General features: G+C 35.0%; 1 protein-coding gene across 1 annotated transcript; it reads left to right on the forward strand.

Annotated features, from left to right (window-relative positions):
• Positions 1 to 108,545: 108,545 nt before the first annotated feature.
• a (arc) lies at positions 108,546 to 232,235 on the forward strand. Its single transcript, XM_090400530.1, has 7 exons — positions 108,546 to 108,929; positions 145,621 to 147,370; positions 164,902 to 165,034; positions 172,173 to 172,367; positions 183,504 to 183,714; positions 202,047 to 202,176; positions 227,336 to 232,235. Exons 1-7 carry the CDS (start codon positions 108,689 to 108,691, stop codon positions 227,379 to 227,381), a joined length of 2,706 nt encoding a protein of 901 aa, XP_090256656.1. The 5' UTR covers positions 108,546 to 108,688; the 3' UTR covers positions 227,382 to 232,235.
• Positions 232,236 to 255,699: the final 23,464 nt, after the last annotated feature.

Below are 255,699 nucleotides of genomic sequence, written 5' to 3' on the forward strand. Positions count from 1 at the left end.
TAATAAATGAAAATACAATTATATATTACAGTCTGTAATAATAATAATAATAATAATAAAATTATATACGTATAAATCTCCTTATAAAAAAAGCAGATGAAAGAAGAATTGAATCATCCGAAATAAAATTTCTACGCAGAACTGAAGGAGTCACAGTAAAGGATAAAATGAAAAGCTGTGAAATCAGAAATAAACTTGGAGTTACAACCTCCCTAAATGAAACAGTTATTTGCTACAAAAAAAAAAAGGAAAGAACTCTTACCGAGAATGAATAGAAGCAGAATACCTAAAAAAATTTTAAATAACCACTAAAAAGGTGGTAATTTAAATGTGGTAAACACGATGCAGAGGAAGCCCTTAAAAAGATGGAATTTTCACATTTCAAATCTGGGGAACACGGTGTTCTGTTTTTAAAATTACAGTACTAGTGTACATGGCGCCATCTAGGGAGTAACCAGTTACGTAATTTAAAGGTGAATTTGCATAAATATAAAAGGTTAAGTAATCGTGTTATATCTGTCGTAAATATCGTCAGTCGAATAGCTGTTAACAAAACGTGAATGTATTTCACTTGCTAATATTGATTTAGAACATTAACAATAAAAAATGATTAACTGTGTTCGATGTTCTCATTTTTAATAAAGTAACAAATATTTTGAAAATGATTCCAATTAAATTAGTTAGTGCGTAACTAATAGTAAAGACAGTTATAAGTTAATGATAAATTCATTAAAAATACAACACATTTTTTTTAATAAAATAATAATCATGAAGCATATAAATTTCTTGTTTCCAGCCATTAATTAGAGGTCTTTATCTCTAACGAAGGTGAACTCAGATTGCACAGTTCACCTTCGTTAGAGATACTGCAAATTTCTAATGATGTAAATACCTTTTAGATCGTATGTTGATTCAGAAATATTCAGATATTAAACAGATTAATTCATAACGATGAAAACGTGGATTCATTTTCTTAATTTCTGACACTAGATGGCGCCACTGCAATCATTAACAAATTACACAAAATATATCTACTGACAGTTATGCACTCATCTGTTAATAATAATTATCTGCAATATTTACCTGATCAAATTCTCTACTTAACTACAGAAACTTGCAGGTATTGAAACTTTTCGAAGCAGTTTACAACATTAAACGATAATAGTAACAATAAAAGTAGTATTATTATTATTTAAACATTCCTTAGCCTGTTATCTTATTTATTTAAAAATTGATGTGGTGTTAAAAGCATTCACGCCTGTATTTAAAGAATGCCATCAGCATTAAATTTGATTTAATATGTATTCAAAAATATCTATTTATTCGTAGCAACATTTGTTACCTAAACTATATTAAACTAGTTTTAGTTTATCTTTCAGTTTTATGAAAATTTTTTGATCAACCTGTTATATTATTTGTGCCGTTAGTATTGTTTAGTCTCTATTAATTAATATTTAAATAAAAAAAAAAAACGTTCCCATAGTGGAGATACTGTGAATACCGAGAGGTATAAGACAAGGTGATGGAGCATGTTTAGAAGAAATATTCAAATTTCTTGATTGGTTTTGAGATAAATTAGAGATATTTAAGCTATTTACTCCTCGCAGTTGGCAAAATTATCTTTATTTTGAGTCCATATGAACTAAAGACTCGTGTCTGTAAACTTTTAATTTCCAGCAAAACACCTGTCTTAAAGATAAAGATAAAGAAGACCGAAGTTATGTTCAATAACTGTGCAACTAAAACCTAATAAAAATTAATGACTATGAAATTGAACAAGTCAATCGTAACCTAGGACAACGAATATTAATGGATTAAAATACCATAGAAGAAGTAAAGAGGCGAACATTGCTTAGATGAAAAGGCATTTGGAAAATTATAGTCAATATTCAAAATCGAAATTCCCTTTTGCCTAAAAGAGGAAAGATTTTAATCAGAGCATTCTCCCTTTATTAACATTTGATTGCGAAACATAGACATTGAACACAGGAAATCAAAAACTATCAAAAACTAAGAACAATTTAATATGGAAAGATATATATATGTATACATATACATGCAAGCTGGAATGCTGGAATGCAAGCATATATATATATATATATATATATATATATATATATATATATATATATATATATATATATATATATATATATATATATATATATATATATATATATATATATATATATATATATGCTTGCATTACAAAGCGAATACTTGGATAAGAAATCAAATTCAAGTCTCTGACCTTATAGAAAAAGTGAAACATCTGAATTGGCAGCGACCTGGACATATTGTCTTGAAGACAAGACCCACAATGAACAAAAGAAATACTGATTGGATTTCACGAGAAGAAAAACGACCACAACGCAGACCAAAATCACGAGGAATTGATCAAATCATCGGATTTAAATGAGTGAGGTGGAGAAGAAAAGTAATTGACAGACAGTCTTGGGGTCATCTTGAAAAGGCCTTCTTCCACTAGTGGACTGATAATTGCTGCTGCTGCTGCCGATGATGATGATGATGATGATGATGATGATGATATAAGGCTTCTAAAACTGTTCTAAGAGTAAATTATTGTTTTAATTGCACTATCGTTATATCTTTTCTCATCTATATTAAATGAAAAGGCATACTTTGCGTATGTATTCTTACTTAATAGTGTATTCACAATGGGATGTAACATGAGCAGACTAGCAATGATAATGGCAATTATTCTTTGCGGTTTTTGAATGTGTAGAAGGAGTCTGATTTGCTTTTTAAGTTGTTACAGGTGAATAAAGTTTTAGTACTTCAGAAATGGCAAAGATAGGCATCCCCTGACTCCAGATGAGAACAGTTCTAGGAAAGACTGGAACTGCCGGTGTTAAGGGAATTAAGTCATCTTAACTAAGGTCTGCAGATGATGGGTCATCATTTTCCAAAGCAAAAATGACTTACAAACAAGACTGTTGTTTAGGTATATACCATACACAGGCAAGCACTATTTCGTCGTCTAAATTCAAGAAAATATGTAAAATTAAAAACAAAAGCAAGCGGTGTTTTATGGTTGAGATATAGTTTTGCTGGTTTTTGGTGCCCTTCAAACTTGCCTTTGTAAGGCATTGCCTTAGTTGCTTAGTGGGTTGCTTAGTGGCTTACAGGTAATGATAGATAGATAGTTAAACAATACAAAATAACATAGCATGATGATAAATGCTATTAAGGTAAAATGTAACAAAAAAAAAAAGATTCAAGAGCAGCACTTAAAACCTCCTCACAAAATGCTTGGAAGACAATAGGAATAGCCATAAATAAAGCAACTTTCGTGGCAAAAAAATTACTTTTTCAATAAAATGAATTGCTACTGTTATGTTTATAAATTGCATGTGTTCTCTTGGTTTTGGTTGGCGCTATGAAAAACCCACCTACTTCCAAATGAGAATGGCTAACCTGCCTTCAGTTGTACCTTAAGAAAGAGGATCTTAAAACCCCTATATCTGGACTGTAGTACTTTATGGAAAGTTAAATGTCGACTAAATATGATCGAGAGAAATTAAAAAAGAAGTTGCACTGATGGAGATTCTGAAAGGTGGGCTGAATACCGAAGAGAAAAGGTAGAGATGTTTAAAAAAAAAAAACAGGAGTAAAGAGAAAATTCTCAGTAGTATTTAGATGAGAAGATCGAAATTGATATGATCATAATCTAAGATATGACTGCCTATGACCACAGTCGAAGCAACACTAACGGTAAGAAGACTACGAGAATGCTCAAGAATCCAAAGAGAAGAAACAAGAAGGACAATGTACTCAGAGATGACGCATTTGTAAAGAAGAAGAACTGCTTGGAGTGAGGTGATGAAAGATACCGGTCCAAACAGTGAGGGACTTAGAAGATGAGAAGAATCCTGGACTGCATAGGATTAGGTTGTGTAGTATCTAAACAAGGATAATCAATAAGATCATTAAAACTGGAGAATTTTTATGAGCACGTACTGTATGTTTACTATCGCAGCTGCACAATACAATTACAGTTCATTCCCAACTTCGCTTCTGAATGTTTGAGTTGAGAATCAAAGGGTTTTTGAAAGTCGAAAGAAACTTTTAAAAATCTTTAAATTATATTATCTAGTTTCCCACAAAGCCAGTATAGAGGTATGAATGGACAGTCCCTCACCTTTGCTACCAACCAACTTGAATTTGGAATCCCGCTGTGGCTGACTTGTTTGTGAATGTCTTTATAGGTAGCAGATGATTTTTATCGCCCAAACAACACCTTGCCTATTTGGAGACCTCTGGGCACACACACACACACACACACACACACACACACACACACACACACACACACACACACACACACACACACACACACACACAATAGGCAAAATTATCAAAAAAGGCAACGCAAGCATCTCCGACGAAGCGCGAGGTGCGCGCATGAAAAAATACGAACATTGAAAAAATAAGAGCATTGATTTTTGATAGCACAAGGACAACTATCGATGAAGTGATAACCAACCATTGATTTCGTCATGGGTGTGTAAAGGCATCATTTGGCAGAAATCAGGTAAAGAAGGATGTGCTTTCTCACCACTGGACCAAATAAATTCGGAGGACTGCGTTGGAGACTTACGTTCTTTTTTTGGTTTTAATTTTAATAAACGCATTACGAATATTTTCAAACTTCTTTCTGTAGCAAAGATCACAACTCAGTTTTACAAGTGGTCTGCTCTTATGTTTAAAGATTATCTCGTACACTTTAGCTCAAATTCATTTACCGGAAATTGCTCGATATCATGGAACTCTGCAGTGCTGTATCCAGATTTCTGTGCCCTAATGTAGGAAAACAAATAAAATCGCTAGAGTAGATGGAAGGCTTGCTACATGTAGACGAAGCATCATGGTACTAATATTTAAGAATTCGCTATGTCTATATAGTTCTTGTGGCCTATTAATAGCCAACGTTCGTTACCATTTCGACAACAATAATTTCTCTTGGAAAGCTGGTAATTGATGTTTGTGGAGATATAATATGTCTTTATGTCTGTGGAGATATAATAACTCGCACAATGGTCCATCGATATCAAATTCTTCGGGTATTAAACTTTCTTTCCTCCATACCGAATCTCCGATTTCATTTTAAGCGTACTTGCGTGTTTGTAGACTTTGCCACAATTTACGCAATGCACTTCACTGTGATAAATGAGATCGCCATATTCTGCCGACAATTCTCATAGATAAGAAACTGAAATCATAAAATTCTCTGTGTGTATGTGTGTGTGTGTGTGTGTGTGTGCGTGTGTAAAGTAACAAATTTTTTATTACTTCTAGAAAGGTGTTTACAAACTTTCGCATCATTTTTCCAAACAATATTTTTTCAAAAAACAGGGAGATTAATACTTGATGCGACATCCACTCAAATTTAAAACTTCAATTGTTTTAATGGTGGCATTAGCTTAATGCAGTGATTTTCAACCTTTTCCATAATACGGCACACCTAGACTAATTATTAAAATTCTGCGGCACACTAAACATATATTCTTTTAATTTTTTTGATGATCTGGCAAAAAGTATGCATAATTTTGATTGATTTACACATACAAGAAGAGGGAAGACCAGGCACTAATAAATAAATGCGCAAATTATAACATTATTTCTTTCAATTAATTTTTTTCATAAATCTCGCAGTACACCTGAAGACCTCTCGGGCACATCTCGTGGCTTTAATGAAGCATTTTTGTAATGCAAAAGCACACTTTTTAAAGAAAGCAATACTCTGCATTTATTATAAATAGAGAGAGAGAGAGAGAGAGAGATTAGCTTCTCTTTCTAACCTTTTCAACTCATTCGTACACTTTTTCTGATTTTGAGCCTGACTTTTCGCTACACCGTGTTAACATCCCCCCCCCCCCCAGTTTCAGAGGTTTGTTCCTTCTAACCACAAGAATGTGATGATTGTATGTTGTTTTATAAGGGTGAAATCGGAGTTGGCATATTTAGTCTGTGACTTTACAAAACACAGCGATTACCGGTAACTGGAAAAGATCCTTCCAAAATTGTTTATCTACGGAATGGCGCCCTTGAGGGTGTTTTTCTGTTATTTCTACGTATAAATCTCTTTTGCTTTTTTTTATATTTCCTCTCATAATAAAGGCATGAATAGTCGAACCCTTTAACAACACTCCCACTCAAGAAAGGATGTAAACACAGCACCTTATTACCGCGAGTGAGTTATGTGGCTTAGAATGATCGGGAAATGTTCCTCTAAACACCAAATGGACTTTTTTTTTCCTTTTTGGTAACCAGAATGAAACAAGTAAGCTTAATATTTAAAAATTAAACTTTTTTTTTTCTTTTTTTTTTTAGTATTTCAGGTTTTTTGTTATAGGTAGCCAAGTAAGCTTCACGAAGTATTGTTCATTAATGAAATTTAAAAAAAAAATTAAAAAATTAATTTTTAATTTTTAATTTTTTAAATTAATTTCATTTTTAAAAATTAAATATTAAAAAAATTAAAAGCGCTTATAATTGTTTTGTTTCCCATTTTATCTTCGAATGTCTCTCTATAAAGAAACTAAACGCACTCGCCCATCATACCACCAACCATTTTCTTTAGTGTTCATGTGTTGGTAAAACCCGTTTATCCTGTTTATTTCTCTGCACCGAAATTTTCAGGAAATTCAAATTGCGATGATTTGTTATAAGTCGATCAACTTCCTTCCTGATTTACGCTCATGCATAGATAGTAGGCGTTCGAAATCAAATTCGAAGGAATGGGAAGGTTAATCCTTATTCCCGTAGTGTCCTATGCATGTATATTGCGTGTGTTCTTCTAGCCAGCTTGCCTGTTTTGCGGGACGAAAAACGTTCCAACACCTTATCAGACCGGCTAAATCATCATTTTAGCGAAAAGACCTGATAAGGTTCTTCACTTAATGGACAGAATTTGAATCCCGTCTTTAACCCAAAAGGCTCATCTATACCAACTAAGCTGAAGAAGATCGTTGTTCAACTAGCTGTTTATAGTTAGCTATAAGTTGAGAGCTGGTCTGAACGTTTTAGAGCAAACAATAAAGCTGAGAATTATAAAGAACTAGTTATAGTTATCATTTTCGGATTTATTGTTACTGAAACCATCCAAAATATTTGATTATTTCATATTTGCTTCTATTTTATTATTATTATTATTATTATTGTTGTTGTTGTTGTTGTGTGTGTGTGCGCGCGCGAACTTCTCAATCATAGATTTCGTAGCTTCCCAACACAGCAAAAAATAAATAAATAAATAAATAAATAATAACCAACTGGAGTCATCCTCGGATAAGCTTACATAAAAGCTTCGAGGATGAAAGCAGAGAAATTAGTTCTCATCCAAGATGTATCATATGTAACCAAGTGCATGTAATGTACATATCACATGTAAACCAATGTATGTACTGTATGTATTATATGTAAACAAATGTGTGTAATGTAAGTATCATATGCAAACAAATGAAAGTAATGTATCATATGTAATCAAATGTATGTAATAACTGTAACAAAATTATGCAATACAGAGTGATTATATCCATTGATATTGTATATATAGAGTGTAAAATTGCAAAGAAACATCTGTAATAATCATCATTATGAATATTATAATAATATATGTTGTAAACCGTTATTGTTATTATTATTATTTAAAAAAAAAATTATGTACGAGAAAACATTTGTTATGCATAATTGTCTTCATATAATGTATGTAATTTATCTGAGAAATAATAAAATGTTAAACAAAAAAATATTATTAAAAGAGACCTCCAGGGAGTCAGAGACTCATTGAGGGAGGCCACATACTACACACACACACACACACACACACACACAAACCAGCTATCATACTTATTCTTGAATTCATTCACACTGCTTGCACTCACAGCATCCAAAGATAATCAATTCCAATCACGCACCACCCTCTGAGAAAAAAATCTAGCCCTCACACCCTTCTTGGCGGCCTTCATTCTCAGCTTCCAAGGATGCCCTCTTGTCCTTTCCTCACCCTCCATAAATTGAAAAATTCCTTCAACTGAAATCCTGTATGACCCTTTGAGAAGTTTGTAAGTAAGTCTCAATCATATCACTCCTCTTTCTCCTGTTTGTTAGTGTCTGCAGTCTACAAATTTTCAACCTGTCTTCATAATCAGTATTCCACAATCCTGATATCATTTCTAACACTCTCCTTTGCTCTCTCTCTCTCTCCCCCCCCACTGTGTCAGAATCACAACAAAAACCAGGAGACCAGACCTGCACACAATAGTCCAAGTGAGGTCTTATGAAGGCTTTGTAAAGAGGCAAAATGACATCCTTATCTTTACATGTGATCGTTCGTTTCAGCATTGCAATTATCTTTTGAATTGTATTTGCAATCTTTGCTAAATGGCCTTTGAACTTCAACTTGCTATCTACTTGCACTCCAAGATCTCTAGCCTCATCAGTTTCTTCTAGCATAATCCCACCAATATAATACGACATTGGATATCTAATCACGTCGAAGTGAATGACTTTACCTTTACTGACACTGAACTGACGTCCATTTACCCCCGCCCATAATTCCAGCCTATTCAAATCATTCTCCAAATGCTACATATCAGCAGAATTCCTGATTACCCCACCTATCTTTACATCATCAGCAATAGATGTATATCACTTGTCAAATCCTTCCCCATATCATTAATGTATAGATTGAATAACAGTGGACCAAGTACTGATCCTTGTGGTACACCACTGGTTACCTTAAATCTTGCAGACTCACATCCCCTTCATATACCACTTTATGATATCTGTTAGTCTGCCATCCTTTTATCCACGCTAATATTCTATAATCCAAACCCATATTCTCCAATTTATACAGTCTATCTTGCTGTATTCTGTCAAAAGCCTTAGCAAAATACAAAAGTATCATGGTGTATATATATATATGTATGTTAATTTTTCCTTCTATAAATAAGAAATCTTATTCCTGGAGATAATAAAGTCTATTGTGGAAGACAGGTACCAAGAGACTGTTGTTTAGATAATTTCATGTCTTTAGCAGTATCATTTAATTCTTTATGTTAAATAGACGAGGTTGGTTGACATTTTCTTAAATGCTTTTATCTAATGACAATAACTTCCTGTCCACACCGTCGGAAACAGAAGATTCACCATCCAAGAATAGCTTAGAGTGATGATACACCAAGCGTTGGAAGATCTTAAGAGAAAGCACGAGTCTTAATGTAGACTCTCGGTTTGTATGAGATCAGATGTTTCTATTTTTCATAGCAAATCCAGATACATCAGTAAAAGAGGTGTAACTATCTGTTATATGATCTTTATATAGATCTGCGAATTTATAGACCTGCGTTTTCCTCTGAATCTAAAGTCAACGTTACAAAATGTCCTGTAATAATGAGGAACCTGTCATATTTATCTTGGTCCACTCATCTGGACATAAAAATAATAAAAGTATACAGTGTTTAGCATCAGAGTGATGTTTTGTTTCTCCTTAACACTTTCACCCCCCCCCCACCCACACACATACGATAAAGGCAGTCTGCACTTATTTTATAGCCTCTACGTTTTAAAAATGACATAAGAAATTAAAGAAAGAATAAATTCAAAGCCATCTGAGCGTGAGGACTTTCACAGATAGACTGAATTTGTGTTCCATTATTATTTGATGTAAGACAGGTTTCGACATGTTCAAATTATGCTTATCAATTCATTTTCAAATTACTGCTACATGCCTTGAGGGAAAAAACAAAGAGCAACTCAACACGATTTAAAATTTTAGTATTATTACTGACTGATTCGTGATAAAATATTCCCGAAGTTCATAAAAAGCATAACTAAATCTTCCTTGATGAGACTTTCTGGATCGCAAATTTTGACTGAACTCTTCGAAATGCCTTAAAATCTCCTAAATGATTTTCTGTAATAAAAAAAGGGGAAAAAATGAAAAATGATTTTTTTTTGTAACTGAATTTAACAAGTGATCAGTTACACTGGTCAGAAAGTGACAATTTCCTCCCCCCCCCCATGTACTATCTGGAAAGTCAGGCACTACAAGAACATACTTTGACAGATTCTTTCAAATTGTTGCTTTGAGGAAACCATAACATTTCGAGTGATCCGTCTTTATTTCCAGATTTCACATTATGCCACTTTTTTTTTTTTAAGTAAAGTGAAATGCATTGAAAGGATATGAGTTCTCAAGAATTGATAGAAAATAAGAACAGTTCAGCGCCATCTATCGTCAATATGGATTCAGGAATCATATGTAATTTGGTATTCCAGATGCTCGATAGTTTGCTACGAGATAAATAATTATTCAAACATGTCGAAAGCTTTAAAGTGTTAGCAATTATTCATATTAATTTGTTAACAGCATTAACTCACAGAATTTGTTTTGAAGAAGGTGCTGTGACCAAAGGACGTCGTTTTCTCTGAATACTTTCAGCTAGATAATATTATTTGTTTATTTTCGCAGTTCAATAAACAGATCTATAAAACCAAAAGGAGATCCTACTTTATTCGCATTTAAAATGACTATTTTATTAAATTATAACGTTAAATAACGATATTAAAATATTATTCTATTACTAAATACATTTCGTGTATTTATTACGTTAAATATAAATTCTAGTAATAAAGGGAAGTATAATAATGCATTGATATGATTCGAACAACAGATATATGGCGCTCTGGAGGAGAAAGGCTTTTAGCATATTATAAAGATTTACTGATGATCTAGTGATGGATTTTCCTACTGGCAACGATGATATTTTCATGGAACTTATAGAACGCTTTTTTTTACATGAGTATGGATATTCACAGTCAATTAGTTCTGTAAGTTCCATAACAAAATCATGTGGAAACTCTTCATTTTTTTTAAATAAATAAGACGCAAAATTTTGAGAACGAATTCGACAAAATTCTATTTATTAATCGAAAAGGCCGAAAAGTACCAACAAAATGAAGTAGTCATCGTGCGGTTATTGTACATTTCTTATCGTTTTAATTTTTCTTAACCAAAAAATAATATTTAGATGTTGATACGAAGATTATTTTTATTTTTATCAAACGTTGAATACCATCGATTTATATAATTATGATGAGAGCCCTTCTAAATGTTTGTCTTGGAATACGAAATGGCTTTTGATATCTCTGTAAATATTGTAAATGTGAGTACGCGATCAATTTCGAAGACCCTCGACCACTGTACGACGATATCACACAGATGGAAAGGCATGTCAACTTTAAATCCAGTTGATTAGATCATACATGGCGGGATTAAAATTATTTAGAATTAACATTAAGACAGCTAAGGCTATTATTCGCAATATGAAAGAGAAAGCTAAGCTATTTTTGATAATATTCATTTTAAAAGGTGGAAAAATTTAAGTTTCGTTAATTCACTTTATAAGGAGGTAAAAAAAAATCCGAGTTTCCAACAGAAAAAAAGTACTGTATTATTCTGATAACTTACAAACAGCAAAACAATGTTTTATTGTTTGTGAGGATTTGCTGATAACAAATATTATAAATTATGAATGATCGAAAATGAATCCTAAACAGAGATGTTTAAATATTTTTCTAAGCTAGACCGGCTTGCATTTGATTTGTTCGACTGCTGGATTGCTTTTGATTCTTCCTGGCAGAGCAGATGCTAGATATAATAATTTATTTTTAAGAATATATATCTATTATGCACCGAAGCTTTATTCTCCAAACCATTTATCGAAAATGGAGGACTGTCTATAATAAATAAACAACAAATAGTCCCTCGCTTGAGCTTTCCAAAGAAACTGGCTGAAAACCCCTTGTTCTAATACACTGCACACAATAATGATCTCTTCCTCCACTCTATTTTTGGTTTATCATGGTGTTTTTGTCTGATTTTTTTTTATCTCTTAAATTCTTAGGGACGTTTTTTGAGCGGACAGCGTTCATTGTGGTATTTCTTGCTATTTACGGTCGGCAGTTATGTCACACTTTTTGAATTTTTAACCCATAATAAGGTCGCCCAAACTAAAGAAACAACTTTTAATGGTCCCAAATATTTTCATATCAATGCCGTTTTTATATCCCTTTATAGAAACGAAATTCCGGGCATATTTTCTTTTTTTATAAATGCGAATTTATCTCCGTGTTTAGACTTCCTGTGTAGATGCGTGCCACAGTTTATTTAGACCCTATGGGAGAAGCGAAATTCTTTCTCTTTTATCTGTCCCGCGCTCGCTTTGTGCATTCAAACACAAATAAAATGGGCTTTTATCGACTCCATGGAAACAATCCCTTCCGGGTTTGCTTATTCCACTGATTAACAGTTCTCGTTATTGGGATGCGATGCTTGCTCTGTTTAGAGTTCCGACGTCAGAAGAGAATAATGATGAGTGAACAGTGCGTGGCTAAATGTTAAATGCGTAACTCTTATTTGCTTTTAGATGAAAATTTATTTGCTCTTTGATTAAAACTCGCAAGACTTTTTCTTGGGCCAAACTGTTATTTACATTTACTCTAACGATTTTAAAATGGCTGTTAAGAGATACGAAGCGAGCTGCGAAGAAGTGCTATTCAAAATACTAAGGTTCGTCATGTATAATTTTTATTTTTAGATTATTTTCGTTTGGTTTATCAATATTATTTCAATTAGGTTGTTTTAAGTGATTGCTGTTAATTATTTTTATTTTCAATTTTTTAATTTAAATTTAATTTTTAATTTTACTTATTTTAATTTTATTATTTTATTTTACTTTAGCGAATTATATTAAATAAATAAAATTATATTTTATGCTAGATTTTATTATATATTTGATTTAATCCGTGATTTCGATTTCAATTACTGTATTTATTTGAAGATGTAAATAAGTTTCAAAAAACGCTAAGTGACATTACGAAAAAAAATTAGAAGTAGAAATTTTTGGGTTGCTAATGTTTGAAAACCGTTTTTGCAGGGAATGTAAAGTAAGTCTTACGAAACCGAGTGGCTTTATGCTGAGCTGATGTTCATCTGATTCCAGTTACTATCTCTCATACATTTTTATAAGAAGTCGTTAATTTTAATTAATAATGAATTATATTACGCTTCAGCTGATTAGCAGTTCGCTTCTTTTAATTAGCCCGCGTATAATAGAGAACTCTCATGACCTATACAGTCGAGCTTGGAGATGCAAAGCATACTGTAATTACATCCTCAAGATCTGAATGCTATTTTTTTTTTCATTGCAGTACTTCATCTTTCGTGATTTGAGTAAATGAAATCTACAAGATTATATGCATTAAGAATTCATTTAACAGGATAAAGAAATTATACAGAAGGTAAAGAATTTATATAATAAATGCATTAATAAATTATTTGTGGATATAAATGAAAAATATATATATCAAGATAGAATATTGAAAAATATTCGAACAGGTAAGCCAGTAAGCCAGTTTGAAGGGCAATTTTAGAAAAAAAAGCTGTTATCAGAAAAGAGAGTACGAACATTAATTTGCATATCAACGCATTGAAATAATATTTTGCATACAGAATTATGGAGAATATACGTTATGTAATTATTTGCGAAATTTTATATGAAATAAACAATTATGAAATGCTAAATACTATTTGTAGATAACATTTTTCTTTATTAATAATATCCAATAAAAATATAAAAGTTAATCTATCAGAAGCTTCATATAGTTTCTTTTTATTTATCACATTTAAAAAATGTGAATCATACTCAAGAACGGTTGTTAGCCTAGCACACAATAAAGAGCCGTGTTGCTTCATTTCAGCTATGTAAATTATATAGAAATAGGGGATGTTAAAGATCCAACCTGATGTTAATGCCTAACCTATGTAGAAACTTTGAAGGTTTCGAAATTTTGACCAGAGAGGCTTATGAGAATACAATCCTCGGCATTGCACTTGCTTTAGCTTGCACTACTTAAAAGACAAGTTCTGTGTAGGCGTCCGTATATTCGCGTTTTATTGGTGCATTTTGATAAAGGTTTCACTGGCCTGACAGCTGTTTCGAACTGGTTGGATCTCTTCGTAGACCAGATAGAAACCTTAATAGAGCAAGAAATCTCATTCAGTACCAAAGAAATTCGATGTTAGAAGTTGTATTTCTCATAAGTGAACGCTCTTTGGTATTGAATGAGAGTTCTTGCTCTCTTAAGGTTTCTATCTGGCCTATGAAGAGATCCAACCAGTTCGAAACCTGTCAGGCAGTGAAACCTTTATCAAAATGCACCAATAAAACGCGAATATACGGACACCTGCACAGAACTTGTGTCTTTTAAGTTAGTGCAAGCTAAAGCAAGTGCAGTGCCGAGGATTGTATTCTCATAAGTTCTTTGGTCAAAATTTCGAAACTTTCCAAGATTCTACATCCATTCGGCTTTGAAATGATGTTGGATCTTTAATATCCACAATTTCTATAGAATTTAGTACTGCTTAGTAATCCAGAAATCCTGCTCTAAAAGCCATGGAACGTTTGGTTCAATTTGGCCAACATCCACCAGCTAAACATATAAAACGCCCATATCCATAGTGGGATCCTGTTGGTTTGGAGGGTAACTCTAAGAAATATCAAAATTTTGGAGATTTCTTTGAGAGCATAAAACACCCAGTTCAAGCGGTCGTGTTGCTTCTTGGTTGTTTTCCTGACCAGCGTCAGGAAACAACCATGTCATGAACAATGGATAAATTTACTCTGACAACTAATGAATAAATAAGTCTCTCTAGGGCAGTGCTTCCCAAACTTATGGATGCCGAGGCCCCTTTGGAAAAATTAAAAGATTTCACGGCCCCCATCGGAAAAAAAATCGTAATATAGATACATTATTATAATATTTATTGTATTTATATTCAAGATTTTGCGTTTGTAATCTTTTTTTGTGCTTCTTATCAATACCTTTGAAATGAAACATATGAATAAGCAATATTTACTAATATTCATTAAGCGCCGAAATACGCAGGAAGCAAAATTTGTGAATCAACAGCAATGTGTGATTTTTTCCATTAAAATATAAAAAAGAAATAATAAATAACAAAAATTAAATACGTTTCTTTTAAGATTTAAAAAAAAATCGACTTAGTCTTAAAACATTTTACATTTTTTTCATTATTTCACGGCCCCCCTCAACAAAACTTACGGCCCCCAAGGGGCCGCGGCCCACAGTTTGGGAAGCGCTGCTCTAAAAGTCCGTTCGTAAACTGAGCAGATTAAAAAAAACGTAAGGAGATACAGCCTTCTCCCTTCTGACTGCCATATCGGCAACAATAAAATGTATAAGTTTTAGGGTTTGGCCCTTAGCTGAATAGGAATTTTATTGTTAAATAATAGTACGCTTTTTTTTTTTTCTTTGTGACGCTCTGTCAAAAAAGGTTCGAGAGCTTTCTTCATCAGAATTGGTTCCAGATGCGTTACGTCTTCCCTGCCGAAGTAGATGCGATGAGAAGAACTTTTACTAAGGTGTCGTTTTAAAAATAAATTAATTATAAGATTTTTTTTTTATTCTTGTAACGTCAACAATTACAGACAGAACAGCACACAACCATAATTATTTTAAATGATTTTAACATTTTTGAAATATGCTGAAGCGGTGCATTTCTAAATTTAAAAATTCAAAATGCTTCTATAAATGTAATAGGGTATCGCGATGCCCACAAAAATATCCTTTAAAGATGATCTCCCCTTATTTTAATCGGGTATTTGAAGAAAGTGGAGGACTCTTAAAGAGCTAGAAAATATGAAAACATACACAAACCACAGCTACATGATAGAAAAGTATAAAACAGAGGAAAAGGCAAATTTTAGACTATGGAAAAGGAATGCAATCATTCGTCAATATTATTCTACGAAGGATGATACAATATAGACTTCTTTTTCATTTCTTTTGTTTCCCAGTCTCCCAATCCTAAAAAATATCTCTATGGTGTTTTCTTGTTTGTTTGTTTTTTAATTTGTTTTTTACCACATAAATGAAAAATATTTATTTTTTACCACATACATCATTTAGGAATGCTATTTATGAAACAGTTGATAATATCGAAATTATTCCAACGGATAACGTCAATTTAAAAATATAAAAAATCTTTCTTATGCCTCGTTACTTCAGAAGTCAACTCCCATCATTCCAAAGGCGATGGAATAGACGCCTTTGATCTAGTAAAGAGATTATGTGGAAAACTTCTGCGTTTTTACAAAATAAAATAAAGGCAGGAAAAGAGACCAACGACTTAGCATTTATGAGACTTGAAAGTATTATTCAAAACATATGGTAATTCTGAACAAAATTAAAAGAAAACCGCATTGAAACAAAACAACGAAACAGAGATTTGTTTTTTATTATATTAAATAACTTGTTATTTAATATAATAAAAAACAAGTATGGAAGATCATCAAGAAGGGTGCATGTATTGTATATATAAAGCAAAATTGCAGACCATTACTAATGCCTGTAGATTATTGCAGTCCCTGACAGAAGATCTGCATGCGGATACAGTACAGAGAAACACTATGTCCTCCACAACGAGGAAATGATCGGCAGTACAGCGTACTGGTGGCCTAGTACCGCCAGGTCCCAGTTTCGTGTGGCACATCTTTACAGCTTCCTCGCAAACTCCTTCAAGTTCCCGGGCTGCTGGTAGAACAAGGACGCTTAGTGCCCTCCAACAACCTAGGACGCGCTGTGGTTTTGGAGGCGGCATCTGTTACTAGGTAAGGTGCAGTAGGAGTGTATGTGGAGGAAGTGACACGCGGCCAACGTGCCGACTAGAAATTGTAGGTTTATCAGCTTACACTATGCAAAGTGAATTGCTAATTGAGCGAGGCCGATTACGAAAGGAAACATACCTGTTCGGAGAAGTCTGCCTGTGACCTACAACGCCACCAAGCGATAAGTAATAGAAGTCGTCACTGATGTGTCCCGAACAGACTGCAAAGGTGCTTTGTCTGCTGGCTGTGCAGTTACAGTACGTTCTTCTAGAAAGGTGTTTACCTGCATTTAAACGCTCGTATGTGATCAGGAAAACAGTTTGGACTCTACCATGACGACCTTTAGAGACTATGGACAACAGTTGCGACAGGTAGGATTCAGACATTGTGTTTTTATTGCGACATTTTCCAATTTCTAGAAAATTGTTTAAGTTAGGAGTAATGGAAAGCCACCGCTTGCGGTTAAAGGCTTTCTGACGGTCGATTTCACCGACCACTAGGGTCAGCGAATCGACCATCCAACGACCCGTTAACACAGAGTTCAAACACAGATGGCAACTAGAATAAAGACTGAAACGGCAATCACTTCAATTGTCATATGCCAGTCAGTTTTTTTTTTTTTCTGGATTTTTGTGAATATATTAATTGAAATAATATGGTTCAAACTTACACAGTTTTCTATTCTATGAAACCAACATCATTTACTCGCGAAATGAAAGTTATTATGAGCATAATGCATTCACAATATCTCCATTTGTTGCCTCGTTGGCCGAGTGGTTAGCGTATCGGCTGTAAGTTCAAAATCTCCTGCGGGCAGGGATGTTTGTAATCACAAACCATCGTTCGGCGGGAAACCACCACCATGCTGATTGGAGGCCTGAAGTTGCTTGAAAAAGTTGGGTTTTTTAAAGCACAGTTTCTGGATTATGTAAAAATCAAAAAATAATTTTAAAAATATTGACCCGACATACGAGAGATCCCCAAAACCATAACATCACAGTGTCTTGTGTGAGCAAGGGATTAAAGAGAAAGAAATAATCTATTAAAAGGTTATTGAAAAGGGGGATGGTACTCACTAGGAAAAACAGTTTACGCAGCCTGTGATAGAAAAACAATTTAATCATAAGGAAATCAGTAATGAGCGATAAAGAGATTTGAAAATGTATTAAAAATTCTGATCATGCTTTTTTGGCGCATTCAGAAAAAATAATAATAAAAAGAAAATTGACGTATAAGTAGTAGCAATATAAGCTTAATAGAAAAGTTAGTTATTCATCAGAAGTGGAGTAGAAGTATCGTAGAAGATAGATGGAGTCAAGTGTTGTTGGTAGTTTTATAAGTTGAACCAATACATTCGTTTATGACTTCAACTTGTACGATATTTTTATTAAAATGATGACAGTTAACTATTCTCTTCTTTAATCAGGCATTGGTCAGCTGATTAATATAATTGCATTATTCATACTGCAGTTTACTCTGATTTCATTTACTACATCCATTGCTCTGGAATATATGAATATATATAAAGAAGGAAAAAAAATCAGAATCATTTCGATTTTGTAACTGTAATGCCGAACTATTAAATAGAAATATATTAAACATCCATTAAACTTTTAAAGGGTTCGTGGGTTTTAAGTAATACAAAGTCGTGAAACTGCGATGACGAAGGTTGTATTTTCAAAAGCTCTCCGGTCGAATTCCACTTTCAAAAATTCAAAACATTTGGTTTAAAAGAATAATGGATTTTAATATGTTTACGACGTCCAATAGTTTATTTTTAATTCGAAAACAGAGAATGATGATATGGATGGAGGGTTTATTTTGTTAAAAGCAAATGCACACACATTTTGGTCCAAAGTATGGCTGCACAAAAGCAGGAGAGAGAGAGAGAGAGAGAGAGAGAGAGAGAGAGACTTATCGCAATCCATCTCTAGCTGTGGATAAACATTTTTGGATTACTTTCCAGACCAAGGGCTAAAGGCTGACATTAGAAAAGGAAAGTTTTATGTGAAAAAGTCACGTGATCACTCGTATTTGCCTCGTTATTGCACAGTGAAGACAGTCCTTAAACTTCTGCTTTTTTTTCGTAAGAAGGTTGGTTCACATCTTGACAGTTATTTGCCAGTTTTGGAAAACTAGTAAAGAGTCCTATCAATGCACTGTATATTATCAAACATGAAACATTTTTAAGTTCCCAATCAGCAGTTCTCAAACCATATCATGCAATACCTTGCAATGTCGAAATCTTTTCATAGCAACTTAAAAATACGTAATAATATTCTTGAAATGCGAGATTATTTATTTCTTTATTCTTATAGCAAAAGGAATACAGAACAGCTACAGGTCAATGTCCAGTCTGGAAAGGCAATTCAAGGGCCTCATCTGTCACCTTGTGGATGTCCTGTACACCACCATCGTGAAATTGGCGCCTTGAGCAGTCGTTCACAATATGAGTAATCGTCTGAGCCACAGGAGAACAATCACAATAAGGGTGGTCTAACAGCCTCCATTTATGTAGTAGGTAGCCACATCTGCTCTAGTTAGTTCTGATCCTGCTGATTGATGACGAAATCTTCCTAGGAAGAGCAAAACCAGACTGCAGAGCACAGGGATCTTCTACCAGGAAGCCGTTTGTTGGACCAGTGTTCTCTCGACATGTCAGGTGTTGATGGCAGGGCAGCTGAAGAGAGTTCGTCCATGGACCAGAAAGGCTTTCTAGATTTTAGGCGAAGACTAATTGGATTTATGGAAGTCTGGTGCAGGGGCAGGAGTGGGTTGCTCATTGCTTTATTAAATTCTTTAATCGAGGCTTGTCTTCTCCGTATGTTTGGTGGAGCAATGTTAGATAGGACAGGCAGTCAGGAGAGAGGGATGCTTCTCACTGTCCCACTAATTGTGTGCATGGTAGAGTTTAGCTGGGTGTCTATGATGTTAGTGTGTGCACTTCTTTCCCAGACAGGGGCACAATATTCTGCTGCAGAGAATTCGTTCCACAAATGAGACTATAGAAGCGGAATTTTGTAATTCAACAAAACGGTGATTTCTCTGGACAAATGGCCAACTTGGTGACATGAGTCCAGGAGCGTAAACATAGCCAAGTTTGATGTGAACGGATTTTGGAGGACCTCGGTGGAAAGGGCTTGGCAGCCTTAGATTTAAAGTCGCTAAACTTTTTTGCAGAAGATGAATAGCTTATAAACATTGATAACTTGTCTTTTCCTTATAAACAGCAACTAAAAAGTTATTTCGTTTTATGTCGTCAAAAAAAAACATGAAATAAGAAGAACGCAGGTTCACTTTCTGTGACACACACACACACACACACACACACACACACACACACACACACACACACACACACAGTAAAGCACTTCCTACAATCATCTCTTTCTCACCTCATTTGCTGAGATCGTAAAATGGCTTCGCTACATGTCAAATGGTTTCCCACGCTTTGTTGCCAGAGGGCGTGTTGTTGACCCGGACAGCTAAATAAAAGTTCTTTTATTCGCTAACAAGAATTTTATGACGGTGTAGACTACCTGTAGTCTGTCTTATACAAAGGTCCAGTGGCACGGAACGCTACTAAATTATGACAGAGTGTAGTTCGGGAGCTGTGGAGGGTAAATTACTGGCTAATGGCATGGATAGAAGCACGTGACTGAGATATATCGGCTGCATCGATGTATATTTCTTCTTTGCAATGCGGAAGTTTAAGTAACGCTGACCACAAGGAAAGTCTGACTGAACAAAATCTCTTTTATCGTTGTCATCCTATCTGTCCTTTTATATTTTTCTGTTTCTCTCGACTTCTCGGTTTGCTTTTACTGTTTCTTACTTTTTCCTTGTCTCTTCCTCTTCTTTCTTTCCCTTGGTAATTTTTTCTTCTCATTCTTTCAGCAATCCTCTTTATTGTGTGTTGGTCCCTTTTGTTTTTTACTCTTATCGTTCTCTCTCTCTTTTCTCCACGTTTGCTTTCATTTTCTCTAGCTATCCTCCTCTTTACCTTTCTCTCTCTCTCTCTCTCTCTCTCTCTGTTATTTTTTTTTTCTTCTATTAATTTTTTTTCGTTTCCACTTAATTTTTTTGTCCATCTCTCTCTGGACAAATGTTCGGAAGCTGTGTTTTTCTCTTATCTTTTAATATCTTCTATGTGCTTTTATTTCCCCGATTCTACCTCCATTTATTTTTATTTTTATCATTTTTTGGTGATTTTCAACTTAACATCTCTGAATTATGTTTATCGGAGTTATTCTTTAAATATCCTCTGCCTTCATCGTGCTGTGATGTACTTCAGAAAAAGGCGAGAGAGCGGGGTAAAAAAAAAAAAAAAAAGGAAAATGCCGTATTAGCCCGCTCTCACAATACCTCTGTGTTACGAAGTTCGAGAGAAAATTATTACTTGCATAAAAACTAGTTTAAATCTATTAAAAATGTAGTACCTTAATGCTCTTTAGAGCAGAGGGATATCTTCAGTTAAAAAAAGTAGGAGGATACGACGAGGTGTGGTTCTAAGCTAAATCCAGCACTAGATACCAGACGATTTAGATACCGATAAGATAAAAATAAAGGTCGGTTGCTACTTTATATTTATAAACCACCGTAATGTAAGGTCATAACTTATCTAGTTTAAACCCGAATCCGGTCTTAAACGATAAATCAAAAGGAGGTCAATACAGACGATGGAGTTATCTTGCTAATCCTACCATTATCGAATGGTGAGATAACAGGCATGAAAAACATATGCAGAATATGTTTGATAAATAATTAAATTTATATTGGCAGTCACGTACGAGTGTTTAGTTCTGTAGAGTCGAAGCAGCGACTTTAATTGGCTGGCTAATAAATCCATCCGAATAATATAAGGCTCGTAGTGCCTTAGACGGAAATCATAAAAGGGTAAGAAACCCTGGGGTGCGTGGGATGAGGGATTGCTGTGAGGATAACGAACTGATCCGAGTCAAGGAACGGCACACAGCGTCTCATTATCCGTAACCAAATAATTGCCTCCTTTCCTTCTTGTGCGAACCGATCGCATATTCCACCATTGGAATTCCTTTTAATGACGCACGGGAAGTGACGTCACACAGGTGTCTTTTATGCCATCTCGGCTGGAATTCGAAGAGAGAGACAGGAGGAAGAAAGTGATGACCTCTTAATGCCGGACATGAACGCATAACTCTCTGCAACCATGGAAACGGAGAAGAAAGAATGCACTTAGCAAAAAATGTTCGAACCGCAAGGCGTGGTTCACAGCAAGGTGTGAGCCTTACAAATGCAATGACGTCATGAGCACGACGGGATGGTATCATCCGTGATCAAGCCGCGATAACTCCTCCCCCCCTCCCCCCCTCCCGACGTCTTCAGTCTAATTCCATTCGAAACCAGGAAGAAATCTCGCACTTTTGTTTCAGCAGCCTATCTGTGCTTATTTATGTATATAGAAAGTTAATTAACATAATATATTCATGCTCACTTTGGATTCAACTGCATTTTCTGATTTCGGGTGTCTTCGGTGAAACTTGGAATTTCAAAGTACCCAAACAGATAGCGAGATATAACACTAATAATGGTTTTAATGTAAATCCGACCCAACTGAAATTTGTAAACCTAGTGGGCGAGCTGAGTGGCAGATAATGCAATCATAGAAACTCTATATAGAAACCGAATACAGGACTTTTAAGGACATATCAGGCTTGCAATAAACAGCTTGGTGTAGTCTCACGTTGAACGACAAAAGAAAATCGCCTAAAACATTTACAAACATCAATGCCACCTAGTAATTAAACCTAATATGAGTGTACAGCTATAAAATAAATAATGACTCATGAATAATTAAATATACTCAATAATTAAGCAACAAAATTAGAAGCAGTTCTTGCTAATTAGGCAACTTATTATCAAAAATAAAGGGGTGAATCAACTGTGTTAAGTAGAAGGTCATAAAATGAGCCTTGGGTGAACTGGCGAATGCTCGATGAGCACGGATGCTGATTCATTTAAGTGCATTTTGAAAGGGAAAAAAATCTTAGCAGTTCTGTTTGTATACCTATAAAGAGTCATTTTGGAAGAACTTTTAAAAGAAAAATATATAAAATAAAATAAAAACTCACTTATACTGATTAAAGTGCTATATGTTAACTTACATTTGTATTTTGTAATCCGAATCTCCAGTCTTATGTTCCTGTTTTTCAGGAGCAAAGTTTACACTTTAATGAAAATGTGTGTCTGTGTGATATGGCAACCATTCTTAAACCATAATGATCTAGCATTACGGTACACGAAACGTAATGCTAGATTGGTACAATGCATTATAAGCCATTATAAGGTAAAAAGGGGGAACTGTTTCTAGTCCAGATTTGCAGTCAGTTCCCGACTTAGTTGATCTTCCCTCCTCCTGAGATTGGTCAAAAAATCAAGCTTCCAAACCATCTAAAATAACATGCTCGTGTTATTTTAGACAATAACACGAGTGTGAGGTTTAGAATCATGAGATAGTGGCAGCTCTTTGTCGTATTCTTGTCTAGATTCTTCTTAAAATCATGAATAGCCACGTGTTCAGTTGTCGATGATACCTACAGTTGGAGGTTGCCTCCCCCCCCCATCCCAAAGTCTGATTTTCAAAAGTTAGCAAGGGCTAAAAAGATCTCCGAATTACTGTATTGGGGAATGAAAAGGTGTTATAGTATTTTTTTACATCTTACATTTTATATTTTAAATCTCAGATAATCTAAATTGAAAAAATAAAATTCGACTATTAAGACTGTACAAAGACATCTTCAAGGATGTGTGGTTACGAAAAGGTTTAAGTTCCTTCCATCCATCACATACAGATAAATAATATTATCATCCCTTTATTCAAGTGCTAAACCGAAGAGACACGAGACAAATTATACGTAAAAAAGACAAATTACATTAATATTTCGGTGAGTGTAACATTCACCATTCTGAGTAAACAATATATATATATACGCCACAGTAGCCTCTTAGGGAAAAAAGTCCTTATTAAAATTCTTATTTCTGATTTAGAGTTCCCAGGCCTCCAAAGGCAATATCTAGCCTCGTGGCTTTATCTGCCTCGGTCCTAAGCCCACATCACCGTTAACCACCCCCATATCCACAGATGGATATAGAATGGCCCTACCCTACATTGTTTTCATGTTAGTTAGTTAGTTGGTTTGTATGATGATACAACGGCCGTGAGTCCCTTTTACGGGAAGATACGGCACCATCTCAATCTCCCCAAATTATATCCGGCTCGGGATCGGCATAGCTGACGAATCAGGCGTATGGCTAGGTCAGTATTCTTGACTGTAATCCGTGTGTGTTCACTGGCTGATTTGCATGCTTGCTGGATGAAAAACCCAGATAAACTGACGGAAAAAACCTGCTATCCACGCCCAAGACTGGCTAACTTGGCTATGGCTGAAGTAGATCCTTCAGCTCCTCACGTCATCGACGGGAATCGAAACTAGGACACTCCTTCTCAGGCATATGGTTGCGAAGCGCACAGCCACTAGGCTAACCGCGTGGACTTTCCATGTTAACGAATACCTATTTGGACTTACCTTGTCTCATCAATGATTATTTAATTCGCATCAATTGCTAACTACGACTTATATGCTTGTTTTCCTCCATCCATATTCATATTCTGATCAACAGAAGTCGATTACCACAGCACAGAGCAAGTCATTTCTACTAACAAGTCTTCGTGATGCTTTGTGAAAGTGTTCATGATAACCTTTCTCTCGATTAAGAGAAGTAATCTTTACAGGGGAAAACGAACATGTTTTTGACCTCAAATGCAACGTGAATACGAATGCGCGTTATTACAAAGCCGTGGGAATCTCGTAATTAGCGACGGTACCGCATTGACGTGTTCATCCAAAGCGTCAGATGAACGTCCTTGATAGGTCATTCTTTACTATCGCCCACCCCCGTGCAGGTGAGCTACCAAACAGGTTTCGGTGCACCCTCCTGCTTTTCACCAGAGCTGATTCATTGTGAAGGAGTCAGGTGGGATCCCCACCTTGTTCAGAACCACCCGGACTCGCAACACTCCGGGGGTGTCGTGCGATGGTGTGCGGTTCGCAAGCTGTTCCAGCAGGACATCGGCACAGCTGTCATTCGCATGGGGGTCAAAGGAACAACCTTAAAGGTAAGGGGTCATGGTTCTATACCTTCAGTCTGCATTCCGCAAATATGTTTAGAAAAACTTCCTCGTTGTTAATGTACCGACTCTCCTGGAGTGGTGGCTCCTCGGCCATCCTCTTATGTAACGGAGAGTCGTGGGTGGAGAGAGAACTAATGTGCTCGTTACAGCGTCTGCCTTTCGAGGGCGCTCAACAGTTATAGAAAGTGAAGTTTGAACTCACCCATTTGTTTTCTTAAGATCTCTTTCGGGTTTGACCTCATGCGTCTTCTTAAACCAGGGAGAATTGTTTAAGATTTAGTGGGAAGACAAGCGAGGGCGGGCACGAGTTCAATAAACAATTGCTTGATAGGATATCCAGTTGGATTACGAGAATTATAATACAGAACGTTATGCTAATATAATATTATAACAAGTAGGAATATGATCCCAGAGTCTCATAAAAATGAGTTAAGGCCTTAGTACTAAATCACAGTCTAAATGCCATGTCCTTTATTAGTAATAAGTACTGAGTATTGGTAGTGATGACAAAAGGTATTGACAGAATACCTCGTGTCATCAGTGCAGCTATTGTGGTAAGTAAGATGCGAACTACAAAAGTAATATACGCATAACTTTTGACAAGCTCATCTATATATCCCCTTTATTTATATATAAAGAATTTTTCACCGATTAGTCATGAACTTAGGACTGACTTAAAGGAAATTACTGGTTAGGGATACTGAATTATCCTTTTGTGAATAAAATAGTTACAGTTGTAGGTAATAAACATATCTACTATTGTCATTTCCAATTATTTTGCCAATAAAGACGAAACTATAACATAAAATACTTTGTTGTTTTCCAGAGAAATATTATCGTGACCGTGATAAAGCTATGTTATTCAAAGATCTCTGTAGAGCTGTGGTACTTCTTAAAAATCCTACGAGTATATCAAAATTTATAGCAAGTTTATGACAAAAATCAATCCGTTTTTGGTTTATGTACTCCAAACATGATTTGGTTTTGCCTAATTTTTCCACGAAAAATGGTTCGACTGGAACCAAACTTGAATGGATTGGATAAATTTTAACAGAGTGCTAAATATCAAATATCATTAAATTCTACCCATCTAGTTATTGCGATATATAATTTCCACATGATTTGCTCCTTTGTTTGCCTGTAAATGATCCGACTGGAAAAAAAAAATGAGTGATTATCGCATTCACAACCTGGTTGCTGTGTTCTTAACAGTAAACTATAACCATGAATTCCTATCAGAAAACTTCATTTCTCGTAATAATGGGGATTTAAGGATTTTGTAATCAAAACTGCCCAATATAAATAAAAACTAAAGTTTATCATCAGTAATAATTATTATTATTATATCATATAAAATTAAAATATTATCATATAAAATTATATGTTTAGAATCATATATAGAATAGGGACCTCCATAGCTCAGTCGATATAGACGTTATTTACTCGGTATTTATTATGCTAAATGTTTATACTGTCATCATTGGGTGATTGCTAATATAGAATTATATAATAAAACTGGTGTGGTCAACTTACAACGTGTCAGTGTGGTCCGTGTCAATAAAAAGTGCCTAACCCGTCCAATTTCTTTGTTAACAGTATGTCAGTTCCAAATAGGTAAAATTGTAGAATTCGTAGCACAGCACTTTACTATAGCTTGACTATCGCTAGTGTACGACGAATTTGACTTGACCATAGCCACTTTAGTGGCTATGGTCAAGTCAAATTTGAATACGGCTACTATAAATGCTAACGTTCACCAAAGTTTTTCTCGATATGCACAAATGAATAAGGATAAAAGAATTAAGCATGGTCAGCTTCTTCGGAATAATTTTGAATGATTCAGCTGCATTTGCTGAAGAATTTAATAAGTATTTTGAGAGTGTGTATGTATGAACACTGGTCAGCTGTAAGAGAAAATAACTGCATGAGAAGGAAGAATGACTTAATAATGTAATGACAGGAGAAGGTTATTGTTAATATCTTAAATTGGTGGCTGAGGAGGTTGGAGATTGGGATGATCTATCCCTTTTTTGCTGATGAAATTGCAAAGGTATTTCATCTATAACAAGGGGAATATATCCCTGTTATTCGGTCCTAACACGAAACGAGTAACGTGTTAGGATTATTCAATCCATTTTTCATCATCTTCAATGAATTGATTAGTTTTTGAAGGAAAATATGTAAGAGTTCTTTTAATCCATAACGGTGGTTCGAAGCATTAAGTGAAAAATTCTAGAATAATTTGTGCAGTAGTTAACTAACAAGGCAAGACAAAATGAACTGGGATACACTTGTTGAGCAAAGCGCAGCATGATTGCATACATAATGCATAAAAAAAAAACACATCACACTATTCACGAACTTCTAATTGGAATGCCACAAACAGTGATAGGTGCAGGATATCATTAGCACTGTATGTACGATATCATTAGCACTGTATGTACGATATCATTAGCACTGTATGGTTATCATTAGCACTGTAAGCACCGGCTAACTCACTATTTCATTGAAAAGACCTAATAAACGGTCCTCACGTCATAGACGGAATCTGGGTCTTTCCAGCCAAAAAGCTCGTCTCAACCAACTGAACTACAGAAGTTCTATTAGATGATGATAAAGGGACATAGGAATGTATTACAGTCCATTTCTCTACCGAAACAACAATCCTAGCGTGTAAGTAAAGATGATCTCAACTGAGTTTTTACTGTTTCCAAAAGGTCTCTAATCTTGGCACTCCTAGTTCCTTACTGCCGCCACAACTATTGCATAATGATACATTATCGCGTTAATACTTAACTAGACAACATAGCTAAGATAAAATACAGATATATTTTTTAGAATTAATTTTGTCAGCCAAGCCGAAAAGGCGATTTTATTTCAAACCAGGAAAAGCATCGCTATATCATAATACCGTATTACGGCACACTAAAGAGATAAGACAACACATTCTGGTAAAGAACATTCTCCTGGCAGTCCTTGTTGGCAGATGAGATTTCCAGCCAACAGTCTGTGAGTTCGAACTACACTGCGGTCATGGACATTTGTGATGTTCTTAAGTGGGAAATGAATTCCAAAGACTGTGTAAGTGGAGATTACTCTCTTCAAATATGATGAGTCAACATGTTCATCATATTTGAAGAGAGTATATCGTGATTCGCTACTTCATAGAACTTTCTAGCAATTGACCTACTAATCCGGTAAGTTCTGAGTGATGCAACTGGAACCCGAATGATGTTTGGCTCGTATGGAAGAACCTCTCCGTAGAAACTGACACTTGAATTGAGTTCGTTATGTTATCTTCAGGCATAGACCCGTGCAGCTTTGAAAGCCCTGAACTCCTGGTTGAGAGAATACGCCGTTGCACGACAGGAAGAACGTACAATCTTTTCTCTTCAATCTCTTATCCCTTTCCGTCTTTTTTTTTTTTAATGTGATCTAATTGACTGTTTCTCGAGTCTCTGTTGACATTGCATTTCCATTTTTTAATGATATCAGCCAGAGCTGGTCTCGAATACTCTAATCGTAATACAAATCCACCAATTAGAAGATCACTAATACGGCAATCTATGAAGGCGCCTCGCTGGAAAAACACCTGTCTTTTAGCGTGCACTCCATGCCTTGGTTCCCTGATATTAAAATAGGTTCCATTAACGCGGAGTCAAAAAAACTTGATGATAATAATAATAATAATACTTGGGTCAGGGAAAAAAAAAAAGTTATGTGAGAAAGTCAGGTTAGAAAGAGACTGAGTTTGAACGTCATTATGATGTGAGGTGCATTTTGTTAGGATTTTCGGCTGAAGACAAATTACACGGGCTCACTCTGAGCTCTCCAGGATGGAGAAGAAAGAAAAAGAAATCTTCAGTTAACATTGTTTCACTATCTGTCTTGCAATTTAGAAAGAAGAAGAACAAGGACAAAAATGTAGCGTATGATTTTGATTTTCAGAAAGTCCTCTGGCATCTCTGAAAAAGAAAAAAAAAAGATCCCACCCATAGGATTCCAAGTGAGTTAAGAGCATATTTGTGTCATCGGTGACTTCGGGGAACTGGGATGGGCTCTTTCCTTGTTTGACCATATGATGTAAGCGTGTCATATGACTCATTCTATTTGAAATGAAGAAATGATGCTGACCACGAGAATTCATTATGCCCACCTGGATGGAGTAGGACACCTGGAAAGTGGTTCAAGCAGGCTTTCCAGATTAAAATCCACTTTATCTAGCACTTAACTTGTTTACAGTTAACATGCGCTGTACTTTTGAATCTTTCTTGGATGATTATGGTATGAAAAAAAAAAATACATATCTCTTTAGACAACTACATGAAACCGATCGTTCTTAAATCACATAAATAATGCATAGACATTGAACTTATTTAGCGCTAATCTGCCATCCATCTTCCTTGTCAATACGAAATAAAATCAACTCATATACAAAATGTAATCAAAAGACTTAAAAAATAAAAATAAATAAATAAAGATAAAAAAATTCTTTTTTTTTTTTTTTAGAATTTTAAATTAACCGACCAGCAAAAATAATCGAGAGAATAGGGTGGTTGATTAGGATTCTATCTCATGTTAAAAAACGTTTAATTTTCTTGACCAAAAAGCTCTGGAATGACTTTTATTGGGATAATATTGATCAAGTGCATATAATAAACAACTATGTTATACCAACTAGTTTCACCAACTGAGGCTGTTGGCATCTTCAGGGTACATAACTGATGTAAGGCACTAAAAAGTAAAAACCTGTTACAAACTAAAATCAACCGATTCCAATTATATTAAACAAAGAACAGAGCGCGTACAATACATGCATAAAGCGTGCTTGATCTCACGTGTATGATCTCACAACAAGTGAGATCATGCACGCTCTATGCATGTATTGTACGCGCTCTGTTCTTTGTTTAATATAATTGGAATCGGTTGATTATAGGTGGTAACAGTTTTTTACTTTTTAGTGCCTTACATCAGTTATGTACCCTGAAGATGCCAACAGCCTTAGTTGGTGAAACTAGTTGGTATAACATAGTTGTTTATTATATGCACTTGATCAATATAATCCCATTAAAAGTCATTCCATAGGATTCTATTTGTTGAGATTTATATAATGTAATACATTTTGTCAGCTTATAATTATTTGGCTACATCACTGAAATTAAGCGTGTATAATCTTCATTGGGATAAAATTTTTAATCTTGCAAATATATGCATCATCCATCTGATAAATTACTCGTATTTAATCACACTTATTGTTAGTTTTTTTTTTGTTTTGTTTTTGGTTAGCAGAGGGCTTTCAAAATCTCTCCCGAAGTCGAACGTTCAGATGTGCAATACAGCATCCAGTTTTACTTGTTCAACTTTCCCTCCTTTTGACATTTTCAAGACAAGCGAATTCCCTGAACGTCTGCATACTATGCCGAGGTAGCACAATGTGTTTGGAAAACAATCTAGCTCAGTGTTAAGTAAAATTGACTTCAGGACTTTCCCTTAAAAATAGCACCATGAATAATGCAAGTTGTACTCCTACTCAAGAGTAGAACTCGCATCTTGCAGCTGAAGCCAGTTTTGTATAAGGAAGCCTCAATGCTCAGGTTTCCTTATCTCTAATTTTGGAGTCTTTACTCCACGCACATATCGGTTGACCTGAAAAGAGGAAGGGCTCACCTCATTCATATGAGATGAGGATGTTTGAGGAACGTAATAGCAACATTTAGCATGTTGCAATGAGATCGTTGATCCCTGCTGTGTAAAGGTAACTGCGCTTTATGCGACGGAGTTAAGTACCAAGTAGGTTAAAAGAACCCCTTCTAATAGGTGCTTGTTCTATCAGTCGATCGTATTTCTCTCAACCTACTCCACACGACCTTTCTCACCCTTGTATGATCCAGAGAGGTCTTCCCGAAACAAAAGAAGTACCCAGCTGTTGATAAATCACTCTGACATCGTCCCTCATTACCTCTTTCTAGACGTGCCGTACAGGCTCGAGTTTGGAGTTCACAATAAAAGCTTGTCTTTTCTGTTGACCTGGCATTGTAGCAAACTCTTTATTTTGCTATTGTGCGAGTTTGGACCATCGTGACTGGCTTACCACACTGACTTTTCGTACGGCGTTCGTTGTCCACTTCCGGCTACGAGGTAGTCTGTCAAGTCTGAATCCTTTCTATGCCATTAGTTCGGCATAGAAAGGGCCCAGAATGAACTTGATTTCACCCCATTACATCTGATTAACTACTTTGTAAGACGAAATGTAATGGATTCCTTTACGTTATATCGAGTATAGTCTAGTTTGTACGCTGTCAGTCATAAAAACATACTGTGCTACAGAATGTGCCTATGATTTTAGCCCATTCGGTCATCTTTAGTGGACCTTAATTTATCTCGTGGGTTCTCTCATTGCTTTGTGATACGGTCGTTAAACTGCTGTAAATGACACTTCAGTGCAAATGTTTTTAAGATACCGTTTTATGACCAAAATATCTCTCAAGTGATAGAATTTTCTTAATGTCAGTAATATTAGCTCTTTTAATGGCCATTGTCAGTCAGTTGGGTGGAAAGACTTTCAGTGCACTGAAAGAAAGAAAAAAAAAAATCCTCCCTAGAAGCTTTCTAACCTACACATCCGGGAGTTTCTGGGTGTTACAATGCTAATGTTTTCTGCATGGGTGTTTCTCATTCATTCAAACGTACAACCACCCCTCTGCCTTATTCATATTTGTAAGTGTGATTAGATGGCAGTCAAATAATTCAAACCCACCATTAAAACGTTCTTTACACAAAAAACCTTTGAAAGCTAATATTCCCAGAGGTAAACAGACAATAAACGCATTGCCTGTAAAAGGTGCGTTAATTGAGTCATTATGAAGAAAGAAAGTGAAAAATCACTTTCTGGATATATTCAGAACGCAAAAAACAGCTAAAAATGTGAGTGTAAACTATTTAAGTTGCAGCAATTATATTCAATTTTATTTCGGATTAATTTCATTTGCCAGTGCAAGAAAAAAGTTTCATGTTTGGTTTCTAAAGCAGGATTTTAGGCGGAATTTAAAAAAAAAAAAGACAAAGATAACGAAGAACGAAAACCAACAAAAAATAAAATAACTTTTTTTCACATATCCATCCATTTTAAAAAAATAAAAATAACGTGAATGGTTTTCATCATCAGTGAAAACCAAACGAATCTTTCTCCAATAGTATCGCATGTTAATATGCTACTAACATACATCGAGCGCCACCACATACTTTTCTATAGCGAACGGGGAATTCCCTAACAATTTACGCTCTCAACTTGTGGTTAAATAGAGAGATGTTGTCATCCCAAAGGTATGCTGACAATGACTTGAGCCTAAACTTGTTTGAAAGACATAAAAACCTGTTTTATGCAGGTAAAGAGTGACCAGCTATCATGTGGAGAATTGCACATTGTTGGTTTGTATGATGACACACCAAGATTCTTCGGGAAATAGCTTGAATGCTATCTAACTAGTGTCAGACTTTAACTCCGAAAGATGATTATTATTATGGCGACCCACGATATCACCAAACCACTCACGAACGATATTTTATATGCCCCTGAAAGTTATTAGGAGTTCCATAAAATTATTAGTGGTACCGCATCAGTGTTTTTTTTTTCCTTAAAAAAGTAAAAAAGAAATTTTGTTTACAAATTTCTTTTATAATTAAATAAAAATTTTTCTGTTATGTCCAGTATGCAGCTGCTCTCCAGGTGGCAAAATGTACTCGCCTCATACGAGTGGGCTAGTGTATTTGCGATACCCCGTATCAACTCCACATACAACAGATCTCAAAACCCATAAGACTACAGTGTCGTATACGAAAGTGACCAGAGAGGATACTCACATAACGTGTTTCTTGGTGATCTATAAGCTCTATTCGTTAATGAAAACGATACGGGGAAGACTGTACCACAGAACAGATGAAGAGGAAACGGAATGCAACACTGTGAATAGGACCGGACGTTACTGAGAGAAGATTATTGATACGGGATAAACAGCGTAGGTGAAAGCCCAGAGCCGTAAGGTTCTGAGGAATTCATACAAATTGGATGAGAGAGAACTATCTACCGTGACACCTGATCAACGACCAGAGAGGAAACTTGCGAGCAATCCACTAAGAAAAGATAGGAGACCAGATTAGTTAGGAGATCCCGATGTCAGACAAGTTCAAATATCTTCGAATCTTTCCATAACTTGTGTCCGTAGATAGATAAAGTTAGCCAGATAAAGAGGGCTGCTGTAGAATTAGAATGACGGAATTCTTATCGAAGATTACTAATTATTATTATTATTATTACGTGACACCTTCAAGCAGTCCAAAGACTCATCGAGGGAGGGCACCTACTCTACAACTCTGCCTTCGCCACTCAAATCCACCAACTACGCTAACGCCATCTACCGCCCACCACCACTACTAGTATTTTCACAAACAATCACAAACATCCATGCCCGCAGCGGGATTCGAACCCGCAGCTTCTTGGCTGGAGAGCGGATACGCTAAAAACTCGGCCAACCAGGCCGGCAATTAACTTATGTATCTTTAGATAGTGAAAAAAGATAACTGTTGATGACCCTCTCCATCATTTTTGAGTGTATTGGAGTAAGGACAATGGGATGATAGTTTAATGTTGACGTTTATCTCCCTTTTTAGGAAGAGGTTATATTCAAGCTGTTGGATAGGTGAGTGGGACTACTTGTAAAAGCGATACACAATGAGTGTTAGTTCTGGAGCACAAGCTCTTAGTACAACTGGAAGTATATCATCTGGGACAGAGGACTTAATCAGTATGATGGCTATTGAGAATTTTCGTTTCCTTCTGACAAAGATCAGAGGAGGCATACTGAAGCTTGTTTATGGAATGATAGAGGGAAACAACTTACTCGTCTAAACAAGAGGGGGAAAACTTGTTTTTACCCATCTAATCCAGAATGAGAGAGAGAGAGAGAGAGGAGGAAACATAGTAGGCAAAAGTTTTGGTCGACAGCTTTGACAAGGAACCAGTAGGCTCGACTGCCATTTGAGCAGGATGCAAGCCTCTCTCTCTCTCTCTCTCTCTCTCTCAATTGTTACGGCTATAGCATAAGCTGAGTGAGAGGCTGGAGTTTTTAACTTGAGCCATTGAGTGTATGCTACATTTTTAGCTTGAACTACTTTTGCACATTTGTTGGAAAATCAAGTGTTGGATAAGGGTCGAGGATTTTAAATGGAAAGGAAAATAAAGGCAGTCATCCTAGAAAGGAATAATTTTAGTCAGTACATCAAAGAAAGTATTTGGTGGAGGAGAGCGGAAGCAGTTATTAGACCATGGAAAAGAGGAATAGAAATCTGCTGTTCCAATTGGCACCTTTGTAGCGCCATAAGATAGATTACCGAGATTGGCTGGGAGAAGGACGATCTGTGCAAAAAGAAATATGTGCAAGGTTAGCGAACAAAAGAGCTAATGTCAAAGGTGAATTTTGACACACACAGATGGTTAAGAAAAGGTCCAGGATGTTGGGAGAATAATAAGGATTGTCTGGAATTCTTTTAAATAGGTTAATAATTTGCGCTAGATGACTGACAGCAAACAGTTCAGCTTTTCTCACAGTTTGATCAGTGAAGTTAGAGAAGGGAAGCCAGTCGGAATTGTGGAAGAAATGTCCCATAAAGATTATCTCATAGGATGATTAGATTGCATACAATTAAGCGTTCGGATGGAAAATCAGAAACGTCAGTATAGTCATCAGAGCTGTAAAGACGGCAGCAAATGAAAAAAAAACAAAATGAGTTAAGGAAATCTTGTGTCAATGAAGATAATATAAACGAAATTCCAGCCCTGACAATGTTTGCATAGGATATCGGACCAAATAGAAGCGCGTGCCCTCCCCAAAGGTATTATGCATAGTGTAGTGGAGTGAGCTGAAGAGGTGGATGTCAATTGAGATTCAGTGATGAATAACAGATCGGGTTTCATGTCTGGAAGGGATGCACATCATTGATTTTGGTACCAGATGTTGGTAAAGTCTGTTAGCGTTTTTTTTCTTCTTTTTTTCTTTTTTTTTTTTTTTTTTGCATTGAGTTTTCTTGTTTTGTGAGATTTTGGGGTATATTTTTTTATCTTTTTTCTGCAATTTTTTGTGAAATGTTTTGAATTTTATTTACTAGCTCATATTCAAGGTTTATTTTTACAGGACTGTACATATGAGACGGTAACAGTTGTTTGTAGCACTTTCGTGACCAGAGACAGTCTTAAAAGTGTCATTAGTCATAAACTCTATTACCAAGTTCCACCTTTCTCTCTATTCATTCAGGGAATTTAAAAGTTAGAGGATTTACTTTCTTTTTTTTTTTTTACGTTGTTCTCAAAATGAACAAAATGAATATAAGCGTAAATCGATATCCTCCTGAAGAACAGTCAGTAGGAAAAATTTTCGTTAACTTTTCTGCAAACAGCATTTCTTTATATTTCACTTTTATCACTGTCAGGATGAAATATATAATTAAGTGAACTATAATTCTGTATAGAAACATAAAAATAGGGAGTTTTTATTTTGACAACATAAGAAACATTTTTTTTTTACATAAGAGTCCCATTTTTCTAATAATAGGACCATTGTAAAAAAAATACCGAAAAAAAAGTGGAACTTAGAAGTTTGGGTTAGCGATCTCAGCATTGATATTAAAATATGCTCTGAACTGGACAGAAGATATGCAGAAAACCAAAGTCCCAACAAAATAAATAATCCTAAATATCTGTATTATACAGTATTTTAATAATAGTCCTATCCATGGGAAGTCAGAAACTAGAAATACACGCGCATGGGAAAAAGCGTTATATAGAGGGGGGATAAAATTGTTGACGTTTCTTTTTGATGATGTCTACAGATTGTCGTTTCTAGCAAATACTAATGGAGAAAGCTCGTTTCACTGAATAGAGACAGAAGACAGAGGATGAAGTTAGGAAAGCGAATTATCTTCATCTTTTGTGTAATCCCAGATGAACAATCTCAAGGAAAATAATAGAGTGGACTGGAGTAAGTCATTAATTTGCTGCTTCTCTCCATTGAACAGCATCTAGCATTTTCAAAAGTTTTCGGGATACCTTAGCAATTACCTAAGTGAGAAGCAACCTGAAAGAGAAAGTCACTTTTTTTAGAGCTGAGGTAGTATCACCACATTTTTGTCTATTTCGGGAAGATAAAGAAAATACACGAGTTGGGTCACTATGACGGATGTTCGAATACTGAGGTCTTCCGCTTTAACGCCAAAAATGCCTCTCGAATTTTTGCTTTTTCAAAGACTTTTAGAACTACCTTGCAAATATTCTTCATATTAAAGTTCCACTTCAAATTTACTGTAGTATCTTTGCTGATATTAACATTAAAAATCTATCTTATAAAAAAAAAATCGCTCTCTGTTTTCAACATCATGTGATGTGATAAGATCTAAATCTTATTATCATAACATAATTTTCTTTGGCTTGGAAAAAGAATTTCATGGGATTTGGATATCATACTTTTCACTACAAATTTGACTCTCCTTTTTCGATGTATTTAAAAGTCCCTAAAAATTACTGAAATGTAGAGGTGAAAAACTTCAATTCCCTATAAATGTTCCTTTCATTCCTTTCTTTGCTTTGCATAAATGCTCAAGTCCTATCAAGTCCTTAGACGTTCACTAAAATCAATGCTGGAGGTGGAATGGAGTTCTAGCTAAAGAGCAGAGGTGCTCTCTACTCAACTAACCAGGCCAGCTAGTTAGTCAATATTTAGTGCAGGTAAGTAGTTTATGCTCTCCGAAGAAACTTGGGCTTTTAGTCTGGCAACTCAAGAAAATCGACCGTAGAACACACGTATACACTAGATGGGATGACAGTAGTTGTTTGCCGCATGCTAAATTTCATCTAGCGCTTGGGTACACGGTTAAAATACAATCACTGCTGTGACTGTGAAGGCGGCAAACTTGGATAATGAAAAGTTGTTAGGTTTTTTTAATATAATTACAAATAACGTTTACAATACGTTATTAGTAATTCCAACAAAGGAATTCTGATTGATTTTGAAAACGATCCTGCTCATTATGGTTTTTGCTCTAGCAATTCATGAAGTTTGTTTTCACTTTCCCTCCACACCACAGTTGCGAAGAGGTTGAAAAAGCTTGTATTCAAATTTCGGCGAAGAACATGTCAGCTAAAGAGCTGGTTTGATGTAGATATGGAATGATTTTTCATCCTAGAAATTCGAGCTTTTATTCCTGTAACACATAAATCATTCGAAAAACACACCAAATTAACAAACATAATTCGGAATATGATGAGACTTACGATGTTATCAAATTCCAACTAGTTTTAATCCCTTAAATTTCAAACTCAGTATAACGACAAAGTTTCAAGTCTGTATACCTCATACGGAGTGGAAGGAATTTTTCTCCTGCAAAACAGCCTGGAAAACACTGGCAATTAACATTAACAGTCGAAATATGCTGGCGTCATAATCTTGACACCTTCGGCCATAATTCCAAACCAACCAACCAACGTAACGTGATCTTATCTGCTAATATATCAATGCATGCCACACTAAGTCTGAAAATTTTCAATAACAGACAGCGCAAGATATTGCATAAGAACAAAGCAAATCTGTACAGAAGGATAAATAAAACACATCGCCAGCAATTGTTGTCCTTTGATTTCAACGAAAATATATATCAATTGCAAGTAAGCAGTTGAAACTCTCTTAAGTGATTTTCTATTGTATGCCTTGATAATATTTATTTCATTTTCTCGGTAAAGAAATACTAGAATCTTACGAATAAATTCCGTAAGTTTCTCTTTCTAATGTTTACCAATTCAAAGAAATATGTCTGCTGTTTCTTCTGGTACCTGTGAAAATGATTATTCTAAATCTCAAGTATCAGAACTGACATGCAGTTGTCCACAAATTGGCAATCGAGTTGGTAGGATTACGCAAGCTGCTGGTCATGAAGCGAGTGTATTATGGCAGTCAGCTGCTTATCAGCCGGTTTGTCTCTTTTTTTTATTCGGAAAAAGACTTGCACTGTGACACTGGTTAACTCATCTTCCGTTGAAGTTTCAGACCGTGTGCGTACAGGTTTTCAGGAGAGGAGAGAAATCTTCTGTGTGACACAATTCTATTTTATTTCGTGGTAGTGATTTCTCGCATTTATTCAAACGTTATAGGATTAACGAATTTATAAAATTATCATTTTCTGTAATAAGAAAACACTGAATTGTCTCAGATGAATTGGATTGGGCTGTTAATAACAATACGTAAGGCTATGAGGCCGATGTATTAGGGCAGTTAATTTTAGGTATTTTCTGGCCGATTTATCTGCCTGTGGGATAAAAAAAAAGTCCGTTTCCGGGGGGGGGGGAGATCCAGATATAGCCCTGATCGGCTAACCTACCTTTAGTTCAAATGCCTTTATAAAGGTTCTTACTTCGTGTCTACGACCGGATTCGAACCACATCGTACCAACTAAGCTTTGGATGAATTAAAATTGCTATTCTGTCAATATATCTTCCTGGCCTATGATATAACGAAAAGGTTGCCGGAAAGGTGCTCTGATCTCTCGTTATTTGTGGTTCTTCTCCCTTTTTTAATTTCCCGGCAGGTAAAAGGTGATTTTTGGTTCCCATAAAAAAAAAAAAAAAAAAAAAAAAAAAAAGATCCTTTCCGCACAGCTGCTGCCGTTTCCTTTCCTTCTGTATCGCCACCGTAGACGCAGGATTATTGTTAATTTACTTGCTGTTTTTTGCGAACCTGAACCAATACCGCATTGGTATATTATTAAAATTGTGTGGATGATATAACTTCTTCGTTTTTCTGTTCCACTTCTTTTCTCATGGAATTTAACGGATGATTTATTTTAATTACGTCCGCCAGCCATTCATAATGACATTTGTAACAATCCTCGTTAGTATGATGATGCCTGGGGCAAAGTTAACCTAATTATTTTAAAAGTTTTACCAGAAAATGTTATCTTCTTTTCTGGGTTATCTCGTTCTAATTACTGTTCCAAACGTTTTGCTTCGATTCTGTTCTTACTCTGAACGCATGCGCAATAGATCTGTAATTAACTTGTCCAATTACACGTGACTGATGAGATTTTATCTCATTTTACTAAAGTCGTCCACTTCCAACGTAAAAGTAACATTGCATCAGTTCCCCATAACGTGTATAAAGTGAACATGTAGTTAACATCCAGGGAATATGTTGCAAAATAGGAAACATTTAATACCGATGATTCACTTTTATAACAAATATACACGTACAGTTCCATTCTGCTAATACCTTCTTCTCATACTATAGAGCACAATTTAGATTCATACGATTTTTCAAACTAAAAGGAACTTTAAAGCATAGTAATAAATAGTATTCCAAGATTTGGGTTAAACGGACTGTGAAAATATGTTCCCAGAAAATAAATTATACTGCCGATAGATGGCGCCACAATACACAATACATTTAAACAAAGTTCTTTTGTGCATTTTACAGTTAATATGCTGTTTATATCTTTGAGTATAGTAACGCGAAAAATATTAAGAATAATTTTCAGTATGTCTACTGTCAAATTCATAATCATAATGTAAACAATAGACATTATGGCCATTCCAACAGCCCAATGAATAACGTACATAACGTACACTTTATTAATCTTGAATTTTTATATTTTCCTCACTTGAGGTGCTCCTTACCTTTTATGGTCCGTTTGAAGAACCTGCACACCCTTGTCTTTCTTATCCGAAGAAGCCGAGCAGCTATTCGGGGCAACGGTTCCCTTTAGGCTGTGTTATTTGGGACCACCTCTCCCCCCCTTCGACATATCGACGCAGAAGGAAACCTCCCCCCTTGCCGCCAGCCCTGTTTCGAAGAGGGTAAATTAAGTAGGCCTCAAGGCTCCTCTCCTGCCTTACTGCGAATGGAAAGAAAGACGCTAGCCAGGTGCTTTCGGTCAATGAAAAACGCCTGTTCTCTTGGGATTTGACGGTTGCCGAACATACACACCAGGTAAATGATAGCAAGAGTGTAGTTTGAACTTGTGCCGAAGTGGAAGTACTGCCACAAGTAGCTGTGAATGGAATATCCATGGATTTTTCCATATTCTTGCCACAGATGGTTCCACAATGAAATATTTATACAGGTGAGAAGTTTTTCTTAAAATATTATTTTTCACAAGAATTAGCAGCCAGCCACTGGGTGGGTAAAATGCATTTAGATAATAACTTACGTGGATTGTTATTTTTGTATTTTTAATAGCTTCGCTTCCACAAAAATAAAGCGTTTCTAAGAAGAATTAAATTATAACAGTAATGCTTATTTTCCCATAAATTCAAGCAGAAAATTACGAATACTGCAAAAAAAAAAAAAAAAAAAAAATTGTTGCTCCACTCTCAAAAAAAATTCTGGATACCCTTGTGATCTATTAAATAACTGGATAATTAGCTCACCCCCCCCACACACACACACACTTCCTCAAGAACCAAACAAACTGTCTTCTTTTGTAAAATATCTTTCATGAAAATGAAGAATATGCGCAGTTGAAAAAATGATTCGGGTGTCTTCGGTGGGAAGATTGAAATTTGAATCCCGTGTTTGAGAAGGAAATTTTAAAATGGCTTTTAAAATAAACGTAAATTAAGTGGAGATTAAATCCAGCATTATTTCAAAGCCGGATATAGAAACTATAAATAGTTTCTATATTCGGCTTTTAAATAATGCTGGATTTAATCTCCACTTAATTCTTATAAATTTGCATCGCTGAAGTGAAGTCTTTTGGCTCTTTATTTTAGTAAATGTAAATTAGATTTTCTTATACAGAAGTAGAAAGTATTTTTTTCCTTCTGCGAAATAACCAAACTGGTGGCAGAACGAAGTATTAACAGACAATTGACTCACCTCATAGTCTTAACTGCTTCAGCATAATCAAATAACCAAATAAAAACAAAATGCCCTAATCGAAGTTACTATCTAGTTTTAATAATTACTCAGGCTTTTCAATTTGGATTTAATTCGGTTATTCTGTGTATTAATTTCTAATGTTAAGCAATGAATCTGCACTTCAGGTTGGGGAGTGTTTCTCACAGTCACAAAAAAAGAAAAAATCACGGATAGATTTTAAACTTCGTGAAATACTTCACCTTCGTAGCTTTTGTAGTGTTACGTTAGCAACGTTACACTACGAAACACGTGGAAGGTCAGCCATTACGGCCGTTAAGAAAGAGAGCAAATCACGTGACAGGAAATGACGCATGATCACACCAATTAAATCGCCACTGGGCTAAACACGTAGAACAAATAAACGTAAAATTATCTCCCAAATTCTTAACAACTTGCTTCAATTCCCAAAACAGACCAAAACATAATTAGAAAGGTTAAGAATAACCTATCACCAAAAGTCAGAAAGAAGATATAAAATTAGCTTCATTCATATTGATTAGCGATTTACTACGTTCGAACCCTAAACTAACTTCTATTGGTTTTAAAAACTATTTTTTAGTTAAATACGGATTACGTATTTGTGGCTTATGCTGATAAATAATCACTACAATAACACGCAAATCTTCATCACTTCCGGTCAGGCGGGAATTTTCTCTCTGTATCACCGGAATAGCTGCCATTTGTCAATATCTTGCGTTGTAAACTCTAAAGGTGTAAATCTGATGGCCAAACCATTAAAAAAAAAAAAAAAAAGTTTGAGATTACAAATAAGGAAACAAATGAAGTAAAAAAAAAAACTTTTTAAATCTAGGTCATGAAGCTAAAGCCAAAAAAAAGCTTATTTTTAACTATTTTTTTATATGGAAATAATTTTTTAAAGCTGTACTTTCAGTTTTAATCTGGATGCAGATCACTTGGGACCAAACAACATTCATTGAATGAATATCAGTATCAAGGGGTGGGATAAAACATGGAGAATAAACTATATTTAAAAACATTTATAAATTGAAACTTAAATTAATTATTAAGACTGAAGAAGTGATATAAATGATAATGTAAATATAGTAAGTGAAGTTAGTAATAACTACTATAATTATAGCAGTTAGTAATAATTGGTCTTACTATAATTAGAAATATTAATTATCCCAATTAATGCTAGTAATACACCATGATATAATACAAATACTTTACAAGAGATAATATAAAGAATTAAATTAAGAATATAATTAAGAGTAGATGACGCTGATGTAGATGATTGGTAGTAAAGGTTCGGTGTAGTGGTGGAGACGGAGAGTTGTACAATAGGTGTCCTCCCGCGATGAGTCTTCGTACTCCTTGGAGGTGTCACGAATAATAATAATAATAATAATAATAACAAAAGGAAGGAAATAAGGAGTGCAAAAAGGTGATAGATTAGTCAAGGAGCGATACAATATATGTAATCAAAGGCTACAGCCATAGTGGTTACTAGAAAATATAAATGAAGGCAATATAATCACTAGAAAATCGAATGATTGTCTGCTAAGATCATTTTACATGATACGCAGCTCGCTTAATTCAATAGAGCACAATACATAGCGCATAAGCATTAGTAAATGTTAATACCATAAAGTCAATATACCAATCGACATTATTCAATTTCGCTAGTTAGTCAACTGAACCTTTTTCTGAATTCATAATCTGAAGTTACAGATTTTATTTTACTGAGCATTTTATTGTAACGGTTTGTGAAAATATTTCTGAAAGATTTCTTTACTTGCCTTTCGAACTACCAGCAAGGTTCTGTCGCAACCGAGACCATAATCTACGTCATACAAAAAAAAAAAAAAAAAATATATATATATATATATATATACAAATAGCATACAACTGCAGAAAGAGTTTCTATATTGATAAAACATCAACGATAGCACCCAAATTACAAGCGGAATATGCGAATAAATCGGAAATGGCTTTAGCTCTAATCGTGTTAGGTTCTTCTCACTCTAACCATATTGAAATGAAGAATTTACCAACCATGAGTGGCATAAGCATCTTAAAAATCCCAAACTAACAAATTTTTAACATGCTATCTGATTTTTCAAAAATGCGATAGGGTGGTGTTATACTTCAGGTTACTGCCAATCTGAGGTGCTGTCTGTCTGTGATTGTCTTTAAGTGGGAGATGAATTTCATTTATTTCCCTGTGTGTGTGTGTGTGTGTGTGTGTGTGTGTGTGTGTGTGTGTGTGTGTGTGTGTGTGTGTGTGTGTGTGTGTGTGTGTGTGTGTGTGTGTGTGTGTGTGTGTGTGTGTAGTACATACACATCTTGTTGTTGTTGACATGTCATATTTTTTAGGAAAGATATAAACTAGTAATCTGACTTTTTGAGACTACAAGATTACAAACGAAAAGTGAGTGAAGAATAAGAAGAGCTAAAGAAAGCCTATAATAAAATACATAAAGATATAAAAAACATATTTTTGGATTCGTTAAAAGTTTTATTAAAACAAGGCAAAACTTGATTATATAACAGCTAATTATTTGTTAATTATTAGTACTAAAAAGGTAATAACGGACAGATGAGATGTTTAGGATTGCGTAGTTGTAAGATAAAAAAAAATGAATGTGATAGTTTTGATATTCAAATTCTACTTTTGGATTTCTTCAGTTTCGTACGAGGCGAAATTTGCTGGAGCCAAATTATGATGACTGTGCGATAGAAATTAGAAACTAAATCTGAAATAACACCATTTGTATGTGTTTTCACACCAGTGTCAAAATGAAACAATTACATAAAATTCATAACTGAGTATTTCCAATGCACTAGTGCACTTGTCTTTGACAGTTTGACTTTATATATACATTTTTTAATGATTTCTCGATATTATTCTGGATTACCGAATGAAAATCATTAGCAAGGCGGAGGCTAGAAATCTCTGGACTTTTTCAAGCTGTCCAACTAATTTGGAAAAATTTTATTTCTTTTAGGATAATTTATCTTTTTTATGGAATACATAAATACATTTAATGAAGTCACTGTCGAGGTCTAATCCCAGTAAAGTGAACTAATTACAGCTCAAACGTTATACAGCAACGCCATCTAGCGATTGTGCAACTTCTAAGAAGTCAAGCAATAACTGAAGGGTCAAGTTTGAAAGGCTGCGAAAAATAGCCTTGAAATGTCATGGTTTTATCGTACACCAAAAGATACCTCTGTCGGTTATTCTTTGTTCATTATTATTATTAATTACAGTGCCGTAACTGGGGCGGAGCAAACGGAGAAATAGCCCGAGGCACACAACAATTTATACAAATGGCGGTAAAAAAAAAAATCCAATAAATAATTTTTTTTTGGTTTGCATTTTAAGTAATGATTTTCGTTTTAATAAAAAGTAAAAAACTGAGAAAAGCATTATTTATTTAGAATTAGCATAATTAGCATCCCCCCCCGGACGATAAAATACCTATTTGAACACTGATTGATAAGTGTATAAATAAATAATTGCCGAGTTTGAGATATTCTACTGAAGTGGATTAGACAGTGCATACACATTTCGTAAATACCTGGCTAATTTCATTTATTTCCCAACTGGCATCATCAGCTGGTGATTATCGGTTTACTGCAATATTAAACTTGTTTTTATAAACATGCCACGTGAGTCGAATTTAAAATTGAATAAAACGCAGTATCATTCAGGAAAATGGCGTCATTCATTATCATAAGAGTTGTGCCGAGGCCACAAAGCATCCACGTGAATACGAGAAAGAAGACACTGTCATCATTAATACTTCGTCCTTTAAGGTATTAATAATAATATACGCCAAGTGCCATCTCACTGTTATTTATCACCAAGGCCTTAAATACAAAAGCCATGACGAAACCAGAATGGGTAAGACAGACAGAAAGCGGGTGAGGAGGGGGGGGGGGGTACCAAATTAAAAGGATATCCCTGAAAAAAAAAAATAATAATTCAAAATAATCTTCTCCCGGTGTCCAAAAGCATAGCGTTGGCCCTGCAGGGAATGTATTTTTAAAATAATTCTCTTGAATTATTTTAAAATTATTTGCATATTTCTTTTCATTGAAACAACTTTAATCCGATATCTAACAGGTACGTTTCGTTTTCTGTTAGTCTGAATCTTTTTTTCATCAATTGCCGTTAATTTTTTTTTTTTAATCCACAATAAATTAATTGCTTAATCTTAATTTTTGCCATGATCCATTTTGGGATCAGAAATGTAAGGGATATTAATCAAGTCCAATTTGTATCATAGAACATCGAAATATACACAAGGAACCAATATTTAATTTCATATGCATATCATTAAAAGTTTCTAAAAAATATCGTATGTAGTTGTATGGTGTAGTTTGCTTTATCCACAAAGATCTCCTATTCAATTCCCGATGGAACAAATTTTTTTATTTGTACACTTTTAACCCAGGGGTTCTCAACCTTTTTCCAGTGGCGTACCACTATATTTAATTCAAAATATTAAATGTACCAGTAAGGCAGTGGCTCACTTACCACCAGTGGTACGCGTACCATAGATTGAGAATCCCTGGAAAAGTATTTATTTTGTTAAATCATCATCATCAAATTCCTGATATGTACCAAGAGGGTGTACAGAATATGATAGTACTACATGAAGAACTTACACCATGACTAATTTCCATCTACAATTTTCCTCCAAATCAGTCTGTTACCCATCAAGGCTTCAACATTGTCAGATCTTATATTTCTATCTTCTAAGGCACTTTTTACTGTATCAATCCACCTATATATTTTATTTTTATCTATTATTTTGTTAAAATGATGACATATTGATATTTATTAATCACGACATGTTAATGATTTGCTCTCAGAAACCGAAATTTCTTACGGTAATAAACACTACTGCTTCATCACGAGTCAGGTGAAAGACATGATTTTGATTAAACTGCAATTTTTCTTGCATTATCAATTACTTATAAAAAGGGCAAAGTCCCACGCTTAGTCCTTCCCGTATTTTCGTACGCATTAACTGACAGCTGCATCGCAAAATTCAGATATAGCTGTACTTCCTAACGTTCGGCATCTGAAATAATTCGCACGCCTACGTAATACAATAAGAACCAAGGCTTAATACGCAATCACATGCGGTGGTTCTTACAAAGCAGTTAAGCTTAGCCGAAACAGGATATGAAAGATAATATATCACAACAGTGACGCACTAATTTCACGTCAATATGAAGACTAACTGTTGTTATACCGGAATCCATCTGCAACGGATTCCGGTTTCTTAAATGAATACAAAACTCTCTCTTTATAATTTAATTAATTCTTATTTTTTAGATTGAATAAATCCAAAAGCGTGTGTTGATATGATAAGAAGTCTCTGAAAGCGAAGATTTCGGACTTCTATCTGACTTGCAAAGAGAACTCGGAAAAGTCCAATATACAGTAGTTGGATCATTAAAAGTTAAAACTACTCAAAAGGCTAATATAGTTTTTCGTGTCTTTCGATGCAATATCAAGACAACTGGTAGTAAAGGCCTTCCTGTGTGTTATAAGTAATGCTATCACGAAGGGTCTCAACTCTATACAGTTCAGTTTCGACACTTCGTGCAAAATAAAATAAAAAAATAAGTAAATAAAATAAACACTATTTTTGATATAGGCAACAGTTACTTAAAAATTGCATATAGCGTAAAAATTGTTTCAGAATTTGGCAAAAAAAAAAAAAAAAATGAAATGCAGGTAGTACTAATGACCATTAGGATTTCTTAGTCTTTCTGTTGTTTTACTATTTATTCTTGCAAGGTAATTTACTTTATACAATCTCTAGCTGGACAAAACTTTGTTCATCCAGAATCAAACTCAGAAACTCAGTGGAGTGTATTATTAGGGGCAATTCTACGCGCAAATTGAGATTAGTAGTACCGACAGGTTATAGAATGCCATTTCAGCAGGCCACGCTGGATAACTTTCCATTAAAAAAGTTTTTGTTATCCAGTAATGATATTACCGTAGTCCTTTGACTTTAGTACTTTTTTTGCAAATGAACAAAGTAGTTTGAAAATGAGCTCTGTTCTTATCACGACGACGTAATGACACGTAAGGAAGGTACGACATTTAGGTGCAAAATGAGAACACAATTTAGAACAGGAAACTCATCACACACGCAATCAAAAAACTATTAGAACCATTTCCGGTTTTTATCGCTAAAACTCGCTCCCTCCCACACTTTCCCCGGGCAGGAAGTCACATTTATCAACGCAACCTCTTCACTTTTTAAAGAACGCACCTTGTTATTCTTTTTCTTTTTTTTCTTCTTCTTTGTTTTGTACGAGAGTGGAATGCTGAACTACAACGACCTTCCCACAAGGCCATATTCAGCAGGTAATAAAATGATGCCGCAGTAAATTTAGTAACGGGGTGTTTATATTTTGAACCTTCTTTTCTGAAATATCTTTGTACGTCAGTATTTGAATAGTTTATTCTGTTAAAAACTCAATTATCATATTACATATGAACATAAATTGATCACTCCTACCACTATTTTGCTTGTAAACGGATTTGTCATAACAATAGTTGGAATTAAGAATTAGCAGATTAAAACCAACAATTCTAACATTAAAAATAAAGTATTATTTATATATACATGTATATATAAACAGAAACAAATGGAAATAGAAAAAAGAAACAAATATAAACAGGTCAGGTGAAAATAGGCTTTCGACATCGGTTTAATCAATCAATCAATAAAAGATTAGCCACATTTTATGAAGGAAACAAACATTGGAGGCCGTAGACCGCCTTGATGATTTGGACAGCCTATGTTGAAATCTTCGGCGAGTTTAGAACATCAATCAGTTGGCGCATGGGCAGACAATTCATCAAAAGAAGTGTCAAGTTTTTTACATACGAGAGTAACAATTATCCATTTTCATGAGAGCAAAAATCTGATTATTATCACTATATCTTAGTGATAAGAAATACTGCTATGTTTGTGCCTTTGTATTGCTGCTGTTACAACTTGGAACAGCGTCATCTAGCTACGAGTAAAAGCAGAAATAGTAGATTTCATTTGGCTGAAATGACACTCTCGAAATCCCAAGTGGAGATTTTGATACAAATTGGCAACCTGCGATTTTGTGAGTGTTATCAGAACTGATTTTGCAATTACATACATCGTATTTTATGCATATTACATTTGTAATCTACAAATATATGCAGTGATTTTCTTACCACATTTTTAATGTTTTAATATGGGCTTTTTTAATTGAATGTGAGTTAGCTGATTTCAAACGGAGATAGCAGGGTTTATTCTCCCGGAAACTCGGGTTTTTCATCCCACAAACAGGCCGAAAGAACACACGCAAATTTTTGTCTGTGACAAAAATACAATTGGTGGTGGAAATGGGCGGTGGTTGAAGTTGTGCATTGATGATAGTAGTGTTGTTGGGTAGTTGTGGGATTAAGTAGTGGAGAAGGTTGGTTGTGTAGTGGAGACGGTTGGTTGTGTAGTGGAGTATGTCCTCCCGCGACAAACCCTTGAACTCCTTGGAGGTGTCACGTGATAATAATAATACGAATAAAATGCGATAATCCAGTAACAAATATAAATTATTAAAAAATTTTTAATTTTTTAATAATTTATTTTGACATGATATATTTATATCATGTCAAAGAATGTTATGTAAATTTTTATTGTTTATTTTTATTATTATAAAATATAAAATTTATTACTACTAATAATTAAAATTAATTTATTGTTATTATTATAATCGTGCAAAATTAAATTACAGCACTTTTAGGTGTAGAATCTTCGCCCATCAACTCTTACATGTTCTCTGTCCATCCACAGATATATAATTACAATGCCGCTCTTGTTGGACAGATTTTGATGAAAATTATAATTGGATATATTTTAATTTTGAAACTTTCATTTCTTTGGACAAGGAAAATTTTATTTACGGATTATGATAAAATTACCTGTAATGTTAAGTAACTTTAATTAGCGATAATATTTCCCTATTGTATCAACTAGCATCGTCAAATATACAGAAATGACGAGTAAAATTTTTGATGAACAGCAATATAATATGAATCAATAAACATCTAATACTTTTTTTATGGACTAGATGAGCTACGTGATACTCAACAGCAGTAGTTCCCAACCTTTTTGCACTTGTGTACCGCTTTTAAACCCATTTCTATAAATTGTATCCCTTATTTTTAAAATAGTTTTTTTAAATACTGACATTTATTGTTCTCTAACTAACGTTTTGCATTTTGTTTACTTTACTTGTTTTTTCGCCATTACTGATTATTTTTCGTGTACCCCTGAACGGTACAGCACGTACCCCCGGGGTACGCCTACCACCGGTTGGGAACTGATGCTCTACGGCAAGGATCGACAACCTTTTCAGCCTCGCGGGCCACATTCAACTTTTACTTTTAATAATCGGGCCGCAAGCATTTATTTAAGAGAAAATAGTGAGTGAAAAAAAAAATACTTAAGTTATCAATTTTTATTATGTCAATCTTAAAAAACACAGAAATATTAAAAGTACGAGATATGAAACAAGCATGAAAATGAAACTCAATGAAAAATTATTATCACGTAAAAACAAAGTAATGTAGTGTATCCAACACATTATATACATATGTCTCCCTGCTTAATGTGCCTTTTATGATTGTTTTCTCTTAGCCAGATTATCTAGATTCACTTTATAACCTGAGGTGCAAATTCGAATCGAAGCATGCAAATATTCATCAGTCAGTCGAGAAGAAATTTTATTTTTTCTAAAACTCATGGCAGAAAATAGTTATTCGCAAATGTAGGTGCTTCCAAATGCGACTATCATCTTTACGAAACTGATTAATCCTTCATTTTTTTTTTGGTAAGCATCGATCAATGTCGACATTAAAAGCGTTCAAACACAATCGCATTTCGATGCTATTTTTTATGAAAATCCACAAATCTTGTTGAAAATTCCGTTTGTAAATCTTCAATAATACAAGCAAAAGTTTCCTTTTGTTAGTATTTACAAGTTGCACGGAAGATATCACGAAGTATAGGTATAAAATTATTTTTAATTTATTATTCATATTATAAAATGTATTATTTAAATAATTCAACATACGGGCCACATGTCATGTAAGTATGGTCAACCTTTTATGGACTGGCAAATATGCACGTTTGGGCCACATGCGGCCCGCCGGTTGTCAACCCCTGCTCTACGGGAATATGTGAGCACCATTTGATGATTACCGCTCAAATACGAGAGATCAAGTAATTTTTATTTAATTTGAGTTTATTATAAGACGGATTTATGTTATTAAAATAAGTTTCATTGCATGAACTACGGTGTAGAAATACAATTTTTTCCTAAATCAGTAATGAAACATCGATGGCAAATCCAGATTTTTGATTTTCATATGCAATCCATGTACTTTTCTTGGCTTAATATTTTAAGTTACTTAATGTCGTTGTTCATCATGTCTTAATCCGTCTAAAAAAAAAAAAAAATTCTTCATTTCGTATTTGGCTCTGTACTAACGACCAAAATACCTAACCTAGCTACAAATTTGGCTTGAACTGCACCATTTTTAGCACCAGAATTAGGCTAAGTAATTCGAATTACACGAAATTATATTCTCAAGTTTTAATTCATTATTGTAATAGTTCTAGTGCAGTTTGGGGTTAATATTGTACTCGTTGTATTAATATTGTACACTACCGTACTGTGCATGTTTTAGTTTACATTAAAACGTATTTGATTTACGATTTGATTTTTTGGCTTGACATCAGGCTGATCAAGTGCCAAACTGGCTCCGAGCCAAATTGAAATATAAAGAACTTTAAAAGGGCGTATCCTAAATTTCTTGGGCTTTCTGATACGCTTTGTGCATATATCCCATTCATCGAGGCCATACTCGTTTTTTTTAAATAAAATAAATAAAAAACTGATATCTTCAAGACTAATTGAAAACAGTAGTTGCACGAACACACTAACAGTCACCAAAAATAAATAATTCCGAATAACAAAGTACTAGTCATTTTGGTTCGAGTAAACAGGCGTCACGAGATAGAGCGGTAGTAGATAGACGGTGTGCTCCAAAATGACAGGATGAGAATTGACAAAAGTTTGTGGTTAAATTTTAAAATGTGCGTTTTTATGTGTGTGTGTGTGTGTGTGTGTGTGTGTTTAATGTATAAAATATTTGCATGTGTATATGCATAGTTGTTACTGCGTATGTTGACAGGATCGATCCTAAATATTTGTTGACCTTCGACCTTATGATCCTAACGATCCTATTATTGACGAGTTAAAGAAAAGAAGAAATGCTTCGTAATAAATTTTCATAATTAACAACAGGAACGTTGTTAGAGTATATGACGCCTCTAATTTCAAGAAGAAAAGTAAAATTTAAATTAAAAAAAAAAAAACTTTTGCCGTTTTCCGCTCTTAGGCACTGCCTTAGTTTACTTAATGGGTTACGACGTCCCTGTTTAGCCCACATCAAAAGCAAACAAATTACACGGAATGATGCAATGTACTATATATATAAATCGTAAAGGATGTTAGAGGACGTTGCTGGAAAAAAAAAAAGCAGAATTAAAATATCATTATGAGTACTTAAAAACATGTTCATTTTTGTTCCGGCATAATTTTTATTAATTATATTTAATTCACTAATGGAACAAAAATCGACAATATCCTTTTAATAGTTGGAAACAGTGTTTCTGTCCAGCACCCTTCTTGATTGTTGTTGGTAACTGCAACACCAGTCTGATATGCTATTTAACAAAAAATTCGAAGTGAATTCAAATATTTGGTTTCATGGAATACTATTTAGTGAGAAAAATTCAGAGTATTGAATATTGTAAATAAACATATTGTGCCATAAATGGGATAAAAATATCAAACTTTGTCAAAATAAATAGCATAATAAATAATATATTTAAGCCATCCCTAGTACAAAAACACACTAGAATCAGATTATATAATGTCTTGTCAAAACCAACTCTACGGAAGCGAAACACGGACCATAAAAAGGAAAGATGAAAAACGAATTCAAAGAGCTGAAATGAAATTTCTCAGAAAAACAGCTGGATAGACCAAGTGGGACCACAAAACGAATGAAGAAATTTTACAATCCCTGAATATAAAACCAGTTAATTACTACATACGACAGTATAAATAAAAACGGATAGAACATTTAAATCGAATGGACAACAGCAGACTACCGAAAATATTATACAAACATAAAATATGTTTGTATAATATTTTCGGTAGTCTTTCGGTATTTTCGGTAGGTGGAGGAAGAAGAATCGGAAGACCAAGAAAGAGATGGCATGAGACCGGAACAGGCCACCTGGCCTAAAATCCATGTTAGGAAGAAGAAGAACATCTAGTGCCGTTTTTACTAATTAAATGGGACAGGTGGCACTCTTTTAGCCTTTTTTTTTTTTTTTTTTTTTGAATCAGCTGGCTGCTGAACTCCTCCTTCGTGATAACCGGAAATAACTACGCTTTTTTTACCGCCAGTGTGGATAAATCAGGACGCGAGAATACGGAAAACCGCTTCGCCATTTCATATTACTAACTTAATTAATATTATATTATGTTCTGTCGTCGGATTAGGCTGAAAATCCGAATTTATTTCTGGAGGATTAAACAAAAAAAAAAAAAATACTTTCCTGTGCCAGAGAGATGGACAACGAACTCAGGAAAAGAAAAAAGGAGAGAGAGAAAAAAAAAAAAAGGCTGAGAAATAATTACTCTCGTCAATGAAGACTCGAACGATCAAGCTTTATGAAAATTATCGCGAGGCCATTCAAGATTTATGGAATACTCCAATATCTTCTCTCTAGCCTAATGAAAAAGAAAAACTAGTAGACATTATCAGCGAACTTAAAAACACCATAAGAAAAATGTGCGCCACCACCTTCAGTCATGCAAACCAGACTTCTTTATTTCTAATGGAATCGCAATTGAGAATCTCAATCCAGTTGAGGGTCTTTATGGCCACAGTTATTTATTGTTTTTGTGATGATATCTGTCTGACATAAGATGTGTGCACGATGCATCACCGTTTTGATAAATAACATTTAGGTTGGATGAGAATGGAAGGCTTTTATTTTATATTTTATATATATATATATATATATATATATACTGTACGTACACATTTTTGTTTAATTTGAGTATTTTCATGTGTCGTAATTTAAATCACGTGTTGCCTTTAAAAGGTGTTAGGACAGACTTTTAATGGGATTATATTGATCAAGTGCATATAATAAACAACTATGTTATACCAACTAGTTTCACCAACTAAGGCTGTTGGCATCTTCAGGGTACATAACTGATGTAAGGCACTAAAAAGTAAAAAACTGTTACAACCTATAATCAACCGATTCCAATTATATTAAACAAAGAACAGAGCGCGTACAATACATGCATAGAGCGTGCATGATCTCACTTGTTATTTAGGAACGTTCTATAGTTGGCACTGTAATTCGGTTCTGGCGAGTTGAAGGATCTGATAAGGGTCTTCCAGATAACAATTTCCAGATAACCCTGAAACAAAATATTTTAAAGTCATATACGTGCACAACTTGCAAATCTGAGTATCAACTAAGACTTTCTGCACTCCTTTTATGCACATAATTTATGCAATATAAACTGAGGTCGAAAACTGCGACGCTAAATTTCCCTTCAGTGGTCTCCTTGTGGTCAAATTCTCTGAGGTATCATATATTTCTCCTAAATTAACTTACTAACACAATTCTTCCATCCTTGAAACCTCATAATGAACAAAAATATCTCGTTTTGGCATTATGGATTCGCCGGGTGTTTTTTAATAGTCTGTGAAAAATACGAGTTTTGTCACACTCAGTCAACTTTCATGGTTGTATGAAACGCAGGTGTTCTGTTTAACAAGGTTACATACAGCAGCGATATGGTAATTTTAGAACGATATTACTGTTTCGAAAGTAGGCCGCATCGATTAATGGACATAACAAGACATGGAAATAGTGATGAACACTGGACATCAAAAACTGGTGATTGAACAATAACTAGATGTATATAGTAACCTCATTTGCTCCGCAAGTATTTGCTGCTTGCTTTATGACGAAGTTACCTGGATAAGCAGATAGGAAATTGATGATTGTGATAAAGTAGGTTTACCTCGTATCAACAGACTCAGACGGGGAAAGGAATTTTTATTTTTGTATAAACTAGGGGAAAAAAGAAAGAGGACTACAGCTGCTTAAGCGAAAAAAAAAAAAGGCGGGTAGGAGAGGAGAATCCAATACCTTAAGCTCATGGTAGGATTGCGTGGACCATTCTGGTCACTACGAGGTTATCCACCCTCCAAACTGTACTGTATTTATAATGTGACCAAGTAAGGATTAGACACGCGTTGTAAGCAGTCAAAATAGCACATTACTGGTTGAGCAACCAGGCAACGAATTCCAGTGCGTGGACAAAGGGACAAAGTTATTTTACAATTGTTGATCTCTTAGTAAGTTGCCAGATAAGAGGTCAGGAATCAAATCCTTTGAACATATTTCAAATATGATCCACAAGGTCTTGTGGATTTGTTTGCGATCCAAAGAACTCGATTAAGACCACTTTGAAGTTGACAAGTGGCAATGATATATTTAATACCAAATATGCGAACTGAGATCATTTCTTCGATAAGCGACACACGCTAAATCAAATATATCCTGTCAGGTAACCGATACCCCTGGCTGACCTTCAATCTGTGTCCTCAGTGGACAAATTAGCGACACGGAGCCGCCAGAAACCCTATTATTATACGGAACAACTATGATGCACTATTTAACGGGATGTAGCGATGTACATCCCCGAGGACATAACCTTCAAGAAGACCTAGATCACTTTGCGACCTGTTTGTTGTGCAAGTTTTTTCACATAAGTTAGGAAAAGATGACGAAGGGAGGGGAAATATCGCTAGAAGCATGTTTGTGCACGTGCAAGAAATAACTTTCCATTTCGTTGGCATCCTGCGACCAGAAAATTTTGAGACAGTGCCAAAAAACAGTCCAAAATACTAAGACCTAAAAAAAAAAAATCATGCAGTTTTCTTTTACAGGTAAACAGACCGTTAGTTCGTTTTTTTTTTTTTTAACACCCTCTGTAAATTTGTCACTTTGAGAGGCCTTGAAATAGTTCAAAAGTAGCAAATAATTGGAAAGTATTTTCAATCTAAGATTCATCCTAGCTCTTTTTTAGAACTCTTCAAATAGAATAATGCGTATAGAGCCTGTTATTTTACAATTTTCTAAGCAAAATGTAATCTTTTGTAGCTCAAGAGATTAGCCTCAGTCAAGGAAGTTAAAAAAAAAATACTGTTCTAGAACCAGCTGACTCAGGTTCGTTATATATATGTATGTATATATATATATATATTCAGTATGTATCAGATGATGCGCGACTGTCTCACATCAGTACGCTGAGACCCATTGCTGCTTGTTATATACAAATCGTTCATTTGGAAACAATGACAGCTCTCATGTAGTGATGTGGCCTATATATATCTTCCTCTCATTTCAGAGGGATCTTTTTCTTGTGATCCGAAAGAAGTGTTGAAAAACATTACAGGAGATTCTGCATCGCAGTATGTTTTTTTAAAGCTGTTTGTAATTTTTGATTGTTTCTGGGAAGTGTTACGTGGACTATTTTCACAGCAGATCTCTGGCTAAATAACTGAATAACAGCCCATCCAAACAAGTGTGGTGACATCAATAGAGAGCTTGGTAAGAAACACAAAATAACGTTCTGCATGGTTTGTCATCGTAACTAAATCGGGATGTTCGAGTTTCCAATAATCGAACCTCGAACATCCCTGTTCTCCAACTTTTTTTGCAAACCTACTTTAGGGAAAGGCTGTAATATACACACCCTAATGACAACCACTTGACTAGCAGTATGGAAATCACTCGCATGGGCAGCCAACCATCGCCAACGGCTGACAGACTGTGTGGCCCTGACCTCAGACTTATCTTTTAATATTTTTCTTTCCGAATGCAGCAGATACTCTTATGTGGTCAGCCCGCGCCACACACACACACACACACACACACATGCACACGCGAGTGACTTCCTGTGACTGTTTAGATCTCAGACTAGGTTATTAGCGCGTGGTACTCTAGACTATAACACGCGCGTGTGTGTGTGTGTGTGTGTGTGTGTGTGTGTGTGTGTGTGTGTGTGTGTGTGTGTGTGTGTGTGTGTGTGTGTGTGTGTGTGTGTGTGTGTGTGTGTGTTCATGAGACCATGAAGTAAGCCACACTGTTTAATACAGTCTTGTGGCAGAAGTATTGTTTTAAGCGTAGGTGTGGAAACTGAGGTGAAAATCTCCTTATTCATTGTGTCGGTCTCGTTACTGTTTTCTCTGCATGATATATTTGTTGGTGGCGTGCGATAGGATACGAAGAAAAAATGCTTGTGAGATAAGAAAAATGAACCAAGAAATTTAATGATAAGATTAGTGTGGACAGTTAAGCCTAAGACTACGAAAACATTTAGGGATAGTGTGCAAGCTGCTAGCCACTATCAAAGTTTTAAAGATCGTCCTACAGATAGCGCCACTTGTCCCTATGACACCATAATCGTTCTTCGATACCACAGCTGAGTTTAAGTGAGAAGTCATGTTTAAAACGTAAGTGATCAATATTAATGCTTATTTGATAAATTAAAATAATTTATATTATTTTAAAACCGATATCAATTAAGTATTGATTAGACAATAAAACTATCAATAACTAATTTCAACATTAGTTAGTGATGTTTTTAGGGGAAATATATTAACTTAATAATTCTTAACTATTAAACAGTAAAATGACTCAAACTAAGATAATTATGTAGTACATTAGGATATGGGTTCGAATCCCGCCGTGGGTATGTACCATCACCTTGCTTATTGGAGAGCCTGAAGTGGCTTCAAAAAAAGTTCCATTTTAGTCTGTACAAAATGGTTTCCAGACTGCCTAAACTTTGGCCGACATACGGGTTCTAATTCTGGCTTTCGTACTGGTAGTACCGTGGATGAAATTCACATAAAAATTACCGTAAAAAATTTGAAATGAAATGAAGTGTTCGATGTTAAATTCAAATTGTATTGAATCCAATATAACAACAATATTATTTTTGCATACACACTGAGCTATTTTAGCCATTTATTTCCTTAATATATTTAAATTCCATAAATGTATGGAATTAATACAGTCTTGTGGGTAGGTTAGGGGATTTAAATTTAAAAAAAATTTAAACACGTCATTCTACACGTCAGACTTAAAATGATTGAATGAACAATTAAATGTTAATGCTTTTTTTTTCTTATAAATTGAAACATTTCGTGTTCTCTCAATATTCCAAATTGCTGTATCTTTTGATTTATTTCATTTTTTAGCTTTGCAAATGAAGATGTTATGCGTCTAGTGAATGTCTTGCAAGAACTAAAAGAACAAGAAATACCCCTTCTATCTGCATTAGAATCTGTCTTTCTACCACACGAGAAAGTTAATGGGATGAATATACCAAAAATTCTGAAACATCGGCTGAATTTATTTTTCTTTGTATTTGATGAAAGGCCATGATTGCAATCCGAAATTTTAAATCTTTTTCTTCTTCCATTAGCTAAGAAGATTATGAATCATTTGGGAAGTACGTACCACTACAAGACGTTTGATATAACAGCGTTATTTTCTTTTCGTAACTGATTAAAACACTCGTCTTATGGTTGTATTTTTCCTAGCAGATTGCACCCGAACATAACATGTGCACTGTACAAAATATATGAAAACTGCAGCAGTTGTATATTTGATAAGAAATGGTCCCATCAAATGAATTCCCTACAAATTAAGTTCCAGTTTTGTAGTCGGGGGGGGGGGATTTAAAGAAGTGTACAAAGTTTATTCCTCTACTAATATGTAATGAAATTCACGTGTGTCCTGGGGTTATTTGGTGATGACTGCCTTGCTAATCCGTTTTCCCTCTCGTGGAATTGACCCAAACACTGCCCAAAAATACGATAAAGCCTACTGCATGCACGAAAAACGTGGATGACCTCGACCTAGACGATTGTGGATCCTTTAGATTCCATGTTCTTAGGGGGTACATGCAATCGTGAGTATCAGTGAGAGAGACGCCAGAATACCTGCACGAGATAAACACATAGAATGCATAAACTTTCATCGCTATAGCGATCTTATCAGTAGAACATAGCAACCTATTCCACTGGAATCCTAGATTAAAAAAAAAAAAAAAAAAAAAAAAAAATCTTGTCTGTACACGAATGGCCATAAATTGTCACGAGGGATGCTTTGTCGTATTTTTAAGTTATAAACTCTCTATTCAGACTTATTTCCCCTATTATTAGTGACCAATCAATTGTGTCCGAATCCGTTTGTGGTTTCATCTTGCTAAGTGAGTGCCCTGGTTTCACCGTTTTCTATTGAGGAGATACCCAAAGGAAGCTTCGTATTAAAGTCATCACTTAGACCTTAGTAAGTGAGTACAGGAAACACCTGCTAGTATTGCATGCTATTGACACCCTAATAGTGTCATGTCACTAGATGTTGATTTAGTGTTTCGAGAGTCGTCCATTTTCTGCTCCGGTCCCTGTCGGACAAAGCGCGTACGCCTGTCCATAGCAGTTTGTTACAATGGGACAGCGAATGCAGTTTAGGAAAAATGTTTGGGTAAAGGGAAGAGGAAAATGAAGCGAAACGTCTTTCACGCCAACAAAGACTTTTAAAAGAACAAAACACATTACGGAACATCTGATTTTCGTTTTTTTTTTTTTTCTTGGATTTTTATTGTCAGTAATGTTTCTCCCGTGATGTCCAAGTAATTTATCCTCGAGTGTGAATTCTCTAGACTGTGTATCATATGATTATTTCCTTAAGGGTTGCCAAATGTTAAAATTATATTATAAGAAAAATTATGACATTTCGTAATAAACTAGATAGTACACGTAGCCTTTTTTATGCCTTAAGCGGCCTCCATAATGAACGCACGATAATTCTGGATTAGCTGAGTAGTCTTTGTTATCATAGTCGATGAAATTTCCTTGTCCTAAGCACTCATTATCCAGACGAAGCCACCATCTCCTCATAACACCACCTTAATCAGATTTGTAAGTGCTTGCAGGAATGCATTGTTTTGATTGTATTGCTTGTTAGTGCAACAGGAATGTCTGGTTTCCAAGGCAACACTTTGTCGAAACGCCTTGAGAGTTCCTTACGCAAGTTAGTGTTTACTGCATTCATCTGAGGATTGAGCCTCGAGACATATCGTGAGATGCAATCATAATCGCGAAGACACCCTCTTAAAAGGGAAAAAAAAAGAAAATAGTAATAATTCATACTTGCAAATCTATGGAGCATTTTCCTCTCTCTATCCTTGAAATACTTCTTCTTTCAGACAATTTGTTTGAAATGCAATATTTTGTCTTTTTTTTTCTTAAATTGTTCCATCGTGCATCATAACTGATGTTGTTTTAATTACTCTGTTTGCACTGGATTTAACAACACCATTTTTTTTTCTATCTCATTTGTCTCCTGTCATTGTTTTACAGTTTACACCCATCCATCCTCTGGCATTATATCACATGCATTGCATATATAATCCCGAAATCTAAATTTTATCAAAGCCTGATATTACTCTCCCTACTATGAAAGTTAAAGATACACAGTCTTCAAAATTCCAGTCATCAGAATTCAAGGAGAACCGGCCTACCAGTCCGAAACTCGGGGGTTGGGCGCCAGGGGAGTGGAACCCCCCCCCTTTCGAGTTATCAGAATTCAAGGAGAACCGGCCTACCAGTCCGGAACTCGGGGGTTGGGCGCCGTAGACACCAGCTGGTAGTAGCCTCCCCTAGTATAAATATATAAATTAAGTATTTGAATTTTACTTGCTTAGATAACATGATCAAAAAAGTTACTGAACCAAAAATAATAAAATCCCAGCAAACAAATACGTTCCGAATTCAAGACAAAATAAATAAAAAAAAAAAGCCATAAATTAAGCTTATTTAAATGACTGTGGATTTTCAACAAAAATAACCACAATGGAATGCGCTTTTTTGTGTATTTCCATAAAAATAAAATAAATAAATCCTCTCATGCCTTTTTATGCCTCAAAAGGGGAAGGAAGATAGCTCTTTTAGCCCTAAATTTTGGAAATCAGGACGCCGCCACTCACAACCATCACCGAAACAGGCCATGGCAATCGATGTTTCATAGGCTTCAGAACGAGAGTACGGCAGCCAAGTACTGTCATCTCGTGATCCTAAAACCTCACATTCATATTGTTGTCTGAAACAGTGTAAATTTTTTCTGAGATGTAGGATTAAAGCACGAGTTTCCAGGACGGAGTGACGTGAGGAACCTTTATCTGGTCTCTTTCGACTAAAGGTGAGTTAGCCAGTCTCATACAGAAGTAGAGAGTTTTATTCACCCGGAAACTCGGGTTTTTTGTCCCCAGAACAGGCAAACCGGCTCCGTGAACACATATGAATTACAGTCACGAATACATTCCAGTCATGTGCTAGTCCCGGGCCGAATAAAATTGGGGGGGGGGGGGGGGGCAATTGTAAACTACCCTGTACAAATCTCACCAGGAATACTTTGTAGGCAATACCTACAAAGTCACCTACGGTCGGAAACGAATGAAAGGAAAAGCCTGGACCAGGATTCCAGGAGAAAAATCCCTTTGAGCCAACGATCGACTAATTCTAGAATCGGCAAATATATAATCATTGCAGTATATACAATTTCCTGATATGTACCACCAAGGGGTGTGCGGGACACTGAAAGTACCACATGATTAAGTTTATATTATTACTAAGCTCCCATCCACATTTTTTGCTCAAAATTGTCTATCGCGTCCTAACATTATCATAAATTTTGTCTTCTAGGGCAGTGCTTTCCAAACTTCTGGATGTCAGGGGCCCCCTTTGGAAAAATTAAAATATTTCACCGTCCCCATGGAAAAAAAAATCGTAATATAGACATTTATTATTATAATATTTATTGTATTTATATTCAATACAAAACATACACAGCGATTATTGCAAAAATCAAATGCAAATATTACATTTTTAGCATCTTACATACGCATTTAACATGGCACATTATCTCATATTTTTATGTAGATAGATATATTGTTATTGTACATTTGCAGTTCAAGCACATGAAACGTAAAACGAATAGTAATAAAGAAAGAATTTAAAGCATAAAAGAAGTTTAATAACAATTTAATGTGATGGATGTGTTTCAATACTACTACACCAATATCAGGTGAAATATTTGAAACTGCAATTCTTAGATTTCTGCTTTGAAATGAAACTTATATGAACAAGCATATATTTACTAATATTCATTAAGCGCCGAAATACGCAGGAAGCAAGATTTGTGAACCCGCACCAATGTGTGATTTTTTTTCCATTAAAATATAAAAAATAACAAAAAAGAAATAATAAATAATAAAAATTAAATACGTTTCTTTTAAATTTTAAATTCTTAAAACATTTTAAATTTGTTTTCATTATTTCACGCCCCCCCCCCTCAACAAAACCTACTTCCCCCAAGGGGGACCGCGGCCCACTGTTTGGGAAGCGCTGTTCTAGGGCACTTCTGACTGCAGCGGTACACCTAGATCTTGGTCTTTGTCTGGGTCTTTTTCCTGCCGCCTTGGCATCAAACACCTGTTTGCTAATGTTTTTCTTTCCTGTTCTGTTTAACTGACCGCATAACCGTAGGTTAGATCCATTCACACATTCTTGAATTCTAGCATGTAGCTCCTTTTTATATCTTCATTTCTAATGCGATCTTGCCGTTGATGCCATCTGCTCACTCCCTGAATTTTTCTCTGAACTCTCATATCTGTGGTATCCAGTCTTTATTTTTAACCCAACTTTCAGATTCATAAGTTAAAATATGTATAATTTTATCGCATATATCGTATACATATATAAAAATGTACGATTGTGCGATAAATATTTTAAAGTTTTCACAACCTAGAGTTCGATTGTTGCTAAAAAAAATAAAAATAAGAAAAAGGCGTTATCTGATTTTTTTTTTTTTTTTAGGGAAGTTTGATCTCCTACCTTATCGTTATGGTTTTTATTCTTTTCCGCTTTTTCCAAGGCTGTCTTCAAAAACTTTCCTTAAATCTTCTTATCTTCCATTTTGCATGATTACTACCAAGCGAGGGTTTAAGACATTGGTCGAAAGGAAGATCGCACTTCCAAGAAATCATACCAAAACAGAATTTTGAATTAAATACAATTTGCAGAAGTAAAAAAAACATTAATTTTATTACATGATATAGATAAAACACAAAATATTAAGAAACCTAATAAGAACTGCGCTATCGTTTCCCCCCCCCCCACCACCACCACGTAAAAATAAAAAGTTCGAACCGCATGTACTACGCATACTTAACAGTCAATGTCATCCAAAAAGTGATGATAATTTATTACATATTTTTGAAAGAAAAACTAACTAATCCTTCACATAGTGATAGATTTTATTATCTGTGCAGATCTTATGATTCTGTCGAAGGAACTGAATATAAAGATGACATGCAAAAGCTTTCGTTTTTTGAGAAGCAATGAGCTGATTCTCATTGGATGCTTACAAGTCAACGCTTGTAAGCATCCAATGAGCATTTCAAAGCATTTTCTTTTTTTGTATACAAGCTTAATATTTCTCCTTATTAACGAATTTTACCAATATATTTCTTAGTGTGCTGATAATAATAATAATAATGCGAAAAGTTCGTGATTTACCATCATTGGTAAAAAATCCTAGATCGGAAATTTAGTTTTTGAGTTATAGGGAGAGTGGATCGTCTGGAGACGGTCAGACCTTGTCAACTTGCTCTAACTTGGGAGGGGTTCAATAAAAACATCTTTTTAGATTTAAAATAACATTCAAGTCGGGTGAATGAGCCAACAAACATAGGCGGGGTTTATTTATCATGCCCATAAAATGTTTCAGTTGGCCTTCGCTGCGCAGATTTCATCAGGAAACAGTTCTTTAAAAGAAGCTCAGATTTAAAATTCAAAACATCTCTAAAATTGATAATTAAAACTATGGATAATGAATTCTCCTTGGAGAAGGAGATGTAGGCGAATGTAACCTTGTCTTAGGGTGCATACAGTTGGCATTGTGCACCACCTTATGAATCTCATCGTCTCCGAGGAAGAACTTGGATGGAGTCAAAGGTGGCTCCGGGTCTACATATATAATACAGCATTTGTTCTCTGATGAGTTGGGGTATATTCAAGACTCTTGAATGCGAGTCCGATATGCGTCTTGTTAGTGAATAATCAACATAAAAAAATAAACAAATAAATTTTTTTAAAAAATACTCCCCTCTCGACCACACTACAGTGTAGAATGCCATAGAGAATGAGTTGCCTGAGTAAGTCCGACCGGCAAAATGATGTGCACCGCTCGCCAAGAAAATTCTCCTCCTCACAATAAACTTTCTACGACATACAGGGTGTTCGGGATAAATTTGACATATTTATAATTAATTATATTTTTCCGTAAGTTACATGTATTAACACACACTTCTCTTCATTTAAAAGTTTGGACCCTTCTTCATTCATATACAAAGTGTCAGAAAGGATGGATAGCTGGAACCCACCTGAATCATGGAAGAGAATAACTTGTATCATGATGATTCGTGCCCGCCATCAAAATAAGGATATTACGACTGCTGCCCAATGCTCCCTGAATACAGTAAAAACAATCAGGCATGAACTAGAGACTTGCAATGGTGACTACGAGGATGTAGCAAGAAGAAAGATCCCTAGCAGACGATCTGATTGCGTTCGTACAGCAGAATTCCTCGCAAATCTGCAGGAACAGGTGTTGAAGAACCCTGGCATTGGAATTCGGGCTTTGTTCGTGGAGTTGCTAACTGTAGTCAAGCCCTGGATAACAAGGGTAGCCAATGGTAGGCCGTATGTATGGCAGCAGGATTCGGCCCCTTGCCACACCTCTGGGAAAAGTCAAAAATGGTTGTCTGAAAATTTCTACGACTTCACCAGTCCAAATGTTTGGCCTCCAAACTCCCCAGACCTTAACCCCATGGATTATTTTGTATGGGGCGCAGTTGAAAAAGACACCAATCGCACTTCCAGTAATACAAAAGCCCAGTTAATGGATAAAATTAAAACAGTTTTTGCGGCCCTTCCCAGGGAGACTGTAGCATCAGCTTGTTCGAGGTTCCGAAGCAGAATTGAAGCTGTGATCGATGCTAATGGTGGTTATTTTGAGTAAATCTTGTTGATAGTATTGTAATTAACTCTGCCTGTAATGTTTTTTTGTCAATTCATTAAATTTAATAGATACAAAGAAGATTTTCTTTTTCCTTACGAAACTGTCAAATTTATCCCGAACACCCTGTACTTTTTGAAACGCATACTATTGTTAGCTAAATTGCTCCTAAAAAAAAAAAAGAGCACCATCATGTTTTAAAGGAATGTGTACCCCGTTGCACCAGTTAAAAGCCTTCATACTGAAACTATTGTAGCAGATGTTGTTGATTATAACATACCACATACACTGCTTGGAAAGAAGTTAACGGACACCATACTGTGAGGAACAAACAGTCACGGCGCCAACCTTAATAAGTTATAGGAACTCCTTTCGCTCTGCTGACTGCAGCATTCCTACAGGGCGTACTTTCCATATGCGTACGGTAGCAATCAATGGGAATTTTGAACCATTCTTCCTGTATGTATATCATGAGGTCCTGGACTGTTGTGTGGCAGACATCTCTTCACCTCACCCGATGCTCCAGTTCATCCCACTGATGTTCAGTAGGGTTGAGATCAGGAATCTGTGGAGGCCAATCAAATGTGGTACGTTCATATCCACGAACGACGTAGTTACAGCAGCAGCAGGCCTTATGACATGGCGCATTGACTTGCTGAAAGAGACAATGGTCAGTTCCGTAGAAACGCAACAAAGTAGAAAGCATTGCATTGTCCAGAATATTCAGATACCTCTCGGAGTTCAATCTTCGTGGCACCACAAACAGAAGCCCGAGGCCAAACCAAGGAAATCAGGACCATACCATCACACTGCCACCTCCTAATTTCATAGTTGGGGTTACGCACTCTGGTGAAAGATGGTTCACTGGGCATCCACTACAACTGCACCTATCCTGCTCTGCAGAGGGCGTAGCTGTGATTTGTCGCTCCATAACAACTGGGACGCGGAAGATTTCCAAACTTCCACGTCCCAGTGTACCCGCTCTTTGCACCACTGAAGGCGACGCTGCCTGTTGGTTCGGGTAATGTGGGGTTTGCATATTGCTGTCCTACCATGGAAACCCACGTTGTAACCCTCGGTTCTGAATGTTTTTGTGCTGATTCGTGTTCTAGTCGATGCCCGGAACTCCGCATTCAACGTGTCGGCCGACGAATGGAGGTTTTTACATATTGTCTTTCGGTCACTTTCGGTGAGTGTATTGAATCGTCCACTACGGGTAGCACTTGCAGTTGACTCACTGTGCTTCCATCAGTATGGTATCACTGATTGTTGACCTGGGATGGTCCAATTTGTCGAACAGATAGGCCTGTAACATGGACTCCTATCACAACGCCTCTTTCAAACTCCTCCGTCAATTCCTTTCAGCCATTTCACAGCCGACTTGGGAGCATCATATTCCTCCAATTTATGACGGCTACAAGCACGTGACTCGTTACATGACATTATGCACCTTGCCTATGGGGATGACCATTCACTTCTTTCCAAGCAGTGTAGATTCAATTCTTAGCTCGGATTCTTCTATAGTCGTCTGTTCCCTAAAGAAATAAAAAAGACCTCAGAAAATATTTGAACCAAGTTCCACAGATATGGTCTGTTTCTAGAATCCACTATATTGTTTTCAGCGTTATCTAGAAACAAGAACTTCAATTTAAACAGTGTCCGTAATCACTTAATAGTGAGCAGGAAGAATTCTAGAGATCTCATCTCTTTCCTCTGACAGGGCCATCAAAATTGCAGGGATCATACATCGATCTTCCCTTTTTTTTTCTCTTTTCCTTGGCTTTCCGTGAAGTCTGATTTCATGACTTAAGAATATGCTAAGAGCAATATGGTGCTCAGCATCTCTGCCCTAGTTGGCAGGAATTTAACTCCAGTTCTTCAGTCACATCTCTCGATTTCGTTTGCGTTCCGTAAATGAGAGGGTTCGAAGCCAAGTGTATAATGCTGCAACCTTTTGACCTTGACGGTGGAGGCGAGTTTTATCAGGAACAGCAGTTGGTCAACTAAATTATTCACCGAACTGGCCCATATTTCAAAAAGGAGATTGAGTAGAATCACCGTTTCTGAAAGTGTCGGAGTATATCTTCTGCATGGGCAATATGTTTTACTTTCTCTGAAGAGGAGGAGGAGGGTCTTAGGACGCCATGAATGGCAAGTGACGTGAGTAATACTGCAGAAACAACTCTAATGTAAAAGAAAAAAGAAGAGAACCAAATGGCAGCACTGTATGACACCTTTCTGTATCTGTATGGGAACTGATAGAAAGCTATTTATAATTAACTGTGAGTGCAGGCACTTTTGTGCGATTGTTGTGTTGTGAGGCCCTCTCCAACACGTACCCGTCTAAGAAGGGAAAAAAAATTGTTTGACTTTATCGAAAGCTTCATTTATATCCAAAGAAAGACGTGCCATGGGAAGACGTGATTTACTAATTGTAATATATTTCAGAGATTAATTAAGCTAAACTCCGTAACACGACATCTTGGGACTGTGTAATTCTGATTTCAGCTTTCAAGCAGTTACTTAGGAATAAACAGGATCTTGTAATAAATGTAACCAAAGGAAGTCGGTCTCCAGTTTCTGATTATTGTTTGGTGTTTTCTTTCTTTCTTTTTTCATTAGTTTTTTTAAATTTTTTAAGGATAAAGACAGACCATATGAAAAGTCCATAAGGACGTTTCCACTGAAAATAAAATAATTATGAAAGATAACTAAGATGAGGAGAGTAAACTGGCCCTGATGCCTTATTGGTTTTGTAAACTCTGAAGGCTGTCTTGTTGTTGGAGGGGATCTCTCAACCTCTGAATTCAGATATATTCAGTAAAATCTTCGATCATGAGTCAGATAATTTTGAAGACAACAAAAGTTAGTCAATTTGAACTGTTTTTCACTTGTAACTATAAAATCCCAAGCCTTTCTCTTCATGTAGTGCATGAAATACCATATTATTTATCAAAAAATAATAGGGATGTGAACAACAACTACTATTTTTAAATTAAAAACCGAAAATATTCGTTAATTTGATTTCACAGAATGAATTTAAAATATACAAACTTTTATTATTAATTTGGAAATGTTAACTTATTAGCTAATGTTATTAATTTAGAGATCCTGGTTATAAGAATGGATAGCACCTCCATTTTTCAACTAACTCCACTCTCCAACAATCTGTAGGTTCAAATTCCGCTATGACATGGACGTTTGGAAAAGTATTCAAGTGATAGACGATTTTCTTGGCCAATGTAAAACTACCAGACTTGGAAGCCTGGAATGGCTTGAAAAAGTTCTATAGTTGGTCTCTTAGCAGGACTTCCAGATTTTGTAAAAATGCATATGCAAAACCTTAGTCCCTCTATGATGTTAATGAACTGTAGATTTACATTTACAATCTTTCGTGGGTAAAAATCAACATAAAGAAAAATGTAATATTTAACACAAAATAAGATTAAATTAATTTATATATTTAATTTCATGAAATGAAAATTAAATTTGCTATTTCATACTCTTTCTCTCCACAGTTATTACTACACTCTTTTGTACGTAATGGTACATATTCCAGAAGTTTTCTGTTGTTTTAAATTATCCGTTCTGCCGAATGGATAACAGTATTAGTAAATGCATAACAAAAAAAAAAAAAAAAATTACTAATAAAGTATACGATGGATTTTGAAGACCAGACTACAGAATGATCTTTAAGCTGTGATTGATACGAAAGCGAAAGATGACAGAAAATCTTTCATATGTCCACTGATTTTTGTGGTAAAGAAGCAAGTAATGAATAAACATTAATTTCTTTCTTTTTTTTTTCTTTTTTTGTTTGTTTCTTTTTTTTTATATATCGAATAAAATCTAAAGAGAATCTCTTACGTTTCTGTTACATTCAAGTTATGATGTAACCTACATTCAAGTCTTTTTCAAGTTGTTTTCAACATTCTGTTTCGTAATTAGGATAAATTGCACTGTCCTAAAATAAATATTTATTTTTAGATCATGATATCAAGAGAAATGAGCATCTATTAGCTTATTTAAAGGCCTGCGTGTCACGAATAGATGGATCAATTCATAACTTTAAACAGGAAATGTAGAGCAGTTCACAAACGTCAAAGTATCTTACTATTCATCGTGAAAAACTGAGAGTCAAATATGGAATTCGTGCACGTGACGTATTAGGGTTACTAACACCATTGTAGATTGCGATAAAGGATGCGTTACTTGGAAACGTCCTTTCTGGTGGAATAAACTCCTTATCGGACAATGGCAGCTTTACATTTTTTTTTTTTTCTATACTGGGATTAAGTATTTTGTTTACATGCTCCTCCTTCCTAAAATAGTTAAAATAGTTAGGTAGGATGTCAGATAACCGGTTATTCCAACAGTTGGACAAACATAAGGTGGATGAACGAAACTTACTTTAGTATCAGATAAGAATTTGTCAATGAAAGCTAAGTAGAATTCGCTGTGTCCTTGTGAGAACCAATTGTGTGTTGCACGCTGCTGTTGACCTAGCTATGATGAACGGGGCACAACCACCACGCCACCTCCAAGGGAAATATACAGCAATTTCTAACGCAAGCACTCCAAGAATGGCAATTGAAGTGGGAAGGTGCGTTGGCTCGGTTGTTTAATACATCATGCGGATATAGGTTACCTGTTGTTCCTTTTATGTGACCATCGATGTTAATTACATATAAAAATTTTTCTCTTTCAAGATAAACGGATCTATTTTAAGATTTTTTCCACCCTTCGGATATTTTTAGAGTGAGTAGTGGAAAGCATAAGTACTCAAACTTTTTATTTATTTATTTTAATGAAACGCTCTCTTTTATCCGTATTTCGTGGCGCATAATCAGAAATACTATTGCAGAGTGCATTGCTATAGGAATATTCCATTTCTTTTAAGATCAGGTAAGTACTCATTTATATGAAAGCAGGTTAAGGGTTTTGTCCATTTGTTAATGTTAATTTACTTCGAAAAAAGTTACTTAGTCATTGCATATTCATTTAACTCAGTTTCTCAAGAAATAATTTCCAAATCTATTGTCAGTTCATTAACAGTCTGTTCAAGAGCTTCGTTATTCATAGGGAAAAACTGTCAATATTAGCTGGATCATTTTTCACAACGAGTAAAAAATGTGTTACACAATTCTGATTACACCTTCAGGATCTTCATCTTTAAACACTTCGTAGAGAACAGATTTTAAGTCTTCATGGTTTGCGTCGAGAACAGTTGTTGGTCTAACAAATGACAGCTGATTTTCTGGTTATTACGCTACATGAATGGGTGGGGATGGGAGGGGGTTACAGAGCTGCTATTAAATAATTTTCACTGTTCGCGAACCATGGAATCTGCATAAAACAAACGGTTAATATATGTGGTCTTATTATCGTTTCATCCTGCTTTAAATAATCGTAACCTACTCACAGTGACAATCAGAAACAGAACAGACATTGTTTTTTTTTTTTGTTTTTTTTGTTAATGTAATTATTTGGTTCTCAGTGAGTGGTGTGACATTGAGGGCCAGCCAATGAAACACAAATGACAACCTGATGAAGCTCATTAAGATTTCTAAGTAATACGAACTCGGCAATATGCAATATATTTGTTTTCACGTAGTGTCGATTAAGTTAAAGGGTTTAATTTTAATCTACCTACGAACCTCTTAGTTTGTAGATTAGATTATAATTAATGATCAGCAATTTCTAGACTTGCACATTTTGTTCAAAACCAAGTACTAGCTAAGTTTATGTGTACTGCCACAAAATACAAGACACACTTCTTTGCAGTGTTTAGATATCTTACATCATCAAGGAAGTTTTTAAAGCAATGTCAACATTCATGCAAATTTTAAATTAATTCTATTAATGAATGAATGAATGCGGAATGAATCTTTTCTATAGACATGTTATTATCACAATTTTCATCTAATATTGTTCGTTATTAATTGTTCAAAGACTCTCGCAACGACTCTTCTGATTCGATGATGATAACAACATCGAATAGGTTATAACCTGTTAACTGCGGTTTTTTTTTTTTTTTTTAAATACCAATTTCCGTGGATGATGATATTCGAATACTGGCGCCTTCAAAAAAAAAAAAAAAGCTTCTGTAAAAATCCAATTTTGCGATAATTTATGGCGTTGTTTAGTGAAAGACAGTACAATCGTTCTGTGTAGTGCAAATACATATGCATTTTCTATCGCTATTGGTGACAGTTATTTGTTAGTTATGAGAAGGTCAGAACTAAAGCGAATACGTTACCATTTTGTGAGTATTTAACTTCATGTATGGGAACTCCGCAACGCATAAATTCGACCTTTGAACATACACACAGTAATATATACAGTGGCCCACCCAGTGGGAGAGGGACCCAGCCCCCCCACCAAAAAAAAAAAAAAAACACTAGAAAATTTTCCAAAAATCTTTTCCTAATTAAAATTCATTTTTTTATTTACGTTATGTCGTGTCTTCTATTTCTATACTACTTATGAATTAGCGGTCACATAAGGTGGGAATACCCTATAGTTCTTGGGAATCACGGCCGCTGTGAACGCAAGGCGAACGAAGTAGTGCTCGGGCGGACAGAGAGCTACTTCGTTTGCCCGAGCCGGGCCAGAGGAGATCACGGGTGTCATGTATTGGCGATCACTGAAGATAATCAGTCATAGGGTCGTATGCAATGTGTACTGTGTATTCTCGAATCGTCTACTCAACTCGCTCCCAAGATTAAATCCTGAGTGCACCACTGTATATATGTATACATATAATACGAGTTAGGATTAGGAACACAATGTGGTGGCAGCTCTATGCCGTATTCTTGTTGCCTTCATCTTTTACGTTATAGGAAAATACACACACAATTGCAATGGCGTAATCGCAACTCGTAAAGGCTACCAATTTCTAGAAAAATATATGAAACAGTGCCGGCTACTCCCTTTCAAAATCGAAAAGGTGTTTAGAAGGCTTATTTTGGTTTAATGTGGAATTTATTTTTTATAGTTTAATTACAGTATAAATTATTAAATTATGATTAAGTAATATTGCATTCCTTAGAAATTTCAGATGCGGTAACGATCTGAAACAGGAATCCTGTTTCCTGTGAGACAGGAATCCTAAAGGAAGATGTAGTGACCAATGATGTGAATTTAAACAGTAGAATTAGAATTCTAGGCGCTCACTCTGCCAAGACTGGCTGGTAACGCCATTTCCATATTTATCTTTATCTGTTTGAACTGTCTGTAGTAGAGCTCTTGGTGTTCTTAGCTGATTTCCTGAGATTCTGAAAATTAGTTAAGAACGTTGAGACTAAGTATAAATATAGATCTCCTTTAAATATTATTTTCCTCCTATCCAGAGTTGCATAAAATAACTAATTCTTGATTTTTTGGCTGGACGGCCCAAGGACAGAAGCCGGCAAACCAAAGTCTTTTATCTGTCCTTCTATCCTTACTTAATTTATACCAACAAAATCAAAATCGCAAATAAAAGTAAATTAAAACTCTTAACTAAATGAAAGAGTTTTTAGTTATTTATTTAAGATTACTAATCTCTAGTTGATGATATCACACACGTACTCCTAGTAAGAGTTTTAAGTTCCATATATTATTGATTACTTTTAGAAACATATTTTACGAGTTATATAAAGCAGGTATTAATTTGCCGATTGATTCACATATGGATAAATTTTATCTAAATAAAGTTTAGTAATTAATAAAATTTATATTCGATGTAATGTAATGTTCTCAAAACAAGTACGTATTACAATATGATTATTTTTATTTGATTATATCAAATAATATTATATGCATTATTCAATAACTACATCTATAGGCTTGCTAGTATAGTCTTTACATATACATTCAAAAATGAAAAAAAAAAAAAAAGAAGATCTATGAGGCTGACTCTCGAACTCAAAAATAATTGCTAGTGAGTTTCCGCAAACCGTGTTAAAAATAAATAAACATTTTCATGATTATTTTTTATTAAAAAAAAAAACAGTGAAGTGCCTCTGGATTGATTCCTGCCTTGTGGTTTCTTTCTCTCTCTCTCTCCTGAAGCAGCTGATGTATCTAAAAGAAAGGTATAAAGTCTGCTACCTGTCTACTAAACAGATAATGTTTCTTACCAGGAGGATATGTGCTGACGTCGAAGCTTTCCTTGAGTACTATATTAGACTATCGCGTCCTCTGATAACAGCATTAGTAGACCTTGGGCGGATTCCCTTTCTAAGCGAAAATTATAAGCCTAGTTGGCAGTCGTCCTTGAGAGATAGACATTCTCACTGTCGTCGCATCGGGATAAACCAACTAAACAATCGCCCACATTAAGACACCCTGTGTCAAGCAGTGTTATCTTTACGACCATAATGGAAACCATACACCTGAGGATCACATTGACCTCGATACTTTTATTTTGTTTTGGTTGGAGCGTGTAGGTAGCATAGCAGTTTAACCATAAGAAATTTTTGAGGGAAGATTGTGTTTTGTTAATTTCGATGAAGGGTCCTCAGAGTTTTCAATTATCGAGTGCCTCTACTAACACATTTTGTCTACCTTTGACCCCCCCCCCCCAAAAAAAATCGAAAGAATTTGATATGCGCAGGTATTTCAGAAATCCCATAACTTGTCTTGCTGGTCGAACCACCCCTACTAATGGACTTTTTGCACGAGACGAGAGATGTTCTAATGACCTAGTAATTACGAAGATTGCTCCAAGTTCACTGGATCATTAAAGATCCGTACACCTGTGACTTAAACGACAACCATTTTTTTTTTTCTTCCCGCGACATCATTGTCGGTCGGCACGTGAAGCGGAAGACAATCAGAGGTCACGAAATCGTTGGTTCACCTGCAGAGATGACATGACAGCTTGGAATGATAATTGTTTAGAAATGAACTCTAGCTGGGTTAAGTAAGTTTCATATCACTTAGTTGCCGTCAGATGGCGCCTGACGTATAATGAACGAGGTTGGTTTAACAATTAGACCGTTACAAAAAGAGATCATTGGACAAGTTCTAATCCATATATTTTTTTTTATTCCCACTCATAAAAGGTTGTTCAACCTATAGTACAGTAGCACCATGGATAAGAAAAAAATTGAGGAAAGAAGATTTTTTTTTTAATTGGATTATTGTTTTCTAGTATTTACAGAAATATAATCCCAGTTTCTTTAATAGCAACAACGAAATTAAAACATGCATGAAAGTTGCGTTTACTGCAGTCAGTCAATCAGAATTGGTTTCGCCTTTCTAAGGTATCAGCGTTTTAACTCCGAACCGTTTTCCTACTATTCACGACACATTTGGGACTCAGCTGTGGTCGGCGTTTTTGTGAGGCAGTCAGATGGAGTGGAGGTGTATCCTATGCTAGGAATCACTTGTGTTTGATTCCCGTTAGTGATGTGCGAAAAATATTTCAAAATCTTTTCAGCTGAAGCTCGGTTATCAGATATTCGAGTTATTACGTCCCACAAAACAGGCAAATCGGCCGGTGAATGCGCAGCTGACAAACACAATACATTTGCCTTGCAGCTTGCTACTACGGTGTTAAAACATCCAGTTTTAACCAACTGAAATCTCTTTCTAGTCAGGAGGTCTATATAACAAAGTTCAAATTAAAACAAACGGATATGACGTAATGTTTTCATCACAACAATAGTTTTGAATGTTAGTAGTCAAGCACAGCTACTACTTCTAAACATTCTGCGTCTGAATTAAAAACAATCTCGAGTAGCATACCACTGACAAACCACTTTGGAACAACAATATAAGAGTAGGGAAATGCATGCTCAACGATTGTATTTGTATTTATTTGTACTACCGAAAATGGGACTTAATTTAGAGTTACGGAGATGTGTTATCATAGGTTATCATATTAGTCATCATTCAATTCTTGCACCTACAGCGCAATTAAACATTTAAGGGCCATTTGTTGTTGATGTCATTAAAAGATGGAAACGAGACAAAAGAAAGCGCTAGAAACAGTGTGTGTGTGTGTGTGTGTGTGTGTGTGTGTGTGTGTGTGTGTGTGTGTGTGTGTGTGTGTGTGTGTGTGTGTGTGTGTGTGTGTGTGTGTGTGTGTGTGCGTGCGCGCGCCTATCGAACTCAAGAGTCTTCTTGCCGTGGAAGGGCTGAGATACAAACCAAACATCGCCACAAACAAACTGAAGATGAATTAGCTGATTTCATACGGAGGAGGATGGGTTTTCGTTCCCTGAAACAGGCAAACCGGTCAGAAAAATATATGCAGTTAACATGCATAACATATTGTCCATATAGCTTAGTTGCTTGAGCGGTATTTATAACTAAACGAAACCAAATTACTCCATTAAAGCCTAGCGATGGCTTTAATTTCAAAGTGAGGCAGTTTAGTACAAAACATTATACCCACATAATGTACTTTGTTTTTCTGTAATTCACAAGAACAATTCATAGGTAAGATGAAGTCCACGTGCTATACCTACTGCCATCTATTCATTTCCATTGTCAGAATTTCTCATTTTTACAGTAAACAATCCTGTTGTGTGTCGTCAGCATGAAGACGGTGACGTCACAAATGTCCTTGAGATCGACCCCCACAGACATCTTTGTCCTTCGCATACCTGAGCTAAAGAAAAGAAACTGCTTATGTCCTGAAAGATGTCGCTTTCATGTGAGGATATAGCACGCACACACTCACATCGAAGAGCCATACGTCATCAATGTAAACAGCATGAGCACAGACGGGTAGAGAACACAGTGGTTAATCTATCAGACACGTGCTGCGGCCACACGCAGGCCTTTTACAGAGTAAATAAAAGTGCACTCAAGAAAATTTTGACAAACAGAACTTAAAAAGAGTAAAATGAAATATTAGTTTCGACACTGAACTTGGTAATCACAATAATAACAATAAGATAGGTCAATTAAAATCTAAGAAAGAAAATAAAATGTGTATAGTATGGTGATTCAATCATAAAATTTGGGCTTGCTGAGGGAGTCACTAGTTCTACTTTCCCGGGGACGAAAATTAAAGATATGACAAACGTAATCGAAAAATATAAAAGAAAAGTAAAACAGAGGATATTTCTTGTAGGAACTAATGATTTAAGTAACAACAAATATAATATGAAAGGTCTGGTGGAAGAAGCGAGAAAGAAATGGAGAGACTAAAAATTGTAGGTTTGCTATCCAGATATGACAGTACCGAGTTAAAAAGGAGGGCAATGATTCCATGTAGAAGGCTGTGTAGAAGAAATGGATGCGAGTTTTTAGATGTGTGGGGAGTGTTTGATGTCAGAAAAGACTTGTATAAGAGGGACGGCCTGCACTGGAATTCATTTGGCAGTAAGAGCCTGGAAAAAATTACTTATTGGGATGAGACCTAATGGAGAGTCAGGGAAACTAGATCATCATGGGAGGAAATGGGGAAAATGTGCGTGAAAGTTTAGCTATGGTATGCAAACGCGATAAGATATGGATAGCTTCGAACATAGTTAAGCATCTGGCGAAGGGATGGAAATATACGCTTTCAGTTTGGACCATTTGAGTATGTCTAAGGGAAGGAAGAGAGAAAGTGCTACAACAAGGCCAAATAGATTGCATATCTAATTATAAGAATAGGCTAGGTGGTAATTTGTTATGTCTACACAAAAATGCCACGTGCATCAGAAACAAAAGGAGTCGAGTTCGTTACTTTATGGAATATGATGTGAGCTAAGATTATTGGCATTAGTGAAACCTGTCTGTCAGAATCAGATATGGTATATGGAAAGTGGAATCGAGTGTAACGGATATACAATTTTTAGGGATGACAAAAGAGACAGGAGAGGGGGGTAGAAACACAAGAAAACAATGTACCATGTAACGGTGAGTTTGAGACTATCCGGTGTGAAGCGGAGGCTAAAAGAATGAAATATATAGTGGGGTGCTGCTACAGACTTTGCGACTCAGTTGCAGGAGATGAAGAAATGCATTGCCAATTTAGCGTTATGGGTATTAAAAGTGATCATTATGGGAGACTTTAATTATCCAAAAACACTGATTGGTAGAAAAGAAATCCCATTATAAGAAAGAAGAAAAATTTATTGAATTATTGCAAGACAACTTTCTCAAGCAGCATGTGAAAAAAGGAACTAGAGGTCAAAGAGTGTTAGATTTGTTAATAGCGTCAGAAGGGATCTCTGTTAAGAATATGACTATGTTACCACCAGTTGGTGACAGTGATCCTGCCATGCTTTCTTAGGAAGCATCTAATTATATGGAATACCCATTAGGATAATACTTTCTTTGGTTCCATGGTATCCGTTACTGAATGGGAAAAATGTCAGCAATGCATGGGAATCTTTGAAGAAGTGCTCAAATGAGACGGTATCTGAATGTTTCCCTAGTGTTCGAAGAATAAACAGTTTGGGAGTGAGTTTCACAGGCCAGAAAAGTAACGATCATTGTGAGAAAAGTTAAATCGGAGTATGAAAAGAAATTGGCCATGCAAGCTAAAGGATCCAAAAGAATTTTATCGTTATGCCGCAAGCAAAAGAAAGAATGAATGTGGAAGAATAACTTTATTGGATGCAGATTATACTCCAGTGTCAAAAGCTAATGAGATTGTTTAGTTAATGAGTACTGACTTTGCTAAGATTTATTAACCAGGTGTATGTAACATGGTGCACATGGCTACTGCTCCGTTGGATGAAGAGTTAGAGGTGTAGGAAAATGAGATTGAAGAACTGTTGCATAACCTGGATAAGAATTTGTCTATAGGGACACATGGAATATCAGTCCGTTTGCTAAAGGAATTTTCAGCTGAATTGACTAGGCCTTTCACATGTTTGTACAACTTTAGTCTCAGCTCAGGAATGATACCACAGGAATGGTAGGACTGTATGATAGTTCCATTATACATGGGTGGTGCAAAAACTGATGAGTCTAACTACCGACCTATCAGTATTTCTGTGTAGTAATGAAGATTTTAGAGAAGTTGGTAAGAACTCGCATGCAGAAATGGGTAGGCAAACAAGCTGTGCTCTGCAAGAGCAATTTTCTCATTCTGTAACAATGTTACGGCCGAGTTGGATAAAGGGAATGGATACACTATGATAATGTTGGATTTTGTTAAGGCATTTGAGAGGATACCACATGAAAGGGTGTTGCATAAACTGAAGAATATGGGATTGGAATATAAACTCTTGACTTGGATCGGTGGATGTCTGACAGATAGATATCAAAAAGTTGTATGCGGTGGGTATGAATCTGCCAGATTTAAGGTAACCAGTGGTGTACCTCAGAGTTCAGTCCTTGGGTTATTATTGTTCAATCTATATATTAATGACATTAAGAAGGGTCTAACAGGAGATGTGCGATTGTTTGCAGATGATGCGAAAATAGGCAGGGCAATCAAGGATGCTGCTGATATCCAGCACTTACAAAATGATTTGAATACGCAAAAAATTTGGCCAAACGAAAATGGCTTTCAGTTTTAAATGTTAGTGACTGTAAAGTCATGCACTTTGGCATGATGAGATTTCTAGCAGCATATTATATTAGCGGGGTTATGCTATAAGAAACTGATGAGGCTAGGAATCTTGGCATAATGGTGAATAGGAATTTGAAGTTCAAAGGTCACATAGCAAAAGTTGCAAATACAATTCAGAGGATAATTGTGATGTTGAAGCGAACCTTGACATGTAAGGATAAGGAAGTCATTTTTCCTCTTTATAAGGCTTTGATAAGACCATACTTGGATTACTGTGCGCAGCTTTATTCTCCCAGGTTCCAATGGGATAAAGAAGCTGTGGAAAGAATGCAAAGAAGAGTTACAAATATTATATCCGGATTATGGGATTTAGATTATGAGAACAGATTGCGAGTATGTGAATTACAGACTCTGGTTAACAGGAGAAAGAGGGGGTGATATGATAGAGGTCTATAAACTTTTGAATGGGTGTTATAGTGTATCAACTGATGAAATTTTTCGTTATATGGTAGGTGGGGAGAGAACACGGAGGGCATCCATGGAAGTTAAGTTTGTTCAGTCAAGTAAGGGATAAGAGCTAGGTTTTTCTCTCAGAGAGCAGTGAGTGAGTGGAATAATTTGCCCTTAGGGGGAAGTAAGTGAGTCTAGTGTGAATGAATTTAAGGAACGGTATGAAAGCTGGTTTGGGTGATATATGGCCTCCCTCGATGAGTCCTTGATTCCCTGGAGGCCTCAGGTAATAATAATAATAATATAAACGAACATTCAAGACGCCAAGAATTTGCACAACTCAGTGCAATCGCCCAACATTATTAAGGGGATCGCATCCACTTGATAAATAAATAGAAAATTATAACATTTAATTACTAATTATATGAAGAGCCAAAGGCTTCAATTCGGCGACATGAACTTATTTAAGTTAGGGATATTACATCCCATATTGTTTCTTAGCCGAATAAGAAACTCAAAGAGTTTCATGCCGAATATAGAAACTATATAAAGTTCGGCGATTCCAAGCGTAAGCAAATACCTGGATAGTGCAGCACCTGACCCATTTAGTAGTGCAAGCTGAGGCAACTCATAGCAAGGGTGGAACAAGCTCCGATCACTATTCTTGGTATTTACCCATAAGTTCACATTATGGGTAAATACCAAGAATGGATATATATATATATATATATATATATATATCAATTTTAAAAAGACTCAGCTATTTCGCTGCACCAGCAGGTGTGCACTGTCGTGTTTATTTTATTTGATTAAAGAGTAATAAAACTGAATGTGAGAATTATAGGGCCCCAAATGTTCCAAGTACGAAATTACGCAAGCATATTTGAAGAAGAAGCTAATAAAATTTGTGGTAGCTAAACCTAGCGAAGAACAAGCTGGGTTCAGGCGAAATAGAGGTTATCAGGATCTATTTCTACTTTAAGACAAATAGCTGAGAAAGAAATCATTTTTACAAGGATACGTATTTGAGTTTTGTAGGAAAAGGCATATGAAAAGATACCAAGAGAAAAAATGTTCAAAAAACCCTACAGGTGTAAAATTGGACACTGTGATGAGTAATACATAGTCTATATTTGAATTTGCAAGTCAGCAATTAGAATTGAAAGAGGTACACGAAGATGGTTTGATATAAAATCAGGGTTATGATTAGTCATTTCCTTTTCCTCCTCCTCACGTTTAAATTCTTTTTATATGTTTTGAACAGAATCGCATATTATAGCATTATAATTCATTCGGTAACTTTTATCACCTGTGTTAACATCTGCATATATATTCCATTTGAGAGTATGGTCTTCTATTCATACATTCAGCTTTTTACTCACAAGCAAGCGTAAATGGTGCTTAAACCTTTAGAAATGTGTGGTTGTAATAATCGAATTAACAATAATCGGGTTTTGCAATGCCACGTGTAAATCATCCACTTCCTTGTTTTGCTAACGTTCGCTTAGATTTTGAATTTTAATACCACTACGTTTACGACCTAATGCGATTAAAAAAAAAAGTTCTAAACAATATTAGTTAATTTCTTTAAATTTCCACTACTCTCACATAATACTGTTTCAAACGTTTTTGTTTTTTAACAGCATTAGGCCCTAGTCACGGTATTAAAATTCAAAAACTATAAGAGAACGTTAGCAAAACAAGGAAGTGGACGATTTCTCTTTTATGTTTTTGCATTTATGATAACATCTGAATATATTCATTGAATATCGTAGGATCTCAAATGGCATATGTTATGTTTTTACTAGTATTCCAGCATGAGACCTGAATTTGGTAACAAATTGATATACTACAAATAGAAAGTCTAGCGTTCTAGCCAGGACTCAAAACTAGTAAAATGTATATATATATATATATATATATATACGTATGATGATGATGATGATGATGATGATGATATATATATATATATCATCATCATCATCATCATCATCATACGTATCAAGGATTTAGGCCTAGCATGGCCTGTTCCGGCCTTAGAAGTCATCGTTGAATCGTTTAAGAGGACGTCCTGGTTTTCTTTTTCCTAATGGCTTGTACTTTAAGGCTTGTTTTGGTAATCTTTCTGTTTTCATTCTTTGAACGTGTTCCATCCATTTATGTTTATATTTTTTAATTTTTTCTATTACTGGTTCTTGGTTTAATTCTTTCATAATATCTTCGTTTCTTTTGTGATCAAATAGGGTATACTTTGCAGTTTTTCTCATAAACTTCATTTCTGCTGTTGTTAATCTTTGTTTGTCTTTTTGTTTTATTGTCCAGATTTCGCTTCCATACATTAAGACCGGTAGGGCTAATGTATTGTATACTTTTAGCCTGGTTTGTTTTTGAACTAGGTTTGGTTTAAATATAGAGTTAATTACTCCTGTTATTTTTAAATATTTTGCAATTTTTACGTTTATATCTTTTTCATTTTCATATGTGATCATACATCCTAAGGTAGTTAAATGAATTCACCCGTTCTAAGATCTTGTTATCTATTACTATTTTAGTTCTTGCTGGATCTTGTCCTTTAAAGGCCATAGTTTTTAATTTTTCCGTTGATATTATCATACCATAATCTTTGGATATCTCATTTAGACTTAAAATAGCTTTCTGTAAGTTATCTTCAGAATTTGTAATTATTATTTGGTCGTCTGCAAAGAGGAGAGTGTTTAAGTTAACTGTAGGTGAAAGTTTAATTCCTTGATGTAAATTTTTACTCGATTTTATTATTATTTCATTTAAGTAGATATTAAAAAGAGTTGCTGAGAGGGGACATCCCTATATGTGTGTGTGTGTGTGTGTGCGCGCGCGCGCTAAGAGAAAGGGCATTTATGTAGAAAGTATGGGTTTAAAGTGTCTAAAGATTACTGGAAGCATAAAGTTCACCAGAAAGTGGTTGAGGATGAAAAAGCTAAAATACTCTGGGATTTCAAAATCCAGACTGACAAAAGCTTGGAACGCAATACACCCGATATAACAGTGGTTGAAAAAGTGATAACAAGGGTGTTAAGTTTATCGAAATATCAGTACCAGGAGATAGGCGGATTAACGACAAAGAAAATGAAAAATTTACAAAGTATCGTGATTTGCAAGTCGAAGTTGAATGAATTTGGCAAAAGAAAACGAAAGTTGTTCCCATAATAATAGGTGTTTTAGGCGCCATCCTTAAAACATTGAAAAAACATCTAGAAGTACTCGAGTTAGATGGATTAAAAATCGGGCAGCTGCAAAAGGCAGTTTTGTTCGGCACAGCATCCATTTTCAGAAAGTATTTCCACAACTCATAGGCCCTTGAGTAGGGCTGGAATTAGTGGAATATTACCAGCCTTTTCTTAAGACTGAGGAAGCAAATCAAGCTTGGATGAATATTATATATATGTGTGTGTCCGCGCGGTTAGTCTAGTGGCTTTGCGCTTCGCAACCATATGCCTGGGGAAGGAGTGTCCTAGGTTCGATTCCCGTCGGTGACGTGAGGAGCTGAAGGATCTTCCTCAGCCATAGCCAGGTTAGCCAGTCTTGGGCGTGTATAGCAGGGTTTTTTCCCCAGTTTATTCTGGGATTTTTCATCCCGCAAAGCAGGCAAACTGGCCTTGAGAACTTAACACTACAGGCCATAGGATACATCGAGGCATAAGGCTGACCACCTTATCCTGTAAACGGAATGAGGTCCGATGATCGATGGACCCTCGACACCGCAAGGTAAAAGAGGGTATAAGGAAGATGAGATGAGATATATATATCTTTTCCTTAGTATGTTGGCTCAATGGGTCTATCATGACAGAAACCTAATTAATGATATGCTAGACGGTGTCAGTCCTGTCTGCTATATCTGTCAGTGCACAATTCTCTGACAGGTTTGTCTATCGTGTGAGATGAAAAACCCTGGTTTCCGGAAGAAATAAACCTGACGCCATCATGAGCTCAGCCAACTCATCTTCAATTTAAATAAATTTAAAAGTCAGGTTCTGATAGTGGCACTACCATGAGTTGCGTCAGACTTGCACTACGTGTAGGCGCAAACTTGACTTGCTTGTCTGTTTGCTCACTTGGGAAATAGATTAAAAAACCAAGTTTATATAAAATTACTTGGTATCTTGAATACATAATATACCTAAGTTAAAAAACTTTTTACACACGCACACACACACACACACACACACACACACACATATATATATATATATATATATATATATATATATATACAGGGTGTTCGGGATAAATTTGACATATTTATAATTAATTATATTTTTCCGTAAGTTACATGTATTAACACACACTTCTCTTCATTTAAAAGTTTGGACCCTTCTTCATTCATATACAAGATGTCAGAAAGGATGGATAGCTGGAACCCACCTGAATCATGGAAGAGAATAACTTGTATCATGATGATTCGTGCCCGCCATCAAAATAAGGATATTACGACTGCTGCTCAATGCTCCCTGAATACAGTAAAAACAATCAGGCATGAACTAGAGACTTGCAATGGTGACTACGAGGATGTAGCAAGAAGAAAGATCCCTAGCAGACGATCTGATTGCGTTCGTACAGCAGAATTCCTCGCAAATCTGCAGGAACAGGTGTTGAAGAACCCTGGCATTGGAATTCGGGCTTTGTTCGTGGAGTTGCTAACTGTAGTCAAGCCCTGGATAACAAGGGTAGCCAATGGTAGGCCGTATGTATGGCAGCAGGATTCGGCCCCTTGCCACACCTCTGGGAAAAGTCAAAAATGGTTGTCTGAAAATTTCTACGACTTCACCAGTCCAAATGTTTGGCCTCTAAACTCCCCAGACCTTAACCCCATGGATTATTTTGTATGGGGCGCAGTTGAAAAAGTCACCAATCGCACTTCCAGTAATACAAAAGCCCAGTTAATGGATAAAATTAAAACAGTTTTTGCGGCCCTTCCCAGGGAGACTGTAGCATCAGCTTGTTCGAGGTTCCGAAGCAGAATTGAAGCTGTGATCGATGCTAATGGTGGTTATTTTGAGTAAATCTTGTTGATAGTATTGTAATTAACTCTGCCTGTAATGTTTTTTTGTCAATTCATTAAATTTAATAGATACAAAGAAGATTTTCTTTTTCCTTACGAAACTGTCAAATTTATCCCGAACACCCTGTATATATATATATATATATAAATTAGTTCCTGATACGTGTGTATGTGAGAGAGAGGAACTAGAAGCTCATTAATTTTAATACAATAATACAACTGTTCACTCTTTGAATAACTGTCGTAAAATGCCTTTTTTATTTTTAACAAAAGAAACTTTGACCTCTTTCAACAATAGTTTTCCACTCTTCCCCCCCCCCCCCACTAGTGCGAGCCTCCTTAAGGCGCAAATTCATCCACAGAGAAACCTGCGGCTCTGTGAAGTTTTCTATAAATGTGTTTGGTGTTCGTGAGCTGTCAGAGGCATAAACAAGTGGTCAAGGCTACTTGCCGAGAAAGTCACTGCGCATGTCAACAGCAACAATCAGTTTCTCCAGTCCTCAACAAAATCCTCCGAGACTAAACTAAGTGAGATCTTAATCTTTTAACGCAAATGCATTAAAGACGGACAAAGACTTTTGCATCTGTAGAGCCGGCACGTATCCCATGTCGAATCGCATGGTATGAGTTGACCTGATACACTTAAGGAATCTTCGAACAGCTGTCAGGAAGAGAGCAAAAAGACATGCCGAACTGAAATGTGGAAATAATGAACAATAATAACCACAACGATAATAATAACCATAAATCATTTTAAAATAATTTAATGAGCACAGTGTCAAAAATATGTGAGTCCCGACATTCCTGCACGCATGCAAATAAAAGGAGGGACTCGGTGTCTGAGAATCTTTAAAACAAAGTTCATTAATATATTCTTATGATATAAATAGCAGAAATTTCCAAACTAAAGTACTGTAGAAATTTTTCCATTACGTTAGATAGAATAAATCATCTTTTTCTTAACGTGTTAGGTCCAGTGGTTTGTCACGATCAAGAAACTTAGCTTCATATAAGCCTAATTGGTCTGATAGGGTGGTTAATCCTATCGACATAGCTTACAACCTGTCGATTCGGTAGAATCTCTAGCTAGTTTATTTGTTTTAGCGTAATAAAAAAAAAAAAATTCTACAACCTTCCCATAAGACCGACTAACTCAGCTTCAGCTGAAAGCCTTTATAAAGGTTTCTCGCGTATTAGACGGATGTGATTTGGCCTTTCCAACCAAAGATGCATTATTCGAACGAAGCTACGAGGCTTTTAGAATATCATCATCATGCATATATCAAAGATTTAGGCCTAGTGGCCTGTTCCGGCCTTAGAAGTCATCGTTTAAGAGGACTTCCAGGTTTTCTTTTTCCTAATGGCTTGTACTTTAAGGCTTGTTTTGGTAATCTTTCTGTTTTCATTCTTTGAACGTGTTCCATCCATTTATGTTTATATTTTTTTAATTTTTTCTATTACTGGTTCTTGGTTTAATTCTTTCATAATATCTTCGTTTCTTTTGTGATCAAACACGGTATACTTTGCAGTTTTTCTCATAAACTTCATTTCTGCTGTTGTTAATTCTTTGTTTGTCTTTTTGTTTTATTGTCCAGATTTCGCTTCCATACATTAAAACTGGTAGGGCTAATGCATTGTATACTTTTAGCCTGGTTTGTTTTTGAACTAGGTTTGGTTTAAATATAGAGTTAATTACACCTGTTATTTTTAAATATTTCGCAATTTTTAGGTTTATATCTTTTTCATTTTCATATGTGATCATACATCCTAGGTAGTTAAATTAATTCACCTGTTCTAAGATCTTGTTATCTAATACTATCTTAGTTCTTGCTGGATCTTGTCCTTTAAAGGCCATAGTTTTTGATTTTTCTGTTGATATTATCATACCATAATCTTTGGCTATCTCATTTAGATCTAAAACAGCTTTCTGTAAGTTATCTTCAGAATTTGTAATTATTATTTGATCGTCGGCAAAAAGGAGAGTGTTTAAGTTCACAGTAGGAGAAAGTTTAATACCGTGAAGGAAATTTTTATTCCATTTTATTATTATAAATAGAATATTTGACAGAAAATTATATTCTTTTTACCTACGACAACTTGTAGTGAAATCGGCTGCTTTCATTATGCAAGCGGGCATGCCAAGTGAATATACCACGTGCAATTTTTTATTTGGTAGAAAAGACGTGGGTTGTAATCCTGCATAATACAAGAAGAACCTGGTCTCATACAGAGATGATAGGTTTTTCAACTCGCAAGACATACAAACCGACTAGAAGAATCCAAGCGATTATTAGTTGCTTCGTCTATAATTCCAAATATCCACAAGCGCCAGGGCCGTACTTATGCAAAGGCGCACGAGGCTCTGGTTGGAAGCCCCGAAAAATTAGGGCTAATTTAAGAGCCCCAAACAATGAGATGGCCCGAGAGAACTCTAGTACTCTCTGACCCCGCCCTCCTCGGGAAAAGTGTAAGTACGGCCCTTCTTATGGCCTAGAATGAATGTTGATGTGCATGAAATTTTACCGATAATCCTAAGTATTCAATTTCATCAAAGTATGTTCAGCAAGACGGAAACTGTATTATATATTTACAAACATTAAATTGTCTAACTTTAAATCAAAATTTAAATCTATCACAATGCTTAGTAATGATCTCAGTTTTGAATGAATATGAAACAAGCTGGAATGCATATAAACCTATAATATATGATTAATGAGACGACAACTAAGACAGCTGGATTAGTAATGATACAAGTGAATGTATTTCCCTAGCTGGTTTCTATTAGTTTAAGGAAAACTAGAAGTCTCAATGGAGAAAAATCCCTCCATCTCCATCTCAGACCGTCGAGCTTTTCCTCAGTTGGATAGGCATGGAAAATATTGCTCCATCCTTAACGAGACTTGAATCTAGATCATTTCAACCAAGAGGTTTTAGTTTGCTTTTGGTTTGGAATTACGACGAATTAACTAAGATTATGAGGCCATTTGATTATTTCTGTTAATTACACGTGCTTTACGGCAAATTTATCTGTTTTGAGAAATGTTTAAGAGTCTTTTGTATATTAGATTCCCAAATGAAATCAAATCTATAACATCAGCATATGCATTCAGAAAAAGATTGAGAGACTACCTCATGGGACTAAACAATGCTGACAATTACTTTAAACGTATAGTATAAGAGATCATTATAACTCACATTTATATCCAATTAAGGTACCAATATACTAACCAGTTCATTCGCTTAGGAGACTAATATATTAACATCAAATCAAACCGTGTAAGGTGAGCCCTCATAGATACTGTCACTGGACTCGCAGTGACTGTTTCGAACTAATTTATTTCTCTAATAACCAATATGGCTACGGCCCTTGGTTACGCATAAATACATAAACTTACTTTATCACTAAAACCAGTAACTTATTATAAACTACGAAAACTATCCGAAATGTATTTTACTCTACTTGTATATATAAGAAAACATTTATTAACTATAACAAAATAAATAGCCAAAAATAAGTGTAAGTACCAACAGAAAATGATAGTAATACTCGAAATGTATTGTATAATATTGTACATTGAATTGTAAAACTTGAATTGTATAATATAAATATCTTGTATACCTGATGGGAATGATAAGAATAAACTGATATTAGAGGCGTGATCTGCAGAGCCATTAACGTATCTGTTCTCCACCAGCAAATTGCACGTTCGAATCCTGCTATGGACATGGATGATTTGTTTAGGTGATAAATAAATTTCATTGCCTAGTATAGGACTCCCCGCTTATTGGAGACCTGAAGTAGACTAAAAAGTCCCATGTTTGGTCTCTAAAGCAGTTTCCGGACAATCTAACACTCGGCTCATAGTACTAAAGATTAACAGCCATTCGTAAGTGAGCTTACATTACTCAGACATCGAGTAGTGTTGCCTGAGAAGCATAATCGTGTTGATTTTTGAAGCACAAACAGCCTATATGCTTTCCTTTTTTATGACGCTAACCATTGAAGTTTATGAAAAGAATAAGTTTCGTGATAGCCAATTCCTTGAGCCAAAAATCAGCTTAAATTTTCTACGAGGAACAATTTACATTATTCTTCGTGGAAAAGACATAAACTTGTCTTTCATATCAATAGAAAAACATATAATGTGCTATTCCACAGTTTGTCATTTATAATAAGAAAATAGTTTAATGAATTATGCATTGCTTTTTCCTTCGATGCCAGCTGTATTTTCATCAATTCCATTTCAATCTTATCTGAAGTCATTACCCCTGAAACCAATTCTTGACATACTAGCTATACTTTGCGAAGTTTTTTCCATTTACTAACGCGGAACCATGCATTATCTTACAGAAGAAATCGAAGGTTCTTCAAACAAAGTGTAGTGTGAATGCACTTACTTTAGGTAAGGAAGTTTGACGTCGTTTTTGTGTGTACCGGGCCATAACAACGACTTACCTGGCTGGAGTTAAAAGACAGGAATATAATAGCAGCCATCTTGTTACGAAGATGGGGGAAAGTGAAATTCAAAAGTGCAGGGTGTGTCGTATGCATACCGGCTGTAACAGGATCTTCTATTCTAAAAGACATGGTATTAGAAACGCGTCTTAGCAATAATGGTAACCCCCTTAACGCATGCCCTCTTGTTTGGAGTACGTTGATCCCCCAGTCTCCATTGTTTATATTCCAGAGAATTCAACGATGCTCAAATTGCAGATAATTCACTGCATGTTTTCTTTATAGAGTGAGGGTGATCCTCGTTATTAAAACTAACTATGGATCTTTGTGGCGATATTGACCTTTTGTTAGCATTCTAACAGCACACGTATATTCGTCGAGTGTTGTTTCACTACAGCTACAACCGTTAAAGAAATTCTAAATTTAGAATATTTCCCGGAATAGAATCCCGGAAGGATAAATATGAAAATTGTTTTTATAGAAAGAATCTGTCAGTAGCTTTTAAGATTTCATTTAAAATATAGTTAAAAAAAAAGTAATCACTTTAACTATTTCTATTTCTCCCAATTGTTTTAATCGGTTACTTAAGGCGGGAAACTTAAATTCAACATAGCGTAATTGTTTTCCTCGTTTCTTTAGGAGGAAGTGGAAACTGACGTTGTCATAACTTTACCTAAACGGGCAGAGAAAACCGTTGACATAACTCATTTCCTTTTCTTGTTTTTCTTACCCTAAGCTTCAAACGATAACACTGGGTTTGCTTCCTATCACCAGCTGCCTTTAGGAAATGACGCTATGTGTATACGTCAACGACGTCATTTGGGTGTATGAAGCAGATGGTTCCAACGAACTTTTATTTAATTGGGAAGTGTAAACCTATTTTCAGTTCAGCATTTCTATTAGTGACTAAACGATCGAAGGTAGACTTGTATTTCGAGGCGTATGACCTCAAACTCCCTCCCTGGGTAAGTTGATCATCTTTGTAACATGTATTGTAAGTCTTCTGGCACTGATCTTTAGTAAATTGTTCTTACCTGACTTTTCTAATAAATTTTACTATGAAACACAGACGCTTTCTAGCCTTATTGTCATGTTTAACGAAACTAAACAAAATTCAAAACAGAGAGAATTTTCTTTGTGGATTTCATGAGACTGTCTTTCCATGTTTTTACTCTTTTTTTTTAAATTATTTTTTTCGAACGTGATTATTATTTTATTTTTGATGAAAAAAAGGATGAACTGACTGCTGAGAATTTATAGTAGTCTATAAAAAAACCTGTGCGTGTTCTAGGTAAGGATTATTTCTTATATATAAACATATGATGAAAAACCAGATGGGAATATCATTTAAGTCTTATCGGACATTTAGAAAATTCTACGTTATATTTTATCGTTTTCTAAAAATATGTTTGTCACTAACTGGGCTTATATCTCACTACTACTTTTGATATCAGGTTGCTGATTACAATCCATGGAATCGCAATACAATACAATACACACATTTGTCGATTCTCTGAAGAGAGAGAGAGAGAGAGCGTGTGTGTGTATATCAGAAATGTGAAAATGCATCGCGCATATTTGTTTGACTCTGCTCTTTACAGCACGGTAGGTAAAAGCGTCAGTTGGGACTGCAATTTCAATTTATCACAGAAAAACAATATCAAGTAAGAAATATTTATTATTTTTTTCTCGTTCGCTCGAAAAAATAAGAACATAAAAAAGTAAGAAACATACAGTGAAGTGTGTTAACTGTGCGTTTTTTGTGACTTTTATATCTGCTTTACAGTATGAAAACTGCCACTTCCAGTTGTTTGCAATTAACCAAAGCAATGAGGCCAATGTATTCGTCTGTTAATCACGGGCTTACTTTGGTCAGTTTGCCTTTTTATTAGTGACGAAATGTAATATAAAATATGAAATGTAAAAGTGGCATGATGAAAAGCCAGTTTACGGCAAGGGGACCCCCCCCCACCTTCCTCAGAACGTCTTCATTTGAAAAGTCTTATCCATTTCTTCCGTAGGAACTGAAACTGGCGAATGCTTATTTTGTATATGATAGCTCTTAAGATAGTCTAAATTTTTTAAAAGTAAATCTCATCTGCAAACTGTTCTAAACTTATAGCCCCTATTCTAGAGCCAAACATAGTACGTTTTTAAGCCACTTCAGGCCTTCAGCAAGCGGGGTGATGGTCTTGCGTGGCGAAGAAAATCATCTACCACCTAAAACCTTTCACAAGCATCCATTGCACAGGGAGATTCGAATCCACAGCCGACACAGTTAGAACCAGTAGCTACAAGCCGCTACTTGGTTGGCATTATTTTTATTGTAGGTATTGTGATTACTGTTGTTATGGTACTTGACGAATTTCAAAAAAGAATTTGTAGGACTGGCACCATTCGTACCATTCAAAATCGGTTGAATGATTGCAAATGGTCTGCAGAGAAAGTTGCTTTCCTCATTGTAAGAAATAACTATCTTCCAAATGTGATCAAAGTTGTATGACCTGTAGAGATTGCAAAAGACGAGGAAAAGAAAAGCCATGCATTCGACCCTTTTTATTTACTTTTAAAATGCTGTAGTACTTTCATTAATTACATTTCAGGTTTCAAATTTTAGAAGCCTATGTTCTGCTGATACCTCCGTGGAATAAACGTAGCATAGTAGTCTGTAAGTCCAATTTTTTCCCCAATTCTTGCAATAAGGTCTGGGGAAAAAATTGGACCTACAGTTATTGCCATGACTCTTGGTGAAAACATGAAAAATATTTACCAATCACAGCTCCATAACGTCACAATGCATCGCGGAATACTTTGAATAGTTCCACCAAATGGTCAATCGGTATACAAAACCGACTGACAATTTATATATATAATAGTCCAATACATGTAATAAATTAAGCACCATTCATTCGATTATGACCAATTAAGGAACGTCTCATATTTTAGTTGAAGTTAACATTCCTGTGAGGTGCGCCATCATTAACCCAGAGCCTTTTAAAAGATAAAGCGTATTCACTTAAAATGAATAACATGTAGTTGGAGATAATTCATTCAATTACTTGTTCGCTGCTTCATTATGTAAACATTCCGATGAAAACGTGTAGTTTATGATTCTATAACCGTATCCAACGGGTGGTTAAGCGGTTTTTAGTGGTGTGGTCCTAATTACTATAACAACCTGCTTTTATCCTAAGAATGCTAATTAAAGTCTGGAGAAAATAAATTTTGTCTAGGAGGCTGGCAAGCCACTTTGATATTGCAGGCTAAGCAACCTGTACAATCATTGGCTAAGTAATTTCGAATAAATTAATATGTGATCATTCTTAATATACAGGATGGTTCAAAATTCCACGTACAAATTTTCAGGGGAGGTAGAGAACATCAAAATCAACCATATTCACATAGGAAAGCATGACCGGAAACGCCACCGGAAGGTACTAACAGGAACACAAAGATACAGAAAAAATAACACAAGGCAGTAAGTAGTGTAAAAAACTTTATTAGGCGTAATAACTGAACAGTTCAATAGTAGTTGGATACATAATATGGTAAACGAGGTGCATGTCTGCCATCTCATCATTCGTAAAACGACGCATGTTCTTCGTCGAAAGCTTGAATGAGGAAGCCCAAATTGCTCACCTGGAGCGCTGGCGAACAGCGCCACCTATCACTTTCGGGTGGCGTTTCCGGTCATGCTTTCCTATATGAATATGGTTGATTTTGATGTTCTCTATCCCCCCTCAAAGTTTGTACGTGGAATTTTGAACCACCCTGTAGATTATTTTGAATCAATGACGGTAATTATCCGTGTAATCATCCGTGTAATAAACAATATGATATGTTCTAAAATTTCTCATTTTAAATAGCACTTATATACTGAGTAAGATACTTGGATCTCTTTCCTTATTCTTTATGGAAGATTGGAAGATGTCAATGCAGCTTGGTTGGCTGAATGGATAGTGTGCCCCCCTCCACAACCAAAAGGCTGGATTTCAATCCGCTGTGGATGTTTGTGGTTGTCTTTAGGTCAGAAATGATTTTCATTGGTGAATGTGAGATGAAACTACCGCTCGGTTTATTGGAGGCCTGAAGGGACTTGAAAACGTCTTATTAAAGTCTGGAGAATGTTTGATCTCTAGAGCAGTTTCCGGATTATGTAATTTAAAAAATATATATAAAAAATATATAAAAAAGTAATAAAAAAAAACACTTGGCTCACTCTATGAGTTTATGAGTTTACAATCTTGAGTGGGTAGGTGTCACATTAAAAAGAATTTTAATTTGAAGAATTTTCAATGGTGAGAAAATCATTATAACCATACGGACACTAACGAATATATACAAACATGCGCATGCTTTTACTCCTTTTAAGAACTGTTCAAATATATCAAGATCGGAAAGCTGACAAGCAAACTGCTCTATGTACCCTCCGGGCGTTATAAATCTGTCTGTTGTAATACAATATACTTTTGTTTTTGGTTGATTTAAAACGGATGTGATGTAATGCGTTTATTTCTCCACTGCTCCTCACAGTGGAGAAATACTTGGCCGCACATACGTGGATCATGCTTTCATCTGATAGTATGTTACAAGAGTGATGGGAAGAACAGAAATCGGAAACGCACAAGATCCCTATAAAATTTCATTCCTTTAAAAATAAAAAATACACAGAGAGAGAGAGAGAGAGAGAGAAAGAGAAAGAGAGAGAGAGAGAAAGAGAGGGAGGGAGAGAAATAAGTGAAATTTTAATGTATGTACAAGGCGCGCGCGCAAAGAACTTGTTATAATCCAAATCAAAAATATGAAATTATGTTAATAAAAAATGTAATCCTCAGTCTTCCTTCTCCACAAACACTATCTCGATTATGCACATTAAACGCACTCTTCTTCTTCTTCTTCTTTTTCTCTCTCTCTCTCGAATCCTACGAATTCCATTATCACGCGTTGTTCCTAATTCTGAGTCATGACGAAATGCCATAACAAATCGGCAATGGTTCAGTCTACAATCAGTAACTTGTCCGAACATGTTACTGTATGCAAAACGCCTCAAGATCGTTTACTGTAGAAATGTCTGCGGTGCCCTCACACACGGCATTGTTTTGCTATAGGCTTTGCATCCTCTTGTGGGCGTGATATATAAAAAAAAAATCGATGCAGGTTGATTAAGTCTCGTATATTTTGTCTTTACTCTATAAAACATTTTTCACTGTAGATTTCTCATCATCCTGGAAGATAGGTATTATTTATATTAGGAGTATTCGGTGTACCGTTTAAGAGAACTTAACCACGAACTATTAGCCTATTATGGCGAAATAATAAGATGAAAGACTCCCAAAATTATCTCTGCTTCGGACGAGGTTATGAAACGCAGCGATGACCTTTAATTCTAATTTTTCTTAGATAAGTGATTTTGATGCTTTGTGTCTTAATCAGGTCGACGACTGTTAAATTCACGTACATGCGTAAAAAACTGTTCGGTTTAAGTTCGATATATCAACAAATTCACAAGGCAGACAGAACTGCATTTATACACTATGTTGACAAAAGTATTTGGAACACCTTACGTGCCATGCAAATTTTGGATCCTACCGTGTGCAAATATTCAGGGAACGCCTGCGTAAGCCTGGTAATAAAAGCGGGGATGTGTTGCATGTTTTGCACTGTACTCGATGTCAAGATACCACGTTCAGCCGAAATGAGAGAGAGAGAGACTTCCAACGCGGGATGGTAGTTGGGTGTCACATCAGTTGTCATTCTGTCCGTGACATTGCTACCCGTCTCAGTATACCGAAATCCAACGTGGCTTATGTCATTCGTAGAAGGAAAGTTGAGGGTGCTATCACAGCAGGAAAACGCCCTGGGAGGCCACCGACATTCACTGACCGAGATCGACGAGCTCTGTCACGGAATCTTCGAGAATCTCGCACGTCATTAGCGGCGGACCTGCAGTCAACCTGGATATTGCTGCCGGGACATCTTTCAGCACTAGAACTGTTCGCAGAGAATTTCATGCCTTATGTTACCACGGCAGTACTGCTGCGACAAGCCACAATTACCCCAAAAAACATTGGTGTTTTTCACACCGTTTTTGGACTGTAAATGAATGGAGTAGGGTTCTGTGGAGCAATGAATCAAGCTTCCAAATATTTCACTCTGATGATCGTGTTTGAATCTGAAGATTAGTCCAGACCTCCAGGCTTCCGACGTTATGGAAGTATATTTCGGTAGTGACCCTTACATGTTTAATCATGGCAATGCTCCATGCCATACTGCACTGCGTGTCCGAGAACTGGTTTCCACAAAACAACGTTGAAGTGTTGGACTGGCCTGCTCAGAGTCCAGACCTCAATCCCATCGAACATCTTTGGGACGAATTATAATGTTGAATTTGCTCCAGACCACAGCAGTCGTCATTAGTACTGGCAATTGGTGGGGGGGGGAGGGGAAGCTTTGCCTAGGAATGGAAGAATATTCCTGTTGCGACTTATCAGAAATTGATTAAAGGCATGCCCCGAAGGGTAGTTGTTGTCATTCATATCAAAGATAATTACACTCGGTAGTAGAAATGTAAATAAAACGCATTCTTTTTTACCACAACTAGGTGTCCAAATACTTTTGTCAACAGTGTATTTCTTAATCCATCTGTTATATCAAAAATCTTAAATTTACAAAATTGCAATGAATATAAATGCATGACAGCTAGATCTTATCACAATCCCATACCGGTTACAAAATATTGCCATTCTTTACACGCTCTTTAAATGTTCACTCCAGCGATGACGAATAGTAGCGGTTTCACATGATGGGTTACTGTTTAATTACGACTAGCGGACAGCCTGAGGCTAAAAACGAAACAAGATTTTGGTTTTAATATTTTAAAACCAAGATAGATAAGTCAAAATCTTCAGGTTAAGTAATAATTCAGACTTTACTTTTAGGGAATGAGTGAGAAATATTTACTTTGTGTGTGCGTGTGCCTTTAACATATTTTCGATGTTAATAATCAATCAATAAATGTAAGTTCCAGAATGAAGTATAAAGCTTAGGAAGAATTATATGTGCAATCTAAACGCGGAATGCTCAAGTTGCAAAACGTATTCAAGTTAACTTGTACATCATTATTATATTTGTATATAATATAAAAACAGATACAAGAAAAGCGCAGTCCACTCTATAGTAAAAAAAGGACATCGGAGAGAGAGAGAGAGAGAGAGAGAGAGAGAGAGAGAGAAAGGTAGTTGCGCCCATCTTGTGATCCTAAACTTTCACTCGTGTTGTTGCCTGAAAGAGTATGAGTTCTATGGTCGATTTTTCCGGAGTTGCCGAGTTAAAAACCTGAGATTTATGAGAGTAGGAAACCCTGCTTGCCTTCGCCAAAGATCGAATAACTCAGGAACTTGCATAAGAAAATTTCCTTTTGTCTGCAACTAGAATCGAACCTATAACAATCTTTCTTGCTGGCCGGCAGTCTAACATTACATTACGGAATCAGAAATACTGACACAGTTGTAGTTACCAAATCAAATCAACACAGATCTATGCAAAAATAGTACAGTATATTTAACTCATACCTTATTCCATTAACTGCGTCAGTCAAGTGGCTTTTAAATGTAAATAGATTATGATATTAACTTTTTTTTTTCTATTGTCTTGCAACTGCAATATAAATGTGTTCTTATAAAGTTCCAATTAGGTAAGAATAAATCAAAACGTTTTCCATATTGCATTTCAGTTAAAAATTACATACAGTATTTTGTTTTTGTACTATTTAGACTATAAGTGTGAATATTCTAAAGGATTAAAATGAATTAATTTTGAAAATTTAGAATTTTAATTTTTATAATTTTATAATAGTTTCTCTATTAATTTTAAACATTTTACTTATTTTAAAATTATTAAAATTTTTAATTTTCTTTATATTAATTTTAATTTGGCTATATATATACGACTATATGTACATGGATTTGTCTTCTTTGGCGCTGAACAACCGGCTTCTGTCCACTGTTTTGACTGCTGTTTGGATTTTGGTGTATAATAGTGAATCCAAGTCTCATCCATAGTAATAAATCGACGCACAAAATCAGTTTTATTCTTGTTAAAATTCCAAGCACTGTTCAGAGATTTTCATGTGAGTGTGTTTTTGTGCGATGCGGAACCCATTTTGCGCAAAGTTTTTTCATTTGCAATTCTTCGTGCAAAATATATCCTATGCGTTCTTTGGAAATGCCTATGGTCTCAGCAATTTCACGCACTTTGACTCGCCGGTCATCCAATCCCATATTGTGCACTTGATCAATGATTTCTGGTGTTGATACACTTTTTGGACGTCCTTCACGTGGATCATCTCAAGGCTGGTACGGTCACGTTTAAATGCGGGCCCATTTCTTAATTGTCGAAAACGAAGGAGAAGAGTGCCCACAAACTTATATGAACTTTGAATGAATTTCTTTTGGCGTTAAACCTTCTTTTACAAAGAATTTTATAACCGCACGATACTCAATTTTATCTATTTCAAGGGATACAGACAACACCTTTGCTTCAGACAGCTGTATAAAAGAAACTACTTGATAGAATGACTTGCAATTTCACATGGATGCTTATGACAGATGTACCAACTTAGAAAAAAAAAAAAAAAATTGCGACAGTGTTGCGATCTATGGTCGAAGCCGAGAACTTTTCAGACCACCCAACTATATATATATATATATATATATATATATATATATATATATATATATATATAAACACGTATACATATATAACACGTAACTACAGACATAGGACACACCGGGCGACATAGGGCTAACCACCTTATCCTCGATACAGTAGCGGTTAAGTGAAATAGAAAATCCTCGACACCGCAAGGTAAAAGAGGAGGGATGAATAATAATGAAATATATATAGAAAGATTTAGCGCGTTATGTAATAATATGTAATAATTATGTAATAATAATATGTTATGATAAATGTTCCCAATACTTTCCCTCGCCGATTTCTTGTGGAAGAAACGATTCCCCTATCTCCTCCCGAAACCCTTTATATTTAGAATCTTCAATGCCCTCAGTGGGATTCGAATGCACGAAACAAGTCTATGGTGATCTTGTCGTACTGTTCAACCATAGATGAGATAACCCTCGACACTTTTGCGCATGTACGAAGAAGGTAAAGAAACTCATCCCACAAGACAGATTGAAAATCAATCTATCTTGTGGGATGAGTTTGTTTATAATTATACGTCGGAAAATTAGCTTTTATTTTATGAACATTCTAGTTTTTAAAGTGGTAACTATTTTCTTGCATTGCGACAGACAAGAAAGCACGATTATAATATTAACGTATTATGGTATTAATGATTTCGCGTATTGGTGAGGAATTCGTATATTATTCGTTTTACCTCCTCCCCTTCCCCCCCCCCCCAACATGAATTGACTCTTCTTGACACTTTGCCAGCTACGGTTCTCTCAACCGTGGACAAACAGTAATCGCAGAGTTGTATAGTACGATTGTTCATGATAACAACTGAAAAAAAAATAAAATAAAATAATAATAATAATAATAAATAAATATATATATAAATATATATATATATATATATATATATATATATATATATATATATATATATATATATATATATATATATATATATATATATATATATATATATATATATATATATATATATATTCTTGAGATTATATTCTCGGAAAGATTTTTTTTTATTTCTTTTCCGAAATTGACCAATATATATAGTTTTTATTATTATTAACAATATGTTTTATCTAGGAGTGATACTACTTTTCTATTAATTCCGACAGTATGCCAAAAACTAGAGGGCGCTCACGACATGTCGATACTTTTTTTTTAATTTATGTATTCTAGAAATGGAAGTTTGTTTTTCCTAATTATTCCACTACAAAAAGTTTTTTAACACAGATCTTAAATACCAAATTTCTTTAAATTCAGTCCAGCCAGTGAGCAATTATTAATATCGTTTGGAACCATGTTGCAATTAAAATGGTCCAATTTAAATAAAAATTGGAATGGCTCGACAGTTTTTTCAAAGATTCCAGATAACAATTCCAATGAAAATCAGTCTAGTCAAGTCCAGGAATAACTTGTGAATATAAGTAAAAGACAAACGAATAAAGAAATCGAATAGAATCTTACACATTTTGCGAAACTCACCTAAAAAGAGCCCCCAGAAACTATAGACGTTTGGGTAGGCCCTGTTTAAGTTTCCAGATTCCCTACTTCCCACTTCGAAAAAGAAGTTATTTTTCTGCATCAGTGCAATTGTATATAGGATCAAAATTTACTGCCGAGGTCAAAGTGTTTCCATCTACCTCCCTTCCCCCAATGAAATCCATTATTGCACAGTATTTTAGCTAAATATATTTGCAAATAACTAGGGTAATTCAAACACATGTAGAATATGTAGACGGAACTAATAGGGCGTCTAGATGATATGGTAATCCTTTCATGGCACTCGTGTAGTAATTATTGTGAACTAAATAAAGCTTGCATTCTTAACGATAAATTGTCCACGCTTCAGAAGGAGATAATGGTTTACCACCAATAGTTTTTTTTTTTCATTACGATATTTGAATTTCTTAACACCATCAAATGTGGGTTAATTCTATTTGGCTCTTTTGAAAAGTAAATTACAGTATTATAAAATGGCGTATTTAATTTTATCTTAGTGCTATGCCGAATTCTTTGCGAATGACAAATCTCTATTTTTGTTGCTGGTGTTCCGAGAGAAGCGAAAGCTCGTTTGAGTTGCTGTATAGCACGACTTCGCGGTTTTAGCTGTAGGGAGGTCAGAGGCACCACAATCTTCATGAACTTCCAAGGTCACTTAATGACCTTGGAAGATGCTCAAGCATCTACACTTCGATAAATAGGTTAAACAAGACTGCATCCAGATCTCTGGTTCTTTCTGTCCACCCCTTTTTCTTGAGATTATATTCTCGGAAAGATTTTTTTTTTTTTTTATTTCTTTTCCGAAACAGTTGTTTTTGCCTGACCCAAATTAATTTAGCATTTTAGGTCGAAATAATAACAAGTTTTTAATCTTTCTATTTATAGCAGCGTAGTAAATCCGCCAGATTCCTTTCTTTTAATGAACACAATACCAGGAACTATGTTACCATAGCAACGAAGTTTCTTCGTAGATAAATCACGCTTTCACGCTAACTTCACAAACAACAAAAGAGTTTAGCTGTCAGTTAGAGAGTCGGTGTAAATCACAAAGAAGTGACAGCTCCGGAGAAACCGTTGACCTTAAATAAGAATCTTTGGCAGTTATCAGTAAGGGATCCACAGAGCTGTAACTATTTATAGAACTATACCGGTAAGTGAAAATAATAAAAGCACATACACAGTTACCCACTATACTTACGTCTCCTGGTATTTAAAGAGGGAACCAGGTATAGCTAACGATGAGGAATGCGAGCGGCTGAAAAAATTGACAGAATCAGAAGTGACATATTCATACTTTCAGTAAGTGCGATGACTCTTGTAAAGAAAAGCAGCATTCACAGTAAGTCAACGGTATTTCACTCTGTATTGTTTGTAATGTTTAATACGTTGTTCAGTAATAAGGGTAACTCAAGTGAATAGAGTGTGGACGAAAACAGATATTTCGTCCCCATTTGAACATTACGTGAAGCAAAGGTTCTAGACATACTTCCTCTATGGAATCTGTTATGTAAATTTAAAAAAAAAAATAAATAAATTAACGTATGTTACAAATAAAAAATAATCAACACGTTTATATTAACATACCCACAAAAATTTCAAAACGCATACAGAACGCTAGTAAATAAATGAGACAAAGGATTAGATAGAAGATGAGGATAAAATTGTCCATTATTATTAAAGATGAGGAGGAGTGCTCAACTGGGCGTGTTCCGAGTTTACAAAGAGGCTGAGGACAGACTGAATGTAGCTGGTATTTTAAAAGTTTTAAGACACAGTGAAGAATTAAAGATCCCAATTCAGCCAACACTATTCATGCATACTGCATCCTTAGTGTAATGCAATCTATACTTAACTACAATAATTTATGTATTTATTCGTATGGGGTCCCCCCGTTCCTCAACTGCCCCTTAGGATTGGTTGAGCCCTTCTAGTGAGGGATTAAGTACGTATTTTATGACTGTAAATCCGTGTGTGTGTGTGTGTGTGTTCACAAGGCTGGTTTGTCTGTTCTGAGGGTGAAAAACCCTCTACCTCGGTATGAGACCGGCTAACTCACCGGTCTCATACCGAGACCAGTGAGTTAGCCGATCTCGGTATGACATTGGAAGAATTAACCTTTATCTGATCTCATTTCGAAATATCGAAAGAGATCAGATAAAGGTTCCTCACGTCATACAATAATGATAGACTAATATTCAAAGATTTGCATTATATGTATAATGCTTGGATGACAGTGTAATTAGCTTCTCCGATCTCCATAAAGGCCGTAAAATAGAAATTCACTGCACCAATGACGTTTTCTTGAGGCAGTTTATACATGAGTTTCTTCGCCTGGTGGGAGAATCAAGTCCTGCTTATAGGAAACCTGGCGTGACTTGGTCTCTAGAATAGGATTTTTTGGATATTTGGTCTCTAGAATAGGATTCCTGCAATACATGACCATTGATCCTCCCTAATGTTAATTAATGTTAATCCTGACCCGCAAAAGGTTGAAAACCTATCGATAGGTTTTCAACCCTTTGCGGGTCGGGATTAACATAAAAATATATTCCAGAACTGATTAAGAATTTGATAATAATTCTGAAATGATTTTAATGAAATGAAAATAAATACCACAAGACTGTATTTATTTATTTGTTCGGACTTGAAAGGAAAGGTAGCCCGGAAAAATAATTAAAAGAAAAACATTATACGTTATTAAATATTTCATTGTAGAGAACAAAATAACACCAATGGTATAGCCATCATGTTGGGAAAAGAAAAAAAAAGTTATGTGAGAAATCCCGCACTTTAGTTGACCCAGTGAAAGTGTATTTGGTGTACCAAAACTTGAAAGGTATCCCTCGAGATCACTGTTATGACCATTTCCGTCTTATGGGAAGGGTTATATGACGCTCTAAAGCGAGGTTCTAAGCCTCTTCGAGTACTTAAAAGTTTGTAGAGGAGAAAAAAGAGAAATCCAGTTTTTAGGAATACTTAACTCTTTCATAAATATTAGAAAAATTTAGATAATAACTTCTTTTATAATTCTTTGTCCATTAACATTTGAATGCATTTTCTTGAGTGTACTTAAAAAGATCATCCGGTTTGTTTTTTTCATTGTCTTTTTTTGATAAAATATAGGATAGAAAATCATAAGTTTGCTTTATACTTTTTGTTCCTTCAGTATTTTAATTTGCCATCATTTATTTAAATAACTTTAAATACATGATGGAAAATTAATGGGGTTTGTTGGTGTTTTTCGATTTACGATCAAAGCAACTAAAGCTGTGGAGACCAGCGTAAATCATGTCTGCAAACTGCGTGTGTTCTTCTGGGCGGTTTGTGGAATGAAAATCTCGAGTTTCAGAGAGGAAAAACCTTTCCACTTCTGTATGGGACCGGCTAACTCACCTTCAACTGAAAAGTCCTGATAAAGGTTCTTCGCGTCTTAGACGGAATTCTAACGAAGTCTTTCGAGTTAAAGGGCATTGTCGATAATACCAATTGAAATAAGGAGGCAGCTTTAATAGGAGAGAAGATGGTTATTGTATATTGTGATTCTCTAAGAAATTAACCACGCAGTTATCGTAGTAAGATTTTATAATAAATGCCAAAATTAATAAAATGACACAGGCTCTACGAATGGGAGAGTTGAAAAAAAAAACAAAAAAAAAAAAAAAATTCGTATCCTAGGAATCCCTCCACTCCTCGCTAAATTTGTTTTTTTAATTTTTTACGGAATTTCTCTCGCATCCTTTTGGTTACACGTCAAACGTCTGCCTGTAACATAACACCAGCTATCATTCGTATACGATTCCGATGGCTCTACACTTTAGACGCTAGTAATTGTTCCCTAAATTGCAAAGACCTTTAAGGATGAAGAAGGATGTATTATTGATGAGATTTTGTGGATTCGTAGCCTTAATGTTCACGGAGCTCATGGGTGAACGCTGGCTAGAACATTTCGCGTTTAGATTTATGCCTGACAAACTGCATATTTAAATATCTTGTCAACTGGAGCACAGGAATTCACTGTCTTAGGACAAGGTCTTGTCTTCTATGTATTAATACTGAGTGTACCTTTGTGTATCTGTGATGAGTGTCGACCCACCCAAAAAAAAATTAATTAGAGCAGTAACAGTACAACTCTCTCTCTCTCTCTCTCTCTCTCTCTCTCTCTCTCTCTCTGTGTAATAAATAATAAAATAAATAATAAATAATAATAAAAAATACCAATTTACTAAACTCTTTCTAGCCAGAGAATTATTATATGGTTATGAATGGAGAAATTGAATTCAATATGTGCTCGGTTGTAATATTTGGTTATAATTACAACCGAAGCAACTAAAGTTATGAGACGACACTGTACCAAAATGCACTTGAAAACTATGGCGGTTCACTGACCTAGCGAAGTGGTTAAAAGGCATAATGGAAAATAGATACTACTTCCTATAATATATGAGATCAACAATTCACAGAATATCTGCTAGTTAATGTCTATTACAATCATCTGCTCTCTTCATCCTCTCCTTGATATAATAACACAATGCGTCAGTAGTGAGATGAAACAGCTGACAACTTATACACAGTACCTGTGACCTGAGGGGGGGGGATGTATATGTAGTCTTTAAATGCTTTGCAGGTGTTGCCTCGTTTTCAGAATTGACAGTATAGTAATCTACAGCTGTACATCTACACAGCAATAGAGTATTAGGAAAGAGGGCACTACTCTTTAAATTAGTAGTACCTGATCTTTTATTATTTATTTATCGGGACTGGTCTGTTTTGAGTACACTCATATATTAGGAAGGCTGTTTGACTTTCAATTTTTCGTCATTATATAAATGAAAAAAATTAATCGAAAACAGTCTGAATAGATTTATATTTGTGCGCGTGCGAACACACACACACACACACACACACACACACACACACACACACACACACACACACACACACACACACACACACACACACACACACACACAGAGAGAGAGAGAGAGAGAGAGAGAGAGAGAGAGAGAGAAAATATTCTAAATTATCCGCTAAATTCTCAACACACACAACCTGAGGCGTTTTTGTATATGTTATATTTTTGTATATTTTGAATATGTTTTTGCCATGTGGAGCGCTGGTTTCCATGTTCAAAATTTGTTTTTTTCCATCAGTTGAGGTTTCCAATCTCATCGGGCTTGGGGTTACTGTCACATTTTTTTAGCAAAACATGTTTCAAGAGTAAAACTTTCTCCAATGATATTTTCCGCAGCATTATTAACAATACAGTTATATAAGATATCATGGCATTATCAGAGCAAGGAAAAAATCTTATCTCGGTTACCACAGAAGATCTTATATTCGGAAAATAGTTTGTATGCAACACGGGTGGCTCTTATATGCAATGTTTCCATGAGGAAAGTAATAGCCTCGTCCACTTCCAAATGTTTTGCGTTTGAGTCCACTTAGGCTACAAATATCCTAACAGGATATTTGAGCTATCAAACCTAATTGAAGATTAAATTTCGTGTTACTTTTTTAAATATATATTCTGCTGAACCCTATAGATCTCCTCGGAGATAATATTTTGCTTTTTTGTTTATTTTGAAATTTAGAATACAGTTCACCTGAATGTCGTTCCTTTTTAATATTATCAAAATACAAATGGCTGGTTATTGTTGTTCTGAAGCTACAGTACTAAAATATCTGCGTAGTATTACCGCAATTGGATACATCATGATGGCTACAGTAGTGTATCTAATGACAATGTATCAATGTATAACAATTTTTAAAACTTTATTAATGTCGTTTATTAGGAATTTATTTTGATTTAGATTTTGGCGTTAAAAAAAAAAAAAAGGATAACCGCATTTCACTACTGGCTACTACTACTACAACTACTACTGGCCCATTGTAGTAAGTTAAATATCATTGTAGTAAGTTAAATATATCGAACCATATACTGTACAAAGAAAATAATAAGTAATTCGCACTTTTTTTTAAGGATGCCGTTTGGATGCTGGGCATTAAGAACTAGAAATGCGAAATCTATGAAAGTTAAAATCTACTATGTGCGCAATGAGTAGCTCATCAGTGCACAGGTAACAAGAGCGAGCGAGAGAGAGAGAGAGAGAGAGAGAAATAGTTGCATCGATATAAGAAACCTTTAACAGTCCATGCAAGCTACAGATATGAATGCTTCGTTCAAAATACGAGGTGGCGTTGTTTGTCATTTTTTAACTTCCACGGACTTTGAGCTCAGAAGACCCCAAGCAGAAGGTTTTATGTTGATGGTTAAGGAAGATGCTTTGTCTGCCAGCATATATAATAACGTGAGTAAAAGAATTGAAAGCTCACGTTCTGTAGCGACTTTGCACTTCTCACAATGAACATTAAAACTAATAACGAAGAAAACTTCGTTTAATTTAGGAAAAAACACAATGAAAAATTTAGGGAATCAAAATAATTTCCTAAATTTTTCCTTCCGTTTTGGAAGGCATGTCACAATCTTCAGTTACAGACTTTTAAAATCATGAAAGCGGACTCAACTCAACTAGCACAACAACAGGAGGACATATCCGTTTAGATATACTCTACATTAAAGCACTTAAATAACTTCATAGTAAATTAAAAGAGAGCGATTTTTTTTTTGTTCAAAATCATGACTAGTTTTCTATATGTCGCATACATAAAATATAATGTAATTAGTAGTTGCACAGAAAACTCTAATCATTATTGACTCAGGTAATAATAACTTGCAATTTTGGCATCAGACTTTAAATCATAATTTTTTTCGTGATAGCTTAAACCTTGAAGAAAAAAAATAATAAAAAAGCGGGCTTTATCTCATTTATTTATCTCTCGTTCTGCACTAGCAATTCTTTTATTTGAATAATTACATAATTCTATTGTTCCAAGGATCTTTTTGATAAATTTTTCTCTAAATTTGTTTCATGAAATGCTGTTGTTGTGCTAGCTGAGTTGAGTCATTTCCTCTTTCCTGATTTTTAAAAGTCTGTAAGCAATCTGTTCGGAGAGCGACTCAAGCGAGTAAGCAAGGTTACCATTCAGTTAGCGTGTACCAGTATTTCGGGATATACCTGAGCGAAGTCAAATAATATACACAAACATGGCTACAAAGGGCGTATGTTATGCTTTAAGTAGAGCACTAGCGCACACTCGACGATCCCTCAGTTCAAACAACCCTATTAAAACTTACTTTCATAGCTACCCTATTATGCACGATAAAGTAAAAAGAAAGTAAAATTTATAATTAGCATGAAAGATACATCACTTAAACGTGATAAAACCGTAGGTTTACTAAGTATTTTCCTTAGTACTTATTTATTTTTTAATTGTTCCTACGAATACTCAGATTTTTGAGATACCAGGTTGCATGCAAATTGCCTAGGATAAAAAAACAAAACATTTATTTTTAAAATAGGACATAAAAATAGTGCCCTGTATTGTTAATACAGTAAACTATTTTAAAATTAGCTTAGTTAGTCAGATCAGATACAAGAACTTCGAAAACATTACGCACTGTTCCCTTTTTTTTTTTCTTCTTATGTCTTCTCTCTCTCTCTCTCTCTCTCTCTCTCTCTCTCTCACACACACACGAGTGCTTAACCCATTACTGTTTCTTTTCTTTTCTTGTAAGGTTTCGTGTTTGAAATAACAGGAAGCTACTGCTTGCTGGCTTCTTGCTCGTGCTTTGTTACGTCATAGGTGTTGGCTGGGCAGGGTACAGACAGTCACGCTTACGTCTTCATGGCCTAATACTTTTTAAGTCATCGCCCCATAGAGCTTCTTTAAGTCTTCTACTTTTGCATTTTACCGCACCATTATTGGGCCAAAGTTGTAAATGAAGAACTCCTTCCCAATTCGCATGTGGTAGTTTAAATTACAAAATAAAAGATTTTTGCTGCATATGCCAAAACTGTCCATTTACGTGGATATAATATGCGCGATTTTTTTTAGGTAAAATGTTCAAAAACATAAACATGCGACAATATACACATATTGCACAGTATATAATTTTATAATTTTCTAGCTAATTGGTAACTAACTAATATTTTTATGTGATTTGCCCTCACGAAAGGTTGTAAGCCTACATTAGTACTATGAGTGGGCTAATTTTTTTTTTATTAATTTTACATTTTTAAAATATTTTTACTGATTTTTTACCTAGTCCGGAAACCCTGCTCTAGAGACGAAACATGAAACTGTTCCAAGCCACTTCAAGCCTCCATAAGTACAGCAGTAGATTCACACCGAGCGATGAAATTCATTTCTCCACTAAAGACAATCACAAACATCCATGTACACGGCGGGATTCGAACCCGCAGCGTTGGTTAAGAGCGGATATGCTAACTCTTGGCCAACCAGCCCGACAAACTTTATATTGCAATTATAATTAACTTTATATTTCAGCAGCAGTGAAATAAACGTATGCAAGGGCATGTGATATTTTTCCCCTTTTTATGCATTTTTTTAAATTTTTTGATTTTTTTAAAAAAATTAATAAACTCTTCCAGTCTATGAAGCAAGAACATACGTGAAGTATAACAAGTATAACAATATTCCTTGTAGCGTGGCATATTTAGAAAGTCCATATACATTTTAAGTACCATAAAATGCATTGCTAGTTTGTATTTATTTAAAACCGTTCTTAGAAACTCAACACTGATTTTCATAGTAACTTTTACACTCCATTTAAAAAATTAAAGTTTTCATTGCGATTCTAATGTAATTTTCTTGTAAAAAGTAGTAATTAGGATTTTTTGTTATTAAAAGTAGTAATTACTAGTTTTTGTGTTACCATCACTATCATAATACGCACTTAATTTCATATACGTAATAAATGAAACAGTTACAAAAGCAAATATGAAGTTTTTCTCACTTTTTTGCTCCACATCGGCAACTTAATATGCAGATAACGATTATATTTATTATTAATTATTACTGTGGAATATTTTCTTGAAATTAATGTTTGTACTTGCTTCAATTTACATAATATATGCGTGTAGACTTTGGATATGATGGAGAATAATCAATTGATGGCGAGTGTCCGTGTTTGCGTCGCCATGAACTGTCTTCGTAGGGTACCCGCTCCCCCATACCTTCTTTACAATGAGGGCGAGACGTAAGCTGAGTACTGCTGTTATCGCATCTCAACCCAGACGGGTCAAAGAAGAGATTGTACAGTCTCCGAGTTGTTTTTGTTACGGAGAACGAAAAGAAAAAAAAAAAAAAGGAACGTAAGTTTAAGTTCCGTCATTAACATAAACGTAAAATAACTTACATTTTGGCTAATAACTATAAACGAAATTATTATAGTCTATAAGCCTTTGGAAATTTCAACGCCTGGTGCGTGAAAATCAGTTACCGAAAAAAAAAAAAAAAACTGATATTAATTCATAACAAATGAACTTATTTTTTAGTTTATCATACGGTTTTTTTTATTAGTTCTTGGTAATAAAAAAAGAAGAAAATTCCGGATAAACTTTGAGCTAGGAAGCATACTAACGCAGATATACATAGCAGGGACCATAGTTTAAATTAACATGTCAGTAGCTATACAGTGGATAAATTGATATCCGTTATCGTATTAAACAGAGCGAAGGAAGGCCTACGAAACTTTTCCATATACAAAGCAAAAGGAAGTTTTTTTATTATTATTATTTATTAAATTAATAGAGTCTATCTTCTACACGAATATATAAATATCTGTAAGTTACACAACAAATCTGAAGCTATGAATAACATTTGGAAAAGTAAAGTGATCAGCCTGCAAAGAAAACTATGAGTACTGGAAACATGCATCTTTAGCGGTGTACTGTATGGAACTGAAATGGGTAATAAATAAGGAATCAAGAAAAAGAATTTTGGCATTTCAAAGAACTTGTTACAGGAAGATTCTAAGAATAGGATGGGTATACAGAAAATCACAAATGAAGAGCTCTATCGGAAGATACAACCAAGGGAGAATCTAATGCAGAAGATTATGCAACAGAAGATGCAATTATTTGGACACATCTGCAGAATGAGTGAGGACAGGAAGATAAAGACATTTATGTTTGGTATTATGGATGGTGTAAACAGAAGAGGTAGACCATACAGAGAATGGATAGACGACATAGAGGACTAGTGAAGAATGGGGTTACAGAAACTGCGACACTGTGCACTGGACAAAGAAATGTGGAAGAAGATAGTGAAGGAAGCATCGGACATCAACGGGCAGTGAGCCCGTGGTTCGTGATGATGATGATGAAGTTACACAAATTTCTGTAATCATGATGAATTTATGGTATAGGATTAAAACTAAACAGTTTGTTAATAGTTACAAATTGAATTTTCATAATTTATATTTATATCAGGATAACACACATCGATAAATAAAACCAACAAATGTATCTACTTATATATTAAAATATAAATTTAAAAATTCAATATCGGTTATTAAATATTATCAAAAATGTTAAATATATTATTAAATCTATTTATATCTAGAAATAGAAAATGTGAGGATTTCAATGTATTTCTATCAATGAGCGTTAATGGGAACTGTAAGAGAGTATCCATCGGATATGTGGGTTATGTAGACGTGATTACTTTAAATGCTAAGGCCTAACAATTCATGGTATTAATCTGATACCAATCATTAGTATTGTTTTTCCAAGTCATTGCTCTTCACGGAGTTGTTAGCTTAACCTTTACTTTTGTTTTGCTTTTCAGGTGATCCACGATAATCTTATTAGTCACCTAAAACGTTCTGATCCGGTGCACTTTCGGGGGCATCCCATCCAACCAGAGAGAGAGCCGTGAACAGCCGAAGATCTTTTGCAGATATCAGCAATACAGCTGACGGGAGAGTCCCAAAACTACAAATCCATTAGTCTGTGAAGTCCTCAGCCTGGAGGAAGGGCTGTTCAAAAGAACGCCACAGTCGCCTTGACAACCACTGCACGAGACATGCGTCTGTTCAAGAAGCGGTCACCCTCCCCACCCAGGCTAGTCCGATTAGCAGTGCTGCCTCCAGAGCGGGAGGAGGGGCCAGCAGGAGACACAAGCACTGTTGCCGCTTCAGGCACGAACGGCACGCTAGGCATGGACTTGCGACTTACCCTACCCAGCATTCCGAGTGAAAACTACTTCGAGGATTTCATGGCGTGCACAGCGTCCGACATGGGAACGCCGCGCAGAGCGCGAAAAGGTAAGATAATCTTTTCAGCTTTCTATTTACTGTACTAGGGATAAAGCTATCGTTTTTGATTCCAGGAAAAGTGTTCGCAAGCACCGAGTTTGCTGAATCATTAGGTTATTGGAGTACACGGTTACAAACACCCTTTAATAACACATGGAACGTATTCGTTGCTCCCTTCGTAAACCATCCGTGCAACATAGTTGTCAGCGTCTCTTGAAGGGTTGTTTAGCAACAGGGATGACGAAGCTATAGTTAGTGATAAGACCTCGTTTCTTTCTCTCCCACGGAAAATTGAGGCCAGCCGCACGTCATGATAAGAAATGTAAGAGATAAGAAATTTATTTGTAATCAGAAGATGGCTTAGTATAACCTTGTTAAACAAGCACCATTGTCTAGATATGCAGCATCGCTAAGAAACGTACCATTTTGCTCATGAGCTACTGTAATAAAATTTATATCCTGAACTTAACCAAACTTCATCGCAACGATATACAATATACAAAATAAATCATACCAAATAATTTAAAATAATATTTTCACGTAATACGAGGTTATGAAATCACACACCAAGATTATTTTAAATCACGATCTACTAAAACCATTATAGAATTTATTCGCGATTTTATTTCAAAGGCAAATTTAAAAAAAAAATACACTGTGAAGCCATCATCAACATACGCGATTATTATTCCAATAATTTGCCAATTAATTACCCCTGACAGCGATAAATGAAAATTAATTTAAAAGCTTACCGTTTAATCGTCATCATTTTGAGTTTAGACTTATCAAATGTTGAAAAACATTTTATAAAAAATGCGAATACTATTTTTTAATGAAGTAATTTACAGTCTTCTTTTTTACAACCACCGAGAATAGCGAACTTGCAGACGATAGCCTTGTTTCCACTGTGCATTGGCTGAAATTCCTTGCGCCACCTTTTGGAAAAATCATTTGAATGCTATATCGTCTGCTTGTGTCGAATAAAAAAAAAAAGCAGAAATATTTAATATTTTTTCCCTCTCATTCTCCAGTTATCAGGAAAATAATAATGAGCGGAAAAATTTAATTTGAAAACTGATTAATGAAACTAAGTAAAAACAGTCAATTAATTTTGAATATTAAGTTATCAATAATTGTACATTTATTTATTAAGAATTACTTCTCCAGTTACGTATTATATTTTATAAATTATTTACTTTGAAATGAATTATTATACCAAAATTAAATGCGACGTTAATATTGTAGTTATCGAAAAGCATTTTGTACTTGAGTTTGTTTACGTTCTTACAAAAATGTTTTCCTTCTTGCTTCTCTATTTGAATACTAATACAACACAGTTCTGCAAATATATATAGGAGAAGTTCTCTATTTGCTTTTTAGAATTATGCTTACAATGCTTGGAGGTTTGTTTTCCGATCGGTTTTATAAACTCCGCGAATTCTGTCACCCAGACCTGTATTTTTTTAATATATTTTTTTATATATTTAAAAAAAAAAATAAACTTTTCAATCCTCATTTAGGCTTTCAATAAGCAGACTATTGGTCTAATACTGCGAAAAACTCATTTTTTCGTTGTGATCTGTACCAATTGCAAAACTGCGACGCTATTCACTCTGTCATCCAGGCCGACAAAGGTATTCAGGCGGTGTCAGACTAGCGTGGCATACAAGATGTTTTCTAGACAGAAAAACCAGTGGAACATTATGATAAGTGCTTATTTTTTTGAAGCATCACTCGCTGAGTCTTTGACTCAAGGCGGTGTTTGTAAATAATAATAACAATAATCAGGGGTCAACAAATTATGTAAAATCCTATTTGCCGCGAAAAAAAAAACAAACAAAAAAACTAAGAACAGTAAAAAAGAAATTGATTTTTTGTAAAATCGAATTTGTTACAATTATTTTTGTTACCACTATGTCCCTTTATATTACACATATTCTGTGTTTTCTTAAGTTAAGATTTTGTTAGAAAGGTTTTATTATTATTAATATCATTATTATGAAATAAAAATATTCATTCTATTTTTTCGAGTGTGCAGCCACTCGCGAGGTGGCGAAATCTACTCATAATGCTTTCCACTAGGATTTTTAAAATTAAAAAAAAAAAAAAAAAAAAAACAGTCAATCAACGATTGTTCTTTTCTGAAGTCATTTGTTCTTAACAAAGTTTATCTTCTTCACACAGTTTGAATTTTCACATTAATATTCGTATGTACAGTTTATATTTCGAAGATTTACTGATCTATGTTTTTTACAGTTACACCTATGATCTTTTTTTATATCTGGGAATGATATTGGTCTTATTACAACTTTCCGTAAATTTATTGTCCTTACTGATATCAGCTTTAGTTTCATCTTGTCATAAGTTTAGGAAGGCAAATATTAACTTTTTTCTTTTACCTCCTTGCTCATGTTTCTTAATATTTTGTATGCATTTGTTTTTCGTACTGACTTTTCTTTGCTCTGAAATGATCCTATGTTTTTCTGTTCTTTTTTCCTGCATTTGCGACTGCTTTTTTTATGTTTATAGGGCTAAATGGCCTCGCCTACTCCCCGTATACGGGAATAAAAAGGCGTTAGCTGATTTTTTTTTTATGTTTATAATTAATTTGTGCTTCTAGTGAGTTTGTATTTAGCCTTTATTTGTATGCGTTTTTCTTGTCACTGATTATTGCTTTAGTTTGCTTTCCAATTTATTTTTTTTTCCACTTTCCTCTTCCACTCATTTTTTTTTATTTTAAGACATTCTGTGACTGCACTTAATATGTTTTTTAAAATATTCCATTCTTTTTTATATCATCATTTTTTAAACAGTGGTAATTAATATTTTTTTTTTTTGTCAACCAAAAGTTAAACTAAATGATTCCTGCAGATTTTTCTTTCCTTTGATTTGTTAGTTTTAAACTATCTTTAGGATATTCTTAATTTTTTGTTGTCGTAATTAATATCTGCTTCTAGTGATTTTGCCTTTATTCGTTGTTCACATACTTCTAACTTGTCATTAATTATTGTTTCAGTATTCTCATTTCTGTTTCTTATTTTAATTTTCCTCTTTCGTTTACTTTTTGTTCTAATTTACATTCTGTTGCGCTTTTTTTTTTTAATTTTCCTTCTATTTCTATATCATCACTTTCTTACTTTCTTTTTATTTGTTCCAGTTTTACATTTATTCTTTGCAAATAGAGTCAATACTTCTGTCAATCTAAAAGTTAAACTAAAAAAATTCCCTGGGACTTTTCTTTACTCTGATTTGGTTAATTTTAACCATCTTGGGGATATTCTCAATTTTCTTGTACTCTGATTCTATTCCTGTTTCTCCGAATACACTATCTAGTATCATGTAGACTGTATTTATGTTATAAATATTATATATTTCATTATACTTTTAACGTTTCTTGTTTCTTAAGTGAATTTAAGGTATTCTTTATGCATGAAAAAGTGTTAGTAATTCTTGATCGTTATACGCCGAGAAATCTGTAAGTCTCAGAACAATATTTGGATACAACACAATCCAATAATAACAATAACTCCAAGAAATAAGCGCTTAGGATCAAAATTTAAACAAGGAAAAGTTACTGTCAATTAAATCAATTTAACCTGGTAAAGAAAGTGCTATAATTTTTATTAATTTAGTTTTAATAAGAACGATTATTCTTTAATATTTGATTACTTAACTCTTGATATGAAGTTGGGTTTGTTTACCACGTTCCTGTATGTCCCTCATTCAATGAAAAAGAATTCTCAATACACATTCAAACATTAACAGATCTTAAAAACTCTCAAAAGAAAAATTTATGTCTCTAGCCAGAAGGGACAAGCGACCATCACCCCATGAAAAGAAAGTTTATTACAGTTAGTACTCCTATATGGAGCGCACGTGCTGTTTTCAACTGTCACAACGTTTTTCTGTTAGGGTTTAGTATGGGGAATTTTATGGAGGAAAATGTGAAACGAGGCATTTGTGCAGCCTGCAGACCAAGTGATAAATGAGACAGTTACCTGGTACGAAATGTCGCAAAATAGTTGGAATTTTGCCATAAAATCGTCAGGAAATGAGGTGTTTTTGTGTACTAAGTTTTTTAATTATCTTACTAGAAAAGCAAACATTCTCTTAAAGAACATTATTGCAGATCGTCCCTGGGCATTGAAATAAGTGATAGAATGTGTGATAAATGCACGCAGATGTTAGTAGGTATGCTAAATTCCAAACTGTATCTACATTCTCCACAGAAGTTGGATGTAATTGATTTACAACTTTAACAAGACCACTAAAATTTCTTCTTAAAAAATAGTGTGCTTTTTTTCATTGCATTTTAGCTGTGTTGATATTTCAGAAGGAGAAAATACAATATATAACATTCAGGAATTTTATACGAAATACTTTATACCAGTGGCGGCTCGTGGCTTGAAATCGTGGGGGTGCTGCAACTTTCGAAAGGTACACACACACACACACACACACACTGTAAGTACAGTGTATACGTGTTTGGATAAAATATGGTAAAATTATGGTAAAAATTAAAAAAAATTAAACATGAAAAAATATTATTCATTAGCGATAAAATTATACAGTTTGGTATAATTCAAAATTACTTAAAAATAAAATCCATTCTTCTTGTTTTGTTTCCAGCGAAAAGGTCAATAACTTTTTCCTTCATGTTTGTGTGACTGTTGAAGAATTTTTTTTTCTTGGTTGAAATAATCGCAAATGCATTTAACCTATTCTGGTTCATACTGCTCCTCAGAAATGTTTTTATTCTCTTTAAAAACAGCGTTCAGGCTCTGATGTAGTCATAAGAATTGTCAAGAGAATTTTTATCAATACAGTAATTTCACTAAGAACACAATCTAAATTATTTTCTGTTATAAATTTTAACAAGTCAATTAATTTACAATAATCATGCATGTCGGGTCTACTGTAGAATACTTGAAGTTCATTTCAAGTTTTTCTAGGGATATGCTTCAGTGGTCAATTTTATTTCTTCTGTAAGCAATTTATTCTTAAAATTAGCTAATTTATCCTTGTTAAATAAGTAAATAAAAAATAAATAAAATAAGTAAGACGAAGTAAACACGATAAGCACTACGAACACTCTACTACTGGCGCAAACTGCATATAAACAACAGTGGAACTGCGCGATGGACAGTGCCGCACTGCGCTAATAGCTTGCATCTCGCTATGACGTGCATATGTTTGCGCGCGTAGCAATATGACACTGTGGTAAACATAGTGCTGCTACAAGATGGATTTTTATTATTTTTTATATAAAATTAGAGAATTGTATAGAATTGTTGATGATTAAATGAAACATTACAAGCAAATATAAATAAATTAATAAATATATTTATATAGCGAGAAAAATTGGGGGTGCTGCAGTTCTGCAGTGCCTGTGCACGAGCCGCCCCTGTTTCTAACTACAACAAGATGGAGGGGAAGCACAGAGCTGTTTTCTCTCATCCGCATTTGTCAACACAGAAATGTGACTTTCATCTTTTAAAACTTCAAACTTTTATTTTTTGTAATTAACAGCTGAGTAAATAATAATGTGATTTTGATATGGACCTTCGAAATAAAAGAAATAATAATAACAATATCGATTGTACTCACGGATTGTTCAGGACCAGTAGCGCATTCATCATAGGTTGGCCAATGACTAAATGAAAGAAGTTATTGTAATTTTTTAAAGTTAATTGCACCGTTACACTCCTAGAATCGGCTTTGCATCTCGAAGAGTCCTAGGAGGCTACTAACTCCAGAACAAAACTAGACAAAAGTATCTTTAATTAGTCTACTTAACTCTGTACCACCAGTGTGAGTTCTTTTGCCAGTTTCTTTGATGTTCTGGAATAACAAGTCCTTCCGTATGAGACTAGCTAGCTTACTTAGTTTAAAAAGACACCTCAATTCAAAAAAGTTGAAAAAAAAAACTTATTATAAAGAGATCTGGCTCCACTACGAGGTTCTAATCATGCTTTCCAACCAAAGAACCATGCAACATCGTCCTTTCGACTATTCCATGATGCTACAGATTGCAGCCTCTGAAAAAATGCTCAAAGAAACTTGTTCTAAGATGGCTGTAGCGATGATGTTGATTGTTGCTTGAACTTTCATAGATTTTAAAGTGTATATTAGGACTTTCAAAATGACGCATCATAAATCTTGACGTTCATTGTCATAATCTTCTTTGGTGGCTTTTCTAATTTCTTTGCGAATTTTTTTTTTTTTTTTTTTTTTTTTGCATTCGAATCTTTACTCCTGCATCAAACGTTTATTTTAATATTGTGGTTGACTGGTGAGATGGTAGATCGCAAAAATCGAAACACATACTTTCACATCATCTTTTTACATGTACAGTTAAGCTAGTCAGCATCTTAAACAACAATTTCAGTATTATTTTTACATGGAATTAACCGCCTTCATTTCTTCTGCCCATAAGTCGCGAAATCAATTTTTATGTCCATAGACGGTGGACATAATGTTCGACAACCTTAAACTACCGAAATTAGGTTTACAGAGCCATTTAACTTGATTGAAACTAATCAAGTTTGTTGATTAGTTTCAGACCAATTCGTCCTTTTCTTTTGGTAAGATGGGAAAATTGGACTAAAAAAGATTGGGAACGAGGTTTTAGGTTTCTTTTTCTCATTTAAAGATTTTTTTTTTTTAAATTCTCTTTCTGATTTAAGCAAACTGTTGGATGTCGCCCCTTTCTCCTACGTGATGGGAAATTGGAAATTATGCATCCACGTTTCTCTGCCAATAAAGTTTTCCTTCATTTTTGTGTGTGTCTATCCGTTTTGCCTCTTCAAGAACAAAATAGGCTAGTGTCAGTACAGCAAACATAGGCAAATGCTAGCCACCACTAAAAACGCTTTGTGTTTGAATCCAGCTTACATTACAAATATGCAAGGTCCATTTGAAAGAATGAATATGCAATATTAGCGTATTACACTCATGCCAAAAGTCTAGTATTTTGATAATTCACACATAAAATATAAATAAATAAATAAAACACTTGTTTCATTTAATTTATTTTTATTTTTGTAAATACTGTTTCCTTGTTCGACTTATGCATATTTAATTTTGACCAGCTCAGTAATTGTTAAATAATTAATCTGTTTAATTCAACCAATGCAATATATGGTATAGATAACTGATTTAAAATTTCCAGTTCTGAAACTGTTAACTCCGCTTTAAACATTCCACCACATTTTCTGGACAGCCTCAAGTCATCTTCCCATTTTCACACACCAACATAATATGAAAGTAAACTCTCAAGAATTCCTTTGGCGATGGATTTTGCACTTTAAAAAGCCGTGAATTTCTAATTACCTAAACAAGCTATCACTTGAACAAAGAAAAGAAGGAGGGTGAAGAAATAACATTCACTGAAATCCAGTTCTATGATTTCAATCCGTGCTCCGTCTTCGTAATGTAGTTCGTAGGTCACTGAAACAAAGCACCGTGTCATGAGAACAGAGAAAGGTTAGTTCCGCTCCCCAGGGTCGTCTAATTCCCACTTGCTATTAATCGGAATAATTCCTAGCATCCTTGACGCTATCATTCTCTACAGGTTTGCCCATGTCGTATTATTAGCGTACTATTTGGTCCCTTCCCCTTGAGCCGGGACAAAAAAACTTTTCAGTAAGATCAACTAGGCCATTCTATACACACGCACACACACACACCGTATAACCCTGTATTTTACATCTCGGCTGATGACGCTGTAAGGGAATTCTGGAAAAAAGGACACTTGAAGGCTCGCGTAGCTACTCGAGAAGAAGTTGTCCAAAGCAAACCACATGGATAGCTAATCATCAAGTAAGCGAAGACTCCAAGGTTACATTCACACCTGGTAGCGATGCTAACATGAAGGCACTAGGAAAGTTGGTACATCATTGGATTCGTAACAAGCGATTATGAGTTGGATGCCTTTAAACTACGAAAAAAATTTTTAATTTTTTAAAACAGAAATATCACTGATACTTATCTGTGCCAGCAGTAATTTTTTTTTTTTTCGAATAAGACCATTCGTGTTCGAATGGTCTTGTTGACATTAATCTCGTGGAGTTTGATTTTTTTTTTTTTTTTTTTTTTTTTTTTTTTTTTTTGTAAATCGTTCACCTTAGGGCACGTGACTATTATTCTATGATGTTTTCAGTAAATCAGGTTTAGGTCAGTGTATCTTTTACGATAGCAGAACACACCTTTAGGCGAACTGTGGAGCACAAAAACTAATAAAAAAAAAGTAACCCGTTTTGGTCAACAGGTTGATTGTTGCTTCCATAGCCTATGGACAGGAAGTTCGTTTTAAAACGAGCCAACTACACTCATCTTAGGAGTGTCTTGAAGAAGACTAGCCAATGTAATCTGCTAATGTCCGAATAGGTACATATGACACGTGTGCTATCAGGTTGCAAGATCTCATCCGATTGAGGTAAGACATCAAATTCAAATTAAGTTGATTAGAATTGTAATCAATGCACGTTTTTTTATTGTAATGCAATTTTCAATCAGTTCAAAACGGAACTTGTATGTGTATATCAATACTTCTTAACACCGCACACGGCCAAGGGCTTGTTTCTAATAAGTGGTGCATTGATAGAAGGGGGGCCCCCAACTGTGCCTCCTTGCTTGCAAAATTTATTAGACTTTGTACCTTTAGCTAGCATGGAGATGGATCGCATAGATTAACCAACGTACTCGAACCTATCTCTGTATAAACTAAGTACGGCTAGAGTAAACCCCACTAATAAGGTGAACATTTTTGAGGGTGGATATGCGTGGATTGTTTGCAGTGTCAAGCTCACTAGGCGCGTGCGATGGAAGTACTTGGCTCCGCCTCATGTCTCGTTAACTTGCTCGTGCAGCTATGTGAGGCCAGTCACCAGCTGAGATGAAGCTGCTGATAAAGCGCACTGGGGTCACCAGTGTGACCTTTAAATCTATCAAAATATTGACACATTTTATTTCAAAGATGAGGCTTTTTTTTTCTTTTTTTTTTCAGATGAGAGAGGAGCGGGGATTAAATGAATATAAGGAAATAGTACTTTAGTTAAAGCTTTCTCTTTAATCATAATCCAGAAAAGTGTACGGGGATGAATGTGAACCCCAATTTAGAGTGAACTGTTTTGTTTCTTGCTAAACATTAACATCCAAAAGCATTTATGTTTTGTTTATTTATTTTTTTATGATAGTTTCATATAAATTTGTAAACCCGGGATGTATCCAGTACTGGGGATGGACTAAGGGTTAAATAATCGGAGATTTCAGCTGTAGAGACCAAACATGGCAGTTCTTTGGCAAGCCATTTCAGGTCCCTAAAAATCATCTAACACTTAGACATTCCAAAAAAAAAAAAAAAAAAAAAAAGATCATTTATATCTTAGCGAGATTCAAACTTGCTACCTAGATGCTGTTTTACTCGTTCAGTCAAGTGGTGATTATTTTTTATGCGACTCCTATCTATCTATTTGGAAGGTTTATAACCTTGTACTAAACCTTTTGTGTTTTGGGCAAGATTTAGCTGCACATCATGGTATTACTTAAAAGGCTATAAGTCTTAGAAATGTTTCTATCCTCAATAGGAGCTCATCAGTAACGCGTGTGTGTGTGTGTGTGTGTGTGTGTGTGTGTGTGTGTGTGTGTGTGTGTGTGTGTGTGTGTGTGTGTGTGTGTGTGTGTGTGTGTGTGTGTGTGTGTGTGTGTGTGTGTGTGTGTGTGTGTGTGTGTGTGTGTGTGTGTGTGTGTGTGTGTGTGTGTGTGTGTGCTAAACTCAGTTAGGGCCAGTCGAGCAGTACAGGCCCTCTTTTAATACAAAATAAATTATTATTATTATTATTATAACGGTGTCTTCATGGAGGCAAAAGACTCATCGCAGAGACCCCACATTGACACACTAATCATTATTTACACAATACCTATCGTACTTCTCCTTAAATTCATTCATAGACGAAGCATTCACAACCACCTCTGGCAACGCATTCCACCCCTTCACAACCCTCCAAGTAAAAAATCTAGTCCTAACACCCTTGTTAACCAACTTTTACATAATCTCCAGGGATGGCCCCTCGTTCTCTCCCTTCCTGTACTAATCCCATAAAACCCCTTTAATAATTTATATGCCTCGATCAACTCCTCTCCTACGTCTATCAGTTAGTTTTTGGAGTCCACAGATCTTCAATCTATCATCGTAGGGAACATCCCACAGACCTGCAACAATCTTCGTAACTCGCCTTTGAATCCTCTCCACCATTTCTTTGTCACCAAAAAATCCAGGTGACCAGATCTGTGCACAATAGTCCAAATGCGGTCTTATTAATGCCTTATAAAGTAGAACAATAACTTCCTTATCCCTGCTTGTTAGTGTGTTCTTCAACAACCATATAATTTGATGTGATGTTTTGGCGAACTTTGCAATATGCCCTTTAAACTTAAGTTCTCTGTCCACAATAACTCCCAAGTCCCTTGCCTCGTCAACTTCTTGCAGTTCAGTTCCGTTAATACAGTAAACAGCATGTGATCTCATCCTCCCGAAGTGCATCACCTTACACTTAGCCACATTAAACTGACAGCCATTTACTTTAGCCCGTATCGTCAGCCTATTTAAGTCATCCTGCAAGATATCTACATCATCTGAATTGACTATCGCTCTTCCTAATTTTGCATCATCAGCAAAAAAGTGGATATTTTCTTTCAAAGTATTCCCAATATCATTGATGTACAAATTAAATAATAGAGGACCAAGCACTGAGCCTTGAGGTACACCACTAGTCACTTGCCTTCTCCTGGACTCGGCGCCTCCGTAAACCACTATTTGGTATCTATCCACCAGCCGTCCTCTAATCCAAATCACCAGCTTCAGATCCATACCCATTTGCTCTAATTTATGCAACACAGTTCCGTGTGGAATCTTGTCAAATGCCTTTGCAAAGTCCAGCAATATCACTGAGTAAGGATTTCCTTTATCCAACTCTGCTGTTACTTTATTATAGAAAGTAAGCGAGTTACTGAGGCAAGACCTACCTTTCACAAAACCATGTTGCCCCTTATAAAGTATCATATTGCTGTCCACCCAGTCCTGAATTCTAATTTTTACCAATTTCTCCAAAACCTTAACCACCATCCCAGATATATTGATTAGTCTATAATTTGAAACCTCAGTCTTGGAGCCTCCCTTGTACACTGGAATTATTTTCCCCTCTTTCCACTCTATTGGTACTTTACCAGAACTGAAGCTTAAATTAAACAGCCTGGTTAGAGGAGGTGCTAATTCTCTTGCACATTCTCGTAACAGATGGGCCGATATACCATCTAACCCAATGGCAGTGTTAGCATTAATGTTCTGTAATATATTATGCACCTCTATTTCATCTATCTCTAGACTCTCATCAGTCAATGACACATTTGACACTGCACTATCACAACCAAGATGGTACACTTTTGCAAAATGATCACTAAGCAACTCAACTATTTGATTTGCTTCTGTAATTTCCCTACCATCAACATTTTTTTAAAGTAATCTTTCCATGGTTATTCTTCCTTTTACTTGCCACATAACGAAAGAACTCCTTAGGGTTTCTTTTGGATTCATCAGCTAGCTTTCTCCGATAATTAGTTTTGGCTTTCCTTACAATACAAGTTACTCTCTTTGTCTGTACCTTGTACTGCTCATGGGAACGCTCATCACTTTTTTCTTTATACTCTTCCTCCACAACCTTGCTTTATCTGCAACTCCTGCTTAATAATATTATTCATCCATCTTACTCCTACTTGATTTCTCCTTCTGACTCTGGAAATACAGTCTGATACAGCTTTCTTTAAATACTCCTTGACAATCTCCCACGCACCATCAACATCTCTCCCCTTCAAATTCTCATGCCATAGCACTGCCGAAAGCTGACTTCTGAGCTTGTCATGTTATAGTATCGAATTAAAAGAGTGAATTTTATTAAAAAATAATTTACTCTATTAATTATTTTAACGTGATAAGAAAAACTGCTAATAATTATTTTAAAATTATTTATTTCATTAATAAATAATTATTGCTATAATTATGAAAAATAAATAAAACAATTATATAAAAAAATTTATATATATATATTTTTTCTTTTTTTCTTTATACTAATGTTTCGTTTAACATGAAATTATTTTGTAGCAACGTCTTTGCTCTTGGTTAGAGATTAAATTATGTTTAATAAGAAATTATATTCTTGGTTTTATTCTTTACGTATGCGAGTAAACAAAAGGCTATACTTCACAAAGTAACCTGGCTAGGTTAGTTGTGTAAACAGGCGGATGGGATGTTTAAAGGCAACTAGCGCTTGAGTAAAGGACAAAAATAAAAATATAATTTATTGTTAAGTATAATGAAATTATTTTAAGTTAACCCTCATTAATAGATGGTTACGATTTAGGCCTCCAATGAAGAAATTCCAGATGGTGTATTTAGTGTATATATATGCTGCTATTTAATAATAATAACAACATAAACAACAGCTTATTTATAAATTATGCAATTATGTTTTTCAAGTTATCACCGAAACTTATTACTGCTATAAAATAAGGGAGATAACCTTCGCTACGATGTGGTTATGTGGGATTTGTTGAGCCTTCAATACACTTCTAATCCCTCGCGCTACCTAGAGAGTAAGTCTTTGATTTTAGCGTCGAAAGATGCATTTTAAATATACTTTTGCGCAAATCTATTTTGTCCATTTTGTTTAAAATGATTCATTTCCTACCATAGTGTTTTATGAATTACTTCGTTCACTTCTTCAATATGGACGTCAAATAATACAAACCCGCATGACAGAATTGGACCATGACATTTAACTAGTCTACTTCCTTAATATAAAGCACTTTGTTAATCATAAAAGCATATATGTAAAGTTTCCAACCTCCTTACCGACTAAGAACTTTGACCTTCTTCCCATTGTGTTGTCTTCCGTCATTTCTTTTCAGTGTTCTAGCTACAATCTGCAGAAAGGTTCCGGAAATGTGTTGTTCAAATCAATAAATGTTGTTCTTAATAACGTTTGAAAGCAGTAATGGTAATCTGCATCTAAATATCTTCGGTAAAATTTGAGTATCCTTTCTACACACACACACACACACACACACATACACACATGCTGGAAACGTTTGAATATTTATATATTTTCTCACGCATAAACAGACACAAAATACAAGTGCACATAGTTATCTATCCAACAATGCTTGCTTAAGTTGGCTTTGGTATGAAAGATGTGGACGTATTCAATCTAGAGGAAGATGCCTAGGAAAGATTGGATTGTAGTAGAAACATCGCCTAGCTCGTCTCTTTTGTGGCAGGGGACTACAGCTCGATCTTCTAAGCCATTAAATTTCTCTTCGGTGGTTTATCTTTATAAAGGCACACAAACTAACCGTGAAGTCAAGCAATTTCTACAACACATAGTATGGGAAAGCGAAATCTAAAGAGAAACGATTCTGTTTTGGTGATTTTCCATTTTCAAGGGAATTGCATGTACTTTGCGACCACAGATACGAGACTCCTCGACACTTTCTGCGCATGGCAGAAGAAGGCGAATCCATTCCGATAATAGGGTAATCAGTACGTTTCGTGGGATGAGTGTTTATTATTATACATCGGAAAATTAGTTTTTCTTTTATGAAAAATCTAGTTTTTAAAGTGGTAAATTGCTTGTACAACAATTGGAAAATTTACGTATGAAACACGTGGTTTCGCGTGTTGGTAACGAATTCGTACATCACCTTATTCCTTTCTCCCCTTCAACATGAATTGACTCTTCTTGGCACATTGCCAACCGAGGGTCTCGCACCTGTGATCGGACAGTAATTGCGGCCTTTTTTTTTTTGACAGCCAAGAAGATAATTTTAGAAAATTTTACTGCTGGTTATAAAGTATATTATATTGAAATTGTATTATTGTTTTAATCCAAATTTGGATTAAATATAAGTAGGTGGCGTTGTTCTGTCACTAACGATGGTTAGCTTCAGTCATTCCATGTATTTTTTACTTTCCTTTTTTTATGTAAATAAAGGTTTATGTATAAAGAGTTTGGTAATTCGAAAAATCTACTGTTTTCAATATACAGTATAAGTAGAACAATACAGCATGGTATTTCGCAGTTGATTTTTAGAGGACTTTTTTTTCCCTTTTATGTATACTATGCTAGCACAAAATCCTATTTAAGCCCGGTATTTATTTTAACAGAACAACGTGCTAAATAAACGTGACGATCCTCACGTTTTGAAAGGGTACAGCCTTAAACACTGACATTTGCTAATCATATCACACAAATAACGTAATATATTAATTAACTTGCTTAATTAGCAAACTTCCAGTATTATTCTGATTATTCTGTAAAAGTACAGCCTATGTTGCCATGGAAACATGACGTCACATCGCGTCTTAGTGTAAAAAAATAAGATAAACGCAACTTGTATACAGAGAAAAAACTAATCTGGATTCTTAATCAGAACGTCATAGATGAGTCAAACAGGAAATTGCCTCAGGGCATCGTACTGTTTGTATTTGACATGTATGCCAGAAACATCTGCTGTAATGATTGAATAGTTATTACACCATCCCCTGAAAGTTCGCCAATATGTTCTTGAGCTATTTTGAAATAGTTTGGGAAGTGGAGGGGAGGTTCTAAAATTAGCGATTACTAGTGGATATACAACATAACATGATTTATTGGGTTCGATCTGGGTCGCTTCTATGCTTTGAGGAAAACCTTTATCAGGTCTTTTCAATCAAATGGTGAGTTAGCCAGGCCGATGGAGAGTGTTTTCTCCGGGAAATTAGGTTTTTGCGTCTCTCAAAAGAGGCAAACCAGCCCGTGAACACACAGATTTAAGGTATAAATACTTTCCCTATTGGGAAGTCGATGAGGTATGGCGTGCCGGTCCCATTAATTCGGCTTGACCCTTAATTAGGGGATTTACCCGTCCTAAGGAAAGATAGGTTGAAGAAGATTAAAGCCTTTATTTCTCTCTCTCTCTCTCTCTCTCTCTCTCTCACACACACACACACACAAACGGACTGTAATGGTTAGTAGAGTTTAGTTCCTTTATCAGTTATCTGAAATGAAACAGCTACGCATAGAACTAAAGAAACGTCATTATTAAATAAAACTTGATGTGATTTATACTATGAAGTGTTTACTTCGTAACTACTCGATTGAAGACATCTAAAGCCTGTTATTAGATACGTTATGTCTATGACGTCATCACGTTCGATTGAGGTTTATTGTTTGATACGATTTCACTTGAATTACGGATACGGGCATTTACAAAGACCGTTGGACGTAACTGCTAGATGTCGAGGTAACCAAGACCAACGGTTTTTATTTATTTCAGAACCGTTAATAATTTGTAGAATTAAAAGAAATTTTTTTTTTAAATTCTACCAAATTGTAAATTAATTTTATAAGCTAAATAAATAAATTTATAAACTAAAAATTAAAAAGTATTTTAATTTTTAACAATACGTATTAAAATAAGTAATTTTGAATTCTAAAGTGTTTGATTTTAGAATTTTTGTTTTTTTCTTGACGTTTTCCAAGATACTAATTTCTTTTCCGTTCCTGGTTATTTATAAAATGTAGTCATAAAGCTGACCATGAATGAAACGATCAAATCTCAAGTCAACGCCAGTAACTTTGAATGGATGCTATTTTGAGCTTCAGAGTGACATAGCGAATGCTGAGAATTACAATCTTTTGAATTGAAATAGCGTGTCAAATGTCATTTAATGCACTGGCACTGGTTAGTGTTTGGTCACAGAATGGGGGAAAGGGAAACTATTTGCGTTTAACATAACGGAATTTTTAATAGAAACCTTGTATGTACCTTTTGTATATCAATCATACAATGCTCCAAATAGTTATGGGATATTTTAGTTTCTGTCGGATAATTATAAATTTCTGCAAATAATTATAACTATTGAGTACTTTATACATGAATAAATATTTCTTACTTATGAATACAGTGTAATTGATGATATATTGTTTAAATAATCGGTATTTATTACAAATTTAACAAATTATACATTTGAGCGTGAAATAATTTTAACAAGAATAGCCAGAAACGCTTTTGTGAATTTTTATTAGGGCGTATGGTCTAACAGCCAAAACAGCGGTACATCTTGATTGCATGGACCGGATAAGATGATCAAACAGTTCTGGTGGGATATTTCCCCACTCTTCTGTGAGATCAATTTCGAGCTCTTGAAGCGATCGTGGTGGCACCAGTCGAGCAGAAACGCGCCTACCTAAAGCATCCCAGGCATGTTCGATTGGATTCCAATCCGGTGAACAGACAGGCCAGTCCATTCGTTCAATACCTTCTTCCTGAAACCACTCTTGTACGAAATTTGCACGGTGTGGACGAGCATTGTCATCCATAAAAATGAATTCTTGGCCAATTGCAGCAGCATATGAATGAACTATAGGTTCCAAAATGTCATCGCGATACCTTTTGGGCTGTTAAGGAACCGTTTCTGATAAAATAGAAATCAGTATGGCCACCTATACTTATTCCAGCCCGTACCATCAAACTCCCACCTTGATGTTGTGGTCTTTCACGAACAAACTGTGGATTATTTCTTGTTCCACTTGCACGCCATATCAAGATACGTCGATTATATGGTTGCAGACTGAACCTGGACTGGTCACTAAAAAGTGCACGAACCCAATCCTCATTTGTCTAATTGCGGTGTTCCTGTGCCCAAATTCTTCGGGCTATTTTGTGATTTGCAATAAGTGGAATGCAAACCATCGGTCTTCTAGCATATAAACCAGTGGTTCTTAACCTTTTCAAAGTCACGGAACACTTTTGATTATAATAAAAATTTGGGGAGCACCAAAAGCATTACTGTCATAAAACTAACAATCAGCATATGCATGGAGTTGCCTTTTATAAAAATGGAACTTATTTTAATGCGGTTCTTGGGCTTGTCGGCTTTTTTGCAGATTTCAGCAATAGCAGGTCTAATATGTGATATAGCTATCCTCATCTCTTTGTCTATATTAGCAAGTCTTTCACGCTTTTTAGTTTTTATATTTATTAATATTGAGAAACCGAGCTCACACAAGTATGATGTTGGAAACTCTAACAAAAGTTTCACTGCTGTTGTGGAGAGCGCTGAGTATTCGGCTTGGACAAAAATCCAAAATTCCTCAGGAGTTATTCCAAAGAATTTTCATTTTTAGAGTACGATCCGTTGACAAGGTAACTAATTGTTCTTTTTCTTGTAACGAAAATTCACACCTCGATGTATTAACTCTGCCAAATGGATTTCGTATCCAGTCATAATTGTGTGTATTTAATGAAAAAAGTAACTTGAATTCTTTTCTTCCAATATTGTTAATTGTTCTGCTATAACGGAAATAATTCCCTCTACATTTTTATTCAGAGTAGCCAATTACACTCAGAACTGTGTCACGTGACATCTTTTACCGGCGGAACACTTGTAACCAGTTCGCGGAACACAAGTGTTCCGGGGAACACCGGTTAAGAACCACTGATGGCATGAAGACGATTTCGAACATTTCCCCGTCTCCAGAAAGCGATTCCCAAGTCGCGAAATTACGCTTTGAGATACGCGACACGCTTGAGCGACAGCTTCTAATCGACCAATGGCTCTCCAAACCATGAATTCCGGGATATCATGTTGCTCTGCCATTTACCATTGAAGTGACAATTATACACTGTGGAAGTGAGCACAACAAATCACGCTTTTGTATCCTCCAGATGCTAATACGGCTAAGACACGTTTCGACAAGTCTTAACATGATTTTGTACGCAGTTGCTTGTTCTACACTGTTGTATATTAAGAATATTTTAAAATAAATATGTATATTTGTAAATTATTTTTATAACTTTATAATTTACTAGAAAACCAAAATATCCCCTAATTGTTTTGAGCAGTATATTTGTATTGCGCACTTTTTTGTCATCTGTTATTGTATATTATATTATAAATCTTTTGTTAAATGCTGAAGATTTTTTCTTTGGTTCTTCTTCTTCAATTTTTAGCCCTTTTTTTTTCTTTTTTTTTTTTTTGCTGTTATATATTTTGTTTAGTAATCTAGTGCTTCCTCTTCGTACTTGTTGAATCGTATGTAGGTAGCCTATCATCGTTTTCTTTTAAAGACAATGGGAAAAAATGCATTATTGTGTACATTTTTAAAAATCTTCATGTGCTACATTTTCTTCTTTGCATTTATTGGTTACCATAGCAATTAAGGCGACTTGGATATTTTATAGACAATATAATTTTGCAAGTATCTTAACAAGCTGTTTCCAGAACGAAATGTTTACAAAAAGTAAATCAAGTTAAATGTAAATCATGATAAGCACTATCGCTACATGTGTCAGCGCTTCTGACAAGAAAAAAAAAGCGAGATAATTGGAGTCTGATATATACGCTGACATTCACACACTGATTGATTAGACATATGTTGGAGAGCTTGTTAGTTGGAATTTAAATAATAATAAAAAAAATATATATAGTTTCAAGTACACGAAAGTGAATTACTGTTTTCAAATCTGAGAAATCTCTGTCCTTATGTGTTTTAAAATTTGAATTCGTAAAACACAAAGTTAAAAACAATTAAAATTGTTATAATAAACTCCAGAGGACAGTAAGAATTTCCAAAAAAAAAAAAAAAAATCCTGAAGTTTTGGAAGTAATGATTTTATATAACTAGATTAAGAGATTGAGGGGAATGAGAATATTATTTTGTGTAATGACGTTTAAATTTTTATAATACTGTAATATTTCTAAAATATATCATCTTCCTATTTATAGGATTATTTTTTTTTCCCCCATCTGCAAACTCTCCACTTCATTCCAGTTCTGTTCGATATTACCGCAGTTATTCTTTTCGATTCATGGCAGAAGCAAGTTAGGCCATGAGGTCATGGCCGATTTGTCCGTTTTGCGGGAAGAACCCAACTTTCAAGCTATTGCCGCAGTATTCGAAGTAGTATTAAGTGTCATTAAAATTGTATCGTAATATGGTTTACCTCAATAAAGAGTCAAAATAACGGCGATTTCAAAATACGACTTAATATCAGAGTTGATTGTGTGGAACAGTCTGCTATACCAAAGTTTTTATTATGAAAAAAAAAAAAAAAAAACCCTTCGTAGAGCAATTTCTTTCATGGAAATTCGGGTTTAATACATTGAAAATCGGCATTACATTTCCTGCAAATGTACTTTAAAGGCAGTCAGTAATATCCACAATGTGCAGTGAAAGTAATACGTCGGAATGATTAGGGACTTCGATCTATGGGATTATTTAAAAGATAGAATCTGGATTTAGTGGATAAAATTTCGGAAAGTTGATTTTACTTGGGAAGCAAATCCAGAACCGGGAATCGACTCGAGGAAAAGCACATACAAGATAAGTACACTCCAATGAAAGCTATTAACTGCTAATCTTTCTTGATTTCTTGGTAATATGATACAAACACTAAGTCACTTCAAAGTAGAAATTAGAAAAATAACCACCATCATTGGCGTAATTACGAGTACCTAACCACTCAATAAATTTTCCATGGTACCGTCAGTAGTACATTGGGAATTTTTATTGAGTTTTCTTTAGGACTATCTGCTCTCTATCCCCATTGTAGGGGTTCGCGGTACTGTGTTGCCTCTGACTCATCTGAAAGTTGAACATTGTATTCACATATTTCCATAGCTGTCTTTCCGTCTCGCTTGAGATTTACTATAGATAAAATAATCCTATTTACTATAGAAAAATAACCCTGATCGATGCTTATAAGTGCAGTTGCTTGTAAAGTTTGCGTATAATTTTTTTTTCCCCGTTTGTGAAAGGATAAATTGGAACATTTACGGAGGAAGACCTCCTTACCACGGCCCGAAACCAGTTAATTGAGAACTGTGTAAAAAAAGTTCTCCTCAAAAATTTCCTTCACGTTAACTAGCGGAAATCACATCATACCCCCTCCAAAGCACAGCAGGGAAAGAAGAAATCATATCAAGCATGAGACCAACCACAGCTTTTCTGCGGAACAGTTGATAATGGTAACTACAATTAAGCTTAGAAGTCAGAAGCGAGTGAAGTCTGGCATTTGCAGCATTTTTCTCTTGATTATTACGTTTAATACATTTTTATTCGAGTGCACTAACTATTTCTAATTTATTTCTGACTATTATAGGATAGTTATCAAACTTAAAGTAAGTTCGAGGCATTTATTTTATTTTATTTTATTTTATTTTATTTTATTTATTTTTTTTTTTTTATCGGATCGATGTTTTGCCCATTGTGGCTATTTAAGTAATGAGTCCAGCAAAGGTGCTGAATTAAAAAAAAAAAAAAAAAAAAAAAAAGACTAAGATTCAGGCACTTGGGCCGAACCAAATGGGCACTGCTCAATCGTTTCAAGAGTTGTGTCATTCATAAGAAAACTGTCAATAAAATGCGCGCGCGCGCACGCGCACACACACACACACACACGTAGGGAAAAACAACAACATATTCTTCTATTCCTTAAAATTTTGCTTAAAAAATACCAAATTTTAACTCTTAATTACTTCTATGGTTACAAAAACCAAGCATATCAATGGGATATTTGGAATAGCAATAATTAAAAAAAAAAAAAAAAAACTGGAATAACAAAGATGATAACCAGTTCTTAATAAACATGATTATCGGCTGGCCATGAAATTGAACTTCAGAGGTTCATTGTCATGGCTAATCTCACAACCAGCGATGTATAACTATAAAAGAAACAAACAGGTCAGTCTAGCTAATACGTAATGAAACGCTAATGTGTATTTAGTTCATGCTTTAATATTAATACAGATGCTTTAAACAAATAAAAAAAAAATCTTTATATATTATTCTTGAGGACCAGATTGGTGGGTTGTGCGTTGACTGTCGCTGTTTTAATTGGATACTATTTCATTTTGGAAAAATGGTATTTATTTCAACAATTTTTGCTCAATCTCATGAACTCTTATTGATGGTTTTTCCGTGCAAGAACCTCGAATTGATTGCTCTTTAAATTGAAATAGATTGACATTCTCATATGCACAGCTGAGTATTAACAAAATTATTAACAGCCCTCAAGGCAAACAGCTGATACTTGCACACTAGCATTAAACTGTTCTTTGAATTCGACTTCTCTTATTATTATCATTATTATTATTATTCTATTCGTGTTTTCCCACTTCTTCTTTGTGAGTCTTTCTTGCTATCTCAAAGCGGTCGTTCCTCTAGATCTGGTCCTGCTTTTTTTTCTTTTTCTTAATGGGCCAGTCGGAGAGCGTTGATTCTGGCAATTGCTAATAGCCTTACGAATGTCCGAGGGTCAAACGTTTGTGACAATTCTCCTAAGGATTATGATGATGACAGGAAGTCCTCTCTTTCTCTCCTAATGAACCGCTCATGTTATATTAAATGTTCCCATTAAGAAGGACATGGGGCTTTTAATGAACGTAAGAATGCTCGTCACGGGTCGACTTGTTTTTTTTAGTGTGGAGATAAAAGACAAGTTTCACTCTCTGCTGGTTGGGTTTTAATATCTGTTTGCGAATATATCGCGATCCAAATCAATTTTTGATGACGTATTCGAGATACGGTCTTAATCTAATCTTATCGTCATGATCTTTCTGTTAAAATACACGAAAATATATTGAAAACATCTGAATAAAGCATTTTGAAGTGAAAAATCTATTGCATTGCAATTTGTAATGAATTAATGCATGTATACTCGTATTTTTTTTTTTAAGTTCATGAATAGAGGTTTACCAAACAACAAAAACATTGCACCAACCTCAACACATATCCATACGTTCCGTCTCTGTTATCAATTGCATCTCGGTACGGTACCATACGTCAGAGGCTGCTGTTGTTTGCAGTTCGGTAGGAACGAATTAGTGGTCAGTACACTATGTAAATTGCCTGCATTCGCTTGGCTGGTTTACCCATTTTGCTGGATGAAAGAAAGAAGAAGAAGCCCTCTGTTTCTTTCCAAGAGAAACAAACTCTTTTACCCTCCCCACCCCGCACGAGACCGGTTAACTCATCTTCAGTTGAAAGTCCTGATGACAATTCTTCCTGTCCTAGACTGGATTCGAACCTACATCTTCCCAACCAAAAGGCATATTTGATGCCAGCTAAGTTATGGAGGCTCTAGTCTTCAGAATGGCATGATATTTTCTCTTCGAATGAAAAGACTAGGATTCGAATCCCACCAGGACGTGAGGAAATTTTGCAACGGCTTTTGAGTTCAAGGTGTGCTATTCGGCCTGTTTTCTTTCCTAAAACTTTTTTTTTTTCCTCTCGTAAAAAATGCAAACTTGTCTGAGAACACCCACAATTAACAGACATAATGCATTGGTCCCATAAGCTTTAGTTGCTTCGGATTTCGATCAACTCAACTGAACTCTGTCATAAACCTCTACCACATACGTAGTAATGGATTGTACAATGTTTCGCACGTGATTAATAGTAGTAATAATAAATGTTACTTCCATCAAAAATGACAGTTGCGTTAATACACCAAATAAAACTTTAAATAAATTTGTTAGTGTAACATGCATGTGATATAATCTGGTCCATCAGAGGGTAATGGATGCCAATGCTGTAGCCAATGAAGCTCTAACTGAGGCTCGGCTATTGCTGTTACCCTCCTGCCATGATCAGAGCTTTAATTAATAGCTCAATAACACCTTATCCCTACACTGTCCTCTACAGGTAACGGGGGAAGATAAAAAGCATTCTTGCTTCGCCCCTTTAAGCCAATCCTTATAAGGATAAAGGATGTGATATAATCTTTCCATGTTTTTTCGTCAATAATGCAATATATTTTATATCTGAGTGTAAGGCGGTCATCATTTAGACTTACTTTTTGAAATCGATAGACAGCCAGTATACCCATTCTATTCAAGGTAGCATTTGTCTGCCACACTCAAAGAGGGTGGCAGACAAATCTTGTTTTCGAGACTAACTCGAAAACAAGTTAAAAAAAAAAAAAAAATCGAGAGCAAGAATACGAAGTCAGAACCAACATGGTTTCCATGTTGGTGCTGACTTCGTATTCTTCTCCAACCTCAGTCATCACATAGAATGCCGTCAGTTCTCTTTTGCGCAAATAAAACCTTATTCCATCCGATTCTCGTCCATCAGAAACGGATTGATTTTTCTAATTAGAATTTTTTAGGCAACTAATATAACCAGTTTGCCCAACTCCTCGTATGATACCGGCTGACTCACTTTTAATTGAAAAAGCCTCGATAAAAGTTATTCGCATCATAAAACGGGATTCGAACCCAGATATTTCTAATTAAACGACTCTGTCGAAACCAACAGAACTATGTAGGCTGAAAACCTTATTAAATAACCAAATAAATTTTTCGGTTTGTCGATTCGAATGCGTTCAAGAACAAAAACACTTGAGTTGAGGGGAAAAAAAAAACAAAAAACCTGTCATCTCCGCTAAAACCGGTTTAATCCTTCGTGAAAAGGCCCAATACAATTCTTTCTGTATTACAGAAGGAATTGTATCGGGTTTCGTTCCCACTCAGGGAAAAAAACCACGGACTCCTCCAGTTATCCACTCGTATTGTTAACTAGAGTGAACTCTAGCAGTATGGTATCAAGTATCATTATGATATGGTATGGTCAAAAAACCTAGAACACAACTGTGTGTGTGTGTGTGTGAGAGAGAGAGAGAGAGAGAGAGAGAGAGAGAGAGAGAGAGAGAGAGAGATCTCCATGTGCAAACTGGTTTTAAGTGATTTAAGAATATTAAGGAGGTCTGAAAGGAAAAGTTTCCTTTCAGCCTTTCTTGGAAAGTTAGCGGCGGCAAAAACGACAGAATAATAAAACTCTTCTTGGTAGTGCGCCAAAATGGTTGGTTTACTCGCGATTCGAGAACTACAAACGCCAGTCGATTGGCTGTTGTCACAAGACAATGCTATTCCTGCGCATTTTTATTACATTCCAGATGAACCAAGGTGTTACACGTTTGCAATCTTCCTCCTCCGCACTCAGACTTTTCTAGCGCGACTTCCTGCCATAAATGAAGTTTCACGTCAAACTGATTGAAACGACGCATTCTGGAAGTTGGAAAAAAAAAAAAAGGAGGCTCCAGAAACACTTATCAAATATTTCCTGATTGCCATCCAAATATTTCTGATGGATTTTGTATTCGGTAATTATTATAGGAACCCATTTTATCACAGAACTACATACTGTATTGCATAACTGCATGTTTCGTAATCTGTGTCCTGTAGTGTTGAGTTCTCAAGGCCGGTTTGCCTGCTTTGTAGGATGAAAAACCCCAGGATAAACTGGGTAAAAAAAAACCTGCTATCCACGCCCAAGACCGGCTAACTTGGCTATGGCTGAGGAAGATCCTTAAGCTCCTCACATCACCGACGGGAATCGAACCTAGGACACTCCTTCCCCAGGCATATGGTTGCAAAGCGCACAGCCACCAGGCTTACTGTTATTATTATTATTTATTATTATTATTATAGCCTTTGTTTTTTATTTTATTTATATTTTTATTCATTTTATTATTATTATTAGAGCCTTTATTTTAAACGAATAAATGGAATTATGAAATGAAAAAAAAATTATTATTGAGCCTCCGTAGCTCATTCGGTATAGACGAAGCCTTTGGTCGGAAAGACCCGGGTTCGATTCCCGTCAGTGACGTGAGGAACCTTTATCTGGTCTCTTTCGACTAAAGGTGAGTTAGCCGGTCTCGTACGGAGATGGAGGGCTTTTCACCCGAAAACTCAGGTTTTTCGTCCCTCAGAACAGGCAAATCAGCCCGTGAACACACACATACACACACACACGGATTACAGTCATGAATAGGTACGATAATATGTGGAAGAGATAAGGTCCTCACCACATGTCATTATGCTCGTAGTTAACCATGAGTCACATCACGGTAATCAACCTCCTAGATAGGAGACGACACATGAATGGGAATTATTATTATTATTTTAGCAATCAGCGGTCATCACAATGAATCATTCATAAGGAAAGACGTTTAATCAAGATTATACATGATTATACACCGTTTAAACGGTGCATAATCATGTATAATCATGGATAGCTATACAGCGCAGTGCTGGAATAACATTAGTTAACATTAAATAACATATTATTTAATAAACATTAAAAAAATTAATTTTTTTAAATGTTTACACTAAATGTTTATTAATCAATGCAAAGGAATGTTTATTAATAAAAAATGTTTTCATCTCAATTAAAACACATTTGTAGTGCATTTAAAATAAAGATTTTTTTTTAAATGCACTACAAACCTTTCTTTAATTTTTATTTATCCTGCCATTCAACCAGTATTCAGGCTAATGTGATATAAACATTATCGAAATGTTTATAAGAATATATCCGCTAATTCCTTTTATTTCACAAAAGAAGTGACGAGGCCGTTTAGCTTATGTTTTTTTTGAAGACTGATAGCAATCAATCTTGTATTCCTTAGCTATCACAGATAACTGGCCTAAGATTCTCAGTAATTTCTAAGCAATCGAGGAGGAGAATACCACAGGCAACTCCAGATGTATTATTTCTGAAATTGTGCATCTCCGATCGTTTTTCTTCTCTTGAAAAGTGAAAAGCGGGAGTTATATATATATTAAGGATACCAAGTAATTTTATAAACTTGGTTTTTTTACTCCTCCTCGTTAAGTTAAGTTAAGTTTGCGCCTGAACGTAGTTCAAGTCTAAAGGTAGTGCATCACCAGGGCAACTCGTTGTAAAGGTGGGTAAAGCTCTGATCACTATTCTTAGTATTTCCCATACTGTTATACATTATGGGTGGGGGGGGTTACTACCCAGACCTGTTTCAACCTTTTTTGAGGTCTCCTTAGTGAGTAGCTAGACCCTGAAATACCATGGTTTTCAGTGAGATGTATTTTACATTATGGGAAATACTAAGTGATGAGAGTTAATCAGAGTGAATACTAAGTGAATAAATAGTGATCAGAGCTTTACCCACCTTTACAACGAGTTGCCCTGATGTTGCGCTACCTTTAGACTTGGACTACGTTCAGACGCAAACTTAACTGTTTTGCTTACTTGGGAGAAGGAGTAAAAAAACCAAGTTTATAAAATTACTTGGTATCCTTAATATATATTATCCCCAAGGTAAAAAACTTTTCACACACACACACACACACACACACACACACACACACACACACACACACACACACACACACACACACACACACACACACACTCATTCCTACTTGCCTGTGCCAAAAACAAACAACAATAATAACAATAAAAAAAAAATGAAATGTTTTATTCATGTTAATTAATTTTTTTCCCGCTAGGTGACACCACGAGTATCGAACTATGCATGTATTCTGCAAATATGTATGCGAGGTATCCGCAGATTTGGGAGCGGTAATTCCATTTTCCCTCTTCCTCCCAAATTTAAGAAAGCAATAAAACATACAGCCGGTCTGGTTGGCCTAGTGGTTAACGTGTCCGCTCTCCAGCCAAGAGACCTTGGTTCGAATCCCCCCCCCCACATAGGCATGGATGTTTGTGATTGTCCTACAAACTTTGTGTGGAAAGGGAATCTGCGACCCTACCACTTATTCTAGCAGAAGATATCATTGCCAAACCATGTGAGGTACGGCAGTGACCATACGGTGTCTGCGGAAGTCAAAGGTGAAAAAAAGAAGTTTAAAACATACAGGATTGAGAAACGCTATATTTAAATAAGGTTTTAAAAATACTATAAAAGTCTCATAATGACAAACGTTTTATTTACTGTAAATGGCAAGTTGTTCTGCAAACACATTACTTTGTGAGGATTGAAGATTAATTGTAATCATGCTGTCAGATAAATAATCAGAATAAATTAGTGAATGACGCATTCTTCAGTATTAACAGCTGGAAAAAGTCCCATACACTAGTATGACTAAAATAGCTCATTTTAATGACATCCAGTAAACAAAATACAGTAATTGTAAATATATGCACTTTCTCCTGGTTTTTTCAGTTGCCGCTACCAGCCCATTAATTATATATTCTGTAAAAGTTTCTGAGAGTTTTGAGCTTCGAGTTTTTTTTTTTTTTTTTTTTTTTTAAACGTATGTAGTCTACATTTAAAATTATTATTATTTTCTTATTTCACAGCAGAGCCTCGACGGCAAATGCCGTGTCGAAACTCCGCAAAAAACCTGGTGATGCCACTAGATTTCACAGTCCGAAGACCTTGAGAGAGAGAGAGAGACAGAGAGAGAGACTCGATCAATTTTTCCTGCACAATGCGAATCCTTATGAATAGCTCAAGGAAAACATGGCCGTCTCTCATGCGGTAGGATTTGTATTTTGATAGGTGTTGGCTGGCATTGAGAATATATATACATAAGGTAATTACGTCCCGAATAAGCTACCATAGCCCTAATATTCTATAGTATCAACGACGGGCAAAAAAAAAAAAAAAAAAATATATATATATATATATATATTATTATTTTTTTTTTTTTGCATCCGCATTCAAAACAATGCACCAATTCTTTAAAAATTAATATAAAAAACCACCGTAAAGGCTATTAATCCCATCACGATGTAGTGTTATGCATTGCACTTAATAATTTGATCAACCGTCCCATTTCTCACATAAATCTAGGTTAATTTATGTTTATGTTTTGATGAGGAATGAGATCTTGTCGCCAAATTCCAAAGCTGGACATAAAAGGAAAGAAAGGGGGGGGGGGGAATTCCCCTTAGGGCTAATATGGGGCCCTCTTCTATACAAGAGAGACTTCACAATGAACTTATCTACTTGATTAATTTTGCTCGTGCTTCAATGCATAACTGAATAAAAGGAGCCTGTTCTGATTTATAAGCATTAACGAGAACATAATGTTAATTATATGTTTGGAAGAAATTTTTATTAAAAGGTTCTATAATTTTCAATTATACATAAGCTATCAATATTATATTACGTAAATAGGTTTTGTTTTACGAAATCTAATTTTATACCTGTCCAAAAATAGGACAGGAAATAAAAGGCAGTATTTTTCCCTCCTTAGGTGGGCAATTATTATTTTACGAAAATGAGGCCGTCCAAGCGATTGGTCTATAGCGATAGTTACCAAACTGTATTTCCTGCAGCTGCTAATTCTTTGTAGTTGAGATCGGCGCATGCGTGATTTTTTCTCCCTTCTTTCTCATATTATTATTATTTTTTTTTTTTTTTTTTTTTGCATATTCACTTTTATCTTGATATTTTAAATAATATATTTCAAAACGCATTACTATATTTTATTGTACACTGAAAAAAAATGTCCTTAAAATATCTATAGATAACTTAACCTACAAAATTTGAATATCTCTTTCGAAATAAATGAATAAGTTTTTATAAAGTAGGCTTATCTTTCTTTAATGTCTATGACGTTTATTCATTTGTAACCATTAATTTAAGACAATGCAGCTGAATTTCAAACAGACTTCCCTTTTCCTTATTGACAGCATGATGCAAAAGTAACTTATCATATTTTCAAGGTCTGCAGATTTATTTACAGTTCTCGAAGCATGACGAAGTTCTAAGTTTGTTGTCATTCATTCTTTAGTTTAGTGATATACCAGTGGCTGGCGCTTGCGCAGTATGTGTGTAAACAAAACACGGAAAGAGTAGTAGGCGCTGATGGTAATACAAAGATCCAATATTGAGACTTAATAGAAAATATTGGGAATCGAGAAAATATAATTTATCATTTTTTTAATAATACAATAATTGCTGTACTTACTGATATTACGATTTTTTTATGTCCGAATATAGAATCATGTTTGGAATTATTTTTTATTATTTATATCAAAGAAAATATAAACACACTACAAAATCCAAACATTTTTGGAAGTTTTCCAAAAATGTTTGGAAAACTTCCAAGTCATATTCATATCTCTTAAATAAGCACGATAATGGTGTTAAACTGTGTGAAGAATATAATCTACTACCTAAAGGCTTAAAGACAACTTAGGGGATCTGAGAACTCAGACATTATTCACTATGGCATAGTGACCAACCAGCCCGCCAAGTGGTAGTAAATAAACCAAGTCAATTCCTTGCATAAACAGAGAAGTAACTATGTATTAGAATGTATGTAAGAAACTACACTATATAAACAAGGCTTTCTTAGTATAAACCTTTGTCTGTTTTTGCTTGGTAGGAAATATGGGGATTTTTTGAAAAAAAAAATTAAAAAAAAATATATATATATATATATATATTTATTTATTTCAATTTACGTTTATAAATTCATGGATTACTTTTAAAATCTGGTTTAAAGAACAACCGACATTTAAAGCTTAGTGGGAAAAGATTTCAGAATGAAAAAATATTTTCAAAAATGCGTATGGTTTATAGTATTATGTTATGTATGAGTTTGTTGTTTATTCATGTACCCTTTTAATGGAATGACAGTTATAAAGTGACGCAGCAAATAACTAGTGGGGAGGGAGAGGTTTTCCAAGTGCCACGCTGAGGGAGGTCTTTTTATGAATATTTCCTATTTTGTACTCATTCCAACATGATTAGGGAATGCTCACTTTCGGACGAATCTATTAAGAACATGAAGCCAGTATATCACTTATATGATTAATTAACCGAACTTTTTGATTAATGTCTCCTTGGAACAAAGCTTTGTTTAATTTATAATAATAAAACGGATACTGTGATCACTTAATAATATACATTGTAAATACTTCACTCGGTGTTTCACTGGAAAATTCTAGACTATTTAAATTTAAGTGAAGGTCCATCCTATAAGCTGATCCTAAACTAAATGTAGGCATTGTTATATTTCTTCGCAATCTGAATATTGCAAATTGATCTAACGAATACTACCAGATGCAAGATACCAAACTGCTTTTCGGTATCAAAAATAATTTCCCACATGTGTCTAGCCTTTGCAATATAACGTACAAATAGAATCTAGATCTCCATTTTCCTTAGCCTGTTGCATTGGACAGACAATAGCATGGCGCGATGTCCCAAGTTCAGAACATGGATAATTTAAAAATAAAAAGTATAACAGTAACAACGGTAAGTCATGAGAAAAACAAACTCAAACCTAATTCACTTTAAATAGATTATAATCCGGAACTGGAACGAAAATACTGATTGTTATTAATTTTTATTGCTATTTTGCCTATTTTTGTTTAGGAGTACCCCTTTTATGATGTCATTGGCTTTTTACTCAATTTTTAGAACATTATTGATGTTTTAGAGATATAGATACATGAAGAATATAAGGATGGAATAATTTTGGACATACCTTTGTAGGATATTCCTGGTTGTCTTCTTTTTGAGCAGCATCCGGCATATGGCGATACACATTTATATTACTGCTGAAGCATGACTGAAAGGAAGGAGGGTGGTTGGAAATGTGGAGATAGAAAGATGTGGGAGAATTGCGGATAAGACAAAGGTTTGTTCATTTAAAATCCGGGTTTCAAGGGTGGACTGTGAATTCTTTAGGAAGAAGGTGAAAGATAAAAGTAACTTTTTCCTACGAGCTCCGAAAAATAGACAAAATAGGCAAAATATCCATAAAAATTAATATTAATTTAGAAGAGAACATGGAAAATTTTCCAGAAATAATATCGAAAATACAGATATTTAGACGGTGGAAGAATGAAAGAACCAGACAATGATATATCGATGCAAATCTTGAAATCAGAATGAAACAAATAAGAATTTCTGTACTTAAAATACGCACTCATTTTCATCCTATGCATACGTTTTATATTAGTGATACACATAGGGTATACGAAGGAATTATACTCTTCCTTCTCTTAAGAAGGATGTATTGTATCAATATATCTCTGTGCAAAAATATTAGAACAGTAAAATGACCCAAGCGTGCCTTTATCACTCTCATTTTACTGGGTTTTAGTTCTGATAATGATTATTGTATGTTCTGTGATATGTGTGGGGGAAAAGGGGGGGAGAAGAAATGGTATCAAACTTTCACCGATTCGTATTCTACTGAATGTGCTTGAGTTCAGTGGCAAAAAAGCACACAACCGATTTTTTTTTCTTTTTCTTCTGGGTTACTTTTTGCTCATTCTGTTACTCTCTGTTTCTGTTTTGTATGCTATTTATATCATATTTAATAAAACTGAACTTTTTTATCTGATTTTAAAATGTAATTTCATCCTCCCTCGAACATAAAGGACCGCTTGTAACGGGAATACCCTCAGGCGATACGGTATAACTGAGGTTCATTGTAAGTGAATGCATTATACTATGACGACACTCTGAAGCTTGAAATTTGACGTGGGACTAAGGTTAGTATTATCTGGCAAATAGGATGTTCATAACTAGGAATAGTGAGAGTCAGATTAATCAGTGCAATGTTTTTAAACTCGAATCTCTTCAGTTTGGTTTAGCCAATATAAATATCTTGTTATTTCTTTTCCACAAGGAACGCGGACTCTACAGATGTATTTTTATGCACATACTCCTAAAACGGATGCCCCTCCCCGGTTTCGAACTAAATTTTTCGAAGACTACAAAAGCCAGGAGAATGGACTGATGTTCATTTGTTAGAATTGCCTACACAATGGCAAAAGTTATCTTGGATTATGTTCAATGTATCAAATATTTTTAAGAAATTTAAACAAGCTTCGTGCTTTCAAAGAAATATTATTATTTTATTTATTTGTTTTACTCTGTATGTTGAACTGAACACCGTAAGACATTGGAAAACGCAGCTTCCTACCTTTATGGAAAGTCGATAAACCATTTGATCTAACAACCAATAGTCAGTTTACTCATCTGAACAGCGTGAATATATATTATAGGTCTTCAGAAAAATCGGGGTTAAACTACTATTTATATTACACTATAGAGTACTGTTCTTAAAGAGAGGTCCAGAACTGCAATGGACCTTTCTCTGCTTAAGCCACTAATATATACCTGTGTATAGATAAAAAAAAAAAATCTAATGATTTTTTAATCTAATGAATTAAACCTTTTTTTAAAAAAATATTACGACAGTCTGTTAAAGAAGAACGTTCTCTGATTATAAAAAAAAAGTTCACGAATACTTTGAATATTCAAGAAGCACAGAATGAAAGTTTATTAAAAAACACAGAGGGTATACCCTATAATGAGAAGCACAGATGGTATGCAACCTAATTTACTTCATTATCTTAGTACAAGTAGATTGTAATACTGTCGTTATTGCACAGCAGATGGTATACACTGCATACTGTGTATACCATCTTGAGACCAAGAAAAACACAATTTCAACTCTAATTGCTGACTAAAGGAATTATTCTAGTTTTTTTTTTTTTTTCCGTTTGATCTTGCAGCAGATTCCTGGGTAAATCGATATTTGGCAAAAAAGTAAGATTTTTTTTCTCCAAAGAATTCTGGTGTTTAACTTAACATCTCAAATAAATGGAATGTCGAACTCACAGCTTAAGATAATAATACCAAGGTTAAGAACACAAGATAGTAGCGCAATGGAATGATTCCATAAGAATCCGAGGAGATTATGACAGATGGGTACTGCCGTTTCCTAACCCTCATTGCTATATATTATTGTCAGAAATAGTGAACCACAGTCGATTTTCTTGAGGTTGTGAGGTTAACAGTTCGAATTTCAGGAAGAAATATCCCAAATTGCTTAACTCTGTAATGGACTGAAAAAAGACCTGGGAAAAAATAATTTCCGTTTTTTCTGGTAAAAAAAAAGTCTCTTTTACCAGCAGATGGTATAGAAACTATACCATCTGCTGGTGTTGGTTTCTATAGGCACTATAGAAACCAACACCATTTCCTAAGAGCTCCACAGGCACCTAAGTTTAGAATATTGGAGAAATTATTCCAGTTAATACAGTGGTGCAAGAGTTACCAACCATACAAATGTTTATAATACCACAAAGGGGGGTTTATTATTATTACTTGACACCTCCAGGGAGTCCAAATACTCATCGAGGGAGGGCATCTACTCTATAACTCTCTATCTCCACCATCCACAATCTACAATGAACCACTAGTGTTTTCACAGACAATCACAAATATCCGAGTCCAAGGCGGGATTCGATCCCGCAGCCTTTTGGCTGAAGATCGGATACGCTAACCACTCGGCCAACCAGGAAGAAACCAGGCCGGTAATTACAGACAGTCCACTTTTTTTTTTATAAACAGCATTTCATAGAGCTTATAAAATGTGCGTTGTCAGACATTGTTGTATTAACGTATAGTTTTATGTGATTAGACATGTTGCTTCAAACCCAAATTGTTATATAGGACAAAAAAAAATATCCGAGTCCAAGGCGGGATTCGATCCCGCAGCCTTTTGGCTGAAGATCGGATACGCTAACCACTCGGCCAACCAGGAAGAAACCAGGCCGGTAATTACAGACAGTCCACTTTTTTTTTTATAAACAGCATTTCATAGAGCTTATAAAATGTGCGTTGTCAGACATTGTTGTATTAACGTATAGTTTTATGTGATTAGACATGTTGCTTCAAACCCAAATTGTTATATAGGACAAAAATGAAGTTATTTTTATTTACACGCCTGTGTGTGTGTGTGTGTGTGTGTGTGTGTGTGTGTGTGTGTGTGTGTGTGTGTATAATCCAGCCCACAAAAGTTGTATACATGTCATACATTATAGCATCAGTTGAAGTTTATTATAATTAAAACACGCGACAATTAGAGAAATATGTCATGGAGATTTATTTTTACGGATATTTTGGTAACCCCGATTGCAGTTACGTATCAAGATTTTTAGGAGAAGAGTAACAAATTAACTATTTTAAGGGGAGTAACAACTAGCTATTAGAGTTTTTTTCCCCTCCTTTTTTAAATATTTGTTTTTAATATAATTTTCGATTAAATTTTTTAGTAATAACCCATCACAAAAGGGCCAGATAGGTTTCTTTTTAGAATTTAGCTGGAAACGTTCAATACTATTTTCGGCTCCTTTAGATAGACGCTTGTCCTATCGAGATGTGTGTCCTCACCTGGATCCACCACTTACCTAAGCGACAATCAGTATGGCTAAATTAACAACAAAGCAGTGAATGACATATTAGACTTTTAGAAAGAGTATTTTTTTTTTTTTTTTTTGCATACTTTTAAATTACTTTGCAGGATGGGTAGAACTAGTAAATCGACCAGATGGGAGTAACCCCCCCCCCCCTGACGTAAAATAACAATAACATTATTTCATAATAAAATTATGGCTGTGTGAAAACCAAGTGAGCAATTCTAACAAAACAAAATACAGGTAACCCTTGTTGAACGCGGTACTTATACAACACGGTTCCGATAAAAACACGGTCTACAAATTGTAGTGACCCTTTATCTTTTCATATGTTTTTCACCGCGCGACTTAAAAATCAAATTTTATCTTCGTTAAATTTGTGTCTGCCTGTATCCCGCATGTAATTATAAGTAGCGAATTTATATTAGGGGAAATACTCTTTAGCACGCATATACCTCAATTGTTTACCGTATAAAATGTTTATTGTTGAAAATTGTCCTCGTTTCTGCCAGGAAAGTGAATTAAAAATCATAAGTGTGTTCATCTCAAGCTGAGCACTTTATTTTCTTGTGAGTTACATACAATATGTAATGCTTGCTTTTTTGTGTAAAAAATGATTTTTATAGTAATGGCCACAAACTGCAACGAAAGGGAAAAACCAACATTGAAAACAAAATTAATTTCTCTCGAAGAAAAAAAATTCAAAATCTTGGATCGGTTGAAAAATGGAGAAAAACCAGGAGTTTTTGCAGGGACTGTGAATTTAAATGAATCAACAATTGGAACAATCAAACAAAATGAACATAAAATCCGAGAAAGTGTTTATTGCTGGGTCAACGATAAGTGCAAAGCGCGTTGCTCGTGTACGCGATATTCTAATTGAAAAATTGAGAAATCTCTAATGATTTGGATAGAATATTGTACCTCAAAAGAAAATTCCTATGGATGGAAATCTTATTAAACAAAAAGATCTAAAAGTTTATAAACATTCATAGCGCAGACCAGGTGTTCAATGAGGATGAATCCCGGTTATATTGGAAAAAAATGCAAAAACGCACCTATATTTCGAAAATTGGAAGATCAGCTCCTGGATTCAAAGTTTCCAAAGACAGAATTACTCTGTAATTTATCAGGTGATTACATGACAAAACCAATGTTTATTAACCAATCCTCAAATCCTCGTGCTATGAAAGATTAGCATATGCACTATTTTATTTTGCCTAAAACATTTATGCATTATATGCAGTGAAGTTTAAGTATAATTTGTAATTTTTATACTATGTATTTGTTTCATAGTTTATATGTTTTCTTGACTTACATGAATTACCTGAATTAAATAAAAATGTTTTTTTGTTGGATATGTCATTGTTGTTTATATAATTAAAAAAAAATATTTCGGAACATAACCCTACTTTTTCTATGTGAATCTGAGGCTCGCATAACGCAATTTATATAACGCGGCATTTCTGCGGAACCTAACATCCGAGGGTTACCTGTACATGGGAATTAAAACGTTACAATGTTACATTATTTTCAAATAAAATTAGAATTCATTAAAAATATCGAACATCATAAAAAAATTAAAATCTTTCAAACGTTTGTCAATTACACGCTTACATTTTTTTTACCACTTGTCTGTTTTTGTTATACTGTACTGCAATTTCCATATTTTAATTACTTCAACACCGCTAGAGTGCGTCATGAAATATTTGGGACAGTCGAAAGCGTTGAGATAACACTCGACGATGAAAATCGTGAAAAATTAAGTAATACAGTATATACGCATTTCTTTTGACAAGTGTATGTCAGACATTTCATTTAATAAAGTTTCTGAAATGCTTTCGTTCTGGTCTAACAAAATTTCGCGGCATTATAATATATATATATGTGTTGTAATAGCTTTATTATAAATTAAAAGTTTACACTTTTATCTTGAGTTTTGTAAACATTTAACCACGCCCTTTAACAGTTGTTACGCAAAGAGGAGTTGCTATTTTCATGCAATGTTTCTTCCTAGGCGGAGTCTTTTCTCAGAAAAAAAAAGTAATAATAGAAAGGTTTGAATAAATGTTCTTATTCTGAATACAGTTATTTCCGCAAAGTTGTGTTTCTAAACTTCACAGTTCCGGTTACGATTGGGTAAATTTAAGTAATTTATTGTGTATTGGGTGTGGTATTGAAGTCACACCATTCGTGGCTGGATTAACTTGAAAAACACTTTGGTAATCACTTCCATTTAGTAGAGTCATGGCGGATGAGTTCCGTAACAAGCGGTAGAGGTGATGAATCAGCGTGCAAAGAGTTAACTCATGGGTAAATGCACTTATGGTAAAAGTAGAGTATCTTTTAGTTTTTTTATTTTTCCGAACAGGAAGAAGGTAAATGGATTTGACTTTTAGTTGTGGTGATTGTTGTCATTTTAAAAGTTTTCGTGCTGTGAACTGGTTATAATGTGCCGTAAAGTTCAAAGCGGATATGCGTTTCAGTGGATGCAGGCATTTGCTTCCCACCTTTAGTATTTGTTCTGCCTGACAGGACGCTTTTGTTATCTTGAAGTTGGCGCTTCTATTGCAAGACACGCGAAAAATGTTTGTGTTATAGAGGATATCCGCACTTAACCTCTTTTCATTTTATCATTACAGGATTCTCCTTTCCACGGCTGGGTAGAAAACACATCGGTCCTAAAAAATATGCTGTAGCCCCAGCGAGTTTTCCTCCAGTTCAAAAAAACGAACCCAGTGCTCGACCTCCAATCTGTAACATCAACATGTCATCCATAAGGCCAGCAATATCAGAGATTGCCCTTGATTTTTGGTCGAAACCATTGAGAACTTTCAGGCATAAAAGGACAGAATCATGTAATTCTGACATTGAATTCATTTGTGCAGAAGACAAGGACACATTAACATATGAATGCAATGAGCCCTCGAACACTGCACCAACTCCGAAATCTACTATTTGTTCCATGTATCGCAGCGTGTCCACGTCAGCTTTGTTAGAAGATCAAAAAGAATATAATGTTATGGAAAACGAAAACCACGAACCTCCTGTATCAGCGAACGGTACATATTTGCCGCTGAGAACCGCCAGTTGCGAAGACTTAATTGAGCAGTACAGTCCGCTAGAGGGCAGTACTTTTGTTTTACCAAAAGCTAAGTCTCAGTTAGGTACGGTGTTTGAAGAGGAAGTGTATCTCGGAGTGTTGTCGCAGAGTTCTGGCGATAGTGAGCATTCTCAACAGAGCAGTCAGAATAAGGCTGACGATACGGAAAGTCTTGCAAGTTCTATTCAACATCGTTCGGATGAATCTGGCTACGAAAGCGATGGAACGAAAAATGGAAATGATGATAGTGCTGTAAGTGAAGGGAAACTCACCCAACAGGAAAATAGTTTCGAAATAATTAATGCAATCGAAACGGAAATGCCAACGTTCGATGAAAATGCTAAATCAGGACGTAATGTGTATTCATCTGCACCTACTTCTGATAAAAACTTTCAAAAGTTTACAATGTTGCTTCAGAGGCTAACGTCTAATACCTCCCCGGCGTCTACCATTACGAAAAATGGCTCCCACGTGGGTACCAAAACACGTGATACTACAGATACAAAGCCAAGCAAAGGATATGATGTACGTAGCCTTAGACTAAAAACTCCTGCTATTTTATCAACCTTTGTAGCCAAAAAAGAAAACGGGTCATCTTCATTGAAATCAGAAAAACAAAGTGTTACTACCAGCGAAGTTAAAAATTCAGAAGAATCAAAGAAAGAATGCAAAACTTCTCGTTTAGGTCAGTTTAAAGCATGGACTTTGGATCGTAAGCTACTTAGAAGTAGGTGGAAGAAATCCGCGTCTGTATCATCGGAAGAAAACTTGGATATCAGCGTTTCATCGAAAAGAGCTAGTATTTTTCAGTCATCATTGTTCCCAAATACAGTAGAAGATTCACCATCACTACCATCGTTAGAAACCAAATCTTTGTCATCATTAATTGCCAGTGAAGATGACACAGTATTTACAGAAGATCGCATTCCTTCGCAATGTGGTGATTTAAATTATCAGTTAAGGATAAAAAAAGCTGGATTTAGAAATTCATCTGCGAATGATGTACGGAGAAGAGAATGGCTTCAGTCTCAGCTATCAACTTCGTCCGAATCTAGTGATGTATTTCCCTCAGCAGACATAACCCACACCACCCCAGAAAATCATAATTCAAGTGCGAATAGTATATGTAAATTGCCATCTCAGTTAGAAGCACATGATGTTATATCGGTTAAACTGGAAAAAGATGAGCATGGAGAACTCGGGTTGTACATAACAGGCTGCTATGACATGGAGAAAGATATTTTAGGATATACTATAGTTGATTTTGAAGTTGACGGGCCAGCAGAAAGGTAAGGCACATAATTTATGTTAAAGTATGCAGTTGTTTTTTTACAATGAAATCTTAAGTGATATTTTCGCACAATTTAATAACTTCGAAATTATTTTGTCTCCCCTTTAACGCCTTTAGCGAAATTCTTTATGTTTAATAATTTCTATGAAGAAATGCAGTCACAGATGTGCATTACTGTGACGCTTTAATTGTGACAAATTTACACACAAGGAAGTCTTATGACTTTCAACCTGTTTTTTTTTTTCTTTCTCCGCCTTTTTCTAAGCACTGTATAATTATATATTACTCAGAAGTTGATATGACATAAATGGTAAATAACTTGATGTCTGCTGTGAAAGTTAAAGGACAAATTAAAGAAACTTGAAGTTTTTATCTTTTACAGTTTATTTTAAATTCACAGTTTATTATTTTTTACAATTTGCAGTAGTTGACAAATACTATTAATTGTATAGTATGTATGCAGCTATATTGCGTGAGCTTGAGAACTTATTTAACCCACTATATATAAAGAATACAGTGGGTTGAATAAGTTCTCAATTTTTATTTTTTTTTCTTAATTTAAGGACAAACTTGTGAGAATTCGTGTCTATTTAAGAGTAATAAAATGACAATTAACTATTGTTTCCCTTTTAAAATACTGTTCCAGGTCAGTTATCTGGGACAAATTTAGTGTCCACCCTGTGTATTAACGCAATTCTCCTGGTCTCTTGTTCTGTTCATATTATAGTATATGATTAGTACACTATTTTTTTTTTTTTAAGTAAAAAACTGCGACTATCATCTGCCTCTCCTTTCATAAAATAAAGTAAATAATGCTTTATAAAGTTTATAAATGTAGTATGCATATAAAATTGTTGCGTTGTACAGTGAGACTGCTAATTTTTAGAAAAATCCACTAGTATTGTGGATTCTGGGGGGGAGGGGGGGAAAGCATTCAATAAATTTATTTCTAGAGAGAGAGAGAGACCTTGCTCCTGTACATTATTTGTTATAATAAGCTGTCATCGATTAACTGATAAATGCAATTAAAAATTAACTGCAAATTACACTGCACAAGAAAAATATTGCAGCTTAGTACTATTTGTATGATTATTGTTACTATTTAGGTCTCACTACACAAATTATGCTTATGCACATCTTTTCTTACAAATTAATGGGCACTTATATCTTTATCTGTTGATTATTGAAAACAGAGAGTGATTTATTCCCTAAAACTGTAGGTATAACCAGTTTTCCTACAGTAATAAGAAAAATTTTGATTATATTACACATGTCTGCAGTACAGTTTAACATATTGCTTGAACTGATTGAGTAAATTAGCTAACTGTAAGAAAGATATAAATTAACTAGTATTATTATATTTAAATATAATAAATTTTGATCAATATGATTTCAATCTTTATCTCTTTCTCTCCCCTGCTCCTTTTGCTCTTTGAAGAGTTTCAGGATGAGGATTGTTTGCTATTTAGTTTAATAGTGGCTACCAAAGTTTAGATACTATTATTAGTAGCCGAGCTCTTCTGGCTAGTGTGATCTACATTAACACCAGAAATTATGACTTTCTATTACTGAAGTTTTACATACATAAAATAATTACTTATTACACTAGGATGTATTGATATTAGATTAAATTGTAACTCTTGTTCATGAAAAGTTGTAAACCTATAGTGCATTAATATCATGGGAGTTTTCAATTTTTATTAATTTTATATTTTTGTGTTTTTTTAATTAATTTTTATTTAATCCAGAAAAAACATGGAACTTTTTCAAACTATTTCAGACTTCCAATAAGTAGAGCTAGTAAATTAATTACTGTCTTTATACTTCAAACTTAATTTTTACATACTTTTATTTGCTACTGCTATCATCTTTCTTTACTAAACTGTATTATTTAATTGATTACGTATGTTTGTTGTTCACTTTAACTTTTTTGCAAAATTATTTCAATTTTGGAAAAAATTTCATTGTAGTTTTTATGTGAGTTGACCAACTTTTTTTTTAAGTTTTGATTTTCCATCTTATAGTAGTGATGGAAGATCAAATGTATTGATTGCAGATACTTAGAGTAGAATTTAGTTAGCACATCTTCTCACTCTTGTTGTTGGTTAGATATTAGAACTCATGCTTAGCTCAAAATATGTGTATGCCTGTATATGTAATTATATTAATTTAAGAATTTTTTCAATGAAATTAAAATCAATTATTTTATGATCTAAGTCACTGTGAACTGTTTGAGGTGTGTGTGTAGTTTTTTTTTTTAATTTTTTTTCAGTTAGGTTCATGATTTTATATATTTCCCATTTTTCCTCCTTGTGCATGTTAAACTCATTGGCCCATCACAGCAAAGTGACTTTGGTGCCTTGAAAACCTAATTAGTGCTTTGATAGGATAGTTGATCATATCTTCATAGCATATTATGGCTCTGATTTGCATGTGTTCTTGTGGAAGATTTGCTTGTTTTGCAGGTGAAATGCAAGAGTTTCCAGAAGGAGAAACCCTATCATCTCCATATGAGAATGGCTAACTCGCCGTCATTTAAAATCCTGATATAAAGGTTTACCTAAATGGAACTTGAAGTCTTTCCAACTAGAGAGTATTGTTAGAAACTAACTGCATTATGCAATTTCTTGATTTTATATAATTCACAGTAATAATTTCGCAAATCTTCAATGAAAGTTTACCAGAAAGCAGTTTGATTTTGAGAATCAGAAAAGTTTTTTTTTTCCCAAATAAGTTAACTCATGACTGTTAATATGAATAAAAAAAAAAAAATAGAATACAGGGGCGGGGGATTTAACTTTTATGTAGAAATATTTTTAAAATAAGGTATGATTACATGATGAAGGAAAAGACTTGAAATGCATTTTTCTCTATCTGTAAAATCGTTATCCAAACAAGTGCCATGGGGAAAATATGGATTAGATGTTTAGGCATTAAGAGAAATTCTACATCTGTTATAAGAGATTAAAGGTGGTCTTCCTAACGTACTACTGGTTGAGAATAATAATTTTGATATTCTCTTGATGTGGAATTTCTTGTGATGTACTGTTTCTGCTTTTCAGATAGTCTGTCTGCAGTTTCATAAACAGTGCAAAAACAGGAAAATCGACTTTCAGGAAGTCGATGTGGTCACATTATGTGATTGATTATGATTCTGTGTAGTAATTATAGTTGGAATGGTGCCAAGATGGGTAGAGGCTACTTGGCACTAATCTTATCTCTAACCTGTGTGTTCTCAGGCTAGTTTTATGGAAAGAAAATTTTGAACATTCTGAGACAGTACAACTATTCCTCTCCATTTGGAACTTACTTGACCTTTGCTGAAAAGGCATAGCTAAATTCCTTGTATTTTTTGGCAAAATACAAAATCCAGGTCTTTTCATCTAAACAGGATGTGGTCTACTGACCAAATTATAAAGTCATTCTTTCTTAGGAGTTATTTTAAATTAACTGCTATAAAATCATACAGAATGGGGAGGAGTGGTGATGATGATGCATAAAGTAGTACTGCCACAAAGCAAAAGAAGCTGAAATGCTGTAAACCTGAAGCAGAAAACAAATTGTATTATAATTGACAGAGAAAATAAACTCCTTAATTTATTTACTTGTGTAGGTCCTTTATCCCCCCCCCATCCATAAATTAAATGTTGTTGAAAGTTTGAAGCAATCTGAAACTAGGATTAGTAGACAAAAAGGAGACATCATCATAAAGAAACCGAAACAGCTATTCGTTATCCTAATTAGAGAATTCCTTGTATTATAACGCTATAATGAACTGCAACAAAAGTAGCAGGTAAATTTTGCAAAATATTTTTCTCCTTGGTAGCAACTTGTTCTCCCCCCCCACCCCAAGAATACTTGCAGTAACATAGTTTAATTCTGTTTGTATATTTTCCTATTTAAAGGAACAAAGTATAAAGAATGTAGATAGTAGATCTAAGAAAAACAATACCAAGTTATTCAGTGGACTTCATCAAAAGAGGTTTCAGTATAATTACAAACAAAAAAGGTTTTTTATAATTAAATTGAAAACAGAAACTTAGATGTGAGTGACGTGCATGTCTTGCAGAAATTGAGTTCCTCTGACAAGAAATTCAACAATTTCTGCAACATGAAGGAAAAGGTATATTTTGTAAAATCAATTAGGCTGCAGAATTTTGTTACTTTCTTTTTATTAATATAAATTAGGAAACACTTTCAAGTGAATATTGTACTCATTATTAGTTTGTATTTCTCATTAAGCATATCCCTTTTTGCATCATAAGATGTATTCTTAGACTTGATTTTCTTGAAGGCATAATCTTTGTTTAATTTACATAAATTATAGCTTAATAATCCTTAGTACTTACACATCTTTGAGGCTTTGGTTTTCTTTAACCATAATATAGGATAAGATAATTAGTGTTATTCCTATATATATATATATATATATATATATATATATATTTTTTTTTTTTTTATTTCTTTTTTTTGTGTATAAATTTAGTGTTCTCTTGGCTGGTTTGCTTGGTTGTGGGATGAATAATCCAAGATCCTCTAGGCTTGATACGTAGGAATCAACCAGCTGAAGTTTTTTTGAGTTAATTCGTCTTAATGGCTCTGTTGTTAAATTTTTCCTTTGCTTGGAAATTTTGAAATTGGCTTGGATTATGTAAAAAAAAAACACCTTGACCTTCATTTTTCAATGAAGATCAAGGTGCAATCTCATTTCAAGTTACAAGTATACTTGGACAATGTGATTCAGTTCACAAAATTTTTCATATGGCATGGATGAGATTCTGAATGATGACTGTACTGTGCATATATACATAAACCATGTTTTTTGCAGTTTTATTCTACCAGTCATTTTGCATGATTCATACAGTGGGATGATGATTTATGGATTTAATGGTACAAAGACAGCAAAGGTCATACTGTGCCATATCAAAGGTTATAGCAGTACACAAGGTAAGACAATCGCAAACATCCATGCCGGCAGTGGGATTTGAACCCATGACCTGTTGATTGGAGAGCAGGTATACTATCCACTTGCCAACCAGGCTGGCACACACAGTAGGAGGCATATTTTGAGAAACTCAAAATATGCCTCCTACTGTGTGTAACTTAAAATATACAATTATGTAAGATCTCATTGTATAATGAGATCTTGCATATTAATTAAAATGGCATCCCTAATCAGTGACATTATTTATTACTTGAAAGCAGAAAAAAAAATTATGAAAATTATAAAAAAATATATATAAATATAAACTATTACTTTAAAAGTAGATAAAGGAAAAGCTGTAGTGGTAATGGATAAGGCAGACTATGAGAGAAAGATAGACTGCCTTTTACAGGATACCTCCACCTATCAAGAAGTTAGTTATAACCCTACAAAAACACAAATTAAGCAATTAAAGCTGCTTGATGAAGTTGTTAGTTGGGATCAAAATACTCTGGACAAGTTACCACTCATTTTGGAAGAACTCCTCATTTTATATGGCCTCCCAAAAATTCATGAAGGTTATCATCGTGAATTGTATTGACTCTCCCATCTATAGAATTGCTAAATTTCTGTTCACAATTTATTAATTGCCCATACTAGACAATCCAGATCATCTTGAGAAAATCAAGGATATTCAAATATACAAGAGGTCAGATTTGTAAGTTGGCTTTGACATTGTTTCCCTCTTTATCAACATTCCATTATCTGGAACTATTAATTTACTATATGATTACCCTCCTTAATAAATTTAGGTTAATCCTTTATCCAAGTGTGAGCAAACAAAATTTGTGCCTGCAAGTATCTTCAGGACTGGGGTAAGGTAGTACAACACCGGGAAACTCGTTGCAAAGGTGGAGCAAGCTAACATCACTCCCATCATGCAAAACGCATCTCCTTGCAAATATGTATAATGTTATGCATTAAGGGAAGGGCCACTACCCACACTAGTTTCGACCTTTATTGAGGTCTCTTCAGTGGGAGCCAGGCAGAAGCATTAGCAAGGTTATCTCTACCTATAGGAGTTGCTAAACAGTGTGCCACCTTTTTATTAAATTACTCTGGATTTAGGAAAGATGTTGAAAGTTTATTTTTCACTTGGTTAGACTATAATAAATTTAGTTTAATCCTTTATCCAAGTGTGAACAAACAAAGTTTGCACCTGAAAGTATCTTCAAGACTATGGTAAGGTAGTACAACACCGGGCAACTCTTTGCAAAGGTGGAGCAAGCTAACATCACTCCTATCTCAGTATCTCCCATAATGCAAAACACATCTCCTTGCTGATATGTATAATGTTATGCATTAAGGGAAGGGCCACTACCCAGACTAGTTTTGACCTTTATTGAGGTCTCTTCAGTGGGAGCCAGGCAGAAGCATTAGCAAGGTACCTGTAGGAGTTGCCAAACAGTATGCCACCTTTTTATGATGTTAGCTGTTATGATGCAAGATGTTATCTTGCTCCACCTTTGCAACGAGTTGCCCGGTGTTGTACTACCTTACGGCAGTCCTGAAGATACTTTCAGGTGCAAACTTTGTTTGCTCACACTTGGATAAAGGATTAAACTAAATTTATTATAGTCTAACCAAGTGAAAAATAAACTTTCAACGATTACCCTCCTATTGTGAGAATTTTTGAATTTGTTATAAAATCAGGATATTTCAGCTAGAAAAACAAGATATATAGACAAGTTGAAGGCACTGCCACGAGTAGCCCTCTGTCTCCACCTTTGCCAAACTAATTTTTGAACCATCTGGAAGATACCTTGTTCTCATCCATTCATACCCAACCCTCTCATTGGTTTCGTTATGTTGAAATTGAACTTGCCACTTTTCTACAATGGATCAATAGCCTTCATCCACGCATTCAATTCACCATGGAAAAAGAAAAGATTGGACATACACGGCCTCTAGTAATTTATCAACCAGTGTTTATCAAAAATCTACATTTACTGGCAGATACATTAATCAAAAGTCTGCTCATCACACCTCTCAAAAAATTGGTGATATCAAGTCTTGAATTAATAGAGCACATAACGTGTGCTCCTCTCCCTCAAGCTTACAACAAGAACTTCTCACTATCAAAAATTTAATGGTTACAGCTCTAATCAAATCCAGCAGATAATTGACTCCTATATTCCAACACCACAGGATTCCAATCCCTTATTTTTCTGGACCAATTGGCAGAATTTTGAAGAAGTAGCACCTGATTCCCACATTTTCCTATCAACAAAATTTCTCATTTGTTGCCATCTACAAAAGACAAACTGTCACCTCTATCATTACTGACATTTACCAGATTCCTTGTGTGAATGTAGTCTGGCATACTTTTGGCCGACAGGCCATTGTGGTGAAAAAAGAATTAATGAACATCAATATTATATTGAATACATGAAACCTCAAAAGTCTGGTCTTGCACAACATAGTATTGACACTAAGCACAGTATCCGGTGGGATGAAGCTCGTCTTCTCCATAGAAGCAGGTTTAAATATGAATGCTTATTCAAAGAAAGTTGCGAAGCCCTTTTACATCTGCCAAAGCGATTTGTCTCTCTCCCAAAAGTTTGGGAGATTCTTATTTTATGTAACCATCAAAAATAGTGCTTAATTATTTATTAATATTAATTTCTGGTATGCACCAATAGTTAATTGGTAAACCACAGACTGCTGTATGTACCTTGTATTCCTGTTTCTTTGATTTGCTTGTTTCAACACACTGATGATATACCATTTCTTTTTCAGTTTGAAATATCTGTACTTTCATTTCATTAAAGTTAATTACTGTGGTTATCATGTAATTTGTTGTTTACTATTAAGAACAAACCTTTATAGAATCAAGATGTCTTGTGGGAGTTTTTAGCCAGCCAGCAATATACTATATTGGAATTTCTATCCCTTATTAAAAATATTTGCTTCACACTCATAACTTTCAAAGATAGCTACTCTGCTCTGTGTGTAATCTCTTCTATATTTATCTTGTAGATATCTTGTAGAAATTCTCCAACATATCTACTAGCCAAATACTTAGCCCCGGTCTCATACTTGGTGTCAAGAGACCAACTATAAAAAGTTACAATAATCATAAGTATATTTCTTCCTTAGTAATAGCTATATATAGCTGTTCATTCACGGGTTAAATAACAGGCAGACTTGGATATTGTTCATCCAGTTGTTGGAGGAGGCCTCAAGTAACTTGAAAAAGTAACTTTTTCTGGTACTTTATGAAGTCACTTGAGTTTCAGATTTCTCAAGTTGCATTCAGTCCCTAGAGCAAGGTGCACATTTTTTCCCTGTACAGACTATGTAACTTTTACTACCATACTAATATATATTGTAGTTTTACAACTTTTGGGAGTAACATTAAACAAAATATAAATCTTCATCTCTTCAAAATCTGTTTAACACAAGTGGAAACTCGTGTTTAACAATATTTTCAGAATTCATCTTTACACTCTCCAAACTAACTTTTCTTTAATTCCTGTTGTTTCTCTTTTTGGAAACAGTTCTTGTCTTTCAGTATTTTCTAGCAATTACAACTTATAGCAGGCTTTTTCAACTGAAGCTGAATTAGTAAGTCATCATATATGGAAGCGACAGTTTTTGTTTTTGCAAATTTGAATTTTTCATCTCAGCAGACATGCTAATCAGATAGAACAACACAGTGCATGGACAAAATATTCCAATCAGCATTAGACTAACCATCTCATCCTACTTATACAAAACGATATTCAAATTGGTTAGAATCAAAATCTTTTTTCTAACCAATAAGACTGGAGACTGCCAGTATAATAATTCTAAGAAGAATTAGGAAAAGGAAAAAATGGCATTGGTGTCAGAGTCTTGTCAAAAATGAAGATATCAGAATTCAAGATGATGTTTTGAAGCAAAAATGGTAGGGAAGTGACCCAGAGGAAGACCTAGATATAGGTGGGTCGATGTATTTAGGAGTGTTTTGTTAGAATCAAAAATAAAACTATCATACACACCAAAAATAATAATTTATTTATAACAATTGTTGATAGGAAACTAACTATGTAACATTTTTCATGTGTTCACCTCTGGGGAGTATACACCAGGAGAAAAAAAAAAAAAAAAAAATATATATATATATATATATATATATCTCGTAAATATAGAAATAGACAACAGAATCAGCAAAGCTGGTATGGTGGGAAGTCAATTGAATAAATTCATAGGGAATAAGAGAGAAATTAGTCGGAACACTAAATTAGCTGTATACAAGACAGTGTTCAAACCAGTTTTAACTTATGGATCTGAGAGCTGGGTCAGAAGTAAAACACTTGACCAAAGACTAGAGACCGCAGATATGAGAGTCCTGAGAAAGATTAAGAGGCGTGAACAGATGGCATCAATGGCAATATCATATTAAATATGAGGATATTAGGAAAGAACTTGTTGTCAGCATCCAGGAATGCGTTAGCAGAGCTAATCTCAGGTGGTATGGTCACTTAAATAGAAGGGAGAGGAAAGATTAGCAAAACAAGTGTTCTCTGCCAGGTTGGCAGGAAAACGACCCAGAGGAAGACCAAGATATAGGTGGATTGATACGGTACAAAGTGCCTTAGACGATAGAAATATAAGATCTGATAATGTTGGAGTCTTGACAAGTAACAGACTGATTTGGAGGAAAATTGTAGATAGGAAGTTAGTAATGATGTAAATTTTTCATGTAGTACTGTCATATCCTGCACACCCCTTGAGGGTACATGGCAGGAATTTGATGATGATGATGATATATATCTCGCATCTGTGGTCAGACAGTATAATATACTTAGTTTGTGGACGTAGCTGTTGTTTCTCCCCAACCAGCCACTCTGGTATATTTAAAAAAAATAATAAAATAAAATAAAACCTTCAGTGACAACTACAGTTAGCAATCCAATTTTATTAAATTAGTAAGAACTTTGGATCACTGTTCTTTCTTTTGTATGGTGTTAAAAAAAATGTAACTTATGCTTGTTTTGCATGGCTGAAGTGGAATTAGTTTGCTTTCTTTCTCTGTGCAGTGCTACATAGTTTTGCAGTCTGTTTAAAGATGCTTCATTTTCATTACAAAGTTGAAACTTTTAGAAGAAATTAAATTTAAAAAAAATGCATTCAAAATTGTGTTACCAGTCATTAAATTAAATAGTTATTCCAGTGTAATGTTTTGGCTCTTATATTCTTGACTATATATAATTATTATATTATATTCTTATGATAATGGAAATAATTGCTGTGGAGGTTCTTTTAAGGAATTATGTATCTTTTCATAAAGCACATGGCTTTAGTTGCATGTGCATGAATATAACCAACTAACCAAACTTGTAAATGTTTTTTTAGCAGTAATATGTAACTTCTTATTAATAATATTCAGTCCAGTTGAAGATACCAAGAAGTGTACTTGAACATCTGTTTTCAGTGAAAATTTAAAATGCTTTAATGCCACTTCACTTAGTTTATTAGGATGTATGTACTTCAACAGAAATATTGCAGTCTGTACAAACTAGTATTAGTGTTTTGTTCTTGCCTTAAAAATGTTTGTAATTGTAGGATGAGTCATTTCATTGTAATAACCAAACCTTCATGACATCCTGTTTGATGTTCATAGCTCAAGGATATTCAATCTTTGAAAGGGGTGAGGGGAGGAAGATAGCTTGCTGACAATGCCAGTTTAAGTTAGATATTATCTGGCTGCAATTCCAAAATTAAGTTGCTCTTTCTTTCACCTTCTATAAAGGAAAAGGGTTATTTTCCAATAAGTTTAATTATATAGTTTTCCTCTGGATATGCTTGATTTATATTTTCCAAGAAATGAGTTTCATTCTGTTTAATGTTTTGTTCTTAGAACTATTTTGTTAGGAACAAGCTTTAATTCCAGATTAACATGTATTGCACATTGAAATATAGCTCAGAATTACTGAGTTATGGGGGCAATTCATTTTCCATGATTTTAGTTAAGATGATAAATTCCAGATCCTTTAGATAGTAAAAAATAAAATAAGTTGTTTAATCAGTTAATAAAGTGATTATTAAATTTTGTTTAGTGTAATGAATGTTTCACTTCAAATGTGAGATGACTATAAATTTGAATTTATTTTTCTATATATCCTTATGTATGTTATCTTACATGTAACATACATTTCTTAGTTTTAAATAGCAATGAAAATTTTGATATATTAGTATTTCTATATATTAATATTTTTTTTAAATAATTACTTTTTAATATTTTTGATTAAATGCTTGCTACCTAGCATAGTTGTAGAAGTTAATGTTCCATTGACAAAATTTAGGTTACTTGCGAAATTTCTAGTCACGAATTTTTCAACAAAAAAAATTCCAGACGGAGAGTGCCAGTTTAATGTGGAATAATGTAAAGTCATGCATTTCATGATGAAAAGATTACAAGCTGTATACTACATTGATGGAACTGTACTTTAGAATATTTATGAAGCTAGTAATTTGGGGATGCTGATGTATAGGAAATTGAAGTTCAGAGGACATATTGCCAAGGTAGCTCACGTGATTATTGGTTATTGATTATAATTTATATGGCTACATCTGGATTACTGTGCTCAAGTCTGGTCACCTGAGTTTCTTGGGAATGAGGCAGTGGTGGAAAGGATTTAGAGGCGAGTGACCAAGTGGACTGCTCCTTATGACGATAGATTGAGGGGTTTGGGGTTACAGAAGTTGGTTCAAATACTAAGTACTCTGGATTGGATTTTGCTGTGTTTTAAGAGAATGTGTTAAGGAACTGATAGCTCTGTTGACTTGGGTTTTCATTGAGAGTCTGGCTATGGGAAAGATGCCCAAGTGGAAGGAGGGTAATATAGTGCTATTGCATAAGAATGGTGGTTGAATGGAAGTGTCAAACTATAGATCAACTTGTATTTCTTCTGCAGTTAAGATTTTGGAGAAATTTAGGGAGAGATCATATATAGCATTGGACAGATGAGGGTAATGTTATCTGTTAGGATCAGTGTGGATTTCTTAAGGGGCAATCTTGTTTTAGTAATTGGATTGCCTTTTATAACAAAGTAACAAGAGCAGTTGATGAGTGAAAAGTCTTATACTGCTTTTTGGATTTTATGAAGGCATTTGACTGGGTGCCACATAATGAGCTGATATTATAGTATATGGGTTTAGATATCAGATTAGTGAAACGGATGGGTGGAGATTGGCTTTCTGAAGAAGGATTATTAGTAATACTGCTGATGACTTATTCAAGGAGGGCTTGAATAAGTTAGGCAGATGAGCAAATGAATGGGGTATCAGTTTAATGTAATGTCTTTTAAGTTTGAGATCCATCAATGAGAGGTTCCATACTACTAGAGGAAGCAAGGGACTTGTGATGATGATTGATAGAATGAAATTTAGAGAAGTCTTGGGATGCATTACCCGATTGGGTGGTGAGCAGACACATCTGGATTATTGTGCGCAGATTTGATCACTGTTATTTGAAGGGGATAAATGCACCTTGGAGAAGGTGCAGAGATAGATAACAAAACAATATCAAGACTGCACAATGTTAGCTATGAGGATAGACTGAAGACATGTGGACTGCAGAGTGTGGTAGGAGAGGTGATATTACTGAGATATTTAAACTGTTGATGAGTAGTTACATGATTGTCAATAGGGAGTTCTTTTGTATGGTAGAACAAGGAACCATTCCTGGAAATTATAAATGGAACTGGTATGAGAATGAGTAGTGGCTTGTTTGCATGGAGGGTAATGGAAACCATGGAATGCATTACCTGATAGGTTGGTGAGCATGAACAATGAAAGAGTTTGAGTGGTATGATTCTTTGTGTTGTCTATGATAGGCCTCCCACAATGAATCTGTTACTCCATGTAGGCCCTGAATAATAATAATAATATATATTATCCTGTTTATTCAGTGAATCTTTATCAACATGTCTAAAATTTCTATTCTTTTAATATATGATATCTGCTGTGTTCAGAAATGTGTGTGTAATTTTCTTAAATCATGTTTGCCTATGTCTAATCTAATTTTTTCCTTTTATAAAACATTATAGATTAAAGATTTTTGAGATTTGTGATCCTGGTTTAAATATTCTCATTCAAACAGTGTCACCAGGTGTTAAGTTAAAGAATTTGGTTTAACTTCTAGACTGATAAGTACATCTATTTATGTCGTACAGAAAATTTTTAATACAAGCAAATATGCTTTGATGTTGCATGAAACACTGATGTAGTAAGTACTTATCATGCAAAATAAAAGTTGACATGATGCAAACATAAAACTGAAGTGGTTTACTTCAGAATGATTTTCAAATCTGTGATGGATGATGCAAGTACAAGTATTTAAGTAGGTGTGTAGAGTACCTCTTATTGGAGTCCTGAAGTGCCATGAAAAGATATCAGTGTTTGCTCTCTATAGCAGTACTCCTGAATTATCTAACCTGTGTATTCCTTCATAATACATATGTATTATTATATTTTCAATCTTTAGTGGATAGAATTGTCATAAAACAGATTGCTGTCTAATAGAAAACTTCTTACCTGGTATAATCTATTAATAAATGTCTTATTTTCTAGAATGTCACATATTCTAAAGTCATATACCTTGAATATAAACCAAATTTGGAAAATTGTATCTTCATGCCTATTCTGCATGCAGTCTAAATGATATACACTATATATTTAAGGATATCTGACACAAGAAATTCTGTAACACTTAGTTCACTCATAGTATTAGAATACCTTATGTTGAAAAAGGATGGTGTGTTGACATTTATTTATTTTTTAATGTAAGTGGGTCTTAATCATAGCTTTGAAGAAAAATTCTGGAATTTCACATTTAAAAAGTTTGATTAAAGTAAAATTTAATTTTAAAAAGTAGAAAAATCTTTATCTTAAAGAAGTCAAAACTATATCTGAAATTGTGTTGAAAGGAGCACAAATCAATTCTTCTCCATAAGTCAGATGATATGCAATAAATTTTCACTGTGAATGTGTTAATTATGCTCAGTTCTGAACGATTGTTTAGTCGTGTTACTTTGTCCTTTCATATTTCAACTAAAATAACCTTTGTCACTTCAGTGGGATTTTTCTGTGGGCACTTATATCTTGAAATGTATTAACTTCATATTAGGAATATTTTGAGATATCCTCTGTAAATTGCATATGCTGTAAAAATTGTAAATGATAGTGCAATAAGTTTTAAAATTTATCTTTGCTATAGTTGACTATTTTTTGTACAGATTTGGCACTTAAGGATTAAAGGTGCATTAGAATCTTGGACATTATGAAGTGGAGTGCTTTTGATGAGTTCTACTCCTTGCAGGTGTTAGGAAATATTTCTTGGTAGTGACCCTTAAGATATAATAGTTTAAAGGGAATTGGGTATGGAAGGGTTAAATATGAAGAGTAATGTTGAAACTGTAACTGCTGCTTTCAGTAGTTTATATTTTTTCTTACTGAAGCTATCCATAAAATTTCCATTAATAACTTTAACATTATTATGTCAGTATCCATTAGCTATATCCTCTTTCACAGAATGCTTTTATCACAGTATAAACAAGATTTGTGGTTGCTATCTTTGTGTATTCAGCATTCTTGATTTGTTGATATCTTCTGTAAAACTAAACAAAGGTCAAGTGACTTGTATATTAGGTAGGTAAGAGGAAATAAAGTAAACATTGTCTTAGTACACTTACAGAAAATTTGTCCCTGTAGCCACACTATAATTGAAATAAGAAGAATCAAAACAAGGCTGAAAGTTCAGTTTAAAGGTTATTTGTCATATTTCTAATCTCTAGTGTTCTTAGGAGGTCAGTTACAGGGAGGTAAATAGAGAAATGCTTCAGTTCTTCAAGTAATAGAGCAACCAGAACATGTAAGCACTTATATAGTAGCTGTAGAAAAGGAAGATTCATGATGGGATAATGCATTTTGAAAGCTTTATTTTTTGATTTGCAGAGCTCTTTGGTGATAATACCTCTGCTTTTTATATTCATGTATCCTTATGTAGTTTGTTCAGATATGCATGAATGGTATATTTATTTGCATAAATAGTATTTATATACATAGATTATATAAAATTGTAAATTATGTTGAGTAATTGTTATTTAAAGATTAGTAGCTAATGCTTCAGAACACCAAATCCAGTAATTAAATTAAGCCACTGTTAAATGGAGGAAAGAAAGCTGGCAATATTTTGCTTTGGATTGAGTGGTTCATAGTGTTGGTTGATGAAAGGAGAGACTAACAGGTAAGTTATACATTAATTATAAAGGAGTTTTTCAAATGTACTACTATTGAAGGGAAGAGGAGGGGGGCATATGTTAAGTAGCTAAGATGGAATTGAAGAGTTAGTAAGAACTGCATTCTTTCAATTTGTAAAGCTAATGAAATAAAACAAATGAGTGGTCTCTTTCTTGCCATACAGTTTCTTCTCCCCCCCCCCCCATCTCTTCTGTCTTTTGTCTGGTTTTTTCTCTCTCTCTTTCATTTTAAGAAATTCCTAAACCATACCATGAACCACCCAATCAGTCCAAGGTATGTACCATCTCCTTTCCATAGTGTATTAAATGTCATGTTTAGTTCTTGAGCTTGGTGCTCCAAGGTGCATTAGTCATTACTAACCTTCCTAAACAAAAATATTTGTGCTATTTTTTTTGATATTCATATTTATTTGTATATCATTTTTTTATTGGTATAAGTTGACATCTACCCTATAATATAAAATGATAAGCTTTTTTTTAACGTTTTTTTGTCAAGTTATTTGAAACGTTTTGAAACTCAGGGGCTACCCTGAGTGTCAAGTCATCAGAATTCAAGGAGAACCGGTCTGCCTCTCCAGAACTCAGAGGATTTGGCACTGTAGGCACCAGGGGGGGGGATCCCTTTTGAGTCATCAGAATTCAAGGAGAACCGGCCAGAACTTGGGTGGGGGTTGGGCACCGCAGGCGTCAGGGGAACAGACCTCCCCTAGTGTTAATATAAAATGAATGCTTTATGTAAAACATTTTATTCTTAGAAATATGGCTCAACAGGAGAATCTTAATCTTCAGTATGATTTAAATGATGGCTCAATAGTACAAGTGTTGTGCCATGTGCATATACTGCTACAACTTGTAATATATATAGATATGGTAGCAAAAGTTGTAGTGCAATGTGGTTTAATGATAATTAAGTTCTACCAAGGTTAAAAACACACACAAAATAAAATTAACTGATGAGGTATGTTAAGTAATATTTTCATTCATTTCAGATTTGGATTATGTAGGAATGCCTAAACTTCAGTCTTCTTCTAAGAAATTCTTATGCAAGACACTTGATTTTCTAGAGAATAACACTGTGTGTGAGAAGATACATGTTTAACTTTTGTTTGCTTGAGCTTGTGTAAAGAATTAAAACAAGAATATTTTTTGTTGTCTAGTATAACTTACTGTGTGGATATGACAGGATGTATGTCTTGCGTTCTTCACAATGAACAGCTGTCTACTGATTAACCAAAAAAGTAAGATAACCCATACATGTAAGGGACTTGGCAATACAAGTTATCTCACCTCAGCTGGCTAGGGAATGCTTGCAGAGGTAACTTCTCTAAGCATTGTAGGATATGTAGAGCTCTTGACTCTCAATTGCATTCCATTCTGGCGAGCAGGTTTTATTTTAATTCAGTGGATAATGAGCTAATTCTATTAGCATTCATATTTATCACAACCCTTACACCTGTGGTTCATCTTAAGTTGGTCACTTAGAGAAGGACTGCAGCTTGTTTGAACACAAGATATATCAAATATCATGATCTAGAATGCTCTAGGCTTGCTGAGCATGTTATTGTTATCACTTCTGTATACACACAAGTTCACTGAAGGGAGGAAAATCATACATATAATAGAATTTCTTATGAGAAGGCTATAAAGTTTAAGCATTACAGCATCATGTAAATATGAACAATGCCTATCTCCCGTTAGGAAATATTAATAATGCTCCAAAGTTTAACTGTTTTTATGTGAATTTCATCCATGAAAAGTTAAGACAATTTTACATTTATGATCATCAGTACTTTTCAAGTCCTTTCCCACCCTCCTTAGTAAGCAGGATGGTGGTCTCACATGGAGCAGAAGAAATCATCTGCAGCCTAAACCATTTTATAAATGCCCATTACATCACCACCATAGTGGAATTTGAACCTACAGTTTTTGATTGGAGAACAGATGCTATCTATTCAATCAGATACTGGACTGTGCCTTTTTGATACTATATCTATATTGTTAATCTTTCTGCCATTTAGTTTGTGCTGTTGTTCCATCATTAAGTCACAATAACTTTCTTAACAAAATATTTTACATACATAATCCATTTTGGACTGTAATTCAGTATTTTTTTTTTTTTTTTTTTTTTTTTTTTTTTTTTTTTTTTTTGTTATAAAAGTCAGATAATAATTGTAGACAAATTTGTATGAATTTTTCTGTTTGTATAAATTTATTATCAATATGAAACCGAAAGGTGAAATTTTGCTGTTTTCATAAGCATATTTTTAAGTAAATTGACATTTTGCATTAAAATTTCAGAAGTGGAAAATTAAAGAAAAATGATGAATTATTAATGGTTAATGGTCATCGGTTACAAGGTGTTGGTTTGGAAGAAGCTCGTCAGTTGCTGCGTGTTCCAGAAAGTGAAGTTCATCTGTTAATTGCACGAGAGGTGAGTAGCAATTTAGACGTATCTAGCATGGATAAATTATTGCTTCTGTCATTGTCAGTTGAAATCTATAAAATTATTTGTAGTCATTACGCTATTTTTTCCCTTATAATCTCTGTAAAATTAAATTTTTAATGACTTCCACTTATAATTGGCTGTAAATCTATAGTACACTAGTATGTAGATGAGTTAGGGATTTTTTTTTTAAATATTTTTTTTATTTTTTACATAATCTGAAAACCATGCTTTGGAGACTAAACACAGAACATTTTTCATCATTACATCACATCATTGCTAGCCTAGTTGATTAGCAGGGCAGTGGTCTCACATGAGGCAATGAAATCTCTCACCTAAAGACATTCACAAACATCCATGCTCACGGCAGGATTTGAGTGTACAGCCTGTTAGTTGTGGAGTGAATATGCTAATCAACTAGGCTAGCAATGATGTTAACATTGTCAGCATCATTGCCAGAATGAATGATGGATATATCATTTTTGCATAATAGGATAGCAGACTAATCCATTACAAATTATTTCTTGGGCATCTCCATGGGATCAGACTGATTGTGGGAGACCTGCTTTAATATTGTTCACACAATATATATATCATACCTCTACTTAACTGATGAATCCTTCACAGCTACATCTGGCAACCCATTCATTACCCTTCAAGCAAAAAAAAAAATTGGTCATAACACACTTCCCCACCATACTCTTAAACAGTTTCTAGGGTTTACTCCATACCATGTACTAAAAGAAGTTCCAAGTGTCAATCCTATAAAATCCCTTTAATAACTTGTATGATTTTATGCATCCCATCTTATTCACCTATCGGCTAGTTTTTGAAGCCAAAGGTCTTCAATCTGAAATAGATTTCTGTTTTCATAGGAAACATTCCATTGACCTACCATAATCTTGGTCACTTGCTTCTGGATCTTCCCCACCACTTCTTCATTCCTACAGAATCCATGTATCCAGATTATTAACTTTGCATCAGTATTTTATTCTGTTAGTCAGTTATTTGTTATAGTTCTTATTTGATCTTTTTCATCACTCCATTATCAGTCTTCTTTTCAGATCTGGTCAGATTCTGGATGAGTGCAACTGAGCTTTAATAGTATTTATCTTCAAAAAGTTAAATAAAACTGAAAGTGAGAATTAGTAGAATCTCCCTACTGAGTATTACAGATAAGATTTATGTTAACATATATGAGGCCAAGAAAATTTTTGGAAGGAAACCCTGGCAAAGATCAAGCTGGGTTCAAGCCAAATTTGATGTTGTCAAGATCAGATTTTCACTTTAAGACACACAGTTTAAGAAATTATGGAAATATAACAAGGATCTATGTAAGTTTGAAGCATATGACAAAGTGCCAAGAAAAAAGCTATTCAAAATCCAATTATATGGAGTAAATGGGACATTATATCGAGCAATACATAATCTATATTTGAGTTGTAAGTCAACAGTTAGAATTGAAGGAAAAATATGTCGTGCACCTGATTTAACATCAAACCAAGGGTGCACATTATCTCCACTGTTAATTCATCTATATAGATCACATTATAAAGGAAAGTGACATTAGACCTGATATCAAAATTGGAGATGTTAATCTCAGCCCTTTACTTTATGCAGATTGATGTTATACCCTTAAATAAATCCAGTAGAAGTCCAAGATTCCCTTCATCAATTGAATAATGTTGTAACAAATTTGATACGAAAATCAGTAATAAAAAGATACTGTGAAAATTAGGAGGAGCATTGAAAACATTTGCATCTTAAATGGGGGCTACTATAGAATGAGTAAATTATTTTAGCTATTTAGGTGAAATTATTACTAAAAATGGCAAATTAAATATGGAAATATACAAAAGAATAAGCAAAGCTAGTATGCAGGGGGAGTCAGCTGAATAATTTGTATGGAATAAGAAGGAAATTAAACACTAATCTAGCTGGTTTGAACACTGGACAGTGTTCAAAAAACCGATTTTTAGCTTATGGATCTGAACTGGGTTAGCAATAAAATTTTATCAAAGACTAGAGCACAGGTGTTGAGAGTACTGTGAAAAATTAATTTCAGCTCTTTACTTTATGTGGATGATGTTATACTTCTAAATAAATCCAGTACAAGTCTGCAAGATTCCTTGACTAAATTGAATAACTGTTGTAATAGATTTCATATGAAGGTCAGTAATAACTACTTTAGTGAAGATGGTAAATTAAATATGGAAATACACAACAGAATCAATAATGCTGGTATGGTAGGAAGTCAACTGAATAAATTTATATGGAATAAGAGAGAAATTAGTCAAAACACGAAATTAGCTGTATACAAAACAGTGTTCAAACCAATTTTAATTTATGGATCTGAGAGCTAGGTTAGAAATAAAACACTTGACCAGAGACTAGAGACCACAGATATGAGAGTCCTGAGAAAGATTAGAGGCGTTAACAGATGGCATCAATGGCAATATCATATTATAAACGAGGATATTAGGAAAGAACATTGTTAGCATCCAAGAATGTGTTAGCAAAGCTAATCTCAGGTGGTATCATCACTTAACCAGAATGGGAAATGAAAGATTAGCAAAACAAGTGTTCCCTGCCAGGTCGGCAGGAAAAAGACCCAGAAGAAGACCAAGATATAGGTGGATTGATATAGTAAAAAATGCCTTAGAAGATAGAAATATAAGATCTGATAATGTTGGAGTCTTGACAGGTAACAGTTTGATTTGGAGGAAAATTTTAGATGGGAAGTTAATGATGTCAGTTTTTCATGTAGTACTATCATAATTTCTTGTACACCCCTTGAGGGTACATATCAGGAATTTGATGATTTATTTTGTTTAATGGAGACTACACATCTACGTGTGGTCTCTGTTACATACTTCTTAAGGTAGTTGGCCCCAAAAACTCAAATTCATTCCCTTTGGTTCCTGATAGTGTCTTTCTTCATTCCAGTCTATATTACCATAATTGAAATTACCTGCAATGATTACTCTTTTCTTATTAGCCAGACCAATTTGTCTAAACATTTCCTTCTCACTGCCTTCCACATTACCAGGCCTATAGCAACGCCCTACCTAAACATTTCATTCTGTCCACGTCATATCATACTGCTTCAAAACCACTATCAGTATTGCTCTTTGCATCTCCACCCTGGATAGGCACAAGTCCTCTGCCATCATCAATAACACTCCCTTTTTTGCTTTATCTTTATGAAAGACTACATATCCCTTAATCTCTATTCCTGTCAGAATATCATCCTTGTTCAACCTCTCACTTATACCAACTATATCCATGCTACAATTTCATTCCTCTTGTTTCGAATACTTCTGGCACTTGTAAACATACACACTAGCTCATTTCTGTTTCTATAAGAAGTCCTAACTACTGACCCCACTTTTTGGATATGATTTGTCCATACTCCCCCCCCCCCCAGTCCATTCCTGTCTATCACCACTGATATTACACCCCACCCCAGACCTAAATGTCACTCTCGACATCCTTAACCATTCTTTCTTTCTTGCACTCACACATTTACTCCTGAAACCATCATCTGCACTTCTCATGCAGTGTCCACACTGTGTTCCTTCTCTCTCATTCTCTTCGCTTATGCCACTCACATCCTCCAATCACAAATTCGCCTACCTTACTCTTCTGCTATTCCACAACATCTCTTACTTTTCAGGTCTTGCATTCGCTTCCGTCATATTCTATTACAGCAACGGTTTCTCCAACTGATTCACATTAGATCCATTCAAATGTAGTCCTTCTCCTTTATACAGTGCTATCTGTCCCTCAGATTCATCCCACACATTCACAAACTTCTTTCTCCTCACACAACTGTTAGTATACCATTCATAATATTTGCTTGCCTTCTCAACTGATCATTGTCATACCAGGACAACATGCTGATTACCTCACCTACCACATTGTTCTCTTTCACTCTCTTTAACAACCTCATGATATTCCTCCTTACATTCTTCTTGTGCCAACTACCACTACCAACTCTTTTGCTTGCGTACTCCTCTTATCAATGCTTCAATCATCCTGCTCATTCTACCTCCAGGGAACACAGATCTTGTGCACCTTTTCACTCACCACACCTCTTATCATGGAATCCATGTACGTTGCCATCCTCAAATCATTCGATATTTCTTTCAAATCTTTCTCTCCATTTTTCCTCATGTTCCCATGCAAATCTGTAATTCTCCTCTGTTCATTCTTCGTATGTTTAATCTCTTGTCTCATCTTGACCAGTTCCACTTTCATCTTTTCAATTAAACATACGAAGAATGAACAGAGGAGAATTAGATTTGCATGGGAATGTGAGGAAAAATGGAGTAAAAGATTTTCACTACCTTGTACATCTGTCAACTCGCCACCATCTACACATGCTGTCTTTCCAATCAACATTGCTAACTTTGTTGTATAATGACACCTGTGGAGCATTCATGACTAAACTTAGACATGTAACCACAGTAATAAGATTTTTTAATAAGTAAATATTTTGTCCTAAGTATCACAGGACATCTTTAGTACAGCTAATTCAAACAATACTAGGAATCACATACAGTTGGCCAAAAGGGGAGACCCCATTGCTCTTCCCTCCTCTTACTTGTAAATTTTCTCTTTCCAAGTGAAGTATCCTGAAGTAATAACAAATTTGAATAATCCAACAATATCGGATGGAAATTTTTGAGTTAATAAGTTTCTAGTAGTTTCTAACTACACTTGTTTCTAGATCTCCACAGAATCTCGCAGGGTATCTCCTTCCTGGAATGTACACATCCAAAGAAAAGAAGATGGCTCTATCTCTACTTCTGTCTATCGCAAGCTGACATTTTCAGGTCACTACATTCACAATTTTTCGGCTCATCATCTATCTCAAAAATTTGGCATCATTAAATCATTAGTAACCAGAGCACAGAGACTCTGCTCCTCCAAAGAACCTTTAAACCAAGAATTGGAAACAATCAAAAATACAGCCATACAAAATGAATAAACTCAAAAAATCATCAGTCACTTCCCACGCATCAACCTAGACAAGAACAAGCTCGTAGGATTCCCATACCTTATGTCAAAGGCATTTCCGAACATCTTTCAAAAATTATGAGGAAATATAAATTGGCTTCTACCTACAAACCAATCAACAGATCCACAATTGGTTACCTTCTCCTAAAGACAAACTCTCACCTCTGATGCTACTTGGCATGTACGAGGTTCCATGTTCCTGTAAATTGTCCCACTATGGACAGACAGGTAGTTCATTAGCAAACACATTTTGGAACATCAAGACCATATCTGTCTTATCAAACCACTGAAATCTGGCCTTTCAGAACACTGAATTTAAAACCCAAACCATAGGATCCATTGGAAAAAGACCAAACTTCTACATAGATCTTTATATAAACATGAACATTTATATAAAGAAAGTTCTGAAGTCTTATGGCACAGACCCAATTTGAACCATAATGACGTCCTAACTATTCCTAAAGTCTGGGAAATTGTCATCCTAAACTGTGTAAAATAATTTTATGTATGTTATCTCATTTTAATGTAACCTCTTTTTTTTTTTCAGATATATTTTAATTTTATTCTATAACATACTACTGCACGCATAGAGGGATTCCACTGTAATCATGTGCCCTAACTGAATATGATTCCTAGTATTGTTTGAATTAACTGTACTGAAGATGTCCTATGATACATAGGATGAAATATTTACTTAATAAAAAAAAATCTTATTACTGTGGTTACGTGTTTATGTTTAGTCATAGTCATCATTGCTAACTTACCATTATCATTTGAGCACTCAGCTGTACTGTCAACTGCAGTAGCTACATTCATGATGTTTTGCCCACTACTGCTCACATTCAATGATATCTCACAATCCATAAATATGCTACACTTCTTGCACATCCAAACTCATCTCTCCTATCTTCTCACACATAAATATCTTCAATCTCTCCCCCAAGCATATATGGCATCTTGCCATTTTCAAAAAAATCCATGCCACTTGTATTTATCTTTCTCACCGTTTAACTGCCATTTTACTCATGCTCAAAGTTGCACACAAGAAATGCAAAGAAATTTAATAAATGCATAACTTTATACCAAACACTGCCTAAATATGACAATATTTAAATAACTAATTATCACTACTGCCACACACAATTTTAAAATTTAAAATTATATTTTCACAGTGATCTCATTCAATGAACACAGCTCTTTCTTTGCCGCCTAGTGACCTAAGATAGATTCCTCTGGCATGTTCTTTATGAGTTAGCTTTTCACTTTAGATATGTTTAAGAAAACAAGTTAGCACCTCATCATCTTCCATTCATTGATTAGACTGACTGCCCTGTTATTGCCAGACACATAAATTGTGAAAGACAAACTAAATTTCCATTATATTAAGATTACTGGTTCTTTTCTTGTAGTCTGCTTTGTAAATTCTGTATTTCATGGATTGATTTGTCATTACAAATAATACAAGTAAACAGGTTCAGTGTGCTTTAAATAAATGGAAAATGAGGAACGAAATCTGTGTTTAAATTGAGTTATGATTTCTGTAATACTGCAATATTAATGTCGAATGTCTTAACTGTTAATAAGTTGAATTTGCATTGAAATGGAATATTAGTTTTTCCCCATTGTTGTGCTTTCAGTTTATCAAATAATGATAAGGTGGCATTTAAATTGCTTAGTAATAACATAAAGCAGTTGCTAGTCATTGTAACATTTTTTGATTTATCAAAAAAAAAAAAACTTTCTTGTTTCATCATTTATTAGTATACGTTGAATGAGAACTGATGACTAGTATTTAGATTCAACTGGAGATTGTATAAATTTATAGCCCTCTAAATTACTAATAAATCTAATATGTGCTGTTTGTAATAAAAGTACAAGTTTGCCTATATTTAAATTATTCCAGTATTAGAACTTAATTGCTTGGGTTAATGTTTCAGTTGGAGTAAAGGATTGATCACATTACGGAATATTTTTTTTCTTTTCGCCCCATTGGTAATATTCCATCTCCTGCTGAATTTCAGCTTACTTATCTAAAATACATTGTATATGTATAAAGCATTACTTGGTAATGTCATAAACTTCCTTTTTTTGTTTTTGTACATAGATTACAGAAGCGTCTGAAGGAGGTGAAGTTTTATCCAGTCTTCCACCTGTTCCTGAGTTACAGGAATCTCCACTCACATCAGAGACTGCAAAATTAAGATTAAGTCACTGGCAGTCAGAAAATATGTCCACACATCTTTCTGACAATAGGCATTCACATCCTAATTTTATTAAAAAAAGAGCAGAGAGTGAAGAGGTAAAAATTCCACTTATCTATATTTTAGTATTATTTTTTTTTCACTTGACTGATGTTATACGAGGGTAGTCTGAAAAGTTCTGGGCCTAACAATGAAAAACCGAATTTATAATTTCAAAATTATTTTTATTTTTCAACATACATAATCTTCCTTAGGACTAATACATTACATACAAAATCATCTTTTTTCTTATGCAAACTGGGTATTTTCTCACAAATTTTTTCGTCTAGTCTGGTTAGAAGATCAGAATAATATTCCCTGGCTATTGTTTTACCCTTTATCAAGATAATAAGCGAAATGCCTTTAGCATCTCAAAACACCAATGCCATGACCTTTCCTGCTGATGGAACTGACTTTGTCTGCTTTTGCACTAAACAACCAGCTTTCGTCCACTGTTTTGACTGCTGTTTGGTTTCTGGTGTGTAATGGTGAATCCAAGTCTCATCCATAGTAATAAATCAATGCACAAAATCCATTTTATTCTTGTTAAAATGGTCCAAGCACTGTTTAGAGATTTTCATGCGAGTATGTTTTTGATCTGCTATGAGCAAGCACGGCACCCATCTTGTGCAAAGCTTTTCATATGCAAATCTTCTTGCAAAATATATCCTACATGTTCTTTTGAAATGCCTATAGTCTCAGTAATTTTATGCGCTTTGACTCGCCGATCATCCAATCCCATATCGTGCACTTGATCAATGATTTCTGGTGTTACACTTTTTGGACGTCCTTCATGTGGATCAACTTCAAGGCTGGTACGACCACTTTTAAACTCGACAGCCCATTTCTTAATTGTCGAAAATGAAGGTGAAGAATGCCCATGAACTTATGAAGTTTGAATGAATTTCTTTTGGTGTTAAACCTTCTTTTACAATGAATTTTATAACCGCATGATACTCCATTTTATCCATTTCAAGGGATACAGACTTGCTTCAGACAGCTCTATGAAACAAACTACTTGATAAAATGACTTGCAGTTTCACATGGATGCTTATGACAGATGTACCAACTTAGAAAAAAAAAAAATCTCTTGCCGATAGTGTTGCTATCTATGGTCGAGGCTGAGAACTTTTCACACCACCCTAGTACTTGTAAAGGGATACAGAGAAGGGATATGTTCACTAATTGAGTTGGCAAGTGTAGTGAGTACAATATAAGATCATGATATCATCAGTTTTATATATGATATCAACATAATAAAGTTGGCATAGTAAGTTTTCATTTACATTGCACTCCTTTGAGGCAATACAAGATGAGGGGTAGTTTTCTTATGCTGTATCACATACAGATTCTTCTCATGGATTTCCTGTCATTTTCATGCCATGATACAACAACTTTAATTCAGTCTTTTAGAATCTTTTTGTCAGATCAAGGATTGTGTATTTTTTTTTTTTTTTTGTTATTTTCTAGTATCCATCCACAAAAACGTTTTACTCTTCTTTAAGTTTATTTTTACATGAAAAATGATTAAAGTTCTTTCCTCCTTTTGTTCAAATTTTTGCAAAATTGCATAAAAACAAAACAAACTTTATCATCATTACAAATGTAAATTACATTTGTATTATCTGTTAAGGAACAGATAATGAATTGGAATCAGTATCAGAGTACCAATTAACATCTAAAATATGAACCAGGGGGTAAAAAAAGAAAAAAAAAAATTGAAGAAACCAATCAGGCTAGGGATCTTGGAGGATTAGTAGATAAGAAGTTGAAGTTCAGAGCCCATGTAGCAAAGATTGTAAATACAACTCAAAAGATGATCGCAATGCTGAAATGAACTTTCACATGTAAAGATAAAGATGTCATTTTGCCTCTTTATAAGGCCTTGGTAAGACCTCACTTGGACTCTTTTGCATAGGTCTGGTCTCATGGTTTCCGTTGTGATTCTGATACAGTGGAGACAGTGCAAAGGAGAGTGCTAAAATGATATCAGGATTGTGAAATACTGATTATGAAGACAGACTGAGAATTTGTAGACTGCACATACAGTCTACAAATAGAGGGATGATATGATTGAGACTTACAAACTTCTGAAAGAGTCACACAGGATTCCAGTTGATTGAATTTTTTTATTTTATGGAGAGTGGGGAAAGGACAAGAGGGCATCCTTGGAAGCTGAGAATGAGTGCCACTAAGAAGAGGATGAGGGCTAGATTTTTCTCTCAGAGGTGCCCGATTGTAATGGGTTGTCATTGGATGTTGTGTGTGTAAGCAGCATGAATGAATTCAAGAATAAGTATGATAGCTGGTGTGTATAGTATGTGGCCTCTCTCAGTGAGTCCTTGACTCCCTAGAGGTCTCTCTTAATAATAATACGAACACTTGCAATCTGTTCAAAAATTTTATTTGTCGACTGACTGACTTTCTTTATTTCTTGACAACTTTGTTTCTTAAATTAGAAGGAACAGCAGAGTAGAAAGCTTTACGAGTGAGGTATGCCAAGGATATACTTTATCGTCTTTACTCTTTTTTTTTAATATATAGATATATACAGGGGTCCTTGACATGCGTCTTTTCGACTTTACGGTGGTAATCCCATAAATTGAAAAAATAAATTTCGACTTGAAGCAGCGTGACATAAAATTCAAACTTCGCAGGTGAACTTGTTTGTGAGTGCGACAGAAGAATACGCCGTTACGGGGCATTTGTTTGGGAGAGGTGGCATCTCTTGGGTCCCAGCATACACCCTTTGGGTGACGCGTGCTTTGTTTACATCCGCTCTCTTACTTTTGTGTTTTTTTTTTTTTTTTTTTGTGACTTTTTACCCATTAATATGGCTCCCAAATGTAAGGCAGACTCTTCCAATGGCAATGTGTCGAAGAAAAGGAAAGCCATTGCATTAGAACTGAAATTAGACATTATTAAAAGGGCAAAAAAGGAGAAACGCCAACGAACATTGGTCGTGCGTTGAACTTAAGTTGTACCACAGTCGGGACTATTATCAAGATTAAAGTTCGCATCCTTGAACACGTGAAAGGATTGGCGCCCATGAAATAGACTGTGATTACGAAAAAACGTAGTAGGCTCATGATTGAGGTGGAAAGGCTTCTTGTTCTTTGGCTGGAAGACCAGCATCAACGCCGTATCCCAATTAGCCTCATGTTAATTCAATAAAAGGCATTTTTTCAAAAAAAAATGAAATTCAAGAAATTTCATTTTTGTAATTTTTCTGTACTATACAGTAATTATGTTCTTTCATTTTCCTATGGCCTAGTTCTGTTTCTTGATATATACGTATGACTTGAGGTGTTTTAGGTTAGGTAAGTAACTTAGGCTATGGTAATTCTGACTTGCATTGAAAATCGCCTTACGTAGGAACGGATCTCCAACGTAACTTGAGGACCCCTGTATACCCTTGATTTTACACTCGTGCTTAGACGCACTGTAGATATGTATTCATAGTGCTGGTTTGCGTGTTCTGAGGGATGAAAATCTCGAGTTTATGGGTGCAAAAACCCTCTACCTCCTTATGAGACTGCCTAACTCACCTTTATCTGGTCTCTTTAACTAAAGGTGAGTTAGGCTGTTGGAAGCCAAAGTCAGAATGAGTGCCATTAAGAAGGGGATGAGGACTAAATTTTTCTCTCAGTGGTGCCTGATTGTAATGGATTGTCGTTGGATGTGTGTGTGTGAACAGCATGAATGAATTCAAGAATTCATTCATGTCTGTATTCCTTGAAATGGATAAAATTGAATATCATGCGGTTGTAAAGTTCTTTGTAAAAGAAGGTTTAACGCTAAAAGAAATTCATTCGAAGTTTATAAACGTTTATAGGTACTCTTCTCCTTCATTTTCGACAATTAAGAAATGGGCTGCCAAGTTTAAACATGGCCATACCAGCCTTGAAGCTGATCCACGTGAAGGACGTCCAAAAAGTTTAACAACAGAAATCATTGATCAAGTGCACGATATGGTATTGGATGACTGTAGAATTGAAGTGCGTGAAATTGCTGAGACTATAGGCATTTCATAAGAACATGTAGGATATATTTTGCATGACGAATTGCAAATGAAAAATCTTTGTGCAAGATGGGTGCCGTGCTGATCAAAAACGCACTCGCATGAAAATCTCTGATGGATGAGACTTGGATTCACCAGTACACACCATAATCCAAACAGTGGACAGAAGCCAGTTAGTCAGTTCCAAAAAAGACAAGGTCATGGCATTGGTGTTTTAGGATGCTAAAGGCATTTTGTTTATTAATTATCTTGAAAAGGGTAAAACAATAACTGGGGATTATTATTCCGATCTTTTAACCAGACTAGACGACAAAATTCGTGAGAAAAGACCCAGTTTGCAGAAGAAAAAAAATCATCTTTCATTAGGACAGTGCACTTGCCCACAAGTGTTTTGGCAATGGGGAAATTAAGGGTTGTTGAGAGGGCACTATGAGTTGTTGGAACATCCACCCTATTCCCCAGATTTGGCTCCCTCTGACTTCTAGCTCTTCCCAAAACTAAAACTCCTCCTCGCTTGTCAGAATTTTTCTTCGAATCAAGAGGTGATTTCAGCTGTAGCACTATGGTGTATTTTGCAGGATCTTACTGAGAACCACTTCAGGTACGGGATAATGCCGCCGGAGCATCACTGGAATAAATGTATTAGTCTTAAGGAAGATTATGTTGAAAAATAAAAATTTTGAAATTATAGATTTGTTTTTTCATTGTAAGGCCGAGAACTTTTCAGACCCCCCCCCCCATATACTGTTGTTATTATTAGAACCGGCAACTCCAAAGAGTCCTTAGACTCATCGAGGGAGGCCCTAACATCATCTCAAGAACAACTATTCAACATTCACACAATATCTATCATACTTCACCTTGAACTCATTTACAGTCGTGCCGCCCACAACAGACTCTGGCAGCTTATTCCACTCATTCACCACTCTCCAATTAAAAAACTTAGCTCTAACACCCTTGCTAACCACACTCGTGCCCAGTTTCCATGGATGGCCCCTAGTACTCCCACCACCAGTCCTATTCTCAAAAATATCTTCTGAATTAATCTTATAGAAACCCTTCAGTAATTTGAATGACTCAATCATATCGCTCCTTTTCTGCCCTATTAGCCAATTTCTGCAACCCATAAATCTTCAACCTGTTCTCATAAGGTTCATTCCATAGACCTGCTATCATCTTGGTCACTCGTTTCCACCTCCTCCCCATCAAGAAGAAACCCTGGCACCCAAATCTGGGTGCCAGGATGGATATATATATATATATATATATCCTTAAGGGCTCACTTTAGTGAGTATGGGCATGGCAAACCCGAGGCACCTAATGCATGGACCATGCCTATTTCTTTTTATCTTGCTCCTCGAATACTCTAATATGAGTATTTGAGGGCTAGGGGTGATTCTTTCCTATTTTTCTACCTCACACAGTGGGAGTCCACCTTCTTCCCTAGGTGCCTGCCCGCCTCCATTTAAAAATGGTGAAGACAAATCTGAACTCTATACCGCATCGGTCGTCGCATGGGTTACCAAGGGCAGCACTGGATATTAGGCTACCTGGACATCCAGTGACAAGTGGGCTATGGAAGCAAGATTTGCAGAACTCAAAAGTAATTACAAGGAAAAAGGGGAGCATGGCTGAAAATTACAGTGCTTCTACTATTCAAACCTCTCAATTAGGGGATTTCAGAAACGAATGTCTAGCTTTGGCTTGAACTGCACCCAAATTTGGAAATTTCATTTGAAAGGCTGATGCAACAGCGTAGCTCCATTATCAAATGCAAGATATTTAGTGAAAACTTGATCTTGAAGCACTGAAAGCTCATGCTGTAAAAGGAGACTGTACGGCCCTGAACTGACCAAGAATATGAACGTAGCTGAACCAGATTCCAACATGCAAAATACTGAAGATGTTAAAAACATAGAAATAGTTGAAAGGAATCTATCAGAGAAGGAAACATGAACTCGCTACAGAAATTACAGAGTAAATGAACAATAACATGGAACGAATTAGGCTTGCAGTATTGAGGCAAGTACCTCAACAGAAGCTGAAGGAACTTCTACAAGAAGCCAATAAAGTTGTAATGGCTATTCCTACTGGAACTATTGGACAAACAAATGAACTTATGTACTCAATAGCCTACGTAGTAACATCTGAATTAATCTATAAGATTAGTGAACCCAACAGCAGTATAGCTCAGAAACCAAAGTGGAAGCATCGACTGGAGAATAAAATTCTTAGAGCAGAGGTGAGCAATTTGAAAAACCTTAAGGAAAAAGTTGAAAAACAAACCCGAAAACCTGAAATAACCTCATAAAGAGGTATAATATTGGAACACAACATATTGATGAAGCATTAGAGGAACTAAAGCAAAAAAACGTTGCGGCTAAAATAAGAAGATACACTGCACGCATTGAACAGTACACGTAAAATTCGATGTTTCACATTAATCAGCACTAATTTTACAAGAAAACTGATAGCTGCAGGAATGATAATTTTAAAGAAAATATAAATACTAAAGAAAATATTCACTTAAATTTTGGTAAAACCTATGGGACAACCCTAAAAGGTTTTCCCATAAGTCCCAATATATAATAAGGTTGTCCCAAATAATAATAAGGCAAAGTGGATTGAACAAATTACAAATGAATCTCAAAAATGAAAAATAGACCAACTGAAAATAACAGCTGAAGTGGTTCAAAAGCAAGCAAAAAGGATTAAAAAAAAAAAAAAAAAAAAAGTGGTCAACACCTGGGATGGATGAATTACATGGCTGCTGGTTGAAATATCTGACAGGCTTACACGAAAGACTTGCTAACCAATTTAACGATGTTTTAGAAGGACAAAGCAAAGAAGAATGGCTCACAGCAGGCAAAACTTTTTTGATCATAAAAGATAAGGAAAAGGTCCAAAGCCAGGGAACTTCCAACCAATAACCTGCCTGCCAACAACTTTTAAGCTACTCACAGGCATACGAGCTGACAAAATATATAGCTATCTTAAAGCAAATTATTTTTTTCCAATTGAACAAAAAGGTAGCAGCAAAAACTCAAGAGGCACAAAAGACCAATTGCTGATTGATAAAACGATTTTGAAAAATTGCAAACATAGAAAAACATATGGCCTGGATAGATAAAATAAATGTTTGATTCAGTGTCTCATAGCTGGATTTTAAAATGCACAGAACTATTTAGTATTAGCAAAAATGTACAAAAATTCTTGTAAACCATCATGAAAAATTGAAAAACAATGTTGATTCTGAACAGAGAAGAAATTGGGGAGGTAAACAGAAAAAGGGATGTTTTTCAAGGAGACTCATCTCCTTTACTGTTTATTTTGTCACTGATCCCCTTAACTGGAATTAAGGGGATCAGTGACAAAATAAACACATTTACCAAACTGTGCAAAAAATTGCAAAGATATCTTGCCTTTTATACTTAGACGATCTGAATCCGTATGCAAAATCAGAGAATGAACTTGGATCATTGCTTAATGCTGTGCACATATTCAGTCAAGATATATCAATGGACTTTGACTTAGACAAATGCAAAATTGTTGGAATAACAAGAGGAAAGTTTGAAGACCTGAACAAAATCGAACTGCTCAATGGCAAAAAAAAATCAATGCAATAAAATTCGAAGATAGCTACAAATATTTTGGAATTTTAGAAGCATCAGAAATTCTGTACAATAAGATCAAAGAAAAACTAGAACAGAATACATGAGGTGGCTTAGAAATCTCTTTAAGTCAATGCTTAACGCTGGAAATTTGATAAAAGCAATTAACAGCTGGGCCATACCTGTTTCTGAGATGTTCAGCAGGCATTGTTGAATGAACCTAGCTAGAGTTGGAGAATTTACACCAAAAACTCGAAAATTAATGACAATGCACCATGCCCTCAATCCTCACAGTGACATTGATAGGCTCTACCTATCATGCAAAAAAAGAGGCAGAGGATTACTAAAAGTAAAGCAAGTTGTTGAAGAAAAATGAAATCTGAATGATTGTCTGCATTGTTCTGTCGTTGTTCAAATCCCCTATATGTTCTTTTTTTCGAATTTCCAGGCTTCTTGAAAACTGGCCTATGTAATTTAATCCACAGGAACATGGAATGTTGTATACACTTGTGTATTTGAAGAAGGCATTAATGTCCTTAGGAGATCTTAAAATGTGACGTATAGTTTTGACAGGTTGGAGAGCAACTCTGACGTTGAAAGATTTAAGGAGTTTGGCTATTTTTGTTGACACTGAGCCTGCATACATCAAGAAGCGCAGAAATTCGAAGAAAAGAACATATAGGGGACATGAACAACAACAGAACAGATACTTCAGGATTAGCCCATCACTTCTCAATCTCTAACCACACCATCGAATGGAATAACAGTTCCATGCCTTATAGAAGATTTTCGATGTAGAAATCAAAGACTCCACGGTTGTACTCCGCTCTGGAGAAAATCTAAACAGAAATCAAGGAATGATTCTGAAAGACATCTGGAAAAGCCTAATAAATTTACTCAGCTTACCAGAATTTCATTTCACTAAAAACTATATAATGTGCTCAATAAACATGACTGAGACACTACATTCCATGCTTATGATGTTACATGTCAGTTTTAATTTATCTGACTGTGTTACTCCATTCTTCTTTTTTACTAGCAAACATTAGTGTGTACTGTTATACTTGTCCTAAAGAAGCCAGACAGAATAGCTGGTGAAACTTATGCATAGCATTTATTAATATCTGGTCAAATAAAATCGAGAAAAAACTCAAGTATTTAATGTTTAAGTGACTAAATACAAAACAAAAATTACTTCTTGTTTCGACTTTCACATTATGGTCATTTGGAATGCACACAACAATATACACACTAAGGGACATGAGCAAAACATCACCACATTATATTGCAGCATTACTAGTTTGGATAGCTGAAGATCCTAGCCTGACCTCTTGGTTTGATATTATGAAAATAATGATCTGAGAAAGGAAGGATGGCTACAGTAACACTAAACATGAAGATAAACTTCTTGATCGGCAAGGATAATTTTAAGTAGAGTTATATAGGGAAATTGAACAATCAGAGCCTAGTGGATGTGGTCCAACATTAGAGAAGGCAGCTGACATAAAGCTGGATCTTATTGGACACCTAAACAGCTAATAAAAATTGAATTTTAAACACATGAAAACGTTTCGGGGAAAATTTATAGAAAAGTGCAAGCTTAATAGAATAGTAGTAGTCATTAATACCTTCCTATTTCTGTTCACATTACATAGTCATTACTAACATAATGAGCCAACATAAATATGTATATAAACTTATATGGAGAGGATACAAATATGAGAAAAGTCTTTGTTTAAAATTTGAGATGGATTTTTTTACTTTTGTATTTGGATCATCCACCCAAATACAAAAGAAAGTATGATAGCTTACATATTCTGAAACAAAAGTCCTGTCATCTGTGCTATTATAATGTTGATTGTAATTTCTTCAAATTTGGGAAGCAAGATGATTCGAAATGCAAATGGATCATCATTTTGTTTTGAATAGGATAAAAGTATCACGGTGAGAAGAAAAATAAGAACTAAAAAAAAAAAAAAAATCCAAGTTTCTTAGAACCAGTGTTATTTTGAGCTCATTATAAACAGTAACAGCCCAAAACCTTCATCATAGAACTGAATTTCTTCACAAATTGAGATTACAGGGTTGACTGCTGAAGTTTTCAGGTTATTTTTAATTTTAATGGTACAGACTGCACATATTTAGTTCGCTAAAAGATTTCAAGCAAATGACATTACTAAAGTAACATTTCAAAATTTTAAATATCACTCTAGATTTTAATTTTAGTAATTTCATAATCTTCTTTCTTTCTTTTGTGTCCCATTATTTGCAGTTATACTTTTTTGTTATTTAAATTAAGGGGATATTAAATCCCACATTGTTTCAAAACCGAATAAGAAACTCAAAGATTGGAATCAAAGAGTTTCATGCCAAATATAGTAAACTATAACAGTATCAGCGGATACTAGCGTAAGCCAAAGCACATAGTACAAACTAGGGCAACTCGTAGCAAAGGTGGGTAAAGATCTGATCACTATTCTTAGTATTTCCCATAATGTAAAACACAACATCCTAGGAGATGCATGATGTTATACATTATGGTGGAAGGTCACTACCCAGACCGGTTTAGACCTTTATTGAGGTCTCATCAGTGAGCAGGTAGACCAAAATAATACTGAGGGTATTGCGAAAAGAACTTATATACTCTGCTATACGAGTTGCCAAACAGGTGAACCCATTAAATTAAATATAAAGAGCCAATAGCTTCATTTCGACGATGTAGAGTGATACTAAGAATAGTGATTAGAGCTTTACCCACCTTTGCTATGAGTTGCCCTAGTGTGCACTATGTGCTTTGGCTTACGCTAGTATCCACCGATACTTTTATAGTTTACTATATTCAGCATGAAAATCTTTGATTCCAATCTTTGAGTTTCTTATTCGGTTTTAGAACAATGTGGGATTTAATATCCCCTTAATTTAAATAATGCTACATCGTCGAAATGAAACCTGTTGGCTCTTTATATTTAAGTAAATACTTTTTAGTGTTTTCATTTTGTGTTCTTAATGTATGGTTTCTGCCAATCCTTTATTCTGTTTCCAACCATTTCCTGAGCATGGAGTGGGGAAGGAAAGTCAGTTTCTTCCCCCCCCCCCCAAAAAAAATAAAAAAATAAAATAAAATAAATAAATAAATAAATAAAAATAATAATAGTCATGAATCTTGAGCCATAATGAACTATTTCCCAGTTCCCTAAGGATTTTGCTATAACGAGCATATACTGCACATGGGTTTTGAAAAAAATCAAAGTTGAGCAACTTTCAGAGGCTCACTGCAGATGTAAATACAGGTAATCCTTGTTTTATGCGGGGATGCATTCCAAGAAATCACAGTGGTACATTTTTTTTTCACATCTTTTGAACTGTTTTTATTGATTGATTTAATTTCTCATATTAATGCAGTGTACAAAATATCTTTAAATAAATCGTTGGTATTGAAGATACAATGAAACAAGTGTATTTTGAATCCTCTGTATTCAGAGTTTACTGAACTTTGAATATGAAGTCAGTAACATTTATCAACTTATTTTGCCATTTTTTAGAAGAATAATTTTTATTTTCAGATTAGCAACAGTGCACTGTGTACTCTTCCAAGGCGTCCAAAGTCTTCTCAACTTTCTTTACACACTGTGGTATTTGAGAAAGGGCCTGGTCGAAAAAGCTTAGGTTTTAGCATTGTTGGAGGTAAAGATTCTCCCAAAGGTGAAATGGGCATTTTTGTTAAAACTATATTTTCAAATGGCCAAGCAGCAGAAACTGGAAGTCTTAAAGAAGGTATGTCAAATATAGTGTCAGCTTTGAGATAGTTGTGGAATGAGGGCAACAGTAGAATTTATAGATTTTAACTCTTACAAATCATAGCATGCTTATTGTAGAAATTCAATCATAAGAAAAATTTTCTTGTCTTCTTTAACAGTATATAAACACCTTTTAAATGTTAATTTGTTATATGTGACAAAGTAACTTTAAATTTTAATGAAAATTTAGTTCAAAGATGGTGTTAAAGTTAAAGAAAAATTGTCCACTTTAAACTAATAATTATGTTGAAATTTATCAACATAATTATTAGTTTAAAGTGGACAATTTTTAGCATACAAACACAAAACTTCATTGTAAAAATACATACTTATTGGTGTCAACTTGCAAATGGCCACTGTGAAATCTGAATAGCACATGATTAGTTTCAGCACTGGCTTACAATAATAACAGGATTTTAGAATATATTAATCTTAGTTTCATAATAGTTGCAACAGGTTGTATGTAGATCTGTGCATGTCTATGATTTACAAAACATTATCATGCTTATTTTCATATTGTTTAGATCTAACTTTTAATGAGAAATGAATCATTTATCAGAAATGCCATCCAAATTTTCACTTGCTTTAATATCTAGATTGTTGAAATAAGTATTAGGACAGTTGATTTTGGGTAATGCAATGTTTTTACTAATATCACATCCTGATAACATGTCTTTCAAAATCTCTACATGTTTCTAAGAGTATACATTTGTTTTGCATTATGTAGCAGAATAGGCCCTTTCTATTTATTCTAAAATAGGGAGTGTGCTAATACTTCTATGTATAGCTTGTTTATTCAGAATTGTCATAACAAATTTTAGAAATTCTTAAATTAAAGCTCTACTTGTCAGAACGTCTACAATTAGATTTCCGAAGGTTAAAAGAGAGCCTTGAAGAAAGACAAAAGACTATGCTGAAAACTGTTGGGGCCATATCCCTTGTGTGCTTTGAATAGGTATCCTGCTGGCCATAGTGTAGTAGGATGATTAGTGAAAGCTGGGAGTGGAGTAGTAATACCAAATTAATTGAACGGGATGAAACACCCATGGCTCTATCTTAAGAAATCTGTGTTGAATAGACTACTACAAAATAGATGGCAGTAAAATTCCCTGAGAAAAACAAGATATGGATGGATTTACAATATTTTACAGCATGCTGAACCACTTCAAAAGATCAAGTGTAGACCTATCAAATAATAGACCAGTTAGGAAGAAAACTATTGATACAAAACTTATTCTTGATTGTGTTGAATTACCCTTGAGGGGGTACATACACTGAGAAACGTTAATAGTTACTTTCAAAATTAATGGTATGTTAGTTCTTTGTTTCTTTCAGATGAATTGAGATCAAATCCTCTTTTGAGAAAAAGTAGATAAGACATTTTATGGTAGCAGTAAAGGTGACTAAAAGATAGCATGGAGATCAGTGGTAGAGCACTGATTGCAAATTTTAAAGCTTTTGATGCTTGTGCACTGCTGGTTTGTTGAATGAATGGAGTGTGCCATCATCAGCAAAACTATGGTTGGATCATTGGTCATTTCTGTATAGGGGATAAAGGGCTGGTGATAGAACAGAGCCCTGAGGCACTCCTGCATTGGTAAAGTGAAGCTCAAAGACAGGAACCAATCAACCATGCATGCAGTGATCGAATCGGAGAGAAAGCTGGCTACTTAATGACAATGCTTGGAACTTAGACCAAAATATAAATTTTACTAAGCAGTCCTCATTGTTAAATAGTCATGTGCTCCAAAAATGTGAAAAGCATCAGCATGGGTTTCTTCAAACGTTTCAGTAGTGCATGTCCAGTAAGCTGAGATCTGTTGTGGATCCAGATAATGGCATAATCTATACTAATGGTAGTTGATTAACTGGTGAACCTGTATGCAGTGTGAAGATTCACTAATGACTTTCTCCATTATTTCATATTCCCTAAAGGGGAAGGATAGGCAAAATTCATTTAGCCTTTGGAAAGCAGTGGGCAGCCAGTCTCCATCCATAGTTATTACTGGTAGATTGTCAGCAGCTTTGAACTAATTTCAAGACTTCGCAAGTAGAAATATGCAAACAGTTATTACTGTCTCATGTTTCTAAACCTTAATTGGTATTATTGTCCGAAAATAGTGCATTCTATGGGTTATTGTGATCATTGCACTCATCGAAAGAATTTGTTTCACAATTAAAAATTAATTACTTATTTAAATTTTTAAATAAATCTAAAAAATACAGCTTAAGGAAATACAGGGATTTTCATATAAAATAGTGTGTATCCTTGTCGTACACCTATCTTCACTAATTCTTCACTGTATGGATTATATCATGAATGAAGGAAAGGAGTATTAAACATAATATTAAAGTGGGAGACATTAATATAATCTCTGCTTTAAGCAGTTGATATCTTAAATTCAGTACAACTCTCTTCAGGATTCTTTGAGTAACCTGAACCACTGTAACAGATTTAGTATAAAAATCACAATAAAAAGACACTGTGCAAATAGGCAAGAATATGGAAAAAGCACAGGTTTCTTCAGTCCCTTTTAATGCCATGTCCTGGTGATAAGTGATATAGGCAACCAGGAGATCTGTTGTGGACCTTGATTGGTGAAATCCATATTACAATTACTAATTAGTTGACAGTTCTCCAGATGTTGGAGTTGACTGTGAACTTATTATTATACAGGTATCTCCATGGAGTCGGAGGGCTCATCGTCATTATATTTTAGACAGCATAGAGGTGAAAGGAAGAGGTTGATAGTTGGGTAGTAGACATTTGCTTTATGGAATTGCCACTTGCATCCATGTTGTAGAGGATGCCAGCTGAGTATAATGTAGTGTACGTATATGTCATAAAGTAAGGCAAAATCTTATAGAACCTATTTTGATATTGACTGAGTGGAATAGAACTGAGCTAATGCTTGAAAGGACCATTCACTTCAAATGAATGTTTTTCTGTAGAGTAGACATTCACATCTTCTTTTATGAATGAATCGGATAACTTTTTCTAATATACCTACGGACCTTGCTGTGCACTGTGTCAGAATTATTTGGATAAAATTTAAATAATTAGGTGCATAATTAAACACTTGGATTCTAAATAATGGTATCCTTTGAGTGTGTTTTTTCAAACTGACTTTCATCTTTAATACTATTTGGGTGCATGGGAGGCAAATTCTATGTAAAGATGGAAAATTAAGAACTCCATTGTTAGATATAAAAGTTAAAGAAGCAGTTCCATGAAAAAGTTCTTTGCCAGTAAGTCAACATACACTCTTAGAGAAAAATGTATGAACATTTTATAAATGTTTTATGCAGATTTTTTTGGAGGCTACTAAGAAAGCTCAGGAATAAAGGAGTACCGCAAGTGAATCAAAGATAATGAGTATCAAAAAAAAAAAAAAAAAAACTGGCGATAACTAGAGTAATTATTTTAGCAACTTATTAAATAAACCAAATGAGAAAGTGATAAAATGATAGAAAATATGTAGGAAGAAGGCAGTCTAGAGCACACATTAGTATTAGAGTAAAAAAAAAAAAGTCCCTAGATCCCTGAAATGTAGAAAGGCAACTAGAGTAAATATCTGACCTGAAATGTTGAAATATAGAGATTGAAAATTTAGCAGCAGCAGCTCTGCATATTTAGAAAACTTGGTTTAGGTGTAGCTCATACCAATTTACAAAATACATATATAAATAATTGAATGTAACAGAAGAACTTCCTTACTGAATGTTCAGAAAAGCATACTTGAAGAAAAAGGACACGAAAAACTGAAGAACCAAAGTGATTCAAGCCAAATTGCATATTCCCAGACCACGTTTGTATCTTATAAAAAGTAAGAAATCATGGAAATATACATAAAAAGGATCTCTGTTTATGCTTCTTTGTTGATCTCAAAGGAATATTATTGTATTATTAAGGTACTAATTGGGAAAGAAACTATTCAAAACACTAAATCAGGTTTAAATGGAATCTTTTGCAAAGTAATATGAGTTGTAAATCAGCAATTAGAATTGAAGTGCAGGAAGGTAATTTGATTAAATTCAGGTGTAAGGCAGAATTGTATACTACTACTACTACTTTTAATCTGCATGGACTCCCTATTAAATATTAAATCTGGTATTAAAATGAGTTTCACATTATTCTCTGTGATAAAATTATCTTAAGTAATCTACAAGTCAGCAAATCTTTAATTAAATTGGATAGCAGTCAAAAATTTTAATACAGAAATCAACAATAATAATAATAAAAAAAGACAAATTTGAAAATAATAATCAGGATTCTTTCTCTGTATTGAATTCATAGAATAGGTTACACATTATAGCTGTTCAGGAACAATTTTTAGTGAAGATAATATTAAATAGGAAATGAGATGATCAACTTAGCTTAATTGTATGGTGCTCTGGATTGTGTTGATTACATTTTGTGCTCTCTAATTTTATTGCTATTTAAAGTGATTTTTACCCAATTTGTATCCCAAATGACATTACAACAACAGATATAAAGGAACTGAAGAATTCATAACCAACTAAGTACTCTGAGGTATTCAACAAAAAAATTTTTTTTTCTACTTTAATATTGGCCAAAGCAAATACCCATGCACTATGTATAGATATGCCTGCAGAACAAAGTAAAGATGGTGGCGACAAAGTTGAGTATTGACAGAGCACTACAAATCTTGCTGTGACAGGCCAGCTGAAGTTCAGAAGTGCTTTGGCTGCAAGCTGGAGATTATAGAAAAAAAAAAACCTCCAGTGTGATTTTATTTTATTTTTTGATGCCAATCAATGCATGCTAATTGCGTAAAGATTGATGAATCGGCAATAAAACTCCTGACCAACCTCAGCTAGCCGATCTTTTGTTCCATGTGCTTCCGCTCTGTTAAACAGTTTCTAAACCTAGGAAAGCATGTGGACAGCCTAGAGCAGCACCTTGTTATGCTTGATAATACCCTCTTGCATAAAATTGACACATTAGGAAAAAAAAAAAAATCGAAGTGATTCATAGTCAACTTCTTGATGTTAATGTGCCTACCACCAAAAATGCCAGTGAGCTTTACAACATCATCGCCGTGTGAGTCCAAGACATTGGAGGAAGAGAATAAAAAATATAACACCATGTACTGAACTTTAATCTGTCTCCAGATGACATCTGCAAGCTTTTCGAACAATCCAAAAAAAAAAAAAAAATGTGATCTTAGGAATATCATCACGTGTGTGACTGCTTCATCACCGCCATGAATGAAATGTCAGAAAATACTACCACATGTCAAGTGTACATGAGCCTGGCCAGATGTCATTTATGTGCAGCAGGAACAATCATCATCAAATTCCTGCCATGTACCCTCAAGGGGTGTACAGGATATGACAGTACTACATGAAAAAATTACATCATTACTAACTTCCTATCTACAATTTTCCTCCAAATTAGTCTGTTACTTGTCAAAACTCCAACATTATCAGATCTTATATTTCTATCGTCTAAGGCACTTTGTACCGTATCAATCCACCTATATCTTGGTCTTCCTCTGGGTCGTTTTCCTGCCAACCTGGCAGAGAACACTTGTTTTGCTAATCTTTCCTCTCCCATTCTATTTAAGTGACCATACCACCTGAGATTAGCTCTGCTAATGCATTCCTGGATGCTGACAATGTCAAGTTCTTTCCTAATATCCTCATTTTTAATATGATATTGCCATTGAGGCCATCTGTTCACGCCTCTTAATCTTTCTCAGGACTCTCATATCTGCGGTCTCTAGTCTTTGGTCAAGTGTTTTACTTCTGACCCAGCTCTCAGATCGATAAGTTAAAACTGGTTTGAACACTGTCTTGTATACAGCTAATTTAGTGTTCCGACTAATTTCTTTCTTATTCCATATGAATTTATTCAATTGACTTCCCACCATACCAGCTTTGCTGATTCTGTTGTCTATTTCTATATTTAATTTACCATCTTCAGTAAAAATCGTGCCCAAGTAGCTGAAATGTTTTACTTGTTCCACAGCTTCTCCATTCACAACACAGCTGACATTTTCAATGATTCTGCCTATTTTCATTGTCTTTGTCTTTTTATTGCTGACCCTCATACCATATCTATTACAACAACTATTCAATTTAGTCAGAGAATCTTGCAGACTTGTAGCGGATTTATTTAGAAGTATAACATCATCCGCATAAAGCAAAGAGCTGACATTAACATCTCCAATTTTGATATGTTTAATACCACTTTCCTTCATAATGTGATCCATATAGATAATGAATAACAGAGGGGATAATGTACATCCTTGTCTCACACCAGATTTAACATTAAACCATCTTCCTATACTTCCTTCAATTCTAACTGCTGACTTACAGCTCAAATAAAGACTAAGTATTGCTTGATATAATGCCCCATTGACACCATATAACTGCAGCGTATTGAATAGCTTCTCACTCGGCACCTTGTCATATGCCTTTTCGAAATCGACAAAACTTAAATACAGATCTTTGTTATATTCCCATGCTTTCTCGACTATTTGTCGTAAAGTGAAGATCTGATCCTGACAGCCTCTATTTGGCCTGAATCCAGCTTGTTCTTCACCAAGCTTTTCTTCCACAATTTTTCTCAACCGTTTCTCAAGTATACTTGCATAGATCTTGCCAGGAACACTCAGTAGGGAAATACCTCTGTAATTTTCACATTCAGTTTTATTCCCCTTTATATATGGGTACTATGAGAGCTCTACTCCAATCATCGGGAATTCGTCCCTCTGTCCAGGCTTTCTGAACTATGCAGTGCAGCCACTGTAAGACTTTTATACCACCATACTTCAGCATTTCTGGTCGAATATCATCTACTCCTGCTGCCTTTCCACATTTCAAGCCTTTGATGGCTTTTTCTACTTCAAGTATGGATATGTATTCCTGACTGCATGCCTGGTCAGTGTTTTTTATCACTGTGCTGTCATCACTGCTTGTTTCATTTAGCAGTTTTTCAAAGTAATTACTCCATACTTCAAGAATATCTTTTTCTCCTGTTTTCATGTCACCTTTATCATCTCTAACTCCTTTTACAGCACTCTTTCCTCCATTCCTAAGCTTCTTCAACAACCTCCAGAATATTTTGCCACCTTCTTGATATTTATTTTCTATATTCTTGCCAAAGTCCTCCCATGACTTTTGTTTAGCTAGTTTTACACACTGTTTAGCTTTCTTACATTTGTCTCTGTATTCTGTAAGAGTAAAAGCTGACTTATTTGCCAGGAACTTTTGATATGCTTTCTTCTTTTCCTTCACTGCCTCTTTAACTTCCTGTGTCCACCAGGGAGTTCTGATTTTTTTATCCTTGCACACAACCTCACCACATGCCTCTCTGGCAGAATCCAAGTTTTCTTCAGAGTTTGCCACTGAATCTCCAAGGTTTGATTCCTGTTCTCAAATTCTTTCATTTTCTTTTCAATAATCTTTCTGTATTTTCTGTAGTTGAGCAGCTCTCAGATGTGAACTGTCTACAGTTCACATCTGAGAGGTGGTCAACTTTTATTCGCTTTAAAACTTTCTTACATGTTATTCTTTTCAATATGAAATTCAATTTTATCTTGCTCAAGACTAAATAGTGATCACTTCCAATTTCAAATCCTCTGTACACTCTGGTGTCCTGCACTAGGGAGAAAACATCACTATCAACAATAACATAGTCAATGAGACTTTTCTTATTCCTAGCTTCTTCTCTCCATGTGAATTTGTGCACATTTTTATGTTGGAACATGGTGTTAGTAATAACCAGTCCATATCCTGAGCAGAAGTCCAACAGATATTTGCCATTATTATTAGCTTTGCTCTTTTCTCCAAATTTTCCCAAAATATTTTTGTATGTCTCACAATCATTTCCTACTCTGCTATTTAGATCCCCAACAAGGACCAACTTTTCCTTTTTCATTGTGTCAGTTGCTTTTTCTAAAGCCTCAAAAAATTCTTCCACTTCTACTTTAGTAGAACCTTCTGTGGGACCATAGGCACAAATAAGTCTCATTGTCCAGTTCCCCATTCTCATATTTGCCCACATTACTCTACTTGAGACTGACTGTCATTCAAGAAGATTAGCCTCGTATTTTGTGTTGAATACTATGGCTACTCCTTCTTTTCCTTGATTGTCATTGCCTGAATATAACATTTTGTATTTATTGCTCAGAAAGATCTCACCAGTTTTGGTCTTTTTTGTTTCAGTCACACCTATTATGTCGATCTGGTACTTATCTAATTCCTCAGCTAGCTCCATTTCTTTGCCATTCAGGCTTCTTACATTGATAGTACTGATCACTCTGGTGATGTTGAGTTGGGGTTTGTTTTCAGATTTGTTCCAGTAGCTGACTTTTCGCTGTTCGCCCTGGTTCTCTGGCGAAAACAACGGGGGCCTTGTTTAACCAGGCGACGCCCCAGCCGGCATGAAATTTTGTCATGTTGTACCATCATTTTTTATTTTGGTTTAACCAATAAGAATACAATTTGGTCGGCTAAATCCCAAATTGCCAACCCATCCTCGTTCGTTCAGTATCAAAGTAGATACCCAACAGGGTGCACCACGAGAAGGTGAGAATTGGACATTAGGTCAGAAGCCCTGGTCGGTTCTCCGCATCACTTTAAAGGCTATGTGGAGGTCTCCTCTCAGTTATACAGCTTTGAGCCTTAAGCAGGAACAATGTAGAAGATTATGGTGACAAAGGACACAATGCATGGACTATTAATTATATATAAAAAAAAAAAGTCACCATGCATATCAAGGATTTAGGCCTAGCATGGCCTGTTAGTCTTAGAAGTCATCGTTGAATCGTTTATGAGGATGCCCTGGTTTTCTTTTTCCTAATGGCTTGTACTTTAAGGCTTGTTTTGGTAATCTTTCTGTTTCATTCTTTGAATGTGTTCCATCCATTTATATTTATATTTTTTAATTTTTTCTATTACTGGTTCTTGGTTTAATTCTTTCATAATTTCTTCATTTCTTTTGTGATCAAATAGAGTATACTTTGCAGTTTTTCTCATAAACTTTTTCTGCTGTTGTTAATCTTTGTTTTATTGTCCAGATTTCGCTTCTATACATTAAGACTGGTAGGGCTAATGTATTGTATACTTTTAATCTGGTTTGTTTTTGAACTAGGTTTGGCTTAAATATAGCGTTAATTACACCTGTTATTTTTAAATATTTTGCAATTTTTACATTTATATCTTTTTCATTTTCATATGTGATCATACATCCCAGGTAATTAAATGAATTCACCTGTTCTATTACTATTTTTATTCTTGCTGGATTCTTGTCCTTTAAAGGCCATAGTTTTTGATTTTTCTGTATATTATCATACCATAATCTTTGGATATCTCATTTAGATCTAAAATAGCTTTCTGTAGTTTATCTTCAGAATTTGTAATTATTATTTGGTTGTCGGCAAAGAGGAGAGTGTTTAAGTTTACTGTAGGAGAAAGTTTAATTCCTTGATGTAAATTTTAATTCCATTTTCTTATCATTTCATTTAAGTAGATATTAAAAAGAGTTGCTGAGAGGGGACATCCCTGTCGAACCCCTTGGTTTATCTCTCTCGTATATGATAGCTCGTGATTTAATCTTATTTGTATTTGATTATTTTCATATACAGGGTGTTCGGGATAAATTTGACATATTTATAATTAATTATATTTTTCCGTAAGTTACATGTATTAACACACACTTCTCTTCATTTAAAAGTTTGGACCCTTCTTCATTCATATACAAGATGTCAGAAAGGATGGATAGCTGGAACCCACCTGAATCATGTAAGAGAATAACTTGTATCATGATGATTCGTGCCCGCCATCAAAATAAGGATATTACGACTGCTGCCCAATGCTCCCTGAATACAGTAAAAACAATCAGGCATGAACTAGAGACTTGCAATGGTGACTACGAGGATGTAGCAAGAAGAAAGATCCCTAGCAGACGATCTGATTGCGTTCGTACAGCAGAATTCCTCGCAAATCTGCAGGAACAGGTGTTGAAGAACCCTGGCATTGGAATTCGGGCTTTGTTCGTGGAGTTGCTAACTGTAGTCAAGCCCTGGATAACAAGGGTAGCCAATGGTAGGCCGTATGTATGGCAGCAGGATTCGGCCCCTTGCCACACCTCTGGGAAAAGTCAAAAATGGTTGTCTGAAAATTTCTACGACTTCACCAGTCCAAATGTTTGGCTTCCAAACTCCCCAGACCTTAACCCCATGGATTATTTTGTATGGGGCGCAGTTGAAAAAGACACCAATCGCACTTCCAGTAATACAAAAGCCCAGTTAATGGATAAAATTAAAACAGTTTTTGCGGCCCTTTCCAGGGAGACTGTAGCATCAGCTTGTTCGAGGTTCCGAAGCAGAATTGAAGCTGTGATCGATGCTAATGGTGGTTATTTTGAGTAAATCTTGTTGATAGTATTGTAATTAACTCTGCCTGTAATGTTTTTTTGTCAATTCATTAAATTTAATAGATACAAAGAAGATTTTCTTTTTCCTTACGAAACTGTCAAATTTATCCCGAACACCCTGTATACTTGTGATAGCTTTTAGGATATTATTTGGTATTTGTCTTTCTTTTAATATGTTAAATCATGTTTCTTTTAACTTTGGCAAATGCTTTTTCAAAGTCAATAAATGCAATATGTGTTTCTAAATTGTATTCTCTTCTTTTCTCTATTATTAATTTTAGGCAAAAGGCCGGGTCTATACATGATCGTCCTTTTCTAAATCCATTCTGTACTTCTGAAATAAAGTTTTCGGAATATTTCATTAGTTTGCTATTTAAGATTCTGCTATATATTTTGTAACAGGAATTTAGTATACTGATACCTCTATAGTTTTTAGGGTCATCTCTATTACCTTTTTTAAAGATAGGAATCACAATTGCTTTTTTCCATTCTATTAGGGGGATACCAGTTGAATAAATTTTATTTAAAAATAATAAGTCTTTCTTTGAATCTTGTTCCTGCATATTTATGTAGTTCTGAACCTAGTTTATCTTCTCCAGGTGATTTTCTGTTTCTTGTTTCTTTCAGGCTGATTTGTAATTCTTCTTTAGTTATTTCCTTTTTATTTTCGTTAATTGTTTGCCAATTGTCTTTTTTAAAATATTTGTCTGTCCACAATTCAGTGTTTAATGTTATGTTTTCTTTGGTATCTGCATTTAAGTGTTTCAAAATTTTATATATTGGGTCTTATTTTATATAAATCATGTTCTAAATTAGAAACAAATTTGTTCCATGATTCTCTGTCTTTTTCTGACTTCTCTTTTAACTGTGGCTCTTATTCTTTTATATTCTATTTCATCTTCTAATCTTTTACTGCTTAACCATTTGTGATAGGTTTCTTTTTGATTATTTCTTTCATTGTATCATCCCAGATCTTCAGTTTTTCCCTTTTATTGAATTTTTTAGTCTTTCCTAAGCTTTCATTTGCTGCTGCATATAGTATTGTTTTTATATTAAGCCATTCTATTTCTTCATTTTGTTTTATTTTGTCTAGATATTGGTTAATTCTTTGTTCATATAGCCATTGTACATTTGTGTCATTCAATAGTCTAGTTTTATAAACAAATGTTTCAATTTTTCTTTCTGTTCTTGTTACTTGTAGCCATTTAGGTGGTAATCTTAATTTTATTTTAACAAGGAAGTGGTCACTGCTTATTTCATATCCTCTGTGAACTCTAACATCTAGTGAAAATTTTGATGTCTTTTCATTTAGTATAAAGTAATCTAATATTGATTTCCATCCTCTTGCTGCCCAAGTATATTTATGTATGTCTTTATGTTTATAGAAGGAATTCATTATTTTTAGGTTATTATAAACTACAAAGTCAATCAATTTTTTACCATTCCTGTTTAGAGTATGTTCTCTGTATTCCTATATTATTATTCATTTTCGTGTTTCCAATTCTTGCATTTAAGGCTCCTGCTAAAATTATGTGATCATTTTTATTTATTTTATTAATATGTTTTGTAACTGATTATAAAAATCAATATTATCTTGTTTTCTTCCCTCTTCTCGGGCATATAAACCAATTATTGTTAAATAGCCTTTATCTATTTTTATTCTAGCTTCTATTATTCTTTCATTCCATAATTTATAATGTTTTAACTGTTTTGAAAGGGAGTTATGAATCCCAATCATGAAGCCTGCTTGTGCTCTTTGGTGTATGTCAACTTCACTGTATATCACATTAAAATTTTCAGTTCTTGTGGTTCCTTTTAATTTCTTTTTTTGTTTCAGTGATTACTGCTATTTTAAAATTTCTTTCATTTAATAATTGATCTAATTCTATTTCTTTATATGCTATTCCGCTTACATTCCAGTTTGCTATGTGTGTTATATTTTGTCATTTCCATTTTTGTTTTACCTTTTCCATTCTAGGGTCGTTTCCTATAGATTCAATCCGATTATCTTTTTCTGTCAGCTTACTAGTAGAATTATGTTCTCCATGTCAGGGGACTAGCCTGATGATGGAATAGTTCAGTGGTAGGGCTGCTACCTTAAGGCTTCTGAACTAGCCTTCTTCCGAATTTAAACCCCTAGGAGGAATAGGGCATATTGAAGGGGGAAAGACTAGATTATAGAGGAATTATAGTAAGATTTATAGAGAGGGCATAGTTGTAAGGCCAGAAATGAAAAGACCCCATGGCCCTCAAATACTCTAATAGCATAAGGGTCATAAAATAAGAAGAGTTGGCTGATAAGGCCTTATAGGAAGATTAAAGTAAGTGGATCTTCCTCAAAGTAGTAGAAGGAGAGGATAGATCCAGCTAGGGGTCCAGGGGAGTGCCGCTTCCCTTACAATCAAGATGATTGCCACTTATGGCCCTGTTGGTCCACGAGTCCCTATTCAGTATATTTGGACCATCCCACGCGTGTGTTTATATACACGTGCGCACACACACATGGTGGGCTCCCCTATCCGACACCCAGGGGATGCACTCTCTAGGGATTACAGGGTCCCCCCCGAGAAGAAAACAGTACTAAGTGAAAATCTAATTCTGCTGCCAGCCAATATGTAAACCTGAATTCTCTCACTATGTAGAGAACATGTATGAACAATGCAGTCAACAGTAAATCTGGCAGAACCTTCCTAACATATACTACACCAATACATGTGGACTTAATTCAAACCTCAGTGATATCTATTTCCATTTGTGTGAGGAGTGTTGAGGAGTCATATCTGAGAAGTGGAGTTAGTGGGACATGTTATAGAAACAGAAATGAGTTGGCGTGTGTGTTTACAAATACTAGAAGTATTCAAAACAAGTAGAATGAAATTGTAATGTTGATAGGGTGCATTCACCCTAAAATTTTTGGCATAAGTTATTATTGAACAAGGATGACACTCTGACAGGAATAGAGATGGAGGGATAAGTGGTATTTCGCGAAGATAAAGCAAAAAGGGAGGAGGAGTGTTATTTGATGGTTGGCAGAGGAGTTGTATCCATCTAGGGTTGAGATGCAGGGAGCAAATGCAACAGTGGTTTGAAGCAGTATGGTGTGAAGTGGAGGTGGATTAAATGTTCAGTAGGGTATTGCTATAGACCTGGTAATGTGGAAGGCAGTGAGAAGGAAATATTTAAGCAAATTGGTCTGGTGAATAAGAAAAGGGTGATCATTATGAGAATTTCAATTATGGGTATATAAACTGGAATGAAGAAACAGCATCGGGAACCAAAGAGAGTGAAATTCTTGAGTTAAGGGATTAACTACCTTAAGTAATACGTAACAAAGAATGCACGTGAATCAAGGAACTTAGATTTGATTATCTCATCCGAAGATATTGTAAATGAAGTCGGATCTTCATCCAGTTGGTGAAAGTGACCATGAAGTAATTATTTGGGTAGTGGCCATCTATATCAGGACTTTTGGGAGAAAGGGTTATATGAAACTATAGGTAGGGATTATGGCAAGCTCGGTAAGCAGCATGCAGCAATATCATGTAATGAGGAATTGCATGGTAAGGAATCAATGCTGCTTGGTCTCTACTCAGAAGGTATCTGTCAGAGGCAATGACTGAGTGTATTCCAAAGGTCAGGAGATTAAATATGGTTGCTGTGAAATGGATGACTGAAGAGGTGAACCATACAATCTGGAAGAAAGTCTTTGTGGAGGTAGCACAAGATGAGTAGTAATAATCAGTTACATGAGGAGTACAAAGAGCAAGCAAGGAAGGACTCTCTTAGTAAGGATAGCAAAATTGTGGTATGAGCAGGGCTGCCGAGAGGGGGTGATATCTGAGACTTTTGTCACAGGCCTGGTATCGAAAAGGGCTGACCATCGAGCCACGACGTGTCGCATAACTGTGTTTATAATGCATAGTTTTAATTCTCATAATAATACAACAATGATAAAGGATAATGGCATATCGAGAATGATATTGTGCATTGTTTTAGACAGAGCTACGCTCTTTAGCTCGCCATGAGTGTCCGGAAGACACCGATTCTCTCGGCACGGATCGCTGTAGTTATAGCGGGTGATGATGTCAATAGTCATTTGTGCAAGGTTGTTGCAGTCAGCTGCGCTAGCGTTAGCTAGTAATTGAATTCACTTTCGCCGAATTGTGCAGAATTTTTTTGCACAATACCAGTAACAGTTGCTGAAGGTGAAAGAAAGTTTAGTAAACTTTCAGCAATAAAGAGCTTCAGTAGGTCATCAATGCTCCAGGAAAGATTAAACGGCCTAGCTTTGCTATTAATAGAACATGACCTGGCAATGAAAATTGATTATGACAAGGTGATTAAAGATTTCGCTAAACATAAAGTGAGGAAGTGGACGAGGCAATAAAAATTTAAAAATTCTCTTTTTATTTAATGTTTGTATTTTGTTGATTATTGAATATTGCTGCCATATCTGGGATGGTGCCCTAAGAGCTCCTTAAAGATACTGGACCCTATACAGAAAATGGCATTGAGATTGATTAATGATTTCCCCATCTCCACTTCACTTACTTTCACACAAATGCTCAGTTTCCACTGCTTGCATCTTTTAGAAATACTTCTGTGGCCACTGTTCATCAGAACGAGCATCAATATCCCCACTCTATCAAATCAGTTCAGATGCATGCAGCAACTAATCAACACTCCCTCACAGTGCATTTCCACGCTTGCATAATAGATTTCTCCTCTTTGTAAATCTCTTCCATTGCTGCCCTTTGGAACAGTGTTAAAATCATGGTTTTTATCATTGTCTCTACTGTTATTAATTACTTTAATTATGGTTCTTATTTATTAATTCTTGTTCAGCTGCGGCTTTGTAAAATCTACGTTTTCTTGTTTGAAACTTATCATCTTCACTATACTTCTGACTTATTGTCAGTTACATCACCTCTATCTTGTGGCTGCAATTAGTAAGGATTACGTGTGCAAGACATCAAGAACAAAGAAAGTGCCTCGGGCTGGAGCCAATCTCTTTGTCTGATTTACTGGTGTTTATTCTAAATTAAATTTTGGAAAATTTATTTGTTAGTCAGCTGCACCACCAAAATTCTAGGATAAGAGTGGTATTTCCGTCCGAAGAATAGAACACCCAGTATGACACAGCTCCTTCCTTTCCTACTTATCTCTATACCAAATTACAAATATTTCTTACTCTGCAGTCGTGGCAATATCTACTTTAAGACACATAGGTTCAATTTTATGAGTAGCGCATTGGACTTAGAAATCAGGCAAGTTATTCAATTTGTTCATCACTAAGAAACAATTACACAAATGACACAAATTAATCTGACTTAAATCTAATATGTACGTTATATCTAACAACCTACACGATCAATTCTAACAATCATCTGAATCTCAGCAGAACTACTTGTCTAGAATCTTATCCCCCTTTCTTAACCTTGCACATAATCTGATCGTCAACATATATAACTTGAGCCTTAAGTAATGACTACAACTATAAAATACAATTAGATTCACAATACAATTCAGCTAGGCTTTCTCTTACATAGAGTAAATTAAGTCGATTGTTAGTACAAGGCCTAAAGTCCTGTAACTCTAATTTTAAAACAATTCCATCAATACAAACCACCGTCACAATCTAAGTTTCTTTCTGACAAAAATAATGGGAAGTTCTTACTATTCATGAAATCTGGTCCTCTATAGCTGCTTATCCCTTCTTGTTTCCGTTAGACTTCGTCACTGCACCTGAACATCCTTTACGTAATTTGCAAGACTTCTTTCCTGCTATCGGCAGACAATTTAACTCCTACGGCTTGGAAGCGGCATCTAGTTCCTCCTAATATGACGTGCCTTAGTTGCATCAGGTTCCCTGGCGAAAACAACGGGGGCCTTGTTTAACCAGGCGACTCTCCAGCCAGCATGAAATTTTGTCATGTTGTACCATCATTTTTTATTTTGGGTTAACCAATAAGAATACAATTTGGTCTGCTAAATCCCAAATTTCCAGCCCATCCTCGTTCGTTCAGTATCCAAGTAGATACCCAACAGGGTGCACCACGAGAAGGTGAGGATTGGACATTAGGTCAGAAGCCCTGGTCGGCTCTCCGCATTCCTTTTAAGGATATGTGGAGGTCTCCTCTCAGTTATACAGCTTTGACCCTTAAGCACCCCTCAGGTCATGACTTAATCCCTTAATCTATCTGGAATTTTTGTTGACTAGAGGTTTACTTAGATACAATTTACCTTATAATTTCCTTTGTTCTTACACAAGACTTTTGATATTACAATATTCAATAATTCAAAGAAAAAACATTATTTCCATTTTAATTAACATCAAGTTTTTCTATTAATACACAAGTATTTTTAGTGGGACTTAGCATACTTTTAAAATTTGTATTAAAGGTATTTTATTACAAAATTCTTTTTGTTTAAGATTTTACAACAGTGTCATCTTATGAATTGCCTTCTTGCTCATCCACTGTACCATTTTAAATGTACTGTAGGTTGACCAACCTCTTGTGGAGGGGTTCCCCATTTTAAAAAAATAATTAAAAATTTTTAAAGCTAATGCAGTGGGAAACCAGTCAATAGATTTACAGTGGTTTTATTATAGTAAACACTGTTATAAAACAACTCACTAAAACCACTGAAAAGTCCTGGTCCCATGGATAAGGTATTCTAAAGGAAATGGCTGTAGCAAACTGTTCACCATAAACTATTGTTATGATGGTTCCCTAATAGTTAAGCAAATTGTTAGGGACCATAATAAGAATAATGGAATAAGAGAGAAATCAGCCAAAAACCAAAACTAGCAGTATATAAGACGGTATTCAAATCAGTTTTACCATATGTGTCTGTTCAGTTAGAAACAGTTCATCCAAAGGCTGGAGACCACGTATATATCAAGGTTATGAGCAGATGCCATAATAATTCAGAACATATACTATGCTAGGTTAGCATTGCTTGTGCTTATCAAAATGGAATGGGAGATGAAAGAGTAACAAAACAAGTGTTGCTTTTGAAGCAGAAATGACAAAAATATAGGTTGATTGATGACAGCCTAGTTAGCAAAGAAGATAGCATCTCTGCTTTCCAGCCAATAGTTTGTAGTATTAAATCCCATTGGATTTATTATTATTATTATTCCTGACACCTCCAAGGAGTCTGAAGACTCATTGCGGGAGGACACCTAAAATTGTCTCAACCACTACACCGAACCTCTACCACGAATCAAAGCCATCTACCGCCCACCACCACCACAACTAGTATTCTATGTCTGTAAATTGCGTGTCTTCTGAAGGGCCGATTTGTCTGTATGCGGGATGAAAAACCAGAGTTTGGGAGAAAAAACCCTGCTACCTCCGTATGAGATCGGCTAATTCACATTCGATTGAAATCATCCAAATAAAGATTCCTCCCGTCGCGACGAGAATCGAACTTAGGCCTATTCCAATCGAAGGGCACAATGTACCGTCGTTCTTCCAATTGTGCTACGGAGGTGCTTAATTTGTGGCATTGGATGCCTGTGAAGATCTTCAGGTGATAGTTGAATTTCATCACCTCATGTATACAAACACATTACCATTTATGGTAAGCCTGAAGTTTAGATTTCCTAATTTATCCCATCTGTGATGATAATATACAATAGGTTTAAGACCTCTCTGAGCAGGATACACATAAAAAAAAAAAAGTTTGAGTCCTTAAGATCAAAATGCAAGAAATCAGATCTGACAAATAATAGACTAATTTGGATGAGTTGTTGATCAGAAAGTAGTCATGAAGTGTTGTTTGATTATCATATGATACCTTTCTTGAGAGTATACATAACAAAAAAAAAAAAATGAAATTAATGTATTTAGTCTTTTTGAATTTGAATTATCACTTATTTTTATTGTTATTAGGTGATGAAGTATATATGCTTAATGGACAGTCACTGCAGGGTATGTCACATGCTGAAGCTATTAGTGCTTTCAAGAAAATAAAACAGGGATCTGTAGTTTTACACATTGGTCGAAGAACTTCAAGAAAGAAGTGAGTATGGCATATTTGTATTTGACTAATATTGTATTACTGGTCGAAAAAAAATTTTAAAAATTAAGCCAAATAACGTGTATATTTGTATTGGCAATGTTTATGTCCAGAAGGTCAATTTTGAAATTAACTGAATAATAAGTAGATGAGAAGATAGTAGTAGTATCCTTTCTGGATTGTAAATTTATCTCTACTTTCTTTGGGAAAAGTGACTTTGTGAATAGGAGTGTTCATCTTCTGTCTTGCATATGTTGGAACATAATGTATATGCATGATATACATTATGTTCACTGTGGATATCTTTAACACTTGATCTGAATCGCAGTCTCCTCTACTGGAGTAGAGGAGGCTTAAAGTGTTGTACTTTGGAATTATTTTTGCACAACAAATTTAGTTCCTACATCTACAAATTTCCTATAGGATTGTAAACCATCTATTCTGATTGCTTCTTGAAAACACGATTATTACACCACTGTTTCATTTGTCTGATGCTTACCGGAACGGGAAGGTTTTGTAATGCTTCCCATTCTAGGAATCATTTTCTAATGTGGCAGTTATCCTAGAAACTGGTTTTCGTGTTAGAGCCTGAACTGGCAAGTGAATATAAGTTGTATATCTCCTGATCAGCAGAAATTTTTTGCTTTGAATTCACAGAATGGTCAAAAGTGTATACGATTTGTGCCATTTGGTTCCTTGGTTTCTTTCCATTCTTCAAGCAGTTTAGTTTTTTTTTTTTATGGTCAAATATATATTGGTAAGCTTGCTATTATTGGGTTAGGGTTATAAGTTTCGTGCACTATTATAGACTACTTATTACTGTTGGACTAGGAAGAGAGGTAGGAGAAGTATGAGAGGGAGGAAGAAAAAAAAAAAAACCTCTTCATCTGAATTCCTCCTAAGTATTCTAAGAGATTGCGAATGAATACAAAATCAATCTTGTCAACTGTTTGAGTATTGAAAATATATCTTGCATTCAAATTTGCATTTACAGAATGAAGTGCCTTTATGTTACTATTTGTACATTCTTCATTTTATCATAATTCTGAAACTCTCCCAATTCAAAAATTTAATCATAAAATAAATATAAAGCTGAATAATAAAAAAAATTATAATGTAAAAAATAACTATATACAATTAAGAAGAATAAATACAGAATTTGGAACAAATAAATAGCGACAGAGAGATTACAATGGTGCTCTCTATTTCAGATCACTAGTAACATTGGTCTGAAGTATAGAGCATATATATTGCAAGTATTGCTATGATAAAGGAGTATACTGACAAGTAGGGATGAGGTAGTGATTGTGCCATTCATTGAAGCATTGGTCAGACCACACCTGAATTATTGTGCTGAAATTTGGTCACTATTCGTTGTGATATGAATATGCTGGAGAGGAGTGAACTAAGGTAATATCAGAACTCTGGAATGTTGTGTATTGATAAAGGTTGAGGGAATATAAACTGTTGAGTATGATGGATATTCAGGAAAGAGGTGACATGATATATAAGTGGGAAGTGAATTTTACTGGATTAATATGAAGAGGATTATTAAAAAAGAAAAGAAAAGTGGAAAATAACAGGAAAAGAACAAGATGCCATTTCTGGAAATTGTGTAAGGGTGTGGTGAAGAGTGAAGTAAACAGTAGATTTTTTATATAGAGTGCTGGGTGAGTGTAATGCATTGCCATAATTTGTTATGAATGCTAGGAGTGTTGAATGGGTTTAAGATTCAGTATGATCTTTCTCATTAAGTAAGACATCCAGTGTCTTACTTAATGAGAAACATCATACTGAATATATAATGTTTCTCATTAAGTAAAATGTCACTTAGAGGTCATTGAGAAACCTCATTGACCTCTAAGTGACTTCTTAGAGGTCATTGAGGTTGCAATCTGGGAAAATAACTTTGGCAGATGAGTGATGTCTGTAATAACATGTGTTAATAGAAAAGGGAAAGTGGTTTTTAATTCCCTTTGTAAGGGAATTAAAAAAAAAAAATACCTGAAACAAGTAAGATTGTGCAACTATATATATAGTTGCACAATCTTACTTGTTTCAGGTGGTTTTTTTTTTTTTTTTCCCTCAATTTTCCCAACAAAATTTGACAATTCATCACTCCACCTTCTTTTAGGTAGAGTGATGATTTGTCACTTTGGAATCCAGTTCGTTAGTATGGTGGTCCATCGCTCATCTTCTCTTCTGGATAGATGTCGGGCCCATTTCCAATTTAGTCACTTATGGTGAAGAATGATGTCAGTGATGTGAGTCTAGCTTTTTATCCAGGTGTTTTGCTTCTTATCTTTTAATGTGATGCCTAGCATCAACCTCTCCATTTTTCTTTGAGTTGTTAATTTATTTGCCAGCGCCTTTGTTAGCAACCAAGTTTCACAACCATATAAGATGACTGGAAGTATACACTGGTTAAATGTCTTCCTTTTTAAACAGAGTGGGACATCGTCGTTTTGAAAAATGCTTTTCAATTTTCTGAATGCACTCCAGGCAAGTTGAGCTCTCCTATTTATTTCCTTTTGGAGTCCACAGTTTAGAACAATGAGATGACCTAAGTATGTATATGGAGACTCTTTCCAAGAAATTGTTTTCTATTATGTTTTTTGGTTAAACATGATTAAACAAAATGATTAAGCATGATTTTAGTTTTTTCTCTATTTATTTTTAGATTGACTTTTCTGCTTTCATGATGTAGGTCTTCTATCATTATATTAAGGTCTTCTGGAGTATTTGCAAAAATTATGATATCATCTGCATATCTTATGTGTGTTCAGTTTATATTATTAAATATTTCTTGAAGGACTGCTGTAAAGATTTCGGGTGATAGAGAGAGAGATTCTCCTTGTTGGACACCTTTTTCAATTGATATTTTATTGCTACTTGTCTGAAGTTGGATTGTTGCTGTTGCAGTGTGGTATATTTCCTGGAGGAGGTCCACCAGGAACTCCTTGATTCTGGAGTGCTTTGATTAGCTTTGATGGAATCAAATGCTTTTTCATAATCAATGAAGGCTAAACAGAGAGGCAATTTGTTTTCTTCTGCTTTTTCTATTATTTGTTCTACTTGTTGATTTGAATCTAGAAGAGGGGGTTAACCTGTTATTACTTTAATGAAAATTTTGTACAGATTAGAGAGAATACTAATTGGTCTATAGTTCTTTACTTCTTTGTCTCCTTTTTTAAATATCAGTATCAGAGTAGCATTTTTCCAGTTTTCTGGTATCTTCCCCTCTTCTAGGCATAGATTTAGTAAGTTTGTGACATGGTGAATTATATTGTTTCCTCCCCATTTAATTAATTCTATCTGAATTTAGTCTTCACCAGGACATTTTTAATTTGTTTTAATGCTTGTTTTATTTCATCTGAAGTGAATGGGGGGGGGGAGGGGTGTATGAATTCCGTATGCGATGAAGAGTTATATTTCATTTATCTATTGAAGGATCACTATAGAGTTCTTTATAAAATTCTTCTAGCCTGCTTAGGATTTGTTCTTGGTTCCATTGTAGTTCCATTCTTATCTTTTATTGCAGTTATTTGACTCTGGCCAACTGATAAATGTTTCCTTAGTATTTTCATATTTTTATTGTTTTCAATTGTTTCTTTTATTTTTTTAGTGTTATAAGATCTTATTTCATTTCTCATCTTTTTCCTTATTGTTTTGCATAGTTCTGCATATCCTATTTTATAATTATTATGTAACACCTCCAAGGAGTCCACAGACTCATTGGAGTCTTTGTTTGGATTGATAGAGTAGGCACCCTCGAGGGAGGGTACCTATTCTACAACTCTCTATCTACAGCAAACCACATCTACCAACACCATCTAATGCCCACCACCATTATTATTTTCACAGACAATCGCAAACATTCATGCCCATGGCAGGATTCGAATCTGCAGCCATTTTGCTGGAGAGCAGATATGCTAACCATATATATATAAGTAAAAGGAGAAAACATGCAAAAGAAAAATAGCACTCTACAAAATAAGAATTCCTTTTCTTAATCTTCAGCAGTGAAATGAGCAAACATATGTTGACAGGGTCTGAGAAAGAGAGATTGATTGATCATTTTGTGCTAGGAGTTAGAGAAAAGTTCCCAGAAATCAGAAATGTTGACAGCAGTTTCTAACATTTAAGGAAAAGGAAAGAAGAATGCTATAGTGACTTCATTGAGTTATTATTGCCAATAGAGAACAAAATCTATTTGGGCTTTAATCAGTATATTTCTAGCAATTAAATTAATTGTCCCATCCCTCCTTTCAAATGTTAGAAACCTATCAACATTTCTGATATCTGGGAAACCTGAAAATTGTGAAATTGTCTATATCTTCAACTTTTGTAACTCCTGGTTCATACCGATTTGATACTCCTCCACAATATCTGCCATATAACTTGTTTATTCCTTTCTAGGAGCACCCTTCATTCTCTCCTCCTTTTATTACATTTCTTTTCCTCTTTCATTTTTTTTTTCTTGGCTCATTTATCTTTCACTTTCTCTTTGGTCATCTTTATTTGCATATATTGCTTTTAATTTGTGTTTGCTTTTCTTATGATTTGATTTAATCATTATCAGGTCCTGAAGAAAGGTTTTCTTTAACTACTCTTCTGAAGCCTTTCCTGGATTTGGAACATCAAAAGCAAATTTTATTTTATTTTTTCAGTTTTGTTTTTTTATTATCAGTCATAATAATCTATACTGGTGGTTTTCCCAGTTGTGTGCTGCAGTGCCCTTGGGCACCACAGTGAAGTCATAGGGGGGAAGTGATACTCAATATCTGTCAGACTGAGAACTATGAGCTTGTAGTTCAGTTTCAACTAGGGTGACCTACTTTTGAACATGAAAATAAAGGAGATTGGGTCACGACAAATTTTAGCAAAATTTTGGGATGTGAATCCTACATTAATTGATATGATGGTTTATATTTAAAATATACAAATAGCAATTTTAAATTATAGCACATTAAAATATCCAACATGCTGGAGCACCTTTGATTTTCTTGTCTCCTTGTGCAAACTGCAAAAACTCTTTACAATCATAATCAAAATTGATCATTACCATTAGTTCTAATTTAATTAATTCTAAGCTACTTTGATTTTTGTGATCTGTCCATTTATTGTTCATCATTGAGAACATTCTCATAGTGTGGGCATTTGAGCCTGGAATACTTAACACAAACCCTAAAATTTTACCAAGATTTGGAACATTGATTTGCTTGTTGTTTAATTCAGTAAATATATTCACCTGCTTTTGTTCAGTACTTCCTGATTTCGCCTTATTCACAACACTCACTGCACTACAAAACTCTTCATACAGATTGTCTTCATTCAATATCAATATGAAATTGTTGAACAATGGCTTGCAAATACCTGAAAAAAAGTTCACTGTCCAAATTTAGGGGCACAAGACAATGGAGGATTTGCATCAGACAAATCAAAATTTTTGGAAATTTACTTGTACAATGAACAGTAAAAACAAAAGTCACTTTTTTTTTTTTTTTTTTTTTAAGAAATGGGGTCATACAGTTTAAAATCTTTTCAGTGGCATTACAAAAAAAAACTGCCTTTTATCCTCTGTTGAATTTTACTACCTAAGCATTGCATTATATGTGGCATTCAATGATACTAAGATCTGCAGTTTCAAGGGATTTGACAGCTTGAACAAGTATAGCACCCCAGTGTTGGAAAAAAAATTAAGGTGTACTTCAACAACATACTCCTTTTCTGGATCCTCATCACTGAATTGTTTTTTCAAGATTTTTGGACAGTCATTGGCACTTTTTAAAATAACTCTTAATAGGTAACCAGTTCTTTATTAACCTATCTACAGCTGATGTCAAAGAAAGCCACCAAGTAGGAACATGATGAAGAATTTCAGACCATTCTCTGCTTCAAGAAAATCAAAGAATGATTTTAATTCTTCTCTTCTTTTTGCAGATACTGCAAAGTGTCCATAAATTTTTAAAACTATCATTTCAATATCCAATCCATCAGAGGCATGTTTGGTTGCATTATGCAATATTATTGCAGCAGTTTGCTTTAACCATGTTTTCATTGTCTTCTGTGAGCAGCTTCATTACAGAATTATGTTTCCCGTAATTCACATGTGCATTACTTGCACAGTATGAAGTAACATTTTTTATATCTAAATTGTGCTCATCAGGGGAAGACTTTATCATGCTATGAATGGAGTTAGCTGTCTCATCAGCTTGCTCAATGAAGTCCAGGAGCCTGTTTTTAATGTCACTTAGAGGGTCAAAAATTTTGCAACTAGAGGAAACATCTTTCTATTTTTATGGTTCGAGTCATCAGTTGAGATTGAAAAAAAAGATTGCTGATTTTTGAATGATCTTTTAAAACATCGATAAAGTCCTGCACACTTCTTGGAGCCAGAACATTTTTCACATTGCTTCTGCCTTTGTTCGACCACATGCAATCTTCTTGGCCAAATTCGAGTCATAAAAAATGTCCCTTGATAGCTTATTTGTGCAGTCCATGTTTCTATAACCGAATGTTGTGTTTTACAGTGTGAAAAACTAACACTAGCTCACCTGCAGTGTTGTTTAAGTTCTTACTTGTGTTACTGAAAAAGAGATTCGAATTCAAAGAAGTCTTTACATCTTTCTCTCTCCATTTGTCCTTCAGTATACTAGAATGTTGCTTGCAGTCATTATTACCCCCATGGACGATACTGAAGTCGCATTTAGCTAATATACAATTAGCTTTGTGAACGTTGGATGGCAAGGGTTTTAGCCACGAGTACTGTTCTTCCCATTTTTTCAGATAAACAAAAATATTTACATTTCTTTTTTGGTGGCATTTTTACATTATTACTTTCCATTCCACCGTCACTATCCATCATGAAAATATGCTATGGCACTCGATGTTCAAGGATACTGAAAATACTTTGAGAATGAATGCAGACACAATGGCTGGTAAGAACGCAAGATAGGAAACAGATAAACAAAATGGCACCAAAGATTACAAGATCAATGCAACAAAATAACATCTTTGCCAGAACACCCATGTATATTCATTGGCTGAAACAGAATTGTATTGATTAGAATTTTCCAAACTATCGATATTAGTCAAATTGTATTTGGAGGTTATAATATACATTGAAAAATTAATGACAATGATTGATTATGAAAAAATACGGGAGTATTTGAATATGGGAGCTGGGATGATCCAAAAAAATTAGCTAAAATACGGGAGAGTTGGTCACCCTACTTTCAACATTAGACTGTGTCACATTTCTTTCAGTGATCTCAAATGTTTGAGATGTTTTTGTTTACTTGAACCTTCAGCTACACCAGTAATTTCTCAAATTTTCTATTTCTTTAGATTTTGTTTATAAATACCTGTTAACTCCCCAGATCCATCAGGAATCGAAATAACTGAAGAGTGCTTTAATCAGGTGTCTGCAATGTCTAGAAGTTCAGTGAATTATTTTGTTGGTATTTTGAGCATTAATAAAAAGTATGAGAGTGAAGCAAAGGATGACAAACCATAGACTAGAGGCAGAGTTGTAGAGAAATGGAAATATTGAAAACATGACTATACTTATCTACGTAGGTGGTCTGAAAAGTTCTCAGTCTCGACCATAAATGGCAACACTATCGGCAAGATTTTTTTTTTTCTAAGTTGGTACATCTGTCATACGCATCCATGTAAATTCGCAAGTCATTCTATCAGGTAGTTTTTTTTTTTATACAGCTGTCAGAAGCCAAAATGTTGTCTGTATGGATAAAATTGAGTATCGTGCAGTTATAAAATTATTTGTAAAAGAAGGTTTAATGCCAAAAGAAATTCATTCGAAATTCATAAAAGTTTATGAGCACTCTTCTCCTTCGTTTTCGACAATTAAGAAATGGGCTGCCAAGTTTAAATGCAGCCATACCAGCCTTGAAGGTGATCCATGTGAAGGATGTCCAAAACGTGTAACAACAGAAATCATTGATCAATTGCACAATGGTATTGGATGACTGGCGAATCGAAGTGGGTGAAATTGCTGAGACTATAGGCATTTAATAAGAACATGTAGGATATATTTTGCATGAAGAATTGCAAATGAAAAATCTTTGTGCAAGATGGTTGCCGTGCTGATCAAAAACGCACTCGCATGAAAATCTCTGATAGATGAGACTAGGATTCACCAGTACACACCAGAATCCAAACAGCAGTCAAAACAGTGGACAGAAGCCGGTTGGTCAGTTCCAAAAAAGACAAGGTCACGGCATTGGTGTTTTAGGATGCTAAAGGCATTTTGTTTATTAATTATCTTGGAAAGGGTAAAACAATAACTGGGGATTATTATTCCGATCTTTTAACCAGACTAGATGACAAAATTCGTGAGAAAAGACCTGGTTTGCAGAAGGAAAAAAAAAAAAAATCATCTTTCATCAGAACAATTCACCTGCCCACAAAGGTGTTTGGCAATGGGAAAATTAAGGGATCTGCGCTATGAATTGTTGGAACATCCACCCTATTCCCCCAGATTTGGCTCCCTCTGACTTCTATCTCTTCTCAAAACTAAAACTCTTCCTTGCTGTCAGTGTTTCTCTTCGAATCAAGAGGTGATTGCAGCTGTAGAGGGGTATTTTGTAGATCTTAATGGGACTACAGGGACAGGATAATGGTGCTGCAATAAATGTATTAGTCTTAAGGAAGATTATGTTGAAAAATAAAAATAATTTTGAAATTATAAGTTCGTTTTTCATTGTTAGGCCGAGAACTTTTCAGGCTACCCACGTAAACTGTCACCCTCATTTCCAATCTGATTCCAAAGTTTGAGAAGTTGTGCCACTGCTAAGTAGGCTCCCACACATCCTATTAGTAGTTGTGGTTATTTAAGAATGAAATAAAAATACTGGGTTTTCTTTTAATTTATGTGCATTATTTTTGTAAATAGCTACTTTAGTTTTTTAGGATTCAAATGCTTAAGTAGTTTGGAGCTAGCTAATTAATAAATGGGACTCTTTGGTATTTCTTTTGACTTAGGAGTATCATGGACTAAGAAAGGAACTGTTGGTATAGCCCAGGAACCTCTGGGCTATACCAGTAGTTTCAGTAGTCAAATTCAGGATGTTAATAAGAAGCTTTTGCCATAATATATATCTATTAAATTTAATAGATATTAAGTTGAACTAGAGATGTTTTTTCCTTCTTTCAATGATTAATTATAATAACTAGGTTTCATAGAAAAACAGGCATTTGATGTCAAGAGAGCAGGAAAATGGACCAGAGGAAGATCAGTATCTGTGTAGATTGATGTAGTAAGAAGATGCTTTTGAAGACAAAAATATTTGACATTTAGATGCACAAAATTTATATGTAATCAACCTATCTTCCCGTCATAATGCTTTGTAAATTTATCAAAGTTAAATTCAATGCTCCTATAGCCCAAAGCCATTCCACATATATTGTTTTTCCTAACAGTAACAGTTTATCATCAAATTCCTGATATGAACCCTTAGGGTGGTGCAAAGTTTACAATATTATTAACTTCTTTTATAACCAAAAATCTGTCTTCATGCTCCATGATAGAGCAAGGGTGAACCTCTTAGCAAATGTTTAGAGCACATTTCATTTGTTTGAAATGTTGCCCAGAGTCTGAATACAATGTTATGTGGGATTCCAAACTCTGGCAATATCAGTAATTCTGAAGCCGCCTTCAAGCTTTCCAGTAATTCTTCCCCATGTGAATGGAATCATGTAGATGATGTCATTGAGACATTCCAAGACATCCAAATTTGCAACTTTATTCCCTCAGAAAAGAGTTTCCTTCAAACACAATTTTCTTAATGCAGCTTTTTGCCTTTTATATTGTTGAGTGCTACCATGTGATCACTTTGCATGTGATTTGAAAATTTCAACGTGCAACTGCTTTCTCCTCAAAATTGGTATTTATAAAAATTGTCACAACTGATTCGTCTGAATTTGCGGTTGTAATTTTCAGAAATAGTGTTCTCATCCTTAGGTTTTCAACACCAGTATAGAAAAGGATAGTAAATTACCATTCCTAGATATCCTTGTCATTTTATTAGGTTGCATCTGGAGAAGTTTATAGGAATTTTTAACTCTAACACAAATATCCCCATCAGCAGGTATTCTACATACAAACTCTTTCCATCACCTTCAACAGAAGTTAGGTTTTATCAGAAAATGTTTAAAAATAAACCTGCAAATATACTCACAAATGAAATTAAAAGAATTTTTGAATCTTATTGGATCAGTTCCTCCAAAATGGTTACTCAAAGTTACTAAACAAGTTTTTATTTTCTGATAAACCATCCCATGTTAGTCTGGAAATTAATTACAAAGGTACAGTCTCCTTATCATATGTGAGCAACAAATCAAGAAAAATAGCCTAATTATTAAAATCGTTCAACATCAGAAGCGCTTTCAAATCTTAGTTTCCTATATTCCCCTAAAGACAGTGTTGCATTCTACAAATATCCTGGAGTATAGAAGATTTCTTGTTCTTGCAGAAAGGTGTTCATTGGCCAAACTGAAAGAAGTTTTGAAATCCATTAAGAAAAAGTAACCGATGTTGAAAACGAGAGAGATGGAGAAAAAAAAAATGCAGCAGACTCGCAGTACACATCTCGCAGAACATCAGACAGTAAATTGGCAAGCTTCATCCATGCCTTACTTAGAAAAGTATAATTTTCTTCAAATTGTTCAAGAAATCTTCCAAGGTCATTCACTCACATTGTATACTAAATAGAAACCAAGGACTTATACTTGCTGAAATTTGGAAGTCATTAATTAGTATATATAACATTCGCAACTTAGAGTTTACACAACAATGTATATGATAGACTACACATGATGTGCCTAATGATGCATGTGATTAAACTATTAATTCAGTATTTTTCACTTTATAGAAATAACAGCTGTTGGGAAATGTTTGAACTCTTTGTTTTTTTGTTTGTGTTAAACATCTTTCTGAAGATTCTGCCATATAGACAATAAAATGTCAGAGAAACATTGTTTTAATGGGGAAAAAAATTTAAGAATCAAAACCTGATTAATTATTAAAAAGTTTATTCTATTTCTATATTTAATTTGCTTTTTTCACTAAAAATTATTACTAAATAGATGAAATATTTTACTTTCTACAGGTTGCAACTAATCTTTTCAAAATTCCTGGCTTTGTCTTTTTATTGCAGATTTTCATGCCAAATTTGTTACAGCAGTAATTCAGTTTAGTTAAGGAATCCAGCAGACTTGTACTGAGTTTATTTAGGAGTATAACATCATATAGATAAAGTAAAGAGCTGAGATTAACATTTTGAGCTTTATCAAGTTTAATGCCACTTTCCTTCATAACATTGATCTATAATTTCCAGCTTTGAACTACAAAGCTAGAAATTATGATCAACTTGGAAGAATGCTATTTTTGGTCGAATGGTATCAGTTGCTGAATAGGAAAAAATGTCAGCAATGCATGGAAATCTTTGAAAAAGTGTTTAAATGAGGCAGTATGTGAATGTCTGTAGTGTTTGAAGAACAAATAAGTTGGGAGTGAAATGGATGTGCAACCTTAATAAAAAAAAAAAAAAAAAGAGATCCACAAGAAGACGATTATGGAAAGAATATCATGAGAATAAGAGTGACAGGAGTTATGAAATATATAAAGCTCAGGCCAGAAAAGTAACGAGCATTATGCAGAAAGCTAAATCAGAATATGAAAAGAAATTGGCTATGTAAGCTCTAAAGGCAATTCAGTAGAATTTTATCGTTATGCCACAAGCAAAAAAAACGAATGTTGAAGAATAACTTTATTGAATGAAGATGGTACTTTAATGTCAGAAGCTAATGAAATTGTTCAGTTAACGAGTGCTCACTTTGCTAAGATATATCAACCCGATGTATGTAGCATGGTGCACAGTGCTACTGCTACATTGGATGAAGAGTTAGAGGTGCAGGAAAATGAGGTTGAAGAGCTGTTGCATAACCTGGATAAGAATTTGTCAATAGGAATAATTTGTCAGATGGAATATCAGCATGCTTGCTAAAAGAATGTTCAGCCTAATTGGCTATGCGTTTTACATGTTTGTATAACTTGAGTCTCAGCTCAGGAATGATACCACGGGAATGGAAGGAGAGAACATCGGGACATCCATGGAAGTTAAGTTTATTTGCAGTCAAAGAAAGGGATAAGAGCTAGATTTTTCTGTCACAGAGTAGTGTGCAAGTCGAATGGTTTGCTTTTAGGAGTAGTGAGTGCATGTAGTGGGAATGAATTTAAGAGAAACTGGTATGGGTGATTTATAGCCTCCCTTGATGAGTTCTTGACTTCCTGAAGATCTGATAATAGGAATATGCACCCTTGTTTCACACCTGATTTTACATCATATCTTCCTGAGATATGAGAGTTCTGATCTCTTACTCTCAGTTTAAAGTGTAGACTATGTTGCTTGATGTCCTTATACCATATTAAATTATAAAATTGCAATATTTTGAATCTGTATACCTTTTTCCATGTCTACTAAGCTTAAATTCTTGTTATATTGCTATAATTTCTTGACTATTTGTTGTAAAGTGAAAATCTGATCCTGACCTCCCCTATTTGGCTTGAATCCATCTTGTTCTTTCCCACACTTTTCTTAATCTTTTCATGAGTATGCTTGCATACAGCTTAACCTTTAACACTCAGTGGAATATTCCTCTATAATTATTACATTGTTTTATTTCCCTTTTTATAGATGGGTACTATGAGAGCTCTAATCCAGTCATCCAGAACTTGAACATCTCCAAGTGCAGTTATCTGTCTTAAACATGCCCTCAACTTCTTCAGTTAAATCACTCTCTCTCTCATTAGATATGGTCAAGAATTTAAAAAAAAAAAAAAAAATGGTAGAGAAGAAAGTTTTATTATACTCTAAAATACCTACACATATACTTTATTTTCTACTTAACTGCTATTGACTTCCAGCTATTATTGGTATTGTGGCACTAATGAGTTCAACCATTGAGTCATGCACATTGTTCTTCAAAGTGCTGAAATGGTGGGAGCCACTGCTTCATATGCAGGAACAAGAAGTAATCATCAGGAGCTAGGTTGGGGGCTGTAGGTGTTGAGGGTCAACATATTCCCACCCAAACTTCTGAATTGCTCATTTGAGTTTCTTCAGTATGCATTAACATTAAATCTTGTTCCTCTCTGAAAAAAAATAATCAATGATCAAGATCCTTTTTTGGTCCCAGAAGACAGTGGCCATCTTTTCTTTTGATCGACAGCACCTATTTGAAATTTTTCTTTTGGAGATGATGAATGGCAGCACTGCATTGATCGTTGTTTTGACTCCACATTTGTGTACAAATTCCACGTTTTATCAATACGAGAAAAAAGTTAATCTCCTTCGTTTGTGTAATGCTCCAAAATTTTTGAGCTGATTCCACTCGTTGCTGTTTATGTGCATCTGTCAGCATTTTTGGCCCCCATCTGGCACACAATTTCACGAATGACAGTGTCAAACTACCAGGAATTCAAAAGAAAGTTCCGTAATTGTGAAATGACAATTCTCATGAATTTTTATGTTCACCCTTTCCACTGAATTGTCTGTCACCACATTTAAGCAACCACTGTGATCTTCATCACAAACATCGTAGTGCCCTTCTTTAAACAAATGATACTATTCCCTAACTTTACCTAGCATAATGAGTAACAGTAAAGTTAGGCAGTAGTTAGGCATTACTGCCTAACTTTACTGTCACTCATTATGTTAGGTGAATTTCTGCAGCAAATTCACCTAATTCAGTTATTTTCTGCCAACAAAAACTATCACACCACAAATCTTGCAACTGGCAGGGTTTTTTTATCACAGCACTCAATATATATTCTTCATAGAAGACAATAAACGATAAGATGATTGAAGTAAAATGATCAACAGTTAGTGAATGAGTCACTGTATGCTACAATGTATGTGCAACTCCCCCCTCACACACACACACACACACACACACACACACACACACACACACACACACACACACACACACACACTCCATCTTATTGGCCAGTAAATTGTGAATGGACCTTACTTTCTGGATGCATCTCATACATATAACATGTTTTCATTTTTAGAATGATACAATGTTTTTTTGCACCTTTTGATTAAGGTCTTTTTTTTTTTCATTTCAGTAAAATTGGCAATAAAAATATTTTAAAAAGGATAAATATTAACATTTTTTGAATGTTTCTAATGTTAGTAATATTTTTCTGTTATTTTACTTCAGTAAAGTAAAAACCTTAATGCAAGTAACAGGAGAAAAACATGCATGCCTGTTAGTGCTTTCATGTCATTGTAATGTAAATTTCAATCAAATAAGATGCAGAAGTTTCATAGATAGTTTTATTAGAATGCAACTTTCCTGATGTATAAATTGGCATGTCAGCAAATCTGATACAGATGTGCACTATAATAAACTACTGAAAATTCCCAGCCTAAGTCCCTTAGAACCAATATTATTTTAAGATTGCTATTACAAAAATTAAGTACTGAATACCTTGCTATAGCAAACTGAATCTCCTAGTAGTTGACATCACAGTCAGGATACAAAGGAAATGGCCAGAAATGTAACAAAAAGAAATGGGGGAAACAGACCAAATAGAAAACACAATAAAAAAATTTAATTTAATTTAATTTACAGTTCTGACAGAACAGTATCAACATACTAACTGTACACATTGCCTCTCTGTTCAGTCAGGAAGCTGGTGTCAATACCTGCTTCCTGACTTTTCTCCCATTCTATGGTTGACTAATACAGACTAATGTTCCATCACCATCGTTCCTTTCCTCTTTGTAATTGGAGGTGATCGAGCTGACTGAGTACTGAGGTTTTCAAGTTATTTTTGAGTTTAATGGTGCAGACACATAACGTTAACGTAACATTTCAAATTTTAAATGTTAATTCTAGATTTTTGTAATTTTATTTTATTTTTTATGTTGGGCCCATATACAGGAGGTTGGCTGGTCAACCTATAGTAAGTTAGTACCGTATATGGGTGGTGGGTTGCGAAATGAGAAACTTGTTTGCATTTGATTTGAACGCCTGTATGTTGTATTCCTTGGGAAATATGTCTGGCAGAGTACTGTTCCACAGTACTGCAGTAGCAGGAATGAATGAGGAGGAAAAGAAACTTGTTCTGTGGGTTTCAAGGTGTACTGTGAAAGGATGTTGTCGGTAGCTGTATATGTTCCAATGGGCTTAGTACAGGGTGGGGGAATTATTGATGCTGTTTCAGATGAACATTCCCCATGGAAATATTTATAGAATATACAGATTGCAGAGACCAAGCATCTATGTGAAAGTGAGGGGAATGAGTTGGTGAGGGATGGGTCATTTATTAGTCTTATTGCTCTCCTCTGTATTGAGGGAGCTTTTTGGAGCCCCACTCCAGATGTGAGAGCAGTATTCGAGAGCTGGGTGGATTTGTGACTTGTATAGTGTTAACAGCTGTTTAGAGGTGAAGTAGCGTCTTGAGTGAAAGAGAGAACCTAGTTTTTTGGAAGCTGAGGATGCAATGGTTGCGATGTGTTTATGCCAGAAGAGGCTTGATGTCAAGGTAATTCCAAGAGAAATTTCATCTTGTCTGAGAATTTGAGTGTTATTGAAAACAATGCTGGGGGAAAATGATTCTTTTTTTGTGAGAAATAAGATAGAACTAGGTTTTACTAGCATTGAAGTTGACAAGGTTATCTGAGCCCCAGATAACCTTGTCAACTTCAGATGGCTTGGAGGTCAGAATTAAGGGTAGTGGTGGTTGATGTTCTGTGGGTTGAGGTGAGTTGTGTAGAGTAGAGTTTGTCAAATGAAAGGGAGGAATGTGATGTGCTGTCACCTGCAAAACTGCGTATTGGGTTAGAGGTCAACTGAAGTAGGTCATTGATATATATAGAAGGAAGCGGGTCAGTGAGAGAACTGAACCTTGTGGGACCCCAGCATTAGTGGATTGCAGATGGATTGCCAGCAAACAGGAAGCTGGCAGTCCAAATGATGGGAGTTTGCTTAGTAAGCCTTTGTGCCAGACTCGGTCAAAGGTTTTGGAGATATCAAGTGCAACTACTTGAGATTCACCGAATTTCTCCATGGCGTTTGTCCAGTGATGGGTGGTGTATGAGGGTAGATCTCCTGTTGAACGACTTTGATGAAATCCGTACTGGTGGTCGCTTAATAGCCGCATACTTTCAAGGTAGATTAGGAGTTTAGAGTTGATGATTTTCTCCATTACTTTAGATAGGACTGAAGTGAGAGAGATAGGGCAGTAGTTAGATGGTAGTGATTTGTTCCATGGCGTTCGATGGTAGTGATTTGTTTCCATGGCGTTTATCCAGTGATGGGTGGTGTATGAGAGTAGATCTCCTGTTGAACGACTTTGATGAAATCCGTACTGGTGGTAGCTTAATAGCCGCATACCTTCAAGGTAGATTAGGAGTTTAGAGTTGATGATTTTCTCCATTACTTTAGATAGGACTGAAGTGAGAGAGATAGGGCAGTAGTTAGATGGTAGTGATTTGTCGCCCTTTTTGGGAATGGGTTGATTATAGGCCAGTTTCCAGGTTTTGGATACACACACACACACACACACACACACACACACACACACACACACACACACACACACACACACCAGTGGAGTAAGAGAGTGTGTACACGTGACATAGGATAGGAGTCAGTTCCAATGTACAGACCTTCAGGATAATTGGAGGAATGCCGTCAGAGCCAGGAGACTTTTTTGTGTCTAATTTAGATAACAGGTTTGTGATGTCTCTTTGGCAAAAAGATAAGGGGCATTGTATGTTGGGCAGTTGGAATGACTGGAGGGCATTTGCCATTGCCATCTGAACCCCACTGGTGGATAGCTTGGTGGTCGAAATTAAGGGCAGTGGTGGTTGATGTTCTGTGGGTTGAGGTGAGTTGTGGGTTTTGAGGCAAGGATGTTGGGCTGCAGCTGTACTTATTCCAATGGGCTTAGTACAGGGTGGGGGAATTATTGATGCTGATGTCTCTTATCATTGTTACCATTTGCCTTTTCATGCATTTTATGTGCTTTACGTAGTTTCTGCCAATCCCTTGTCTTATGTTATTAATGTACAATTTATTTTGTTCAATTTCTGGTGATTACTTTTATTTCTTGCAAATTCTTTTGTTCTATTTCTGGGTATTTCCTTTATATTTTTTTGCAATTTCTCTGTGTTATTTCCATATTTCTTTTGTTTCATGGGAATGGAGTGTAGAATTGCTTTTTTTTTTACCCCAAATTCACTATAGTAAACCTTGTGTTATAATTATTTCTCTGATCCCTAGAGGTGCTATAGTGATTGTGTACTGTGGATCAAACATGTGTCAAAGCAAGATTTGGCTGAATAAACAAATACTGAAGACTTATTATTATTGTTGTTCCGGGCAACTCCAAGGAGTCGACAGACTCATCGAGGGAGGCCCTAACATCATGTCAAGAACAACTATTCGACATTCACACAGTATCAATCATACCATGCCTTGAACTCAGTCACAGTCGTAGCACCCACAATAGACTCTGGAAGCTTATTCCACTCATTCACTACTCTCCAAGTAAAAAACCTAGCTCTAACACCCTTGTCAACCATGCTCTTGCCCAGTTTCCATTCATGGCCCCTAGTCCTCCCACCACCAGTCATATTTTCAAAAATATCTTCTGGATCAATCCTATAGAAACCCTTCAGTAATTTGAATGTCTCAATCATATCACCCCTCCTTCGCCTATCGACCAATTTCTGCAACCCACAAATCTTCAACCTATTCTCATAAGGTTCATTCCACACACCTGCTATCATCTTGGTCACTCGTCTCTGGATCCTCTCCACTTCCTCCCCATCACGAAGAAACCCTGGTGCCCATAACTGGGCACAGTAGTCCAGATGGGGTCTTATCAAGGCTCGATACAGAGGAACAACAACTTGTTTGTCTCTGCATGTTAAAGTATTTTTCCGAAGCCAAGTGATTTGGTGAGTGTTTTAGTCACTTTTGCAATGTGCCCCCTAAACTTCAACTCCCTATCCACCAACACTCCCAAATCCCTGGCCTCATCAATCTCCTGGAGTACGGTTCCACCAATGCGATATACTGCTGCTATTCTTTTCACCCCAAAGTGCATAACCTTACACTTTGGCACATTAAATTGACATCCATTTTTCCTAGCCCAGTCCTCCAAACTATCCAAATCATCCTGTAAAATTTTGACATCCTGTGCACTCATAATTGCTCTACCCAACTTTGCATCATCAGCAAACAAGTGAACACTTCCTCTCAAATCCTTTCCTATATCATTGATGAACAAATTGAAAAGTAGTGGTCCAAGAACAGATCCCTGTGGCACTCCACTAGTCACAAGCCGTCTTTTAGACTCCACTCCTGAATAAACCATTCTCTGGTATCTCTCCTTCAACCACCCTTCTATCCATCTCACCAACCCTATATCTATCCCCATCTGCCCCAGTTTACTGATTAGTCATGTGGTATCCTATCAAAAGCCTTGGCAAGGTCCAGTAGTATTACTGTAAACAATTTGGCCAAAGCATACTCAATTAAATTTTACAAAATGCATGTTTTGAACAAAAAATTCTAGTAGCAAGGCTTATACGTTGGTTAGACATAACTGGTAATTAGTTTACGGAATTAACAACGCAAATGAAGTATATTAATTAAAGGTAACTTTAATGAATCACTTCTATATTTCGGCAACTTCACATTGCCATCTTCAGGAACATAAAGATATGGTATGTGCACGCAGGCACTAACACAAAGCAAATGAGGAAGAAAGCAAGAAACTAATATTGTTCCTAAAGTCCTAATGGTGCCCTCTTGCGGGCTAATTTGGTAGTCTTGGCTGTTAGGCTGAAGTTCTCATAATGTAAGTCTCCCAAATTTGGGGTAGTTTCATGCACCCAAATTTGTTGAGGTTAGGAACGTTTTTTTAGAGCTGCTGAAGATTCTTTGAATAATCTTTCGTATTTAAACTTGCTGCGATGAATTATTTTTGTTTTCTTCCAACGAATTTTATGGTGGGTATCTAAGGCATGGTCTGCCAGCCCAGAGCGGCTGTACTGGTGAAACCGGATGTAGTCTTTGTGTTCTGAAATCCTGATATTAGTTGTTCTGCCTGTTTGGCCAAAGTAGGACAATTTGCAGCTGCAAGGGACCTGGTATACACCAGGTAGGTCTAGGGGAAGTGGTTGGTCTTTGGTAGAGCGGATAAGGGATGCCAACTTTTTATATGGTCTGTAACAGGAAGTAAGGTCATATTTTTTGAGGATATTGGTTATTTTCTCAGAGGTGCCCTGGATGTAGGGGATGGTGATAGACTTGGTGTAATCTTTATTGTGAAGGGGGGGAGGGGGGGTTGTGGTTTACTGGTTTTAGTATTTTTTGGGGTTATAGCCATTGGCTAAGAAAGTGTTGAGGATGTGGTTTAGTTCAGTAGTCAGGGCCTTGTCATCTGAGCAGATTAATTTGGCCCTATTATATAGTGTTTTTATAACCCCATATTGTTGTGTGTGTGTGGGGGGGGAATTGCTGGTGAATGTATCGGCCAGTATGGGTGGGTTTTCTGTAAACAGAGAAAACCAAAGATCCATTAAGGTGTTTTTATAACCCCTCACAACAATATGGGGTTATAAAAACACTATATAACAGGGCAAATCCTTGAGCTCATCCAAGCCAAGTTTCCTCCCGATATCTCAGCCCTATTTCAGTTCACAATGAACTCAGGCTATTTCGTTTGGCAAGGAAAGTTCTACAAACAGAGGGGACAGCCATGGGTTCACTACTTTCCCCACCCTTGGCCAATTTCTTTATGGAGACATTTGAAGAGAAAGCCTTAAACTCTGCCCCACAAAAACCCACTATTTGGCTTCGTTATGTGGATGATGTGTTTGCTATTTGGCCACATGGCTCAGACACACTCCACTCTTTCCTAACGCACTTAAACAACCAACACCCCAGAGTCCAGTTCACCTTAGAAAAAGAGGAAAACAACACCCTCCCCTTCCTAGACACTTTAATCACCCGCCAGCTTGATGGATCTTTGGTTTTCTCTGTTTACAGAAAACCCACCCATACTGGCCGATACATTCACCAGCAATCCCTCCCCCCCCCCCTCACAACAATATGGGGTTATAAAAACACTATATAACAGGGCAAAATTAATCTGCTCAGATGATAAGGCCCTGACTACTGAACTAAACCACATCCTCAACACTTTCTTAGCCAATGGCTATAACCCCAAAAAAATCCAAAAAATACTAAAACCAGTAAACCACAACCCCCCCTCCCCCCCTTCACAATAAAGATTACACCAAGTCTATCACCATCCCCTACATCCAGGGCACCTCTGAGAAAATAACCAATATCCTCAAAAAATATGACCTTACTTCCTGTTACAGACCATATAAAAAGTTGGCATCCCTTATCCGCTCTACCAAAGACCAACCACTTCCCCTAGACCTACCTGGTGTATACCAGGTCCCTTGCAGCTGCAAATTGTCCTACTTTGGCCAAACAGGCAGAACAACTAATATCAGGATTTCAGAACACAAAGACTACATCCGGTTTCACCAGTACAGCCGCTCTGGGCTGGCAGACCATGCCTTAGATACCCACCATAAAATTCGTTGGAAGAAAACAAAAATAATTCATCGCAGCAAGTTTAAATACGAAAGATTATTCAAAGAATCTTCAGCAGCTCTAAAAAACGTTCCTAACCTCAACAAATTTGGGTGCATGAAACTACCCCAAATTTGGGAGACTTACATTATGAGAACTTCAGCCCAACAGCCAAGACTACCAAATTAGCCCGCAAGAGGGCACCATTAGGACTTTAGGAACAATATTAGTTTCTTGCTTTCTTCCTCATTTGCTTTGTGTTAGTGCCTGCGTGCACATACCATATCTTTATGTTCCTGAAGATGGCAATGTGAAGTTGCCGAAATATAGAAGTGATTCATTAAAGTTACCTTTAATTAATATACTTCATTTGCGTTGTTAATTCCGTAAACTAATTACCAGTTGAACAAAAAATACTCATCAGAAATTGATATTTTTTATAAAAGATTTAAAAAAGGTGTAATAATACTTTACTAAGAATGTAACTGAACGTGCAAAAATATTGTACTTTCCTTAAATTTTAATAAGTCATTTAATTTTACAAGAACATTTATTATAAAAAAAAAAAGCATGAAAATGAAAAAAAAATATTGCTCTTATTTCCTTAAATAACACAAAAATATCAAAAATATTGATGGATGTTTGATTTTCAGTTGTGTTAAATATAGAAAAAAAAATGAAATTATAAATTGAGGTGAGGAAAAGCAATTTTTTCGCTTTTTTTGGAAGAAGTCTATTTCAGTTTCTTTGTAAATATTTCTGACTTCTGAATTTTTTTTTTTTTTTTTTTTTTGCTGTATATGCTGGCAGTTGGTGCTAATTTTTTTTTTTTTTCTACTTCACTCAGTAGTGTGATTATTAAAAAGAATCATCAGTTCTTTTTAACAATGGTATATTCTTCTTCTCCCTTATGTGTTAGGCCTACAGGCCTGCCCTGAGGATGAGATGAGTAGCCCTATGCCTCCCAGTATATTCTATGACTGTAGCTGCGTGTATTCATGGGGGGCTGGTTTGTCTGCTTGCATGAGGAAAAACCCCAGATAAACTGGGGAGAAAAACCCTGCTGTCCATGCCCAAGACCGGCTAACATGGCTATGTCTGAGAATGATCCTTAAGCTCCTCATGTCGGTGATGGAAATTGAATCCAGTACACTCCTTTCCCAGGCATATCTGTGCAGTTGACAGTAATAATTTCAGTACATTAAGTTCAGAATCAGTGGTCTTGCTACTTCACTAGGTTAACCACGTGGACACAATGATATATTAAAATATATAATTACTCTTCATTAATGTTTCACTTCTCTGATAAAGGAATGTTATCAACTTCCTCGCTCCTGATTTCAGAATCAGATTTAGATTTTCATTGATTATAATGCTTTTAATTAACATAATCAGTTTATTCTGATTTTAAAAATGCTAGATTAAATCTTGGATCTAACTGTAGAATATTTATTTTTGAACGAAGTATCATATAGTCATAATTTTTTCATTGTTTGTTCCTGATAATTGGGAGCACTTCTGAAATTAAAGCAACTTTTACTCAGTTTTGATAATTTTCTTTAAAGACCACTGATTCTGAACTTAATGTATTGAAATTATTATTGTCACCTCCACAGATATTTAATGCTCATTTTTGATCTTGTATTCATTGTAGCATATAAAAAGTGGAGTGCTACATCTTGATTGTTCACTTAAATTAAACATCTTCTTTAAAAAAAAAAAAAAAAAAAAAAAAAAAAGCCCCATTACAAAAGCAATGAATTTGAGGAAAGTTCCCCTTACCTTGCATGACTGCATCATGCTGAAGTACCTATATACTTGCTAAAGTACCTATAGCAAACACGAGCTTTGGCATGATCCAGTTATGCAAGATAAGGGGAAACTTTTCTCCAATTCAATGCTTTTATGTTGCATGTAACGTGACTTTTTTTTTTGCATTGGCATGCCTTTTTTTACTGATTTCAGTTAAAGCTGGATATTTGGTATATCCCTTTGTGCCATTTCGTAAAATGGCACAAAATCCATTTTTTTAGATGATGGCATTCACTTTTTGGGTATATATTTGTGTGAAATGAATGACTGAATTGAATTAAGTTTCAATTTAAAAATTGTGGATAGCACTAGCTTTCACTATGAATGATTAACTAGGTTTGACTTGTGGGTTACTTATTCACTAAAACAATGCTACTCTGACATGTTTTGCTGTATATATATATATGGCTGACTGTGTGTGTGTAAACACATGAAAAAAAACCCTCAAATGTTTCCAGCAGCCATTATTTATCCATTGCAATGTTCATAATTGGTAATTAATTACTTATAATAATACTAGTGATTTTAAGAGGAGCCTGTGGCATAGTAAATTAATTAATAAAGAAACACGTAAAAACCACAGTGATATCTTTAATTAGTAAAAGGACAAATATTTCGTACTAAAGAAAGTTGTGAAACTATTTTACACCGACCGAATTTAAATAGAAATGACTGTCTCTCTCTCTCTCAAAGATCTGGGAGATTTATGTAAAAAACCATTTATCTTAATAGATTAAATTTGTTATTTTCTATTATTTCCTAGCATGTGGTAACAATTATATTTTAATAGGTGATCCACCAAACGTTTTGCTTATATTCCATTCCTATTACTGTAACAGACACTGAAGATGTACTATTAATTTTAGTACGAAATTGTCCTTTTACTAATTAAAGATATCACTGTGGTTTTTGTGTGTTTCTTTATTAATTAATAATACTAGTGTTATTATATAATACTTTAATTTATATGTGTGTGTATATATATATATTTTTTGAATCATCATCAGAAATTAAGACCTATGCCTCAGAAATTGCTTTTGTAAAATTTCTGGTTAAAATAGATTTATTGAATATATGCACTTATTGAAGCATAAAAAAGATTTAAGTGTAATTCTCATTTGTTCAGGAATGGCTATGAGGCATTTTTTTTTAACAACAACAAAAAAGTTACAAATTAGACAGGAACAGAGTCCCAAATGCAAATTTGAACCAAATTATTCACATTAGAGAAATGACCATGGAACGAGGATGGGCCGGCAATTTGAGATTTAGTCGACGAAATTGTATTCTTATCTTGTATTCTGTGTATCATCAATGTGATACACAGCTTTTAATCTATTTATCCTAAAATGCATAACTTTACATTTCTCGACATTAATTTTTGCCCATACTGACAGCCTATTTAAATCTTCCTGCAAGTTCTCCACATCACTTTGATTAACTATTACTCTACCTAATTTCACATAATCAGCAAACAATATTTCTTTCAGGTCATTTCCTATATCATTTATGTATAAATGAAACAGCAATGGTCCCAGCACTGAACCTTGTGGCACACCACTAGTCACCTGCTTTTGTCTCGATTCTGCCCCTCCATATACCACTTTTTGATATCTATCCAGTAGTCACATCCATCCCCGTTTATTCTAATTTGTGTAACAGTGTTCCATGTGGTATTTTATCAAATGCCTTTGCAAAATCATCATGTAGCCATTTCCTTTATCCAACTCAGCTGTTACTATATTATAAAAAGTTAGTAAATTACTAAGGCATGACTGACGCTTCATAAAGCCATGTTGACCTTAATACAGTATCATATTTTTATCTATCCATTCTTGAATTCTCTTTATTATCAAATTTTCTAGTACTTTTACCACCATGCCTGAGATACTGATTGGTCTATAATTTGCTACAGTAGTCTTAGAACCTCCCTTATGCAAAGGAATAATTTTGCTCTCTTTCCCCACTTCCTTGGAACTCTACCAGAGCTGAGACTTAAATTAAACAGTCTAGACAAAGATAGTGCCAGTTCCCCTGCACATTCTCACAAATCCCTAGCTGATATCTCATCTAATCCCACAGCTGTATTTACATTGAGATTCTGTAATATTCTAAGAACCTCCAATTCATCCCCCTCTATTCCCACATTAGTGTCTGTCGCATAGGTTAGATTGTGTGGATAGACTGGGTCTCCAAAAATGAGTCTTCAGACTCCATGGAGGTGCCTATGTAATAATAATTAAAGTGGTGTTATTAATCAGGAAAATGTAAACTAAACTAATACATTCAAGAATTAATCTATTTGCACATTATAAGAACATTAAGTTATTTACAGTGAATGTTACCATTAAAATATTTCACATATGCTTGCTGAATACTGCATTTAAGTTTTTATCTTTTAATAACACATTTAATGTAATAAAATTTGGAGTATTTTTATTTTGAATACCAAGATAAAGACTGGCTATTTGTAGAACCTACCATTTGGTCAGATAGTGGACTGATTGAGTAATTGACCATTGAATGAGAGAAAAAGAGATCCTTAATATCAGATTGGCACTTAATAGTTACAACAATATACTTAGATAAGTTTTTGTCAGGAAAGGTATAGCATTTTACATGTAAAAAAAATAAATTTAATTGCTGTGAATAAAATTCTGGAAAATATAAATCTTTTGTGTATTTTCAGCATGCAAGTTTCAAAGTCCTGTAGTCATTTGGAAAGGTTTTCATGATAATAATATCATTAATGGAAGAAGATAATCACAAGAAAAGTCTCTTAGTATTGGATGCTTTTGTACTTTATGCGAAGTTTCACCATTAGAAGTGTACAGTGCTGTTACTATAAATGCCAATGATTGTTTCCATTCTGCAGGGATATCGTTGTGTACATAGGTTAAGAATGTAAAATATGGAGTATACTTGTTTTATAATGTTTCTTAATTGTTCTCATTGTAGTAGATGGCATTGCTCTTGTACAAGTGTTATTTCATTTTTTTTTTTTTTTTTTTTTTTTGTTCATACATAATGTACATTTGCTTTTGTTTTATCACTTTAAATTGTTATTTAATATTGCTCACTGAGAGGAGTAAAGGTTGAAATTATTTGGAATGTCATCCCATATTATTGACTAAATTCATATTTTTTTTAAATGCAAATCATTTGTTAATATGTAACATTACATTAATTCTGGGATTCACAGTTGAATTTTTCTTCTAGTAGCTTATTATAAATCTTCATATATGTTTTAATTAATGGAATATGTAACTGGTATGCATCATTTCTTCCTTTTTTTTTTCATTGCTTAGTATTGAACAAATAATGGCTTCTGCCATTATTTTATTGCAATATACAGTTAAGATGCAATGAATCTGTTACATTTATGCATGCCTTTTTTAAATTAAAAAAAATATGCCATTCTTTGTGCCATGTTTATTAATTTCTTAATAAACATGTTATCTTTATGCCTTATATATTAAGGGATAAACATGCCATCATATTTATTATGTTTTGGTGATTAAAGTAGTGATTGGTTCCTCTAAGGAAACCACAGTGATAATTTTCTCTTAACTCTTTCTTCTGCTGCACTTACATATTCTTCTTCTTATTGTGCTATCCTCTATCGAAGGTCAGCGACCATCTTGGTGAACAAATTGCGTTAAACAAGCTGCGAAAAAACTTGCATATTAAGGAATATAATTTGAAATGAGATCCAAATAAGATCAAAAGGATTTGGCACCAAGTTGATCTAATTATATTTATTAATTATAAAATTAATAGCTCTAGCAAAACTAAATATGTAAAAAAAAAACAAATTGTTTACAATGTCAATGAATTATTAACTTAGCTGGTGCATAAAAATAATAGAACCTCTCCCTTCCCATGCATTTCAAAAGTTATTCCCTAGCTAAGACATTTTTTAAAAATAAATAGCATAACTTAGCCTATATAAGAAGATAAAATTAGCGAATGATGAAAGGTTATAATACTGTCTCTAGATATATCCAGATTACTGTCCCTCTCCCTTCCCATGCATTTCAAAAGTTATTCCCTAGCTAAGACATTTTTTAAAAATAAATAGCATAACTTAGCCTATATAAGAAGATAAAATTAGCGAATGATGAAAGGTTATAATACTGTCTCTAGATATATCCAGATTACTGTCAACAAATATGAAAATTGTTTTGCGCACTAAAGACACTAGCATTTTTGCATACATATCAGTCAGGTGAAATCTTACTTGGATTTATTTTTTCTAAATAGTATCTTAACCATCATTACTATGTTTTTTTTTTCTCTTTTTGGCAACTAATTACCGTAGGGAAAAACAGTTTTGGGTTTATGGTTTGTTATTAACTACATACAGGGGGTGGTCCAAAAGTATTGTTATTCCCTATCCTCATCCATAATATGGAAATAAGGTAATACCGTATGTGTGTGTGTGGGGGGGGAACAAGACTTACTGCCTTTATCTTATGCCAGCTGGAGGTAGGAGGGGGGGGGGGAACTCCGTACAGATTCAGATTGTCAGGATAATAACCATTTTCACAACAAAACTAATGTTACCATGACTGTCAATGTGTGTAAATGTAACTTTCATAGTTGTTCTGTTATCTGATGCCTTCCCTTGAATACACAATCTTTAATATCCTGCAGTGCATTATTGTAAAGGGATAGAAATCTGAAAGCCCATCATTTAGGATTTCTAAATATGTTAATCCTCATTATTCACTTTTCTCCAAACATGCCATGTCAAAATTTTCTGTCCCTGATGGTCTAGTGGACAGGGGGGGGGGGGGGGGGCTCTATTCTGTTAGAACTAGCAGTATGTTTTTGGAGGAAAAAACCCATCCTGTCAAGATGGCTAGGTATAAATGTTGAAGAAACAGGGACCTCAAACTTACTGGACACTGCATATCTTGGTTTATTTATAGTCTGATGTTTCATGATAACATGTTACTTTGACCCCTGAAATACAGTCCTGTTATGGGTACATTAATAAATTATGCATACCCTGATAAAATATGTTTTGCATTACAAAATCTTCATGTAACTACACAATGCTTCACTTCTTTTTGCATATTATGTTGCTTTAGGCCTTGAGGATTTAGGTTGAAGATTACATGTGGTTTCTAGAATATCAGGTTCTAAGATAATTTCCATATTTGACATTTTGGGAGAATCTGAGCACTAATGTGCTGTCATTATTGTATATGTTAACAGCAATTCACTCTTATCCAGAATTGATTTGGTCATGAACAGCTTAATATAATAGTCTTTGTTAAATCTTGCAGAAAACTCCTTTTGTGACTTTTCTTAATCCACATCCTATAGGCTGGAGAAACAAGCTTTTTCCACATTATAAGAGCTTATATGTTATATATCTTGAGCAGGGAAGAATTTGTTACTATCTGCACCTCTCATTAACAATATATTTACTTAAAAGAAAAATGTAAGGGTAGCAACACTTTTGGACCACTGAGCTTTCTCACTTTTGAGTTATTCCAATTATGAAATGCAGTTAGCTTATCTGTTTACAAATAGAAAGGGTGCTGCAACAATTGTTTCTTCAAAAATACTTTGTCTGTTGGTATATCTCTCATAGCCTGAGAGAAATTAATGTCAGAAAAATTCCTGCAAAAGCACTACAGAAATTAAGTAGTTGCTTGCACTTGGATTACAGGAAAATTAACCTAACTAGGCCAAGTAATAGTTAAAAATATATGGGGGGAGGGGCATTTTTTACAATTTCATAAAACTGAAAGCTCAAGATTTCTAATCATGGTAAAAGGAAAGAATATTTATATAAGCATATCTTTTTGAAGCATTTTCAGTAGAAGATGGGATGTTTTAAATATATCTGGAATCAGATCTTACTATTACAAATTACTGAATTTCTTGAATAATCATCTTCAAATTCCTGATATATATATACCGTGAGGGGTGTACAGGATCTTATGATAGTACTACATGAAAGGTTACATTTAAATCTTAAATAACCAATTGATGCAATTTTTTTAATCTAATGTTAAGTAATCTCAGGATATATTATTACATTTTATATAAATATGGCAAAAAATAGTAAAAATTAAAAGGGAACCTTGTTGTTGTTGCTGCTTAGGGTAAATTAGGAATTACCAGATCTTTTAAATTTTAATATAATCATGGTAAAATTTGCATTCCTTAATTTTTTAGTTATATGAAAGACTTCATATCGCATTCTTTTTGTTCTATATTTAAAATTTAACTATAGGATAGTCTTGTTTTATTTATAGATCCTTAATATCAGATTGGCACTTATCAAAGTTAAGTGTACTAACTTTGTTAAGTTTTTATATAAAAGTATATCATTTTACTTAATAGTTAATGGAAAAAATAAATTTAATTGCTGTGAATAACATTCTAGAAAATGTAAATCTTTTGTGTATTTTCAGCATGCACATTACAAAGTCCTGTAGTCAGTTGGAAAGGTTTTCATGATATCATTAACATCACATGCTTTAATAATATTTAATATTTAATATATAAATTAGCAATAAAATCACTATTATGGTATAGTAGAGGTCAAAAAAAGTTTATCCCCTAACAAAATAGGGATTTCATTATTTAGTTACAAAGAAGTCTTTACATTTAAATTCATGCTTATTGTCTTAGCTATAAATGTCTAGAATCATATCTTAATATTACAAACTACTGAATTCTCAGCCACAGGAAATTTACTGGATAAAAAAAAAAAAAAAAACTACTACAGTTTATCTGATCACAGTGGGAAGGTGATTGGCCTTTCTGATAATTGAAGGACTGGATAAGTGGAGGCACAATGAAATAGTGCTACACTAGAAGTCTGAAATACAAGGGTCAGTTAATTCTTTTGAAGATTGGATAATGGTAGCTTACTGTATAACGACTTCTTTGGTCCCTAAATGATTACCGTATTGAGAATTAACTATTTATTTTCACTACATATGATTTGTGTATTAAAATGTTCATTTATCCAGAATATGATACTTAAAATATTATTGCATTTTTCTTACTCTTATGAATGGACTAGCAACTGTTTTTCATGGATATTGACAAACAAATGTGTAATTCATCTTCCCAAACAGGCAGCTGATTACTTCTAAAGATTATTTTTAGTACCCACTTTTACATTATGAACCCTATCAGAAGACTAGCTGTTTATGATTTTTTACTTCATATCTGTATATATGCAGAACTATTGTGGAACTTAAGCAGTCTCTTAATGTTTCCATTTTTTGTACTTATATGAACATTTTCAGATAATGCCACCCTTTCATTGATATAATCTAAAGTAAATTTAGATTCTTATGTCTAGTCCTGTTTGTATTGCTGCTTCTCTCATGCAGAAATCTATGAAGCAGACAAATATAGCAAACATCATATAAAATGCTCACCTGTTATCAATTAAACTGAAGTAACAGTTTGTGTATATAGAACATTAAAAATGCATTTTATTTTCTCTTGTAACTTTGTATATGGCATATGTTTTTATGCTAAATTGTTTTGTACTTTTCTATTGTCACTTGAAATGTTTTGTACCACAATGACTAATAAAACAGGGTACCAGATCTGTTTTGGCATTAGATTTTTAGTAATTTTCTGAATGGGGATGGAATCACCTTTGTCTTGAATATAGAATAAACAAATGATTAATATAAACAGCAGGAAATCAAATTTTAATTCTTACCTTTATAACATTGACATCTTGCAAGGGGACAAAAAGTAGAGAACCAAAATAATCTTTCTAATTTATCATGGTGTAACAGTACTCCCGAGAATTCATAATTTACTTCATCATGGATGTGCAAAAATAGTTTTCCTGAACCTATGCAAAAAAAAGATATATTTCAGAATAATTTGGGAGCCTTTTTGGTGGGTGTTTGAATGTGTGTGTATCAAAGAGAGTGTAGAATGGATTGCCTGTGCAAAAACTAACATTCGGTAGACCCATCGAGCTTTAGTTGCTGATTCCTATAGGATGGGATTTTCTCAGTGAGAAAAGCACTTCATACTTTACAAGATTTAATTTTTTTTTTTTAAATGTATAAACTTGATTTCAAAAAGACTTATCAAGTGCAAATCATGTTCTCTGGAAAAAATAAAATACTGTAGGAAGACAACCATTTGTTAATATTTCATGTTAATCCAAAAATATCTCTGTGCTACATTTGTTGATACTGATGAATTAAGCACAGATATACCTCGCTGTTCATCTAGTTAATAGGCTCATTTGCTAAGCTTTCATTAATCTATTTTCTGTTATGATGCTTAGCTTTTTTCCATTTTGGGTTCTTCATTGGCAACTGCTCTTGATCTGTCCATTCACCTATGAAAATGTTTAACTGGCAGTCATATACATTTACTGATTCAATGTTTTTGCTAGTTGTTAGCATATCTATTCTCTAATCCCATTGGGTATGGATGTTTTGTGAATGTCTTTAAGTGGCAGATGAGCTTTATTTCCCAATAAGGGATCATTACTCTATTGGAAGCCTGAAGTGGCTTCAACAGTTCCTAGAGCAGCATGTCCCAGATTTTGGTTTAACCATGGTACTAATACTAATGCACTATGGGCTTAACAACCTTTTGTGGAAGGATACAGTACTTTCTCATGGAGCATCTGTTTCTAAACAGCATTCACCTTGATGTTATCACTATGTATTTCTTTTATGAAAGCATTGTCCAAAATCCCATGCTAAATGTGGATATGTATGATACAATCCACAGTAACATTGAAAATATGTATGTTGCAAATGCAAAAAGCATTTTTTTCTGATATATATTGAAACAAAGATTTTTTAAAGGAAATCATTTTTAATGGGTTTATTGGTTGACTAGGGTGCTCTGACACCTACGGCGCTCAACCCTCTGAGTTCTGGACTGGTAGGCCAGTTCCCATTGAATTCTGATGACGCGAAAGGGGGTGCTCCCCCCCCCCCCCCCCCGCCGCATAAGGCGCCCAGTTCCGGACTGGTAGGCCGGTTCTTGAATTCTGATGACTCGAAAGGGGGTTCCACCCCTGGCGCATACGCCCCCCCCCCATCTTCGAGTTCTGGACTGGTAGGCCTGTTCTTGAATTCTGATGACTCGAAAGGGGGGTTCCACCCCTGGCGCATACGCCCCCCCCCCATCTTCGAGTTCTGGACTGGTAGGCCTGTTCTTGAATTCTGATGACTCAACACTCAGGGTAGCGCTGAGTTTCAAATAACTTGACAAAAAACCTTACAAAAAAAGGGAAGGGTTATCATTATATATATATATTACAGAGTAGATAAAGGGGAAATTATTTTAAAACTTCATATCGAATCTGAATTGTGCATGTTATCTGTACATTTCATTTATTTTGAGTCCAGTTTTCATGTATAATGGACAGCAGGGTGTACTCGTATTACTGGTAATATGTGAAATGAATTGCCAGTTTCTATGGGCAGATGTTTTGTTTATATAAAATGAACAAATTCGTTAGGATATTTTTTTGTCAATGAACGCTGTTTAAAATTTGAGTGTTTGTGAGCTGTGAATAATAAAATAAAATATCCATCTACACTGCTTGGAAAAAAAGTCAGTGGACATCCAAATTGCATGCCATATGAAAGTCGCAGTTTCTAGCCAGTAAAAATCGAAATATGATGTTCCCAAGTCAGTGAAACTGTGTCTGGGTGACATGGCTGCGAGAAGGTGATTTAGTTTGAAAGAGGTGTTGCAGTAGGTTGCCCTATTTTGTTTGGCAAATTGTTGACAAATAGGGCCATCCCGGGTCAACAATCAGTGATACCATGCGGAGATGGGAGTCAAGTGCTACCTGCAGTAGACGACCCACCACACTCACTGAACGTGACCATAGGATTATAGTTGAAGAAACGAAGGATTATAGTTATTTTAGAATTATAAACTCATGAAGACAAATTCTTAATAAATTGAAGAAATTCATTATACAAATTTTATATTTAAAAAAAAAAGAAAAGAACTAAATATATCAGTCCATAGTGAAAATGCTTCAGGCTGACTAGTAAAATGATACCAGACAACTAAAATTGAAGCAACAGAATAATCAATTTCTATGATCCATGCAATATATATAACCACATTGAAAAAAGCTTTAACGTTTATTGGGGATAAATTATAACGGTGTTTAGCTTAGTTTAACGTCTATATCTATGTATATATATATATATATATATATACACATACATACACACACCAAGTTAGGAATACATGGAAACTGCTTTTGCACGTTGTCACGAGAATAAAATAGTTGAAGTAGTATTTAGGCGATGTGGTTCAACAGCAACCATATCATTGTATATGCATGCTTCGTCCTAGTGATTAAAGGGGTAATCAGTTGACAGAAAGTTTTGTTTCATAAAGTAACCATATTTTCATGATGATAATCGTCATTATTTTGAATCATCTTTCTCCACTTGTTCACTGCATAATTCTTTCACGGGATACATTAAAATATATATTTCAATAATTATTCAAATTGTTTATTATTTTCTGATGGAGTATTTCTACGATCTGGTTATTGAAAACTTTACAGCAACATTTAAGTAGTCAAAAAATCAAAAATTTTACTCTATGGCAAAACAAAATAACAGTATCATACTATTGTACTGAAAACAAAGCTGCTTATATTTTTATTACAGATGAAGAGATCATGCAACTCAACAAAACTGACTGAAGAAAAGAACATGCATGCACGGATAGGTACAAATACTAGTTAGGATTTAGGTAAGATTGACCTCGACGATGGTGAAAGATGGAGATCGCTGTGTATCGATTTCCAAAATATTTCAGTTTTATCATTTAAAAATGTATATATTTTCTTAAGTGACTGTCAATATCCATTTGGCAGCGTTCATACTATCGAAAAAGTTATCCATTATTTATATATGATGAATGAAATAAATCCTCTGATTCCTTTTGACTATTTGGGAAATCGTTAGGCAGCGTCTGTCATTATCGTCTCAATTCTGTGCATTTATTTGACACGATTAATGGAAAGCAAGTCCAGATCCTAATATTACTTATATATATTTGTATGTATTCCACACAAAAAACTGGAATCGCACACAATTCCAGACTCGACCCACACAAATTCAGAGCAGGTGTGCTCTTTTTCAACTAAATCCCAAAACCAGTCTAGGAATAGATAACATTAGGCTAACAACAGATCTTTTAACACACATGAGCACCTTCATTCAGTACTTCTGCAGCTTCCCAGTGGAATATACGATTCAAGTATTTTTATAATCTAGTACACACACTAGATTACAAAAGTAATTACAGAAATATAAAATCTTAATAGGAATGCAGATTTTAAAAATTAAAAATACAGCCACATGATTCGAAGACATTACCAATACGATAAAAACAATTATTGCTATAACTGTGATATATTTCGGGACAAAGTCTACTCTATTAAAATCAGAGGAGAGCACTACATTTCTGGTTCAGGAATGACCAACAAATCCCAGGTAAAAAAAAAAAATAGTACAATCAATAGCAAAAATGTACATAAAAAGAAATTTCTGAAGGTGCAATATTATCTCATCACTTTTAAGGTATACAATGCAGGTAGCATGGCAGATGCAGAAGAGATTGTTTATCTAATGAGTGCATATTTTTCTAAGGGCTATCAACCTGTTGAATACTTAGTGTATTCAACACTAAGCTCAACAATACCTCTTCTTCAGAGTAAGGGAACTCAGGTGTAGGAGAGAAGGTACTATAACCATCACATAAACTGAATATGAATTCAGAAATGGGGGCTGATCAGATATCATCACGAATGCTACAAGGGTGTTCAGCTGAACTGGATACTCCTTTCACTGGCTCTGTAATTTGAGTCAGTGCAGGAAATATTCCACAAGAGCGGAAAATATGTATGATAACCGTTGCACAAGGGTGGTGGTGGTGCAAGGGATGATGTGTATAATTATTGACATATCAGTACCTCAGGATTGGTGGTGAAGATTTTAGAAAAGTTGGTTAGGTTGACTTTGCAATGAACAGCATGGATTTACCAAGAGAAGGTCATGTCTGAGCAACTTGTTGCCTTGTTTTCCCTTTCAGTCGTTTCCGACCGTAGGTGACTTTGTAAGCATTGCCCACAAAGCATTCCTGGTGAGATTTTTACAGGGTAGTTCACCATTGCTCCCCTTTCTCCCCCCCCCCGGTTTATCCAGGCTCGGGACCGGCATATGGCTGGAACGTATTCACGACTGTAATCCATGCGTGTTCCCGGGGCTGGTTTGCCTGTTCTGGGGGACGAAAAACCCGAGTTTCTGGGTGAAAAACCCTCTACCTCTGTATGAGACTGGCTAACTCACCTTTAGTCGAAAGAGACCAGATAAAGGTTAGTGTATAAAATAGTATTATCATTATTGCATAACATCTCCAATGAGTCCAGGACTTGTTGTGAAAGGGTACTTCACACAATCCACCATGTCCGCTGCTTAATTCTCCATCTACACAGAATAACATCTACCATTTCTTTTTACAAGTATCTTCACATCATTCTTTGCAAAACTCTTCCGATATGATACCAATCAATACTAAGAAAATTATTTATCATGGTACTTGCCAAAATTATAAGACACTGCATTATAATCAATGCTAACACTGCAGTTGTCTGTGAATTTAGAAGAGTGCAGAAGAGTCTTTTCTATGGTGCTTTAAGAATCCAATATATAGGGATCAATGACTAATACTTTATTAGAGAAGAGAAAAAAGTCCAAGCATATTAAAGTTGACACACTTATTTAATCATATTAAACAATTATGCAATAATGCTTTCTGTAGTAATAGGGATACATCTGCTTAAGATCTACAAGGGTATTCAGCTGGACTGGCTGCTCCTTTCACCAGCTCTATAATTGGAGTTAGTGCAGGGAGGATTCAATATAAAGAGTGGAAAGAATGTACGATATGATAACCATTGCACAAGATTGGTGGTGGTGGTGGTGCAAAGAATGACATATTGGCCACTAAATTAGAAACAGATACACCTAAACGTCACTTAAGTAGCGTACATGCAAAATACTTGGACAGTCACGTGCGTCACCATGTGTTGTAAGCAACTATTTAAGAATGATAGTAGTCGGTAATCATCAATAGTGTTCACCACAATGGGAATAATCGAATGAACTTTCGGAGTTCGATAAAGGGCTTATTGTGGGTGCCCATTTCGCTGGAGACACGATTTTGAAAACAGCAGACCTGACTAGTTTCTCAAAGGGTGACATACTCGAGTGTTTAATCAGTCGAAAAATAACGCACATTGCTTGTCTAAGAGGCGTGACTGAGGTCCTAAGACAGTCTGTCAGGAATGAGATCAGTCATTTGAGAAGGCTTGTACAGGCAAACAGAATTTCTTGTGCGCAGCAATTGACCGAAGTATTTAATGAAGGCTGTTCTCGACCCATATCTCACCAAACTATGTGCAAGGAAATGAAGAAGATCGGTATTGGCAGTCCCTAAAGGAAGTCCAATACGGCGTTAAATAAAAATTTCTAATTTGATGGCCAGTATGTGTATGACTGATCTTAAAACTACAGAGCTACAACACACTATAGACATGAGATGCCTCACAGCCATGAAAGATTATCGCATACCTAGAGCAACCTGTCTCAGAGACAGGTTCTAGAGTGTGGTCGTGTGTGTGTGTGTGTGTAATTGTGAAAGCTCTATCAATCAGCACACACACACACACACACACACACACACACACACACACACACACACACACACACACACACACACACACACACACACACCTCATGAACACAGAGAGAGTGGCGAACAAGGTCAGCTACCTAGTAGGAGATTAAAGGGAAACACAACAATACACCACATAAGGTTGGTCGATTGGTAGAGCCTCTGCTACTAATGGCTCGCAAAAGGTTAAGCAGGTTTGAGCGCGGTTAGTAGTTAGAAAGGAGTCAATCGTTCGATGGTGTTGGCACATTCTTCTTCGATGAGTCTTTGGACTCGCTGGAGGTGTCAAATAATAATAATAATACTTTTACGTTTCCAAAATGTGAAGCTCAATCCCTTGAAGCGGGACAAGATCTCAGAAAGAGAATGGAGAGCAAACATTTAATAATAAGTTATATCTCTACGAGTGCTGTATAGTAGAAGAAGTGCATGTACTGGCCACTGAACTATGAGGTACCATATGTGATATGGGAGTTACTGCGTCCAATAGCTCCGAATGTGAATAATTAACTAATGGAAGTAGAAAAGGACTTTAGAAACACAACAGAAGACCACTGTAAAGAACTGCCTTTACTTGTCAAAAATCTGGGAAAGTCTCATTTATATCAGTCGTGAACAGTTTTGTTTGTTTGTCGACAGCTCGTTGTATGTTATATGCCTCATTATGCTAGCACGCGGCTCGTACCTTTTAAAAAATCCATTGTTATCTTTCTACCTTGTTTAGATTGGCTTGACCGTGAGGATAATCTGTTAATCTCAGATCGAAGTATTTATTAAATAAAGTTATATTTTACATTCTTTGTGTCTACGTGTATTAGCAGCCTGAAGTCACAAAAAATATAGAAATTAATTTCGTGCATTTCAGTTTAACTTTTTTTTTTACAGAAAAAAAAATTCAGCGGTACATGTCACATGTACGGCTGAAATTTGTTTGTGTAAAACAAATCTGAAATCTCAACTGAAATGAAATTAGTTTCCATATTATTTTAGAAGGGACTATGGATAGACATATCGCATATCTATACAATTAGTAAAATAAAAATACAAAGCATGAAATTATTATTACACGACACCTCCAGGGAGTCCAAAGACTCATCGAGGGAAGGCTCATCTACTCTACAGTTCTCTTGTCTCCACCAACTACACCAACGCCATCTACCGCCCACCACTAACATTTCCACAGACAATCACAAACATCCATGCCCACGGCGGGATACGAACCCACAGCCGATTGGCTGTGGAGCGGATACATAACCACTCGGTCAACCAGGCCGGCTTCAGAATTCAAAATTCATAAGAAAATTATATGGATGGGCCAATTCCGTTAATTTCTGTATTCTTGTGTTGCATTGCATTTTAATGAAAGAAAGAAAGAAATAATAATGAACTGTTACTATATAGTGTAAAGAAGTTGGGAAACATTACCTGTTTTTCATTTTAAATTAGCATCTGAGAGGTTGTTGTTGCTGTCCTGATATCACTGGAATGTTATGATAAGTTTAAAGGTATATTTTTGGATACGTTTTTTTTTTTTTTTTTATTTAGAATTTTGGAAAATATTTTAAACTATTTGAAATGTCTACTTTTTGAAGTACAATATAAGTACATTATATTTCAATGAAAAATTGAATAAATTACATTGGTAAATCCCATAAAAGTAGTATGCACACTATACTGCATTCTTCTGAAGCATATTCAGTCATATTTTTCTAACACACACACACACACACACACACACACACACACACACACACACACACACACACACACACACACACACACACACACACACACACACACACACACACACACACACACACACACACACACACACACACACACACACACAGAGAGAGAGAGAGAGAGAGAGAGAGAGAGCTGTATTCTCGCGCCACGGATTTATATATATTGCTCTAATTGCATAAACTATTACAGGCATCCCCATGATAAATAGAATCTTAGGAATTGGAGACTAATACCGCGTTTCAGGTAACGCTTATTAACAGTTTCATTTCCCGAAATTTAGGATCGAATGGTGCCACGTGGTACAATGGTACAATCTACCTGAAGAAGCTTTTTTTTTCTATTCTTTTAAGTCGTCATCGTATGTTACGCTTTCGCGCAGGCCTACACATTTTAACCGCGTAAGCTTCCTTAACCAATATTCCCGCGGCATAGGTTGGTTGCTCTTTACTCCCGGTGGTATCCCATGTCTGTCGAGGGGTGTGTTCACGGGGCCGGTTTGTCTGCTTTGCGGGACCTCGAACCTAGGACACTCCTTCCCCAGACATATGGTTGCGAAGCGGGAGGAAAAACCTCCAGGAAAACTGAAAAAAAACCCTGCTGTCCACGCCCAAGACCGGCTATGGCTGAGGAAGGTCCTTAAGCTACTCGCGTCGGCGACGGGAATCGAACCTAGGACACGCCTTCCCATATGGTTGACATATGGTTGACATATGGTTGCGAAGCGCAAAGCCACTAGGCTAACCGCGCGGACTGCTTTAAATAGATGATTTAAAATGAAACATCACTGCCGACTGACTGCACCTCGGGTACTTGGTCGACAGGGGCGTCTCGTGCATAGGCACTGCGGAACTGCAGCACCCCCAATTTTTCTCTCTATATAAATATATTTATATTTGCTTGCAATATTTAATTTTATCATCAATAATCCTATACAATTCTCTTATTTTGTATAAAAAAGAATAAAAATCCATCTTGTAGCACTTAGGAGGGCGAAGGACGCTAGCAGCACTGTGTTTTCCACAGTGTCATATTGCTACGCGCGCAAGAATATGCACGTCATAGTGAGATACGAGCTATTAGCGTAATGCGGCACTGTCCGTCGCGCAGTTCCACTGTTGTTTATATGCAGTTTGCGCCAGTAGTGAGTGTTCGTAGTGCTTATCGTGTTTACTCCGTCTCCTTAAATATTTGGACATTACAATTAAAGGATTTAATTATAATGTCCAAAAATTGTAAATCCATTCCTTTAATTACAATTAAAGGAATGGATTTTATTTTTAAATAAATTTGAATTATACCAAACTGTATAATTTTATCGATAACAAAGTGTTTTTTAATGTTTAATTTTTACCATAATTTTGATATTTTATCCAAACACGTATACACTGTACTTACAGAGTGTATGTATATTTCGAAAGTTGCAAGCACCCCCACGATTTCAAGCAATGAGCCGCCACTGTTGGTCGACAACGAATTATGGACTCAGATAAATATTTCAATCATTAGCAGAATATAATCCATCATTAAACTTTTTTTTTCTACAATAAAATTTGCATTAAGAGCGAATTGAAAGTTTCTAGTGCGTGTGATAGCTATAGCAGACTTAGAAGTCATGGCAACCTGCATGGTTCCTATTACAGTACATTTTAGGGATTTTTTCACTACTCAGAAGACAGTTTTTGATCTTGTGGATCCTCTTCATGAATTGCTGGAAAACTAAGTATTGACAAAAGTAAACAGATACTACTTTCATCCAATTTTTTAATATTGTTTTCAAGTTAAATATCTCGGTGTAAGACAGAAAAATGAACAATTTGAGACAGTGGTTAAAATCGTTTATAAACTGACAAATTTATAATTGATTTCTCAAGCTGTTCTTTAATTTTCTGATTTGTGAATTTATTAATAACAGCACTAAACCTCTCTCGGCTTTAGGGATTACATTAAAAGGTCTGTAAATGTAAATGAACTCGGCTTTTATTAAACTAATTATTGCTAGAACAGATAAATCGGCCTTGAGAACACACGAAATTTACAGACAAAAAAAAAATACTAGTGGTGGTTGAGGACAGTAGATGGTGTTGGTATAGATCGGTATTTCCCAAACTTTTCCTACGACGGAACACTTCACAAATCCTGAAATTTTCACGGAACACCTTGATTATTTCGTAATGTATTAATTAATAATTAATTGTTAATTTAGCTAATTTTATTATTAATTAATAATTGATCATTAATTAATAATTAATTAAATAAACATCAATTAAACATAAACATCATTAAATTAATTTGTGCTGATTTTCATTGACATATCCCATTCCGATCATCAAAAATTGATTATATTATTATAAGCACTTACGAGTGAATGCAGACTTTTTCTCCTGAGTGCTGGTAGTTTTCCCCTCCTTTTGTACATCCTGGAGATCGCTTTATGGGCTGGTGGTGGATGTCTCACTATCTGTTGCGTCACAAACACCTTCAATAAGAGATTTCTTAATACCAAAATTAAACAAAGTCCCTTGTCTGTTATTCATTTTAAAATTTAAATCTGCAGGCTTATTACTTTCAAAAAAATCACGGCACTACGGTTTCGAAACTTTCACCCTACAATAAGAAATTGCGAAGAAAGTATTCAGTATTACTAGATTTGAGAACCGGATGCAGACTTGATCTTCAATTTCATTGGAAAAATTTTCTTTATACTTCCTTGCTGATTGGTCACTGATATTTGCAACACAGATGTTATTTCGTTCAGTTTTGAGAACAGAGGATACGCCGCCCATTGTTGTAATCGGCTTGCAGGCAATTTTTATGATCGATCATAAGCAGCGGTATTCTCTTTCCCGATTGTTGAAAGACTTCGATGTGTGAAAATTAACGATAATTCATGAATACTTCCACGTTTAAAAATATGCCGCTTGCTCACTGACATTTGCTACACAGATGTTATTAGGCGTTCTGGGTGTGAGCTTTTCGACATATTCACGAATATTATTCTCCTCGGAATATTTCTACTATGAAATATTTATTCATGAAAAATGCTTAGAAAACTAAAATGACAAATTCCAGGAGAACTTCTCGCGGAACACCTATTCACCTTCCGCGGAAGAACACAGTTTGGGAAATCGTGGTGTAGATGATGCGGTTTGCTGTAATTGGTGGATTAAGTGGTGCATACGGAAAGTTGTAGAGTAGGTGCCCTCCCTCGATGAGTCTTTGGATTCTTTGGAGGTGTCACGTAATAATAATAATAATATAATAGTAATTTATTACATATGATACATACATTACATAGTTTTGATTACGTATGATACAACATTACATACATTTAAGTATAAGGGGGATGGTAAATCCCGTATTATTCTACAGCCGGGTACGAAACTCGGATCGAAATCTTACAGTTTCATGCCGAAAAAAACTATCGGCGAGCCCAAGTGTAAGTAATCACTTGGGAAGTACAACACCAGGGCAACTCGGAGCAAAGGTGGAGCAAGATCCGTCACCGTCCTTAATATTCTCTCATAATGTAAAATGCAACTCCTAGGAGATGTATCACTGTTTTACATTATGAGGAGAGGTCACTACCCAGACCGGTTTCGACCTTTATTGAGGTCTCATCAGTGAGTAGGTAGACCTGGAATATCAAAGTTTTAAGTGAACCGAACTTACATATACCTCTACTAACGAATTGCTAAAGTGTTAAACTTAACTTATGTCGCCGGTAAAATAGCCTTTTGGCTTGTTATACTAGTAATAACAATATAGGAGTACACCAGTTTAGCAATTCGTTAGTCGAGGTATATGTAAGTTCGGTTCACTTAAAACCTTGATATTCCAGGTCTACCTACTCACTGATGAGACCTCAATAAAGATGGAAACCGGTCTGGGTAGTGACCTCGTCTCATAATGTAAAACAGTAATACATCTCCTAGGAGCTGCGTTTTACATTATGAGAGAATATTAAGGAAAGTGACGGATCTTGCTCCACCTTTGCTCCGAGTTGCCCTGGTGTTGTACTACCCAAGTGATTACTTACACTTGGGCTCGCCGATAGTTTTTTCTGCATGAAACTGTAAGATTTCGATCCGAGTTTCGTACCCGGCTGTAATAATATTTTTTTTTCGCAATAATAATTATAATAATTTATAACATATGATACATACATTACATACTTATTACATTACATACATTACATACATTACATTACATTACATATGATACAACATTACATACATTTGTTTACATGTGACACGTACATTACATGCATTTGATTACATATGATTTATTTATTTACAGGAGATTTTATTTATTTATTTATTTTATCTTGGATGAGATGAGATGTATTTTCTCAGCTTTCATATTAATAATAATAATAATAATAATAATAATAATAATAATAATAATAATAATAATCGATAAATGCTCAATTTTATCTATTAAACGAGGAAAAATTAATGACACCAGCAATTTTAATTTTGATCAAGAGAAATATATAAAAGCAATTTCAGCTGACGAACACTATAAATACCTAGGAATATTAGAAGCCAATGATATTCTCCACTCGAAATTTAAACAACAGGCACCATCAGAATACATATAAAAGGAGTTAGAAATATTCTGAAAACAAAACTAAATGGATTAAACACAATTAGAGCAATGAATTCTTGGGCTATACTAGCGATCCGATACACAGCTGGCTTAATAAATTGGACAAACTAGACCGCAAAACTAGAAAACTAATGACTATGCATCATGCATTACATGATGCATGATGCATCATGCATTACATCCGAAGTGATGTTGACCGGTTGTACCTACCGAGGAGAATAGGTGGACGGGTCTGCTGCAAGTGAGACAGACTTTGGAAGAAGAAGAAATTGGTTTAAGAAATTACATCGACAATAGCTCTCAGCCAATGCTTCAAGCAATTACACAAGAGGGCCTTCTGAAAGCAACAGGAAATAAATCCGATTACAAAAAGGAACAACAAAATAGCCGATATGTGCGCTGGAAAAATAAACCCTTGCATGGCCAATTTCTTCGAGATACTGAGGACAAAATTGACGTGAACAAGACGTGGCAATGGCTTCAACGCGAATACATTAAGAAAGAAACAGAAGGATTTATTCTAGCAGCTCAAGAACAGACACTCATTACAAACTAATGCAATCAAAGCAAAAATTTTCAACATCAATAATAACAGCAAATGCAGATTATGCGATCAGAAAGATCAGACTGTAGAACATCTAATCAGTTCCTGCAGCAAAATAGCTCAAACTGACTCTAAATACCGCCATGATCAAGTGGCCAAAACAGTTCATTGGCATGTATGCAAAAATATGGCTTTCCTACTTCTGATAACTGGTGGCAGCACAAAATAGAGACTGTATTGGAAAACGAAACAGCAAAAATTCTCTGGGACTTTAGAATACAAACTGATCGGCATTTGGAACACAATAGACCTGACATCACAATTATCGAACATCGACAGGTTTGGATTATCGATATTGCAGTACCCAGTGATAATAACATCAACAACAAAGAACTGGAAAAAATTACTAAATATCGAGATCTGGCAATCGAAGTTGGCCGACTGTGGCTTAAACACACCAAAGTCATTCCAATAGTTATCGGTGCACTTGGTGCAACTTCAAAGGAGCTGTCCAACTATTTACCGCAATTAAACATCAACGAAGTGACCCCATATGACCTACAAAAAACAGCATTACTTGGAAGTCCATATTTTACGACGCTACCTGACGGATTATTCTTAGATTCTTTGGTAGAATCTGAATTGTTCTGAATCAACAGTCGAATGTTTATTTCTATGATATCTTGTTTTGACTGCGTATCAATTATGTGAATAAAATAATAATTGGCTGTCTGTCAGTGCATGTGTTCGCTAAATGGCTGTAGGTTTTGCTGAAGGAAAAAAAAACTAGAGATTCTGGGGGACGACATACCCTGACACTTTCTTACTAGACCAGCTAACTTACCTTCACTCGAGATGCCCTTATAAAAGCTCAGATGGGATTCAAACCCATTAGAAATCAAAGGGAATCTTAGCAATCGATTGCAATAAGGAAACGCCGAGTAGTAATAATACCAACATAAACATTAACATACAGAAAAGGCTGATGACTTAGAAAGCAGAAATATAAGAAACTAAAACATCATTTTTCTAGATGGTGGAATTTTGGACTGTTCAAGAAACGACTTGTAAGGTTTAACTTACTTCTACACTTCCTTGAGTTTCTTCAAAAACAATATCGCCTTTCATATGTTACTACCAGAATCCCAAAATATTGCAACAAATATTTGAATTTTTTATTATTATTAGAAGGATCTTAAATAATGTTGAGATTCTAAAACCTTAAAGATGGCACTGTGTTGGCATTTTTAAAATGAACAGGAAATAAAGTTAGTATTGGCCTATTACACTTCATCTATAACCACACTCAAGTCCCAGTGTAGGTCACTGTTGATATGCAAAAAAAAAGATCAACGAACTCGATCAGATTGGGACTCACCAATCTTGTAGGTCATTCCGTCTTTTGACACAATGTCGAAAACCTCATAACCGAAAACTAGCGTGAGATAACATAGAAAAGTGCTTGTTTACCACCGAATACATTCTCGCTGAGGGCTATTTACCCTTGAATCTGTCGATTTGAATATTTATTAATGTCGCGGTGCTGAGGTTTAATTTCTGAAGAAGAATATAAAATTCTTCCCTTCCACAATAAAGGAAAGTCTTACGGCTGGTTTGACCTATTTCAAAACTGGTCTCTGCATTAAAAAATTTTCCCCAACACAAATTCGCATTCTTAATGCGACTTGAGATGGCAAGATAAATTTCTAGCACACATGGGTGCTAATATGTAACATGTCCTTCATTTCATTCTAATATCGATAGCTGGTGGCCAATTAAAGTCAAATCACGTGCAGAGAAGGAAACTGCGAGGTAAATGTACTTTATTGGCAGCGGCTTTATCCTACTAAATAACACATGAAATAAAGATACTAACCTGTATAATTGTTCATCGTAGGAATAAAATACTAGATATTTTATTCCTACGATGAAATATTTATAACACGAAACTAATGCATTCTCAATGCTAACAGAGGATTGTAGGATTTTTATTCTATTTAAATTTTATTTGCAAATAAAATTTATAAATTTACTTAATATGAACAGATTTTGTTAGAGATTAAGGGAATAAAATAAAAATTTAACTTGTTACGGATTTAAATAACTGATGGAATAAAATTGGCTGATTTCCCCATTCTTCTGCTACTATGAAACTCCCGTTAAAAAGAATCGCAGCACTATGTCGGTTGAAAAAGTTTCGTATCGATAATTTAGTGACGAATTTCTCCCATTTAGTTTTCTTTCTTTAAAATTATCTTTATTATTTTAATTCTTAATTTTAATATAATTTTTTAATATAAAATTAATCGGAATTTTCAATATTATGTTTTAACATTTAATATTATATATATATATATATATATATATATATATATATATATATATCTGTATATATATATTCGAGCTATCAACCTGGTGAACGCAACAGAGCTCACTGTTATTGTACGCCCACACTTCGAAGAACGAACGTTGGCTTTGTGCCAAGAATAATCAATTCATGCTGAAGGGAGAAAGAAATAAAGGATGTATGAATTGAATTGGCCACCAACACGCGAAGTCACGTGCTTTATACATAAATTTTCCAACTGTTGTACAAGCAAAATAATTACCACTTTAAGAACTAGAATTTTCATAAAAGAAAAGCTAATTATCAGACGTATAAATGATAAACACTCATCCCACGAAACGGATTGATTACCCTATTATCGGAATGGATTTTCCTTCTTCTGACATGCGCACAAGTCGAAGGGTCTCGCATCTGTGAGCGTACATTACCTCTTCACTAGATGAAGAAACGCAGGTGTGTGTGGTCGAGGTATTAGACTGTTGCACAAACTCAATAAGAATTCAGCAATAGGGACTGATGGAATATCAACACGTGTGCTAAAAGTGCGTTCAGCTGAACTGGCCATTCCTTTGACCGGAATGTTTAATATGAGTCTCAGTACAGGGAAGATTCAGGAATGGAAAGAATGTATGGTAATTCCATTGCACAAGGGTGGTGCAAAGACCGATGTATCCAACTATCGACCAATTAGTATCTCAGGAGTGGTGGTGAAGATTTTGGAAAAATTGGTTAGGGCCCGCATTCAGAAATGGGTTGACAGTGAATCTCTACTTTGCAATGAACAACATCAGTTTACTAAGGGAAGGTCATGTTTCAGCAACTTGCTCACATTCTCTAACAATGTTACCATTGAACTAGACAAGGGGAATGGATGCACCATGATTCTTTTGGATTTTGCCAAGGCTTTTGACAGAATACAGCATGGCAGTGCTGCATAAATTTGAGAAACTGGGTTTGGGTTTTACAGTATTAGCATGGATAAGAGGATGACTGACTGACATAAATAAAAAGTGGTATACGAGGGATGTAAATCTGCAAGGTTTAAAGTAACAAGTGGTGTACCACAAGGATCAGTACTTGGTCCACTGTTATTCAATCTGTATATTAATGATATTGGGAAGGATTTGACAAGCGACATACAGTTATTTTCTGATGATGCAAAGATAGGCAAGGTAATCAGGAATGCTGTTTAAATGCAGTCTTTGCAGAATGATTTGAATAGGTTGGAATTGTGGGCATGGGAAAATGGGTGTCAGTTCAATGTCAGTAAATATAAAGTCATTCACTTCGGCATGATTAGATATCCAATGTCGTTTATATTGGTGGGATTAGGCTAGAAGAAACTGATAAGGCTAGGGATCTTGAAGTGTTAATAGATAGGAAGTTGAAGTTCAGGGGCCCATGTGGCAAAGATTGCAAATACAACTCAAAAGATAATTGCAATGCTGAAACGAACGATTACATGTAAAGATGAGGATGTTATTTTGCCTCTTTACAAGGCCTTGATAAGACCTCACTTGGACTATTGTGCGCAGGTCTGGTCTCCTGTTTTCCGTTGTGATTCTGATACAGTGCAGAGAGTGTAAAGGCGAGTGTTAAAAATGATACCAGGATTGTGGAATACTGATTATGAAGACAGATTGAGAATTTGCAGACTGCAGACACTACAAACAGGAGAAAGAGGGGTGATATGATTGAGACTTACTAACTTCTAAAAGGGTCATACATGATTTAATTGATACATGGTTTTAATTTTCCCACCCTCCATAAATTGAAAATCAATTTATGGAGGGTGGGAAAAGGACGAGAGGGCATCTTTGGAAGCTGAGAATGAAGGCTGCCAAGAAGCGTGCGAGAGCTAGATTTTTCTCTCAGAGGGTGGTGCATGATTGGAATGGATTGCCTTCGGATGTTGTGAGTGCAAGCAGTGTGAATGAATTCAAGAATAAGTATGATAGCTCATGTGTGTAGTATGTGGCCTCCCTCAATGAGTCTCTGACTCCCTGGAGGTCTCTCTTAATAATAATAATAATAATAATAATAATAATAATAATAATAATAATATATTATTATTATTTAATGACTAAAAAACCGAGATTTCGAGTAAAAACTTTATTAATATATACACGACTAGTTTCGTCTGAGGACAGACTTCATCAGGTGTAAGCTATAAAGGACAAAAATATCAGAGAAAACCAAACGAATACTGGATTTCTACACAGCAGAACGTATAAAACAACAGAGGTTAACTTTTAAATGGGAGAAAGAACTCTGGCTGTAGCAACATGGCTATGCGTACGTGTAAGATCTCGTGATCTCCAGTATTGAATGGCAGAGCTGTGAGAGTCTGGCAAACGATAGCTCAGGTTGCTGTTTATGTGGACGGGATCAAGAACGATTTCCTTAGATTCTAGAATCCATCTCTCTAATTCGTCATAAGATCTGTGAACGTTGTTAGTTAAATCCCAGCGTATTTGATGTTTTAGGCCTTCTTCATTAGAGTTTGCCGAAAATAACACATGGCTGGACAAGGCGCTGCCGAGTTCTGTTGTAGGAAATGTCTCTTTTGTGTTCTTCCAGGCAGGGTTCGTTGGATTTTTCCGTTTGACCGTAATACGCTTTACCCCACGTTCATGCCGTACCGTAGTACGTTCACAGATCTTATGACGAATGTCATAAGATTGAATGTACATATATATATATATATATATATATATATATATAACTAGAATACAGCAAGATACAGCAATATAAAAGGAATACAAATATATGCCAGTGAAGTTTGAGCGCGTTAGTAGTTGGAAGGGGTTAATCGTTCGTCGCTGTTGGCACACTCTCCCTCGATGAGTCTTTGGACTCCCTGGAGGTGTCACATAATAATAATAATAATATACATTGCAAGAGGCAGCTATAAATTAACTTCCAAACGTATGCTGACATACTGGGCAGGTTCACGCAGGCATGATCTCGGGTACGCCAAAGTTGGATAGTTCAAGTGACAATCAGGTTATAGCTAAGTTAATAATACTTAGCTATCCAGCTTTCGGCGTACCCGGATCATGCCCACGTAATTCGGGTGCGCCAATTTCACTGGACTCCAGAAATTTTCGTATCTCTGGGAATTTAACCATTAAATTTCGTTAATTATTCATATAGCCGAGTAAATCCGTTGTATCTATCTATATATAATATACTATCTATGTATATAATGCATCTACATATAATATATTGCATATATAGTCAGTTCTCGACTTACGCCTTTGTTCCGTTCCAATCATCCCGTAGAGTCAGAAATTGCTGTGTGATGTATAAGATTATGTTAAAAATTAACATAACTGATTGACGAAATGTGTAGGTCTGGTTTGCTAAATTTGAATCTAATTTTAATCTTTGTTTATATTGAAATAATACAAATTACAAATTATAACACAAACTCTCTGCTGTAATAAATAATGAAACTTGAGTGTACAATGCATCTGTGGGCTTGCCAGTACAATAATCAGATGGAAACAGATGGAGCAAGAATAATTCTTCAGTGCTGGTACTTTATTAATTGGGCAGTTCATCAAAACAGGTAGGGGTGGCACATGCAATCAACAACAAATTCTTCAACTTCAGGAATTGTAACAAAGCGTTCTGAGGATGATTCCTCAGATGTGGAAGGTATAGATTTATCTTCAGGGGTTGAGGTGGTAGCAGGAGCAGGCTTCTTTAAAAGTTGTACATTATGCCCAACTTAGTCTGTACAGAGGATTCTGTAATATTTGGGAGGTCTGTTGTCTATAATCATATATCTTAGCTTATATGTTTCTTTAACTTAATATTCGTTTTCTATTATTTCCCTTCTTTATTGTTCTACCTTAAGTAAAATTTTTCTTGCCTGGGATCTCCAGATATTTATTTGATTGAAGACTGTGCCCTCTGAAATTCCCCTATAGGCAGAAAAAAGTTGTTATACCCTAGTAGATGAATTAATCACTAATATCCCATTTTAGCCAAGGTTTGCAGTCATGGCAAAATTTACTCATCAATCACTGCTAATCATTGGGGTTCCGCCATCAGGTCCGATATAGTGTTTTTTTTTTTTTTTTGGATCAGTTCATTGCAAAAAGATTGAATCGGACAACTATTTTTATCAACAATAACAACAAGTTTAATTTCTGTATGTTCCTGGTATGATATCAGGAACATACTCTATCATAAGATTCAATCATAAGTACACATATAATCAATTAAAGAAATTTCAATAGCTCAATAATTTCTCCCAGGGAAATTAACTGCACTCATGTTTCACTCATTAGCTATTTCACTTTTATGAGAAATGTTAACACTCTAAATACTATTTCCTTAAACTAGAAAATTTCACAGTGCGATAGGGAATTCTTTCTTAATTCATAAACAATAAATGAATATGTAGACTCACATGGGTCTCTTCCTATCTTGTATGTGTCTTCCATCCTTCTTTCCTTATTCTGGCGCTTGAGTGGGGTTTCTTTCCTCCGTTCCGTGTTTTGGAATTCTCCTCGAAGCAACACCGAGCACCGATGAATAGTCGTGGCAGCAGGCAGGATATAGGGTAGGCATTCCGGCGTCTTGAACTGCCCGGCAAAGGATTTCTGCATAGGCCTGGTCACACTTATTCGACTACAGGACCTTTACGGCAAGATTTCTCCTTAACTACCGCCTCCGGATATCTTCAGCTGTGACTGGAACGACATCGGTGGATGGGTCTCTCCACTCTCCCCTCCGGAACTTACAACTCGGGTCCTCTCTCGTGGATGGTTCACTCAGGATGAAGAAAAGGAAGCCCTTCTCATCTTCGAACCAACTCTTTTATACACCAGAGTCCCTGCCTTTGATTAAGTTTTCGGAACTCCTAGCGTCCCCGTGCGAGTCTTGCTAGTAGTTTGGAGAACCCTGTATAATGTTTCTCGAAAATTCGCCGACAATCTTTCTTCCTCCCTTTACTGGCTTAATCTTGCCTACAGGTCTTTCTTTTTGATTCGCGCCGCGCCCTTTCAATATTGACCTTGAAGGTCACCTGCGATGGGTCTTGCAAACAATCTTCAAAAGACATGCCGAATTTCGGGGGATGCTCTTGGTTTCAATACTTCTACACCCCTTCTTAAACAATGAGGAGTTAATTCCCTTTGGGCTTATTTTGCTCTTTATGCAGATAGCTTTACATAGAGAAATAAAATATACATTTGTACAAGAAAATTCAGGTGAACTCCTTCTGTATAAAGTCAATGGTTTAGATAATTTATTTTGGTAATATCCAATTTTTACATTTCGTTTCGCATAAATTTCTCTGTGGCAAGCACTGCAGCTTGCATCATTCTGTCTACTTTGATAATTCGCTCCATGTTAGGATTCATTTCCTCAAAGAACCGATCTGCTTTATTAATATTAATAGAGGTAAATGCCTGTCAGTTTTTATTTTTATTTTTTTATTCTGTAACCGTTTTTAGGGACTGGACTTCTTCTCCTTCTTGTTCTGTTTTTTTTCTCTATTATTCTGCAACTTTCTGCGCTTCCAGCTCTACAAGGTCTTTGTTTGAGAGCGCTTCTTCCATAGCTTCCAACAAATGCTCGATATTTTCACTGGACTCCAACTCTTTAGCTATAGCGCTATCTTGTTACTTTTGTCATTGTCCAATCCTGTGAGTGTATAAGCACATATTTTCAGCAGCTTCTTCCAAAACATCTTTCATACACTCTGAAAGACTCGAGTCCGATTTTCGTCTTGATAAGAGAAATCTTTATATGGATTTTTGTCAACTGACGGCCAGTTTCGATCTCATACAAAGGTAGCAGGTTTTTTCCTCCCAGAAACTCGGGTTTTCATCCCGCATACAGGCCGGAGAACATAAATAAAGAACAGACAAAAATATTATAAATGGAATATCGCTGATATGTATTTGGTGGATAATTTCCTTGAGTACAATTCCATCAATATAACAGTACACAGCTGGTAATCTTTTCTCTCCAAAATGAATAACCTTACACTTTGCCACGTTAAATAGACATCCGTTTTTCCTTTGCCCATACTGCCAGTCTATTTAAATCATACTATAAAATGTCAACATCATCTTTATTGATTATTGCTCTACCTAATTTTGCATCATTGGCAAAAAACTGAAGATTTCCTCTCAGATCATTTCATGTACAAATTAATTTATTAATTTGTACAAATTAATTAATTTATACTTATTGCAATTATAAGTATAAAATAAAAACTAAAAGCTAATTTTTAAAAAGGTTTTCTTTTTAAAGGCTGTTTTTTTTCATAGAAAATACCAGTGAAAATATGTGATATCTTAAATAAGTTAATTTATTTCCAAGTGGACTTTTTTTAAAAGTTTGCTAACATCAGCAAAACTACCTCAAAATATTTTTCTTTTTTTTTTTTTAATATTTTTGAATCTTTGAGTTGAAAAAAAAAAAGCTGATTTTAGAACACTCTTGTTTTTATTTAGAACATTGTCGTCTCTTCGTATTCGGGATGTAAAAAAACAAAAACAAAAAAAACTTCCCCACCTCTGCAATTATATCTGCTTCGCTTGGACAGTTTACAACTCTCATTATCGATATTTTATTTCCTACACGTAAATTTTAAGCGTCATTCATGCAACAGATGAGCCCAAAGCACTCTAGCGGATATGGAAGTGAAACATTAATCGGTGTTGGTATTTATCGTGCATTGTTTTGCGAAGGAAGCAGTCGATTCGTTTAATAAAAGTTGTTTAATACTATTTAAATGCTAGCGGAATTTGAAACAATTAGATTTTGGAATGCAATTATTTATGATTTGATCGTTAACAGAATGTTTATGAAACTGTAGAGGTCAATGGACTGTGTGGCTTACGACCCGCTGTGATTGGAAATGCCAACTGTGGCGATATACTCACACTTCAAGCAGTATACAAACGTTTTGCATCTCTTTTTTTTTTTTTTTTTTTTCCTACTGATAGTTTGGCTAATGAAATGTATTCATATGAGTTAGAATGAATTTTGTATTTTATAGACTTATAAATAAATCTTAACCTTATATAACTGCTGAAATCACTAAAATTGTAAAATATTATATAAAATACTATTGTAATAGTAAAATATTATAATATTACCAAGTATAATATTATAAACATTTATATATTATAATATTTTTACAATATTATAAAATTACCAACTATATTATTATATAAAATTGTATAATAATGAATTATTAAGAACCTGCGAGTTTTTTTTCTATCGATGAGACTGACTCTAGAAGAGGTAATAATATAATATAATATAATATAATTATTATAATTATAATTATAATTATAATTATAATAAAATTCACTAGTTTTGAATAAAAATTGTAGGAAATAGTCTTAAAAACCGTAATTGTATACAATTTTCATGCAGTTATTGAAAATAACTAAGCAAAATACGAAAAAAAAATTTTTTTGTTTCAAGTTTGGAAAATATCAAGTTTTGTAAAAAAAAAAAAAAAAAATCTCTGTATTGAGCTACTTTTAATAGCAAATTTAGATTGTAATATGATAATATATATTGCAATATTGCAGATGATATGAGTTATGTGAATAGAGGTTTACATTTTACGAACATGAACGAAGTCTTAAGTAGTTGGAGGAAGATATCCTGACGTTATCTTCTTTAGCACTGTTTCTGAAGGAGAAAAACTAAATGTTTTTGATGTTAACATTATCGATCGTCCTCTACAAGGACACGGAGTTCGCTCCCAAGGTCGTAGACCCGGGTCAAGATCACGAGTGGTGAACCAACAATATATCACCAGTCATTGACAGGTAAGCGAACCTTGAGTGTGTTGTGACGTAGTTTCCTCGTGCCAGCCTGATGAACAAAATGTGCTTTTTTTTTTTTTTTCTTCCCTCCATATTGGCCCCCATCAGATCTTTCCCCATCTTCACGAAAGAGCTGCCCGTAGCCACGAAACCTGTCTCCGAGGTCACTTGCCTAGCTGACATGACAGGAACTCAAGGCGAAAGTTACACACCAACCGTACTCTGTCCAGGTTGTCGTAACCTGCCGTAATAATAAC

Source organism: Typopeltis vanoorti, chromosome 11, assembly GCF_054136105.1.
Source record: "Typopeltis vanoorti isolate ZY-2024b chromosome 11, IOZ_Tvanoo_1.0, whole genome shotgun sequence".
Lineage (NCBI taxonomy): Eukaryota > Metazoa > Arthropoda > Arachnida > Uropygi > Thelyphonidae > Typopeltis > Typopeltis vanoorti.

Bases quoted from the DNA above. Each gene is read 5' to 3' on its own strand.
- a (XM_090400530.1), top strand. From the start codon at position 108,689: ATGCGTCTGTTCAAGAAGCGGTCACCCTCCCCACCCAGGCTAGTCCGA. The intron at 108,930-145,620 runs GTAAGATAATCT...TTATCATTACAG, and splicing joins GCCGCGCAGAGCGCGAAAAG to GATTCTCCTTTCCACGGCTG. The intron at 147,371-164,901 runs GTAAGGCACATA...TTAAAATTTCAG, and splicing joins GTTGACGGGCCAGCAGAAAG to AAGTGGAAAATTAAAGAAAA.